A 277,866-nucleotide genomic window follows, 5' to 3' on the forward strand; every position below is an offset into this window, starting at 1 on the left:
TCCTTCAGCTGAAGTCATGATCTCTGGGTCCTGGGATCGAGCCCGATGTTGGGCTCTCTGGTCAGCGGGGAATCTGCTTCTCCCTCTCACTCTCCCTCTGTGCTCTCTCGCTCTCTCCCTCTCAAATAAACAAATCAAATCCTAACAAAAAAAGAAGTGACATCCCATCATTATTGCTCTTTGCTCTTGGTTTGAAGCAGTTACTAGCTCTATCACACACTCAAGGGGGTCTACAAGGAGGGGATTATACAAGGGCATAAATGCCTGAAGGTGGAGAGCACTGGGGTCCATCTCAAAGGCTGCCATAATACCCTGGGTCCTATTACTAACTCCCAGTGAGGAACTGGGGCTTAGCAAGGTTAAGCCACTTGCCCAACCTCCCATAGCCAATAGGTCATAGAGTTAAGTCTGGAACCCATATGGCACCAGGTTCAAAGTTCACCCTCTTAATTACTATGCCACCATCTCCCAAAGTGTAGGTGCATCACTGTTGGAACGTAAAATCATTTGAGGTGATACAGACAGTCTTGGGTTGGCGCTCACATGCCTTTAACCCTCATTAATCTCGCATTTAACCAAGAAAGAGCTGGTGTTGAGCTCCGAGTCTTGGGAAGACAAGGGTATCTGGCTAGACTTTAATACCGTTGCTTTCTGTTAATGGTGTTTATTTCCAGTTGTGGCAAGTAGGAGTGGCTTTAAACTAATGACAGTGACATAAAATTTCCTTTAAAAAATACACCCTAAACATATGAAATATGTTAATTAAAGTAAAAACTGAAATAGCAAAAATGGCACTCAGGTATGGCAAATGTAGTGACGGGGATCTATGGATTGCTCAAGCTTGGCAAATACTGCCTCAATTATAATGCATCACTTCAGAAAAGAACCTCAGGGATAATAATCCCATTCTTTTGGTTCAACCTTTCTCCCTTCATTTTATAGATGTGTGAAGTGACATCAAAAGAGGGTGACTTCCCTAAGGGTATGCAGTTCCCACATCACAACCCAAGTCCCCTAGCCTTCAGGCCAGTGTTTTCTTTTCTCCTTCTTTTACTTCTTTTGGTTATCAGCTTGAAACACTTCCTTTTTACTCTCCCTGCCCCAACCCTGCTGTTTCCAATTCACTTTCCTCTAATCAGAGTTTCTCAAGAGTGGCGTTGTTGACATGGGGGGCAGGAGAGTTCTTTGTTGTGGGGTTTCCTGTGCATGGTAGGATGGTTAGAGGGATCCCTGGCCTCCACCCACTAAATGCTTGTAACACCCTCAACCCTAATGTGACAACCAAAAATGTCCCCAGATGTTGCCCAGTGTCCTGGGTGGGGGGGGGGTGCAAAGTCACCCTAATTAACCATCACTGCTCTAAAGTAGTGTTTTTTATTTCTACAAGCTCTCAGATGCTGGTGCTACTAGTCTGAGGACCACACATGGGATAACATTGCTGTAAACCACATAGCCTAATAAGGTAGCTGTTTTTTTCATTACGTGTTTGGAGACTGTGTATGACAATTATAATGCAAAGTAAGACTCCATTCAGCACACTCTTACTATGTGGAAGGGGGAGATTCCAGCATTAATTTTCAGAAGCAAATTGTTCTTGAGGGGGTTAGGGAACACACATGATCTAGTTTTACTCCCTACCCTTGGCACTTTAGAAATCAACTGGATAAATGAAAGGAAAGGCTTAACAAAAACAATCATTTCATTATTTGTGTTATTTTTTAAAGAAAAAATCAATGAGCCTCACCTATGTATTTAGCAAGCACGGTTTGAGAAAAGTTTGTAGAGTGTGTACCCGGGAAGTGAATAAGCGCTACGTGTGTGCTTGCAGTCCACACCAAGGCGGGGGTGGGCTCAGACTCTTCTAGGTGGACGAATTACCATTTTTAATTGCTTAAGAGAACTTCCTGCGAGAGCTGCACATTAGTGAGGATTTGGAGGCAGTTCTGTGTATATGCAGGGAGGGTTGTAATGCTGTCCTAAGTATCTTCAATTATACATGAAGGAGTGGGCTTTCTATCACAATCCAGCAAAAAAGCTCTTCTTGGGCTCCTGGGGAATTTTTGTGCATTAAGGATTGAAACTTTTCCTGGATCCTTTTGTCCAATGAAGGTACAACACGCTCTTGGTAAGGGGGGAAAAATCTCTGTATTGTTCTTCTGAGTAAGAGTGAAAGTGGGTTTTTAAAATTCTGAACCACAGTTGGTAGAGCCCATATTTGACTCTTTTTCTTTCTTTTTTCTCTTTCTAACCCCACCAACTGTCTCTTCCCCCAACCCCCTTCTGCCTCGTTCTCTTCTTTCTGTTCCTTTGATCTTTTTGCAAAGTGGGTATAATGAGGCACACGTGTTACTCTTTTGTTTTATGATTTGTACTCTGAGATGCTTGGCTTTGCTTTTTTGTTTTCCTTACAAAAACCAGAACAAAAGCAGCACAGTTCCAGGAAATGGGATGTGAAGTTGTTTATCAGCTATACGAATTTTCGAACATATGGCATTGGCTGACACTGGATGACTCCCATTTCTTTAGGCTATCAAAATTTGGGAAGAGCAGAGTTCAGGCAAGGAAGAGAGAAAGTTCCAAATATTAGGACTGATCAAATCCACGTGTGATGCACTCAGTTTCTGAAAGTTTCCCGGCAGAGTCTACATTATGTCAGAAAGGTCAGGCTGGAGGAGCCAGTCCTCCTCCTGGCTGCTTACCAGAATCACCTGGGGGAACTTTCCAAAAGAGGCCGATGTATTTTTAGCCTTGGGTTCAAATCCTGACATCTCTATTTTTTTAAAAAATCCTCCCTAAAGACTTAGATGGAGCCAACTTGGCTCTGGTCCCGAATGGCACTTGGAACCAGTAAATTAGCAGAGCTAAAAGGTCCCTTCAAAGGGCTTGAGGACTCCCTGAAATCCTCCATGATTTTAGGAACTGATTTAGGTCAAGGGTCACATGCACCATGTGGGGGATAAAGGTAGCCAGTATTGCGTAGCCCCAAATGGCATTGCACATGCCTAGACAAGTCAAATCCTTGTTCCCCCACCGCTTGCTTGGACAAGTCATCCAGTCTCTTTGAGCCTCTGTTTTCTTGCCTGTAAAATGGTGCCAACCCTTATGGGGATATTGTGGGGATTAAGGAGATAATGTATGTGACGTGCTTAGCAGGACCCCTGACACATAAGTGCTCAGTAATGTTAACTGTTAGGGGCTCAACAAAGTTGCTCTTATTAAGAAGACTTGAGGTGGCATGAGCTAAGCTAAACCATTGAGATGCTTCCCTTTGGAAGCAGAAGCTTGAGAGAAGTTGTGATTCGAATCTAAACTCAGGAAAGGGATAATGGAAATGTTATTTACTCATAAGAGTGGATGGCCTTTTCTCCTTCCCAAATGCTCAGGATAATTCAGCTTAAAACCAGGTGATAGAACATATTGTTCTGGACACTTACTGAACTTTTGATACTGAGAGCCACACTAGACTTTTTTTCTGTTACTCTCTTCTTGTTCTTACCTCAAGGCTTTTGCATATGCTGTTCCCTGCAGCTGGAATACTATACTTCTGATCTTCACGTGGTTTTTAATGATCTTTTTTCCGTTCTTATCATTGTTATTATAACTTACTTAGCCTCTCTCTCCTCTACTAATATGTAAGCTTCGTGGAAGCAGAAACCTTTCATTGTTGTATCCCAGGCCTTAGAGGAGTGCCTAGCACATAGTAGACACTCAGTAAATATTGAGCCAATGAAAGAATATCAAATGAATGAGTATTGATCAGGGGAATGAATGAATAAATAAAGTGACAAATGGAGGTTAAATCCATAATTGTTTATAAAGAAACAAAGGTAATTGTAGACAAGCAATCTTAAGACTTAAAGGGACCACCAAGATGATTAACTTCAAAGTATTCATTTTTACAGGTGATGATATCTTTGGAGACGAGGACCAGGTTTAGTGTCCTGGTATCCAGGCTTTTTACCACCGTTTACTCAGTTACCAAAGTTTGGGCACGTGTTCCATTGAATGTAAGGATGCTCATGAGGAAAAGGAAACTACCTATTTGAAATTAGGACTCTGGCTGTATTGGTTGTGTTGTCCTGGAAAATTGGAAATGAGTTGCTAGAGGTCTTGGAGCAGCCAGATTATCCTATCACATATCCTGACGATGAAAGTCTTTCTCAAGGTGGTGGTTGTGTGTGCCTAAATGCTTCCCCCCCCCCCACCCCAGCATTTGGGGATGGTAAAGGTTAACCCAAAAAATGACTGAATTTGACTCAGGGAGTCTCCTTGGGCCTCAATGTTTAGTGCTGGGAACTTGAAGATATTAAAGCAGTAACTGTAACAAGTAGATTGTATTAGTACTTAGCTTGGCTCCCTCATATCACAGTGGGGATGGCTGCACTCTGCTTGGTTTCACTGGCTGAATGGGAGGAGTCCAGGACAATCACAAATGCCCCAATGTTCTCAGCTGAAGCATCTGGGATTGAAACCTTCTCCCGCAAAAGAGATGTTGTAATGGAGGCTTCTCTATTCATTCATTCATTAATTTACTCAGCATGAAGTCATCAAATGGCTACTGTTATGGGATGAATTGTGTCCCCGCCCCACTCCAATTCATATGTTGAAGTCCTAACTCCCAGTATGTCGGAGTGTGACTGTATTTGGAGACACAGTCTTTGCAGAGGTGAGTAAGTTAAAGCGAGGTCAGTAGGGAGGGCCCTAATCCAAAAGACTGGTGTCCTCAGAGGAAGAGGAAATTTGGACACCAACACACACAGAGGGAAGACCATGTGAGAGCACAGGGAGAACATGGCCATCTACAAGCCAAGGAGAGAGGCCGCAGAAGAAAGCAACTTTGTCAACACCGTGATCTTGGATTTCTAGTTTCGGGAATGATGAGAAAATAAATTTCTGTGTTTAAGTCACTCAGCCTGTGGTACCTTCTTATGGCAGCCTGAGCAAACAAATACACTTACCTTATGCCAGGCATTGAGGATACAGAATTAAATAAGACCTAACTCAGACTGATGGGGAGCTCATAGGTTTGTGTTCCTTTGAGTTCAATGGGAGCCACTTAAGCAGTAATAGCCAGGTCGCCCTTGCCTCCACCTGCTTACCCAGAACCTCTAGCTTCCTGCGAAGGACCTTTAATTCCCACGTGGCAGAACCTGGTGGGTTCACAAGCGCTCACAGACAGGTCCGTCCGTCAGCTGCAGTCACTGTGTTGAGTCTCTTGTGTTTGTACCCATTAACTCTGGGACCTCAGAAGATACCTCGTTGCTTCTGGACTCTACTCTGAAACCCTGATTTCCATGCGAACGCAGATTTCTTAATCCTGCCAACAGTTGAAGTGCCACGGTAGTAACCTTTGATCAGTGAAAAAGTGGGGAGGATGTATTTTGTCCCCTCATGGTGAATCCAAGTTTTGTAAGTATCCTTTGTGAAAGCAGGACCTTTAGTGTAATGGGATGAGTTAGGGGTCAAGATTCTTTTTCCACATGGATGTCTAATTAATACAGCATCATTAATAATTTGTCATCAGTCAAGTGTCCAAATACATGTGGGACAATCCATTGGTTGGATATAATAATACTGTATTATTAGTTTTAGAGGTAGAGTTTAGTGATTCATCAGTTGCATGCAACACCCCTGCTCATTACATCATTTGCCCTCCATAATGCCTGTCACCCAGTTACCCCTACAGCTACCCTCAATAGAAGTACCTATGCTGTCTTAATTTCTGTACATACACAGTAGTTTTCTGCCATACAATCTCCTCTGTGTATCTTTTTCTTTTCCAAGTATTTATTTAAATTGCAATTAGTTAGCATACAGTATAATATTAGTTTCAGGTGTACAGTTTAGTGATTCAACACTTACATACAACAGCAGGTCCTCACCACAAGTGGCCTCCTTAATCCCCATCACCTATTTCACCCATTCCCCTACACACCTCCCCTCTGGTAACCAGCAGTGTGTTCTCTGTAGTTAAGAGTCTGTTTCTTGGTTTATCTCTTTTTTCCTTTGTTCACTTGTTTTGTTTCTTAAATTCCACATATGAGTGAAATCATATGGTATTTGTCTTTCTCTGGCATATTTCACTTAGCATAATACTCTCTAGCTTTATCCGTGTCATGGCAAGTGGCAAGATTTCATTCTTTTTTATGGCTGAGTAATATTCCATTGTGTATGTGTGTACATATCTATCTATATACCACATCTTCTTTATCCACTCATCAGTTGATGGACATTTGGGCTCTTTCCATAATTTGGCTATTATTGATAATGGTGCTCTGAACATTGGGGTGCATGTATCCCTTGGAATTAGTATGTCTCCTTGGGGTAAACACCACCTCTGTGTATCTTCTAGCGGATGAATCCCTTCAGCTTTTGCTAATATGTGTATATTTAACTTTCATAATTTTCAATTTATGGCAAAATAATTTCAGACTTACATAGATAAGTTGGAAGAGCAGCAGAAGCAACATCTGTATCTCCCTTAGTCAGATTCCGAGTCTTCTACCAGCTCACTGCATTGATTCATCATCTTCTTTCCCTTTCTTCCTATATGTGACTGCTTGTGTATGCAAACTCATTAGCATTAGTTTTTCTGAACCCTTTGAACATAAGCTACATACATGTTTCCTTATCACCTTTAAATTATTCTCTGTGTATTGCCTCCAAACAAAAGCACTCTTCTAAATAGCCACCATATAACCCTTCACGTAAGGAAATAAGTTTTAATACCACCCTGCCATCTAATCTATACACCTTGTTCAGATACTGCTACGTGTCCCAACAGGTGGTCATCCATGGTCCCATCCAGGAACATGCATCGCATTTTGTTATCATGTCTCCTTCGATCTGAAATAGTTCCTCAGCTTGTCCCCAACTTTCATGTCCTTGACCATTTTTATGATTTTCATTATAAAAAATTGAGAGGGAGGGGAGGCCAGAATATGATCTGTCTTGGTGAATATTCCATAGGCAGTAGAAAAAAAACCCTGTACTTTACTATTGTTGGGTGGGGTGTTCTGTATATGGCCGTTAGATCCTGTTGGTTGATTGTGTGGTTCAGGTCTTTTATATCCTTGCCGATTTTCTTTCTAGTAGTTCTCTCTGTTGCTAAGAGGGGTGTGTTGAAATCCCAATTATGACTGTAGGTTCTTCTGTTTCACCTCTCATGTATCTTCAAGCTCTGCTGTTTGGTGCACACATAGTTGGGATTATGTCTTCCTGAAAAACTGATCCTTTTGCTGTTATGTAATGTCCTTCCTTGTCTCTAGTAATTGTCTTTGTTCCGAAGCCTACTTTTTATGATATTAATATAGCTAGTCTGCCTTTTGAAAGATTAGCGTTGGCATGGCTTATCTTTTTCATTCTTTTAATTTGATCTACTAATAGCATTGAGTTTGAAGTGAATTTCTTACAAGCAGCATATAGTTGAATCTTACTGTTATCCATTTTGCCAATCTGCCAGTCTCTGCCTTTTAACTGGAGTATTTAGACCACTTACATTTAAGGCAGTTATTGATATGTTAGAACTGAAGTCTGCCATTTTATCATTTGTTTCCTGTTTCCTTCCCCTGTTTCTCTTTTCTTCCTTCCTGTAGGTTCTTTGAATACCATTTAAGATTCCATCTTGATTTATTTCTAGTGTTTTTAAAGCTGTACATTTATTTACTTATTTAAGTAAACTCTCCCCTGAGTGTGGGGCTTGAACTCATGACCCTGAGATCAAGAGTTGCACAGTCCCCCAACTGAACCGGCCAGGCACCCTTTCTAGTGTTTTTAGGTGTATCTCTTTGCATGTTTTTTGTAGTGATTGTGCTGAATATTGCTATCTATCTACACACATATATTATGAATTATGTGTATGTTTGTTATAAATTTTATGACATAAAGGATGTGTGACATTCAGTTTACAAATAATTAAAAATGCAATATTCTTTATTATAAATTTCAAATATCAAATTAATTCTCACAGAATTCTTTTGTTGATTTCCACCAAACTCTTGTATTCTTAGCCAACCTATGATTGCACTGATGAATGAGTGTGATTTGGACAAGAATGTTAGTTGATTTTTTTTTTTTAGATTAATGAGCAAGACAAAGGGGAAATGATGAAGACATGGGAATTTCACTTATTTGTCAATGACATAAGCGGCTTTTTTTGCTGAATTGGATAACCATCTCAAATACTGGAAGGATATTTCTTCTTTGTTGTTATTCATAATGTGATGACTACTTGTAAATTTAATCCACATTACTAATATTTTTCCAGCTTTACTGACACATAATTGACATACAACATGGTGTAAATTTAAGATGTACAATGTGATGATTTGAAACACGAATATATTGTAAAATGATTACCACAATAAGGTGAGTTAACATATCCTCCATGTCACGTAGTTACATTTGGTTGTTGCTGTTGTTATGGTGAGAACATTTAAGATCTCTCTTAGCAACTTTCAAGTATACAATGCAGTATTGTTAACAATAGTCACCACCTTTAGGTCTGCAGGACGTATTCCTCTTATACCTGAAGTTTGTATCTTTTGACCAACATCCCCTCGTTTCCACCATCCCCTAGCACCTGCTAACTGCAAATCTACTCTCTGAGTTTGGCTTTTTAAGACTTCACATAATAGCACAATCATACAGTATTTGACTTTCTCTGTCTGACTTCTTTCACTTAGCATAATGCCCTCAAGATTCATTTCATGTCGTTCAAAAATCCAAATGCCAGGATTTACTTTTTTTTTTAATGTCCGGTTGCAACTGTGTCTAATTGGTTAGAACCTCCATAGACCTGGTTACAACAGTAGTTGCTGGAGTTTGAGGTGAGCCTGAGCGGATTTTAAAGTGGTGTCCACTTAGTATCCAATTCAGAGAGAAGCTGTTATTGATGAGTAACAAACTCATGTTCCATGGCTTTGTGTGCCACTCTCTCCCAGGGTTTCGGGAAAGCAGGGCTGAGATAGAGACAGATTTTGGATGCTAGGATGCTATCATTTGAACACCTGGATCCTGCTATGTCTAAAACTCTATCTTCGGATTTGTTCCGTCACGTGAGCCAATAAAATTTGTGCTTTGGTGGGCTTGAGCCGTGTTTATTTCCACCTCCCTAAAAGTCTCCCCAGGTGTGCTCTTCATTTATTCAAGAAGGTTTTTTAAAAGTTACTTTTAAAAAGTGTGGTACAAACCACACAATATAAAACTTACCATCTGAACTGTTTTTAAGTGCAGTTTAGTGGTGCTAAATATATTCACATTGTTGTGCAGGCAATCCCCATAACTTCTTCATCTTGCAAAACTGAAACTCCATACCCATTCAACAAAAACTCCCCATTTCCCCTTCCCCCCACCCCAGCCCCTGGCAACAGCCATCCTACTTTGTATTTGTGTGAGTTTGACTACCCTAGATGCTTTATATAGGTGAAACCATATGACATTTTTCTTTTTGTGACTGGCTTATTTCACTTAAACATAGTGTCTTCAAGGTTCGTCCACGTTGTAGCATGCATCAGAAGATGCTTCCTGTTGAAGGCTGAATAATACTCCATTGTGTGTACAGACCACATTTTGTCTACCTGTTCATCCAACGATGGACACGTGGGTTGCTCCTCCCGTTTGGCTGCTGTGACTGGTGCTGCTATGAATGTGGGTGTACAAATATCTCTTTGAGACCGTGCTGTCAGTTCTCTTAGATACATACCCAGAAGTGGAATTGCTGGACCAGATGGCAATTCTACTTTTAACTTTTCAAGGAATTGCCATACTGTTTTCTGCAGTGGCTGTGTCATTTTACCACCAACCATGCACAAGGGTTCCAATTTCTTCCCGTGCTCACCAATACTTACTATTTTTTCTTTTCTTTTTTTTTTTTTTTTTAAGAGTGTGTATTTATTTGACAGAGAGAGAGAGACAGCCAGCAAGAGAGCAAACATGGGCAGGGGGAGTGGGAGAGGAAGAAGCAGGCTCCCAGCGGAGCAGGGAGCCCGATGCGGGGCTCGATCCCAGGACCCCGGGGTCATGCCCTGAGCCGAAGGCAGACTCCTAACAACTGAGCCACCCAGGCGCCCCCATTTTCTGTTTCTTTTGGTAGTAGCCCTCCTACTGGCTGTGAAGTGGTATCTCGTGGTCAGTACGTTTTCATCATGTGCCTTGCTGTGCTGGTGCAGCACGGCAAACGTGGTTGGAGCTTGTGGGCATTAAATGTACACAAATAACTAATTCCGGGGCACCTGGCTCAGTTGGTTAAGCAACTGCCTTCGGCTCAAGTCATGACCCTGGAGTCCCAGAATTGAGTCCCGCATCGGGCTCCCTGCTCAGTGGGGAGTCTGCTTCTCCCTCTGACACTATCCCTCTCATGCACACTTTCTCTCTCTCCCACTCTCTCTCTCTCTCTCAAATAAATAAATAAAATCTTAAAAAACAAATAACTAATTCCAGTCATGCAGATTGTTCTAAAGGAGAAATTACAGGGTGGGGGCTGGGGGACGGCTTGGCTAATTTGGAGGAGGGGCATCTCTTAAAGACATAGTAGTTTACTCCATGCATCCTCTTTGGATGGAGACCTTTCCACACTGCTCCCTTAGTCGGCTTCTGGAGAGGGAGCCTTCTGGCTGCTGAATTTTCTTGAGGCCCACAGGCCCTTTCTCAGCACACAGAGCTTTTGGGACTGGGGCCTGCCAAACATCTTCAAAGGTCCCCAAAGAGCTCTTACTCTGGCAAACAGTTTCCCATCAATAAACAGGGTAGTGGTTCCTGCCCAGATGCCTGTTAAATTTGTCTCCTCCCACAGAGAGTCACTCTTAGCCAAATCTTCTCGTTGGGCAGGATGCTCTGGTTTTCAGGGCCCTGGTTTTCTGTGATACCGTTTGCTATTTGGTGAGCCGAAGTTGGGTGGTCACTGGGCGCGGGAAGAGGTGTGGTCGATGGAGCCGGGAGAGGTGGCAGAATGGCTGCCGGGTGGTGCATTTTCTGTGACTTCCTCCAAGACTCAGATTTTCTTTTCTAAAGTGGCAGAGTTGGGCTTGATGGCTCCCATCTTGCTTGGCCTTTGGTGAGTTTGAAAGGAGGGGGTTAGGGCAACAGTTCCTTTAAAAAGAGATGGATGTGATAGAGGATGTTCTCAGGAGGACAGTGATGCTTAGTTCTTAGAAGAGTAGCTGTAATGCCACTCTCTGTCATAGAAAGGATGACCTGGATGTCACTTGTCCTAGAGCTCATCATCATGCTCATGGGCACTCCAGATGGAGCCCCTCCTCTCCTGCCCCCTCCGGGTTGTGGGTCCCACCTGTTGTCCCTGGTCAGTAGTGCCTTTGACCATCACTCCCCCAGACCAGGGTTGAACCCCCAGCTCCCACTTGATTACAGAGTTGAGAGAAGCCTTTCTTCCCCCCGCCACCCCTGACACTGAAGTACCTTTAGAGAGAGATACTTCTCTGCCCTCAGTAGAGACCTTTTCAGAATAAACCTTTCCTTCCCCTTTGCTTAGCTCAGAGGCCTCCAAGAGTGATTCTCTTGGAACAAAGTAGAAGTCTTTCTTCCTCTTCTTACTATGATGAATTCAACCTCTATCTTTAAAACACTGTGGCTTTAAAATAGGTGTTTGTGTTTTGCTTTAAGCTTACAAGGTAGCGCACAATAGCAGGGTCATTTCACAACAAAAACGAATGAATGAATGATTGAAGGTACTCTCTATGTAAACATATATGTATATGGTAAAATCTAATCTATATAAGTTTATACAGCATATATATGTGGTATATAGTACTCTACAAATAGGTGTACTTTTCTCTAGATAGCACACATACAGTAAAATCCATTTACTATATGTAATAAATCATATACTATTTTACCATAAATGATAAATTATTTTAAAATTTGGGCCCTTTATGTTAATGACCCGTAACTATGACTCACCTCGTAGGGCTTCTGGCCCAGGGTGCTTAATCTCTGGTTCAGAACTTCTGGACCTGAGAGAAGGTGCTAATGCCCAAAGTTGTAAGACAAATCTCTTAGTGGGCTACTTGGCTTCACTCTTACTTTTCTATGCCTATAGCCTGGGGTCCTCCTCCAACTTTAGCTAGCTCTGGTGTTTAATAATGATCTCCATAGTCCCCAGGACTGGGGGCAAAGGAGGTGAAGGGGTGAGGATAGGACACGTGTGTATAGACCGGTGACCTCTTCTTCCTGGAAACATTTTTCCAAGGGTATGTGCTACCGGTGGCAGGTTATTCCAGGCTTCTGAGTCCGTGAGGATGCGATGGTGTTAATAGCTTCACCTGAGCTGAGTGGGCACAGATGGACAGAGTGGATACCCAGGAAGCTGGAGGAAGTCAAGAGAGGCATTGGATGGGTCCACAGGCTGAGCAAAGCACTTTGATATTGTACTACTGGTGTCTGCTGTTAGCGTCTGGCTGCAAGGTCCTTCTGGGGTCAACAGCCAAGATCAAAGATCCGGTGGCATTGGCAGAGGTGGTGGTGATGGTATTGGTGGTGGCAAGAAAGATGCTTGTTTTTGTCTCTCTTCTTTGGATTTTTTCTTACGTTGAAAGTCGTAAGTTCATTGTAAACAATTAACAAAAAAAAAGAGGTAAGAAAAACCAAGTTGGATCACATCACAGCACTTTTACCGAAAAATACCTATGGAGTATCTCCTGTGGTGGAGTTCTAGGGTCCGGGAATAGAGACAGAATGAAGCCGATTCCCTCCTTCCCGGAATTTATAAACGGATGAACAAATGAATAAGATATTTCCCGAAAGTGATAACGGCAGTGAAGAAAATAAAATAGAGCACAGATGTAACTTGGTGGGAGGTTAGTTTGGCAAGAGACAATCATTATTCACATTTTCGTGTGTTTATGTGCCTTTCAAGGTCTTTTTTCCCCTCAGTATCTGTCCTTCTCTTTCCCTTCTGATCTAATTATGTATCATCTATCTAAAAATGGGATCATGATGTACATTCTGTGTTGTAACCTGATTTTTTTCACTTAATATATTGTGAACATCTTTCTGTTCCATTATTCAGCTGCATCTTCAGTTTTATGAATGCAGAGCAATTTATCATGAAGGCTATGCCATACTTTTTTTAATTTAATTTTTTTTTTTGAGAGAGAGAGCGAGAGAGAGTGAGCGCGAGCCTGAGCAGGCAGAAGGAGAGGGAGAGAGAGAATCTCAAGCAGGCTCCATGCCCAGCATGGAGTCCAACATGGGGCTTGATCTCACGGCCCTGAGATTATGACCCGCGCCAAAATCAAGAGTTGGACGCTGAACTGACGGAGCCACCCTGGTGCCCTCTACCACACCAATATAACCGGTTCCTTATGATTGTGTATAGGTTGCTTCCAGTGTGCTGAAAGGATGATCCCTCTGGAGTTTGCCTTTATCATTAATGCCACCTTCCTGACCCAAGCTTGCTTCGCCCCTCACTGGGACCATTGAAATCGCCTCCTAACTAGTCCTGTGTCTCCATCTTACACTCTTCTACCTAGATTTTATATTTCCGATCATGTCACTCTTCTGCTTCCAGACTATCATTGGCTCCCTATTGACTACACAATAAAACCTAAACACCTTGGTTTTATAACTCCTGGGCTGTGCACCAGTAAAACCTGATGGCTTGAATAAGTACATGAAAAGATGCTCAACATCCTTCGTCATTAGGGAAATGAAAATCAGAACCACACTGAGGTACTACTTCACACTTACTAGGATGGAGACACGTGTGTGTGTGTATATATATATATATATATATACACACAGGATATATATATGTATATATGTAGGATATATCTCCGATAGATAGATAGATAGATAGATAGATAGATAGATAGATAGATAGATAGATATAGATCTCCTATATAAGCTCCAAAGCTTAATTTATGTATTGGAGATATATCTATATCTATCTATATGTAATGGAACATATCAAGTATTGAAATTGGAGCCCTTGTACCTTGCTGGTGGAAATATAGTGCAGTGTGTGAAGAACAGTTTAGTGGTTCTTCAAAGAATGCTATGACCTAGCAATTCTGCTTCTAGCTGCACCCTCAAAAGAGTTGAAAACAGAGGCTTGAACAGATGTTTGTATGTCAGTGTCCATGGTAGCGTTATTCACGATAGCCAAAGTGGAAACAACCCAAGTGTCCGTCAACAGATGAACCCAATGCAGTATATTCTTACGATGGAATATTATGCATCTATACGAAGGAACGGAGCTCTGGACGATGCTGCAGCACACGATGAACCATGAAGACGTTATGTGAAATGTATAAACGAGATGCAAAAAGATAAATATCGTATAAGTCCACATATATGAAATGTATAGAGGAGGCCAATTCATAGAGACAGAAAGTAGATCACCATGCTTGAGAAAATGCAGAGTTATTGCCTAATGGGTGCAGAGTTCCTGTTGGGAGTGATGAAAAAGTTTCCGTAGTAATGGTTGCACAACAGTCTGAACATAATTAATGCCAATGACTTAAACACCTGAACATGGTTAGGGTGGCAGATTTTATGCTGTGTGTATTTTTAACACACACACACACGCACACACACAACTCCGTGGCTTGTCCATCCCTGCCTTCATGCCTTGGCTCCCAATGTTTGCTCTGCTTCATGCACACTTTTCTCACATCTCTGCTTGTTGAAATCCCACTCATTTTCCCATCTCAAATGGCACCTCCTTCCTTGATGACTCTCCTAACTTGGTGTCCCTCCATCTTTCATAAATCAATGTGATCTTTAATTCGTTTGCGCTTTCGGAGCACCTTATATGTTCCTTTTGGAAGGTTTCCTTGCCTTAAGCTCCCACTAGGTTGTAAGTTCTTACCTTATTCATCTTTGCATTATTCATTCAACAAATATTTATTGAGCTCATACTGTGTGCCAGCTTGGAACATAATGCCAGCATTCTGTAAAAGTTCAATTTATGTTAAACTGAATTGAAATGTTATAGGTGGTCTGAACCCCAAGTCCCCGGAGAAATTTCAAAGTGATGTAACTTTAAGGAGGAGTCACTTTCCTCCTTACTTAAAAGCCTTGTTGGCTTCCATTCTTGGAAGTAGTGGACTATGATAGGCTTTTTTTTTCCCCTTTTCTTCTGGGAACTTATATCCCCCTTCTTTTGGGAAGTTGTTTTCCTTTTCCCTTACCCTGAGTCTAACCCATGTGATGTGAGTGATCTGCCCTGTTCTTACAAGAGTCTGCTGTCTTGGTCACTGCTGACTGGTCCAAGGTGAACAAGCGAGGCTAATCAGAGCTTTTCCCTGGGATTTTTGAAACTGGGACAATGGAGGGGGGTCCCCAGGAGAACAGAAACCATACTGTCGTCTGCATAGGAAGCTGGCATGCAGTGGGATGGGATGTGGCTGATGCATAGAAAAGGAGAAACTGAGAGGAAGAGCCCCTCATACCAGTTGCATCAGTGATCCAGATGTATCTCTGTCCATCCCATAACTTCAACCCTTCCTCGTATTCCTGGAGGCAGCCAATGCCCATCTAGTCTAAATCCGTTTGCGCTGGAATTCTGTCACTTGAAACCAAATCACTGCACCTTTCTGAGCCCTTTCTTTTCGTTCTACAGTGATGCTTGTTGAACATTTTTTCATGTGTCTATTAGCCATTTTTATGTCTTCTTCAACATGACTAGCCATCAGGGAAATAGAAATCAAAACCACAATGAGCTACCACCTTACACCAGTTAGAATGGCAAAAATTAATAAGGAACAACACATGTTGGCGAGGATGTGGAGAAAGGGGATCCCTCTTACACTGCTGGTGGCATGCAAGCTGGTACAGCCACTCTGGAAAACAGTATGGAGGTTCCTCAAGACGTTAAAAGTAGAGCTATCCTATGACCCAGCATTTGCAGTTTAACCCAAAGATACAGATGTAGTGAAAAGAAGGGGCACATGCACCCCAGTGTTCATAGCAGCAACATCCACAATAGCCAAACTGTGGAAGGAGCCGAGATGCCCTTCAACAGACGAATAAAGAAGACGTGGTTCATATATACAATGGACTATTACTCAGCCCTCAGAAATACCCACCATTTGCATTGACGTGGATGGAACTGGAGGGGATTATGCTGAGTGAAATAAGTCAAGCAGAGAAAGAGAATTGATCACGTGGCTTCAGTCATACATGGAACATAAGGAATAACACAGAGGACCATAGGGGAAGGGAGGGAAAACTAAATGGGAAGAAATCAGAGAGGGAAACAAACCATGAGAGACTCTGGACTCTGGGAAACAAACTGAGGGTTACAGAAGGGAGGGGCGTGGAGGGATGGGGTGACTGGGTGATGAGTATTAAGGAGGGCACGTGTGGTGTTGGGCACTGGGTCTTATACACAACTCATGAATTGTTGAACACTACGTCAAAAACGGATGATGTACTATATGCTGGCTACCTGAACATGATAAAAAAAAGTAAAGTGATGCTTGCAACCCCTCCTTCACAGAATTGTTATGAATAATGAAAAACATCATGTGTATAAAGTGTGTAGGGTTGTGCCAAGCATATAATAAGTGCCCAATAAAAGTGAGCAGTGATCACTATTTGAATCAGCACCCGTGGTGCCCGGAGATAGTGTGGGAGCTCAACATTCTTGGAGGAGAAAGGAGATGGCTTTGATTCTTCTTTTGACTCTCTGTCCCAGAGAGAAGGGTCCGTGCCTCTCTGCCCAGCTGTGGTTCCTTCTCAGGGGATGAGCCGAGTTCTGAAGGCCCGTTACCACTTTCAGTCGGTTCTCATTGAGATGTCTCCCATGGTGGGGGCCTGAGGCACAGATGGGCTTGGTCCATACTCCAAATGGAGCCTCACCTCGCTCCATTCCCATTTGGCTCCAGTTGGGAGCCACTCAGAGCACAGCTCCAGAGCTTAATTGCATTCTGCTTGTATGTTGCCAAACACTAAAACCTTGTTGTTGGATTTAAGTGTTTTGGGAAATGGGCTGTGTTATGTCACCGACTGAGGCTTGGAAAAGTCAGAGCTGCTGAACAAGCTGCTAGATCGGACGTTGGTCTCCAGTTGGCCCACCTGTGCTCACCAGGGAGGACACGTTGAAACGTTCCTCATGAGCTCTGCGAATTAATCAGGAAGATGTCCTGCTCTTGCAATGGCCCACACGGTAGGCCCTTAATTATTATTTTAAATAGATGATGAATTATTCAAGACATTCAAGGTATAGTAAGAGCAGACCTTTAAGTCAGACGCTGAGCGAAGCCCTGCACATCTGCAGCCTCAGTGGGTCACAAACTGTGCTGCCCGTCAGAAATGACCTCGGCAGTTTTTAAATGTCCTGATGCTCAGGCCACACCCTGCACCAATGAAATCAGAATCTCAGGGCACTGGGAATTAAAAAAAAAAAAAAAAACCCAGGTGGTTTGAATATGCAGTAAAGTAAGAGAATCAGTGAATGAACTCATTCCATCCACTCACCTGAGTCCTAGGAAGCAGGTGCTGTAACTACCTCTGTTGTACAATTGGGGAAACTGAGGCACAAGAGACGTGTGAAGTGATTTGTCTAAGGTCACACAGCTGGTACATGTCAGAGCCAGGTTTGGAACCAGGCTGTCTGGTCTGCATCCCTGCTCTTAATCCTACACGATAACCACACACAATACCATAGCCTACAACACAGGCTTATGCCTCTGCCCTCTTCTTGTCTGTCCAGTCCCACTGCCTGGGGATGCCTCATCCTCTTGTGGTCTCTTCTGGGCATTTTCAAAGTCTCCTCATTGGTCTTCTGACCTTTGGGCTCAGGCATCTAATTCAGAATCGTCCAGTAGAATTATAATGCATGCCACAATGTGATTCTAAATGTTCTCTGGGTCACATTAAAAAAAAAGTAAAAAGAAGCAGGTGAAATTAATCTTAATACAGTATTTTTTTTAACCCAGTATTCCCCAGCTAGTATCCTTGTGACTTGTAATCGGTATCAAAACATATGAATGCGGTAGTCTGCGTTCCTTTTGTTTGTGCTAAGTGTTGCGAGTTCCGTGTGTATGTCACAGTCACAGCACATCTTACTTTGACCAGGTGTATGTCATGTGTTTGAAAGTCATATGTGAGAATGGCTACCCTACTGGACAGCGAGGCTCTAACCTGTTCTCCACCCTGCAGGTAGAATGAACTTCCTGAAATGTCCATGTCACCAGATTTCTCAAGGTTTTAAAACACGTCTCTGGCTCCCCATTCCTCTCAAGAGAAGGTCCACAAAAGCCCTTTCCGATTAGGTTCTGACTAATCTTTCAGGACTGTTTGCCCATCATCTCTTCACGTGTGAAGACTCCAGCCTTAACAAACACCCTTCTTTCCCTGCCAGATACATCGTTGTTTTCCAGGTCTCCGTGCCTTTGCAAGGCTGGTTTTCTTGACGTGGAGTTCAACTCCTCTTCCCACTTCTTCATTAGGAAAACCGTTCTTTTCCAATTGGGTTAAATAAAGAGAGAGATACAACCAATGCCTGCTCCTTTTAAAACCTCCCAGGATTCATTAGGAAGGGTTAGTCCAACCCTCTTTTGGGTTCATAGGGTGAATGAACATAGCTTTTTTTTTTTTTTTAAATCATATTTGTTGGTCACTCTTTACGTATTTGCTTCCCTCACGCGACCAAGTGCTTCACCAGGGAAGGGATCATAGCTTATCCATCCGTCTGCTCCCGATGCCTGTCTTACTAAATGCTTGTCAAGTAGAGAACACGTTTTATCTTACCCAATCCCCTTTGTTCATTTTTATTACTTGCCTGGTTTGTAGACGTGTAGGTTTGGGGCCCTCAAGATCTAGCTCTCTTGTCTTACAGATGGGGAAACAGTCCCCAGAAGAGAAAAGCACTCAATCTATTACCATCTGGCCCACGTCTTGGCTAGTCCTACCCAGCTATCCTACTCTTCTTTGGTGAGTTTTCTGGAAATGTAAAACAATATTAGCTTGAAGAAGAGGAGGAAGGTGAATCTGCTTTGTGTTTTCAGTGGTTCATGAGATAATAAAGTATAAATAAGATGTTTGTAAATGGGACCACATCCCAGATGCCCTAGAGTGGCTGGCTGCACGTGTAATGGAATGCTCTTACGAGTTCTGGTACAAAGAGGAAAGAGCAGCACATTGATCATTTTTGTACATTTTATCTCCTCCCTCTCCAATGGGGACTGCTCACGAGGGAGATCCTGCTGCTGTTTTAGCGAAGTGGATGATGGTGTCTCTGTGCTACCCCAAGCAAAAAGTCGCTTGGGGGTAGATTATCTGCTGCTTTGATTCTCTGAAGCATCACACCTCTTCGTTGTTATCATGGTCGAGAGAGATAATTACGAATGTGCTCCGAAGAGCCATTTTGCGGGGTAACTAGAAGACATTGCAGAGTGTTGTTTCACGCTCTTTAATTCAGCTTCTTGACCATCTGACTTCCTAGTAGTCTCAGCCATGGGAAATGGGACCATTCAACTGGGACTTAGGGAGAAAGAAAAACAACTCTGTAAAGTTAAGCTTCCTAATTGACCAGGTTGGGTCCACTGTTTCTCTTGGCAACCTCAGTTTCACTGGGAAAGAAGCCAGAGAGCCAAGGAGACAGAGGAGAGGTTCATCAGGAAAGCAGTTGTCTGGGGCCCAGTTAGTGCAAGTTCAGGTAACACATCTCCCAGTACCTGAGAACATCGCTGGGGTATAGAGAGGGCAGTGCCTGTTTCACAGGCATACTCGGTGTTCTAGAAATAATGTGGCAGGCATTAAAGAAGAGGCATTGAAAAAACTGAACTCATAGATACAGAGAACAAATGAGTGGTTGTCGGGGGTAAGGGTGAGGGAATTGTGCAAAGTCGATCAAATGGTACAAACTTCCGGTTGTAAGATAAAGAAATCCTGGGGATATAATGTCCAACATGGTGACTACAGTTAACGATACTGTAGTGTGCATTTGCAAGTTGCTAAGAGAGTAGATCTTGAAAATTCTTATCCTAAGAAAAAAATTATAAATATGTATGGTGATGTATAGTATGTATATAAATAAATATAAACATATATATAATCATTACATTGTACACCTAACACTAGTACAATGTTTCATGTCAATTATATCTCAATTTGAAAAAAGTTATTAAAACTGGGGAAAAAAAGAAGAGGCATTGTAGTTTATCGGAAATAAGGCCATGGATGAGAAGCCGGCAAAGCCATGATTAACCTCTTCCAATTGTGGAACTCTCTCATTTTCTCTTGGATTTCCCGGCTTGACTGTTTGATCCCAGACACGTGGTGCCGTTCTCGGTACAGACCGAGCGAAGGTTCCAGGGCTAATCCACATCTAAATTACTCGCAGTGCTTAAAATACACTTTGGCCAAGATACCCGTAAATATAAGTTCCGGTATTGTCTTCTGCTTCCTTGATGGACTATCTTGTGCACCATCACTCTCCCTACCTATCCCACTTGGGAGACCACTGAGCGAGGAAATCCACTTCCCCAGCACCTCTTTTCACAGTGGTAGATGCACGCGGGTTGGCTCCGATAACAGTCCCCACCTTACATTTGTTTCATGCTCTTTTAAGTCCAAATTGGCACTTTCACACCTGCTGCAAAGCTGAGTGATAAAACATCTGTGTTCCTCGTCTTTCCCTTTTCTTTTGATTGATGTTGTGGGTTTAACTGGAGACTTTCTCTTAGCCTTACCTGCACGATACTTGTGATGTTAGTCTTTTCCCCTCCTATCCCCCCGGCCCTTGAGAGGAGGGGCCCTTCCTCAGGGGTGTCTAGGATTTGGCTAGGCTTGCCCAGAGATCCCCTTTCTCTCTTCTGCATTCATTGGACTTTTTGTTCCAAGTGAAGGAAACCAAACTGAATCTGGCTTATGCAGAAAAGAGAATTGGTTGGCCCCCACAGCTAAACATTTCAAAGGTCTGGCCAGAACCAGATGTTCAAATGTGGTAACCAAGATTTAACTCTCTCTTACTCTCAGCTTGATTTTCCTCTCTTTATTGGCAGTGTCTCTGAACTGGGTGGCTCCAAGAAGCTCCAGGCTAATTTTTATCCTTATAGCCAACACTTTCCAGAAGAAAACCCTTTGTTCTCACTGATTCCAGTGGGAGCTCAGGGTTTGACTTTTATTGGATTACCTTGGGTGTCCATTCCTGAGTCCTTTGCTGTGATCGGGTACGTATAATACTTGGATTCGTCAGGTCTTGGCCACATGAGTACAGCTGGCACCAGGGTTGAAGTTCCGCACAACCCACAGTGCATAAGAATCAAGGAGAAGGGCTGCTTTCTAAAGAGAGCATGGGCAGGCACAACCTTTACACGTCTCCCACATTTTTAAATGATTTTTCTTGACAGAGGCTCAACCTCATTGTTGGAACAATATGGTCCTTTGCCTGGATTATAGCCAATGCAATTGTGATGCTGACTACCCAGAGTTGGGTCAGGTCTCACAGGCTAAGGGCACGGTCCCCAACAAGAACGCCTTTAAGATACCATCCACAAGTTCAGGGATCCCCAGAAATCATCTGCATTTCTGACCAACGGGCTACGATTTGGGGGTTCTCCTAGCCCCTCAGATGCAACAATTTACTAGAACAACTCCTAGAACTCAGAAAAGAGTGATAATTATGTTCATGGTTTTATTATAAAGGGTATAAATCAAGACCTTCTAAATTAAGAGTTTCATAGGATGAGATCTGGGAGGGTCCCAATTGTGACACTTCCACGTCCTCAAGAAACATCATCCTTTTGGCACATCAGTGGATGATTACCAACAAGGGAAGCTCCCTGGAGCTCCAGGCACTCAGAGTTTTTATTAGGGTTTACTGTGTAGGCATGGCTGATTGAATCATTTGTTCTGTGGCTGAACTGATCTCCAGCCCCTGAGCCTCAGGCGGACAGACTGATACATGATTCAAAGCCCCAGTCCTCTAATCACATGGTAGGTCTCTCTGGTATGGCCAGCACCCAGTCTAAAGCTATCTAGGGGCCCACTGTGGGACGCTTCATTTGCATAAACTCAGGTGCGGTCCAAGGGGCTCACCATGAGTAACAAAGATACTTGATCTAGGAACTTGCAAGGGTTTAGAGGCTCCCTCCAGGGAACTGGAGATAAAGACCAGATAATTTCTTTATTATGTGATGCTGTTCTATGCTGGATCCCAGCTTCTTCCCAGGCTTGGAGATTAGCCACTGTCCACTATTCTCTTCTGCTGCCACCACTTCTAGACTCAACGTCACCTTCCAGCTGGGACTTAACAGTATTTTCCTCCCACAGCCTTGTGAGGGGTCATCTCTGGGGTCTCCCCCTAAACCCTACTTCTCCCTATTCCCAATCCTACTCTCTCTTCCTCCCAAAGCCCGTGACCTTGGAAAAGTCCACCCCTCTGTGTCTCGTTTTCTTCATTGGTAAAATAGGAATTGTGGATTGGTTTCAACTCAGCTGAGATCATACTTACCCCAGGAAGCTTTCTCTAGAAGACACTTTTGCTTTTTTTCTGTGGCTAGCATCTCCTCTTTTTTGAGAATCTTGCACTTTATGAGATGAATCTTCCTCTTCTTATAAGAGATAAAAAGTCCAAACTTGCTTTCTCAGCCTTTCTGGCAGCTTGGATGTGATCATGTGAGCCAGGCTTTGGCAATCAGAACCTAAGTTCTTGGAGGCAGCAATGTAAAGCTCAGGGTGAAATTAGCCAGAATCAGATTTTATTGCTTATGTCTAAAGAACAATGACTGATACACCTTTCTTGACCTTGATGCACCTTCCTTGACTTACCTGACAGGGGAGGCAGCTTCTGTGTGTTCCATCTGCATATTTTCTCTGTTACCACCACCATTGTTGTCATTGCTAATGTGTATTGAGTTCTTACTGTGAGCCAGAGGCTTTACACATGCTGTCTTACTGATTCCTTAGTGGTATAGCCATTTTACAGATGACGTACATAGAAGTGAAGATACCTCCCGAGGTCATGCAGCTAGTGACAGCACAATTCAGATCTGAACTTTCTCAGTCTGACACCGGGATCTTCTCTTTTAACCATCATGCTATAGGACCATCATTTAACCCTTCTGCATTTAAGCCTCTGCATCTAATCCTGGAGGATAGGGCCTAAGGTGTCTCTATTTTTATACCACTGGCATCTCTCACATGGCCTGGCACAGGTAGGTGTTCAGTGAATGCTTGAGCTCAAGTAGATGACAAGATCTCACCTGGTTCACACATTTCATGAACATCAAAGAGCTGCCCACCCACTTCCCACACACCCAATTGCTGCTTCCCCTCCCTTAGTTCTTTTTTTCCAGTTGCAATCTCCAGGACTTGTTTTTCAATTAATTTGAATCATTCTCTAGCTTCACATACCTGTTCCCATGAACACCTTCTTCAAATCAATGTAAAGTTGAAAATCTGCCCCGATTTTCCAGTTTTTCTTGTTCACCTCTGTTCCTAGATTTTTGGAACTTTGGGAATAAAGGTGCCTCAAGAGCACCTTATACAGTATCATGTCCTCCAACCTCCAATTTTTTGGTGAGAAGAATTTCACATTTTTGGTAAGAGCTTAAATCTTTAGAAAAGGTTCTGGCATAGGTAATTTCTCTATTTGGAAGACATGTCGCCTTTATGTGGCGCTCCAGATAACAAATCTGGACTCTCTCTGGTATGATGACATCTTGCATAGAGGAGTCAAAGACTTTCTCTGAAGTTTGTGAAGGAGGGCATTGTCCTTCAGATAGCCACTAAAAGAGCAGATGTTGGTTAGGTGAGAAGAAGGATAATGCTAATATGCCTAGTTCTTGTAACTGAGTGCTTTTAGCTGTGACAGAAAACCCAGACTCAACTACCTAGAACAATGAGAGTCTGTATCACCTCACATTGCAAAAAGTCCAAACCAACGTAATTCTCTTGGCTCTGCCTCCTATTGATAGCAGGATGCCTGAACAATTCTGGACCTATGTGCTAACCTCCCAGGGAGGAAAGACTGTTTTCCCCTGTGTCTTTCTTTTAGGAGAAAGAAACCTTTTTCAGATGCCTCCGTTTGCATCTCATCGGTAAAACTCATGGGTCACATGATCATCTGTAAATCAATCCTGGCATGGGGAATGGGTATTTGCTGACTTGGGGTGAGTGATGGGAGAGCCTAAATCTCTACTGTTTAATAGTAATCTTGTCCCACACTCTGAAAGTACGTTTTTGTCACTTTTAAAAGTCTGAGGTAATTGGAATGCCTCAGCTCTGCTCTTATCAACCTGATGGGTCATGGTGGTAGAAGCATTTGTGCTGGTTTTGCCTCAGTACACTAAGCTTTGTGTTTATTTCTATATATCCGTTAGTCCCCAGCTTTGTCAGAATGGATAGTCTTGTATATCTGCCACCTTGCGGACATCTGTATTTCCCAGAAGACAGCAGGTAGCTATCTGAGGAACCCTGATGATGGCTCCTCTCACAGTCATCCAGTCAGCCAGCCATCTCTCCATTTATCTACTCATCCATCTATCTGTCCATCCATCTATCCATCTCTCCACCCAACCATCCATCTATCCATCCATCATTCCTTCATTCATTCCCCCAACCATCCACCTACCTATCTACTCATCCATCCATCCAACCATCCATCTATCCATCCATCATTCCTTCATTCATCCCCCCAACCATCCACCTACCTATCTACTCATCCATCCAGCCATCCATCTATCCATCCATCATTCCTTCATTCATTCCCCCAACCATCCACCTACCTATCTACTCATCCATCCATCCAACCATCCATCTATCCATCCATCATTCCTTCATTCATCCCCCCAACCATCCACCTACCTATCTACTCATCCATCCATCCAACCATCCATCTATCCATCCATCATTCCTTCATTCATCCCCCCAACCATCCACCTACCTATCTACTCATCCATCCATCCAACCATCCATCTATCTATCCATCCATCTATCCAGTTGATGCCAGAAGTCCTCTGATAGGTGCTGGGAATATATTGATGAATAAAGCAGATCCAATCCTTGCCCTCACAGACCTAAATCTAACTGGACAGACAGGCAGTAAACAAGTAGACAAACATTTTGGGAGCTATTTTGAGACTAGAACTGAAATGGCTTTGTCTCCCCAATGTGAACTAATGTGGTTCCTGTGCTCAGTCTCCCAGGCTAGTGAGGTGGGGAAAGCTTGAGGGTCAGAGAGACAGATCGAAGTTTCAAGTTACTGGGTGTGTCATGTCTTTGAAACGTGAGTAAGATCTGCTTTGTACATCTCAGAGGATTGCTTTGAAGATCATATATGGATATGACTGTCCTTTGACAGATATAAATGGTTTTTAAAATTTATTACCACTAGAGCTGTGGCTCTGAACCCCATCAAAAGATGGCCAATTTGAACCCCAACACAAAAGCCTGCATGTAAGTAGAGAGGCAGTGTAATATAGTTAAAAGAATATTGCAAAATCTCAAGACAACCAGAATTTGAACTCTGGATCCACTGATTGAAGGTGGGTGGCTTGGGCAAGCCACTCCACCTTGTTGAGCCTCAGCTTTTTTCCTCTGTAAAATTGAGAATAAACACAATAATGCCAACTTCAGAGGGTGATTACAAGGATTCAACCAGGAATGCATATGAATGAATGACATAGTGCCTGGCCTACGTCACTCGGAAAATTATCACTTCTATTAAATTTTTACTCTTCATCTGTATATGGCTTCCCCTGTCTATCTCTAGGACCCCAAACAGGGGAGAACACTGTTTCAGCCAGAGAGAGTGAGGTTCAGGGGCTGAAATGAGTGGTTTGGGTAAAGAGGGAAGTGTTGCAGGAGTGATTTTAAAGTTAGCTTGGGCTTTTTTTTTTTTTTTTTTTCCAATATCAGCCTTTACAGTTGGTCATAGCTTTCGGTCCAGGTACTTCCTGATCTGGGATCCATGAAAAGAAATGTCAGGATCGGGGATGATGACAGTGCAGCTGTTGGTTTCCATGGTATGAAACTCCAGCCACTTGCCTCCTTCATATAAAGTAGGAAGATAGGTAGTGAAATCAACACAACGTGACGTTTGTATACCAGGCTCACTATTTCTGTTAAAAAGAACAAAGGATATCCACCCAAATTATGTAGTTTTGGGCAAGTTCCTCAGCTTTTCTGCACCCCAGTTTCCTCTGCTATTAATATCAGAGTCATACTGACCTCATAGACCTGCTGTCAGGATAAACCAAGATTAACATGCAAGGCGCTTAAAACAATACCTCGCATACAGTAAGTATACAATAAATGCTCCATTTTAATTTGCTTGCTTGTATTTGGCTTGTATATGGACAGACTAACTGTGAAGATACACAGGCTACTAGACACAGTGAGATTGAACCTCTCTAGATGGGAGTCAAGTCTGAAGTTTGGACGTTATTTAGCAAATGTCCTTTTACAGTGTTACAATTTTTAGCATGTGCATGCATTCCCTTTCCCCATTTCCTAAGGGCAATGTAATATTCCTTAACTATTATGAACAGTGCAAAAAAAAAAAAAAGACTTTGTCTACATATTTACCGTGTTATTTCGCCAGCCCTCTGTGTCTCAGGTTTTGGGGAAGAAAATTCCCTTTCTTCCTTCAGTTGACGCTCTAGCAAGGGTCAGTAAATTATAGCCTGTGGCCCAAATCTGGGTGTAGTCTGTTTTATAGGGCCCCTAGTATAAGAATGGCTTTTACATTTATAAAGGGCTACATATATGAAAAGATATTTACTCTCTGCTTCTTTACAGAGAAAGTTTCTGTAGTGTACATGTGGTTTTAAAAACTCTCATGATAGCCACTCAGTTGGCTTGGTCAGAGGAACAGGACAGTGGATCCTGGTCATCTGGCACAGGCTTGGCACACAGTAGGTGCTTAATTATGATTCTGAGAAAGATGCTCACAACACAGCTATTTCTCCCTGTGGCTCTTTGAGCCTGGGAGCCAGGAGGTGATGTATTCCTTCCTCCAAGCCCCAGTCTATCTTAGCAGTAAAATATCTTCCCTTGTTTGAGTAAGTACTCCTTGTCTAAGCAGAGTAGGTCTTGTTGCTGTTGTTAATGCTTGACTTCTTCCTTTATGGCAGAAGGTTCTACTTTGCTGATGGGCATGATGGGAGCGCAATGCTAGTATAGACCACTAGATGGAGCTACAGTTCTGAGAACTAGGCTCAGAAAGTGGCCTGCGGGAGGGCCCAGTGTCTTGTGATTTTAGCATCTCCCTTGCCCAAGATGGACCGTTCTGGACTTGGCTGTGCCACTTACTGGCTGTGTGACTGTTGGCAAATAACCTTAAGTCTTGGTATCGTTACTGTCCTTACTTGTAAAATGTGGATTAGAACAATGTCCACCTAAGAGGGATGTTGTGAGCATCAATGAGCTATTACGGGAGTATTATCTTATTTGCAAGCTGTGCAAATGTAAGTAAATACAATGCCAGGGAGCCCTGCCTTTAGAGCTGTTCCTTGGGTATGATTCCAAAAGCAATGACCTCCTCGTCTCATTCAGTGACGACTGGGGTCAGAGAGGGCAGCAGTGGAGGGAGGGGGGGAGGGAGTTCAGAGTCAGCTGGATATGAGTGCAGGACACTTTTGGGAGGCTGGATTTCATCATCTGTAAAGCAGGTGAGTCTGGCCTTGCAGAATGGTGCAGACGAAATGAGATAATCCGCGTCAAGCACTTTCCAGAGTGTCTAGAACAAAGGAGGCCCTCAGTCAGGGGTGCGTTGTGAGCGGGTGGCTTGATGCTTTTGTCTTTCTGTTCTCAAGGCTGCTCTCCTCTCCTCTCCTCCCACTTCCTACTTTAACCATCATGGCCCATTCGATGTGGATGTCCTGTTTCCACCTCGGTCCTCCCTCCTGAGTTTCAGATTTTCTCACTTGACTGTCCCACTCGATATGCTCAAAACAGAATGTTCAGAATTTTCTTTTCTTCCTTTCCTCCTGGTACATTAAAGGCACCATCCTCCACCCAGAGAGCCAAGCTGGAAAACTGGATATGGTTCCTGACACTCTGCCTTCTGCCCACTTGTAACCCACCACACCAAGTTCTGTTGGTTCTTTTCGAGAGACTTTCTGTCCGCATTGCTATTGATCTCCCCACAATCACTTCGACAGCCTTTTCTTAGCTCCCTGCCTCCCGCCTTGCACTTACACAGCAGCCTTTTCTTTTTTTTCCTGAAGACAAGTCTGATTATGCTCCTGCTCAGGATCCTTCCATGGCTCCCTATTGCCAGTAAGTTGGTCTTAACCTCATAACATGGCCTAGAAAGCATCTCCAAATTTGTCCCTACCGCCCTCCTCCATTTCCCCGTCCTGCTAACAACCTGATCTTACAGTCTAGCCAGACCTTGTTATTTTAGTTCTTCAAATGACATCAAGTTTCTTTTTGCCTCTAGGCCATTGCACACACTTTTCTCTGTACCTGGAACATTCTTCCTTCCCTCCTTGTCTGGCTTACCTTTCTCTCCCTGGCTCCTACTCATCTTACAGCTATCATCACCCTCTCTAGCAAGACTTTTCTGACCACCTCAGGTATGAGTTGAGACCCACCCCCTCCTGCCACCCCCAGCCCTATGTCCCCTGGGATGTTCTTGTACTTGCTTTAATTTGGCACCGTTGTGCTGATTCTCTAGTGTAATTAAATGTTACCTAAGATTTGAGAGATGTATGAGATACATATCAGTTTTGCAGAGTCCCATCCCCTGTGTAGTGGGAAGCCAAATGTGCATTCAGGATTTCTATAGGGGCACTTGGGGGGCTCAGTTGGTTAAGCATCTGCCTTTGAGTCAGTCATGATCCCAGGGCCTTGGGATCGAGCCCCATGTCGTCAGGCTCTCTGTTCAGCAGGAGTCTGCTTCTCCCTCTCCCTCTGCCTGCCACTCCTCTGCTTGTGCACGCTCTCTCTGTGTCAAATAAACAAATAAAATCTTAAAGATTTCTATAAATCTAGAGAACTTACGGAAGAGTAGTCTGTCTTGGAGTTCCTGCTCCTATTAGACTCTTAATTGTGTTCTGTTCTGAGTCCCTCAAGCCCTTTCTTTGCCCCCAGGCAGACCCAGATGTAGAACATAGCTTTTTCTCCTGTTTCCTCAAAACATCACTCACAGAGGGCCCTTGAGTATATGACAGAAATTACTGAAGATCCAAGGTGATATAGTGGAAGCGGGTTGGTTTGGCTTGTAGTTTTTAGAAATCCGCTAGCCAGCCCCACCTCGGGAATTTCCCCTGGTTGGTTTTCCCCCAAGTTTCCTTCTCACTCTGTTACTCAGCCCCCTTTCCTCCTTCCTTTTTTTTTTTTTTTCCTCCCTTGGCCCTCCTCCTTTCTTCTCACCTCCCCCTCACCCCAATTCTTGTTTAATACAGAGAGGTGTGAGGTCTTTTAACTTTGCAGACTTCTTACAAGCAGTATCTCACCTTTGCACCTCAGTGGCTTGTCCGGGTATCATGCTAAACAAAGGACATCAGTGTGAAGAGATGTGTAATGCTGTGCAATCCCTCCGCCCGCCCCACTGCCTTTTGTTGACTTGTCCGTCTCCATGTAACCTCCAAGAGAGCAGGGACCTTGTCTGCTTTGGTCATGGCTGTATCTTCAGAACCTAGAACTTGGTTGATGCATCTTGAGCTGTCAGTAAACATTCACTGAATGAATGAGTAAATGACTAGGTGAATGGAAAAGTGAGCCATTACTTAGACTAAAAAGGCGTGCCAGTTCAGCTCTCCTCCCTCCCTTCTGGATTATCATGAGGAGATGTGGAGGGCCAGCCTACATGAGTGCTCCGATCACCTGGGAATAGGAGCAAATCAAGCCCAGTTGTTTAATCGCTAATTCAGCTGGGCCATTAGTAAGAGTTAAAATGACTCCCTGTTCTGTAACTTAGGGTGTATGTAGGTAAGCATAAGCCTAAAATGAGAAAAGAGGTAAAATGGCAATGAGTCCATACAATGATAGGAAGTTAAGCTTCCTTGTGCAACCGAGACCACCGGAAAATATATGAGGACTGTTAAGGCTGAGATTTTCTTGTACACCATTTGCCTTGTTGGGGAATGCCCCATCCGTCCATGCATTCATCTACCCACCCACCCAGCTATCCATCCATGGCCTATATATAATGTTTAGAAATATGCTGTTGCTCCAGTGGTGTGAAATGGGGACGGTATCATAATTCCCTACTTAATTAACCAAGTTATTGAGAGATTAAATGATATTATTGGGCAATATAACTTCACCCAGCACAGGGCCTATTGCATAACAAAAGCTCAATAAATAGTAACTGTGGTTATTATTGGGATCTGAATACCATACCCAAATTCCACAGTTCCAGTTCTTTCCCAGCCAGACATCAAACACTCAGCTTCATTTTATTAACCAGAATTTGAGGAAGAGGAGTGAGGTGAAGGCACCTGGAGAGGGAGGGAATAGAGTCAGGCTGGACCAATGAGGAACAGAGACTGGGAGGTTGAGGTTGGGGTGTAAGGCTGAGGAGAGTTTCTGTCTGGGAATATTGCCAAAAGTCAAAATGTTGCCAGAAGTCAGACCCTCATATATCCTAGTGGGTATCCATGAGAGTAGACAGGAAGCAGGAACTCGGGTAGGAAGCAGGAATACGGTGTAGTCTAGCCCTCCTCCACTGGGACAGCTGGTTCACCCAGGTCCAGGCTATGCCCAGAGACTTTGGGATCAGATGGGGAGATTGATCCGGGTCTGCAGCCAGGTGATGTAATCCTCTTCAGGCATATGGACGATGTGTTCACGCACAAACTGCAAGGCAAACACAGTAGCAACTTCAGATTTGGTCTGAAAGCTAGGTTCCCTCTGCTGCCCCACCTCCAAGATCCTGGAAGATGTGTGATTGAGGCTGGTGGCTGCAGGATGCCTCTAACCATTCAGGCATTCATAATGCCTGGAGCATCACCATGGGGGTTGTCCTCTCAAGAAAAGAACCCCTTTCCAGCTTCCTGGTTCAGCAGACTAATTTTAAGCTCCTTTTTGTTACTGTTGGCCCAGAGAAATTTGGGGAGAGCAGAAAAACCAGCTGTCTGCATTTTTCTTTCTGTCCTAATCCTTAATATCTTTTTAAAAAGTCATTTGTCCTTAAGCATTTTTTTTTTCATTTGTAGACCTCTTTGAGAAGTGATGGCAACTATGAGCTCACTTCCAGAAAAGGCTTTTAAGACACAAAATGTGGTTTCATACAAGTTCTAGATTAAGAGACCCCCCCCCACACACACACCCAGGTTATCAGACATTCTGGGATGTTCTCACTGGAGGAGCATGCTAAGTTTTACTAGCCAGGGTGGTGAACTCACCTCAGAGCCGCCATATCCCTTCCTCTTACCCACTTGGAGATTGCCTCTTCTACACCCGCATAATTGGCAGGTGGAAGTGGACCCCATAACTGGCAAGTGGGGAGTGGAGAGTTGCCCTTGAGTGAGTTTAGGACTAGCCTACCAGTCTTTCCTGAAGGACCGTCACAGAGTGTGGGGAGTGCAGTCTGGACCTATGAATTTGTCCACAGGGTCATCCGCCTTGCCCCACTCCTGACCTCGCACCCACATATATACACTCAGGTCAGCCTGTGGGAGCTGAAACCACCCAGAGGACTGAGAATTCCACCATTTGAGTCCCATCTTTATCTTGAGACATTGAAAGTCCTATTAAAATGTATATATACCATCTGGGGCACCTGGATGGCTTGATCGGTTAAGCATCCGGCTCCTGATACCATTTGATGCCCTAGGAATGGCTCCTGATACTTTTTGATGCCCTAGGAATGTCTAGAGTGAGGGGTGATGATAAACTACCATTAAAAACCATTCAGTGGCTTCCCTACAGCCTCAAGATAAAGACCCAAATCCTTAACCTGACTTTCAAAGTTCTGCGCAGACTGACCTCTCCAATCCCCTTGCAACCTTGCCCCTCCTTGCTTGCTACCTTCTCAACCCATTGACTGCGAATGAGTCCCTCTCATAAGTCAAGTTCTGTTTCAGCTTAAAAGTCACTTTCCCCAGTCGCCCTCGTTAAGATAGGTCCCTTCTACATTTACCTTAAATCAGGGCTCCTTAAACTTTATTGTGCATACAAATCACCTGGGACCTCATTTAAATGTAGATTCTGAGTTGGTAGGTATGGTTTGAAGCCTGAGATCCTGCATTTTTAACAAGCACCCAGGTGAGGTCTGCGCTTGCTGGTCCACAGGCCACATTTAGAGTTCTCCTTATTGTGATTGCTAGTTATTTTATTCCCTTGTCCATTTATTTATGTCTCTCAAAGCCTCCAAGTTTCCCCAGGGGGCACCGTTTACCCAGAATATAATGTCCCCTGGAGTCGAACCACCAAGGTCACGTAGTAATCCGTTGCCTGTTAGATGATGAGCTCTGTGAAGGCAGAGACCTTATGTCTTTTTAATTGGGTCTGCAGCACTTAACCAGTGCCTGGACATTGAGAGACGACTGAGTACAGACACCGGAGGCATAGCGAGGAGCGGACAGAACACAGTAGTTACCTCGATAGCCACAGCGATGTCCGGACAGCACAGCTCCCAGGTCCTCAGGTCCTGTAGCACCTTCAGGAGGACGTGGGGCCGGATCCTGAGGTCCAGGTTTTCCCCAAACTTCTGCAGTTTCTCCAGGATCTTTTGGGCGGGGCGGAAGTTCTTCAGGTCCTCGGGGAGTTTGGACAGCAGTTGAAAGTACCTTCAATTCCCAATCCCAAGAAGAGAGGGCCAGTTAGGAAGCTGCTGGGGGGTGGGTCTGGGTATCTCAGGTTCTCCCTCCCTACTCTCTTTCTACCACTGATGTGATGTCTCCCAGGGCAGCCTCATCCTTATCTGGGAGAACTACCTCCATTCCTGAATGTAAAGGGCCCACAGATCAGGCAAGCCTTTTGTTTTTTTCCAGGGGTACTAAAAGCTGGAGCATGATTTACATCTCATTAAAAAAACAAAGTAAGGGCATGCTTTAAAGCATTTATGGCTTTTCTAATCAAGCAGACAGTGGGAAAAGCCACAAGAAAGAAGGGGCACTGAGATTCTGAAGCTTCTCTTTTGAGAGTTCATCAGGCCAGGGAGGACTTGGACACATCTATGGAATTCCTGCCGGGATGCAAGGGGCTTTCACGCCCAAGATGGAGGAAGAGGATGAGGGAGGGTAAAGTGTATGTGTGTATTTTCTATGTCCCTGATAGTGAGTAAGCTTGGGCCACAGCTTTGTGGGTTTTAGAAACCTTTCTGAATGCTGCCACAGTGTGGGAGGGTAGTTTGGTAATCCATTCTTGAGATGGTAGGAATAAGGTAGATTCCAACCTGGAAGTGGTTCAGGTATGACCAGGGTTTAAGGCAGGAGATGGCACCTCTTGAAAGAAGAAAAAAGGATTCCCCCCCCCCCCGATAGAGATGAATCAATTGTAGAGAAATTCAAAGAAGAAATTGATCATCTAACTTTGGGCTACGTGCACTGCTTTGTATTTTATATTTTGTGGCATATATTTATTTGTGTCTCCTTGTGAACTCCCATTCCACATTATTAAAATCGTGGAAGGGATTCTGGGTACATTTTTAGACACTCTCTTCTAACTCTTAGATCTTGGTTTACTCAGCCTGCCATGATGGGGTTCGTGGCAGACTCCAGTTCTGTATTGCAGGGGAGCACAAACGCTGGGGTCAGACAGGGGTTTAAATCTTGAGGCTTCCTTGTTTACAAAGTGGGGATTCATACGTAACTTTCAGGATTTTTGTGGGGAATAAAATAGATAATTTAGGAAAATTTCTTAGGGTCGTGTCTGTCACCCAGAAATCACTCCATCCCTGTTGCTTTTTGTGGTAATTCTGTTATCACCCCCATGCATCTCGGATGCACACAGTGCATCCTAGGATATGCCTAGGAACACACAGTGTTCCTAGGATATGCCTGCCTGGTTTTATATCCTTAAGGGGTCAAATTATATGGGGAATATAGGGATTGCCCCATAGACCTCACAATTTATAGAAATTTTTATGTGGTTTGCCTCATCTGCCTCTTGAAAGGGGCTGGCAAATTAGTCCTTATTTGCAAGTCTGAATCAAACAGAAGATAAATAGGGAGCACACAGTTGTTGGATTATCTGTGGTTCAGGAATTGAGGGGTTCTTGCCTGACTGCCTGTTGGGGGTGGGGAGCCCTGTTGATGGCCAAGAACAGTCTTGAAGGATAATGGATCAAATGCGATTTTGTAATAACAGCCCCTCCCCCCACTCCCACGTCAAGGACCATGTTATCTGGCTCCCGGGACCTTTACCAGTGGTTGGCAATTTCGTCTGCATCGCCTTTTACCATGGTCGCTTCATGCCTCATTTTTGCTATATCCTTTTTAAAATTCGAGGTAATGACAAAAGATTGGAGCATTCGGTGGGCTCTCTCTTCTTGGCGCCTGTATCACAGGTTGTATGAAAAAGAGGAAGAAGATCAGACCCTCTTCTCCTTTATCCACCCTAGCTGCCCTTTGAGATCAGACTTAAACACCGTTTTCTTCATGAAATCCTCAGCCCTCTCAGATACTCTTCAATTTGCAACATGGCTCAGGCCACAGGAAGACATGACTCTCTCCAAGGTCCTGAAATGCTCCTTTCTTGCTGAATCCAGTCCCTTTCTATCAGCCTTCATTCTCTCCCTACTACTTTTGATTGTACTGACACAGCTTTCTAACTGTAAAATGGAGGGTAGTAATGGTTCTGGCTCTTAGAGGCGAGGATTAAATGACACGATGTGTGTAAAGTGCCGAGCTTAGTGCCAGACGCACGGTAGGCGTTTGACTCAAGTTGGTTCCTCTCTTTCCCGCTCTCCTTATCATTATGGGCATATGTCCCAGGTCTCTAAGGAGCTTTTACGTTATAAACATAACCGTGTCACTCACCTGTGTACAACTTTCAGTGGCTTTCCATTTTACTTGGAATGAAGTCCCCTGAGTAACTTGCCTTCCAAGGCTCTGGATTATTCCGCCTCTACAACATTTTCCAGCTTGGCATTTTATACTTTGGCTCATGAACAAAGTTCCAAGGTAAAGTTCAACCTCCACAGCTGGGCTAGCAAGACCTTTTATGATCTGGTCTCTGTCTCTCTCCCTGATTACCACGAAAGCAACCTGAGCCCCAGCTACAACTCACTGGCAGTTGCTGGTGCCCTGTGCCCCTTCTGGCTGCCGAGACTTTGCTGTTACTTTCCCCTGGAACTCCCAACCCTCCTTCCCTCTTCCTATGTGACTCTCTGGGTTTGAATTCCACCTTTAGTACCTTCGACAAGAGACATCTCTGAGCCCACTTTTCTCATCTATAAGATGGGTCTAATAACAGCACCTACTTCATAGGATTTTTGTGAGGGCTAAATGATAAATACAAAACTCTTTTACACCCCTGGCTGGTACATAGTAAGTGCCCTGGAAATCTCATCAATTTTTATTAAACTGAAAATGTTTCCTCCAGGAAGACCTTTTGGATTGCTGTCTCAGACTATGCAAGACATTCTTTTCATGTGTTCCCTTAGCCCCAGGCCCACTCCCATGTTGGCCCTCATCAGCCTGTGTGGTAACTTCCTGTTTGTCTGTCTCCTTCATCAGCCTGGGGGCTCCCAGAAGGTGGGGGCAAGTCGTCTCCGAACAAGCAGTCAGAGCAGCCAACTCCTTCATGCTCAAAGGGTGAGAGACCAAAGGGTCACAATATAACCTTCATTGAATGGAATGGATAAATTTTATTGGGGCGAATGGTCACTGCAGTCAAGGGGTGGGCTGGGAAGGGAGACAGTTATTGGGTTGTCAGAGTAGGAAAGAAAATCTTCCAGTCGCCCGCCAGTACTCTTAAAATCAAGTTCCAAGTCTCAAGTGTGGCATTCATGGCTGTGCATTATGCAGCTCTCACCCCCTCCTTCTCCCTTCTCTTCAAATTTTCCATGTCCCTTCATGTGTTGGGGCTTTGTATGTACTTTTCCTGCCGCCTGGAATGTCCTTCTACTTTCTTACCACATCACCAGCTCCTCCTCATCTGTCAGGGCTCAGCCTAAAGTTACCTCCTTAGAGAAGTCCTCCTGGATTACCCAGCCTAAATTAGGTCCTCATGGTTTCTTTCTCTCATAGCACCCTGTTCTCTTTCTGTATGGCAATGATTATAATTTGTGCCTATATATTTATCAATTCAGTTATCTATTTCTGCCCTTGGAGAGACTATAAGCTCTCCAAGGGCAGGAAATACATCCTTATTCCCTGCTAAGCCCCAGCACCTGATATTAGTGGGCACATACTTGGTACCAGATGAATGTCCTTTGGATGAATGAATGTTTGTGTGCCCTTACTTCCTGAAGATTTCCAACTTGTCTTGAAGAACGAAGCCGGCCTCCTGGGCCACGCTGTAAAACTTGGCCCTCATGGAGCTGCACACATCAGTCTTGGAATGGATGATGTCACGGTTCGTGCGGCTGTAGACACAGATACGAAAGGCTTAGGGGACGCCCAGGATCAGCCCCATGAGGCTGAACTGCCTGAGTCCCAAGGTGCTCCGCCACGGAGATTCTCTGTACCACCCTGGGTTCTCTACGCTCACCTGGATCCTCCCTCCATATTTCCCTGGATATAGGAAGGACAGATCTTCCCAACGACATCAGGCTGGTGGTTCAGGCTTTATTAAATATGTCCACAGAGAGACATCCGGTCACTTGAGCCCAGCAAATGTTAAGGACAGGGAGATTAAAATGGAATTTGGAGCTGGGAGACTCAGGTTCGAACTCCAGCATCACCATTTCTTAGCTGGGTGGCCTCAACTGGCCAGGTCTCAGTTTGCTCCTCCATAGAATGGGATAATGCTCCTGCCTGATAGGATTGGTTTTGGGGAATAAGCAGGTAATATGGAATGCTTCAGCCAGCGCCTGGCACAGAGGAGAAATTTGTTGCCATTGTCTGCGTTGGCATCTTGATTGTGAGCCCCTTGCCCTAGGCATTCCTTGTCTTTAAGAAGTGCGTATGACTTCAAGGGGTGTGGTCTGCACTGGGTTATTTCCACACCCCTGGGGAGACAGATGATGTGGTTGCCACAGTGCCTTTGCCCAGCTTCTTCTGTTGCCCATCTGGCCTACCTTTTAGACTTCTTCTGGATGACTTGGGAGTGGCTTTCTCCATTTGTACTGATGAATCTGTCACTGAAACACAAAGGGATGGTTTCAGGTTGCCTGGAGCCTGCTTTTCGCAAAAAGGGTGTCTTCAGGGCTCCCATGACACCTGCTGGCCTCCAGGATTCAGGGAAGGGAGGTGGCTCTAATCAAGGGACTAGTCATGGAACTGAGTGTAAAATTTTCCCACCTCTTGGCCCTTGCTTCTACCCATATCCCCTTCCCAGAGGGCCCTTCTAGTTTCTTCTCCACCTGCTCAAATCTAACCCTGCTTCATGGTCTACAGCAAGTGCTGCAGCCTCTGACTCTTCTAGTCTAACTTTGACCTTCTGTCTCTTTGTATTGTCAGAATGACGTATTTTCTGGATCCCAGTTTCATTTGTACAAAATCAATCTTTCCCTCTGGAGGACATGTTTACTTGAGCCCCTTCCATTCCCCTCTCTATACCAATTAGCATGTAACCCCGGGGCTGAGTGCAGATTTGGTGAAGGGATGGTCAAGTCCTTCTAGTCATGATGTTGATGCTCCCAAGCCCAGACTGCTGCTTCATTCAAGGATTCTCTTCTCTAAACTGGACCCTGAGTTGACCACTCACTTTGTTTTACTTTGGAGGCAGACAGAGCTGACTCCAGAGCCCAACCCGGGCACCACCACCTCCCAGTCTCCGGGCAAGCACCTCATCTCCGGATTGTCAGTGTCCTCATCTGTGATCAGTCAGCTCTTCCTGACATTGAACCCTTTCTAGGTGTGAGCTGTTGAATTCCTTGAGTGGCCACTCCCTCCTGTAGCTTTGCCTGGTCGGAGCTCCTAGAAGGGCTGAAGCTCCTGTGTTCATGCCCAGCCCTCCCGTACACCTTCTCTTGGGTCCTTCAGTGTCTTGCACCTTCTCTCTTGCCCTGTCTCCCTTTTTACCAAATACTTGGAAAACTTACTTGACTGTCATTTCTGTCTGGTTCTAGAGGACAAGCCTGTTTTTCTTATCCCTGTGATGGGCAGCTGACCTTTCCCTTCTGGCCCTATAGCACCTGGAACTTCCTTAGGTAGATTGGCCCCTTTCCCAACCCCTCTCCATAGGAAAGGTCCTGACATTTGCTGCTTTTCCCAGAGGCTCAGAGGACTAGATCTAGAGGTCTTAGCTCTAGTATATGATGGATGGAGCCCTTATTCCATCTTGCTGGAATGCAGGGTCCCAGGAATTGTACCCAGAGGTCCTTGTGTTTGGATTCCAACCAGCTGCCCCAACCCGTGCAGATGAATTCTTTGGGAGAGTGTGTTGGCTTTGTTCTCCCTCCCGTAGATGGCTCTCTTCTGTTCTAGCACTGACAGTGTGACTCAGGGAGGAAGGAGGAGGTGAGGGAAGTAGTGGTATTGGCTGTGACCATTTGCCTATCTCTGTCTCCCTGTTCCTTGGCTCTCCTTGAGTTTCAGCCATACTGATTTCTGCTCAGTGCCTCTAAGCTTCCTCCTGTCTCAGGCCCTTTGCACAGGCTGTTCCTTTTGCTTGGAACACGATTCCCACCTATTCCCACCTATCCCCACCTATTCCTGCCATAGGCTCGTTAAATCTTCTTTTCTTCAGGTCTCAGCTTAAATGTCAGACTCAGTCTTAGGCCCGTAGTGCTCACCATTCACCCAGTAAGGAGTACTTTTCCTTCAGAACACTTTCCATAGTCATGATTATATGGCTAACTCTGTGGGATTATTTAAAAAACGCATGGCTCTCCCATTAGACCAGAGATTCTTAACCATGGGCAGGATTCAAGGCGTCCATGAATGCAGATGCAAAAAAGGTTACATCTTTATTTCAACTAGCCTTTAGCAGAAATGGAAATCGCATGTATATTTGCACAACACATTGCAGTTGTGGCTGATACTTTGAAAGATCATTTACATTCAACACTAATCTAAAATTACAGTAGTTATTAGATCTGCTGCTAGTCTTGTTATTTAACTCATTGCGAAAGAAGCCCATAGATGACTATATCCCAAATTTGGTTGTAATATCATAATCTATAGTATTATAGATTTTGTTGCAAACCTTTGAGATTTACAGTATGCATTTTTCTGAAAGGGTCCATAGCACAAAAAAAAGTTATGACCCCACCCAGTCCAGATAGTGAGGTTTGCGAGGGCAGACTACTTATGTCCTATTTGCTGTTCCCTCTAAACCTAGCATTGTTCCTGGCACAGGGAGGGGGACTGATGAGTCTACTCAAGATGAGTTAAGTGACATGGGGGTGGGCCTCCTCTCCCTCATTAAAATCCACCCAAGTAAAGAGGGAAAGGGTAGTCCTGGAGGGGATTCCACACCCTCCCTGGTTCATGTCTCTCCATGACTGGAAGATTTTAACTTTATACAGTTTGAATGGGAGGAGAGACACCTGGATACTCACCCCTCCCAGCCCCAGAAATTAAGGGGCTTATTTCTAGTGAAGAAGGAAAAAGGCCCCCCTCCCTGCCCCACTTCCCACAGGCTGGTGAGTGGCATCTCTGCAGTAGCCCCTGTAACTGTGGGGTGCCCTCCTACCTTGACTTGCGGGTGGTCTGCGTGTCTTTACAGGCAGAATCTCTCTTGGTTTGTCTGATCATTGGCAAGATACTGCAAAGCAAGATCAGTCTCTTAATAAGGCACAGAACATATGGTGCCCCTGAGGCAGGAAGTATCTGTGGGAGGATGGAGAATCCTCTTTCTAGAGCAGGGATCCTTAGACTTTACCAGGCATAGGAATCACCTGGAGAGATTGCTACTAATACAGATTCCTGGGCCATACTCCCAGGGATTTGGATACATCAGGCCTGGAGTGAGGCCCCAGAAGTTGCATTTAAAACCACACACACACACACACACACACACACACACACACACACACACACACACTTCTGATACAGGTGTGCAGAGAGCCCATTTTGAGACCTTAGAATGTCTCAGCACCCTGTTCAATGGTGTCCACTTGAAGTGCTTGTTAAAAAATAACAGTTTCCTTTGGAGATTCTGATTCGGTGGGTCTGGGATGAAGACTACAAATTTGTTGTTTTTTTTTTTTTAAAGATTTTATTCATTTATTTGACAGAGATAGACACAGCCAGCGAGAGAGGGAACACAAGCAGGGGGAGTGGGAGAGGAAGAAGCAGGCTCATAGCAGAGGAGCCTGATGTGGGGCTCGATCCCATAACGCCGGGATCACGCCCTGAGCTGAAGGCAGACGCTTAACCGCTATGCCACCCAGGCGCCCCAAGACTACAAATTTGTATTTGTAACAAGCCTCCCAGCTAATTCTGATCCTCAGAGACATTTAGAAAATACAGACAGGAGATTTTAAGAAAAGGTCATCTTCCTGGGTGGTGTTACGGTCTGAATGTTTGCATCTCCCCCCCAATTCATATGTTGAAATCCTAATCCCCAAAGTGAGGGTATTAGGAGGTGGAGGCCTTTGGGAGTTGATCAGCTCATGAGGTCAGAACCCTCATGATTGGGATTAGTGCCTTTACAAAAGAAAGTGCAGGGAGCTTCCTTCCCCCATGCAAAGGTCACAGCGAGAAGACAACCATCGCTAGACACCGAATCTGCTGGAACCTTGATTTTGGACTTCCCGGCCTCCAGAACGGTGAGAAATAAGTATCGGCTGTTTGTAAGCCCCCCGCCCCCCGCCCCAGTCCGTGGTATTTTTGTTCCAGCAGCCCGAAGAGACTAAGACGACCAGGGGGCAGTCTGGCCTTGAGGTCCAGTGGACTGTTAGGGGTTCTGAAAAACCCTAGATTTCTCTGTCAGCCCCAAGGGGAGCAGATTTGGGACCTCAATTGAAAAAGGAATCCAGATTCTAAAGTGGAGGAGGGCAGAAGAAAATGGGCAGGTTTTCCTCGCTGTCTCTCTGCAGCTCTACGGAGAAGCCTCCAGTATCTCCTGGCTCAGGGAGAGATTAGGGAGATGTTTCTCCCGGAGGAATTGAGGAGGATGGGAAATTTCAACAAGTTCTTGCTCCGTCACCATGGTTATTGTATCACTGAAGTGAACACAGAGGCCAGGCGAGGAGTTTTGTGTTTTCATGTGGTTTTGTCTTTTGAGGACCTTCTGGAAGTCACTCCTCGCCCTTCTCCATCCATGTGGTGGGGCATTGGCAACGGGTAGTTGTGAATACACATGCATACACATGCTTCAGCAACACGCTGTGAAGATTCCGTGCGATGGTACCTGTGAAATAAAAGTACCACTGCCGCCGTGTATCGAGCGCTTGTGATATGTTAGGCACATGCAAATAGGTTAAATGCATTATTTCACCTAAATTCTTAACATGACTCATTGAAATAGACATCGTTTCCACAACGATGATAATGCTTTACAAAGATAACATCATGTCACTCTCACTACAACCCTTTGGGATACGTTGCTAATGAGCCTCATTTTACAGAACTGGAATCAGGCTCAGAAAGGTGAGGCAACTTGCTCAACATCACCCAGCAATTCAGTGGCGGGGAGGGAGATCCATCCAGCCTAGCTGACTTGGTTCCAAGGCCAGTGCTTCGAGGCCACCCAATCACATTTCGTAGATGAGAAAACGGAGGTTTAGAGAAAGGCTCAGTCAACCTGTTCTAGTTGGTGTTCATGCCGTGGGTTCTTACAAAAGAGGGAGACTCAAGGAGCTGATGCTTCGTCATTAACGTAGGTCTCCGATGCTGGTAAATCAGGAACAGCAGCCAGGGCCTGGAGGGCCAGCACGGTCTCGGGATGCCTCCACGTGCCACCCTCCGAGCCCCTGATGCAAGTTGAGGCAGCAGCAGCAGCAGCAGAAATCTGTCATTAGCAAGCCGCAGCGGGTGTGATGCATGTGCAAGGGCTCGGTGAACTGTAATTACGGTAATAACAATAACCAATAAGTCAGCGCCGGCATCCCAGTAGGCTGAAAGCGATGAAGAACCTCTTCCAGTGCATCATTTATTTTCAGGAAGTAATTTGCTTGCTCAGAGGGATCTGTACTTGGGAAGGAAACTCCAGCTCTAGCCTGCGTGGTCCCTGAGGCTTTTCGAGGTCAGAAGTCCTGTGGATAAGGCTTCCCGCCAGAAGGAGGGCACTTCAGGTTCCAGTCCGATGCCATGAGCCGATCACCGTGGTCGCCAGCTTGACACTTGTGAGGATCTTTGTTGTTCTTAGGAAGGAAACCAGAAATCTTGAGGTGGCCTCCAAGGTCCCCGGACAGACTTATGCCCCTCTCCATCCCATTCTGGCCGCCTTTTGGTTCCTTGAAGGTGCCATGGTCCCTTCTGAGCACGTTTGCACGTGCGCTGCTTGAAATGTTCACCTGCCCCCAGTGTTGGCTGGGGAGCTCTCTTTCTCGCCTCATCCACAATCTCTTACAGTCTCTTCCTTGGAGGAAACTTCTCTGACCCCCTCCCCATCGCAGACTAGATGACATTCCCCTATTATTCAGCCTTTTAGGTCTGAGCTTTGCTTTTATCATGCTTCCTGCAATCATTGGTACCTAGTCCATACATATTCATAACTATTCAGTAAAAGAGTGGACAAATAACTTTACGGTTCCTGGGAAACAGTGCAGCATAGTGGTTAAGAGGATGCTTTTTGGAATTAGAAGGATCTGCATTCAAGTTGTACCTTTACTCTTCATTAGCTGGGTGACCCTGAACAAGTTACCTAGCCCCTCTGAGCCTCATTTTCTCATTTGTAAAAAGATAATAGTGTCTTCCTCGGAGGATTGCTGTAAGAACCCAGGGAGTTGATACACACGGACAAAGTCCATGGCTCAGTGCTCATCACAGAGAAAATGCTCAAAAATTTGAAACTGCTATGTTGCAGCTAAGTGAAATAAGTCAAGCAGAGAAAGACAATTATCATATGGTTTCACTCATTTATGGAACTTAAGAAGTAGGAAGATGGGTAGGAGAAGAAAGGGATAAAGAAAGGGGGGTAATCAGAAGGGGGAATGAAGCATGAGAGACTGTGGACTCTGGGAAACAAACTGAGGGCTTCAGAGGGGAGGGGGATGGGGGAATGGGATAGGCTGGTGATGGGTAGTAAGGAGGGCACGTATTGCATGGTGCACTGGGTGTTATACGCAACTAATGAATCATGGAACTTTACATCAAAAACCAGGGATGTACTGTATGGTGACTAAATATTATTATTTAAAAAAATTGGAACTGCTATGGCTAATGTTATCACTATTATTCTGACATCCTTTATTTACCACAGGGGTCAAGAGAACGTACCTGGGTGCTTTTCTTTGCATCCCATTTTCCATCATGACTGTCCTTCGGGCATCTTCCCGAACCATCTCCAGCAGCTTCTGCAGATCTGATGGGAACATGAGAGGTCATTGTCCAGAGGGCAGGCAGGGCTGATATCCTCTCTGCTTCTGCGTGGGGTGAGCTGGAGAGGGATAGAGAGATAGGCAGCCCATAGAGTTTGGCAGGTTGTACACCAGACATCACCTCCCTGCTTAAAACCAGTGATTTGTCACTTTCCCTTTAGGTAACACTTACATTCCTCCACATCGCCTCTGATCTGGCTGCTTGTTTTCTCTCTTGTCTCATCTCACTTCCCTCCCTGACCTTAAACTCTAGTGTAGCCAGAGAGAACAGTTTCCAGTTCTGAGAAGAAATCATCTTGTTTGGGAAACCCTTCCTGATCCTGTGGACCTGAAATTCCAACCCGGTGATCAACAGGCTGAATCTCGCTCACACATGTTTTGTTTGATTTGACTTGGAGGCTAACTTTTTAGAACTGGAAGGTTTCCTGTAAAAATCCGGACCTTCTGCTTTCCTGGAACAGACTCTGAGATGGGGCTCATTCTTGCTGCACTCGGACGGTGGCATTCGGGCAGGCACACGCCCTCCAGCCCCGCCCCACCCCCAGTGCTCTCGACACTCCTCATTGCTCTAGCGACTTCTCCTTGCGTACTTAATGTTGTTGCTTTCTACATAGTGTAGAAAATACATCTTTGTGCCCGACCGTTGATGAGACAGGAGAGAAAACAAGCAGCCAGATCAGAGGCCATGTGGAGGAATGTAAGTGTTACCCAAAGGGAAAGTGACAAATCACTGGTTTTAAGTGGGTTGAAGTGTGTCTTCCCAAAAGATGCGTGGTTGTCCTAATCCCCCAGTATTTCAGAATGTGAATTATGCACATTCTTGGTTGGAAATGGAGACATTGCGGATGAGGTCATACTGCTGTGGAGTGGGGCCTTAATCCAGTATGACTGGTGTCCTTATAGCAAGAGGGGACACTCAGGGAGAGGATGACCTGTGATGACAGAGGCAGATAGACTGGCGATGCGTCTAGAGCCCAGGGCCGAGGATTGCCAGTTACTACCAGAAGCAAGGAGAGGCAAGGAAGGAATCCCCCCTCCAGGCTCCAGAGGAAGCACAGCCCTGCGACACCTTGATTTTGGATTCCAGCCTCTAGAACTGTGTGAAACAATAAATTCCTGTTGTTTTCAGCCTCCCGGTTCCTGGAACTTCATTACGGCAGCCCCAGGAAGCTAATACACTGACTCGGAAGTTGGAAAATGAAATATACTTAGAGTAAACTATATGCTTCAAGGAGAGTGGGACAGTGGAAGTCCTGCATGTTTCATGTGGATACAGATTTGCAAGTACCTGGCACTGTGCTTGCCATAGAGCAGTCGCAGTCAGTATTTGCTGACTACGTAAGTGAGTGGATAAGGAGAAAACAAAAAGAGGGAAGGATTTGGGAGAACTTGAGCTGGATTTGGGGGTATCAGCCATTTTCCACTTCACCTTCCTCATTCCCATGTATTGTATCTTCCTAGTAATTTGTGGGCATGATTGCAGTTGACCTGAAACCGATCTTAATCATTGTCTCCTCACGCCCACCTCCCTTACTGCGGCACATCCCAGAATCGTTGGGGAGTGTCTAGAAGCCTATTAGTAAGGGAGCTATGGCTCCCTTCCACTTTCTTCCCATCTCCTGGGAACCAAGGAGCAACATCTGACTGCTCCCTCACTCCTTCACCCACCCATATTCAAGCCAGCCTAGGGGTGGGTGGATACCAGCAAATGACCTTGGTGACCTTGCGCATTGGGCAGCTCTCCTAGAGAATCATGAGGAAGGCTTCACACTCACTTAATGCACCAACGATTTTTCTTCCTGTTTGCCAATAATACCTCTGGGTAAGTACAGTGCCTAGCAGTATCAAGCTCCATCCATCATATAGCTGAGGTTGGATACCCATGAGCTAGAATAAAGCCTGGGGACTCAGGAGTTCTACATCTACTCCTCAAGGCTACCTGGGAGTAGACACTTATTTGCATGGGGTGCAGTTGTTACAAAATAGGGTTTCCCTGAAGAATGGGAGGCCCACACTCAGAGGAACCTGCTTGGTCCTCAGTCCCCAGAGCTGTGGGGATGACATTATCCATTGTTTACAGACAAAGGCATCCTGTGTTTTCAAATGCCAAATCATACACCAAAGAAACAAATTCTGACTTCCTTCCTCCATCTCCCATCCACAGCCTGTCCGTAAATCTCACTCTTGAGTGACTAAACTTGTTTCTTTCTCTTTGGGGGAAAACAGAGGAGGTCTTTTTGTGGTACGGGGTTGGGTTGTGGGGGAACATTAGCCGCCATAGGATGGATCCATCTTTCTGAGTTGCTATTTAAATGAGTTTCTCCTCTAACAGAGCCAAGACTGGGAGCTTCAAGACTGGCAGGAGAAATGGCCTGGCTTTGGTTTCTTGTGAAACCCCTTGCCATTGATTTAGGGAGGGGATCAGTCCACAGAGAGGCCATAACCTGCTGTCCCCAGTGGTTTGCCTCCACAAAGACTTCATTATGCAGCCAGCCCGGAAATTAGACCTTGGTCAAATGGTGTGTCTCTCAGAATAGGATTCATGAATTCAGAATAAATTTGAGGAGCTTTTAGAAGGCAGTGAAAGTCTGGGAAATTAGTCTACTTTTGTCAAGGCTATGACAAATGGGATAAATGTTAAGGTATAAATAGAGGGGAAGGATGAGGAGGTGAATGTAGAAAGACTTTCTCTCTGGGACGTAGGTCTCTGGCGGAAATGCATCTCCCAGTCATTGTCGTGCACCCAGTGTGTGCTGGGCTGAGGGTGAATAAGACGCCATTGTTCCACATGGGCAGTGAGCTCACGTTCCTCTCCTCTATCTTCCTTAGTAATAGAAATATGTGCATGCATTTGTGCGTGTGTGTGCGTGCATCTGTGTGCATGGGTGTGTATGTTCTTTTGTGTGTGTGTGAGGGTAAGCGTTTACTAGACCAGTTGTCCAGCACCTTTGCAGCTACGTGTGCCCCCGGGATAAAATTCTGGGCAATGAGAGTTTAGTAGAAATGTTTTATGGAGCTTCTGAGCAGACTGCTTCCAGGAAGCACTTTTCTGGGTCACCTGCTTCCTTCTGCTTCCAGCCTAGCATGTGGCTGGGACGACTGGCATTCCAGCCATTTTGATCATAAAATGATGCCAAGCATGGTGGCGAAGAAAGACAGAAGGACGCAGGGTTCCTGATGACCTTTGGGAGCCATACCAGCTGTGGACTGGTCTTCTTTAATCTGTAAGAAAAATAAACTTTTATCTGTTTTAAGCCACTATTTTTCAGATCTTTGTATCCAGCCAAAAGAAGTTCCTACCTGATACAGTGAGATACGGTTGTAAATTTAAATTTAAGTGCCCAATAAAAGCAAATACAAAGTACTAAGAGAACTGAGAGGAGGGAACCTAGGAGCGTCAGGGAAGACTTCGCAGTAGAGGGAACATTTGAGCTGAGTCTTCAAGTTTTGAGTAGGAGTCCACCAGACTAAAGGGTCAGAGATGAAAGGGCATTGCAGACAGAGGATAACATGAAAGGTTGTGCATTGTTTAAGAAGAGGAGAGCGTTTTGGTGAGGTTGGAGTGCCTGGTGTAAGGTGTGAAGCGGTAAGAGCTGAGATGATTATAACAGCCTGGGACAAGATCAGATGCAATGTCTTAGAGTCAGTGGGGAATCTTGAAAGATGTTAAGCTGGAGAACACTATATCAGATTTTTAAAAAGGATTTTATGTATTTATCTATTTATGTATTTATTTATTTAGAGAGTGAGGGGAGGGGCAGAGGGAGAGGGAGAGACAGAATCCCAAGCAGACGCCCCACTGAGCATGGAGCCCAACAAGGGGTTCCATCTCACGACCCTGAGATCATGACCTGAGCTGAAATCAAGAGTTGGACGTTTTACCAGGTGAGCCACCCAGGTGCCCCCTCTTTCTTTTTTTAAAGAGATGTGGGGAAGGGGCAGAAGGAGAGGGAGAGAGAGAATCTTAAGCAGGCTCCATGCCCAGTGCAGAGCCCAATGCAGGGCTCGATCTCATGACCCTGAGATCATGACCTGAGCCAAAATTAAGAGTTGAACGCTTAACTGACTGAGCCACGTCGGTGCCCCTATATCAGATTTTTTAATTCAGAAAGTTCCTTCTGGCTCAACATGGAGAAGAATCCATGGGCAAGTGAGGGCAAGACAGAAAGCAGGGAGACTAGGAGGCTGGTGCTGTCATGTGGGTGAGAGGTAATGAGAATGTGGACCAGGGGAAGGGGAGTGTTCCAGACTCAGGTACCTGTGGGGGTCAGGCACCAGATGAGTGACAGGAGCTAGTATAACAAAAATCAAGTTTCTCTCTTGGTCGTTCATTTCCGCTTTTTCTAGAGACTTGGGTAAAGCATAGACATTAAATGTGACATAAGGGCCAGATTGCCTGGGTTCAAATTCTGGCCTCACCACTTACTAGATGTGTGATTTTGGGCAAATAATGAAATCTCTCTGTGCCCCAATTTTCTTATCTACAAAATAGGCACGAAATTGTTTTGAGGCTAGAATAGTGCCTGATACGTAAAAGTTTTCTTAAGCATTAACTATTGTACTATCATCATCATGATCATTATCATCTTATTCTGAGAAAACAGTAGGGCAAATGAGACAATAAATGGCCATTTACTTGGTCAAATGGGAGCAATAATTGGGGGTAATAGGGAGTGGTGGGGACTGGGGAAAACTAGCCAGCACATGCCCTCCCAAAGAGGAGCAGCTCCAGTTGAATGCTGTGCAGGCTTGTGGGTCCACTCTTGTCACAGTGTTGTTGTTGTTGTTGTTATTGTTGTTATCAACATTTTTATGTAAAATCTCTCAAATCTTAAAATACCATTCCCACTTCTTTTTTTTATTAAACAAAGCCTTGTGTATGAAACAAAACGTAAGTGTCAGGAACTAGCCTACGTGCCCCAGTTTTCTAAGATGAAGTAATGAAAATGAAGAGAGAAGGTTCAAAGATTTTAGGAGATAGGACTGATGGGAGCAGACAACTGGTTAGATGTGGGACGGAGGCAGCCATTGGGGACAGGTCTGCGGTGTCTTGGGTGCCTGAAGAGATGGCACTGTTCACCCCTCTGCTCATCGCAGCCTCCTTCCCCCTCTGCTCCCTCCTTCCTTCTGCATTCCCGCTGCCACTGGGAGGGCAGTATGCTGCTTCTGGACCAAGCCCGTTCTTGAAGCTGGGGACACTTCCTACTTGCAGAGCCCTTAGGGTTTAAAGACACACAGCATGTATGTGACACTAATAACCACACAGACACCTTTGAAAAGAAAACCAGAGCCTGTTACTCCTGTACCGAAAGCCTTCCAGAGACTTCTTGTTGCCCTCAGAATCACTCTGAAGTCCTTACCTTGCCCTACAAAGGCACTGCCCGCTCCGACTCCTGTCTCTCTCCCCGGCTTCATATCCTCAGATCTCAGCCTGAATGTCAGCGCTGAGAGAGGCTTTTCTGACCACTCTGGCTAAACTAGCCCCATTCCCACCGCCAGTCTCTCTCTGGCCCATGTCTTGTTTTATGATCTTATGATCACATATTAACCTGCATCTGCCTTGCTATTTGCAGCTTTCCTGTTTATGGTCTGCTTCTTCCTCCTAAAATGTAAGCTTGGGGAGGGCAGGAACTGCAAGTCTCAGTTCCAGGCACTCAGTAGCTCATCAGTAGATATGTGTTGAATGAAAGAAGGTTCAAGACATCTGTAAGAATCACGTGTCTACGGATGGTTGAGCTTAGTTCCTCTCTATCTTAGATAAGCTGTTCAGCAAGCAGCTTTCAGGGCTTAGAGCCTTTCATGATTGCCTGTTGACAAGAGTGGGATTTTTTTTCTCATTGGTAGCTATGGCTCGGAGTCCTGAGCACTGACGGGATTTTTGCCCTTTTGCCCATTTTTGGTTTTGATGAGTCAGGCCTCAGTCAGGCTTTCTGGTCTACCTTCACCTCTTGTTCAACCTCCTCGAATCTATACCACACCCAGTCCTTTTCAGCTCAGCCCAGACCAGCCTTGGTTGTGAACGGGCATTCTAGGTGGTGTGGAAGAGCCCTGGCGAAGACGGCAGGCCTCAGTTTGGGTGCCACTGAGGGGACACAGGAGATGTGGCAGGAGAGGGTTCCAGGCACCAGAGGCAATAATTGTACACTGGCCAGCCTCTTTTATGATCCTTTCTTTTTATCCCTTCTACCTGCTCTTTCTGCATAAATCCCTTCTTTTCCTATCTCCTTTCACCGTACCTGCTCAAGCTAAAAATTCTGAGAAAAAAATTTTTTTACATGACTTACTGAATCTAGCTAAGATTCTTTTTTTTTTTTTTTAAGATTTTATTTATTTGAGAGAGAGCACGAGAGAGAGCGAGGAATAGGGGGTAAGGGCAGAGAGAGAGGGAGAAGCAGGCTCCCCACTGAGCAGGGATCCCGATGAGGGGCTTGATCCCAGGACCCTGGGATCATGACCTGAGCCGAAGGCAGTCACTTAGCTGACTGAGCCACCCAGGCGGCCCCTTAGTTACAATTCCATCCGGTGGAAGTCCATAGGCTTCTCCTGAAAGAGCATGCAAAACTGTGTATAAATTTTCTTCTGGGGAGAGGAACCCTAGCTTTTAATGGATTTTCTAAAGAACCTGTGTCCCACAGATTGTGAACCACTGAAAAAGCTTGTTCCAGTTGGGGGGCGGGGGTTGGGGGTGGGGAAGGTGGTGTCACAGAATGATACAATTTCCATCTGTAAAATACCAGGAAAAGACAAATCCCTAGAGACAAGAAGTAGATTTACGATTGTCTGGGGCCGGGGTTGGCAAAGGAGAGGGACTGCCGATGGATATGAGGTTTTCGTCTGACTTGATTGAGATGTTCTAAAACTAAATTGTGGTGAGAGTGACACAACTCTGTAAATGGACTAACAGTCATTGAATTGTACCCTTAAAAAGAGAGAATTTTATGGTATGCAAATTATACCTCCATAAAGTTGTTTTAAAAAGTCAATACTGGATTTCAAAACCTTAGTATGAAAGAGATATGAAATATCTCATTAATAATTTTGTACTGATTACATGTTGAAATGACAATATTTTATATAAGTTGGGCTGAATAAAATAAATTATTAAAATTTTAAAAAGAGCAATTGAAGACCACGGGCTGTCTCTCACAGAGAAGTTGCTCAGAGTAATCCAAGTTATAGAATATATTTCCGATCTTCACTGGAGGAAAGCGAAGGGGACGGAGGAAAGTGAACGGGACTAGGGGACCCCTGTGTTTCCTTTAACTGAGTGGGGGGGTGGAGGTGGAGCAGAAGGGGTTCTTGAGGTCTGGTTTTGAAGCAAAGAGTCAAGGCGGACTGGTCAGCTCTCAGGTGGGACTTACTGATGTGGAGAGGTTCTTCGTCAGGCTTGGTTGGCGGTGATTCATTGTCCTCAGTTTTCTTGCTGCCTGTCCCCTGGGTGATCACACCCGTGGGCTCATCCGAGCCAGGGTTCGTGGAGACCATGCTGCTCTGCAGGGACGATGCCCCACTGGTCCGGGACGGACCGAGTGTGAAGCCTCGCCGGCTTGGTTTATGGCTGACGCGGACTACAGGAATTTTGGATTTCTTGGTCTGAAGGAAAGAGAGAAGAAAGAGAGATTGCAGAAAGAAGGGAGGGAGGACAGAATGGTGGAAGGAAGGAGAGAAGGAGGAAGGAGGGCGAATAGAAGGGAAAGAGGGAGGAGAGAAGGAAGGAAAGTAAGAAAGGAAAAAGTGAAAACCTGGCTCTGAATGTGAATTCCTTTTGGCTCTTTCCAAACACCATAACACATGTCCTGGGTCTGGGGTGACCTTCTGTCACAAATCAAGACAATTTAAAATGTGTATTGTCTGAAGCAAACATGATGGGACTAATTCCATTCAGTGAGCCCCGTGGTTGCTCAGGTAGTCACCACAGGAGGCCAAACACATATTCCAATGACGTTACCAGGGACCAGAGGAGTTTTAGACTTTGCTTTTGTAATAATCATCAGAGTTGATTTTTAAACTGTGAGAGTCTCATTTCTTTAGCTACCTCTTGGTTTGACCCCAAATTGGATGAATCAACTTCTTGTTCACCAAGTTGACACCAGGCCCTCAAAGAATGAAGATTTGTGTTTACTGGGGTCTTCTGAAGAGTACAAGATGGGGAACATTCTAGATCTGACGTTTAGGGAAGCGGATGTGTCTGATAGGGTAGCATTCTTTGGCGACACGGAGAGGAGCCATGGTTGTGGTGGATGGAAGGGTCTAGATGACAAGTCCGAGCAGCTAGTAAGGGGTAGGTAGAGAAAGTCCTATAAGGAGAATGCGGACTTTTGGGAGGAAAGGAGTCCGAGAGGATAGGGGTATGTGTGTGTGTGCGGGTGTGTGTATGTGTGTGTGTTCACACCACCCTTTTGCATGATTGATATCACTTCAGAATGTACTGTACCAGGTCATGTCTTCATTTAACTCATGATCCAAGTCTTCTAGAGGGTTTCTAATTTGCCCAAGGTCACACAGCTAGTGAGTGGCAGAGCCAGGATTCCAGTCCAGGTCAGGCTAACACCAACACTAATTATTATGCCTCGCTTAAAAATACTTTCAGCAATGCCCTTTTCAGGGGCATTGAAAATGCCCTTGATCCCGTGCTGATGATTCTTTCTGACTTAAAATGCCAGGTTTACGGCGGGGCGGAGCAGGTCCTCAGGTGCTCCAGAGTAAGAGCTCAGCAGCACCCTGGGTTGTAGTTTACACTCAATTAACAGAAACAATTCTATTTGAGAACATTTAAAAGGAAAGCTCTTGCAGGGCAGGCTGAGGTCACCTTTCAGTCAAACTCAGAGTGTTTTGATACCCTCGGAAAGCAGGTAGGGAGATGAGGCAGTGTGGGAGGCCACACCAACATCTCGTAAATATCTAACAGGCTGGAGAGAATTGTCTCCAGCAGGATTCATATCACGGAGTCATGATATGAAGTAGGGGTTCATTTGTTTGTTTTTTTAGTATTTCTATTTTTTATTCTATCTGAGAGAAAGTGGGAGAGCAAGCACAAGCAGGGGGAGTGGCAGAGGGAGAAAGACAAGCAGACTCCCCAGTGAGCTCAATGTGGGGCTCAATCCCAGGACCCTGAGATCATGACCTGAACCGAAGCCAGATGCTTAAACAATGAGCCACCCAGGCACCCCCAGAAGTAGTTTTTTGATTGGCTACCTTGTGGGGCCGTGACTGCAGGGAGAACCTCAGTGCCCTGGAAGACAGAAGAGGTTTCCTGGTTGCACAGGGGGAAGGACAGGGTGGGTTTACCCAGATCGCCAAGGGGGAACATGGGCAACAGAATGACTGTAATAAAGAAAAAGCAAATGCCCAAAGTTGGCACGTTCTCTCCTTTGATAAGTCAGGAGCTTGATCCAGCGTCCCCTCTGTCCTGCCATCGCAGCTGGGGTAATACATGCATGTCGAAGTGGCCTCGTCTGGTCTCCTCTGGCACTATATGAATTCCTGACTCTGGAAACCAGATTCTAGATCCACATCAAAGTTTTTGAAGGCTGGACACATTGTGTCCCTGGGGGGCAGCCTGGAGTCTTGCAATGAGCACTGGACTCGGAGCCAGGGGACCTCACAGGGGCCTTGAGCAAGTCACCGTCTTGCCACAGTTTCCTGATCTATAAAACAAAGAGGATGGACTGGAATGGTCTCAGAAGAACTTTCTACATCCAGAACTCCGTGTGGATCTTCCTTGAGCTAGGATTTCATTTCGTGCTCCTAAAGTTGCCATTAATTAAAATTCAATTAACAACCTCAGCCAGGAAATCCAAAGTGAAGGGCTGACACTTCTGATTAATTGAGAGTGGCAGAGAAAGAAAATGGAGGTGGGGGGGATGATGTGACAGGCCGTTTCAGCATCTCGCTTGCCCTTTATTGAACTGACTTGGTCTGAATTGACTTAAATCCCCAAATGCTGCTTCTCTATTTTTTATATTTCACTCAGGAGCAGTGTTAACTAGCTGCTGTGTTCCATCTCAGTAGGGACTGCTTTTGGGCAACAAAGGAAAAGATTTCCCTGAGTGATTCCTTACACTTTCTTAGAAGCAGTGGATTCCAACTGGTGGCCCATGGGGAGACATAATTGCCCAGAATTTTACAAATTGGGGAGATTTTTATATAACAATCTAGGTTATTGGTCTCTCTTGAAAAAGATAAACCCTGGACTCCCATTCTCGAATGGCAGAATGGCTGGAGCCGGGCAGAAGTTCTTCCCTTTGGCTGTATAGGCCATTTGCCACAGACCTCACCACTCCCTATTGCATTAGACCCAACCTGATTTTTGTCATTTACTCAGTTTGCCTGGCTCTCACGAATGCCTTCTTGGGCCTGACAAGCTGTAAACGTACAGAAGAATATCAGTTTCTGTGGGGAGTTGCTTGGAGCCTCTCTTTCAAAGTCCTCATTTTGTAGGTGCAGAAACTGAAGTCAGGAGAGAGAAAAGGACTTGTCTGAAGCTGCACAGTCAACAGGGTCACAGTGGCTATGCTAGGTCTCCTGACTTTTTTTTTTTTTTTTAGGATTTTATTTATTTATTTGACAGAGAGAGAGACAGCCAGTGAGAGAGGGAACACAGGCAAGGGGAGTGGCAGAGGAAGAAGCAGGCTCCCAGTGGAGGAGCCTGATGTGGGGCTCGATCCCAGGACTCTGGGATCATGCCCTGAGCCGAAGGCAGGAGCTTAATGACTGAGCCACCCAGGCGCCCCAGGTCTCCTGACTCCTAATCTAGTGCTCCCCCATCGTCAGAGTGGACCACCCTTCAGCCCCGAGTTTGACCTGTAAGCTTCTTTGGGGAATTCAATTTTGTGAGAGTTCCAGTGTGGTGCTTCACTGGCCCCTCCCTCGATTTTTGTTAGGAATATTCCTGAAGGACATTTTTTTTAAGGTTTCTGGCTCCTGCTGCTTTTTCTGTGCATCTCTGGAGACAGAGGCACACAGTATCTCCATAGCAACTTTCTGTGACAAAAACAAAGGCTTTTCTCCTTCTCAGATCTAGGCACAGCCTGATGAAAGGCAAGAAACTAGTGAAACTCGTCATGAGGGACAATTAAAATTGCGACACCGTGGAGAACAGGCATTTGATGAGCTCAGTGTTTAATAAACAGTGTTTCACATACGGGCCCAGGATTCACTCTTGGCTGTGCCATGCCCCAGCTGTGTGACCTCATACAAATCACTTAACCTCTCTGAGCCCCAACTTCCTCCTCTCCCAACTGGCAATGAGAATAGTGCCTCCTGGGGTTAGGAAGAAGTCAGAGCTGGCTAATAAGCCCCCAAAACAGTTCTTTAGCATAGAACCTGGCCCATTACAAGTATGTTGAAAAATGGCCTCTAAAAAGCATAAGCAATAACGCTCAGCATTTTAACATTTTCAAAGAGAGTTTGCATGTTGTTTCCTGGGGTTCTTTTGTAATATTGTGAGGTAGGCAAGACAAGCATTATACTTACGTTGTGGGTCAAGGCACAGGGGTAGCCACCTGTCCTTTCAACCACCTTGGCCTGTCTACACGTTACCTCTTGTCATTATTATTTTATGGTGCTTGTTTGTTGGGTAGATGAATTTGGGAAGTTCGGGGTCGGGAATAGTTTCGAGCGAAAAGAATAGACCTCTTGATGTTTTCTTAGTGGGGAGTGCGCGTTCCAGTCTGTAGAAAACCCCTAGCCATTGAATCGCCCGCTTCTTATTTTCTGTCTGAGTTAAAAAGAGAGACTGAGCTTGAGAGAGAAATGACTGTTATTGATTAAAAACGTGGAGTGAGGTGAGGCCATTTCCGTCTGGTGACATCTTACTGAGCAGCTCCTCAGCCACCCCCCCCCTTCCCCACGAAGCGGTGTCCAGCCAGATGTCATTTCTCCCATAATCCCCAGATAACCGTTTTAATTAAAATTTACAAAAACCATCCAACAGCACGTGGTTCTGACTTCTCCTCACTCACTAGAGAACCAACTAGAAAAAAAAAATTCGCATCGGAGAAAAGACGGGCAGAAATGCCTCCGACCCAAGTTGGGGCCGGTAGCCCGACTGTAGCGTCGTGTGCTGATAGTTACCTTCGGCGCGTTGACGAACTGCTCCCACCTCTGTTGCACAAGCTTGTCCTTATTGATTTTTTTTACTGTGCTCTTGCTTCCACCTGGGTCCCTGAGTGAGAAACAGCTTCATGAGTTTTCCGTGCCCAGAGCCTCGGTTTACTACAAGTTCTTTTAGGAAATGCAATAAATAGATGATGGATGGAGGCTGTTCTCTGTAATTTTTTCCCCCCACCCCCTGTGTGGGTGAAGAAGTGAGAGGGGCCGTTCTCCGTAGCTGGGTCTTGTCAGTGAGAATTGAGGTTCGGAGAGACCGCTGCGTACAAGGTGGGGGTGAGGGAAATGGAATGTATTCGTACGCGTTCTGCATCTATTTGCCTTTTGGACGTGGGTCCTGTCTTAGACTCTGGGGCAGGTCTACGCCGGGGAATTACTCCTGGGAGTAAACTGAGAAGCATGCTCATTTCAGACTCTCTGCCAGCTCTGCTGTCTAACGATCCCGCCAGGACGGACACTGCCGAGTAACAGAGAGGATTCCTGGGTGGGACTGGGGAGGGCTTGGGGGGCAGGCTGCACGGTGGAAATCACGGGTTTGGCATGTACTGAGTAGAAATCTATACGATGCTGCATGCAAGAGGCTTTTGTGCATTCTCGCTGAATCCTCCCAATAAAACCTCGTGATATTGTCGTCCCATTTTACAGGTGAGAAAACACACTGGGCAGGGGTCAGGGACGGGGGGATTCAAGTCACTCACCCAGATACAGATTTATAGCGAAACTAATGACCCTCCCTTGAATGGGGTCCTTGGGGGCCCTGTACCTAATTTTCTGTTGTAATTTCATGTTCTTTTTCTTAAAGCACCTCCAGTTAATTAAACTTCAGGTATCCTAAAATCCTGGATCCTCGCCTCATGGGGTTGGGAACTTTCTCGGTAGAAGACTGAACCTCCAGCAGGTTTTGTTGGTGACATCCCTGTAAACCTTCATCTGAAGCCCGTGGAACCAGATGTGTTGCCCTGTTGGCATTTTGGGAAGGACATTTGCGTGTACTGTATGTTAACACAATCAGTCCCTCCACTGGGGTCGGGGGCAGTATCCTGTAACTGAACACGTTGATATATATGAATATTCACACTAGGTGGGATCAAGACTGTAAACAGCTGCAGGTCAAATTTTGCCACCAAATCAGTTTGGTTCATGTCAAGTTTTTTTTTTTTTAAAGATTTTATTTATTTATTTGACAGAGAGAGAGAGAGCCAGCAAGAGAGGGAACACAAGCAGGGGGAGTGGGAGAGGAAGAAGCAGGCTCCCAGCAGAGGAGCCCGATGTGGGGCTCGATCCCAGGACCCTGGGATCACACCCTGAGCCGAAGGCAGACGCTTAACGACTGAGCCACCCAGGCGCCCCTAGGTTCATGTCAAGTTTTGCTGCTAAATGAGTTACGGAAAAATTGAGTTTTCAGCGCCTTTTGGATTTTGGACTTAGGGCTCCAGGGCAGTGGATCTCTGTCGATAAGTGAGTGGGAAGGCTCAGTGTGTCCTCTTCCAACTCCCTCTACCTACTTACTGATAGGTGGACTGATTGAACCATCCATCCAGCCATTCCTTTCTTTATCTCCTTTTTCTCCGCAGAAAGGATTTGGGATGGCTGGGATCCTTAAAATCATTTGGCTGGCTGTCACTTAGCACAGAGCACCGACTTGAGGGAATGAGACGGCCAGACCAGACTCATGAGGGGAGCCATTGAGAGGGGTCTGGACTTATCAGGCGCTGCTGAGTGCTGGTGAGGGGATGGGAGGTGCTCAGATGTAGGGGGTAAACGGTGATCAAGCTCCGACTTGCCTGAGACCGGCTGCTCACGGCACAGGGCTCTAGGTAGCAGAATCAGAGGCTTTTGCCAGCCCAGATGTGGAGGGGGGTGTGCGCTCTGGGTTTGCTGAGCATCTGCCAGCCCACAGCCAGGACATGAGCAACGCACACAGGCGCCAAGGTGGAAATCGGGCTGGGGCGGGCAGGGTGAGAATGTGCCTCCAAGCTTTTTGTAAGACTTTATGTTTGATTACACAATAAAAAGCCCTCTGAATAATTAACAGTGAAGCTCATTGAACGTTGGTTCTCCCCCGAGTAATCAAATTAGGGAATATTTAAAATCCAGCCAGAGGAAGGAATAGTATAAAGCCCTATAAACAATATTTAAACTAGCGGGCGCTTTTGAAGTCTTGATTTAAGGCTCACCAACGGGAAGCTTTAGCAGTTCTGCTTTGGAGCATTTCTTTCAAGACCACAGGGCTTTTGGCTTCTTCCCTTTGCTAACGCAGCTCCTGCTGTGCCTCCAGCCTCCTCCTTGAAGTTCAAAAGCAACCCCCTTCCCCTTTTAAAATTAAATCGGTCCTGGCCAAGCTTTTAAAATCTTAAATATTCAAGCCTGATCAGGAAGATGGAGGTTTTCTGTTAACACTGACTTCCTAGATGACCCAAAATCCATTGCGACTTGAGGCAGCAGGTAAATGAGCTAAAAATACAGCGAGGCTCCCTGAGATCTTAGAAGTGCCCTGCATGCTTGCTCATGCAAAGGCCCTGATAAAGGGCCTGGTTAGACAGGATCGGTCTCACTGATGTTTCAGTCTAAGGAGCAAATACACCAAAAAGGAAGCTCAGGTAGGGGCAAGAAAAGAAAGAAAGCACCCGAGTTTCTTTGTCCACAAAGGGCTGAGTGCACACCTTGTCCGAGATGGACAGGGCAAGGGGACACTCCTCTCCAGGGCTTGGTGGGATAGTCGTTAGTTCTGCTTACCAAGTAGTCCCGGGTCTTTTGGGTCTTTCGGGCTCCTTGGCGTCAGGGGTAGCCCTGTGACTTGCTTTGTTTAAAAAATGCATGAATGAAAGTGATATGTGGCATTGAGGGTGGTGATTTGAAGGGCCAGCCCTCAAGGCAGTTTCCCTTCTCTGTGCTGTTGATGGTGGAAGCTTGTGTTGAGACAGAGGTCCTATCAGCCTGTGTCCTCGAGTGACTGTAATGAGCATAGCCCCGTGTTGATGACAGGTAGGGTAAGCAGGAGATGAACTTGGGTTGTGTTAAGCCGCTGAGATTTTTGGGTTGTTCATTACGACAGCTTAACTTAGTTTACCTAATAAATGTCCCTGACCCGCCATTTGTGTGACCTGAAGCGAGTCTCTCTGAGCAAGAGAACTGGGAGAGTAGTGTATATTGGTGGTGAACAGTGGGTTTAAGAATCAGGTGGCCTGGACGTTTGAGTCCTGTGCTGCCCTCCTGCTTCCTAGGTGCGTGTTTGTGTAAGCTACTTAGCCTCTCGGAGCCTCAGTGCTCTCATCTGTAAAATGGGGAGAATACTATTAGCTACGTCAGAGGCTTGGTGTGAGGATGGGATGGGGCTTGTTAAGGGTTTGGCTGGGTGCCTCGTATAGAGAGCTGAACACAGTTAAACTGTTAACAATGTGCTTTTGTCGACAGAGAGCTTAGGGTGGCTTTGAGGAGGGGCTGATGGTGGGGAACAAGGCAGTAGGACAGATCCGTCAGGGAAGAGTGGCTACGATTTTCAGACCACAATTTCCCCCCTGCCAAAGCTTTCGGCGGGGGTGGGTGGGATCCTAGTTGCTAGAAATCAAAGGACGAAAGCATTGAGCACCATCACATCTCATTTAACTGTCCCCACCAAGCACATTTTGTTCCTGGCAAGTCACTTGAAATATCTCTCCACAGTAGCAATCAGAGGCGTTTTCTCAAATACTTCCCTCTCTCTCTTTGCGAACCCTCATTTGGGGTAAAACACCTGCTTCTCAGAGTGGAAAGTCTGTTGGCTGGTTTAGAATGCATTCATGTGTCCATGACCGAGTTTGGAGGACAGAGGCAGCCGCTGGTGGTGCACCAGGGAGGGGACAGAGACCGGAGCTCCCAGGCTCTCCCAGGCGGGTTGCCTCCCTCGTGACCGGTGCTCTGATCATGCTGCCACGGTCCCCTGCTCCTGCAGAGGTGTCCTCTTGAGTAAAGCAGTGGAGGCAGGATGCAATTAAATCAGTGCAGAGAGGAGAGCAGGCAGAATCAGAGATTTCACTCAAATGTCACCTCCTGAGTGAGTCTTTCCCGGATGACCCAATTTAAAAGTCACTCCCCCACCTGCCACTGTCACATCACCCCATCAATTTCTTCATGACGCTTGATGCTACCTCAAAGCATCTTGATTACTGCATGTTTATTATCTGCTGCTCTCCCCACGTCCCCTAGAACAGAAGCTCCAGAGAATAGGGATGTTGTCTGTTCCCTTCACTGCTGTATCCCCAGTAGTGCCTGAAAAAAGCAGGTTTGAGGGAAACGAGCATTTTCAGGGTGGGGGTGGGGGTGCATGTGACAGAGGGAAAAAAACATATAATAATTGCTATTTTGCGTGTTGTTTGGAATGATGCTGCATTTTTCCCCCACAAGACTGACAATCTGGCAAATTAAAGTTCTTATAGGAATCGGTTAAATGTGGTGGTAAGCGCCACAGTCATTGAAAGGGGTTTCGATGTGGAGACTTGGTTCCCATATATTGAGTTAAATACCAAAGCCATAAGTACAGAGTGGCTTCTTCTTTCTTCTTCTTCTTCTCCTTCTTCTTCTTCTTCTTCTTCTTCTTCTTCTTCTTCTTTTTTTCTTTTTAAAGAAAATCATATATGCACATATCATATTATCTTGGTAAGTTGCGGTCCCTTTTGTATCCTGGGGTCCCCTGGCAAATAGTACTTTGTGAAGAGTTACTCTTCTCGTTTTTGGACATCACATTGTACCCTAAAATTAATTGAAGACTTTTGGGCTTTCGCTGGGGACAGAGGAAACCATCATTTCGTGGTTAAGCACAATATGCTTTGCAGCCGGGCTACCTGAATTCCAATTCTGACTTAGCTTTTATGACTTACGCAATTTTGAGCGAGTTATTTAAGTTTTCTGTGCCTCGGGTTCCTGTTCCGTTAGAATGAGGCTCCACTGAAGTAATATACTCAGAGCTGTGCTTGACATGGGAGACACCCATAGGCCAGCTATTCTCATCACCACACCGATTTAGGTGCCCGTGTCCTATTTGAAACGTCAGTGTGGTTGCCGTTTAGCCATCTGTGTTTTTCTAAAGCAACAGCAGGTTCTTTGTGCCCGGGCGGCCCGGCCCTTGAGTGTCTGGACTCCCTTCATAAAAGTCAGGATTATACCCACCTGGACTCCCTGATTAAGAGTGGGTGTGGTGATGTCTGTCTGGAACAGCCCTAGGCGATAGGACATAGATGATTGTGCTGCACAGGGAACAACTCCTCCCACCTTCGCCCCCTGGTGTATGCTGTGCCTTGCCTGGAAGGTAAATCAAGAGCTCTCTACTCCCCTCCCAGCCAGGGGTCTGCCTGGTTCTCTCCCATGGGAACTAGGGAAGATGGCAGCGGCATGGGCTGGGGGTGAGTGGAATTGGGGAGGAGAGGTGCCTGCTTACACCTCATCTTGTCTGCTTCTCTTGTCATTCATTTCTAGTCATTCCTTGGAAAGTTAATCTCTTAAAAAAAATACCAATATAAGTTCATAACCCCTTATCCAATTCCAAAATCCAGAGGGTGTTGAAAACCAGAAAAATTTTAATAACTGATTTGGCAGCAAAACATGACCTGAACTGATGGGAGGCTGCCAATGACCTTGATTTATTTTTATTAGGCACTTAGTGTAAATAGTCATTCTTTTTTTTTTTTTTTTTCCTGCAGAAATACTGTGTTGGATGGTAGTCTGCTGCCCCAGTCCCCTTTAGGGGTATGATGTTTTCTATGGCGTATGCCCCATATTTCCTTTCTAAAATGCCAAAAAAGAAAAAAAGAAAAAAAACAATTCTGAGACTCAGGTGCTCCCAAAGGTTTGGATAAAGACTTGGGTACCTTTAAATATAAAACAAGTCTCACTTTGCTGAAACAGAGGCTTGCATCTCTCAGAGAAGGGTAATTAGCACCCTTGTTATTGAAAGCTCAGTTTCCGCTCTTGTGGACCCGATCTTGTCCATTGAAATAAACTCTCCCTGCTAGCCATGGGATTAATGAGGAGGCTGGGAAATGATAATGTGTTTGAATTGCCACATGATGAATTGGGGAAGGCCTTTCTCCCCGCCCCCCTCAAATCAGGCACAGACTCTGATGAAACTCATGATGACATCCTAAAATCTGGCATCTCTCCATTCACCCAACCACCCACCAGTTCTAGCTAAATATGGGATATTTCCTGCAGTTAACAAAGATCATCTTCTGCTTGGAGCACGCTAGCTGCCAGTTAGTAAAATTTTGCTGCCTGTAGAAAGCCCGTGTTGAGCTATTGAACCACCCCCACTTTCTTGCTATAAAATCCATAAGGGGGCGGGGTTGGGTCTGCAGCCATCATCATGCCTAATAGAAGAGAACCCTCTGGGATCTACAGGCCCCCGATGATGGATGTTTCCTTTTGGAAAATGCGTGGTGGGTGTCGGGGCTCAGGGTTTGTGTTTCAGATGCTTGGCTAGCAGGAGATGCTGGCTGCTTGGTGGTGGAAACTCAGAAAAGCACAGTCAGGAGAACTGGAAGTTTGGTTATTTCTCTGTTGGGGTGTCATCCGTGGATTGTTTATCTTTGCTGCCTGATTTTGGTTGACCTGGCTTAGCTTTTTTCCTGTCTGTCTGCATGTTTGTTCATTCTCCTGGTGAACATGGATCTCATCTGTTGGTAAAACTCTGCTCAGACGTTTGTTTGTTTCCTCGCCTTAAGTCTCAATGGCATTGATAATCGTAGAGCCAACTGGTCTTTGCAGTGGGGATTTTAATCTTGGATAGTTATCGTTCGGTGAGCCCCCACAGTGCTCTCAGTCCCTGGGCTGAATGCTCGATGTTCTTTATCTTCTTGATGCTCACAATAACTTCTGAGGCAGGGGCCCATTTGATGGATGGAGAAACAGAGGCCCAGAGATGTTAAGTGACCAAGGTCACCTAGTTAGCAAGTGGTGGAGCCTGGACTCATCCAGGTCCATCTGATGCTAAAACCCGTTCTCTTACTCACTCTCAGTTCCTCTGGGCTTTAAAAAATGCATTTGAAGATTTAGAGACATTTGAATTACGATGTCAGGATGGAACATCATAAACAGGCATTAAAGACAAGACATCCTTCTCCTTCCTCGCTAACTAAAAAGATGTTTTTTGGCACTTTCTAGGAAACCTAAGCCCCTGCCCAGCCCCCACCTTCAGATTTATATATTAAAAAAAAAAAAATCAATCCCCAGAAATGGTGTGCTGGAGTTGGCTTACGCTGGCTCACAAGAACTAACCTTGTGCATCTGTCCCCAGCGCCAGGTTCAGTGGCATCGTGTTGGCAAGCCTCAAATCAGCCATGGCTGGATCATGTCCCCCGGGGAAACTGGCATTCTTATATACATCATGGCTTTTCCTTCTTGGAGAACTGTTCTGTTTATTAAATATTTACTAGCATACCACCAAACTAAAATCATCATCAGGAGCAAATGGTTCACTAGAAAAAACAAGCCCCAACAAAGACTCTGACTTCCCGTGGGAATCTTTCCGGGTGCATATTTCTGTCAGGCCGTGGTTCTGGTTCATGTTCTGCTCCGATAGAGCTGGATGTCCGTGGATGCCTGATGAAGTTCTGTGCTGGCAAAAAAAGGTAGAATACCCACTATTCCCAGGGTGACCACTGTGTCTTTAATTTATTTATTTATTTATTCTTTTTTTTTTTTTTTTTTTAACACAGATAACAATCTTTGGTCACATTCTGGGCACATTTCTAAAACCAAGCGTGAGAAATAAAGATTCTTCTTTTTATCTTCTCGATCCAAATCCTACATTATATTCTTGCCTCAGCTTGGGAGAATGGATGCCCAGATTTTGGAGGGCAAAAGTGTTGCTGCTGGTAGCTCGAGGAAGATGAAATGTTATTAGAAGTCCACTGGCTGAGGGACTTTTTTCTTAGAATCTAAGCAATCAACTGTGAAAAAAATTAGATGTTGCCTTGACCCAGAAATTCCATTTCTCAGAATCTAGCCAACAGAAATATTTTCCACTGGGTACAAAATGTATGTACAAGGATGTTCCATGCAGTACTACTTGAAAAGGCAAACATTTGAGAACAACCTTAGTGTCCCCCAGTAGAGAAATGGTTATCTGAATTATGGTCCAGCCCTACCATAGACCATGGATAACCATTTCTTTAGGAGGGTTGGTATTCTGTTAAATGATGGTGGAAACTGTCAAATGAATGTAGAAACTTTGTACGTACCATCATGGAAAGATGTCCATAAGGTATTTTATTTTATTTTTAAAGATTTATTTATTTATTTGAGAGAGAGAGAGAGCAAGAGTGAGTGAATGGGAGGAAGGGTAGCAGGAGAGAGACAATCTTAAGCAGACTCCCCATTGAGTGTGGAGCCCTATGTGGGGCTCAATCTTACAACCCTGAGATCATGACCTGAGCCAAAATCAAGAGTTGGACCCTTAACTGACTGAGACACCCAGGTGCCCCTATAAGATATTTTAAAGGGAGAAAAGTAAGGGGCGCCTGGGTGGCGCAGTCATTAAGCGTCTGCCTTCGGCTCAGGGCGTGATCCTGGCGATCTGGGATCGAGTCCCGCATCAGGCTCCTCCTCTGGGAGCCTGCTTCTTCCTCTCCCACTCCCCCGGCTGTGTTCCCTCTCTCGCTGGCTGTCTCTCTGTCACATAAATAAATAAAATCTAAAAAAAATAAATAAATAAAATAAATAAATAAAGGGAGAAAAGTAGAAAAATGTACAGAACAATATTCAGAGTATGATCCCAATTCTGTTAAAAAAAAAGGGGGGGGTATATCTATACATATTTGTAAGGGGAAGGCATTAGATCTGGAAGGAGGAGGGTCATACCTCAGACCTTTAAAAGGGGCTTCCTGTAGGAAGAACAAATAATGTGTGGGAAATGTCTGAAGGCTGTGGTTTTCAAACAAATTCTGTGAACCAGAGTTATTTTGGAAATAGCTGGGGTGCCTTGGTGGGGATGGGAGAGCGTTGGAGGGGCCCTAGGTCCCCCAGGCCTTCCAACTTCCTGCTTTGTGTAGAAGCTACATTTTAACAAATTTGTTTTACATTATTGGGGTTTCCATTAAAAAAAAAAAAAAGGATTTCTGCTGCTTAAAAAAAATAAAGGTTATAAACCAGAGCACCAAGGGAAACTACAGTTCTCACTTCATCCCAAACCCAAACATGGAATTAGTTGGAGTTACTAGACTATCAATAGATGAGTGATTTATACTTCTGATTGCATTAGATGTTAGTTTATCTGGGCTGTGGTGCAAGGGATGAATTAGAGCAGGGGTAGGGTGGGGGTTGGGAGGTGTGTGGTAAACACCCTCAGGAGGAAGGAATTAATTAAGCTTTGGGAAGAGAAGGAAGACTGAATTCACCTGGCAGGTGGGAAGGGCTGTGAGAAAGAGGCCATATCAGTTTATTGGGTGGGAGTGGGGAGGTTCCCTCTTACGGGGGAAGGGGAACTATTTTACTTCACTCAGCGTGGGATTTTCACATAGCAAATCCAGTTCCTCAGGTCAGGGTCCCTTCCCTTTAGCACGTTCTTGGAGACAGCATGACCCTCCATGAAGAACCAAGACCTTACATGCCTGCCCGTTCCTCGTTCCGCCCTTGTATGGGCAATGCAGCTCCTGCAACAGTAGCCTCAGGGCTTTTGCATGAACCCTCTCCTCGGGTGAGGACACACCTAACACTTTCTTGGCCTAGACATGTGCTAGAGCTTCGGCTGCTCCAGGGACCTGAGCACTGAGTATTCCCCTGGGTCCAAGTGGAGAACTAGCCACCGATATATGTTCATACAAACCAACCAACCTTGGGAGAAAGAAGAAAAGCAAGAACAAAGTGAAAGGGAAGAGGACAAGCAAGTGGGAGGAGGAAAAGGAATTTGAGCAAATAAGGAATAGCGTTGGGGAGATGCGGTCCAAGGAGGGAGCTGGGGAGAAACCTCACTGGGCACCCAGCAGCGTGCTGGTCTACCTGGCCATTCCCTGTGGTGTCAACACTCCCATCGTGGCTAGTTGATTCCAAGCATCCAATGTGATGTCAGTGAATGTGGAGCTGGGGAGAGTTGCTGGGAGGAGCTGCACGCCGTTGGCTCTCATGAGCCTCTATGAACTGTGTGCCCTGGCTCTGAGCTCACCCCTGTCTGGATCCCACAGAGCACATCGGGGAACTCCTAAAGCAACCCACCCACCAAAAATAGCAGAAGGAGGGGAAGAATAGATAAGGGGCCCTCCCCTACAGCACAGTTGGTTGCTAGTTACAGTGGGTTGAAGGGCGGAGACCTACTTTGGATTCCAGCAGGTGATCACGGGATTCATGGTGTGGTAGGTGTGGTCAATAGTCAGGGCCTCCAGAAGCCAGTGGAGGGCACAGAGCTGGCGGAAGAGGGGCTCCCTGCAAAGACAGAGGTGGGAGGGGGGAACACAGTGAGATCCTGTTGGAACTACGTCCTTTACAATAATGGCCACATAGAGAGCTGTGCTGGCTTGCACTTTGAGAGCTGTTGCCATGCTCCAGGCATGGTATTTCCCATTCCTCATCTCATCGAGCCTTTGCAGTGCGCCCATGAGGTACTCATGGGCCGATGTTACAGATGAGGAATCTGAGGCTCAGGGGAGTGAAGGAACTTGTGCCAGGTTGCTGACCTAGCAGGTGGCAGAGCCATGATTTGACATGAGATGACCCTATGCCAGTCATGTGGATGGGTTTGCATGTTGGAAGGGAGAAACAATGGAGGGGCCCCCCAGCTAGAGGTCTTGACAAAGGCAAAATGAGTGGGTTGAAGGACATTCATATCTTACAGGTATCCACATGTTCATCTGATAAAATTACAATAAATACACTAAGAGTGTCAAAGAAGGCTGGGCACACAGGAAACTGGATTTACTGTAATCTTCCTCCTCCCCCCAGACTAACAGTTGGACCCATTGTTTTAAATTTATAGGTCCTTTGCCTGAAAATGTAGCTGGATGTTGAAGAAAACCGCATTGAACATATTATTTGAAAATGTAACTAAAACACTGTATAAAAGCATATCTATCCTGTATTTTCTGATTTTGGGTGGCATCTTGTATTACAGCGAGCCAGGCATTGAGTAGGGCACCTTACACACTTTATTCTCCCAGCAGCCTGCGGAGGTATGAATCATTGTCCACATTTTAAAGAAGAGGAAACTAAGGCTTGGAGAGAGACAGTCACTTTGCAGTAGGTCACACAGCTTGTTGGTGACAGAGGTGGGATCCGAATATCTCATTCAATGCTCCCAACAACCCTATAGGGAGGGTGCTGTTATTCTGCCCTCTTTGCAGGCGAGGAACTTAGGGGAAGTTGCTCCAGGACACCCCCCGCCCCCCAAGGACTGGTACGGATCTAAGCACTGTCTGTTTAACTCCAGAGACTCTAATTTCTTGGGCCCCAGCTCTGTCCAAGGTGCTGACGAAGCTGATGCAGTGGTCACCCGGGGCTTGGGGTCAAGAGAGGGTTAACCTGCTGCCTGCATTTTTCCTGGAAACAAGGTGGAGTCCTGACCGGCCACCCCCTCCCTGCATGATCTCTCCTCTTACACTAATGGGTGAGATGCCTCCATTATGAACCTGTGTAATTGCTCTTCTCTGAAGTTGATCTTGATCAATAATCCCCAGGGTTCGTGGGCTTGATGTGCAGAGGGACAGGAAGGGATCCACCCTCTCTGCTTCCAGGAAGGCCCCACTCCAGAAGGTGGGGCCCAAGTATGGAGCTGACCCAGGGTTTTCCCGGTGAATCCCCTGAGAGGCGTCCCTTTCTCTCAGCTTGAAGGGGAGCTTCCTCCACTATCCCACCTCTCACTCCCTGCAGGGTGGCTGTGCCCATTGGGTCTTAGGAAAACCAGGGTCATCGGCTCTCTCTTTCTTCTGCTCTGGAGCCCTTCCTTCCTCCTTTCCTTCTATACATTATTTACTAACACCTACTATTCCCTCATTTCTAATTTAAAGGTACTGCAAGCCTATAGCCCTTCCGGTTCTGGTCTGTCTTCCTCCTTAGCAGCACCTTGGTCCTTACAGGTGCATTTCAGCAGCTCTGAGCACTGGACCATGTCCAGCATTTCGCCAAGAGCAACAGCTAGCTGTGCCATGTGCCTGGCACCCCACATTGCCCTCACCATAACCCACAACATGGCAAAAGGCCCAGGGAGATGTCTCCTCTTCTGTTTCACCATAGAGTGCCCCTGCCGGCCTGGGCTTTGGGTCGTGTAGGGTGGAGACTGGGAGGAAGGGATAAGCAAAGGGGGTTAACTGGTCCATTGTGGGGTCTGCTTAGTCATGGTGGGGGTGGGGATGTGGGGCATGTGAGCATCAGATTCATTTCTGCAGGTGACAAGCACAGGCATAAACCTGACTCTATTCCTCCCTTGCTTAAAATCTTCAAACTCTCTACACCATCTCTTTTGGGCTAAATTGTGTCTCCCTCAAAATTCATATGTTGAAGTCCTAACCCCTCAGGACCTCAGATGAACCCATATTTGGAGATAAGGGCTTTGAAGTGCTGATTATATTAAAATGAGGTCCTAGCTCTGGTCTGACTGGTATTCCTAGGAGAAGAGGAAATTTGGACACACAGAGAGACACCAGTGATGCACAAGCTGGAAGGAAAGACCATGTGAGGATATATATTCCTCTTCCTCCTCCTTCTCTGCCTCTCAGCTCAGATGTCATCTCTACCAGGAAGCCTTCCTTGATTTCTCCAGGTCTGGGTTAGGCTCTCTTCCAGTGTCCTAAAGCATCTCATCTTTATAGTATTTTCCTTTGCCCCTGCATTCCGAGTCCCTGCTGTGTTGTAACTACCTGTTTACTTGTCTGTCTAGCCCACGAGCCTGCAAGCTACAGAGTCTTGTCCGCTGCAGGTTACTGCCGGGCACAGAGTAGGCTCAGTATATTACTGGCTCCTGAATGGAAGGTGGTGGTAGTGAACTGGTTCAAATCTCACATTTTCTGGAGCTCATAACTTGGGCAAAATTCTCATTTGCAGAACCACTGGGATAATGAGGAGTAGTAACAACAACAACAGCATAATAATAGTAAACAGTTCCCATTGGAACACTTACGTTGTGCCAGTAGACTCTGTGTTAAGTGCTCTACATCTGCTTACTAAGGTCATCCCTATGAAGAAGGTACTATTAGTATCCCTATTTTGCAGATAAGAAAACTGAGGCTGGGTAACTTATCCAGATTCAAAAAAGCAAGCAAATGGCAGAGCTTGAATCTTAGCCCAGGCAGTCTGGCTTCTGAATCTGTGCTTTATCTATGATGTTGATTTTGTCTCATGTTACCAGGGAGAGCCCTCCCTTGTCATGAGAACAGGGTTTTGTCCAATGGGTCTGGGCTTTATTCTCTATTTATAAGAAGGGCCTCACAAAAACCTGCACAAGGTATTTCTATAGAGCAGCTTTATTCATAATCGCCAAAACTTGGAAATAACCAAGATGTCCTTTAGTAGGTGGAGGGATACATAATCTGTGGCACATATACCCAGACAATAGAATATTCAGTGCGAACAAGAAATGAGCTCTCAAGCCATGAAAGGACATGGAGGAACCCGAAATGCGTATTGCTAAGTGAAAGAAGCCAGTCTGAAAAGGTGATGTAGTGCGTGATTCCACCTGGACGATATTCTTGAAAAGACAAAACTAAGGAGACGGTAAAAAGATCAGTGGTTGCTGAGGGCGGTGCGGGGAGGGAGGGATGAACACAGAGGGTTTTTAGGGCGTGAGGATACTCTATGTGGCACTATGATGGTGGGTACATGTCATTATACGTCTGTCCAAACCAACAGAATGCACAACTCCGAGTGAGTCCCAGTGTAAACTGTGGACTTCGGCTGATGATGCCGTCACTGTAGGTTCATCGGTTGTAACCACCGCACCCCTCTGGTGGGGGATGTTGAGTAATGGGGGAGACTGAGCATGGATGGGGCAGGGATTATAATGGGAATCTCTCTTTCTTCTACATGCTTTTGCTCTGAACCTAAGACTGCTCTTAAAAAAAAAAAAAGAAAAGTCTTAATGAGAAAGGAAAGTGCCTCAAACCTTACAATAGTTCATCTAATGTGCTGTAAAATAAACTGGAAAAAAAAAGAAAAGGAAGGAAGGAAGAAAAGAAGGAAGAAGGAAAGAAAAGGAAGAAGAGAAAAGAGAAAGAAAGAAAAGAAAGAAATAAAGCTCGGAAACATGCTCGATCGAAATCAGTACTTTCTCATAATGATTGTATGTCAGGTTTTGGATTTTACCGAATTAAAAGAGAGGGCATTTATTTTCCTAAGTGCGGGGCATGATAGATGACACCGAACAGGAGTGCACAAAGCCTGCTTCTAAAACCCTTGCGTTCAGAACTCCAGGTGAGCACACCTGAATAGCCCACTCTTTTGAAACTGCCATACCAGCCAGAATATGAGTGGGCGAAAACATCCCTGAGAAGAAAACGTTCTGTGCTTTTACCAAGAGAAATCAGAAAATGCCTACAAAGCCATTTCAAGCACCCCATGCCAACTGCCAGGGACAGCCCTGGACAGGTTGCGGGCACTGCTCCTGCTGTTGTGTTGCTCATGGAAGGCCTTGAGGGGCAGGCCGTCATCTCAGAGAGGAAAGGAGAAGCTGTTTCTCATTTCTAGAGACCATTCCCCCCACCTTTTTATAGATAAAGATCAAGTCTCCTTTGACATGATTGAATTGATCCCCATGCAGTCAATTCAGAATCTTTAGCCAGTTTGGGGATCAGTTACCTTGGAGTGAAGGGACTGACCAGGCTCTGATCCACATCAGCTGATGTGACAGCTGAGAATTTGAGAACTGATCAGGCATGTCCTGCCCTGATGCCTTTTGGTAGACTGCTTACAAAAATGTCCCTCCCTGCATCCGTACACTTTGCAATGTGACTTTGCATCTTCCCCATCAAGAGGTGGAATCTTTCCCCATTCCTTGTATCTGGGCTGGCTTGATGCTTTGGCCAGTAGAATGTGGTGGAAGCGTCGTTGTGTCCATTCTGAGCCTAAGCCTCAAGAGGCTTTGGTGCTCAGCCTCCTGTTCTTGGAACCCTTCCTGACTGTCCGGGCTAGCCTGCTGCATGATGAGAAACATGTGGCCCAGTCACTCTTGTCACCCTAGCAACCAGTCAACCCACAGACCTGGGAGTGATGCCACCCTAGATGGCCGGCCTCGTGCATACCCATCATCTGGGCACACATACAGGTACAAACCCAGCCAGGGTTAGCCAAGTCAACCCAGACCCGCAGAACCTCACAGCTGACCTGTAGACTTGTGAGCAAAAAAAAAAAATGGTTATTGTTTTAAGCAACTCCATTTTGAGGTATTCAGAAGTACAGCAATAAATGTCTGATACACTCACCAGATGCAGCCAGAGACTTTTAACAGCGAAGGAGAAGAAAGGGCAGTGTTAGCAAACTAGAGCCAGTGGGGGCTACAGTCTTTGCAAATAAAACTTTATTGGAATACAGCCACATCCATTCATTGCAGCTTTCATGGCAAAGTAAAGTAGCTGCAAGAGAGACCATCTGGTCTGCAAAGTCTGAAATATTTATTGTCTGTGCCTTTAGGAAGAAGTCTGCTGACACCTGGTCTAGGCTATAATAGAAACCAACAGCAACCACTGTGGTCGTCGTCATCATCATCATCATCCTGGCCTATCTAACAAATCTGGTGTAAAGATCTGATTTAGGAGTGAGGGGGTCAGAATTCCTATTGTAAGAATTTTGGCAGGTGCTGCCCCTCTCTGGACTTCAGTTTCCTTATCCTGCTGGCATTGAAGGAAGATGAGTTAGAAACCCTCCAATTACTTCCAAGGTTGATTTAAGCCTCAACTTGTTCAGACCAAATGAATCAAGGGTGGGGCCCAGGAATATGCATTTTCCAGGCATCATCCCCCCATTGTGTCCTTGGAGGATTCACATGCAAGTGAAAGCTTAAAGAACCACTGATCTACCCCATTTGGTTTCAGAAGCTTTGTCCACAGGAGAGACAGGCAGGAGGGCAAGTGTTTCCAACAGACATGATGAGAAATTGCAAAGCCTAGTTTTGCAAGGAGATGTTTTAAGAACATCAAGTTTAGGTTGCCAGTTGGAACGTCCCTGAACAAATGAATCGGATTTCTTGATGGAGAGATCAAGCGATCTCTTATCAAGAATCCAATCATAATGTCCAAGGGAAGTACGAGGAGAGTGGGGAGTGGGCTCATCAAAAGCTGGAATATTAGGGAGGGATGATGATGCGTTGTTTTAGTCTTCAAGTACATGAGACTTGGCTCTCTAAATATATCATGAGCTCCTCAAAGGCTTTGGGATATACTTTCTGTGTAGTGCGTGGTGACAAGCATTTGGGCTGTGAAGTCCAACAGATTTGGCTTAAATCCCCAGCACAGCAACACGCCGAGCCCCGTGACCTTGGGCAGAGGAGCACACCTCTCTGATTGCTGCTTTCTCATCTGCAGAGGGGGGTAATAATACACCTATATAATGGGGCTGCTGAGAGAACTGAATGAGCTATGACTACGGAGAAGTCAGTAATGCCATTATTACTGTGCACACCGTAGGGACCTAATAAGTGTTTGACAGATCAGCAGACAGAGAAGTCTACAATCCATTGCACCATTTTCATTGCCCTAAAGCAGTTGGTCTTAACATGGGGTGGGGGGAAGAGGGTGGGCATGATTTTGCCCCCAGGGGCCATTTGTCAACACCTGGAGACATTTTTGGTTGTCACAACTCAGGGGTGGGGAGCTACTGGCATCTAGCGGGTAGAGGCCAGGGATGCTTCCAAACACCTTACAATACACAGGACAGTCCTTCACAACAAGAAATTTATTCATCCCCGAAAGTCGATAGTGTCAAGGTTGAGAAACCCTGCCCTCAAGTCAAAAGCTTTTGTCTTTGTGCCTGAAATCTTCCAGTCGAAAAGTGCTAACTAGCACAGAAGAAAATATTAGGTTTGGAATTCTTTGAATAGACACAAGAAGAACAAGATGTCAAGGTTTTAGAAAGCCAGAGTGTTCTTTGGAGGGTTGATTAGCCCCTGTTACACCATGCAATGATGAGTTCGTGCCTAGGGTCAGGAGGCAACAGGTGCTTCTCTGGGAAATAGCTCTTTGAGTTCTGGGGAAGACGTCCCCTGAGCCCGGGCTGAGACATTGTTGCACACGCTCAGGGAGGGCTGCAGACGGATTTTATCAGGCTTTGCAAACTATTTGACATTAGAGTGTCTGTCTGGCTTGGTAAGGAACGGAATGACTCAGTCCCAGCTGATTTGCCACTTAGCTCTAAAGCACCGTGTCTGCTTTCTGTTATTTTTATACGCCTAACAGCGTTGCTAGCTCCAGGCTCTGTGTCCCTTTCAGGAGGACAAAGGAACAGCTCAACAGTTCCCAATGCATTGTCTTCATTTGATAAGCTGGGAAGGCAGGCGAGCCAGAGGAGGGACTACTTACACGTGAGCCTCAGGTAGCGAGGGCGAGATGATGGAGTTGTGCATGGGGGCGATCTGGTGAATTAATCCAGAGCCCATCTTCTTAACCTTCTCCTCATCGTATGTACTGGAGGAGAAGAGAGAGGCAGAGTGAGCAAGGAGCAGCAGTTTTTTTTTTTAATTTTATATATTTATTTGAGAGAGAGAAAGAGAGAGCGCATGCACGCGAGCCAGGGGAGGAGCAGAAGGAGAGGGAGAAGCAGACTCCCTGCTGAGCAGGGGGCCGGATGCTGCAGGGCTCCATCCCAGGACCCTGGGATCATGACGAGCCGAAGGCAGATGCTTACTGACTGAGCCACACAGGTGCCCAAGATGCAGCAGTTTTAAACACCTTCGTCTCTTGCCAGGGTTTATTTGGCAGATATGATTGCGCACCTACTGTGTGCCAGACAATAGTTCTGGCTCAAGGGATGAGGCTTCTAGATGCAGCCAATGACCAGATCATATTAAAACCCTTGCTCTCATGGAATGCTTATTCTGGTGGAGGAACAAAGACAATTAACAAGAGAAATAGGGAAATGCTGTGGTATATTAACAAAGATTAGGGGTGGGGTATGTTTTCTGAAAGGGCCAAATATTTATGACTTTGTCGGACATGAAAGGGCCAAATATTTATGACTTTGTCGGACAAGCAGTCAGTGTCCCAACTACTTAGTAGAATGAAAGCAGCCATGGTCACACGGAAACAATCTGTAAATGTCAGTGTTCCAATAAAACTTTATTTATAAAACCAGCCTAGGGACTGGATGTGGCCCATGGGCTGGAGTTTGCTAACCCTGCTGTACTGAATAGCGAGACATGCTCCGGGGAATAAAAACAGTTCAGAAGGGCTGGGAGGGCTGAAAGTTGCAATTTTATATAGGGTGATGAGGGGCAGTGTCTCTGAGAAGGTGACATTTGATAAAAAATAACCGCAGAGCATAAGGGAGTGAGGCATTCAGATGTCTTGGGGCAGTGCATTCTGGATAGAGGGGACAGCAGGTGCAAATGTCCTGAGGTGGGGCTGTGTTTCAGAGACAGCAGGGAGGTGAGGGGGAGGAGGCGAGGGAGAGAACAGGCTTTGCAGACTACCGCAGAGACTTGGGCCTTTTCTCTATATGAGAGTAAAGTATTTTGAGCGGAGAGAGGACACATCTGACTTGCATTCAGAAAAGACCCTTCTGGCTGCTGTTTTGTAAATGGTCTGTGGTGGGGGTGGAGGGCAAGGACAGAGGCAAGGAGACCTAGTAGGGATATTGCAATAATTCCAGCCTGAGAGAGGAAGGCGGCTTCAGCCTGGCCATGGGGTCCTGGCCATGGGAACAGTCAAAAGTAGAAATGAAGGTATGAGACACAGCCAAGGAACTGCTTGGAGTCTGTGCCTCCTGTTTCCGGTCTTTTCCTTGAAAAGCCTTCATCTAGCTCTGCAGACTGCTGACTAATTGGTTGGCCAAATCAGCCACGAAATGTGGGGATCTTAAACTTTAGAAGTGGGCACAGCATGCCCCCAAAGATCAGCCACAACCAGTCATACCTCCACAGCCACCAGGGAGGCTGCTGTGGGAAACCAGAGCCCCGTGCTCTGCCCCATAGAGAATATGGAAGCTTCCTCCCAAGCCAGAGACCATCTGGGAAAGGGGTGGAATGGGCTTGTTTAGAGAAGGGAGACAGCCCAGACAGGCAGTTCATCTTTGAAACCCCTGGATGTTGACTCAAGAAAGACTGTTTCAAAATGAAAGAGTCAGTTACATTTAATACCATATTAAAAAAATTTTTTTTTCTCCACCATCATGGAGCAGGTCATTTCAGTTATAGGAAATAGTTTCTTCTTTTTTTTCTTTCTAGCATGCCTGAGTCGTAGGGTGTATATATATATATTTTTGCCCATGACCAAATCTAGCCCGTAGACACTTTTTAAGAGGCCTACTGTGTGTGTAATTGGATCGATCATATTTTAAAGTTGGGAGATTTCACATAAACATGGAGAAGTTCGGGCTCTGAACACTTGAAAACAGTTGCCACTCTGGGCCCATGTTCTGGCTGGCTAGAGTCAGGCAGGGCCCATGACCAAGGTCGCTGCCCACTTTACATGTGGTAGGGGCTTCTCGGCGGGGTGCCCGAGACTCGAGCACCCCTGGCTTCTCACTCCTCAGCCTTATTACGTCCTGCTACGTGCGAATTCCCGCAGGGCTTTTTAGTTTCTGAGCCTCAGTCTAAGTACTTTCATTGATTGAATCATTGACAGTTTCCCTGGTTCATTCATTTCTACCTGGATTTATTGAACATCTCTGTGCCGGAGGCCGTGGACACAGCAACGAATGAGACAGACCCAGCCTGTCCTCTCTGAAGCTTAGAGTCTAGGGGCAGAAATGGGCATAACCAAACACGCAGTTGTGATGAGGCTGAGTGGAAGAGTGTATGGTTGATAGCACAAAATGGGGAGTTTGGCTGAAATGGAGCCAGGGAATACTTCTTGGAGGAAGTTGTGGCAGTTTAGAACCACATGCCCCAAGTTCTTTGACTGTCTTCCAAGGGAGAGATGGTCATATGTACCCTTCCCCTGGAATCTTGGTTTTGTGAGTGGCTGAGCTATTAGTACGTGTCGATCAAAAGAAATTGGTGTGATGCCCGTTTCTGGGCCGAGGCTCCAGGAACTGGCAGCTTCTCCTTCTCATGTCTCGATGCTCCCTGTTAGCACCCAGCCATGGCCATGCTGTGAGGAAGCTGGCAGCTCGTGAAGAAGCTCAGAGGGAGAAGAGCCACAGCTGCTAGGTCTCAGCCCTGGCTGAGCTCACATGCTGACAGCCAGCTCCAAGTGGCCCCCCATGTGGATGCGCCATGTTGGAAATGGACCCTTCCAGCTGCCCCGGCTAGTAGTGCTAGAGACAGTCCTTCCCCGTTTGCCCAGCTCAAGTTGCAGATTTGTGAGCGACATAAATGTGTGTTGTCTTGAGTTCTGAAGTTTTGAAGTGGTGGTTCACAGCAGCAGTAACTGGAACAAACATTGAGCTAAAATCTGAGGATTGAATGGGAATTAAGTAGGTGAATGGGATGGAGAAAAGCCCTCCAGCGGGGGGGTATATCATGAGTGCAAAAGTAGGGAAATGTGTGTGGCTGGGGCGGAGGGAGAAAGAGAGGACTAGCCCATCCAGAGTCTTGTGGCCCCTGCTCGGACTTGGGTCTTTTTCCGGTGAGGAATGGCAGCCATTGAGGGTTTTAAGCTGAAAGCATTTTATGTCTTGAGAAGATCACTCTGGTTTTGTGTGGGGAATGAGGCCGAGGGGGGACACACATTAGGAATTTACCTTCCTCCTGAGAATTTGAGGACAGTCCTGGGGTCACAGAGTTAACTGAAACATAGGACCAGAATCTAGGTCCCCGGATTTCCATTTCCACAAGCTCATTATTCAACCCTAGAGCTGAGGGAGCCACAAGCAAATACATGGGCTTGCCCAGTTGTACTGGGCCAACCGTGTCCCCCGGTGGTTTAGATTACATAGAAATTAACCCAACTGTTCCAGTCCTTGATCTCTAGTTTTCTGTCCTCCCTTCAACCACCATAACAAGACAAATTCTACCCCTTGTTTTTTTTCACCTTTTCAGCTAAATCTGCAACTGAAAAACGAGGTCATTGAGCACAGTGGGAAAGACTGCTAGCAGGCAGAAATCTTTTGGGACATGCTTGATTTTCTTTTTTCCTTTGCCTACTTTGTCAGACTTAGAACTTTTGTCTGAAAGATCTTATCCTATGGTCTTGGGTCCAGCTGGGGTGTGGACGTGGGAGGGTGGAATAATCCCTCTTGCTTTTATAATGCGCAAGATCAAATACCTTGTTAAAAAAGTACTTTAAATGAACACTTGTCTTTTTGATACTTCTGTGATTGGAAGTATATTTATAGCATGCGGCTCTTAGATGAGAGATGCTTTCGAGCCTGCCTGGAAATGAAGATTTTTAGCCATAAATCTGAGGATTTTAGGTAATTGAGGCCCAGAGAGATCAAATTCACCTTATTGCATAATGATAGCTAATAGTTATTGAGGGCTTCTCGCCTAGTATGTCAGACTCTGAGCTAAGCATTGTTTCATTGGATCCTCATAACAAACCTGGGGGTTCGGTACCATTCGCGTGGGTGAAGGAGGCTCAGAGAGGTACAGTGACTGGCCCAAAGTGAAACAGTTGTATGGGGGAAGTAAGGACTCGAACCCAAGTCCTGTGCTCTTGACCACCACTCTGTACTGGTATGGAGAATCTCCCATTGCTATTTTATAAACCCTGCCTCCCCACCTGCATTTGGTGGCTATGCAGCAGTCATGGCCTCCACTTTTATTTTATTTTATTTTGTTTTATTTTATTTTATTTTATTTATTTTTTTTAATGATTTTTTATTATATTTTGTTAGTCACCATACAGTACATCCCCAGTTTCCGATGTAAGGCTCGATGATTCATTAGTTGTGTATAACACCCAGTGCACCATGCAATACGTGCCCTCCTTACTACCCATCACCAGCCTATCCCATTCCCCCACCCCCCTCCCCTCTGAGGCCCTCAGTTTGTTTCTCATAGTCCATAATCTCTCATGTTTCATTCCCCCTTCTGATTACCCCCCCTTCTTTATCCCTTTCTTCCCCTACCGATCGTCCTAGTTCTTATGTTCCATAGATGAGAGAAATCATATGATAGTTGTCTTTCTCTGCTTGACTTATTTCACTTAGCATTATCTCCTCCAGTGCCGTCCATGTTGTAGCAAATGTTGAGAACTCGTTCTTTCTGATAGCTGAGTAATATTCCATTGTATATATGGACCACAACTTCTTAATCCAATCATCTGTTGAAGGGCATCTTGGCTCCTTCCACGATTTAGCTATTGTGGACATTGCTGCTATGAACATTGGGGTGCATATGGCCCTTCTCTTCACTACGTCTGTATCTTTGGGGTAAACACCCAGTAGTGCAATGGCTGGATCATAGGGTAGCTCAATTTTTAACTTTTTAAGGGACCTCCACACTGTTTTCCAGAGTGGCTGTACCAACTTGCATTCCCACCAACAATGTAGGAGGGATCCCCTTTCTCCACATCCTCTCCAGCAATTGTTGTTTCTTGCCTTGTCTATTTTTGCCATTCTAACTGGCGTAAGGTGGTATCTCAGTGTGGTTTTGATTTGAATTTCCTTGATGGCTAATGATTTTGAACATTTTTTCATGTATCTGTTAGCCATTTGTATGTCTTCATTGGAAAAGTGTCTGTTCATATCTTCTGCCCATTTTTTGATCTGTTTATTTGTTTCTCCTGTATTGAGTTTGAGAAGTTCTTTGTAGATCTTGGATACCAGTCCTTTATCTGTAGTGTCATTTGCAAATATATTCTCCCATTCCGTGGGCTGCCTCTTAGTTTTTCTGACTGTTTCCTTGGCTGTGCAGAAACTTTTAATCTTGATGAAGTCCCATAAGTTCATTTTATCTTTTGTTTCTCTTGCCTTTGGGGATGTGTCATGAAAAAGGTTGCTTTGGCCGATGTCGTAGAGGTTGCTGCCTATGTTCTCCTCTAGAATTTTGGTGGATTCCTGTCTCACATCGAGGTCTTTCATCCATTTGGAGTTTATTTTTGTGTATGGTGTGAGATAGTGGTCAAGTTTCATTCTTTTGCATGTAGCTGTCCAATTTTCCCAGCACCATTTATTGAAGAGACTGTCTTTTTCCACTTTTATTTTAATAGCCAGACTTGTGCAGCTCCTAGAATCCACCAGGTAAGACACAAGGAGACCAGCGTCTACAAGAAGGACGATCTCATGCATGTTTAAGCTTATTAAACTTTAAATAAACCATGTCTTGCACTCTGAAACATGGATGGGAGAAGAGAGAATCGTGTTCTATGACCATGGATTAAAACCCCATCCAAACAAGGGAGATGTGGCAACAGAACTAGTGAAAAAGTTGTAGGAGAATCTTTAACAGAGGCCTCTCCCCCTTCCCCAGCGCCTGTTCGTTTGCCCATTAATCTGAGCACAGCTCCTGCAAGGAAGAGCCCCGAGTTCATTCCTTTTCTTTGTGTCGGGGAAAGCCAGCCAGCTGGCTGGTGTCACTAGGAGTACCAGGCTCTAAGCCCCAGCAGGCTCAGGCAAGGCAGACTTTGCACTAAGCTCTTGGAAGCCTCATGGAAAGAGTAAGAACCATCTCACTCAACACGTGGCCTTCTCTCTATCATGTGCCTCTGTCCCATGAGCAGACTTCACTGGTGGCCCATTGAGGGGCTGGATGCACGTGACTCAGGTCATGACTTGCCTGTTTTCTTTTCAGTCTGAAAATAATGGTTCCAAAAGATGACACCATCAATGCCCTCCTCTTTCACCTCTGTCCTTCCTAACCAGAAATGCTGGCCACAGGAATTTCTGCTGGGCTGATACTGATGGGTCTAACTACATCTCTTTCTATTCAGCATTAAAGATCCTACTCAAAAGTCACACTTCTGGGGATTCTATCCAGACTCTCTTTTTGCCCCCTACCCTTGATGGGCTTTAGTGAAATAATAGAAACAGTATCTACTGTTCTCTGCCCCTGGCTTCTGGCACAGAGCTCCTCAAACCCTTGTAGTCTCCGAAGTGGTAATAGTACTAGGAACGTCTTTTGTTCTAATATTTGGTCTTAGACTCTGGTTCTTGACACAGAACTCCTAAATCCTTTAGCATTTCCTGCGTGGTAGGAAGGTCTTTTGCTCTAAGGAGGCAGCGGTTGTGTGGGCTCCTGGATAGCTTCAGGATAGGTGCTGGTCACCACACCGTCTTTAGAAGCCTGGAACTTTCAGCCCCAGTTGTCATCCTGCAGGAAAGGGGAGAGGGGCCGGCGATTGAGTTAATGATAGATCATGTCTATATGGTGAAGCTGCCATAAAAATCCCCAAAGTATGGGATTCGGAGAGCTTCTGGGTTGGTAAATGTATCCACGTAACAGGAGGGTGGCACTCCCCAACTCCACGGGGACAGAAGCTTCTGACCTTGCCCTGTTTACTTCTTCACCTGGCCGTTCATCTGTGTCCTTTATTATATAATTAACTGATAAATGTAAGTTAGTGTTTCCCTGGGTCCTGTGAACCACTCTAGAAAATGATTAAACCCAAGGAATGGGTCAGGGGAACCCTAATTTATAGCCAGTTGGTCAGAAGTACAGGTGACAAAGTGAAATAAGTCAAGCAGAGAAAGACAACTATCATATGATTTCTCTCATCTATGGAACATAAGAACTAGGATGATCAGTAGGGGAAGAAAGGGATAAAGAAGGGGGGTAATCAGAAGGGGGAATAAAACATGAGAGACTATGGACTATGAGAAACAAACTGAGGGCCTCAGAGGGGAGGGGGGTGGGGGAATGGGATAGACCGGTGATGGGTAGTAAGGAGGGCACATATTGCATGGTGCACTGGGTGTTATACACAAGTAATGAGTCATCGAGCCTTACATCGGACACCGGGGATGTACTGTATGGTGACTAACATAATATAATAAAAAATCATTTAAAAAAAGTACAGGTGACAATCTGGGGCTTGTGGTTGGCATCTGATGGGGGGGGGGCAGTCTCGTGGGACTGAGCCCTTAACCTGTGGGGTCTGATGCTACCTCCAGGTAGGTAGAGTCAGAACTGAGTTGGATGATGGGATGCCCTGCTGGTGTCTCAGAGAATTGCTTGGTGTGGAGAAAACCTCACACATCTGGTGTCAGAAGTGTTGTGAGTGTGGTCATGGCATCAGAGTAAAGGCGAAACACCGGGCAGGAGTGTTTTTCCTTTATAGGTACACTTAATGGGCCCTTCAGTGGACACCCTTGGGTTGCTTTATTGTGCTTGTACTGTATGTGGTGGGGACTGTCCCTTAATCCATTTCACATCTCAGTTACCCCAGAGGGCATGCACATAGTAGGTCTTCAATATATAATGGTTGGTTGTGCAGTGAGAAGGGGCCTGGAGCAACATAGCCTCCTCACCCCCAAAGTTACTTTGCAACTGGCTAAGGCGAGGGTCCAAGACTGTCTTACAGTAAGGGGCCATTGATATCTCACTGAAGATCTTGTGGGGAAACAGAGAAAGGGATTTATGTCTCATACTATGAGGCAGAACCTCATGAAAATCCCCTTAGATGTCTCTGTTCTCCCCCAGTGGTGGCTGCTCTCTTTCTCTCTTCTCTCCCCCAAAGGGTCCCTTCTGCTCACACTCTTGGCCAGTCTTCTGGATGTCTCCATTCTGCCTCTTACGTAAAGCACGTCTGCTCTTTGTCTTTATCTACCCATTCCCTTGAATACCTTGGCTATCCAAAACAGGCTTCTCCTTGGGATGCCCACTCATTGAAAGGGATGGTCAATCATACTATCTTCTCTTATCGTAGAATGAACAAATGAGTTAATAAATGAGTGCACAAATGATAGCCCCGCTCATTTAGATCGACCCTTACGGTAAAAATAATCACAAACATTGCACAAAATAGAAAAAATAAAAACAAAAAAAAAACAAAGAGCTGACACAGAGTGGGAATCTCTAGACCAAAATGAAACCACGCTTCTGAGCCTCCAGACTACAGAGGTAAACTAGCATGGCTGCTGCCCTGGTCTTAAGGACATTTGCCAATTTAGAAAAAGTTAACTTTCCTTCTAAAATAGCATACAGGCCAAGGGAAACAGAAACCATAGCCCAGGGTCTGCACAAATGAAGTGTCAAAGAGAAGACCCTTCTTGTAATAAGCTGGGATTCCCAAGGGCCGCACTTTCTGGGAGGAGTAACTAGAAAGGTACCAGCCCTTCATGGTCTTGCACTTGGGGTTTGCATCCATCACCTGGAACCTTGAGCTTTAAGGAGATCCCCGACCATTAGTGTCCAGCCCGCTGACCCTCACTCCAGGACCTCACAGACCAGAACACCCCCCTTTTTTTCATTAAGGTGAAATTCATGTAACATAAAATTAACTGTTTTAAAGGGTGCAATTCAGTGGCATTTGAACTGATGGTTGTGCAGCCATCAACTCAGTGTGGTTCCAGAATATTTTCATAACCCCCAAGGGAGGCCCCCTACCCACTAAGCAGTTGCTCCCCACTCCCCCACTCCCTCGACCCCTGGCAACCACCAATCTGCTTTCTGTTTGGGATAAGCCTCAAAAGCATTCTGGTAAGTGAAAGAAGCCAGATGCAGAAAGGTCACACATCGTAGGATTTCACTGATAGGACCCTTGTTTTTAGGAAGCACATATTGAGGGGCCCCTGGGTGACATAGCTGGTTAAGCGTCCGACTCTTGGTTTCAGCTCAGCTCATGATCTCAGGGTCCTGGAATCGAGCCCCACATCAGGCTCTGCACTCAGCTTGGGGTCTGCTTGAGATTCTCTCTCCCCCTCTCTCTCCGCCCCTCCTGCTCATTCTCTCTCTCTCTCTAAAATAAATAAATAAGTCTTAAAAAGAAGCACATATCGATACTTCTCTAAGTTAACACTGTTAAGAAGAGAATTTGGGGGGCACCTGGGTGGCATAGCGGTTAAGCGTCTGTCTTCGGCTCAGGGCGTGATCCCAGCATTATGGGATTGAGCCCCACATCAGGCTCCTCTGCTATGAGCCTGCTTCTTCCTCTCCCACTCCCCCTGCTTGTGTTCCCTCTCTCGCTGGCTGTCTCTATCTCTGTCAAATAAATAAATAAAATCTTTAAAAAAAAAGAGAGAATTTGGGACATATTGAGAAGGAAAGGGGGTATCTGCTGTGGGTTCCTTTCCTCTTTAGCTGGCAACCTGGCAGTTTGGGTCCTTGAAGCCCTAGCAGAGTGGCTCTCAACCTTGGCTCCACATTGGAATCGTTGTGGGAACTTTAAAACATACTCTATCCAGGCAATACCCCCAGGAAGTCTGATGTAGTTGGCCCGGGAAGCACCATGGGCATTGGTATTTCATGTTATCTAGTTGTATCTGTGGGATGAGGTGAGCTTTGGGTCCTCCTCCGCCATCTTCCCTTGGGCATTGGTATTTTGAAAACTGCCCAGGTGATTCTGATGTGGAGCCAGGGTTGAGACCACTGCTATAATAGGACAGTGGCTATAGGGGCAGCCTGTTTCTACCATCCTTTCCTCTCCCCTGCCTCAGCACCTCCTTTCCATCCCAGATCTGTGCCTCATTCAAGTCTAAGTATCCTAGGAGTCTGTTCATGCAGAATGGTGCCGCCTAGGGATTTTGGTGTCACTCAGATTGGGACTCAGGGATGCTTTCTAACTTATGACCTTAGTCACAAGGGAATTACGTGAGCATTTCTAAACTTCATTCCTAATCTCTAAAAAGGGGGTAGGTAATAACAGTACCTATCTAAGGAATATTTTGAAATTTCGATGAAAAGATGTGCATAAAGCACAGAGTAGACACTCATTGTAATTATTGTTGTGGTTGTTACTGTCATCATCCCTATTGCTGTTGTTATGTGAACAGAATTTTGTAATGGACCAGTCTGTCGATGGTCCTCTCCCAACCAGAGGAAAGACCTTTATGGAAAGAGGGGGGCTACTTTATTCAGCAAACCAACAAACATTCCTTGTGTACCTGCTTTGGGTGGACATTGAGCTAGGATGTGAGGGTGCAGCTGAAGGTCTAGAAGAGAGATACTGCTGTGGGGTTGAAGTAAACCAGCAAACATGTTACCAGAACCCTGAGTCTGAATGGGTCTTGGAGGGGGTTGGTCTGAAGTCCAGGAAGTATCAGGAGAGGGCAACATTTACGCTGAGCTTTAATAAGTAGAACTTTAGTTGGAAGAGGATGTGGGGCAGGGTATTGAAGGCCCAAGGAACAGCATGAGGAAAGGCCTAGAGGTAGGGGCAAACCTGGTGAAGAGAGGGCAAGAGGCACATTTGTTGACCAGCAAGAGTCCTTGGATAGCTCTTGGCATCAGACATGAGGACAGACATCTGTAGTACAGGGTACTGCGCTGAGGGCCAGGGGGTGAGGCTGACAAGGTAGGATGGAGCGGACTAAAAGAAATGGCCAGACGCCAGCCTGAGAGGGGGCTTCCAGTCAGAGACAGCCGCCATCTCCCAGCCCAGCCAGGCGGCGCTCACTCTGCACGGCCCTTCCCCACACGGTCGGCACTGCTGCTGCCACATCTACTTACGTTTTGCCATCATGGATTTCTGATGTCTTTTCGGCTGGCTGGAATTTATGTCTTTCTTCCTCTTTGAGTTTCTGAAGTTGCTCTTGCTTCTCTTTCAAGGCTCTCTCCTCTCGCAGCATGTCCAAGTATCCGCGGCCTGCCTTCACCGAGCGAAGCAACATGCTGGAGGTGGCAGGTGGGGGAGAGGGAGGGAGAGAGCAGCAAAGTTGAGCTGACCCTTAAGACAATGCCCTGTTGTCCTGGGACTGATCACCTCTGAAGGGCACCCTCATACCTGCAGGGCAGGAACCTTCTTGCCTTTGGAACTCAAGAGTCGGATGCAACGGACTTTGAACATTTAACCCCTCTGGTCTCGGTCCCTTCCTCACTCTGTTATTCAACAACTATTGAGCACCTACTTTGTGCCAGGCACTCTGTTAGGTGCTATGAAACGAGCATCATAATCCACACCCCACAGGATGAGACACCGTTATGCATGGGAAGGGGCTCGTCCGTGATCATCAGGAGCAGATGGGTGCTGTGTGGCCTGGGCTCCTGGCCAAGGCTGCTGTCTCTCAGATTCACCTGCATGCTCACATTTGCGTCACACGCTTCACAATGGCTGCAGAAGCGGAGTCAGTAAGGTGTGTCAAGTACCAGAATTGAGACTTTGTGATTCTTTTCTTGCTGACCCAACCACTGTTTCCTAGCCAGACATCTTGATACTGGCTTGATGCCAAGACGTTCTGTGCCCGATGGTCTACACACCTCCCCCACCTTGCCATTGGTCACCTTGGGGTTGGAGTTTGGCAGCATTCTGGTGGAGAAGGAGTGAACACATCTCTCTGTTGGTCCACCCGTCTGACCCTCTGGGAAGGTGTCAGGCACGCTGTTGAACCCCACCATGTTTCCCCAGGCATGAGTGTTGGTTCTGGGATTCACTTTTATTCTCAAAATTTCCTCTTGAGCAACCAGTGTGTGCTGGGGACTGTGCTGACTGACCGTTGGGGACACAGTGATGAACAGGATGCTGTTCTAAGAGTAAATCAGTGATGACACAGGATGGGAGTGGGAAGGACTCTGAGATTCTAGGAAGACGGGACCTAATTCAGACTAGGGGGTGGTTGGAGACATCTTCCTGGATGAAGTGAGACCTCCTTTCCTTTGTTCTGAGTAACCACTTTCTGTCTCCTTGTCTTTCTCTTGTGCTCACCTTTGGATGGGAATATTCTCGGCAAGCTCTCTTGGTTAGATTCTTTTTTTTTTTTTTAAGATTTTATTTATTTATTCGACAGGATAGAGACAGCCAGCGAGAGAGGGAACACAAGCAGGGGGAGTGGGAGAGGAAGAAGCAGGCTCATAGCGGAGGAGCCTGATGTGGGGCTCGATCCCAGAACGCCAGGATCACACCCTGAGCTGAAGGCAGACGCTTAACCGCTGTGCCACCCAGGCGCCCCTCTTGGTTAGATTCTGATAGGATTAATTAATCCTTGTTCATTTTCTAGGAAGAGTTAAGGTGTTACTGAAGGCATTTGCATTTCAGTAGTGGATTCTTGTAATGTCCACTGGAACAGTGCTGGGAGGCAGGAGGTGGAGTTTTTCCAGTATTTTTCAAATTGCATCACACAGTGATGAAAAGTTTTTCATTCATTTATTTCTCTGGCGGACATTGTCTGAGAACCTGCTAGTCCAAGCACCCATGAGGATACTGAAGTTACACAAAACAATAAGATAAGGCATCTGCCCCCAGAGAGTTCACAGTATCATAGAGGAAGCACACCCACAAACATACACTCTGAGTGCAATGTAGAAAAAGCTACAGGGACCTAGAGAAATCTAAGAAGGCTTCCTGGGGGAGGTGACATTTGGGATAAGTAGGAATTTACCAGTAGGAAAACATGGGAAATGGCATACAAGTGGATGGAATAGCAGTTATAAATGCAAAGAGGTGTATTATGTACTAAATGTTCATGTCCCCTCAAAATTTATGTGTTGAAACCCTTCCCCCAGTGTGATAGTTTCAGAAGGTTTGGGGGAGGTAATCAGGATTAGATGAGGTCATAAGGGTAGAGCCCTCATGAAAGGGATTAGTAGCCTTATAAGAGTCATGGGAAAGCTTCCTTCCTCTCTCTGCTGTCCACCATGTGAGGATACAACAAGATGCCAGCAGTCTACAGCCTGGAAGAGGGTTCTCACCAGAACCTGCCCATGTTGGCATCTTGATCCAGACTTCCAGTCTCCAGAACTGTGGGAAATAAATTTCTGTTGTTTGCAAGCTACATGGTCTATGGTACTTCATTATAGCAGCTGGAACTGACTAGGACAGGTGAGTCTGAAGATGGCCTGTTAGGAAACTACGAGTATCTTTAAAGAGCACAGAAGAAATGTGGGAGAGTGGCCAGGGCTAAAGCTGGCAACTAGCAGGGAACAGGTGGTGCAGGGCTTTGGGGTCTGGATTGAAATAAGCCCCAATCTGGGAGTTGCTAGAAATAGAACTTCTAGAAATGCTTCAGGAATCTGCAAATGTTTGAGTTTTCATGAACAATTTTTCAAGCTAATAACAATACAAAACCACAAAACATCCTGTTGTACACCAGATCGATTTATTTTGTACAAGCTTTTTCTGCCATTTCTACTGTGTTGACTATTTCTGCAATGCACATTTTTTTCACATCTTAACACGTTTGAGATGAGGGTGTGTCTTACAGCCACCGGCAGCCAGATGGCAGTTGTATTGTGTTTGTCATCATCTACACACTCAAACTTGGTTGTGACTCCGGACAGCCTGACCACCCAATACCCCCCCTTGATGTTTTAGACTACAAAACCACTGGATCATGAACTGGGGTCTGAAATGTCCCTTTTTTCTTTTTTTGACATATTCTTATAAAATCAAGACAGTGGCAGTATCAAAATTTGCAGACTGGGGGTCAGCAGCTAGGAAGAAAATCTTGGCGACAAGGACGCTTGGCAAAGCATCCTTTTAAGAAATGTTGCATCCAGCGTTTTTGACTCTAATGGAAACACGTGATTCAGAAGAGCTGGACTTTAAATATGAAGTTTGAAGAGTCTCTTAAGCAATGTATTTCTCTTATATTTTTCCCTTTTATGCAGATGGAGAGTGGTATTTAAAAATTGTCTAGAAGAGTGAAGAAGAGCTTTTAAAAATCATGACCATATTTTTATGAACTAGAAATTCTGAAAGGATAACAAAGCATTGTTTTAATTTAATTGGCAGTGTTTTATCTTGTTTTGTTTTAAGTGATGTGTCTTAGCTTCATGGCAGCTTAGACGAGATATGGTATTTGAGTTTCTTATAAATATGTCACCACCAGGCCATCAGTGATCTTTTTCTAAACTTAGACCCTGCTTCTCAGCTCATGTCAACTTTTCTGAATGTCTACACTACCTGTCACATGTCCAACCCAGCCAGCCAGTTGCAGGCAAGGATCAGGCATTATTCCAGTTCATATACTTGTCACAGCAAAATAATCTCTCAGTTTCCTTTTGGACAAAATTGTGCAAAAATAAATGAATTTGAAACCTAGAGTAACACAGTGAAACCATATTACATACAACTTTGGCCCTTAATTGTCAGTTCTAGGTGCTTTTGCCTGGCTTTTACTTTTAGGTTTAGGAATGTGAGCAGTTGATATGATGTGGAATCCGTGTTTGAAACAACAGTGTGCTTCTGTTTTGCTTTCAAGCTTCTGAATCCACTGATCAAAAGAGTGTCCTGAGGTTGCAAGATAACCTGATAAAAAAGAAAACTGTTACCATTGGCAACCCCTTAATTTCACAAATGAGGGTTTTCTTGCTGTACCACAAGCAAAGCAGTTGTGGAGCCAACCTGGGGGCTGGGGCTGATGTGACAGCAACCTTTGTTGTGTTATTTTACTGAGGCCCCTTGCTCAAAATTTGGTTCAGAGGTTGAAACTGACACCACATATGCATTAAAAATGTCTCACATAATGAGGCTTTCTGGGCAGAGCAGGGAAGGCTCCCAATCCGGTCTGAAGTCAGCCTGCAGGAGCAGGGAGGGGTGACTGGCTTAGGGTTTTATCGTGGTCAGGGAGTGGGGTTGGAGTGAGCAGTCCCTTGCCTGTGGCTTGAGCTTCCCTCCAGCACCAAAAGCAGCAGCAGCTGGACTTTCTTATTAGCTTGCCCAGGCGTGGGCAGAAGGGGAAGAGACAGTGAGGGGAGCTTGAAAGCTGTTGACAGTCACACATCAGAAATGGAGTTGGATTCTTTATTGAGTTAATTCACACCCAACTTGAGATTTGTCTGTTTGCTTGAATAGCTGCATCATTATTAACCATCCAGCAAAAATTTATTGAATGCCTACTGTGTGCTGGGCACTATTCTAGGTACAAACAAAATAGCCACAAAACTCCTGTAAACTGTAGACAATATGTGAAGTGCTGTGGTGGAACATAAAGTTGGGACATGAGGAGAGTGACTGCCAAGGGTGGGGTGTGTGTGTGCAATTTTAAATAGAAGATCAACAGAACGGATAAGGAAGATGTGGTATATATTTACAATGGAATATTACTCGGCCATGAAAAAGAGAAATTTTGCCTTTTGCAGCAATGTGGATGGAACTAGAGGGTATTATCCTAAGCGAAATAAGTCAATCAGAGAAAGAGATTGTCTTATGATTTCACTCATATGTGGAATTCAAGAAACAAAACAGAGGAGCATAGAGGAAGGGAGGGAAAAATAGATTTTTTTTTAAAGATTTTTATTTATTCATTTGACAGAGATAGAGACAGCCAGCGAGAGAGGGAACACAATCAGGGGGAGTGGGAGAGGAAGAAGCAGGCTTCTAGTGGAGGAGCCTGATGTGGGGCTCGATCCCAGAAGACCGGGATCACGCCCTGAGCCAAACGCAGACGCTTAACGACTGAGCCACCCAGGCGCCCTGGGAGGGAAAAATAAAACACGATGAAGTCAGAGAGGGAGACAAACTGTAAGAGACTCTTAACTATAGGAAACAAACTGAGGGTTGCTGGAGGGGAGGGGGGTGGGAGGGATGGGGTAATAGGTGATGGGCATTAAGGAGGGCACGTGATATAATGAGCACGGGGTGTTATATACAACTGATGAATCACTGACCTCTACCTCTGAAACTAATAATACACTATATATTAATTAACTGAATGTAAATTAAATTTAAAAAATAGATGATCAGCAAAAGGTCTTGCTGAGAGGGTATCATGCAGGTTTCTGGGGGAAGAGTGTTTCAGGTAAAGGGAACAGCATGTGCAAAGGCCTTGGGCAAGTACAATTTTAGATAAAGAAATTCTAGTTTTCATGGAATAAAATGGAATATTGCACAATACATTTGTGCTAGTAATATATTGTATTTGCTTTAGATATTGGTGTTCTATTTAAGACTTGTGGTAGAAAGGTCCTGCTCTAAAAAAGGAAGGAAGGAAAGAAGGGAGAAAGGAAGAAAGGAAAGAACGGGAAAAGGAAGGCGGGAAGGAAGGCAGGCAGGGAGAGAGAGGAAGTGCTATGTCCCAGATTGGAAAATGTAGGGAAATACCAGGGGACACTGCTGCTCTGGGCACCTGCTGCTTCCCCACAGCCTTACTCCAGGGTGCTCCTCCAGGAGGCAGTAGATTTTTACCGCTTTAATTAAGAAGCTTATTGCTAGTAACTCAATCTAACATCGTCTTGTGCAGGACCCCAGTAACAGAGCTGTAGAGGCCTCTCTCTGCTGGACATCAGTAAGACTCAAGTGCTTCCAGTGTGTTCTTGAGATGTAATAAATCATGCAGATAGGAAGCCTTTGTAGTGAACCAGGCAATGATGTGATTCTACATCTGTGGTAGAACTTAGCCCTGCCCTGTGCTGTTTCTGTGCCCCACCCTCCCACCCCCCTCACCCCTGGGTGTGTGGATTAACTTATTTATCCTCACAACAGCTCCATGTTGTATGTAGATGCGTTATCACTGGTCTGAACCCAGGTGGTGGATTCAGCTGTGGAGTCCAGCTGCCTGGTGTGCTGGTTTATAGAATGTCAGGATGTTTCTCACCTGCCTATGCTGGAAATCCCTTCCATTGACTTTAGACGTTCTATGGGCCACTGTGTCTTCGGCTAACTTGGGTGGCTTGGCATTGACTAGCAGGTGTCAGAGCTCTCCTTTAGCTGTGAATCCTCCCTTGCTGTCGCCTGGATTCTCTTAGGGAGTGAAAGGTTGTCAGTGAAAGGTGTCTGTCCCAGGACAGACCACGGTCTTCAGGGACAGAGATTGGGGGCAGGTGTGGAGAAGTCTCATCACGTGTGATGATTGTGCATGACAATGGGAGGGCTCCCACGGATGTGGAACAGACCTGGCCAGTTTGGTGAGCTTTGGGCTCAGATTTCAGTGTCTGATGTCAAAGCCTCTGTCTTCCCCTGAAGAACCCGTAGACCAACTAGATCCTGAACAGTGTGTATTATGGATTGAACTGTGTCCTGCCACAATTCATAGGTTGAAGCCTTAACTCCCAGTATCTCAGAATGTGACCTTATTTAGAAACAAGGTCATTGCTCATGCAATTAGTTAAGATGAGGTCGTGCTGGAGTAGGGTGGGCCCCTCATCCAGTATGACTGGTGTCCTTATCAAAAGGGGAAATTTGGACCCAGGCATGCACACAGAGAGAATGCCATATGAAGGTGGAGGCAGAGATGGGGGTGATGCTTCCACAGGCCAATGGGGAGCACCAGAGATGGCTTGCAGATCGTGAGAAACTAGGTGGAGGCATGGAACAGAGTCTCCCTCATAGGCCTGCAAAGGAACCAACCCCCCCAACACACTGATCTTGGACTTCCAGCCTCTAGAAGTGTGAGACAGTACATTTCTGTGGCTGAGCCACAATGTTGGTGGTGCTTTGTTCTGGCAGCCCAGCAAACTCTTACAGCGTAATCAGGTATCTAGCCCTACGCTCATGCGACCGCTTAACTGTTTTTACTATGTTTGGCTGTGAGGGTTAACCACATCCTTATTAAGTTAATTTATAAAAAGTGACAGGCTGATGGTCCATGGCACAGCACATAACACCTGGACACCTGTGAGGTGTTGGACTCTGTATTAGGCACTGACTCTGTGTTAAGTTCTGTCCGAGCCACTGGTGTTACAAAGGTGAACAAATCCTCAAAGAATTCACAGCCTTTACCTCTGCAATCTTAGTTATCTACCTTTTTATTGTAATTAAGAGATTGGTGAGAGATTTATTTGACTTATTTATGTTCTTATTCCAAAAAGTATTAGAGGCAGAAAATTTTTTAAAAAGTGATAAAGGCAGGGAAAACAAGAAGGCCCAAATCAGGTAAGACAGGTGTCAAAACCCACGCCCCTTGATCGAGTGTGCCAGTTTGGCCCTGAGCATCCTAGTGGCTAATGCAAAGAGGGAAATACAATCCCTCACGTGATTCCTAATGACCATACAATTTTTGAAGAACTGTTCAGCAGATGCCCACTTATTCCTGGTGTTGAAACTGGGAAGAGATTTCTCTCAAGGATTTGTATAGGGAGGCCACGTCTGTAACAAAACCCCAAATGCAAATAGTGACGAATGCCTCTGTAACTCAGAAAGGGGTAGGGGAACCCAGCTTGGGGAATCTAGCCAGCAAGTGTTCTGTTGAAATTACCACCGCTTTTCAACCAAGGCAGCCAGACTCCCCCCTGCTAGATCTTCTGGAAAGAGCTGGGTGAGAGATGAGCAGGGTTGGGGGGAGGGTCTGGGCCCTCATGTCAGACACACCAGTCTGTTCTGGGACCTTCGGGCTACAAGATGTTCCTTCAGTAGAGATGAGAAGTGCTCCCACAGTACCGTGGAAGCCCATTTAAAAATACTTAATATTTTAGCAAATTCCCATCTAATTCCCTTGCATGTTCCCTACATTTTCTCCATCATTATTGCTGATTACCAGGCTATTTGTGTGAAGGGAGCTATTTGCAGGGAAGAGCAGTTTTTGCCTTTAAATCCACTCACCCGGGGCCCCCTGTTCACCGCTTTCCACGCCGTAAAACTCCCCTGGCTAACATCGCAAGAGAAACGATGGGGAGTAAAATAATTAACTGCATCAGGCAAGCAGAGGAAGAAGCTGATTATAAAATGGAAAGTTTCCTCTACTCAGTTCCACTTATTCTTAACCAGTGCATGGGGGTGGGTTTTTATTTTTAAGGGACATATGTTCTCTGTAAGGGAGTCTGTGTGTGATCCCATGAATGGGGATTGCTCACTTTGGCAACAGGAGTATTCTCAGCAGGGCTTAGCTGAGACAGACCAAAGGCACAGAAGTAAGGAAGCCCGGGTTTTTCTCCCCAGCATCTTCAGACTTGAGGAACAGAAAATACATGGTAAAGCTTGCAGAGGATAGCCTCTGCATGGGACTTTTACTTTGCCTCTCTCTTAGGCAGGTTTTAAACCTTTCTGAACTACAGGGGCACCTGGGTGGCTCAGTCAGTTCAGTGACTGCCTTCGGCTCAGCTCATGATCCTGGGGTTCCGAGATAGAGCCCCGTGTCATGTTCCCTGCTCAGTGGGGAACCTGCTTCTCCCTCTCCTTCTGCCCCTCCTCCCACTCATGCTCTCTCTCTCTCTCTCAAATAAATAAATAAAATCTTTAAAAAACACAAAAAGCCTCTCTGAACTACAGCCTTATCATCTTTGAATGGGAAAAATCTTCGTTCTTGCCTCAAAGGGCCTTTGGAAGGATTAAATGAGATGGTGGGCATGAAGAGCTTAGTGTGGTGTCTAGTACATAGGACTCAGTGATTGGGAGCCAGAATTGTTATTGCCAACTCGCTGAACAGTCCCAAGGGTTTGGTGTGATTTACAGGTGAGAAAATGGGGAAAGGAGTAAGTAAATGGTGAGGGTCCATAACAGCTGGAAAGTGGCAAAGCAGGGACTGGAAGCCAGGATGGCTGGTTCCAGAATTTTCCTTCCTCCACCTGCATGCTGCAAGGTCAAGCACATTCAGCAGGAGGCTTTGAAGCTTTGACTTTGTGTATCTCCAGGCTGTATGTTGTGTTCAGAGTTCATCTCTAGCTCTGTAGAATAGAAGCGGGTGGCTTACCTCTTCCCCCTTTAAACCATGTTTTACCCAATCCAAGATACCACCTATGGCAATTAAAGTCATTATTCACATTCCCCCATTCCCTGCATTCCAGGGTGGAATGTACTTCTCAGCACCCTGACTTATGGCTATCACATGACTTCCTTGGCCTATGGATGTTAGCAGATATGACTTGAGCAGAAGCTTGAAATAAGCTTGCTCAGTTGGGTCATGCCCACAAAACCCATGATTTTCCTGAACCCAGAAGAGCAAGAAAGGCATGAGGAACAGAACTGAACCCACCTAATCTCAGCCAAAATCGGCCAAACCTCAGTTAACCTGCAGATACACGAGCAAAGGAAGAAATACTTATTGAAAGTCGCTGAGTTTGGGGCAGCTTGTTACATAGCATTATGGTGAAAATAGCTGACCAATACATTATCTATTGTAAGATGCATTTTTATTTTTGAACCACAAAGAAGGAAAAGCCCATGCTGGTTAAATTACAGCATAATTGTACATTATATCCCCAGTTCAGAGATGTTAAAATGTGGGGGGGAAATGTCCCTCTTAGATATGATAAAAATATGGTATTAAGAAAGAAATTGCCTCAGACCTGAGAAAAGATGGTCCAGAACAGAACTTAGATCATAAAGTTATTAACAGCCCATTGCGAGAAGTAGCTCACATACTTAATAAAATATTTGTGCAAATTTCTGATATCCTCTGATGAGATTAAGAGCTCTTTTGGGGTGTTAGATTTACCCACACAGCTGGCCCGTCAGACTTGTAACAAGGCTCTTAACCTTGAACTAACCACTCCTCCCTTGAGCAAGGCGATCTAGCTCTTTGCTGCTCAAAGCTTGGTGATCTTTGTTCTAGCATCATCAGCATCACCTGGGAGCTTGTTAGAAACGCAGAATCAGGTCGCACTCAGACCTCCTGAATGAGAATCTGCATTTTAAGAGGACCCCCAGGTGATTCATAAACACATTGAAGTCCGAGATGCATTAGTCTAGCTGCCCCCTTTCCCCTATTAAAACAAAACAAAAACCAAAAAACCCCCCAAAAAACCAACAAAACAAAACAAATCTCCAGAAAGAAATCTTTGAACTGGCTCTATTAGAAGGCTGCTTTCCTTGCTACAGGATTTGAAATAAAACTTTTTTTTTTTAAGATTTTATTTATTTATTTAACAGAGATAGAGACAGCCAGTGAGAGAGGGAACACAGCAGGGGGAGTGGGAGAGGGAGAAGCAGGCTCATAGCGGAGGAGCCTGATGTGGGGCTCGATCCCATAATGCCGGGATCACGCCCTGAGCCGAAGGCAGACGCTTAACCGCTGTGCCACCCAGGCGCCCCTGAAATAAAACTTTTAACACACTTCAGCAGTCTCTTCGTCACAGAAAGTTCTTTAAGCACATCGGGAGTAGACGTTGTCACCCTTTGAGGGCATTCTGCTTGCAGTCAGTCTTCTGTTACCTGAATCCGCCTCCATCCTGAGGGCCCTAAAGGAAACTAGGACTGAATGGCATCAAAAGCAGCCCCGGCTCCCTTCACAGGGGCCTTTCGAGAAGCTGCGGAGTTCTGCAGAGCTGGGGGAGTAGCAAAGGGAACTCGCGTTTACCCTTTCTATTATGGGGGCATGGGATTAACCACCGCAAATCACTTTGTTAAAAACCAACAGCCCAGACGTACTTTAAAAAAAAAAAAAGAGCCAACCTAACTTTTAATGGTATTACGGCTCTGCATCCAGCTGGTTTTCACTCACATTTTCTGTCTCTGCCTGCAAGAAATATGAGGCTATAAAGCTAGGAGTGCTTCACCGGGGGAAGGCAGAATGACATTAAAATGAACAAACACTCCTGCCATTCCGATTTCGGGGATGTCCTGCTCTCGAAGACAGGAATTGCCTACACGGGAAATTTTCACTTAACAAATTTTACTGTTTTCAAATAATAGCAAATAAATCAGTTTCTTTTCAGTTTGTGGAGGCTGGAGACTTGGAGAGCCCTCTTCATCTGGCTGGCTCACGCCTTGCTTTGTCAGCCCACCCAGACATATTGATTTCGGAGGGAGAGAGAGCCAACCTGATGGAAAGAAGGGATCTGACATGCCATCCTAAATTCTTGAATTTTCAGGCAGCCCATACAGGCAAATTAATAACGCAGCCCCAGTTCAAACACACCCAGCAAATATTTTGCATTTAAATTCCCGCATTAGAATGCCCTGTTTATACAATAACTTAATAAATCTAGCCTGGCTGCCAAATTGACAAGAAGGTGAGAATCATTCATTAAAATGCAAATGCAATTGAGATGAAATTTGGAATACATTTATTACAGCAATTGAACTTCAGTCAACTGTAGTCACAACACAGATTTTGAACTGCCTTTCAGACAAAAGGACGTGTTGTAGTATTCCCCCCCCCCACCACCCAAGTTAATATCTTTGTCAGCATGCAAATTAAAGCCATTTCCTGAGCGCTAATGATTTGCAATGGAGGATTTCACTCTTCTTTATAGGACACGATTGCCAGAGATAAAGGTCAACTGCATACACAAAAGATTGCGCTGGTAGCATATTGTGTATACAGCAAAGTGATGGCAAACATGTTCTGAGTGCTTATTGCAACCACATTCTTATTAAATCACATCCGAACATCTCTTTACCATCCCCGGGCCATTTGCTAATTGTAATGCCCAACAGTGGGAGATTCGCCCAGTCAGGATTCAGATCAAAAGTTTCAGATGGATGTCGGTCCTTCCTGAATGACTCAGCCTCCAAAGAGGTCCCGTTTGTTTGTGGGTTCCTTTTAATCATAAAGCAGATGGAAGGAAAACACGGCTGGGACTCGATCCTCCGTGGAGATGTCACTATTTACCTGCTTCAGTTTTATTCTCTCCGGCTCCTTTGCAAAAGTCGGGTGGCATTTCTGAGGTGTGGGCACCGTCCGCGTGCACCTAGCAGATACCATTTGAGTTGGAAGAAGTCGCGACATAGAGTGTTTCTTTGGCCACAAGTAAGTGTGCTGTTCAGGAGTCGCTCTAGGGTGGCAAAAAGCAGCATGTGTCACCTGTCAAACAGGGAGATTACTTCTGTCCCCTTGACCTGCTTCATGTCCACTAACTAATCAGGAAGTGATGCCAGCTCTGCTTCTTAAATATCACCTGCCTGCCTTCCTGCCTGTTGCAGCCATCTGAGCCGGAAACCACCATTCGTTGTCTGTTATTCCAAGTAGCTTCCTGGGTCTTTTTCCTTTTCCCAGCCTGTGTCCACCTGGCACTTTCTAAAATGCAAACCTCGTCATTCCCATCAGAGCGCTCCAAACCCTTCCACAGCTTTCCACTGTCCTCAGGACAAAGTCCAGAATCTTCCATGACAATAAGACCCTCTAAGATACAGGCTTTATCTTGAAGGGAAATAGAATGTGCCATCCCCAAATATGCCTCTGTGGCATATTGATTATTTTGAATTAAAGCGACTTAAGATACAGCCGGTGCAAGGAGGACACTCTGACCCTCCTTTGTCCCCCTGAGAGCAGGAAATAAATCTCTCTTGTGAAAGGTACCCTACCCTCCCTGTGCCAGGAGGAAGAGAGGTGTCCTTAACTGATGTGGGAAGCAAAGGCAGAAGAAAAATTATTAAATCTCCTTACTACCTATGAGCCCACTGACAAATCCTTCAAACAGCAGAGCAACATTAGTCTAGGAACTCAACTGCCTGAACGCTGATACTTTGCGAAGGGCAAAAGGCAGTCTTAGCCCAACTCCCAGGTTCCTGTAAGTCTACTTTAACATATAAAAATTCCTTTATCTCTATACCCCCCAAGATACTTGCTGGCAATCAGCCCTCTAGCATACAATCCACCGATACACATCTGAAGGGTCTCATGACTCAGGTTTTATTAGACGGTAATAAATGACCTTTTCCCAACAATAGCCAGCCCCCTCAAGGTCCTGGAAACCTTGCTTCCAAATTCCTTAGAGACTTACGCTATACCAAACCCCTTGCCAACTTGGACGTATATAATAGGCCACTCCTCATGACCCCAGGGCAGCTCTTTCTGACCATGGGTCCTATCCCTGTGCTTTAATAAAATGACCTTTTTGCAGCAAAGAGGTCTCAAGAATTATTTCTTGGCCGTCAGCTTCGAACCCTAACATCTTTCCTCCATCACTTATCACTGGAGAGGGAATTCAGGGCTCAGAAGTCTGTATGAACAACCCTTGTTACTTCTCCACTAAGTTGCGACACCAAACCCAAACCCCTTGCTCTTGGCAGTTCTTCATAAATGTTTCTTTGTCCAGAAGGTATAAAAGGTGCCTGCTTTGGGTACTTCTGAGTCTCGTATTTCTATGGATACCTGTATATACAAATAAGTAAATTGTTTTGTTTTTGGGGGGTTTTTTACTCCTATTAATCTGTCTCCTGTCAATTTAATTATTAGACCAGCCAAAGTACCAAGAAGGGAAGAAGGGAAAAGTTTTCCTGCCTAGCAATCTAAAACCACTTATCTGGCCGTTTCTTTGTGACTCTCTACCCCTTAAAATTGCACATGATTTTGCTTCTTCCTGCAGTACCTTCTGCTGCTGTTTCACTTGGCTGATTGCTCTTTGTCCTTCAAGGCTTGGGAAAAATTGTCAACTGTGGACCATTCAATCTCACACTCCTCCCCTCCCCCAGTTCCAGGCTAGTTCAAGTACCTCCTCCGGGCACTTCCCCCCCACTCTTCATGCTTATGTGCTCCCCATTATTGCACTCATCACCCTATATGGTGATGGCCTGTTTTTTGGTCTGCTTTTCCTACTAGACCACAGGCTCTTTGAAGACAGTGCCTGGCAGAGAGAGTGTAGGAGATCTACACTTGCTGATTTTCCTTCACTGCCTTTCCTTCCTTCTGGCGGCCGAAAGTGCCGGTTACCTGCCAAATATCCATTTCGCCAGCTTCCTTGCTAACAAACCACATTATCTTGGGCATCCAAATGCTTAGATAAAAAAATCAACAAAACAAAACAACAACACACAAAACCGTATTTTCCAGTTGCCCTTGCAGATGGGACAGGCCCTTGAGTACAAGTACAAGTCACTGGGAGGGGCTTCTGGGAAAATGCCTTGAAGGGAGTTAATGCAGCTGGGGGTCTATGCCCTTTGACCTTTCCCCCTTCTTCCTTCCTGCTGCCTGAGACTTAGCTGTAATGGTGGCAGCCCCAGCAGCTATTGTGTGAGCGTGAGGAAAATCTGCAGTTGGAAGCCAGTACTCAGGATAGTGGATTGAAAGACACCATATTCATACTTCCTCCAGAAGGTGAACCTCTTTTATGTGAGGGAGGTAAGCCTTTACCTTGTTTGAGTCCTGGTCGTTTCCAGCTCTGTTCACTATGCAGCAGAATGTAGTCCTGGCTGTGTCTCTTTATCTCTGTCTTTGTCTTTTTACTCTGACTAAACTGTCATGATTCTCATTTTTATTTATTTTTAAAAGAATTATTTTATTTATTTGAGAGAGAGAGAGTGTGTGTGTGTGTGCACAAGTAGGGAGGGGAAGCAGACTCCCCTGAGCAGGGAGCCTGAGGTGGGGCTCGATCCCAGGACCCTGAGATCATGACCTGAGCCAAAGGCAGATGCTTAACCGACTGAGCCACCCTGGTGCCCCATGATTCTCACCTTTAAAATGCCATCATCCTTGGCTAAATTGATGGCCATGGACTAAGGGAAGAGGTTGGGGAAGGTTCGTTTCGGTAGTGGGAGACAGGCAAGGAAAGTGAGAAGTATGAAACTCTGCCAAGAGAAGTAGGTCTCGGAGTCTCCCTTGACGGTGTCAGGGCAGCAGGGAAACAGATGCAGGAGGGTGTGAGCCTGTAAGAGTGAGGGCTGGGAGGCAGGGCAATGGCTGTAGCTGAAGAGAAGATGCTGCTATGGTGGTTTCCGGCTCAGATGGCAGAAGATGCTACTATTGGGGGAAGAATGTGCACGGTAAGGGCCTGAGTGAGGTGCTGAGCTGGGGACTCCAATATGCATTATCTCCCTGAATCCTCACAACATCCCCAGGAAGTCGGTAGTTATCCCCATTTGGCTGATGAGCAAACTAAGGCTCAGAGAGGTCAAGGAGTCTAACTATAGGTTAGTAAGTGCTGGAGCTGGAATTTAAACACAGGTGGTTTGATGCAAAGTGTTGCATGAGGAAAATGTGCTGGTTTTGGAAATGGCCTGTTCTAGTGTTAACTATTTATTGTTTATTTATCTCTTGGTGTCTGTGACTTTGGGTGCGTCATTATCTCCTCTTCCAGATGCACTTTTCCTCACCTGTAGAACTGGGATAAATGAATACCCAGCCTAGGACCTTGTCGAAACTGTACATGAGAGGCAGTTAGCGTGGTGCCTGGAACCTTGGAGATATTCAGTAAATGGTAGCAATCATGGTTTTCATCACCATAATCACCATCAAAGACATAAATGGTTGCTGTTACAACCCTCTTGCTGTGCACACAGCAGTGGGGGGAGGGGGTGGTTTGGCTCTAAGCCCCGCAAGGCTTCTGGGAAGTGGCACTTGGTTCAAGTGGCGAGCTTAGGAGGTTCTGTGCTTCGAGGGTGGTGGCAAGAACAGTGTAATTAGACCGCAATTATTTTGGGATTTGGTAAATTGCATTATGCAGTAATTCATAAAAAGGTTCATGAATTGGCTGCCCATAGTGGTGGTGGGAAAAACACTTGGTTATCATGGAAGTAATGAAATTTATTAAGCTCAAGGGCCAGGAAATTAACCTGTGCTCTGCTGAATAAGAAATGACATGCGGAAACCTTCTAATTATTTTAAGTGGTTTTCTTTTCTGGGTTCTTTATTTAATCTCTATCTCAGATCTTTAGTAATAGAAAAAAACAAAGGAAGAGGAAGGGGAAGAGGAGAAAAACGAGTAGAGGAGGAAAAAGATGGAAAGAAGAATCTAAGGAGCCCATAGCACAGCCGGTGTGGGTGGCTCAGAGGGAAACTGCTGATAAAATGAATTCAAATCAGACCTATGGATTTAGGCGTAAACGGGATGTACATTAACGTCAGCTAAAAAGCTAGGTTCTGGGGCTCCTGGGTGGCTCAGTCGGTTGAGCAACCAACTCTTGGTTTTGGCTCAGGTCATGATCTCATGGGTCATGAGATTGAACCCTGCATTACGCTCTGTGCTCAGTGGGGAGTCTGCTTGAGAATCTCCCTCTCCCTCTCCCTCTCCTTCTGCCCCTCCCCTGCTTGTTCTCTCTCTCAAATCAGTCAGTCAATAAAATCTTTTTTAAAAAGCTAGGTCCGAATTCTCACTCTACCAGCAACTGGCTGTGCGATTTAGGCAGAACAATTAGCCACTCTGTTCCATCAGCTAGGGAGAACCGTCACCACCACCATGACCGCCTCTGCCATAAAACATCATCAGCACAGCTAGAACATGAATAATTACTATGTGCCAGGAATGAAAAAAAGGCTTTACAGAGATCCTAGGCTCTTTGACTTCTTTAACCCATCCCGCGAGGCAGGTATTAGTAGCCGCAGTAGACGCATTTCATGGTAAGGAATCTGAAGGACAGAGCAGTTCAGGGACTTTGTGTAAGGTTACCCAGACGGCGCAGAGTAGATGCCTGCGCCCGTCCTCCTCACCTGTTCTCTGAGATAATATTGTCTTACCTGACGTGTGATGAAAGCTGAGAAATGAAGAAATAGACGTGAAGGCATTTTAAGGACAGATCGTGCCAACACTGACTGCAGTTGGAAATTGGAGATTCAGAACGGCTTTGTGAAGAGGAAGGATTGGTCCTTCCCACCTAATCACAGTACTGCTAATTGCCAGGGCCACAACTGGAAGAGCAAGCCCTCTTATCAGTGTAGGGGCGCGCGCACGCACACACACACACACACACACACGCACGCACACAGACGGGGAGATGAGAGCGAAATTGAGCTGCAAAGAAGCTGCACTTCTATGCACAATGGCTTCAGAGTTTGGCCTAAACTCACCTCTAGAAATATAATAAAAAATCATAAAAAAAAAAAAAAAAAAAAAAAAAAAAAAACTCACCTCTAGAAATTAAATTGCTTGAAGGCATTCACCATACCACACTTACCACGTCTCCTCCACCCCTTCCCATTCTTTGGCATGTGATAAGAATATAATATTATTTTTGATCACCAATACAAAACATGGCTAGTTGATTCAGTGAGTTTAAAAAAAAAAACAAAAAAGAGGAAGGGCTCTGTGGATTATTTGATTCCTGTTGGAGGGCAGTTTTCTTCTCTGTCTCTAGAATTAGAGACCGACATTTTCAGGCAACATTTCTCATGACTCCCCAGTTGACTGTCCGTGAGTATTTACCTAATCTTAATCTCTTCACTGCTTGCCGGTCCCATTTTTATGTATCCTGCCTACTTTTGAATACCGTTCTTTCAATTCCTTCCTTCCTGACATGGACGGTATACAAGGTGAGATGTGAGGCTGAAGAAGGGTGCCAAAGCCAAACGATTTGGCCTTGGCCTTCAAAGATTTTGCATTCTAGTTGGTGTCTGGGGGCCATAGCTCCCCCCGCCCCAACTCCCGGTGTCTATAGCTTGGCCGTGAGCATGGTTCTTCTGCCCTGAGTCAGAAGCTAGACTGAGCGTTTTGGAGGTGAGAAGACCGCTGGGGAAGCTCCCAACCCTCATTTTGCAAATGAGGAAACAGGCCCATAGAGGAGAGGTTATCACATGCAAGTCAGAGGCAGAGCCAAGACGATAACCCGGTCTCTGGATTCCCAGTCTCTAAACCCTCTGCCACCCCAGGCACCACTCAAAGAGCTGAAAAGCATGACCTGGTTAGTTGGGGGCTTGATGTTTGAAAATCTCGGCGTCACCAAAATGTTTTTGCTTCTTAGCTCTGCTCCTCTGCATGGCGCACAGAGCCTCTTCGTCCGCGTGAGGATGCGCATCTTGTGAAAAGTGCTCCGTTCTGCTGTTCTAAGTCCTCCGATGACTCCCTTCCGTCCTCACTGCTTTGCCTCAGGGCTCTACCCCTCTGTGGGGCTGAGTACCAGAGTCTTCCCTCCCGGTCGCCATGCTCTAAAATCAGGCTGCAATCACGTCTCCTCTGGGTATCTGCCCTTCCCTCCTCACTGGCCTCCTCGCCTTGGACCTCTTTTCCCTCTCTGTGCTTCCTAATATGGCATGTGGTCTCCAGACTTCCCAGGGTAGCCCCCGGGGCTCTGCATGAGCTGGATTTGTCCCATCTCCTTGGCCTCTTCCTTGTCGGTTGGCGCTGCAGCAATACCAAGCTGCAAGACCACGCTCTTCCTCATCTCCGTGCCTTTTCTCATATGCTCCCCTGCCTGGAATGCGCTTTCCTTCTTCTTCACCTGGCTAACTCTTACTTTATCCTTCAGAACTTGCTCAGGTGACCCCATCCCACCCCAGAAGTCTCCTCTGCTTTTCCCAGGCTGTATCAGGCCCCCCTGACCCGCTGACTGACATGCTCACCCACGTACTTCCTCCTCCTGCCCCGCCAACCAGACTGAGCTCCCTGAGGGCAGGGCCAATTCTTAAATCTTTTCTCTCTCCCTAGAACCAACACAAAGGAAATCCTCAGAAAATATTGATTGCACGAATAACTAAATCACTTGAAAGTCTTGCATTTCAGAACCTAATTAAATGCATGCCGGCTTTCTGGCACATACCGCCACCCTAGTTTGATGGCGTCTGTTCACATTCTCCTTGGATGGAGCAGGCATTTGGAACCGTCTGGGCAGATGCTGAATCATCCAAACGGGAAAGAGATAAATGGATACCTTTGAAATATATATATTTTTTCCAGCTGGGAGCTAGAATATAGCTGTGTTCTAAGAAGTGATCAAATGAAACAGGCTCCCCATGTGTCTCTCAGGAAAGTTATTTCTAAAGAAATGTGGCCTCTGTAATGTGGCCTCTGACCTCCCTGTGTCAAATGACTACAAGTGCTGTTTAAACCCCCAAAAGGAAGGCACCTCCAGCATCTAATATCAGCTCACACAGTATGCACGTGTTGCCCTTTGATTGAATTTCCTGGACTTGGCAAGTTTTCTGTGACCGCGCTGCTCACACCCCCGTAGACACAAACCCTTGTCTACACGCCGTCCTGCCCCCAGAAGTCACCTCAGACCTTGTGCACATCCTGACAGGCAAACGTGGTGATGGTGACCTGAACTGGCCGTTTCATCAGAGGATGTGGACCGAGGCTGCCAACCCCACTGGCTTCTGTGTGGTTAAAAGGTGCCTTGGCCGAGGGCTACTCTTTAATGAATGTGAGTCAGCATTTATGGAGAGGACTGCCTCTCTTCTGGAAGAAGAAGAAGAAAAACCTGCCAAGTGTCAACAAACAGTTCTACATGCATCCCAATTAGGGTGATTTCTGGAAGGGAGCAGAAGCCCACCATAGCTCCGTTTCTAGGCAACTGCTATTAGGAGTTCGGAACCTCGCTGGGGAGGGAATATGGGCAAGTGTGCATGTCTAATGTGCCTCTTCCTGCTCCACTCACCTCCCCACCTTCCTTCTGGTCTGTTTGCCCCCTCATCTTCAGAAGCAAATTATGGCTTGGAGGGGGAGGGCAGAAGCAGCTAAATAGCCTTGAGGGCTGAAACCTTGGGGGAGGGTTGGAAAATCACCCAAATGCTAGCCATTACTTACAGAGCACTTTCTGTGAGTCGGGCTGGGTCCTCGTGCCTAACCCGTGTTAGCTCATTGCATCCCTCCAACAGCCCTAGGAGGGAGGCACTGTAATTTCAAAGCTGGGGAAACTAAGGCTCACAGAAAATGGAGCCACTGGCCTAAAGTCACCCAACAAGAAGGTGACGGTGTCAGGATTTGTACTCTGGTCTGTCTACACTGCTGTGCTCTCCAGCCGCCCCATCAGCACACAGGCACTGAGAAGACAGAAGCTTGGCACAGCCTCTAGAGGGAGTTCGGTTGGCTTTCAGTTCTGAGATAAACTGGTTGGCTTTTTTTTTTTTCCCCAAGGAATGCAAACCCCACCCTACAATACACATTATTACCTATTGTGCTTAATGACTAAATGGAACAGGAGGATGGTTCTTCATGGACCTGCCAGCGTGGACATAAAAAGTGCATTAGCGGGGAGAGAGGCTTTTTCTAGAACACACGAGCAATCTCCAAAGCACTCCTGGCTTATAATTCGAGACAGACCCCAGACAATGGAATAAGGCACAAGACCACCCGCCTGCGGTCTTTGGACCCATGTCCTCCTGCCTGATGGATGGTGGGGATGACTTGCTGGAGAGGCTGTTTCGCTAAGCGTCAGGACAAGGACAGGAATCTGAGGCGTGGTGCAGTGCGGGTGTGTGTGTGTGTGTGTGTGTGTGTACACGTGTGTGTGTGTGTGTGTGTGTTGGGGTGGTAGTCAAAGGCTTCCCTTCTGGATTTACAACTTGGGTCTTGCCTGTCACCATAAGGAGCAGCTTCTGATGGCTTCCTGGTTATAGGATGGTTGTCTGCTGCTGCTTGTCCCTGTCTCAGTATATTCAGAGGAACCCCAGAAGATGCAAAACCTCTGCCCAGGACCACGGGCCAGCTCTCTCCCATCCACTCGGGGTCCGCTGAGCTGCACTGGCCTGAAAGCTGTTCCCGTCACTGTTTGGTCCCCAGGGTTAAGCTGTCATCTCTCATCTTGCCCTCACATTTGAGGTGACCCGACATCAAGTCCTAGCCCGGTGCCTGACATAGAGCAGGAACTTGGTAAAGGACGTCTGTAGTCACCCAGCCTTCCAGGTCCTGTCCTGACTGTGACCATGTACATAATGTTTTCTCTGCCTGGGATACCTCCTCCTACTCCCTCTGTATGTTTTACGTGGTCTTTTCCTATTCATTTTTCTAGGCCAAACACTTGCAGTAAGTACAAACTCAGAGACCTCCGTGGGTATTGCAGGTAAAGGTACATGAGCTCCAACACACGCCTTTTAAGGTTGTATGTAGTCTGCGAACCACCAGAGACACTCTTAGCAATATCTGGTGTGTGATTCTCTCTCTCTCTTTCAATCTGTACACACACTTCCTCCCCCAAGCCCTGAGAGCTCTTTAAGCTCTTATTTTTATCTTTATATGACTACCAATAAAGGGCTGCTCAACTGTACAACCCCAGGGGCATTATTAACATTGCATTCTACAAATGGCATTTTGGGGACACCATTCCCCCTGGAGCACATGTTGTGAATGGTGCCCCTGGAGTTGTGCAAGAGGCGAGACCTGCTCTGAACGTATACTGCCTCCCTGCGAGTCCTTGTGCTTCCCTGAAGTAGACCTTCAGGAAAAGTACACAGGATCTAAGGGTGGCTTTGCAGCTCCTGTGCACTTTGTTTGGGCTGTCTCAGGGCAAGGATGGGGATTCAGATTCCTGCTTTAAGTGGTTGTTTGGATCTTGCTTTATTGAACAGATTCCTGAAAAAGCTCTTCTGATTTAAAGAATTATCTCGCGGGGCGCCTGGGTGGCACAGCGGTTAAGCGTCTGCCTTCGGCTCAGGGCGTGATCCCGGCGTTAGGGGATCGAGCCCCACATCAGGCTCCTCTGCTATGAGCCTGCTTCTTCCTCTCCCACTCCCCCCGCTTGTGTTCCCTCTCTCGCTGGCTGTCTCTATCTCTGTCGAATAAATAAATTAAAAAAAAAATCTTTAAAAAAAAAAAAGAATTATCTCACAAGGGGTGTCTGGGTGGCTCAGTTGGTTAAGCATCCAACTCTGATTTTGGCTCAGGTCATGATCTCAGGGTCATGAGATTGAGCCCTCGTGTTGGGCTCCATGCTGAGCATGCAGCCTGCTTAAGATTCTCTCTCTCCCTCTGCCCCTCCCCTGCTCATGCTTTCTCTCTCTTTCTCTCTCTCAAAAAAGAGGGGGGAATTATCTTGCAAAATAATGATCTAATTGATTTCTTTAACTTTGCATCCACATGCTGCCAGGAAACTCTTGTTTGGAGCTAATCTGACCCAGAAAGATTCCTAAGGCTAAACGTGTAGTCAGATGTGCTGAAGGGCAGGCCATTCAGTGGCACCCATAGGACTGACAGAGCAGCACCAAAGACATTCAGAAATTCCTGACCCTCAAACTTTGCCTGCCTCAGACACAAACTAAGAGAACTTGCTGAAACATCATCAGACACTTCTCAGGCTGTTCGATTTGGCTGTCCTGCATTTTTTCAGCTCAGGACAGAAAAGTGCTGCTGTGAGCATTCTTGCTGACTTTGTTCTTGTTTTAGTGGGAAATTTTGAGAGGATAAAGTCCTGGTGAGTGTCTAAGGAGTCCCCCTAATCTGGTGGTGTATGGCAAGGTGTGGCTGTGTTGGGGTTTGTTTTTGGGAAAACATTTTACTTCGCCTCATTGCCCATCTATTAAAATGATTTATATAACATATCTGGGCTCCTCCATGGGGAAAAAAAAATTGTGTTCTCCCTGTAAATTTTTTTTTTCAAGAAAAAGGCCAGAAAATGGCTTTGGTCAGGCACTTGGGCAGCTTCCCTCAAATTGAACAGGGATAGGGCATCCTGGAGTCCCTAAAGGTAACCTCCCATGTGTAGGTAAACTGACTGTGAGAAGGCGTCTAATGAAATCCTATGGGTTTTGAGAGCTATGATGATGGGATCAGAGAGATGTCAGCAAAGAACGGCCAGTATGGGCTGTGAGATCTCGGAGGATCCATTCTCTACAGCGACACCTTGTGGTAGCGAAAAGCAATGGCTGCAGAGGACGCAGTAAGCGCTCGCTTTCTCCTCTGGGTGTGCAAGGTAACTGATAAACCTCTGTTTATTAGACAATCCAAAGGGGGTAAGTGAAGCTCCTAGAGGGAGACACTTGACTTCCTGAGACTCTTCGTGTGATGGCTAACTGGAAGAAGTGTGACTTGAATTTGTAGCCTCTTTCGTATTACGAAATAGGTGGTCCTATGGGATACTTGCTTATTTGGTTCTTGACGATGGGGTTTGTGGGTATGGAAGAAGGACATAGGTTGGTTCTGTTGTTAACCATCCTTTTCTCTTTCCACTGATTCAAGCTGCTTATTCCACTAACAAAGTAGTAGCAATAAGAAAAACATGAATAATGACAAGAGCCGACTCTATTCTAAGTACTTCCTATGTGCTAACTAATGTTAGCTTAAAAACAATGTCTGAAAGGGATCCAGCTATAGCGCCCTTAGCTTCTTAGAGTTGCGTGCTCTCCAGCATCTGGTTTTCCAATCAGACAGGAATGAGACCTCTCTGGGTCCCCTCACCGGTGACAAGAAAACCTCCCCTAAACAGTGGTCAAGCAGTTGGGGTGAGGTATACACACCAGCCATCAGGAGTGTTGGCTTTTCTGGTTGTATTGTGTATTTAACGCTTGGGCAATCCGAGTGCCAGACACATGCATCTTAACTCGTTTTCTTTTCATCACTGCCTTGGGAAGGAGATTTCATTATTATCCTCATGTTACAGATGAGGGCAGTGAGACTCAGTGATTATCACTTGCCCACATTTAAACACCTCGTTGGGGGCCGAGCCAGCAGTCGCGCTGGTTCCAAAAGCCGTGGAGTGCTGTACTATCTGTCAGTACGTTAGATTTGGTGAAGGGCAGGTGCCTGGGAAACTGATTTTAGAGAGGTTTCTTGTTCTTATCCACTTCTGGAATAGAGTCATGAGGAAATTAATACCTGTTGAAGTATATTTACAAGCATTAATTTTGGAATAGCAGGGTTTAAGCCGCCTGCTATTTTTATTATTGTTATTGCCTTGTGCTCCTGTGGGTTGTGGGTTGGACAAATGACAGAGTGTCACTTTTCTCACGGTGGGCTGCCAGGTAATTTTTTGGTCGAGCATCCCAAGTGTTGCTCCTGGGCACTGTTCAGGTGTTCAGAGATGAGCTTGGCGAAACTGTGAGGTTTCTGGCTTTTTAATGCAAGTGTGTTTTCTTTTACTTATAAGTGAAATCACGACTGCAAAATGCCAGTTAACACTATAGAAAAGACCCCGGGACAGAGACGTGGTCAAAGGCTGTAGTCTGTTCAGGAAAAATGGAAGTTTTCACTTGCATTGCAAAAGGTGAGTGGAATACGGCCACTGGCAGTAGGCTCATGTGGGCGCAAAGAGTCTGGCTCATCTGATGAGAACAGTCACTTCTGGAGGGGCTGGGATTACAGGAAGTGCTAAGTAGGACAAGTGTTTGACGTGAAGAATCCTGGGGATGGGAAATGATCTCACTGATGCAGGCTGGCTCTGCCTATGGCTCAGCTGGACGTTGCCAGTAAATTTAGGGGGGCTTTATTTCATGAATACTTTATGTTTTCATTTTGCTTTCCATAAACTGCGTTTATTGGCTGCTGGAGACGATGCTAAAGGGAAAACGGGCAGAGTCATGTCTCAAGTATTTTCAGCTTCTCACTCTGTATTTCTTGCTTTTCTCTCGTGTCTTAAGAGAAGCTCATTTTGTTTCAAACATTCCCGAATTAGCTACTTTTTAGCAACTGAAACACAGTGTAAGTGTAGAAGACTTCTGTGAAGGGTCCAGAACCTTAAAGCTGGCATGCTTTAGGAGTTTACCCTGAGGGACTAAAGTAATAATGATCTTACTCTGAAGATGTCCATCTAAGCATTGTTTAGATAATGGGAACAAACTGAAAACATCCGAGAAGTCCAGCAGTAGGATATGGGTTAGATAAATTACCCTGTGTTCTTACAATGGAATATTATACAACCAGTAACACAGCTGTTAAGCTTGAGTGGATATTTGAGATTGAAGAATGATCCCTATTTTTTTGTTGTGGTAATGTTATTGTGGTTGTGGTTTAAAAAAGAGTCTCTCTCTAGATAGTTATTTAAATATTTACAGATACAATAATAAATGCTTCAGAATAATGAGGGAGAACAATGTGTGAATGAAAAAAAAATTGGCTATGAGCTAATAATCATTGATCTTAGTAATGGGTCCATGGAGGTTAATTATATTATTCTGTCTGCCTGTATGGCTGGTTGAACATTTTTTATATTGAAAAGCTTAAAAAGTGAAGTTGTACATGTTATGGGTTGACTTGGGAGATGTTCATAATCTATTGCTAAACAAAAAATCAGGTTACCAAATGGTATATGCAGAATGGTTCTTTTCCCTTATAAAAATTACATGTCCGTATAGGAAAATATTGGAAGTTGATATGCCAAAATATGAATGATCATTCTTCAGTGATGTAAGTGTGTGCACGTGATTCTGTTACTTATTTATGTCTACTGGTTTGTATTTTCTAGTTTTTCAGGATTGACTTATTTGTGTATTTTTTAAAGCTCTTTAAAATATAGGGCTTGGGATACAGGAAGTATCTTCGAAAGCTGACCATATGCAAACTCTGTGAGCCCACAATTCCACTTTTAGGTATATTCTCACCAGAAATACACATGTTTAGTGAAACACATGTGTAAGAATGTTCAGGGCAGCTCTGTTCATAATACCCACGAAGTGGAAACCACCCAAATGTCCATCAGTACTGAAATGGATACGTTATGCTATCTTCACAGCAGGGAAACTAGATAGAAATTGAGAGAGAGAGAGAGAGAGCAGACTCCACCCAGCTTTATGAGACAGTGTGGATAAACCTCAGAAACATGTTGAGTGGAAGCAACCAGATATTGTGAGAGAGCCAAGTGTACAACTTCATAAAGTTCAAAACAGGATCAGCTGATCTCAGTCTTAGAAGTCAAGATAGCGATTGGGTGGGGGTAGGGTAGTGACAGGAGGGGACATGAGGCTTTCTGGGGGGGCCTTGGTAATGTTCCTTTTCTTGATGTGGGTGTGGGTGACCTGGGCGTGTTCGCTTTGTGAAAGTCTGCTGAGCTGTATGCTTAATGATTTGTGTGCTTTCCTGTATTATGTTATATTTCAATAAAAATTTCCAAAAAAGTTACAGGGCTTAATGCATGCAGCGTGTGCTCTAAGTGGTGGATTAGTGCTTTATTGTGTAGCCTGTGGTTACATCCATTAGAGTAATGGCTTGTTCAACAATCCCCAAAGGAAGAGATTTAAAATTAATATGGAAATCCAGTACTAACCGCTGATTTGCAGTCTCTACTTATGAACTACCCATCTTGACTCCCCCCCACCCCCAATCATCTTTGCTCTAGCAGCTCCCTAAAACCTGACCCTCCAAGCTTCAGAACCTTGGGATTGGGTGTGACATTCCTCATCTCGTGCTGAGCTCTGCCTGGAGCCCCTTGACTGGGGACCAGGAGGAATCCAATGAGATCATGATCGTATTGTAAAATAGTTACAGTCACTCAGGGTACGCGGATGATGTAACATACACCGCTACCATTTATCAAGCACTTACTGTGGGTCAGGCACTGTTGTAAGTGCTTCACATGGATTAACTCATTTACTCCTCACAAGAGCCCTGTGAGAGGGGCAAGGTATTTATGCAGTCCCCACTCTGGGGCTCAGAGAAATCGGGCAGTTTTCATCACGACGTGGCTTGTGAGTGGTGACTCTGTATTCCCTGGTCTCATCTCTGTTCTCAGAGCATTAGAAGAGCTAAGGGAAGGGACCAGAGTGCAGAGGGAGATTGGATAGCATCCTCTCCTTTTGTCCTCATCCAAGAAATCTCAGGAAGGAGGCATTGATTCCATCCTACAAATGAGAAACTGAGGTTCGGGGAGGTAAAATGACCAGAGTAGGGTCACTCAGCTGATAAGGAAGACAGGGCTGGCACTGTTTGTCTCCACTGTTGATGCTTTTTTGTCTGTATTATGATGATCTCACAAAACCAGCTGAAAAACCAAGACTACCTTTTATTGGTTTATTCCGACATTCCTCACCCATATCTGTTCTCACAGATGCCAGCAACAGTGTGAAGCAGATCTTGTTATCCCTGTATCCCATACCACAGGTAAAGAAATCGAGGTCTAGAGAAGTGAATTGATCTGTTCATGGCCACTTAGCTAATAACTGGTAGTGCTGGGATTTCAACCCACCACTGACTGCAAAGCCAGTGGACTTTCCGATTGTATTATGAAAGCCCTCCAAGCCTAACTAGAAGACTGAGCACCTTGCCTGTCATCTGGGAAAGAATTTCAGAAAACAAGGTTTTGTGCAAACCCTTACATAACCAAGGGTTCAAGAGTTCAAGATATTTTGATAAATTTGAAAACATGGTCTTTTAGTTCTTTTTTATGTGGGATCCTCTGAGGTAGCCCTAGCTACAAGGAAGGGAATTAAAAAGATATTTACCCTCAGTGGAGACCAGTGCAAGAAAAGCAAAGAAGAAAATTTGCCCTAGAACTAAGGTTAACTAGACGTGTCAAAGACACTGAAGACATCAGTAACAGAGGGAAAAAATGGGCAGGGCCTCTGGGTCACATTCAAGATGATAAAAATGCAATTAACGTGAGCCAGGTTCCTCCAGCCCATAGCAGTGACCTACCCGTTGGGCGTGCGGCTGTGTTTATCAGTTCTGGGCTAAGGATGCAGGGCCAAGTGCTTGCCTTTATGGAACATGTCGGGGACTCATTAATGTCCACCCGCTGGCTGCAGGGTGGGGGATGATGTGACATGGGGATAAGGAGGACTAAGGTCTTCTCTGAGTGATTCATAAGGTGCAATTCAGAAGCCTTAACTTTGCCTACATCCAAGACATTGCCTGGCTTATAAATCCATGATCCTGAATAATTCTTGGGCTTTGAGGCAAGTCTCAAGTCAGGGGAAGGGGCCAGTGGGAAGAATCAGACTTGAATTTCTAAATGAAGAAGTTCTGAGTTTCAGGTTATGGATGTGGAGGTCCTGGGTATTGAATGGTGAGATGCAGAAGTTACTGAGAGCCGTTCGTGAACGTCTGAGGTCAATAATTTTTCCAACTATTTAGATTCACTGATTAAAAATCAGCCTCATTCGTAAAGGGATTTGGTGAGGTCTGTTCCTCCTGTTGGTCTCTTCTGTGCCAACCCTCAAATCAGGTTAACAGCTTATAACAGTTTATAGACACTAAAGTCTCCTTTTGAGTCTTTTAGTTTGGACATGACAGAGTACATCCTGGATAGCAACTGTAGTCAGTAGGGGTGCCTGTCTGGAGTGCTGGGTTGAGAGGATTTTCTAAATCAAATCTGGGCTCAAATGGAGAGTGCTGTGATCCACTGGTGATGTCTGCCTTGGGCACAGGAGAGAGAAGTGGGGGTACGTGAACCACATATCTATCATCCTGGATCTAACTTTTAATTAAATTATTAGTCTCATCTCTTCTTGTTCCAAAAGAAAAAAAAGAAGTTGGGGAAAGCTCACTCTACCTACCAACTCAGACACAAAACATATCTCAAAATGAATGTCCCTTATTAAACATTGTCAACTCATAAAGAATTAATTCATCCCATACAAACACTTGGGGACCATGACAGTGGATGTGATATAGTCTAGGCTATGATCGATCTTACATCCTACTGAGGGAGGCAGAGATAAAAACAAGGCATTGTAGCACCTTGACCCTGACTTTCCCTTGTGCCTCACATCCAATCCCTTAGCCGGTCCCGTGGCTCCAAATAAATCCTGACTCCATCCACTTCTCTCCAGTTCACTGCTATTTGCCTGCCAGGCCATTGTCAGCTCTTACAACCTTTCTACTGGGCTCTACGCAGCAGATGCAATGTTCTCTTAAAAATCAGATCATATCCTTCTCTTGTTCACAGCCCTCCAGTGGGCTCTCATTACATTTATGCTAAGACCCAAATGTTCACCATGACCTATGAAGCCCAAGGCCCATCTCTCTAATGTCATTTACTGCTTCTCTCATGCTCTCTCACTCAGCTCCAGCCACACTGGATGTCTCTCTGCTTCTTCAACACTTCCAGCTTGTTCCAGCCTTGGCACCCATCTCCCTGTTGTCCTCTGGAATCCACCTATTGTCTCCTACCTCTCTTCCTCCTGTATCTTTATGTGAATGGTTCTTTCTCACCACTCAGATGTCAGGCCCAGGGCCCCCTTGACGGAACGGCCTCCTCTGACCACTCTAGCTAAAGTAGCAACTTTCTCCCCATCACCATGCTATACGCATCACCTTGCTTTATATTCTCATAGTATATAGCCAACAGCACCCCCAACCGCCCAATCCTGGTTAAGCACTCGCTAACTTGTTTGTTGTCTTTGCCCCATTTTAATGCACATCATTGCCCCTTATTCACCGAGGACAGGAATTTTGACTGTTGTGTTCACTGCCATGTCTCCAATATATGCAATGATGCCTGGTGTATACCTGGCGGTACCTGATATTCAATATTTGTTGACGAAAATGAATGAGCACAGAAAACTAAGAAGAAACCAAGAAGTGCCTAACCTCATACAAAAAAACAAATAATAGCTTCTTCCTTTGCCAAAATTCCACCTTTGTTATTTCTAACTGCCTTGCTTCAGCTGTCTACCAAATGCCGCTAGAAAGCCACATCTCAGGCCTCAGAAACACTTTTGTAACCTGTACCCTGCTGGGGTCCGCTGGGGCATGGGGAGGAGGGCTAATTCATCACTGTGTGTTTGCAATTGCCTGTACACCTAACTAAGCTTCGCCGTGGGCTGCTCATGGCTTCAGGTCAACCTTTCAGTTGTTTAGTTGCAGAGATGTTTATGTTACTTAAAACCCTCGCAATAAAAAGCACCAGCAGCTTTGAAGGAAGATATGTCATTGGCTGCACGAGTCATCCAGGAACTGGGCGCGTGCAGGCCGATGCCACCGTCTGCAGACTTCCACTAGGCGGAATTCGGCAAGCGAGCGCATAGCGTGCTGCCCAGTGCCACTGAACATCTGGTGGAGCGGGCGAGGAGGAAAGCAGTTAGATTTTTATTCTTTTTAGCATCATGTTAAACTGGCCATGAAACTGGGGATGGTGCACTTGAATTATAAGAGGGCTGAAGTATTAAATAAAATTCTAAGAGGTCGTCAAGGTGTTTGGTTCGTGGTGGGCTTAAGTCTAATAGGAGGGGAAGTGGGTTTGAAACACGGTAAGTGGAAAAGACAACATCTCCTTTGCTAATAATTCGCCTCATTTAGTCCCGGGAGATGGGCACACGGGGTTTGCATCTCTCGAAGAGGTGATTTCCCCTGCAAAGCAGGGTGTTTCCTTCTGAAGGGGACGCACTGTTTCCTTAAATATCAGTGGGATCTGGGAGTGTGGCCAGGTGGAACATTTTATTGTCGTTTCTTGTTTTCTTGCTCGTGGCTTTTCTGCCTGGCCTTTTCCGCATTCTCTTTCATGTCTGGCATGTGGACAGGCTGAGCCTGTCCAATGAGGATGTTCAATTTTAGCGAGCCTCAGAGTGGTGGTAAATGTGTCTGGCCGAGCGACAGTCTCAGCTTGTCAACTCAAGGGTGGCAGGAAGGCCGCTGTCTTTATCACCTTTTGACTAAAGCCCTATATTCTGCTGGGTTAGTTGAAAGTTCAGCCTTAGTCATTTTGGGGGGCATGTCCCCTGGGATGTGCGGGGGGGGGGGTGCGAATGCTTAACAACCGTCTTTGAGGGGGGGGAGGGACAAATAAGCCCTGATTTGTGGTGTTTGTGGATCCCTGTGCCATCAGTATTTCCACTGGGGCTGACCTCGAGCTACCAATGTGATGTCCGTAAACACGGAGCTGGGAAGACATTGGCAGCAGCCCTGTTACGCAGCGCTCCCACCGACCAGGTGCCGTGACCAGAAGTAACGTCAGGGGCACACGTAGTGGTGAAATGTAACAAAATCATTAGGAAGTGATGGGTTTTTGAGTCTTCATGACCTTTGTTTTAATATGATGTATTTAACTGTACGTTTATATAATTTTTAAACACAGCTGTGTTTAATAATGGGCTTGCAAATTTCCTGAATATTTAGCACTCCGTTTGGGTTACAGGCTGGCTCAGCCCTGCTCATTGCCCTTCTTGGGCTGGATTGTGTCTTGGTAGCTGGAACTCACTTAGATCAAGCCATCTGGTGGTACCTTTAATTATCAACTATCTGGATGCCGATTATTGTGGAAAGTCTCATTTTTCAGGCTCGGGAGATTTGGTATGCACTTGCAGCTGGGGCTTTGGGGTAGAATCACCTATGTTAAAGCTGATCATATTCAGCTGGTAAGAGCCAACCTGGTCATGATGGTTGTATGGCCAGTGTCTGTTCTGAGCGATTGGTACCCAGTGACATATGGCTGGTTCCGTATTTTGAACCTCACCTCTGATCCAAATTCTGTGCACATGATTCTTTCTGAAGCCTGGAATATCCTGCAGTCGTGACCATGGATTACAGTCCAGATCCCAAGGTTCCCAAGGCATCAGCCTCAAAAGCCCCCTAGCCTGGGTTCAAACACCGTAGAGGCCACTGTGTCCACAGCTAATAGAGCAGTCCTTATGGATCTCAGACCTCCATCCTGAGACCCAAGTTCACGTGCCATCCCTGAGCTCAGCTCCACGTGACAGTCTGAGACTGAGGTCCATCAGCTCTTGAGCCAGGGTTATTCTCTGCAGGGTTATCTCAACCTTAACTATTAAATTACTCATCGTGGAATGGGCCGTCATCATAGAATACCACACAGACTGAGTGACGTGAACAACAGACATTTATTTGTTCCGTTTTGGAGCCTAGAAGCTCAAGATCAAGGTGTCGGTAGGACTAGTTTCTCCTGAGGGCTCCTTCCCTGGGTTGTAGACAGTACCTTCCTGATGCCCCTTCCTCTTCTGATAAGGACACCAGTCTTGATGAATCAGGAGCCCCCCCTCTATGACCCACTTAACCTTAATTACCTCTTTAGTGGTCTTACCTCCAAATACAGTCACTGGGGGTTAGGGCTGCGACATATAAATTTGGGGGCACAATTCAGTTCGTAACAACCACCGAGCACTTGAAAAGCGGGTGGTCCAAACTGACATGTGCCCTAAGTGTAAATTCATCACTCCTTGTCTTGCATCATTTTGTCACTTTAAGTATGAAAAATAGGATATAGCATTTCATTAATACTTTTGATAGTGATGGCATGATGAATGAGACCACTTTGGGTATCTTGGGTTAAGTAGAGCACAGTATTAGAATTACTTTCACCTGTTTCTTTTTGCTTTTTTAAAACAGTGTGGCTATTCAAGGGTTTAAAATCACACACATGGCTTGCATTATATTTCTGCTGTGCAGTGGGTGTCGATACCTGCCTTAGTCCCTTCATGCCATGCCTCCTCCCCACCTTCCATGCCCACACCTTCCAGCCTCCTCTTGGGCTCAGCCGTCCGGTCCCATCAGCTGTGCTACTGGATGAGGAAGGGGTGGAGATGCAGGTGGGCAGTGAAGACAGAGGGACTTCCAGATGAGGGAGGTGATGGAAGGGAATGTGTCGCCCTGACTCTGTCTGTGGTCTGGCTCCGAGTGGGAGATTCGTAAGATAAACGGGCCTTCCACAACGCCTGTAAGACCCCTTCTTTGCACATCCTTGGGAGAGTCTCCGTCCCTTACTCTGCCTCGAGTTGCTTTGCCGAGAGTCCCATTTATGATCCCACCTTGGAATGTTCTAGGACCCAGAACAGGGTGAGAGAGAGAAACAGCTCAGCTCACCACCTAGAGATGACGAAGATATGGTCTTGGACCTCTTTTGGCCCACCCTGTCATACAGGAAGGAGTTGGGTGGTGGTGGGGGCGGGGAAGGAAATGGACGGCATTGTGTTTAAGGCCATGCAAGGGGCATTTTATATCCATTATTTCATCCAGCCCTTCTAGCGACCGCATGTTATATTCATTTTACAGGTGCGAACACAGAGACTCGGGAAGGCTAAATAAGTTCTCCGTCGCTACCAGCTGGAGGTAGCCGGGTCAGTATTTGAGACCGAGTCTACCTGACTCTGGGCTACCATCCTGTGCACCGGGAGTAAAAAGGAGAGATTTTTCTGGAGCACGTGGGAACTCTCTTGAGTTGAGTTCAGGTCCAGGAAGGAAAGCAAAGGGAATTCTAGGCAGGGACTGGCATGAGCAAGGGTGGAGACGTAAGTCCAGTGCAGGTACTCCCCTAAAAGTCCAGCCAAGGGCTACCCTCCTGCAAGTCTTCTGCCTAATGTTTAGGGCTGGGGGAACCTTGGGACTCCGCAAGGACTTGTAGGGACCACCCCACAGGCTGCTCATCCCTGTCAGGCTGTCTGCGGGCTATTCCTTGCTGGCCTCACTCACCGGCTTCGTGCAAGGTCTTTTTTGAGGTTCGGTATTTCCTTGTCCATGTATCTGATGCTCCTCATTGGCTTGTTTGGCACCTGATGGGAAGGCAAGAAGTGGAAGATTAAAGTGTTAGTATAACCGTTACAAATGGAACCGGGCTGCAGGAAGAAGCTCCTGCATTCATCTGAGACCTCTGATCAGGTTGGAGCAGTCCCGGGTGGCATAGCCACCTTCTCTGCACCAAAGAGGGGCTGTATATACAGTGGAACTAGCAAGGGCTTTGGAGACAGGCAGACCTGAGCTCTGACCCTGGTTCTGTTTGGTGACTGGCTGTGTGACCGCGGACAAATTACTCAATCTCTCTGGGCCTCAGTTTCCTCAGCAGAGTGGAGGAATAATTCTTACCCTGTTGTGACAAGTAAATTCATTGCCACATTCCTGACTCGTGGAAAGCATTTGATAAATGGAGGCTCTCATTGGCATCATTCTCAAAGTAAAGCAAAGAATTAAATGTTAATAATCATTATTGGTGGCATAGGCAGCTGATTTGGAGAGCTGAGTCTTGTCAATGTAAACATACCCAGGTTCTTTTTTCCCCCCTCACTGTCCCCATAGCAGGATTTTAGGAGTGAATTATCCAGGTGGTTGTTCCTGCTTTTTTCTTCCCTGTCCAGCATTCATTTGCCTCGCCTGGCCATAAGGGAAACCTCACAAGACTTAAATTCATTACTCAGAGGTTGATACCAGGTCAATGTGAAGAGGAGAGTTAAATTAACTGTATTCTAATATAAAAGTCACTTTTCTCAGCCCCAGCTTAGCGAAACAATAATAAGACCATTATCTGGATTACCCTGTCTTGAAATGAATTCCTGCAATACTAATTTTTTTTTAATCAAAGGAAATCTCAAGAAATTATGGGGAAATGGGCGCTTTCAGATGAAGCTGGTGGGGGAACGCATTGCAGTGACTTTTCTGAAGGGCAATTCGTCAGTGCATACGAAATGCCGTCAAAGCGCGGTTGCCTCCAGATTTAACGATCCTTCTGCTGTCAGGCATCCTACGGGAGTATCCCTGCATGGGCACAGAGATCCGTCAACAGAATTGTTCACTGGGATGCTGCTTGTGAGAGCAAACTCTTAGAAACCACCTATGCATCTTTGCAATGGAAGACAGGTTAAATAATTACGGTGCATCTAAACAATGGAATAGTATGCAGCAATTAAGTGTGGTGACAATATAATGATGGAAGTATATTTACTGACATACGGGTATGTCTGAGTTCTTTGAGTGGGAAAACATGTTACAATACGTATCGCGATTCTGCTTTTGTTTCTTTGGAAAATGATCTGTGCGCATGTGCACATCTCTAAAGGTACGGAAGGCCATACCCCCCAAGAGCAGGGAGTCTCTCTGGGGGTTGGATTATGGCGGATTTTATTTTACTTTTCCTTAGCTTATGTGAAATTCCTGTTGCTCTGCAATAAATATTACTGGGTTATGTGTTAAACAAAGAGAAAAGATTACCAAAAACCAATAAGTGGCCAAATGAAGTTTGGCAAAGGCCGATTGATAGTGCTATGTGGAGGGTGTTTTCTCGAAGGTGGAGTGAGGACGGGTAGGTGTGCTCATGGACAGAAGTCACGATATGGACACGTTGGGGGGCGGGGCATGGTGTTTCCCCAGCAGCTCTCATCACCCACCTTCTCTGAAAATGAAATTGTGCGGTGATGCCCGCTGCTCTGGGCCTTTCACGTGGAACGTGGAAGGGGAAGAGTGTGGCTACATCAAAGGCGAATGGCGTTTGTGGCAGTGCTGTGGGGATGGAGAGTGGCGTCTGGAGTCCGGGGGAAGGGACTGTCACGGGCCTGCCTGATTCCCAGCCGTTTTTGTCCTCTGTCACCCAGTACACGTTCTGTACCGGGTGGCTCAGATGAAGAATGGAGACTCTCAGGGCACCTGGGTGGTTCCGTTGGTTAAGTGTCTGACTCTTGATTTTGGCACAGATCATGATCTCGGTGGTGAGATCGAGCCTCATGTCAGGCTCTGTGTTCAGCACAGAATCTGCTTGAGATTCTCTCTCTCTCCCTCTCTCTTAGTCCCTCTGCCCATTTGCTTGTGCGTGCTCTCTCTCTCAATAAATAAATAAAATTTTAAAGAAAAAAAAATGGAGAGTATCTGGCAATCCCCCAGAATACTTGTCACTGCAGGTCCTTCTCATCCACTAAGTATACAGGGTACCAAAAAGCATCCGGGATAGCCTCGAATAAACAACTAGATAGGAAACAGTGGAATCATATATCAGCTTTATCTCTGTAGTTATCGTTAGCAATGAATTACAGGTAATATATCTTAATATACCCATGTGTTTCAACCCCTTGGCTGAAAATTAATGGCAAACCTGTCAGTTTTCATCTTGAAGGATGGGTGAAGTGGGAGAGGAGACAGACCTCCAAGGAGGCATGTAAGGATCTCCAGGAGTACTTTTTTTTTTTTTTAAAGATTTAATTTTATTTATTTGACAGAGAGAGACAGTGAGAGAGGGAACACAAGCAAGGGGAGTGTGAGACGGAGAAGCAGGCTTCCCACCAAGCAGGGAGCCCGATGCGGGGCTCGATCCCAGGACCCTGGGATCATGACCTGAGCCAAAGGCAGACGCTTAACAGCTGAGCCACCCAGGCACCCCTCCAGGAGTACTTTCTGAAACTTCTACATAATGGACATTTGCTTTCCTCACACCCTAGGATCGCTTCACCCTCCCTCTTGATACTAGTTCCCTCATTAGACCATTTGGCCCTCCCCCCATGGGGGCTCTTGCACCCTGGGAGATAGTCATGGAACCAGCAGCAGGGCTGTCTTGAGTGGCTGAAGCCAAACAGCACAGCCCATCCCTCATCACAGTGACTGGTTTAGGAATGGTCATGTGATGTAGTTTGGGCTAATGAGGTGCAAGCAGACATTTGTCAGGGGCTTCTAGAAGGCATGATTCCTAGATCTTTTGAGGAACCACAGGCAGAGAAGTCCTCTTTCCTCATTGACTGTAATTGGAGAAGCAGATATCCCTGGGCATTGCTGGCAGCCATTTTGTGCCCATGAGGGGTGCTAGCCTCCAGTTGAAGAAGATGTGGGGGAAAGCAGAGAAGAGAGTCAAAGAGAAAACTTGTTCCATGGTGCTTTGTTGAACTGATCAGTCATCACTAGACTTTTCATGAGCATCTCCTTTGTTATTTCAACCAGCTTGCATTGGATTTTCTGTTACCTGCAACCATAAGATTTCTGTCTGAATTATGTCCTCCCTTGAATGTGCCAAGGCAGTGAATAGATCAAGAATTATTTTAACTTGTCCTCTTTTCCTGCCTTTCCCTTCCTCTCTTGGGTGATCAACATCAGATGACATCCATCCTGCTGCATTTTGCCGTGAAAGCAATGAGACTGGCCATGTTGAGATCAAACATTGGAAGTCAAGGTTACCTCTTCCTAATCCCTCTCTTTTTCTGAGCACCTCATTAACTCTTGTGGGACCAAAGGAACTTTCTTAAAAGATATAGTGAATTAAAAATATTTACGGACAAAGGAACACCAAACACACTCAAATTTCCCTGCCAGGTAATTTGAAAATATACAATTGAAACCCTGCTTCAAGTCACAGTTGTGTATACATCTCTCTTAAATGTCTCAAGTTTCACCCCCCTCAGGAAGCAAATATGATACTGTTCAAATTTCATACACTCCCTCTCTCCCCCCCTTCCCAAATCTTGCCTACTGATAGTTGCCTATAAAAGGGAATTAGTATAGATTGGGGGTGGTGCTGACCTATTTATAGCAGCAAAGCCAAGTTGTCTTCTGGAATTGACACAAAACTTCAGCAGGACAAGATTGCCCCAATCCCTGCAATTATGTCAGCATTTCAGTGGATTCTCATGAAACCATTTTCACCATTGTTTAAGCATAATTATAATAAGCCAGTGGTAATCATTGGCATTGAATGAGGGAGTCCTGGCTGTCAGGACATTTACCAACATCATTTGATATTAGCACAATTAAAAGTGTACAGGACATCCAAGAATCACTATCTTTACAGCTTTCCAGAGGGCAATTTAGCCATGTGTATATGTAGCCTTAAAAGCACATATGCTCATAACCCTAGCAATTGTTTTATCCAAGGAGATTTTGCAGAAAGGATTAAAAGATTTATCCACAAGGATGCCTATCACAGCAATATGAATAATAGTGAAAAACGTCTAAATGTCCAGCACCGAGCATTGAGGGGATAAATCATGGTCTATCCAGATGATGCCAAATGATGCGTTGGAATCAGGGCTACTATTTAATGTTGTTATTGATGTATATTTGTTGCTATGGAAAGGAATATAATTTCAAGTGACAATGAATGCTACAAAAATACAAAGAACTTAGATCATAGAGAGTTTTAAGATTCATATTCATAGCAATCTATAGATATTTCTAAAAATGTGGATGCATGAACACAAATTACGTTTTAAAGTATTGATATACAGCACGGTATATATGCAATGACATAATAAGCTGGACGTAAATATAACAAATTGTTAATAGGGATATTATCTCAGGGTGTTTGAATTATAGGTAAGCAGTAATGTTTAATCTGGGTCATCTTTTTCCCTTCCTTGAAAATAATTTACCTGTATTAATTACCTAATAAAATAATAGTGTTTTCATGTTTGTAAAGCGATTATGACTGGTTCTATTGGTATAAGCTAAGTGTAAGTTTTCAGTGCTGTTTTATTTATTTATTTTTAAAGATTTTTATTTATTTGAGAAAGAGTGAGAGAGAGAGCACAAGTCAGGGGAGAGCCAGAGGGAGAGGAAGCAGCAGGCAGGGTGGAGCCTGGGATCCCAGGAGCCTGGGATCATGACCTGAGCGGAAGGCAGACACCTAACAGACTGAGCCACCCAGGCGCCCCTTGGTGCTGTTTTAAATTGAGTCATCTAAGAGTCTGGGGTGATGTAAGTTAATAGTTTATTTTAGCACACTGTATCAGGCAGGGTCTACGCAGGAAACAGAACTCATGGCAGGTAGTTCAATACAGGGAATTTAATATAGGGAAGCTGTTACAAAGGTGTGGTAAGAACTGAAAAGCTAAATAAGGGATGGCATGATACGCTACAGATTGGCAAAAGAAAGAAGCTTCTACCACCTCCAGGGATGGAGGGGCGAAGGGGAGAGGTAGTTTTCAAAAACCCTGGAATTGGGCCACCTGGCAGAAGGTGGGCTTATGGAGGAGCTGTGGTTTCAGTTGGAGCTGTCGCCAGAAACCAAGTAAAGGGAAGGGGAGAAATACTCTGGCTTCTTCCTTCCTCTGACCTTCCCATTTCCTCTTCACGCTTCCTATTGACTGAACCTACCAGGAAGCCTGCTGGTAAGGGCACCTGGGAAATGTAGTTTGCAAGGATCAGCCCCGTAGGGGAGCAGGACATGGAAATGGAAATGGGGGCCAAAAATCAAACATGTGGTTATCGTTTATGCTCTGGGTGCCAACTAGTGATTTTGGGACTATAAATCTGGTTCTGTTAATAAGGACCCCTTTGCTGATGGTAACGTTGGTTATTCCTAATCCTTGGATCCTAAGTTAGAGGTTCTTAGAATTTTCCATGCCTTGGATGCATATCCAGAATTGGGATCATTCTCTCTCTCTCCCTCCCCCTCTCTCTCTCTCTCAAAATCATTATCAAAACCCAGGTTTCTAAAGTATCCGGAACCCACCTACTTCTCCCAGTTTCTTTCCCTGGGGAGCTTGGCTGACCCTTGAGCAACATGGGTTTGAACTCTGTGTGTCCACTTTTACTTGGATTTTTAAATTTTTTTACAGCACAGTACTGTAAATGTATGTTCTCTTCATATGATTTTTTTAACAACATTTTCTTTTCTCTAGTTTAATTCATTGTAAGAATACAATATACAATACATATAAATAGAAAATATGTGCTAATCAACTGTTTACCTTGTCAGTAAGGCTTCTAGTCAATAGTAAGCTATTAGTAGTTAAGTTTTGGGGGCCAGTCAAAAGTTATATGCAGATTTTTGACTGTGTGTGTGTGTGTGTGTGTGTGTGTGTGTGTGTGTTGGGGGGGGTGTTCGGTGCTCCTAATTCCCAAGTTGTTTGAGGATCAACTATATTGTATATTCCAGATCCTCATAGACCCCTTCCTCTTGCACCGAAATTTAGATGCCCCACGTCCCGCACTGTGAACAAGCTGATGCTGTTTCCTCCCTGCCGACACTGATTAATGTGTCTCCCTACCCGGGTAATCTACTCTTAGATTACCCACATTTGCAATACAGTTCGACGCTTAAGATTGCATTCTGGTTATGAAACTAACTAATGAACATTGCAGAAAAATCAAGAAAAGATAAAAGAAAAAGGAGAAAATAAAAGCCATCACCATCACTTTGGATGTCCTTTGCCTTGCTTTCTGTGACGACTTCCAGCCAGGATTCATAAAAACCATCCTGGGACAGTGAACTTCGGTTTTCTGTCCTTGCTTCCCTTGGCAGTGCCATTGGCCTTAAGAGCCTTCAGTCACTCCATTGACTTGCAGAGCACAGCGGATGCCTCCATTCTTGGTTCCTTGGAAAACAAAGCCAAATCTCTGCCCTGTCCACATTTTCCTTCTCTGATTGATCTGTAAATGGCGTCTTTGACAGCAGGTCTATGAGAAACACCACGTGACATCCTGTCCTGTGTCAGGTTCAAAGCTGATAAATGTGGAGGGGAGGAGTACAGCTCAAGTAGAGCCTTGGGTGGGGACGGTTTGGGGGCAGGTGTACTCCCATTTAACATTCCTGTGCTGGGACTGTTTTAAAATAGTAACATCGGGAAGCGATTTAGTTTAACCTGACAGCTGAGAAGTGGGGGTTGCAGGGATGAAAGGAAAGAGCTTTGTTGTCCAAAAGCCCCCAGGTTTGAGTGCCGGCTCATCACTTAGGAGCTGAGTAACTCAGACAAGTTGCATACCCTCTCCGCGTCTGTTTTCCCATCTGTGAAATGGAGTTAATGCTGTCTACCAGTAACATTACTATTCATCGGTGTGCGGGACACTCTTCTAAGTGTGTTCTTATTTGAAAAACATGATTCCAGTTAGACCTTGCCATATCATTATTTCCATTTTATAGAGAAGCAAGCTGAGGCTTTGAAAGGTGAACACGACATGCTATCGAGGGGCAAAGTCTGGATCTGAACTCAAGTTCGAGTGACATCAGAGCATGTATTCTTAACCATGACTTCATTCTGATTCCCATTTTGCATAGTCAGGGCTAAATGAGGGCTAGCAGTTGCGAGCTATTAATTTACACATACTACCTCTAAAGCCTGCCCACTGAATTTTGTTGGCTTTTGTCGTGAACAGTTTTATATGGAGAAAAATCAGAACGATTTGTTGGAGGTCATGGCTGGAAAGCCAATCTTTTAAATATCTGTTGTTCTCTGTCTTTTTATGAAAGAGTGCTCCAAACCCATCTTTGTTATTTCTTAAAATATGATCTACTTCCTAGAATCAGATTAAGATGGAAATGAATTCCTGCTAAATGTACTTGGGCTGATACAGACATCAGGGGAACAGCTGGGCTGCTCCGTCAAGTGGTGAGGGGGAAGGGAGACCATTTGAAAAGCTGAGAGCACTGAGGAGCAAGCAAGATGATTAGCAAATTTCAGACTCATTATGGAGAAGCTGTAAAGAACAAGATGGGCAGAGAGTGGCTAGGATCCGTGGCAAGGGCATACGCATGAGCCCAGAGATCGTTGTTTGCACACTGATATTTAAGCGTTGGGTGGGTTTATGATGGTGATCAGTACTTTCCTTTGGGGAGAATGAGGGTTGGGTTATTTTGTTTTTGTTTTTTGTTTTTGTCATCATAAATGTAGGTACCTATGTATAGTGACTGGTGACCTCATCCCTGTGTAGACACTTTTAGCTGAAATATGAAGAGTGCTATTGAATTCCTTAAAGAATTTCTTCGCAGAAGTCAGGGTGCATCCTTTAGAGTTTTGATTCTGTTACTCTTGTTTTTCTCATCTTCCTGTGGACCCAGGAGAAATGAGGTTGGGGGCCTGGAGAATAGTGGGGTAGTGGAAAAGGGGACAGTCATCCAGGGGAGAGGAGTGAGTCCTCTGCTGGGAACCTAAGGACAGAATAAGCAGTAGGAATCTCTGGGGCGGGGGGCGGCGGGAGGGGAGGGATGACAATGGTCCTTGGGAAGAAAGCTTCTGATCTCCAGCTCCTGACACAGTGTCTGGCCCCGAGTTCAATCCATCATTGCTGAATGACGAGATGAATGCATCACGGTCTCAAGGTTCAACCCTATAGGTTAATTGTTAATTACAGAGGGAACAGGTACCTGCATAATGACAAGCTCTGGCAGATACCACCTGAACCAGCCAGCGCGAGCACACTCAGCATCACCAGTGAGGGGACAAACCGATGTCGCATGCCCCTGGAGCAATGCACCGGGGAGGACACAGCGTCATCTACATGGTATTTCTGCCCCAAATGCCTGGTCTGAGTGTGGTCAGGAAGGAACGAGGAGGAAAATAAAAAGTGAGTGTCATTCTACAAAACAAATGACCTGGAATCTTGGAAAAGGTCAACGCCTGTATCAGTCAGGACCCCTGGGAAGCAGGTACTGAGACGGGAGTAGCAGAAGCTTATTGGGATAAGCTTGTGAGAGAAAAAAAAAGGGAGAGAGCAGGGCTGGGTGGAGACCACCTCAGACCGTGTTGGGGATCTGACAGAACCTCAGCCAATGCAACAGGGAGTTCTAGAGCGAAGACTCGCACTATGGGCGTGCAAGCATAGGGCTGAGTGATGAGCGCTTATTGACCGGGGGCGCAGGGTTGATCCTGCCCTCTGAGGGAGATCTGAAAGTACCCAATAACTAGAGGCTCTCAGCAACCTACACTCCTTAGGGCTGAATGGCAAGTTCTTGGAGAGAGGTCCAAGAGACACACCTCTGTGGCTTCCACAGTGTCAAATCTTATAAACCACCATGTGCATCCGTCACCAGCAGCATCCACCCTGCGGTAGAGGGCCCCAGCTATGTCGACAGCTTGCCTTGGGACTGGATGGGGAGTCTGGGGCTGGGGGCCTTTTTTCACATGGTTTTATTTAATCCTCACGCCAACCTTTATGTGGTACCCTTATTCCTATTTTGCTGAAAAGGAAGACCCTAGAGGTTAAGCTGCTTATTCAAGGGCCCATGGGTTGTCAGTGGGGGAGCTCAGTAGCTTGTACTCCTTCTTGACACCCTTCCCCCACCCTTCTCTAGTCCAGGGTCCATCAAACAATGGCCAGCTGTTGGCTTTTGTAAATTGGGAGTTTTTACCGGAATTTCCTGGAACACATTCAAACCCCTTTATTTATGACTGCAAACCGAGGGGACTGTTCCCCATGTGTACATGAGAGACAGAGATGTCAGTCTGGTGGCCTGCAGGATTCATTTGATCCGTGCAGTGTTTACAATTATTTGAAGTTCCTTTCCTACCTTTGGAAATGATGATCTTTCACATGCACACTCAGATTTCTAGCTGTGCAATGACATAAAAGGTTGCAGAAAATGTGGAGTGTTCAGGCTTCTTTTGCTTTGAGAGTGGGGTGCGGGGGTGACTAAGCCTCATAAATGGACAGATGACTGTGGAATTGTTACACATCACCGCCGTGCTCAGCATTCTATGCCATCGATCCCATTTGCTTCTTCCCACAGTTATTAATAAACCCATTTTACAGGGAAAGCACAGAGGAAGTCGTGCAAGGTCACACAGCTGGTCGGCTATCAGAGCCAAGACTAGAACCCCAGTGCGATGGCTAATTTGAGGTGTCAGCTTGACTGGGCCACCGAGTGCTCAGATATTTTGTTAGGCACTATTCTGGGTGTCTCTCTGCGGATGTTTTTGGATGAGTTTAACATTTAAATCAATAGACTGAGTAGAGAAGGTTGCCCTTCCTAGTGAGAGTGGGCCTCATCCAATCAGCTGAAGCCAGAAGAGAACAAAAGCTCATCTCCCCAGGCCCATAAGAGTTAACTCCTCTTGCTGGTCTGTCCTTGGAGCTGGGACATCGGTTTTTTCCTGCCTCTGGACTCGAACTGAAACATCAGCTCTTCCTGAGTCTTGAGCTGGAAGGCTTTCAGACTAGAACGTACACCACCCGCTCTCCTGGGTCTCCAGCTTGTGAACAACAGGTCTTGGGTCTTGTCAGCCTCCACGATTACATGAACCAATTCCTTGTAATGAATCTCTTTATCTATATGCATCCTATTGTCTCTGTTTCTCCGGAGAACTCTAATAGATCCCGTCTTGTACTTAAAACTTGGGTCCTCAATCCTTCTGCCTCCCTGAAAATTCCAAGCCTTTTCCAATCCTTTGTGTTGGAGGGAAAGACAACATTATTCCATTATTTGTTCCTGGAATCCTCCTTGTTTTTAAGGAGGGTGATTGGTTTGTTGGGAAGGGAGATGAGTGTGAAGATGGGTACCGGAGAAGCATAGAGAGAGGGTGAAGGGTTCCAGTTGGTAAAAGTAGAGTGAGATATCATGTGAGGGAGGGGAGAGAGCCTTGGGGTGGGGCAGAGGGCAACTCACATCCGGTGAAAATGCACTAGTGTAATGGACTATTTTTCTGATTTTTCCTCCATGGGGCTCCAAGTAACTCCCCTCTCCATTTCTTCCGTGAACCCTCCAATGAAATCCACATTACACACTGGAATTTCTAAAGTAGGAGTTACACTTTGAAGGGCTGGACAAGGTATGAGCCAGGCCGCAAGGTGTGCAGGGGAGAGCAGAGGTGGAGGAGTTGACAGATACAGAGGGAGAATGGGATGTGGATTCAGAGTCCCAGCTCCTTGCCCCTCTAGCTGTGTGACCGAAGGTCTGTCACTCCCCTCTGTACATCAGGGCTCCCACCTGATACCTGCCCAGTCTTCAGCCAAGGAGCTGTGAGAAGCAGCTTGGTGTATGGGCTTTGTGAACCAAACATGTCAGAGAAGGTTACTATCATTATCACTAGATCATAAGTATGTGGAATTTTTACAAAATTGAAGCATAAATTAAAGACAAAAAGTATAATTTGAGTGAGATTACGAAAATATTCCCCAATACACTCAGGAAGATCAGATTAAGGCTCTCAGCCACCTGGAGACACCCAGCAATGGTAGCGATGCAGTGATTTAACAGTAGGTGGCGCTAGATGCCATAGCTTTCAATCAAGTCCCTGTTTCCTTCAATCTCTTTCTCTGCCACCCTCCCCTCACACTTGATTGAAATGGAAATTGGCTGCCAGCATCAATGAGCCCCCAGCAGCCCTGGGATTGAGCTGGCATGCCAGCAGCCAATGTGCTATATCCACCCAGTAAAAAAAAAAAAAAAAAAATCGAATACATTAATCTCATAAGCTCTTTTGAAAGACTAGATATGAAGGGGCCAGCAGTCCAGCTGTTGGGCAGCAGTGGCCAATGGGAATCCGTGTGATGGGCTGTCATTCAAAGTCCTGGAGGAGCTTCTGGATACGGGCCTTATGGTGTAACAACCGTCTTGCCAGCAGCACTTCTGTTCGATAATCATGCCTAAATTTATGCCTAAATAATTATGCCTAGATTTTCAGGACCTCCCGTATGTCTGGAAAAGTGTTAGGCTAGAGACGGCAAATGGGCTCCTCCTTGAGTGCCAGCTTCAGTCTACATTAGTTGCAGTGGCTGTCTGGAGCTGCCTGCAGTCTGATCTCAGCAGAAGAATTCTGTGATTGATTAGCAATGTCTGCCATGGTTCCAAGGGAGGAAAAGTAGCATTGAGACAGACAACTGCCGTTCTGTGCCGGGCACTTTACGTGTGTGTGTGTGTGTGTGTGTGTGTGTGTGTGTGTGTGTGTGTGTTAAGCCCCCATGCATGTTCAGTTTCTTTTCTCTCTCCCCGGAACAAGATGAAGTCAACATCTTTGCAGAATCCCAGTGAATCCCTTGAAGGTCCAAAGAAACCCAGCCTTCCATTGGTTAAACTCATTTAACCTCATTTTTCACATGAGAAGCAGAAACCAATGGTGAAAGGGACAAGAGCCAAGATGCAGAATTGCTGCTGGGGGCCTGAATTCCCCTGGGGATGAGCCTTCCCATGCTTCCAGGGCTGCCTTGATATGACTCCCACAGTCCTGTCCACAGGATGCCATCCAATGCCAAGGACAGTGAGTGAGGGGCAAGAGTAGCTCAAATATTTCTTTAAATACCTACTATGTGTTAGAAACTGGTCAGGGATATGATGCTGAACAAGACAGCCTCCCTGCCCTCAAGGCGCTCACGGTCTAGTGGGGGAGACAGGTATCAAGCAGGCAGTTTAGCTATAATGTGGTGACGTGCAGGCACTGACCCCAGCTTGAGGATGGTGACGGGAGGTTACTGGCCGAGGTTCTGACTGAGCTGAACACAAAAAGTGGAGAGTAAACGGTTTCAGACAGAGAGAACCACGAGGAGTTGTGATGTAGGGTATGATGGGGAGAGGGAGTGATGAAGGTTCTTCTGATGTCCCCAAGCAGGAGAAAATATGCCCAAAGCTGGTAATGCTGCTGAGAAGCCATGAGAAGCCACTTCAGCAAATAAGCTGAGAGATGAGGGCCCTAGCTAAGGACTGAAGATGAAGCCTCCAGTTTTATTTCATTTTTTATCTTAGTCTTTCTTTTGAATAGGCAGCATTTTCAAATGGTTTAAACACAAATAAAAGGGTATGTAGTTAAAAAAATATTACTTCCATCTTGTCCTCAAGCTATTCATTTCCCTCTCCAGAGAGGACTGGTGTTACCAAGTTCTTGGGTATCCTTCCAGAGAGATTTTAGACTTTAATAACACACACACACACACACACACCGCTGTACCACCTGGATGTGACAGTCATGCCAAGGGAAGGCAGAATACTCCCTCCGTGGCCCGAGAGGCCCCCTTGGTCCTGCATCAGCCCCATGGGCATCGTGGTGACTGGTCTGGCACCTCTCATGCCGAGCAGATGTTTGCTCCAGCTGCCCTCAGAGTGATACTTCCAACCAGTGTGTTCTGGACCAATGCATCCAATGCTGCGAAGGCTCCCTACTGATGAAGGAGCTTTGTAAACACAAAACAGAACTGCAGCCATGATGCCTCTCACTGTCTCTCCATCCCCAGGGGAAGGATATAATCCCCAGTACGTAAAATCTAGTTTTCTGGCTTTGGTCTCAGGATCACTGTGGGGAAGGCAAGTGGGCCACGGCTTGAGCACCAAACTCTACTTATATTCACAAAGTAAAAGGAAAACCAGCAGTACTTATTTAAAATATTTGTTATATTCAGCTTACCTCTTTATCACATTTCCTATTTTTAACGTAAAGTTAAAAACCACTGATTTAAGCCGCTACTATGCTTACGTTGTAAACTGTGTGTTTTCCCTCCCTCCTCTAAATTCTAGCCTTGCAGTGCCCGCAGGGAGTGTGACCTTGTCACATTGGCTCTTTGGTCTCTGGCACGATGCCAAACCAGAATGGTTTCTTGGCCATTAGTTGCTGGGTGGGCGGATAAACCCGTGAAAATAAAGTTGTAATATTCTTTGATTTCCAACTTTTAGACCCAACTCCTAGACAAAGCCTGGAAAACTGAACCACTGGCCCAGAACAGAGCGCGGCCTGTCAGTCTTGACGATATAAACGTAGTAGTAAAAGACCCAAGGAAAGATGATGAGCTGATCTTCACTCTACCAAGTGAGGAGTCAAAGATACTCTCTACCGCGAATGGGGACAGAAACGCAAGTGTCACATAGTTTTTTAAAAAGACCTTATTTTTATCTTATTTTCTTTTAAAATTGAGCAGAAGGTACAGAGATTTCCCATATATACCCTGCCCCCACACATGCCCCCCACCCCCCATATTGTCAGCCTCCCCCACCAGAGAAGTGAGCTTGTTACAGTTGATGAACCTGCACTGACCCGTCATCATCACCTCAAGTTCATGGTTTACATTAGGGGTCACTCTTGGTGATGCACATTCTGTGGGTTTGGATGAATGTCTAATGACATGTATCTGTCATGATAGTATCATACGAAGAGTTTCACTGCCCTAATAACACATTTTTTAAAGTTGCAGAATTAACCAGTGACAGAACTAAAGGTCATACTATTTTGGGGAGGATGGGGCATGGAGGTGGGGAGTGTGTAAGGATGCCAAGCAGCCAGATCCCCGTTTTTCGTAGGAGAAAGTCATTAAAATCTTAAACATACAAGATGAGAAATAGAAGTGCAACTTGAATAATTCGGAAATGTCGATCATTGGAAGAAACAATAGGCAAGTGTTAGACGTGGCAGCCTGGGGAATGCCTTCAGTAGTGAAAAGTGGGTTCAGAAGAGGGACTCTTACTCTTTGGTATTTTTTTTTTAACCAGTGGATGTTTTACATTATTTAAAAAATAAATTAAAAATAGTTTGAGAACCCTAGTTGGAAAGAATGAAAATACAGAGCGCTACTTCATTCCCATGAAAACCAACAAGCACAACAAGCCCCTAATATCCATTCTCATTTCGAAGTCAAGACAAAATTAATTTAGAAAAGAAAATACAGCCGGGGAGCAGAGTTAGCAATCTCAGGAAATTCAGGGAAATGTAATTGAGTAAGAATTATCTCCTTAATTACTTCTGACCAAATCAATAACAACGCTAGATGAGAAACCACGGTTGTCACCAATGAGTATCAAGTTACTGAGAAACGAATTGGGGTTCAGACTTGTTTGAAATAGCAAAACACCTGCTTCTCACAGTCAGCAAACATGGTTCCTGGGTGGAGGGTGGGCGGAGGCAGGAGAGGATGGTGGCTGGCAGCCCGGGGTGGATTACCTGCTTCTTGTATTCAAAGGGTGAAAGCCTATACAGAGAGCCCTTCTCTAAGGAATTGGAAGCATGGATGCCCTTGATGGTGTCAGATGTTCATCTCCATGCTTTGTGGACACTCACCAGGGGAGAAGCTAGTTAGCCATGTAAGTTAGAGGGAGGTGAACCAAACACCAAGTAGAGAGTGGGAGAGCGTTTTTGTTTGCAGAGCACAAGGTTCTGTGTGAGACCTACACAGATTTCTTTGAAACCATCTTGAATGTGCTTTTCTAGGGAGGTGGTGAGGATCCTTGTTCCAAAGGGGCCCTCCTGGGCACACCTTCTAGATCTTTCTGGGACATGGTATTTGGCCTGGGTTAAAATTCTTTCTAGAGCTGGAATCCAAGTGTGCAACATTTGCCTAACCTCATGCAGACCTACCTATTTCCCTCAATATTGGGGTCTCTTGACAACTGTCTAGGGCCTTCTCACTTCCCTCTCACACTCTGTGTCTTACTTTTGGCTCCCCTGCTCCCTGGGACTTGTCAGTGAGTCATCCCCACTGTCCAGGACACATTGGATATTCTTTTGTTCAAAAAAGACTTACCGGGGCGCCTGGGTGGCACAGCGGTTAAGCGTCTGCCTTCGGCTCAGGGCGTGATCCCGGAGTTCTGGGATCAAGCCCCGCATCAGGCTCCTCCGCTATGAGCCTGCTTCTTCCTCTCCCACTCCCCCTGCTTGTGTTCCCTCTCTCACTGGCTGTCTCTATCTCTGTCGAATAAATAAATAAAATCTTTAAAAAAAAAAATTTAAAAAAAATCAAAAAAGACTTACCAAGTCCCTCTTAGGATTCCAGCTCGGTGCTAGGAAATACACATCCTTCCCAAAGCTCCTGCTCAGAGTCTTGTAGGGGGTACGCAGACAATTAAGCAAAGTACAGTACCATAGAATATAGGCAGGGGTAGGAGTGGGCCTCGAGGGCTGTGGGCACATGTGACCTAGCCAGGGCAGGGAGCAGTCAGAGATGAAGGAAGTGACTGCTAAGGCCAAGTGGAGACTTGAAGGACTAGGGGGAATCTAAAATAAGAGCAAGGAGGATGCGTTCCAGGCAGAGGAACAGAGTGTGCAAAGACCTGGAGGTGATAGGAGAACCTTCCTATTTAAGCATGGCAGCTGGGAGCCTACTTAGGCCCTTGGGACTGAAGGTGGGACACTGATTTGCAGCTTGAGCTGATTAAAGTTATACTCTTGGAGCCTTAGCCAGGGAAATCTGTGGACAGCTAGAGCTGCAGTAACGTCCTCCTAGGCACAGACCCAGCAATCACCTGCCCAGGGGAGCTGCCTCTCCCGACCTCAATCCATGTGGCTCCAAGGTTGGGCACATGATGAAGCCCTGGCCAGTGAAAATATGCCTGCAGCTCCCTGCCCACCAGGAGGGTTTGCTTCTTTTATGAATCTGAGACCCAGCGGACTAATGGCTTTCAATCCCAGGATACTTGCTGCAGCTGTTAGGAAAGAGATCTCTTTACATAGGGGTTCCCTAGCTCGGAGAATGTCAGCCTGGAGCTCTTGGTTGGTCATCAGAGGGGGCGCCTGGGTGGCTCAGTTGGTTAATCATCTGCCTTCAGCTCAGGTCATGATCCCAGAGATCTGGGATCAAACCCTGAATCAGGCTTCCTGCTCAGCGGGGAGTTGGCTTCTCCCTCCTTCCTCTGCCCCTACCCCCGCTCCTGCTCTCTCTCTCTCACTCACTCTCCCTCTCAAATAAATAAGTAAAGTCTTGAAAAAAAAAAAAATGAAGTCGTCAGAGATCGAGTTGAGAAATTACCCAGCACAGCCCCCTCTACCACATGACAGATACACTAGAAATGGCCACCATTTATTGAATGCTTACTAAGCGTTAGGCGCTGTTGTAGGCACTTTACACGTATTAACTCATTTCACTCTTGCAACACATTTTGTGGATAGGACTGTTCTTAACTCTATTTCACGATTTAGAAAATGGACTCACAGAGATGTGGAGTAGATTTCCTGACTTACATGACAAGTAAGGGGCAGAGGTGAAGTAGTTGAAATTCAACCCGTGGCCTGGTTCCAGAGCAGGTACTCCCCCTGCTCCACAAACAGATGAGCAATCAGAGAGGCTGAGAATTTTCCTAAGGCCACACAGTAAAGCAGCAGAGACTCAGGACAAGAATACACAAGGCCTTGCTTCCCAACGGGCCACCCAGCAGGTACGATGAATCGAAGGGCAGCTATGAGATTTGGAGTCAGAGTCTTTGGCAAATGGCAACAGGTCTTTGCGCTTCGGTTTTCTCGTGCACAGAGCCTACTTCATAGGGTTGTGATGGAGATTTAATGTGCTAATGTGTGTCAAGTTCTCAGGACGGAGCTGGGTTTATGGGGTCTCTCAATAAATGCTCGTTGTTAATGTAATTGTTGTAATTAATAAGCTGTGCCGTTAATGAAGGTGTAAAACGCAGGTGTCTGCCACATGACCACGGGCAAGTCGCTGAATTACAGTGGCCGTTGCTCCCATTGGTAAAATAGGGTTATTATCTGCCCTTTGCTCATGACACCAGAGCATTATGAGGATTAATTAGGAGTTTTATAATGTGCTGTGCACTTCGATGCTCTATAAACAGAGAAATGTGATGGTTGAATATTTATATAATCCCCATTACTGAGGATCTTGAATTGCTTTACTGATGTTTAAAAAAAAAATTCCAATTTCCCGAAGGTGTATAAATCGGTTTGAGTTGAATAAAAGATTGGGCTTTTATTATGTGCCAACAACTTAGAAACTCAACAAGACTGGGCATCTGGGTACCAGTGGGCTGGCTGCAGTGCTAAAGTCTTGGGAAGGGAGGAGATAGACTGTGGGGCTGTCTCTTCCTCTTGATTTGAGCTCCTTCAGGGCTAAGACGGAATCTTGTCCTCCAGTGGATCACAAGCACAGGGCGTGACATGCAGCAAGCATGGGATGAACACTTGATGAAGGGAAGGATGGACAGATGGACAGACGTAATCCTTAACCTCTTGATGATAAAAGAGTAGGTGGGTCTGACCCCAAAACTATGGCCCCAAGTAGATAGGGAACCACATCGGGTGTTAGAAAGCCACTCAGGCAGTGTGACAAGTTGGAAAGGTATTTGGCACCTCCCAGAACTGGGTTACCAGCTGTGTGACCTTGGCCTTGGATCAACTCTCTCTCTCTTCATCCGAGAATCATAGTAATGTCTGTTAGGATGCCTTGAGCTGAAGGCAACAGGAAATTCCACCCACCCTTGCTTAAACAATAGGGAAGTGCATTACTTCATGTAAGAGGGAGTCCAGAGTAGGGTTTGGGGTTGGCTTAGAGGTTCTGTCATGCCACTGAGCTGCCCACAGGGGCAGCTGTCCATAGAATCAGCTTCATCCTTAGACATCTTTGCCTCATGTTTGTAAAATGGCTGCTGGTAGCAACCGGGGTCAAGGCTTCTTTCCCAAAAGCCCTGGCGAATCTTTCATGTCTCATTGGTCCAAATGGGCTTGAGTTGGTCTATCACTTGAACTAATCATTGGCTAGGTGAATAAGATTGCTATGACTAGACCCACGCTGCTACAACAGTGGTCCATGGGCCAATATCATCAGCATCACTTGGGAGCTTATTACACCTGCAAATTCACGGGCCACATATAAGACCAGGTGAATCAGGACCTCTGGGGGTGGGGTCCAGGAATCTTCTCCATCAGGCTCTTCTGAGGGTTCTTTTGCCTGCTAGAGTCTGAGAACCCCAGGGTTAGACGATTCAGCTGGGATGGATGTTGGTGAGTCAGCTACAAAATGTGGATGATAGTGACAACCTTAGAAGGTTGTTAGGAAGATAGAAATAACATATATGTAAAGGACTGGCACACAGTAGGTGCCTAATAACTTCCGGTTTCCTTCTTTCATTCTCTTGTGATGCCTAATATTTACTCTTCCCCATTAACTGTTCCTTCTCCCTACCCCAAGGTGCCAGATGTCCTCATGCTGCTCTGACCTATGGAAACCAATCTGTAGACTAATTTATACTAAGGTGGGAATGACATGAGGTATCACTGAGCCTAGTAGCATTTTCACCCTGAAAATGGAGTGCAGGGAGTAGGCAATGCTTAACCCAATGGTATGCTTGGAAAATGGTATAATTTCAGGTATGCACCTGGTTTAGGCTGTTGGAGTATGTTTTAGGGTGAGACCATGCTGGTCCACCTTCAGATAACACTGCATGGGTAACCTGATACTCTGGCCACACCAGGGGAACCAGCTGGCTTATCAGGATGCCCGTTGGTAGCTGTCACGGGTGAAAGCGGATGAGCGCAAGAAGCTATGGGATGAGGGAGGGGTGAGGTCAGTCAGGATGATGTGTCAACTTCCCCCTGTCCTTCCCCCTCTGTCTTCAGAGTCCTGTTGGGGCATTTAGGGAGGAACAGGGCCCTTCTTGATCTTTGCATCTGCAAGTTCCCGATTCCTTTTAAATAATAATAATAATTAAAAGGAAAAACCCTACAAGTATTTAAAACACACACACCCCCAAGCAGACACCAGATATCTGGGCATGACAGGCTCTGTTGGCAGTTTTCTGCTTCAACAGCTGGCTCTGCATGTCAGGCTCAAAGGAAAAAAAAAAAAGTTGGTCATTCCTTCGAAAGAACCTTATTCTGAATAAGCTGAGCTGAAAAGGTCCCTTAATCCCCAGAGAGGAAAAGGCTTCTTTTGAACAGACTGGAGGGCAAGGGAAATGTTGGCAGGGAGAAGGGGATTAATTAAGTCGGAGCCCCGGCCCCTCACTTGACAGGAGGGTGCCCTTCTGGGTCCTATATGCATCTCCGTCGGAGTTCCCCCACAGACTGGGGTGGGGAGGGGTGACCCCAGTTTGTCATCCAGGCTTCCAGAACAGGTTCTTTATCCCAAGCTAGGGACATGATCAGATTTTCACACCCCACTTCCCTAATCCTGTATATTTTTCTCAATGGTGGGTTCTTTAAAAAAAAAAAAAAAAGTTTCTTTTTAGTTTAGAAACTGCCTTAGGCGTCACGTGGCCCTGGCTCCCAGTTCAGCTTTACCCCTGTGTGACCCTGGGCAAGTTATAACCTCACTGAGCACACTTTTTCTTACCTGTCAAGTGAGGACATTCTTAATATGGCTTTTCTTTTCAGACACGATGTGAGAATCACAGCTGATGAATTCAAGGCACCTCACATAGCACCTGGCATTTAGTGTGTGATTAATAAATGTTGGCTATTAAGACAATTATGAGCTCGGCCAATAAGCCCCTCAGCTCCTGAAGGCCCTATCTAAGCTAAACCTTACTAGACAAAGCCAGTATGCATTAAAAACAATCTTAAGAATATAAAGGGATGCTTGAGACAGACTATCTGCTTGTAAAATACCGGTTCCACCACTTAACAGACAAAAAACAGAGAAAAAGTGGATGCTCTGATTCCTAAGATCCTTTCCAACAGGGCTCATTGGGCCATTACCTCCCCCTTCACTATGGAGAAAGTCCAGCATGAAAGTCCTCAGGGTGGCGATGGGCCCCTCTTCCACTTACCCCATTTCCTCTCTGGAATTGGCTTCCTGCATGCTCTGGGGGTTCTCACTGACATTCTTGCCTCTTCATGATCTGTAATGGGTTTCAATAGTGTCCTCCCCCACTCTCACGTCCACCTGGAACTTCAGAATGGGACTTTATTTGGAAATAGGGTTTTTGCAGATGTCATTAGTGAAGATAAGGTCGTACCCGATGAGGATGGGCCTTAAATCTGACGACTGATGCCCTTATAAGAAAAGGAGAACACAGAGGAGAAGCCGTGAAGAAGGAGGCAGAGATCGGAGAGACGCAGGTACAAGCCCATGGAGACTAAGGGTCACACCAGAAACCCCAGGAGCCAGGAGAGAGCTCAGTCTCTCCAGCAGGAACCAACCCCGCCGGTACCTTGATTTTGGCTTCCTAACCTCCTGAACTGTGCGAGAATATGTTTCTGTTGTTTTAGGCCACCCTAAAAGTTAGTGGTAGTTAAGGCAGCCCTAAGACACTAACATGCCATCTTTCTATAACAAACGTTACTATCCCTCTTTTACTTGAAACCCTTCAATGGCTCCCCGTTGATCTCAAAGCAACGTCCCAGTTCTTTGGGGGTTTTCTGCAGAGCCTTTCATGCCTGCATATGCTGGCTATACCTCTCCCCCCAGCACCCTGTCCTCTGCTTAATCTCTCTGGATGACTTTGAAACATGTACGCTCTTGGGAACACATTATGTCTCCTGCAGGGGATGCTCTTTCTTTCCTCTCCCGCTCTGGAAACTTCTTCTCATCCTCTGAGACTCCATTTAAATATCACCACCGCTGTGAAGCCTTTACAAGGACCCCCTTCGTCCATTCTCCCTCTCCTGGCCTAGTTAGGCCTGCTTCTCTGTTCCCGTTGCATATTGACAAGCCTCTGTCTTTGGAACACTGAGCTCATGCACCGGAGCTCTTTGCGTGCTGCACCTGCTCCGCTCCGGAGATCACATGGTCTTGTTTTTGTAAAGGATCAGTAAGTGTTTGTGGGTTGACCAAATGGCTCTGTGGAATGTGTCACACAAGAGGGAGGGGACGGATATCATTTCATAGGCGGTGCAAGAACTGGAAGGTAGCAGAATAGACGCCAGGTTGAAAAGGACACGGAGGATCAAGATCATCGATCTTCCTAATCAATGTCGGGGAGACCAGTTGCCCGTGTTCTGTCACACACCATGCCTTGGTCACCCGTGAGAGTTACTGTTTTGTGTATAGCCAGGAGCCTGCCCACTCTGGGGCCACTAGAAGGTGCAACTGTGCTTTCGGGGGGATGCCTAGAAGCAAGCAGAAGCCTCTTCAGGCTGAGCAGGCACTGAGTAGGGTCCCGGAATGGGCTACCACAGGGTGGGACGGCGCTCAGCACATGGGCCTTATCCCCTGTTTGCTCGTGGCCGGCAGAAAGAACTAGAGCGGATGCACTTAGGAAGCTGAAGGAGAGGGCTGGAGAGCACCAGAGGCCAAGAACAGAGACTTTAATGTCAGACGCAGATTTCAAATCCTCAAGTCTCCTACTTCCTGGTGGGGTCTCCTCGAACAGGTGCTTTTTCCTCTCTGAGCCTCAGTGTTCTTATGCCTAAAATGGGGACGTTGCCCATCACAATGCCTGCCTTGCAGGGTGCTTGTGACCAGGAGAAGTGGTGTATGCAGAGCGTCTGGCGTGTAGCCAGCTGTTGGTAAATGGTAGCTGTCTTTTTCTTTTTGTCTAGCTAGAAGATTATTAATTCGACAAATGTTTTCTGGGGACCCATTAAAGGCTTGTCATTGTTCCCAGATCTTGGGACTCAAACACGTTTAAGCTCAAGATGCTCGGGGCTGTTAAACACTCTTTGCCAGACCAAAGAAGGTGTGTGCGAGCGTTCTCTTCCAGAAGGGGCTTGTTAATGCCTGATGGCTCCGTTGTAGCCCTGCTGGACCAGAAAAGGTCGTTTGACCTTTTGTCGTCCTTTCCACACTGCTGAGGGGAGTTCCATTAAATGAGTCCTTATTTCCTTGCTGGATTTCTTCACTGAAAATGTCACACAGACGCAGGAAGCTGCGGACTGATATTTCCCTCCTCTTGAAACCTGCCCCAGTGTGGACACAGGGACGACTTCTAACGCTCTTCTCTCAAACACTGGGAGAAGATTCTTCTTGCAGAATTTTTCCCAGTGACTTGTACTCTGAGGGCGAGTTGATGAATCGCGTTTGTCTGTGTTTGTCCAAGGTACATTTCAGAAGTCGTTTCTTGCCGGCTACATTTTAAAAATACAAACATTCTCCCTGTTTAATGCAGGTACAAATCTCCAGGATGTGCATTTTTGAGCCTATGGTGTAGGTGGAGATTCAAACAAAATAAATACTACTTAGGAGTCGTGAACACAGAACAGAAACCATTCGGGAGCAGGAGAACAACCACAGAAACTGTAAAATGAGGACTAGGCTGTGGAACTCTGTGGTGCTATTGCGGAATGCATTTCCCCGCACCGCCCTGTCAAAGGAAAACTCGGGCCATATTTCCTGCACTATGAGCCTCGTCTCTGAAATGGCCCAAATCTCATTTTAACGAATACACATGATTGAGTTTGTCTAACTAGAGGTTTAACGACCTGTAAAATGTATCACGAGCACCTGGCAACTCTCAGAACTCTTAGATAGCACCTGCACCTCACAACATGAGGCCCAGGATTGTGGGATGTTCAACTTGGGCTTATTTAGGCGGCAAAGTCCAGTGTTTGGCAGAAAGAAGCATTTTGCACAAACATGAGGTCCATGTATTGCTATAACTGAGCGCCATCAAATAGCATGACTACAGCCGATGGCGTGCTCGTGTTGACTGATTCATTCATTCATCCAATAATTATTTATTGAGCACCACTGTGTGCGAGGCTAGGGAGCTTGCTATTTGGAAGAACAATGATAACGCCAGTAAAACTACTGCGTGCTTGCTATTTGCCCTGTGTTGGACTAAGAACTGGGCATGGCTTCTTTTTACTAATTTCACCACAATCTGACAAGGTCAATATTACTATTATCACCACCATGTTGCAGAGGAGAAAGACTAATCAGCCTCGATTCCAGATTCCCAAGGAAGAATCTGATTGGCCCAGTGTGGGTCAGGTGTCCACCTCTGTTCACAGATGAGGTGAAGAGGGGGCAGTTGTGGTGCATTGTTCAAAGCTGGCTACCGTCCGGGGGAAGGCAGTTCTCAGAGGAGCGTGATCTCCAGGAGCAGCCACCTTCTTCCACTGCTGGTCTGCAGAGAGTGGATGTGGGGAGAGATGAAGGGACGATGTCCTAGGTTCTGGGGCCCATCTTGGGAGGCTTCACTGTGGCTTCTGCTATTGAATTACACAGGACATCCCTTGTCCTTAGGATAAATTCTCCCTTTTCGATCAAACTTCTCTGAAGGGGTTTGTGTTACTTATGACCAAGAGGGCACTGGGTGAGCCGATCTTGAAATAACAGATCTCTGAGTATTTCCAAGGGCCTGCCCTGAATTCTGACGTCTGCACCTTTGCGGTAAGGTGCCCTGCAGTGCAGCAAACCGGTGAGTGTGCACGTAGGTGTCTTGAGCACTTAGTGGTGCCAAACATCCCACAGGCACACTGCAGGACCCTGCTGCAGAAGTTTCTAGCAACCTGACGCCAAGCAATTCTCCAGGGTTCAGAAGGAAGAAAAGACACCAGACTTTGTATTGTCCTAGCGCGGAAAGGTCTCTTCAACCTACACATCAAAATTGTCTTAGCTTTCTTCAGGGGGCATCAATAATAATAACGTAGCAACAATAACACACTCTCATTCATTGACAGTCGTTATGTGCTGGACCCTGCACACACACTTTACACACACGATTCTATGTGACCTTCACTACAGCCCTTTCAGGTAGGGATTATTACTGCTGTCATTGTGCAGAGACAGAAACTGAGGCTCAGAATGGTTAAGTAACCTGCCTGAGGTCACACAGCTGTGAGTGCAGATCAGTGTGAGACTACAGTCCAAGCTCTAGCATTTATTTCTGTGCCTGACACATTGAACCATCGTCTGGCACCCCAATAATTGAATGGCTAGTGTCCAGGTTCTCAGAATATCTTCTATAAATCCTGAAGGCACCCCAATGTAGATGGCATTTAAGAGAAGATAGAATATAAAAAGGTACAGCCACTGTGGAAAAGACTATGGCCGTTCCTTAAAAAAAATAATAATGATAATTAGAACTAGAATTAGCATATGGTCCTGCAATTCCATCTCTGGATATCTATACTTAAAAGAAACTTTTATACCCATGAAGCTTAGAGTCTGGCGGGCGAGGAAGATGTTCAACAAACATCTAGTTACTAGTTATTACTTAGTAAGTAGCACAATGGAAGAGTCTGGTAAGCACAGCAAGCACAGTGTTACAGGGGGGCCCGGACTGCTTAGTGACCCTTGCAGGGAGGATGTGGGAGGGCTTCTTTGGGGAAAGTGATGTCCAAACTAAGACTCAAATAACGACACAAGTGCATTTATTAAGGGAGCATTCTAGCAATAGCAGCAGCTGGCACAAATGTCTGGAGGTGGGAAGAGGCTGGGCGCGTTTAAGACTACAGCCTTGGCCCCTGAATTTTGAGAGTGGCGCTATTGTAGCACTGCCAGTAATGGGGAGATGTTGGGAGGCCCTCTCCCCTCTCAGAGAGATGCTTGGTGACCTGTTTATTTCCCAGACCCACGTATGTGTAGTTACAGACAAAACAGATGTTTCCTGGTGGAGAAAGTCTACTCTTTCATGTGGCCACTCACTAGACAGGAGTCAGGGTCCAGGGAGAGAAATGCGTCTTCATGCCCCATCTGCATTTTCCGTCAGTTTGCAAGCCCCCAAACACAAACGTAACATGAGCCAACCTCCCCAAACAAATGGCAGGCTCACTGTACGTGTGTGCATGCACGCGGGGTGTGTGTGAGTGTGCGTGTGTGTGCATAATAGTTGTGGAAGTGAAGGCGGCAGGGACTCTAACCCTCAAGATGTCTTGGCCCTGGACCTCAGACCCATCATTGTCTGCAGCCCTCTGCCTTTTTCCATTCCGTCCATTCTTCTCCAACTCTGCCCAGCACATCGCAGCTTTATGAGCACAAGAAATGTATTTGGCAGGTGATCCCAGAAAACACCAGTAAGGGAGTGGAACGAGGAAAGTGTGCTAATGAGCAAGCGGGTTACCCACTGTGGGTGACCTGACTCATCCCGCTGGGACCCCAGGGGAGGTACAGAGCGAGGGTCAGCAAACTTGTGTGGGAAGGGGCCACACAGTAAATATTTTAGGCTTTGCAGGGCACGGAGTCCCTGTTGTATAGGTAACTCTATCCTTGTAGCTTGAAAGCAGCCACAGACGGTATGTATGATATATTAACAAGTCAGCATGGCTCTTTGCCAATAAAGCCTTATAGCGGCAGGTGGTGGCTGGATTTAGCTGGTGAGCTGTGGTTTGTCTGCTCTTGGTACAGAATGTGCCTCAGAGTTGTCCCATCTAAAGGCAGTGCAATCCAGGTCCTTATCCACCAACATTTGTCTGCCACTGGTGGAGGGCTGCTCCTGAGGGCGTTGCCCGTGTGGACTGCCCCTTCTGGACAGCCTCAGACCACAAGCAGAGAACCGAGGGTGTGCATAAGGTTGGGAAGAGCCAAGGAGACACCGGGAGAGCATGAACGCATCTGCTCCACTCCCTAGCAGCCCTGTGAGGTCTGTAGTACCCTGAGGACAACAAGGCTCAGAGAGATGGAATGATGGGGCTGAGGTCACCCAGCCAGGGAGTGGCCAGGACGAAAAAACAGAGCCGGTCCCTATGGCTGTTTGTGTATTTGTGAGACTCTGAAAGACATTTTATGTGGTGTTTCCGAAATGTGCTGTAACATCTGGCAAGGCACTTCTGTTCTGAAGCATATAGTTTGGAAAGCACAACAACATAACCTTTTCCATCAAATGCAGTTTCTTCCTTTGTTTCCTGAACTGTGATAGAAACCCTTGAGAATCCAGGGAAGGACAAAGATGGATGATTTAAGTGTTCTTTACTCTTAACAACCTTTTAAAATTTCTCGATTATGTGTGTCCAGGATGTATATATCGAACTCAAACAAATCAATAGAAACCACAGCAAATTATCCAGTAGAAAGTCAGGCGAATGATCCAAACAGGTAATTCTCAGAAGAGAAAATAAAAATGAGCAATAAATACATAGATGCTCATCTGTCTCAAAAATCAAGTCAATGCAAGAAAACGAGATGTCCTCTTTGCCCTTCTTGTTGGCAAAAATTTAGACATCTTATTAAGAATAGGCGAATATGTGAAGAAACTGGTACTCGGGTGCTGTTGGGAGCCTGTAAGTGGATACATGTTTTCTGGATGGTGTATGGGGGAATAAAACCCATCTTCTCCCCCATCTTCCTTCTAGAGCCAGAGGAGGAATGAAGATGGTCCATGCCAGTCGGGGTGGTTGCATGGCCCTTGCCAGGGACTGGTGTGCATGTTAGCCGGCGGCTCAGACCAGGCTGATAGGCCTGCGGAACGTTGAAGATATTTCTGCAGTGTCACCTAGAACATCTCTAGCTATCATGTGACCCCTGGCGGGAGGCTTTCCCACCTTCTGAGGGTGGCGGAACACAAGGTTGGAAAGGAAGCCCCTATGTCCGTAATGATGGCACTGAGCCTTCAAATTAGCCATCTTTGGAACTGACCTACATTAGGCTTCTTATAAATAAAGCCCTTGTTGCTGAGTCATGCAGCCCAAAGTGTCCCAGTTGATAATAATAGTCTCTCCCGTATAGAAATACGGGCTCATACGTCCAAGGAGGCAACATACAAGTAATTGATTGTAGCACCACTTACAATAAGCAGACGTTAGGAATCGCCTGAACATGCCTCCATAGGGACCTGGTGAAATAAGCTATGGTTTATTCAGTTGTTTAGTCAACCATTAGAGACAAAAAAGTAAATTTATATGCACTCACTGATTCTACCATGCAAAGATCCCCGAGAGTATTCTTAACTTTTTAAAAGTTGCGAAATAATACATATCATCGAGCCCCACTTCTGAAAAATGAAATTATCCTCAAAGTAAAATATGTATAAAGATTCACATGCATATGTTTATACCTATAGAGAAAGGGTGTGGGAGGAGCCTCATCAGACACAAAAGTATTTACCTCCAGAGACGGGAAATGGACGGGAAGTGATACTCAAAAGAGACTGGTTTTGTGTGTATAGCAGTTGCCTTTGTGGCAGCACAAAAAGGATTTCATTTATGACTTTCGCCATTAAAAATAATGTATAGAAAACATCCCGTGTGCTCATTATGGAAAAACGGAGCAAATTCTAGAACGTACAGATGCAAGTTTTGTTCAAACAATGCAAGCCAGAGATCTTTTTTTTTTTTTTAACCACTATTTCTGGCTGGGAACAAAGGGAAACTTCTCTTTAGACCCTCAAATGTTTTTCTTGTGTGTAGTACAATTACTTGGGCAGAGTTCAGTGTTTTTAATCAAAAGCTACTTGTCGAGTAGGCAATGTCACTTTTCCTAGCCTGCATAAACAAAGCTTTGTGGGAACTGGGCTTGGAAAACAGAAGAGCTGTATCATTGGGATTGAAGCGCACGCGTGTGCGTGTGCGTGTGTGTACGAGACACAGGAAAAGAGAAGAAGGGAGAGAGGGAAAGAGAGGAGGTGGATAAGGTGTTCTGTATATAATTCTGGAAAATTCTCCATTGAAAGGTCTGTCCTGTTTTCCCCAGTTCCCAGCTCTTTTCTTTTAACTACTTAGCACCATCTGAATTTGACCTTCCAGAGGGAAAGGGCTTCCTGCAAGGCTCAGATGGTAATGAGAGTTGTAGGCATGGACTGTGTGATAATCACCTTCCAGTTGTCCCCTACATTTGCCTGGTTCCGATTTCTGGGCTGGGTCCCATTAGTCCCAAGGTTCTTGTCATGCTGCCGTTAAATCATTGTTTTCTCTGACAATGCCGTTTCTGGAGGGAGAATACCGCACAGTCCCTAGGACACAGGAATGCCGCCACCTGGTCATTATGCCCAAGAGCCCTTGCATGGCTGCTCCGAAGACTCACGCCTTTGTTGTGACGGCATAGCGTCTCCCGAGACTGAATAGCTCTGTTGTGTCTGGTGTCGCCCCCACGCTTTGTCAGAGTAGAATTAACCTGGTGAGGAAGCCCCCACCAGCGCTAATTTAGGAGAAGAGGTCTGGCAAATGGATGTACAGAAAAGAAGAATGTCAGAGGAAATATTGTTCTGGAAATCGCAAAAGATGCTTCTCTCGGTGTAATACTTATTTTTTTTTTTTACCCCCCAGTGAGAGAGAAAAGCAACATTTTTCAGACGGGGTCCTGTTGTCATCTAAAATACATGTTTGAGAACAGGGAGATTTGGGGTCCGCTGAACACAGAGAGATGAGGAGGGAGTGACAGTCCTGGTGACCAATTTCCAGCAACCGAACTGCAGCTGAATAAAGAGGATGCCCCCCTCCCACCCTGTGATCTTCCAGTGGTGCCTCCTCTCGGCTGAATCCAGTCGGAAGCCTGAGAGCAAGGGAGCTCACTGAGGCGGACCGTGGAGGTCATCCTCCCCAGGCCTGGTGCAGGGAGGAGAAGGGTGACAAGCACCGTGGCTGCCCTGATGGAGCTTATATTCTCCTTGGTGGAGGCGGACAATAGATAAGCCGAGGGCTTTCCCGAGGCCAAGCAGCACCTTTGTGCAAATGAGGGAAACCACCTCTCCGCAGAGGTCTGCAGCCCTGTGCCAGAGCAGGCGGTGAGTGAGGGCAGACGGCTGGGTATCAGCCCCCATTGGCCCGTTTGGGTCTAGGCCTTGTGTCGGTCCCCTCCCACAAAAGATGATATCCTTGACTGTGAAGTCGTTGAAGGTGTCCTACATAAAAAGATCGGAGGACAGTGGTAGAGAATACAAGGCAAGGGATGACAGGGGGGTTTCCGTCCATGTTTGATTTCTCATTGTTCCAGGCCACTCTGCCTTCCTGTTGGCTCTGCCGCCACCACGGGCCACCACCATGACCCCGGGATGAGCAAATGACCCACACGAGCACTTTTTCCAGAGCTTTAGGTTTGGTCCCACTGGTGACATGATACAAACATGGCTGATGAGGGGCTCCGAGGTGGCCCAAAGCAGTTGCCCACCCATAAGCAGCACCCCCACCCCCACCCAGCAGCCCCTGCAAACCCCACAGGCAGGCAGAAGCCAGGGCAGTCCCGGCTGAAGTTTAGTCACTGGTGGGAGCGCCCGGAGCTGGCAGGGGATGGCCCGGCTGTCTTCTCCTGGCTCCAGCTCCCTGAACTGTAATGAGCAATTTGTCTTTCGGCCTTGATCTGCTGTCAGCAGGGCTGACACCAATTCCGGGTATTAATTTCTTCTCGAGCTGTCTTACACTGCAGCCAACAGAGGGGCGAAAAATGAACTGGGACTCTCTGGGTGCGGAAGCCCATCGCCCGGCTGCTTTTATTAGTGGGAAAGCCGTGGTGAGGGATGCGGCCCGAGCTGTGCTCCTTTCTTTTATTAAGAAGCAGAATTGGAAAATAGAAGCAGCGGCGGCAGCAGCAGCAGACACTGGACCCCTAATGAAACATCTTTCATTTTGTAGGCACGTTTGACATCTTCCTCCCTTTCTTCTCCATTGTCTGGGGACTATCTCTGCTTGGTCTCTTTACAGGGACCAGGCAGAGAAACCCATGGACACTTCAGAACTCGTCTGCCTACAGAACGCTCACCCCTCTCGTGACATGCACTCTTGATGGTTATCTTTTTTTTTTTTTTTTAAAGAATGTGTTTTATTCAGGGATCTGTGGTTGGCAGATACGGAAATGCATTCATCTAACTCTGGGGGGGGGGTGGAGTCTGATGGCGGGAAAACTCATCTCCTTGCTCTGTCTCTTGGGCTCTTCAAAAAGGCACGAGTGCTCAAGACTGCTGATTTCTGCCCGTCTGCTTCTTTTCTTTCCCAGCTGTGGCAAAACAGGGGTCCCTGCCCTGGAGTTTATTAGACGTCATCTCTGTCCTCTGTGGCTCTCCAGAGAAGTTGTGAAGTCCACGTTCTCATAGAGGAGAATCTGATTGGTACAGCTGGTATCAGGTGGTTTGCTCAGGTCCAGTCATCTGTGGCTCGGGGGTGGGACTATGTCGTAGGGAGACCTTCCGGTCTCAGAGACAGGGATGTCGGTGGAGCCAGAATGACTTCTCTAGAACGTCCAGCAAGTCGATCTGGATTTCAATGCCCACTCATATCACTGCTTCCAGATCTGTGGCCTTCGATGAGTCATGTCTCTAAGTGGCTTTGTCCGGCATGTGGTGGTGTGAAGATTTACCTCAGGGTGTTTTTGGGTGGGCTGAAGGGGTCAAGGCGTGTCTACGTGCAGGTCACCATACCTGGCACAAGGTAGATGCCCAGTAAATGTTTCTTAGTGGCATGCACTCCATCCTCTTTGCCCTCCTCCAGCCTCAGCTGCTGTGGTAGGGGCATTTCCTGTACACTGTGGCAAGGCCCACCTCCCGCACCTGCATCTCCTCCTCTCTGCCTTAGGTCTTTCTCCAAAGCCCGCAAATTTGGGGGCAGGAGGGTTAATACCTCAGGGGCAATCCCCGCCCAACGGAGGATGGAAACAAGTAAACACCCAAGCCTCCCATTCTGAGGTGGTTTCCCAGAGGGCTTGCATGCCAGTAATAGAGCCTCAATGATGCACCCTTTATTGGCTTGTCCTCCTTTGCTCTCTCTCTTCCCACTCCCCCATTCCTGCTTCTCAGAATCACCTCCCAAATAAACTCCTGCGCTCAAATCCTTGTCTCAGGCTCTGCTATGGTGGGAACCAAAATTAAATAGTAAGTTGGTTGGTTCGTTGACCTTGGAGAAGGGTCTAGAGGGGCCCCCACCCGGAGTCACTCTTGCAAGTTGAGCCTCAAGAACATGGCAAATAGGCAGGCATGGAGTAGTTCCCCCAGGTGTAAAATTATTGGAGGACTGAATGGCAGACAGGGATGGAGAGACAATTCCCAAAGGTCTGGGCATTTTCAGCTGCCTCATGGCATAGGGGAGAAATTCAGCTTCCTATTGATATTGGAGGGTGTCAGGGTGGGTGGATGATGGGGTAGTCACAGCTCGGTGGCCCTGTATTTCTGGAGAGGCATAAATATGATCACATTGTTGTTGTTTGGAGTGCTTCCATGGCTCTCCCTCAAAGTCAAAATCAAGGCCGAAATTCTTTGTAACAGACTTCAAAGACATCATGGCTGGCCTGAGTGTACATTCCCATCTTCATCTCCCACTGCTCCCCTCGTACCCTCTGCTCCTTCCTTCACTCACTCACTCACTCCCACCTTATTGAAGGCCTGCTATGGGCCAGCCCCATAGCGTGGGCCATCCTAGGCCTCTTTGAGCTCCTCCTGCTTTCTCATGGCTCAGGGACCTCACAGACACTCTTTCCCCTGCCAGGAACACTTTTCCTCTGCCCCTGCACCAGTCAGATGTCACCACAGCACTCTGTACACTCTGTCCCCCTCCTCTGCCACACCCGTCACAGTGGTAATGCTTTTTGGGATGTCCACAGAGGGCAGAAGGGATGCCCACCTCGCTTCCCTTGCACCCAAAGCATGCCTGGCACCCAGGGCGGCCCCAGGCAGTGTCTGCTGAATGGGGAAGTGTTGAAAAAAGGCTGGAAGAGACATCCTACCTCATGGCGAAACATGACAGACTGCGATTGAGCCCATTCACAAATTTAAAAAAAAAAATCTTAATTACTGTTGGCAAGAGGCAAAGAATTATGATTAAAGCACCTGAACACTGGCTCTCTGTTTGCTGAGGGGGAAGAGAGGTAGGCATCTGCCCAGGTGAGGGTCAAGTAGAGTCTCTCTTCTCTCCCTCCCTCCCCCACCTTACACCAGTGATAAATCTGGGACGATCACACGAAGGTGCCAGACGCCTGCAGAGAGCCAGCCTGCTTTGTGTTCTATAATTGCACGTTCTCCTGACTTTAGAAAACGAGACCTTTCCTTCAAGGGTCTCTGGTCATTGCGTGGGCATCTCCCCTTGTCACCTGCGTCAGCTTTTCTCGGCAGGTCTGAGGGTCTGAGGCCAGAAATCCTTGTCACGAGCTAAGAGCACTGACTCGGGAGGCTCACACGTCTGCCTAGGAGTCCAGGCTCGCCTGCTCAGTGGCTGGGTGACCTTGGGTGAGTGACTTCACGGCTCCGAGCTGCAGCTTCCTCATCTGTAGGATGGAGTAGTGACAGCAGAGGATGGCGGAGCTGTGGTGAGGTGCAGGGCAGAGAATGAGAGGTGGCATGTGGGGCTCTCAGCGTGGTGCCCGGTACACCGGAAGCCCCCGTAAGGAGCAGGGATCAGCCGCCAATGAATCTCAACATCAGGACATCAGTGGGGGTGCTAGTTCACCAAAGGGCACAGAGAGGGAGCCAGTGAAAGTAATTCTAGAGCGATTATGCTTCGAAATAAATTACCCTGCCGCACTCGCACGATGCCTCCCGTGGAGGCAGAGCCGCTTCGATGGGAGAAATGTTGACACAAGGACAGCACTAGACCTTCAGGGACATTACAGCTCAGTTCACCACAAAGCCCCAAAAGTCCTGACAATGAATGGGGATTTTGAGCCAAAGACAAACCAAGAATGGAAATTAGAAAGCTTGGGGACTAAGGTATTTGGTTCTTTAGGAGACTAGTATAGAAAACATACTTAGTTTGAAAATGGTGGTGGTCTGGTGGAGAGGAAGACAAAGTCAGCCTTTTTTTTTTTAATCCTTTTTTTTTTTTTTTTTTTTTTACAGTAGGCTCCATGACTAGTGTGGGGCTTGAACTCAGGACCCTGAGATTAAGGGTCGCATGTTCTACTGACTGAGCCAGCCAGGTGCCCCAAGCCTTTTTGATTTGAACGGCACATTTCACTGATTATGGTAACAGAAGGGATGCTTTGAGAAGTGGTGACTTCCCTGTGGCTGAATGTATTCAAGTGAAGCCTGCCTGCCTTAGGGTACATCTGTGTTCCCCACACTTGCAAAGCATCTTCGGGAAATTCGCCATTTCTTGGTACCACCTGTATTATCAGTCTCTTCATATTTGTCTTTCAATTGGCTCATGCGAAAACACGGCAAAAAGAAAACTTGGTGCCACCACGGTATTAGAAAGCCATTATTACATGTCGCAAATGGCAGGGAACTATAAATGCAAATGCGATAAAACAAAGCAGTGTTTGCAGTCACAGCAAGGCTGGGTTTCCTGCACCAGGCTCTGGGCTGGGTCCGGACCTTTCTTTGTTCACAGGGAGAGTTACAAGTGTTAGAGAGGCGTTAAAGGCTGAACTAGCACCAAACTGAGACTTTCTCCTTTGCATAACAAAAACGGACAGGAGAGAATTGAAAAATGATTACTTCCTCCATGACGCGATTTCATGTTACAGTCGGTATAACACCAAAAAGTCATCTCGCTGTCCGCTAGTGGTGCCTGTCTCCTTGTTAGGGAAACCTCTAGGAGAATTCCAGCACGAAACCTGAGACGTAGGTAAGAGATCTAAAATCCCTTCCAAGTCGGAGATTTTATGACCCCAGGATATACTGTCTTGATATGAATTTCCCATCCAGTAAATTCTGGTAAATGTTCAACAACCTGCTCTCCAGGGGAATAAACAACAACAACAACAACAACATCCCTGGTGTGCAGTGTTTTGTGCAGTGTTTGTCCATTCCAGTGCTGTCAATACTCCCACCATGGCTGGTTTCGAGCGACCAACGTGATGTCACTGAATGCAGAGCTGGGGAGACACGAGGACAGTGGGCTCTAGGAAGACAGTGTGAGCTGGAGCCAGCCCGAGCCTGTGGTTGTCCTCTTAAGGATATTTAAAAAAAGTGCACAAAAGAAATTTAGACCCAGTACGTGGAAATATCCAAAACACCTCTGAGACCCTTGGCCATCTCCCAGAGCATGAGCATGCGAGGGAATGAACTAGAAGATTCTTGCAGTCCCAGCTCCACAGTCAGAGTCCCCCTGGGCCCATTTCAGGGACACCAAGGTACCTTGTTGCCTGCACCCCCAGACAGACAATTCAGCAACCACCAGAGCTGGGCTTGTCTTTGTCCACTTTCTGCACATCTGTATTTAATTCACATCTGCATTTCACCTGCCACAGATGCTCAACTGCAGCTTTGCCATGTATCCCCGCAAGGTGTTCAGACTCCTGCCTGCTTAACTGTGAAGCCACGACACAAGGGTTATTACCTCCTCCAGTAGCTTCTCTGGGTCACTTCATACCCGTTGCCACCTTTCAGGGGCTAGCATCTCCCACACGTCAATTCCCATCTGCCTCTAGAATTTAGATGCAGCTGAATTATTGTGCATTATTATGGCAATTATATCTTCACCTGATCTGTTTGCACATTTCACTGTAAATACTTTCAGGGAAGAACTGAGTCTAAATAACATTGCATCGAGGGCCCACTCTGGGCCCGGCATTCTATGATTAGAGTCTATTTCACAGAATGGCGGCAAGGATTAAACAAGACGCTAACTCACCTCCGTCGCGCTATGTCATGCTATGCCATGCTTTCTCTTTATTCCTGTGCCCTAACAAAGCCTGGAACGGTGCCGTGGGTCCCCCGGGCCACCCATCAACACTCACGGATGGCGGTGGGGCTGCCAAGAGCTCCAGATGCAAGCCCTGGCCATTCTTCAGTCTAGTCTAGCCCAGGGTACTCAAGCCACAAAGCATTGGAGTGTCCTCCACCTGGAAAATGATGTTCTATATATCATCACTTAAGCTTAATTGCGAGTGGCTTGGAGAACACCCCGCGTGGGATGATTTTACACAGGGCTATTATGTTGGCATATGTGTTTCATGATCTGTGGCCATCCGTAGCAATAGCTATTTTTAGCTTCCTAACAAAGATTTGGCACGAGCTCTTCTCATGGTGGGTTTTTGTTTTGTTTTGTTTTGTTTGCCTTTCCCTGCCCCCCTCCATTGTCAGAATTGGCCACTGTCTGGTATGACCTCACCAGGCTGAGCTGGGAGTTTCCACTATGAGTGAAGAACAGCGGGACAAAGCTGGTCATCCGACGACCGTGCCCCCTGATCCCAGAACGGCCAGAATGTTACCGACTTCATAGGTTCGAGGCTCGCCATCACGTGCAGGGGGAGGATTCCATCAGTGGGTCTGGCTCTCTGAGCACATCCCACAGTCCTGCTGCCTGGGTCTTGACAAGCCTGGGTCAGGCCTGGCCTGGGCATAGGCCTTTTCCCGTGTTGTTATCTAGGCTTGCGTCTTGAGGATGTGTGTCAAAAGAAAGCAATTTCAGCAATGCACTTGGCACTTGTTGGGAGGAGGATGAAATTTCAGTTGTGTCCTGGGAGGCAGGTGCATTGGTTGTCAAGAGTATGGATGGACCGGGGTTCAAATCCCATCTCCGACACTGGTCTCTGACAGTTCAACCTTTCTGAGCGTCAGTTCAGATGGGCTCAGTAACACTACCCCTCACAAGGTTGTCATAAAGATTAATTGAGGTACTTAGCACTGTGCCTGCTATGTGGTCAGCGCTTCTTTATACTTCATGGCAAAGCGTTTAAGAGCCTGTGTTTACAGAGTTAATTGCATGTGGTGTAGGAGAAAATCTTTGGAGGTAAAATGGAAAGACTTCGGAACCGAATTGTCCTAGGCTTGATTTCAAGTGTGCCCTTTTACTAGTTGTACATAAAAGTGGCAGGACTGTGGAAGGAAGCACTGAATAGTTAACAGCACCTACTTCTGGGGTAAGAACCGATCCCGCATGCTAGTCAAAGCTTTCAGCCTTATTCGTAATATCGTCATTGTTTACAAGGTTAATGTATTTATGGTATTATTTGTGCGTGTGAACACTGAGAATAAAAAACCCAGAACTCGTTATTCGAGTTTCCCAGATTTTTGTGGGCCACATAAAGGAGGCTTGATGACAGTTGGGATTTACTTCCTATTCTACTTCTCTGTCTCTTGTGACTTGAGTGGGAATCTGGAGGGTATGGCTCCCATCCACGTAATCCGGTGGCAGCCTGCTAACACTCTTCCACCCAAAGTCCTTGCAGCCACACATCAGCCCCCTCCCCATATCCTGAAATGGGGATGTGACCTCCGCTCCCAGTTACTGGCACCCCATTATCCACAGTGGGGCTCCAATGTTGGGAATACACAGGACAAATGGCTTAAAGGGTCGAGAATGCGCAGAACAGAGCCAGCACCCTGAGATGCTCCTACCTTGCACTTAAGTCAACCCCTGCGTCATTTAAAAGCCAAGAATTGGAGCTGCGGACCCTCACTACCTGGACGGCCATAGCCAGTAACAGAGCACCACGAGAGTCCTAGGGCCTGGCCATTTCTGCCCCATGTGGGGCTCCTCCAATAGGCAGTCTTTGTTCTGGAACTCTCCAGGGGGCTGGCCAAGACTCACTCAGAGCTGCACTGCAGGGTGACCCTCTTCCTCCTCAATACCCCTTCTCCTACCTTCTCTTCTTTCCCGGGTGTCGGATCTCATCCCAGTCGGAATGCCTTCCCTGCTCAATCCTGTCCCCTCTCCTCTTGCACTGTCATGCATTCCCTCCAACATTATCTCTTGCTCTTCTAACTCTGTCTTGGTACCTGTTTTCCAAGGGACCCGAACTGACATGAGTACCTATGTTCCTCCGGCCACAGTGAGCCAACTTCTTCCTTCTGGTTCATTGGACACCTGCACGTATTTGCGGAAAGGCCGCACGGGAGGAAGCAAGGTGGTGGAGGAAGAGCCCTGTGGTGTGAGGCAGTTTGCAGAACCCCAGTCATTGCTCAGAGAGGGATTCCTCCACCGCTGCTCTGGTGGAGAGGGCTAAGCTTCACGAGGAGCCGCAGCAAGTGGGTTCCTCCGAAGGCGGCCACGCTTTCTTAGTTATTAATGAAGTATAGGGAGGAAAACGTGTCCAACACACGAAACTGCGCGGGAGAGTAGGTGTGCGGGCCTCCTTCCAACACAGTCCCATTTCCTGGTATAATGTGACCTTTCCGTCTGATTACCAGTCTGCTCTTTTCGCCAAAGGAAAGCCAGGAGAAGAGGTATTTTTAGGAGACAATAGTCAAGTTAATTAGGCGGCGCTACATTTGTCAGGCTTTACATTAAGAGCTCCGGAGGGAGGGGGTGGCCGTCGCAGGCAGGAGCCATGGACTTGATTCATTTTGGACACGGGGCTCCGGGGCCTTCAGGGCAGCTTCCCACATTCCATTTTGCATGCACCAGAAATACATGAAATTTTAATGACATCAGAGCCACTTCCCTCTCCTCAGCCCCATGCTGTCCATTTTGCTGAAAACTGTCGTTGTTTTGTGCAGGGAGCCATTCGGGATGAGGAAGGACATCGTTCCGCCACTCGCTGACCCCCACGCCCCATCACGGACCCATCCAATCGGGCACGCCTTCGGTGAGCTACCCGTAGTGAGCTAATGCGGCATCTCATGCACGGGTTTTGTCTGCACCAGCACATTCTGTGATGGGGCCCAGGAAAGACAGCCAAGGGAGTCTTTCCAGGGAAATTACTGGAAGTCAGGTGGGGACAAAACACTGCTGTGCTGGCTTGTGAAGGTGACTTGGTGCGAGCTGTGTGTGTCTCCTCCCGAATCGGCCACAGTGGGGGTATTTACACCACAGAAATCGGCAAACACTGCAAACTAGGGTTTTTCTGTTTGTTTCTTGTTTTTCTAGAGAACATCCCTGGAGCAAAAATTTCTGTCTGTAGAGACCCATTCCTGAGAGGCATTTTCCCTAAGCCCCATCATTTATAGCGTCTCTCATCAAACTCCTTCTTTCCCAACTATAATCGTCTATGTGTTTACTATTTCAATAATGTTTCCTTTCCTGTTTCTGCCGCTCGCTACCTCTGACATTGGGCTAGATAGTTAACGTCTCCGTGCCTCAGTAGTTTTTCTTTTAATGAGGCTCCACGCTGGGCATGGAGCCTGATGCAGGGGTTAAACTCATGACCCTGAGATCAAGACCTGATCTGAGATCAAGAGTCAGACGCTTAACCGACTGAGCCACCCAGAAGCCCCATACATGTTTAACATTTGAACACATCTAGTCTTTACAATAACCCAGTGACATAGATTCTATCCACATGAGCAAGGGGAAGACCCCAAGATTTCAAGTAAGTGGATGAAAGGATCACAGGCAGAGGTGGGATTGGAACACAGGGCTTTTGGAATCCCAGGGCCTGTGTGCCTAAACCACTACACTGAACTCCCTCTGTGACATATACCTTCTCCTTGGGGCAAGCCCACTTCCCGCCACGTGGCCTTGGGCAAGGCCTGGTGTTCTGCCAGGGGCAGAAAAAAAAAGATGAAGTTCTCATTTCTCTCAAAGAAATCTTTCTCACCTCAAAGAGAGAGTGAGAAAGGAGTTGGTTTAAGTTCATTTGGAATTCGGAGTTCATTATCCACGTACTTAAAGCCTGTCGAGATGACAAATGAAATGTGAAAAATGTAGTCAATCACCCACATGTTTGGTCTCTGCGATGTCAGAACTGGTATACTTCAGAAACATCTGGATGGCTGGAACGGGGGACAAGCCAAGCTTCTCTTAATGAGAACTTGGGGAAATGAAAGGGGACCCTCCTCCATTTTACAGACGGGGGAAGCCCCCCTGCCCCCGAGGGGAAATACCTTGCCTAAAGTAACACGGAGTTTAGGTGGCAGCGTGGGGGATATAAACTCTAACCGGTGTGGTTTCAGACCCATCACACTGTTCAGTGTTGGATGGAATTTTTTGGCTCTGTGCCAGGCGCACAGTCCCACACAAATAGGCATCTAGTAAGTGGTGTGGGAATAAAGTTCTCATGCAAGTGCCTTATCCCTGACAAGCAGGGCTGGTCTGATGAAAATCCCCATCTGCGGGGGAGGGAGGCAGGCTCAGAGAGGCTGAGTACCTTGCTTAGGGTCACAGAGCGGCTGCTGGGGTGGACTGGGGGGGATTGGTACCTCTGCTTAAGCACCAGGGTAAGGACCGTGATGGTGTATCGAGTGTGTATTCTGTGCTAGGCACTTCACGACTGGAAGGGAATGGGAACACTCCTAGTTAGCTTGGGGGACTTAATACTTCTCTAGGGCTGGGACCTGACCTGCATTTCGGGACTTAGGAAGGACTGACACCCCCTGTTCTATAGCTTAAACCTGACATTTCCCCCTCTGCCTGGTCCCACGTTTTCCATCATGCAGACTTCCCCCTATAATCATCATGATCTGTTGTGGTATCCGTGCACCACTTTTATTATTCACATTTGTCTTTACATTAACACTGAACAACAACAACAAAAACCCTGCAGTATCTACTTCAGTTTTCTCCTAAGCAATAACATCTGTGACACTGTGCCTTTCAAGTGCGTGTTAGAGTTTTCCTGATGCACCATCAAATTAACACATAATTATTAAGATTAAACGTGGTTGCAACGTCTAAAATCATCTCGCTTACTGCTGGTGGCTTGTATAGCAACCTCTGGGCAGCATGGCCTGGGTGTTGTGGGAAATCTGCGTCATGCGTGCTGACAAGGTGGCCTCCCCGAGCACTGAGATGTTTCTTAGCGTCGAGGTTCTTTGGTGGGTGCTGAAGACGGAAGAGAAGGTTAGGAGCAAGGCACTGCCTGACTTCAGTGATGTGTGGGGCATTCTTCATGGTCAGTCAGACCTCTAAGATTTTGCCAGATGATGGTCTTGATCTTGATTTTTGTTGCCCTGGGACCCCAGAGTCCATAGCTATGGGAAGATGGCTCTCAGCCACCATGCTTCTTATGCATCAACTCCAAAGCTCACAGTCCCTTGTAAGATTCACATTATACCCCCACTTTCCAGATGAGGACTCAGAGGCAAAATGGTAAAGCTGGCAAGCAGGGGAGCCCAGCTTCAAGCCCGGCTCAGCCTAACTTCAAAACCCAGACTCTCTGTCTCTCTTTCTCTCTCTCTCTTTTTCTTTTAAAGATTTATTTATTTATTTGAGGCAGGGAGGGGCAGAAGGAGAGGGAGAGAGTCTTTTAAGCAGACTCTGTGCCGATCGCAGAGCCCAACACAGGGCTCAATCTCATGACCCTGAGAGACCCCGAGATCACGACCTGAGCCAAAACCAAGAGTCGGATGCTCAGCTGACTGTGCCACCCACGTGCCCCAAAATCCAGACTCTTTAATATGCTTAGCCGTCCTGCTGGCCCTTGTCCTGATGTCCTCTCCCATCTGAGATCAGCAGATTCGGGAGGGTCTCTGGCTGGCATCATCACCACAGGGAAATTAGCAGAAGTGCCTGTCAGTCGTGGAGGTAGGCTGCTGCTGTTGGTACCCCCAGTAGCGAGAGAGAGGGATGGGGTTCCCAGCCAGGTTCTGCAGGAGGGAGAGGGAGTTTTCCAGGGCAGCATTTTTCTTGAGGTCTGGAGGAGAGTCTACTCCTGAAGAAATGAACAACCTCTGGGGTAAGAAAGCACAGCTGCTGGGAGAACCGAGTGGATGCTGGGCTTTGTTTTAGAAAATCTGAACAGCAGCTTAGGGCAGCTTCTGAGATTCTGACAGTGGGAAAACCGAGGCTCAGACAAGTAGTGTCTTGACCAAGATTTTACAGCGTGTAAGTGATAGATCTGGGATTCTAACCTGCAGTTCTTTTTTTTTTTTTTTTTAAGATTTTGTTTATTTATTTGAGAGAGAGAGAGAGAAAGAGCACGAGGAGGGGGAGGGGCAGAGGAAAAAGGAGAAGCAGGATCCCCTCTGAGCTGGGAGCCTGAAGCAGGGCTCCATCCCAGGACCCCAGGATCATGACCTGAGCTGAAGGCAGACGCTTAACCGACTGAGCCACCCAGGTGCCCCTAACCCACTTCTGACTATAAAGGCAGTTGTATTTCCTGACACACAGGCCACTGGGTCATTCATTCCTTTCACAACTATTTATTAAGCCACTGCTCTGTCGAGGCCTTGGGAATGTCTGAGATTGGGGCACTGGAGACAAGTGCCTAGAATTTTCTGGATTTAAGCCCCCACTTCTAGCCCCCACTGGACACAGATGTTACTTGGGGCTCTTGCATTTTTTGTTGATTATCTCAATTATCTATTTGCTGGTGTAGATACAGCCTCACGATCTCGCTCTCTTATAGATGGAATCAATTCCCCAGTGATGGTTGCTTAATGAAGAAATATGAGGATGTTTCAAGATACGGAATCAGGTAGAGAGAGCGAAAGCCCTCAACAGCTGAGGCATCTAGGGCCTAGGGCTCAAGCTGATTAGAAACCTGCTCACATATTTTCAACCACACAGGTGGAGCACAAGGGTTTTTGACGAATGCCCCCACCACTTCCAGGCCTGTCTTCTTACCCACCCAGCATATGCATTTCAGCCTTTAAGTCCCAGGCCAGTGGGGGGATGGCAGAGACGAAGCTGAGATGGGCAGGAAGAAGCAGAATGCTCCACCCATGTGACCCCTTCAAATAGATTTCAGGCCCTCAAGTGCAGGTTTAAAGAGCCGTGTTGAAAGGAAGCTTTTCTCACCCGCCCAACTGTGATGTGTGTTTGGGATTGTTGCCTTGTAAATGAGGTACAAGGTGTCACCTCTGTGAGCTACTTCTTTTCTTAACCCAACATGATGTCCTGGATCCGTTCCCAAGCCTAAGTGAGCACCGCAATTCATTATTATGACAACTTAAGCCACAGTCCCAGACACGGACAGCAGAACGGGTGCGCCAACTGCCTGACACTGGCAGCTTTGTCAAGAGCTTAACAACAACGCGTGATTGTGTTTGATATGCTTTCCTTAATTCATTATGGATACCGTGGGTTGGAGGAACAGAACTTCAAAAATGGATGCTGGTGTTTGGAATCGTCTGAGTGCAGGAATGGGGCTGGGACTGAACCAGACATCAGGCAGGTTGAATGACCACTGTTTCTGACCAAGTCTCAAGGCTGGGTCTGGCCAGGACTTCCGTAGTGTTTGAGAGAGAGATGTGTCCTCATTTGCAAGCTTAGTCGCTCATTTTTATTTCCTGCCTAGCCCTGGGGGGGGGGGGCATTTAAATGTGAAATCCTTGCTTTTAGGAAGTGGATTAAGAAACAAAAGTGTGGGTAACAGAGGCCCTTACTGATTCCTTTGGCAGGCCTCTGGACCCCCATTTAATCGCATTCATTCATTTGACAGTCATTAGCTGGCAGCTACTCTATGCCAGGCCCTGTGCCGGGTGCCAGGGCAGCAGCCGACACCGGTAATTAACACTCGGTGAGGATTTCTTAACTCGCCAGACGCTGCTTCGACGCATGACCCATTTATCCTCGTAACAAACCCTTGGGGCAAGTATTACTATTGTCCTCATGTTAGGGATGGGGATGCTAAGGCTCAGAGAGGTGAAGTAACTTGCCTATAGTTGCACAGCCACTGAGGCCATATTCTTACACGTCACTGATTCTCAGGCAAGAATGATTCCTGGGGACCTAACATTAGCTTTCAATAATTTGTCTGGCTTTAAACTCCTGCTGCGCTCTGAATCCCCACCTGCTTTGCAGATTTGAGAAACGCGATGTGATGCAAGTGTTTTTTTTTTAACCCAATGCAACTGGAAAGTGTCTCCCTCCCCCTGAGGAATGCAATTTGTCAGGCCTCCCCTTGCAATCTTCACCCCTTTCTGGACTTCAAGAAAGACTGGTCAGAGATGAGCCTCGGAGCTTTGTGCATTGTAAATCTTTTTAAAACTACACGGCGAGCCTCTTCCTCTCCAAATATAGTGACTTCACCAGCCTGGCTTCATCGTCTGTTCCCCCAGCAGAGGCGAGGAAGGCCCCATATAAGGTCACGCCTGTGTTGTTTGAATCTCCTTGCACAAACCTGCCCGCCTGGTTTTTATCCCCCCTGCGTCTCTAGTTCCGCAGCCCCGGGTTCTATTAGCCGAGACGTCACCATGTGCTCCAGTGTGAGATTTGCCTTTGCATGGGTTCCTCTGTCGCCCAAGAGAACGGGTTTTGTCTTTCCTCCCCTCTTTTCTTCCTCCTCCAGCGGTATTAATTAGGAAAGGCAAGAAAGAAGAAGAAAGAGGAAAAAGAACTGCAGAGGAGCGGAGGATACCAGTGGAGGAGGAGAAATAATTAGCACCTATTAAATTTGGGGTATTAAAAATAAAATGGCGAGTAAGCAGAGGTTAGCCTGAACCGAGGAGCAGCGGTGCAACCCTGGTCACGTTAATTAAGCTTGGGGAGTCTCCATGGAAACCCAAGTTGGGCACATTTATGAACCTGCGGCAATTATATGGAAATCTCTGCACTGGAAAACGGTGCTCCAAAAGGGCAGGAGATGTGCTCCAGATGCCCTGATGTATTCCTGCAAGTCACAGCTTCGGTGGCTGCTAATGACCGAATTTCCGGTGGTTTCTCCCGTGGTTGCAAACTCTAAGCTCAGAAGTCTGTAATTCTTGACTGGTGGGCAAGGAGTGGTGCTCTGTGCACCCCCCCGCCCCGGCCACCCCAGCCTATCTCCTGCACTCCCCTTGGACCCCCTCGTCATCCAGCAGCCAAAGGGTTAAGGGCTGGTCCAGAGTCCTTGCTAAGCTGATTGCTAAACATTTTCATATCATTTACCATCATCCTCTGCTATTACTAGACAGGAAAAGGGAGGCTTAGGCAACCAGCGGGAGGCTGCACAGCTACAGCATGGTGGATCTGGCATTTGAACCCAAGCAGTCTTGACCCAGGGCTTCCTCTTCCTGTTCCTCTCCCTCCTCCCCTCTTCCTCCTTTTCCCCCATTTCTTCCTCTTCAGCAGCTTTACTGGCACATAATTCACGCACATCCAGTTCACCAGTTACAGTGTACGTTTCCGTGGTTTTAGTATATGTACAGGTCTGTGCAACCGTCACGACACTCAATTTTAGAACATTTTCATCCACTCAAAAAGAAACTCTTTAGCTATCACTGCATTATCCTCCCAGTCTCCCTAGCCCCTGGAAACACGGACGTATTTTCTGTCTCTATAGATTTTCCTTTCCTGGAATTTCATATGAATGGATCATGTGCTGAGTCCTTTTGCGTCCGGTTTCTCTCACTCGGCATCATGCTTCCAAGGCTCATCCATATTGTTGCATCTATCAGTACTTTGTTCCTTGTTTGTGGCCAAGTAATATTCCACCATATAAGTATGCCACGTCTTGTTTATCCACCTGTCAGCTGATGGACATTTGGGCAGAGCTCACGTGTTGACCTGTATGTCATAAAAGCTCAGTGAAGGTCACCATGAAGGGCAACCCTGGGACTCAGGTCCGGGTGTGCCTCCTGAGCTCCCGCACTCAAACACTAACATGGAGCGCTCATTGCATGTTACTGAGGGAAGATGGGAAGATCCTATATGTCAAATGCAGAGACGGGAGGTACTCAGGGAATGCAAGGTGCAGGATCACCACGTGGGGAAGGAATGCCATGACTGGCCATAGAGGAACGAGGGGAGGGCTTCACTGCTCTTTCTGGAGAGGTATAAGGCCGTGTGAATGATGAGGGATGGCATTAATTCAGAGAGTGGGAATGTGGGCCCAGGTGACCTCGGAGAAGCCTTTTAACCTTTCTGTGCCTCAGTTTCCTCTTCTGTAAAATGGGGGGTTGATAATAGTACCTACCCTTTTGGGGCGTATGGAAGCTAAATGACTTAATCTTTGTGAAAGTAGTTAGAACAGTGCCTGGCATATAGGGAGTACAATAGAAGTGTTTGCTATTAATTCTGTTCTTACCTAGGAGACGCCTTCCAGGTTGGCTCACCTTGATCCTACTGGGACACAGGGGTGGGTCCCTGAAGGCTGTATTTCTTGTGAGAAACCAAGGCCAGCTGGCCTTGCTCTGGATCTCAGTTTTCCTATCCATCAAATCAGGAGAATGGGCACATGCATTCTGGGAATGTTAAGATTCTCTCTGACTGCTTGGATTTCCTCATGGAGCATCATCTCCATCCCCAGAGCACAATTTCTCTGTCTACATGGGAGTGGGGTTTCTCAGGCCTTCTAGCAGGGACTGTCTGTCATCCTGTGCCCCTCCTGTGCCCCACCTGTGCCCCCTCTCCCCTACGGATCCAGGAAAAAGCAAAGGTTTAAAATCAAGGGCTGTGGTGAAAGGCAGAAGGGGCTGCTGGCTCCATACCCTCGACCACGTCATGGAGCATCTTTATACCTCAGTTTTCTTTTCTCTGAAATGGGGGTACTGAGATCCTCTCCCTTCTATGATTGTTTGGGGATGAAATGAATGAGTGCATGCAAAGCAGCTCCGTGCAGTCTGCGTGTAGCAGGTAAGCTGTCAGTGCGTCTTAGCTATTACTATTACTGGGAGGCCGGGGCGCCAGGTGGGAGGCACAGGCCTTTTACGCATTGCAATCTCAGCCCCAGTGCCTTTTCCTTATTAAGCAGACTGCAATTTGTGAGTTTACTGGAGAGAGACCGTCTCTGATCTCCAGCGGCTGTTAGGCACCCGCCTGTGTGTTTCCCATCAAAGTCAGCCTCCGCCGGTATTCTAATCACATCCCCCAGTTAATACCACACATTTCTATGTGAAAAGGGGGACAAATTACATGGCAGACGCCACCAAATATGAAAGCTCCCAGCGACGCTTTCATTGTTCAGGCAGCGTGCTCTGCTCACCGCTTCTGAGACTATAAATTAATTGGCAGTACTATTTATCTCACTTTGGTTAACTGATAGATCTCTCTGCCCTTTAGTTTGTAAACACCTCTTGGTATTTCTCTGATCCCGCTTTCTTCTAGCTCTTGCCTCTGACCACAAAATGCACACACACACACCCTACCACCACTGCACCACGAAAGTCTATACTTACATAATGTGATGCCGTGGGGCAGAATGAATAGGATTTGATAAATGTGGCAGTGATGCCTATTTTTATTTTTAAGCAATTAAGTAAATACAAATGAGGAAATATGCTAAGGCTTTTTTTTCTTAGATATTTATTCACTTAATAAGTGTGTTCTGTTTTTTTGGTTTTTTTTTTTCCGAGTTCACTGATCTTTCTCCAATCTATTCCTGTCTTTCCATCTCCCTTATACTCAGTCTAACCATGGTTGGCCTCAGGTCAGAAGGGAAGCATGGGGGTTGGAGCCAGACAGAGCTGGGTTCGAATCCTGGTTTACCACCAATGGTGTCACCTGGGACAAGTTACCTCATTTCCCTGGATCTCAGCCTTCTTGTTGGCAAAATGGAGCTTAAATACTTCCCACAGTTGTTTTGAGGATTAGATGAAATAATATTTTTAAAAAATGTCTACCACAGTGTCTCTGTCACTGTGTAGATGTTCATTGATGCACTAATTCCGTCTGCCTTCCATGTCCATTGAGTTTTCTTTTATGCCCTAGACTCTGCTTCAAACTTCACTGTGTTCCCTCCCTGCCATCCTTGATTCTCATCTCAAATGCTTCTCCAGGGAGCTTCTGAAGTCCTAGACTAAACTAGGTGTTCTTGCTGTTTGTTCCATGGCAGCCTGGGTTTGCCTTTCTGCAACACTCATCACACCTGTGATTACTTGTCCAACACGGATCTGACCTCTAGGCTGAAGCTTATACGAGGGCCAGGACTATGCTCTGGTCACTAGGATGTGCATCAGTTATGAGATGCACTAGCAAATTACTCACAGCATTTTGGATTTTAAAAAGGAAGAAAACTGAAACCAACTCAAATGTCCATCAACAAGAGAGTGGATGAACTCTGATACATTCACACAATGGAATACAATTCAACAATAACAAGGAGCAAACTATTGGTATATCCAACAATGGGGATGAGTCTTGGACATGTTGAATGAAAAAAAGCCAGAGATAGAAGAGTATGTGTTGTAGGATTCAGCTTATAGGAAATTTGAGAGCAGGCCAGAGTCATCTACGGTAATAGAAAGTAGATCAGTGGCTGCCTGGGGCTGGGGTGGGAGGAAGTGATTGACTCTAGAAGGGCAGGAGGGAACTTTTTCAAATGATGGAACTGCTCTGTATTTTAATTGGGACAGTGAGTGGTTATGTGGGTACACACATTTGTCAAATCTCATTGAACCATAGACTTAAAATGTTTGCATTTTATTGTATGTAAATTATACCCTGAAAAGTTGATTAAAAAATAAATGAAACAAAAAGCACAAACGATTAAAGAAGGGGAGAAAAAGAAGGAAGGAAAGGATGGGCAAACAAACGAAAAACCAGGTGAAGGAAGAAAGGCAGCAAGCTTGAATTCTCCCCAGTAAGAGGTTGACTTCAGTTTCTGAGTCGATGCAGCAGTTAGCGGAAACCCACTGTTCTCATTGTAACAAAAAGATAAAAAGATAAATGACAAAAATAATATTTTCAAAGACACTGAAAAGCCACGGAAATAAGAGTAGATGGACTAAAATTCCAGAGAGAGAAGGGTCCTTTCCAGAAATTATAAAAGCCATCAGACAATGGAATAACATCTCGAGAGCGCTACAAAGCAAAACAAAAATACTGCCCACCTCTAGTTTTGTAGCCAAAAAAATATCCCTCAAAAAGGACAGCAAAATAAAGACATTACAGACACACAAAAGCTGAGGGAATTTGTCACCAGCAATCCTGAACCACAAGAAATACTAATGCAAGTCTCCTAGCTGAGGAAGTTGTTCCCAAATGGAAATAAAGATCAGAAAGAGTCTCTTCACATGGATAGAAAATTGTCTGTTTAAAGCAATATTAATAACTATGTCTTGTGGCTTTATTTAAAAATAGAAAAAAAGCAATAACTGTAATAAAAAAGCATTGATAAATCTGACTTCATTAACAACTACTGCTCATCAGCGGGCACTGTGAAAGGAGTAGGAGCCTGGATGAATATACACATACATGTGGCAGAGGACTCCTGTCTAGGGTATGTAAAGAAGTCCTGCAAATCAATAATAAAAAGACAAATAACCCAATTGGAAAAGGAGACTGAAGACTCAGATAACTTCACAACAGAGAAATCCACATGGCCAATCAGCATAGGAAACGAAGCTCAACATCATTACTCATCAGGGAAATGCAAATTAATGTCACACTCAGCTCTCCCTACCCATCCAACCAGAATGGCTAAAATTAAAAAGGCTGTTTTGATGAGGGTAGAGAACAACTGGAACTCTCATACATGGCTGACACTTTGCAGTCTTGGTGATTTCTGATAAAACTAAGCATACCCCTCTTCTATGACCCAGCAATTCCTAAAAGAATTGTGAATATACATGTTCACACAGAAGACATAAAGAGACTGTCCAAGCAGCTTTATTCATAACTGTCCCAAGCTGGAACCACCCAGTTATGTCCATCAGGGGGACAAGGTATAAATAAGATATAGTATATGCAAACAACGCAACACTCCCCACCAATAAAAAAAGAATGAACTAATGGGGCACCTTGGTGGCACAGCGGTTAAGCGTCTGCCTTCGGCTCAGGGCGTGATCCTGGCGTTATGGGATCGAGCCCCACATCAGGCTCCTCCGCTATGAGCCTGCTTCTTCCTCTCCCACTCCCCCTGCTTTCTGCAACACTCATCACACCTGTGATTACTTGTCCAACACGGATCTGACCTCTAGGCTGAAGCTTACACGAGGGCCAGGACTATGCTCTGGTCCCTCTCTCGCTGGCTGTCTCTATCTCTGTCAAATAAATAAATAACATCTTAAAAAAAAAAAAAAAAGAATGAACTACTGATAGATTATACAGATGTAATGGTAGCAAAAGAAGTCAAATATAAGAGAGAACATGCTCTATGATTTCATTATATGAAGTCCAAGAATGAGCAAAAGAAACCTCTGTTGAAAGATGCTAGAAGAGCCGTTACTTCTGAGTGAGGGCAGTATGGATAAGAAAGAGACTTGAGAGAATCTTCTGGGATGATGGACATGTTTCCTATCTTGATTGAGGTGGTGGTTACACAGGTATATAGATATGTAAAATTTAATTGAGGCGCAACTTAATATTTAAATAGTTTACTGCATGTAATTTATACCTCAATAAATAAAATAAAATAGAATAAAATAAAATACACCCCCTTTCTCCCCTTCTCATACTTCCTACAATCTCCAGGTCTTTTTTCTTTTTTAAGTAAGCTCTAGACCTAATGTGGGGCTTAGACTCGCGACCCTGAGATCAAGAGTTACGTGCTCTACCAACTTAGGCAGCCAGGCACCAACCTCCCAGTCTTTCTTAAATAAAGATAAACACATATATATGTATACAGATGGGTAGATAGATTACAGACATAACTATATAGAAATTTGAATAAATATGGGATTATAATTCTGGCCACTGTTCACATGTGTTTTCCCAGAGCAATCTCCAACTATATATGTTGTCCCACTGTAATTAATTATATCACCTCCTTTCACCCTGATAAGTGTCCAGTTTGGACAAGAAATCACATGGTCACCTTATTATAATGTACTTATAGCAATCACCTTCCCCCCCAACTATATACATAATGGCCATCTTTCCATGTCTGTGTGTATGGACCTACTTTATTTTAATGGCTGTGTACTCTTCCATAGTATGCATGTACGTGACATAATATTTGACTCTCCTATTGATGGAGATTTTAGGTTGTTTCCAGTTTTAAAAATAACGTTGATGCTGTTGGATTAGATATTTTCTTTTTTGCCTTTTCAGCATTTGGGTTGCCTTCTTTGCATCAAAGCATCTGGATTTTCTTCTCAAGAATTTACCCTTCCCCCACCCTCAAGTGTGGGTGTGGGTGTGGGTGATCCCAGTTCTGTGGACTCCAGGGGTGGGCAATATCCAAGTGGATAACTCGGGGATGGGACTCTCCGTGATTCATTTGGGAAAGAGATGCTTCTTTTTTCCTAATGCTGTTAAACCAGAAGAATTTGAGCCTGGAGCTGCTGATGCCCATTTTGACACACAATGGAGAGCTTTTGCATTAGAATAAAATCAGCAGGGATGGAAATGGGGAGAGTGAATATAGGGAGGCAGCTTCCTGATGACTTTGTCTAAGCTGGATCCTGCTATAATGGAAGCCAAATCCCCTAGAGTTTTCTATAATGTGAGTCTCTAACACCTCCTCACCTTTTTATTTGCTTGTGCAAGTTTGAGGAGGATTTTGTCATCGGCAACTGAATGATTTCTGGCAAAATACAACTACGATAAGCATCCTTCCGTGTGTGTCTCTGTGTGTGTGTGTATACACTCAAGAACATATACATGTGTGTATGGATATTCAACAATATATGTATATTTTGAATATATGCTCATATATATTCTTGAGAACAGTACTTATAGGAACATTATTTTTTATCTAAATTCAATTAGCCAACATATAGGAGATTCTTAGTTTCAGATGTAGAGTTCAGTAATTCAACAGTTGCATATAACATCCAGTGCTCATCACATCACGTGCCCTCCTTAATGCCCGTCACCCAGTTACCCCATCCCCACATCCAGCTCCTCTCCAGCAACCCTCAGTTTCTTTCCCATAGTTAAGAGTCTCTCATGGTTTGTCTCCCTCCCTGATTTCTTCCCATTCCGTTTTTCCCTCCCACCCACTCTGATCCTTGGCACTGTTTCTTATATTCCTCATATCAGTGAAACCATAAGATAATTGTCTTTCTTTGATGGACTTATTTCACTCAGCATAATACTATAGGAACATTATTGTGTGATCAATACCCAAAGTGAAATGACTGCCTAAAGAATCTTAATGTATTCGAAACCATGCTCCAAACACGTGCAGATTCCCACCCCCACCTGCACTGTTCAAAAGTGCCAGTTTCCCCACACCTGGCAGTGGATCTTAGACGTATGTGACAATGAAAAAGTGAGCAAGAGACTTGGACAGGCACTTCACAGAAGACCGTATCCAAATGGCCGATAAACCTACGAAGATGTGAACCTCATTTGGCACTAGGGGAATGCAAATTAAAACTATAAGGTGTAACCACTAAACACCCACTCAAATAACTAAAGTTTAAGAAGACTGACTTCCAGTTATAAACTAACAGTCTCGGGGATGAAAAGTACAGCATGGGGAATACAGTCGACAACAATGTAATGATGTTGTATGGAGACAGGTGGTGACTACACTCACTGTGGTGAGGCCTGAGTGATGAACAGAATTGTCGAATCACTGTGTTGTACACCTGAAACTAATATAGCTATGATTCAATTGAAAAAACGGGAGTGTCTGGGTGGCTCAGTCGGTGAAGTGTCTCTTAATCTCAGCTCAGGTCTTGATCTCAGGGTTGTGAGTTCAAGCCCCGCGTTGGGCTTGGAGCCTACTTGGGGAAAAAAAAAAAAGACGATACCCAAATTGTTGAGGATGTGGCTCATCTAGAACTCTAATACACTGCTGGTGTGAGGGTAAATGGCTGCGGCTACTGTGGATGACTGCGCGGTGTTATCTACCAACGCTGAACGGATGAGCATACCCTGTGGCCAGCGATTCCCCCCATGTGCACATACCTAACAGAAGTATGCACATTTTTCATTATAAGCCATGTACAAAGGTCAGCATTCTTTGTAGTAGTTCCATCCCCTTTTACCTCCCCCCAAAACAACACAACCCAAAAGCCCTTCGACAGGTAAATGGATAAATTGTGGTAATTCAGAGAGTAGATACTATGCGATAATGAGAACAGATATCTGATGATTACACATGAAAATATTAGTGAATCTCATAACCGTAATGTACAAGTGAAGCCAGATCTGAAAGAGTATATAGTGGATGATTCCATTTCAATGGAGTTTAAAAAAACAGGCAAACCAGGGGCGCCTGGGTGGCTCAGTTGGTTAAGTGTCTGCCTTCAGCTCAGGTCATGATCCCAGGTTCCTGGGATGGAGACTCGCTCAGGCTCCCTGCTCAGTGGGGAGTCTGCTTGACCCTTTCCTTCTGCCCCTCCCCCACTTGTGCTCTCTCTCGCTCTCTCTCTCTCGAATAAATAAATAAAATCTTAAAAAAAAAAACAGGCAAACCATATTGATGGTGATCAAAATCAGGATGGTGATTACCACTGGGGAGAAGGGGCTTGTGTCTGGGGGAGAGCTCAAAGGCGTTTCTAGGGCTTTGGTAATACTCTACACCTTGACTTTGGTGAAGAAGTTGCACAGATTTTTTTCACTGTGTAAAATTTCATCAAGCCATACACTTATATTTGCATACTTTTCTCTATGTATGTTTTACTTCAATAAAGAAGTGTGTTCTTTTTAGAAGCATTTGGGTGAGAATAAAATGATTTGGAAAAAATCTAATAGTGGGTAGAGACTTCAGACACACAGGTGAATGCTAGAAACTCCAGAATCAGTCCTGACACAAGATATTGCAATGATGAGAGGCCAATTCTTCAGGCCTTTGTTACAAACCCAAAGTGAAGCATCTGATTTATCTCTCATTTGCATTGCTGGGAATTTTATCTCTGGACAGACATAGGAATAAAGTGAAAAATGGACCAGGAAGCAACAAAGGAGAGAAACGTTGGGAAAGCTGACCACAGCGTATGTATCTGGGGCTTGGTGTTGTATTGTGAAGAGAGAGAATTCGGTCACATTCTGCATGAGACTTGAGAGAGACGTTCTAAAAAACCTGATGAAAAGGTTGATATGAACTCATGGCCTAAGGCTCTAGAAAGCAACATGGCATTAGATGGGTAGGGATTCTAGAAAATGAAATTTTGGATGAAATGAATTAAATGGAGAAGAGTGAATGTGAGTGAAATGAAAGGACTAAGTAAGCAAAGTTCCAATAACAGAGCAAGAGGGCCAGGATTTAAGGAAACCTAGTCTTCTGTAAAGGACCAGTGAACTGAGATAGTCAAAGAAATGTCACCGAAGATGGCAGGAAGAGCAGGTTCCCAGAAGTGAACAGGCTTCTAGAATATTGCCAGAAAACCTAAAGGCAAGAATGAGTGGAAACTTAAAAAAAAAAAATGTACCAAAAGCAATACACTTTCAATAGGATTTGTATTGTTCAGAGCAAGTAGATGTACAAGGAGATAATAGGTCCACTCTTTCAGGGAAGAGCTTGAAATAATTTAGTCAACAAATATTTATTGTTTTCCCCGAGGCTGGCACATAATAGATGTGCCACAAATAGTTGCTGAATGAATCGGTGAATTCAAAGAACACTAATGGAGGTCCCAGCTTCAGTGACCCTCTCTGTTGGTGGTGACACAAGACCCATGAGCAGGTGTGTGAGAGGAGCTATGACTGTGGAACCCCGCAGAGTTGGGGTGGGGGGAGGAGACAAGGGAGAGAGCCAGAGAAAGCTCCTCGAAGAGAAGCAGCTCCTACTCTGTCTTGTTGTAATAAGCCCTGAATATCTGTCTGGACCCCGTCAGCATTTTTATCCACGACTAGGAAGAAAACAGAGACCAGACCCCATCTAAGTACTTCACCCACCTCTGGTCAGCCCTCTCTGAGACCAGGATGCTCTAAGTATCAGGTTACCTAAGTTATAAGGATCCTAAACTAGGAACCGCCTTTATCTGCATTTTGCCAATGAGGAAACTGAGGCTTGGAGCAAGAGGCAATTTGCCCGGGATCCACAGCTGAGAAGTAGCAGAGCAGAGCTCATTCTACATCAGGCAGACTCCAGAGCCAGCAGTATTATCGTCGCTGCTCCTGCTTTGGAGAGACCGCTGGAGAGACGCCCTTCAGGGTTCCTCTAGGGCTCCGTGGTTCTGGGTGGTGGCTCCCGATCTTTAGCATTTCTCAGAACTGGGGAATTTGTTGGTCTGCGTTGTTCTGCTTCCTGATCCTATAGAAGGAGTTCTCCAGTTTGGGTTCTGTTGGCCTGCCATCTACCTCTGCGTGAAAACAGAGACGGCTCTGAGTGCTTGGTGACCCTGACTGAGCAGCAACAGAACGCCCGTGAATTCGCGCTTTCCACACGACTCTACCATTTCGGCCTTGAACCCGCTGGGCCTTTGTGGCGTCTGTTGGTTTTTAAAAATTCATTTGGGGCCAGTAATAGGCTGTGTTGCCATCCAGGCTTGGTAAAATGGAGGAGTTAGCTGCAATGGCATCGCGTGGTCTGTATTAACGAGTTGTAACTGGATATCAAGTTCATTATCAAAACAAACCCCCGGTTTGCCTGAAGCCCTGTGCTGTGTGTCTAGCTGGAAAGACAGCTCCTTTTTCTTTGTGAAAGCAGAAAAGCCAAGCTTCAGAAAATGTTGATTTGTGCTGTAAGAGCCCTCCACACCCTTAACCGATGGACACAGCATGAATTGTGGTCCCGTCATTTACAGCTGGGGACACCCTCTAAGTCTTCTGCTTTTGGTGTAAAACATTACCTGGGCCACCTCTGTTATCAGTCTTATCCAACGATCTATTTACCTAAAGTACACAATTACAGAAGAGGCTCCATGACAATCCAGGGCGGAGGAAAGAGCATTAATGAAACCGTGCGTCTGTGGGATTGGATGGCTTAGCAGTTGGTCTGAAATGCCACCTGCCCCTGGTGTCCACGTGGCGAGGCTGTCTGGGGCTTCCTTGTTTTCTCTTTTTAAACTCGTGAAATTGTTAAAAGAATTAACAAAGCTGAAAAGAAGCACGGGAAGAGCTAACAAATATTGTTTAAGCATTATGATACAAAGGCAAGGGACGGAGGGAGGGAGGGAGATGGGGAGAGAGAGAAACAGACAGAGAAAGAGACACATAGCTTCTGAACCTGCGGTGGAATACAAACTGCTTTCTGGGGAGTGGCCATTTTTGATTTTCCCCAAATTGGGGCTGGCTGCTTCAGGGAGGTGTCTGACCTCTGACCAACATCCCCGCCCCTTCATTAAGGGCCCTACCCTGCATTAAATTCGGGCCCTTTAGGTGTCAGAAATGGCTATCATCCTTCACAGGCAGACGAGGAACGATAGAGTCTGGCTTCCTTTCAAGTCAATTTGCAGTAGGACCATGTTCTAATATCAAAAAGGAAGAAAAAGGACACTTTGTTTTGTGAGTAACCATGAGACGGCTGCATTTGATGTGACTTCTGTGGACAGTGTGACATTCTTCCCCAGGATGCTTCTGTAACTTCTGATGAGCTCAGAAAGCCTTTGGTGACAAGAGGGTGGCGGCTGTAGCAGCCTGGTCTGGAACTGAATTTGGAGACTTGAGGGTGAAGCCGGGTCCCCATCCCAGCGAATATTAACGGCTCTGGGCATGGAGCGGAGGGGACAAAATGGGGCTTTGGAGCCAGGCCGGCCTAGGTTTGAGTCTCAGCTTCTCTCTTGCCCAAGTCACCTTTTGGGGGTCTGAGCCTCATTAAGAAAAATGGAGGTGGTAGCACCTCCTTCACGGGGTTGTGGTAAGGCCTCAAGATAACATTTGTGAATCACCTGGCACATCGTGAACCCTCAGTGGGTGGCAGGATAGCAAGATGGACTAACAGGTAGGATGGTATGGACTGACGACCTAAGATGCCATGGGCATCATCCTCCAAATGAAGAGAGAGAAAGGCCACTGAGGTAGCTGTAGGAGAAAGGGCCCCTCAATCCTTACCCACTTTGAGAACGTGAAAACAGAGAGTGGAAAGGGAGAGAGGGATTTCTGGAGGGCTTTCTTCCGACAACACCTGCTGGAATGCTTTGAATCCTGGTCCCAAGGAGAGGAGGCTGCTTCATCCTTCACTTCAAACAGAATGACAGAGAGGCTTTGGTGGGACTATTCGAGAGTTTAAAGTATGATCCCGGGAGCTGGGGGACTGCTGAGCTGGTCCCCGACCCTCTCCTGGCAAATCCAGAGGATAGAGGCAGGCTAGGGGGTGCTCCTGTGGCTGGTGCTGGGTTAGGAAGTGGTGCTTGTCTTTGATGGTGTGTCAAGCATGCCTAAAACCTGGGCACCAGATGGGACACCCCAGGCAGGAATAGCAACCTGGGGTTTTGCCCACAGTAGCTCCCACTAGAAGCCCAGGAGACTCCAAGGGCGGGAGTCTGGGTGGAGTGGACTACTGGTAAACCAGAATCTGAGGGACATGTGTCTGATAGACAATGTGTAGAGAGCTGGAATCATTTGGAAGGCTGCAGTAAAGAAATTCCATAGGGCCAACAGAAGTGCCTATAGGAGAAAAGAGCCAGCTTTAGACATCTGCAAGGCCCTACAGGAATACAGACCTTTTATGGTGGTACCAGTGAGAACTTTCCTGTGCTCCCTATTTTCCCTTCCAGCCAACACAGAAAGGTAAGGGGAACAGGGGCATCTCTGTGGGTAAAGAAAAGGGCATGCCCAGGGGCGCCTGGGTAGCGCAGTGGTTAAGCATCTGCCTTCGGCTCAGGGCGTGATCCCAGCGTTCTGGGTTCGAGCCCCACATCAGGCTCCTCCACTAGGAGCCTGCTTCTTCCTCTCCCACTCCCCCTGCTCGTGTTCCCTCTCTCGCTGGCTCTCTCTCTCTGTCAAATAAATAAATAAAATCTTTAAAAAAAAAAAGAAAAGAAAAGGGCATGCCCCACACTGCCCTCCCCTGTGGCAGATGGCCTGCAGGGAGCCATCCTAAGCTGTCCTTAACAGGTAGGAGAGGAAACACACTCCTCTCCTTGAAGGTTGAAGTGTTGCTTAATACATTAATACCTAGAATCAATGCTTTTAATTTCTGAATTGTGACTGTGTCTTGTGACTTGGAGAGACTGGGAGGCTGGCTATGACCCAAGGGCAAGCAGAAAAGGTACTGGATAGGTTGTCTTTATGCCAGAGCTGGAGAAAAGCTTCCCCTGCTGTAAATTGTTAAAGGGAACAGGGGAGGCAAAAAAAAAAAAAAAAAAAAAAAATCGTGTTTTGATTAGATCCTAGGCTTCATTCAATGGACAGGTTGCTTTTGTAATGCTGGTGTTACAAAAGATGGAATGGAGGCTTTGTGAGGTTTTGGGCAGTGGGCTGGAAAGAAATGAGAGTCCTGTGCAATGCTTGTCAGCTGATGACTTCAGGGACTTCTGGGATGACTGGAGTATCCTTGAGACACCCCCCTGAACTTTGACCTTGGCTGATGAGGACAAGCTAGAAGTGAATAGCCTATGAGATGCAGTCAGTATTTCTTTGGCTTCCCCAAAGCTTCTTCAAGTAGGTGGTTTTCTTCTTCACGCTCTTTGTTTGAGAATGGGTACATATTTGCCCTCGACCCACGCACCCCCGTAAATGGTCAGGCTTAACTTTGCAAAGTAACATATAATGGTTAAGAACGGGGACTTTGCAGTCTGACCCAACTTGGGTTCGAATGGCAGATGGGCCACTAACCAGCTGTGGGACTCTGGTCAAGTTATTTCACTTCTCTCAGCCGCAGTTTGCTCACCTGCAAAATGGGGTAAATAGTGCCCACCTCTTAGCACTGTCGAGTGGATAGAATTGGATAATTCACATAAGAACTTGGCATGGCACGTGGCACATAGAAAGTAATCAATACCACCAGTTATTTCTAGTACCATCATCACAACTCTATAATATGTCATTTAATTTTAAAACGTCATGTCATTTTCAACCCCATGGAGGATACAAAAGCGTACTTCATTTTGCTATCCCCAGGACAACCTTGAAAGAATGATGATTCATGAGGAGATAGATTTCTTTCTCAATATGATACCATTTTTCTTTGACAAAAAAAAAAAACAACCAAAAAACTGGCATTACACCAAAAAATTGGCATTACACACAACAGACCACGGGGGTGGTTAGGATGTACATAAAGCACCAAAAGGTAGAATGATATTCATCATAAATCAATCTTGGTTATTATTCTGGACTCAGTCTTTATGGACATTATCTTGAATCTTCACAAGATGTAGTCACATTTGAGAAAATGCAGCATCAGAGAGGTAAAGCAGATAGCCTAAGGTCACAGAGCGGGCAAACGGCAGCAGAACCAGGACTCAAAGCCTGGATGATTCATGGCTCCGGTCCTAAGGCAATCAGGCTAAGACATGAGTTTGTCTGGTCGACCAAGGAAACTCAAGAATTGCCCTTTACTGAGATAATTTAAATTGCAAACCCTGGAGCTACAGAAAAGGGGGACAAGGCGGGTGATTTGTTGGTTTGAGGCAGGGAGGAAAAAGGTGAGGGGAGCTAGTTAAGGCTACAGAAGCATCTGGGCTGCCTACAATAGTTCCCATGGACCCTGCAGAGAATGCACCCCATGTCCGCCATTTTTCCATTCCATTTCCATCCCTACGAAGTTGACAGATTCATAGCTCAAATTCCTTGTTACCTGTCAACAAGCTTGGCTTTCTGAGTTTTGAAAGGCCTCTTTTAAAAGGTCTAAAAATATCAAAGAAGCAATTTGATTAGCAGAGGATGGGATCAGCTAATAAGCAATAACAACATAGGCGAGTCATGCGCTAATTGCCTTTTGGGCATTTTCTTCAAGGGCTCTCGGAAATGCAACATTTTCGTCCTGTTACTCTTTTGGCTGCCTTTTCCTGAATGCATAAAAATGATCAGCACGAGAGTCATCGTCTTTGGAAATGTCAGTATTTAAATGTTTTAATGCTTGATATTTGGGAGCCCATGGCTTTATCCCTAAGCGGGAATATGAAAAGATAGCATTTAATGAGCACTTACTATACAGGAAAGGGGCTTACTTATAGCCGGGGGCTTTTCTGAGCGTCACCCCATTGATGCTCCCAACAACCCTACAAAACAGGGACTGTTGTAATTTCCATATGCGAGACAAGGAAACTGAGGCACCAGAGTGTAGCTTGTCCAAGGTCACACACATAGCAAGTACTAGGATGGTATCCATGTTTACGGAGCACCCAGCACATGCTAGGAATTACCTGTGAATAAAACATTTATGGCCTTGGTCCAGATGGATTTATAGTCACCTGAGGGATGTACCTGGTACCTGGGATTATCCTTGATCCTGAGAACAGACGCTAAAGAATAGTGAGCTTCTACCCATTGCCAGGCATTGCACTAGTCTCTGCGGATAGAATTGTGAGCAAGGCACGGTCGTTCCCCTCAAAAATCTCCAAGTCTAGTGGTAGGGTTGAAAAAATAAACAGGCAATTATGATGCAGAGTATTTTTTTTTGGTAGAAAATAGAAAATTCAGTGGGTCAGAGCTTGGATTCAGACTGAATCCATTTAACTAGATATTTGCCCAAATTATTCAACCCAATTAAGCTGCTTACGATTATCAACATCTCAGCCACATACACCCCAGAACCTCATTCCTCATTAGCTGGGCCTGTCTTTCGTCCTGTTTTATCTAGCAGGTCTTGGCAGCATATTGACCCAGGATCAAAATATGCCTTTCTTAGAAATGTGGCTTTAATTAGAAGTGGCTTATAAATCTTCATGGAAATGAGCATTATTTAGAAAGATGAGTTTAAGCCACATCCAGGGTTGCCCCCACTCCATCCTCAGCTGTGTTTCTTTTCCAGAAAAGCTCACTAGCATATTTTAGCAAGAGCTCAAGAAAATGCAAATGTCCTTGTCTGTGGTCACAGGCACAGTCACATTCTTGCTTGCATTGCCTACAGCTAAAATTGGCACTTTCCTTTTTCCTGCCAGATACTTCTGAATATACGCTTTAAAAATCGAACCGACAGATGCCCCTTTTGGAGAGATATTTGTCTACTTTGCCCATTGTTATTGCAGTCAACAGGCTTATCTTAAGGGCACAGGGTCTGTCCAATACATCAGTCCTGGGTTCAAATCCTACCTCCATGACCTACTTATCTGGGTATCTCGGGGGAAGTTACAGAACCTCTCCACACCTCGGTTTCCTTGTCTCTGTAAACGACTGCGCCTGCCCATGGCGTGAGGGGTTATTTTAATAGTGTATGCAGAGCGCCTGATACACGACAGATGCTCAGGAAGTGATGGCCGTTCTTTGCTCTCTAGAGTCGCATGGCAAGGACAGAACCCCAAAACTCTGAGGTTCGATTTCTTGGTTCTGCAGATGAACATGAAGAAACTAGAGAGGTTAAGTGATTTGACCAGGTAGTGGGAGAGCTGGGATTGGAAGCCAGCTATGCCCATCCCACCAACTGTCCAGAGCTCTGGAAACATCTTGCTATGGAAACCCAGAGGAACAAGGGCAGGGGCTGTTTCAGAAGGAGGAAGAAGACAGAGAGCATGACATATTCAAAAACCACTTTGGCTTCCGAGTAGGGGCCGAGTAATGAGAGATGAGGCAGGCGAAGTTGGCAAGGACCCGATCCTGCAGAGCCTTTTAAACCTCATTAAAGATATTAATCTTCATTTTGAGGGCAATGGAGGGCCATTTAATTGTTCTATTCAGGGGAATGACAATATCCTACTTGCATTGGAAGAGAATGGGTTGGAAGAAGGTCAAATTGAAGGTAATGTGGGCAGTTAGGGGGCCGGCGGAATAGTCCAGGCTACAGACAGTGGTACTGTGGACCTGATAGCAACCTTGGGGAAGGAGGCAGTGTCCTACTGAACTCCTGCCCTGAGGCAGCTGGTTAGACCTAAGGGTTGACGGGGAGGGAGGGGTCAAAAAGAAAGTTTAGGTTCCTGCCCAAACAGTTGAGTACAGAACAGCGTCATTTATTGAAATGGTAAATATCTCACCATCAGATGAGCATTCAATTGGGGCAAGGTGTTGAGGACTGTAGTAGTCCCCCACTGTCAAGGTTCTCTACCGGGGATGATCTTGTCCCCTAGGGGTCATCCGGCAAGATCCGAACACAAGTTTGATTGTCACAACTTGGGGACGGGGCTGCTACTGATGTCTAATGGACAGAGAGTAGGCACGCTGCTCAGCATTCTCCAAAGCACAGGACAGCTCATCGCCCAAAATGTCAATAGTGCCAAGATCGAGAAATCCTACCCTGCCGAAATTCAAAGCCTTGAAAGAAGTAACACATTGGCCCTTTCTGCTTATTAAAGGCTTTAATGAGAATCCATGGAGCAGAATCCTCTGTAACTTGACAACCCCCTGGGATAGAAACTTGGGTAACTGTATGAAGAGGGAGAGTATGGAACGGTTTATCTACTGGAGCTCTGTGGGACAGCATTTTGTCAGACGGGGTTCCAGGAAAGAACGTGCTGTCTGGGGGTGCGTGGTAGTCCTCTGCCCCACTCCCTCCCCTGTTAGAAAATAAGTTCTAGCTTTGGTTCAGTGTCTCGAACCACGTCAAGCTACATCTAGCCAACATTGAGGATTCAGACTGGAAGTCTTCACTGTGCATGTCTTCCCGTGGAAAGTGCCAAGAACTTCTTTCTACCTCCAAGCTCCTTTATGGGTTTTTTGCTTTTCTTTCTGGTACTTCTTATTTGCTGTCGTGAGTCATGGATATTTATGAATTTTTTCTCCAATGGAATTGTGGGTTCCTTGAGAGAAGGACCCTGCCCCCCAAATCTGTCATGGTAGGTGTTAAATATACACCTGCCCATGTCCCAGGCCACTATGGGGCATTATTCCCTGTCTTTTCTACCACTGAGCTACAGCCCACCATGGACCCTTTGAAGCCCTGACAATGCTGAACCCATCCCAGAAACCATCCCAGCAGTATAATCTTCTCCCTCTGTGAAACCCAGAAACCCCGAGGCATTTCCAGGCTTTGCAAGCGGGTTGCCAGACGTGGCTAATTTTCGAGTTATTAAATAAAACTACCGATTGCATAAATTCCAATTTAGGCAGAAAGGCATTCTATCAAAATTGAGCCCCGCAAGAAATTTTCTCAACAGAGTTTGAACACAGGAATTAAGAAGGGGAAAATGCCCCCATCTCATGATAGAAGGTATCCCACTACCAACCATTATGATTTTGAAGTTAGCTGTCAGAAAGATCTCTGAGAAAAATATGTTGGTTTATTCACTCCAAGAAAGGTTTAATTGGCTTCTGTCAGATCGTCTGTAAGTGCTTACTTGCCACCGAACCCCGCACAGATTCTGCAGCTTCTGAATTTCACAGCTCCCAGCTGAGGATTTGGTGGCTGTGGCATTGCCGAAAGGGGGTCAAGGACAGGGCTCCTTCCACAGTCATGCAAAGGCTTGTCTAACCTGAGTTTCTTCAAGCTCCCCTCCCCCAAATGGTGGAACCAGATGGGGGGTCATAGGAATAAAGATGGCACACATTCCACTCTCTCAGCTCTCTCTCTTCCTGTTATCCCTGTCTATATTTTTTCAGAGTTTCCAGAAGGGTGCCCCGTGTGATTATCTTTTTTTACTTCTGTATCCCCAACACCTAGCATCATGGTTGGCACACACAAATATTCGTTGAAGGACTGAATGCTTCCATCGAGGGCCTCTGCCCTTCCCCGGGCCCCAGAGCCCCACAGTCACCAGCTTGCTTCGGACACCCAGTATCTGAGTTTTTGGGAAATCATTTGTGATTCACAGTCACTGCTGATAACTCCATCCGATACCTATCTCCCATACTTTCGTCTCTCCTTTGCCCTTGCTTCCCACACTCATGCTAGATACACACTTTCCTAGGCGTTCTTGCAGTTAGAAAAGGCAGGCAACACTATTCTGGCAAATGAAATGTAAGAAGAAATAGGAAAGTTCTTGGAAAGCCTTCATTTGTCTCATAAAAGGGACAAACAAAGCTCACACTCTCCACTTTCTCCTCTTTTTGCTGGGATATGAATGTGATGCCTGGCGCTGGGGCAGCCATTCTATGACCATGAGAGAAAAAGACTTACCCATTCCTACACTGGCAAGCTTCTGAACCAATACCAGCAGGCATTCACCTCCAGATTTCTTGTATGAGGAAAATGAATTCATATTTGTTTATGTCGCTGCTTTTCAGTTTTTCTCTTACTTATAGCCAAAAATGATCCTAATTGATACATAGAGTTTTCCTTTTTTCTCATTTCATTATGGTTCTTCATGGGATTCAAACATGAATGATGGAAATGGACTGAGAGTTAAATCCAAGAAGCTCAAATTAGGATAGGGGCAACCCCTTTTCTACAACTAGGGTTTTCAACTGGGTCAAGCATTTCCGCTACCAGAAGGAACTTTCTCCTGCAAGGTACACCATCCTACATGCACATCTACTCTTAGGCCAGTTCTAAAAAATATCCTTCGACCCACTTCTTCCCTTCCACCCTTAAGCCGGGACTTGGCCTCACTAATGATGGGCCCCACTGTGTGACTTTGCAGTTAACACTCCGCCTCCTCCAGACTTCATATCTGGGCTGACACATGTTCATACTGGTGACAGTGACACTCCCGTCTAGTCCGAGAACAAGGAGCACTGGTAATAATTACCGCCATCACTTATGGGAGTGGGGGGGGGGGCAGCGGCCGGGGGGGGGGGGTGGTTAACTGTGTTCTGATATTGTGCTCAGTATTTCACATGCGTGATTTCATTGAATCCTTCCAAAACTTTGATGTAGTAGACCTGATTATAATTCAACCCATTTCACAGAATGTCCTACTAGAGACTGTCAAAGAGGGGATTTGAACCCACCTTTGTATGACCTCAAAGACGGAGCTCCTCCCTAGTCACTAAGCTTATATCACATCCATTAGACTCTTTGATGTGTTTCCTCTACTGCCCCCACCACTTCCCCATGCAGAGCAGCTGCCTCTTTGCAACAGAGACAAAGAGCTTGCTTCACTTTGTCCAGCATAAAGAAAGTGCCTATCGCTCTTCCCGTGTCAAGAGGTAATGAACACGCACCTTCCCCGCAATTTATCATGGAGGGGAGCTCACTGTCACATGGACCTGCAATTAGACACAGCACGATTCACCAAGGCAGGCATTACCAGTCCAGAGCATCCGGGCAGAAAGAAAAACAACAAAACAAAAGCAACTTGAATTCCGCAATTGTCTCAGGCAGTTAACAATGGAGCCAGAAGAATCCCTTGGAGAGAGAAAAGGACTGGTTGCTATTTCCCTGGCCTAAGTCATGAGTCGTATAAAAATGAAGGTGCAGCTGGCAGCATTCTTCACAATTGAATCTCAAGTGGTCCGGAGAGCTTTTATCCCCCCCACCCCCACCCCGGGTATAATCAGTGATTCAGGGCAGGGGGCGTGGTTTCTGTGATTAGAGGCCAGAGAAATCACCCAGTGCTGAGCCCACTTCCAACAAAGATGCGGTGACTCACCACTTACTTCGTGAGGCTACCATTTCTCCTATCTGGACAAGAAGGAAAATCATCACATGTTTGTGGCTAGGAACGTCTTATGCTGAGAGTCCAGGTTTCTCTTGTTGGGGGATCTCTTTCTAAAATACCTCTGTTCTCCTTTTCTGATTCCAGGCAGCCCAACTGGGTGTACACTGGGGCTGGACTCCTGAGGCCTTCTCTGGGCATTTCTGTTCTCATCACAGGGGTGGGGGTGGGGGTGGGGACAGGGGTGGAAGCTGGAGGGTGGGGGAGGGGGCAGAGATGCTCAGGCCAAGGTCTTCTCTATACCTGAGATTCTGCTTAATTTGCCCCCTTCTCCCCTCTTTGGCAGAGAATAGACCTTGGAGCTCTTCAGCCTCAGTCTACCCAGGTGCTAAAGGGGGTTAATAAGAACACCTCTATCACAGAGTCGAGAGAGGATTAAACAAAGCCATACTGGCTAACAGTTCATAGTATTACTCTGTGCCAGGCTCTGTTCTAAGAGCTTTACCCATATCAGCTCATCTAATCCCCACAACACCCTACGACAGGGGAGCATTTTTAGCTGTTTCATCTATTCTAAGATGCACGTTTTCTTTCCACATTTAGCATCTCTGAAACTGGGGCATATCTTATAATCGAAAGTAGGTTATAGTTTAATCAGAGTTTTCTTAGTGGCACAAAAAAAAATAATGACGCATCTTTAAATGGAAGATGTCTTAAATTAGATTAAATGTGATATGCCCGTTTCACAGATGTGGAAACTGAGGCTCAGGTAACTCATTTGCTCAAGGCCACAAAACCTGATAAGTGGCAAAGTTGGGGTTTGAACTCATGTCGTTTGCTGAAGAATCTTCTCTTTAAATCACTAAGCTAGGATATGAACAGAGTGCCGAGTATGAATTCTGGGTGTCTCCGGTTCTGCCCAAATTAGGGATGCTTCTTTTCTCTCTGGGTGTTTCATGACAGCGTGGTAGAAACTTCAGGCACCAAGAGACAGAGCTTGTCTAAAGGATTCCACAGCTTTATAGTTTTTGCCAAATGCCATTTCTGTATTTCCATTCCAGAACATGGAGGGGTGTGTGTGTGTGTGTGCTAAGTGCCTCTCCTTTTTTAGCCCCTTTCAAGGAAGAAAATGTATCCCCAGTAATCTGCACATGCCCTGCTCCCCTCCCTTCCCCTTGGCTAATCCCATTAGTCTTCTCTTTTGCTTCCTTGGGAAACAAAGGGTAAAGGAACTCCCTCAAAGATTAGGGAGCCCAACATGGGGGGGGGGGAGCTACAAGGTTTCCTCAACAAAAGACATTCCAGCGGAGGATTTGCATATATTATTCATGTTTTTAAAAAACTCCGTGAAGATGGTACAAGGCAGGGTGCCACTGCAACATTAGTTATCATGTAGCACCTTTCATCCTGTGAAAGGAAAATGCCTAGCTTCAGAGGGCTTCAGGGCCCTTTTGGGGGTTCCCCACGTGTCATTACACTAGGGCATGGTGGACCCATAGTCGGTGGTATTACCATGCAGCCCAGCGTGGCCTCACCCTTCTCCTCTGAGAATCCAGCTCCTTCCTAAATCACTCCTCAGTGGATGCTTACCTGGCTGCCTGGCATTTGTCATCCTCTATGTGGCAGCCCCCCTGCCCCCCAATAAACCCGAAAGTGATTTGAAGCTAGTGCCTGGCCAGTGACCTTCTTTTTCTATCCCCCTGTGGTGCAAGCTAACCTCTCTCTCAGTACTTGTATAGCATGGGGAGGCAGGGAGCACTTGAACCCTGGAGACCGACAGATCCGAGTTCAGATCTGTTCCCTGCTGGCCAGTGTCCTTGGATAAGGGATCTGTTCTCCCTGGGCCTCCATGTTGCCGTCTATCTTGTGAGGAGGTAACAGCTCCCCTTGAAGTGTGGTAGAGGGTTCTGAAAGATGGAGCTGGTGGTAAATACTCAAGAGGCACTGACTGTTACCATTGTTATTAACATCGCTGCAATTATTACTGGTTTGATTTGGTCTGACACCAGAAGTTGATTTTCTTGTGGTTTGTTACTTTCTAGTTAGCCTTGTTTAGGTTAACCAGGGCTTTACAGTAGCTCTAAAAAGTTGCAGTTTCTAAAGGCGTGATAATTCAGATGTGAGCCAGTGACACCCTAGAGTCTTCATTATTTCCTAGAAAGTGGGGCAGGGGCAAGGGGATTTCAATGAAGCTTTTGTGCCTGAAGTCTTAGTTTATCCAACAGTTCCCTAGAAACCTCCTTCTCTTTTCTTGACCTTCCTGAGTTCCACCAGCCCTCTTCCCAGGAAAGATATGGCCATTTCAACCTCTGTACCTTCCTCTAGTTTCTTCATCTTTCTATCCCAAGATGGAAAACTACTGCATTTACTTAGGTACATGGGTTCTTCCCTCTGCAAATCTGACACACACATACACACATGCAGACAAGTTAGCTGTCCTCTGAATTCTCACGATACCCAACGATGCTTTTCACTCTGCGTTATAATTATCTATTTCTTATCCTTCACTTCACCTCCCAAACATACACACTATAGATCATGAAATTTTAAAAATCAAGTCCCATTTGTTACAAGAGCAAGTGTTTAGCCCGTTAACAGGGGTTCAATAAATGTTTGCTAAATGGATGAAATAACAATGTAACTAAATTCTAGGGAGTGTTCGCTATGTGTCAAGAGAAGGCACAATGAGATTCCCCCTTTGACAGATGGTAACACAGAAGCAGAGATGTTCTGCAAATTGCCCAAGGTCACAGGGCTACTAAGGGGGCAGATCCAGGGTTCAAACGAGGCTGTTTGGGTCCACTGCCCATGCTCTCACACTCCCCTCTGCTTCCAAAAAGCCCACCTCACTCCTCATTCTCTCCCCCCACTGCTAAGGAAGTTCAGTCCCAGAGGGGACTGCTCCAGATGGAACTCACTTCTGTGTAGCATTTTGAGATGAAAGGACATACAGGAAGACTGTATCTTGCAGAGTGAGCTCACTAAGACAGCTGAACAGTGAGGGATGGGTACAGATGTGTTAATTCTTAGAAGGGAGAAGCTCAGGAACACTTTGGACTACCAGGGAACCATGGATGAGTTTTAAGCTCTCCTTTGTGCACTGACTTCTCCCCCAGGCCCTCCTTTCTTGGGCAGGACTCTGAGCCCTAAGATACGCCACAGTGGGCTGGGGTTGCCTGTGACCCTCTCTACCACGTTCCCCTACCTTGGCCAATCAGTGGTGACATATGGGTGTGCAGATACAATAACAAAGACACACTTAACAAAGACAGAACTGGCCTACCCAGTTATGATCATTTAACAGAAACACTTGACTATGGTCATTAAGTACATACTAATGATTTTTCTCTGTTTTTTTAAAAAATATTATTTATTAGAGAGAGAGAGACAGGGATAGTGACAGAGCTAGGGAGAAAGAGAGAGAGAGCACACAAGTGGGGAGGAGAGGGAGAAGCAGGCTCCCTGCCAACCCACTGAGCAGGGAGCCCAATGCAGGGCTCGATCCCAGGACCCTGGGATCATGACCCGAGCCGAAGGCAGAGGCTTAACCGACTGAGCCACCCAGGCTCCCCAAAGCAACAACAGAATTTTATGTCACATATACACACTATCAAGTGTTAGCATCCTGCTAACCAATTTCCATAGCTTCCTTAGTCCCAACACTTCCTGGATCTTCCTGGTCTCACTTTGCAGACACGAGGAAAGAAAGGCTCGGGGATGCTAAGCAACTTGTCTTATATCAATAGTTGGCAAGTAGCAGAGTCAGGCTTCACAGCCAAAGGTTTGACTCTGCAGTCTTTCCATATGAGACAGGATGTGCCCATACCTCGAGCCTAGTGGATCTCCGAAAATAATTTCTGCAGTGGCAAACCTACAATTCATCTTAATTTTTTTCCTGATGTTCTGCAGTGTCACTGCTGATTTATTCTATCATTTCGGAATTACTGGCTAATAGGATGGCCCAGCTCAGTGTTCTGCCTGGCGTTTTCATTCTTTACAAGAAACCAACCACTGATAGCAACAGGGATGTGTCTCGACAATTTAATTACACCATGACTCCTCTCTTCCCTTGTCCCTTGTTGGCCTGAAGGCTAATTTCTATATAATTTGGTCTTGAAAACATGACTGGTTTCGGCAGAGAGAGGAAACCTACCTGTGTTAGACGTTCTGAGACCTGAAAGTGCCTGGGGGCCCCCGAGTTGGGGGCACGCTGCATCTTCTTGGTGGCTGGTATCTTGGTTATCTTGGAAATTCCTCAGGCATAGCCAGGGCCCCTCAAAGAGGGTTTTTTCCAGAATCTTCTACTTCAGCAGCCACTAGTGTGAGAGGCTCCAGCAATTTCTTCCTGATTCCTAAAGCCAATTACATGGGCTCCAGAGATGCTTCTGACCCAGGAGTAAGGGAAGCAAGTCATCTGGGTTTCCCACAAACAGGATAAAGAAGTCCAGAGCGGGTGGAATCAGGTGAGCCTGGAATTCTTCAGTGTTTAGAAAGTTACAAACTTTCACGAGCTTTCCCCTCTTTGGAAGGTGTTATCTTTCTCTCCTATAAATGAAAATAAAATATGAACAACAAAAAAACTCCACTGACAAAATCTGAAGGGGGCCCTCAGAGGGGCCCCCAGACCCCTACTGTAAGGGACCCAGGTTTCCACTGCCAGGTAGAGAAAGCGGGTTAACTGCCAGGCAGGGGCCAAGTGCTAGTTGCCTGGCAACGAGACGCTATGGAGGGCTTCCTCATTGGCTGCGATTGGTGGGGGCGGGGTCTCAAATTCTGTGGAGCAGCTGGGAAGGTGGCTGGGAGCTAGGGACTATGTTGCCACATTCTGCAAACTCCGGTAGATTCTCCCCTTAGACCTGAGGACCTTGACCTTTTCTCTCTGCCTAACTACAAGCAACTCCTTTCTTCCAAACTGCTCTGTCCTGCCACTAACCCACTAGTGATTTCTTGTGCCTTAGGTTTGGTAGCTAAATGTGTGACTTTAGCTCCACAATTACTTTAACTTGAGGTGCATATTTCTCTCCTCTTTCCACCTGCCAAACTCCTATGCATACTTCAAAGCCCCCCCCCACATACATATCTACATCTAATGAGTATTTAGAATGTGCTAGACATTGCTCTGAGTATTTTACATATATTGACTCACTCCCCACAGCACATCCTTAAGTATTTTATTAGCTTGTTTAGCAGACTAGGAGATGGAGGCACAGAGAAATTGAATGACATGCTTCAGGTCACACAGAAAGCTCCTGAGTTGGGATTCAAAACCAGACCTGTTTGGGGCACCTGGGTAGTCGGTTGAGTGCTGGATCAGGTCGTGATCTCGGGATGGTGGGATTGAGCCCCACGTGGAGCCCCTCACACTCTGCACTCAGTGCTCAGTGGGGAGTTTGCTTGAGATTCTCTCTCCGTCTGCCTCTGCCCCTCCCCCCTGCACTCCCTCACTGGCTCCAAAATAAATAAATAAATCTTAAAAAAAAAAAAAAAAGCCAGACCTGTTTCAGTCTAAAACCCAAGTTCTTTTTTTTTTTTTTAAAGATTTTATTTATTTATTTGACAGAGATAGCCAGCGAGAGAGGGAACACAAGCAGGGGGAGTGGGAGAGGAAGAAGCAGGCTCATAGCAGAGGAGCCTGATGTGGGGCTCGATCCATAATGCCGGGATCACGCCCTGAGCCGAAGGCAGGCGCCCAACCGCTGTGCCACCCAGGCGCCCCTAAAACCCAAGTTCTTAACCATTTAGCTGCATGACCCAGGATAAGATGCCTAACTTTGCTGAGCCTTGGCTTCCATATATTTAAAATGGGGAAAATAACTTTTCCACAGGTTGTCAAGGATTAAAACAGATAATGTATGTAAAGGCTGAGCACGCAAGGAATCCTAGTGGCAACTATTATTATTTTCTGACATCCCACGCCCAGAAAGAAGTACTCATTTTTACTGGCAGTGTTCATTTCACAGCTGATATTAATACTAATATTTATTGATCACTCTTTCCGTGCCAGGTGCTCTAAGCCCTTTCCATACATTAATTTATTTAATCCTTCCAGTAACCCTATGGGATAGGTTCTCAAATTGTGGAAGATTTATTGCACATGTTCTGATTTGCATACTTTATCCTTGGCATTATTTCACATGGAATCAATCTGATTCATGTTTTATCTCTAAATGTTGAGCTGCTGAGGATTATGATATCATCATGGCCACACGATGACCTCAGTTTCTCTTTAGAAGGCATCCGCTGCAAGATGACCCTCCATTGAATACAAAATGCCCCACCACACAGCTCCAGACGCTGATGCTTGGAAGTCATAATTTTTTCACCATTGTCTGAAGGCTGAGTCTGACCGTCCTTTTCACAGAAGTTTTGGTCCTCCTGCTTCCTTTGTGGGCAGCATTAAGCAATCAGAAGGTGCTTCCAGAAAGATGCAGATAAACTGAACCACGTTCAGTAGATGGGGCTGGGGATGAGTTCAGTTGAGAAAGTGAGACAGGACGAAAAATGTTCAGCTCTGAACAGAAAGATAAAGGGCTGTCTTGATACAGCTCTGAGGGGCAGGCTTGGAGAAGAAGGACTCGGCTAGCTCTGTATGCGTCCAAAGAAGAGGAAGAAGGAAATACACAGCAGAGTACTATTTAAAAGGCATAAGCCTGGGTGGCTCAGTCGGTTAAGCTGTGAGATCTGTGATCTCTAGGTCATGGGATTGAGCCCCACGTTGGGCTCTGTGCTCGACTGCTCGAGATTCTCTCTCTCCCTCTGTCCCTCCTCCTGCTTGCTCGCTTGCTCTCTCTCTCTCTCTAAAATAAATAGATAACATTTTTATAAATAAATAAAAGGCATAAGCTCTGGGACCAGACTGACTTGGCCGCAAAGCAGCCTCAGTGATAATCTTATAGAACTATGAGGAAAACCAAACGGATAATCCATGTGAAGCACCAGGCCTAGCAAAAAGGGAGAGCTCAGTAAATGTCAGCTCTTATTTCTTTTGTTATTAATACCCACCTGTCAAAGCCATGTAACATTTGCAAGTAGAAAAGGCTCTGGAATTGAAAAGACATGTGTTCAAATTGTGGCTCTGCCATTTATTGGTAATGAGATCCTGGTCGAGGGATTTTCTCTCTCCAGTCTCAATTTCAACACATAGATAAATAGTAATGGTCATGCCCACTTTATACAGGTGGGAGCACTAGGTGAAATCATAAATGTATAGAGCCTAGTACCCAGTAAAGGCTCGAGGCATGCTATTTCCTTTTCTGTTTAAGAAGGGGTATGTTCCAGGGGCGCCTGGGTCGCACAGTGGTTAGGCGTCTGCCTTTGGCTCAGGGCGTGGTCCCGGCGTTGTGGGATCGAGCCCCACATCAGGCTCCTCCGCTATGAGCCTGCTTCTTCCTCTCCCACTCCCCCTGCTTGTGTTCCCTCTCTCGCTGGCTGTCTCTATCTCTGTCAAATAAATAAATAAAATCTTTCAAAAAAAAAAAAAAAAAAAGAAGGGGTATGTTCCATAGGGAGAGAATGAGCTCCCCAGCATTAGAGGTATTCAATCAAATAAGGTCACATTCTATGGTACTGGGGGTTAAGACTTCAACATATGAGTGTGAGGTTGGGGGGGGACAAATCAACCCATACCACTGAGCTCCTTCACCTTGATAGCTCACGCAGTGTTGGATAGATGTCACTTTGTTTCCCTCGAATATTTAAAATATCCCGATCCTCTCTTGTGAATGTTCGGTGGCCCCCTGGGGGCCTCGGTGCCTCCTTTGGGAACCACAGGGCCATAAGCCTGTGTTCTCTTTGAACTAAGCAGCCTGGACACTTAAGAAGTTAACACCCACAGGAGTAGACAGAAAGTAATGACGAGCAGGAGTTTGTGGTTAACACCTCACCTGCTGGCCCCTGGGGTAGGACATCTCTGGAGTGTGTTCTATACTCCCCCAGAGGTCTCCTTCAGGACTGACTTGCCGGTAGCAGTTGCCTGTTCAGAGATGACCCAGCACTGGCTTCTTCCTTTTCCCTGTTTCGTTTCCCCACTCCCTTGAGGTACTGCTTGGATGGCCCCCCAAGGAAACCCCTTCTATCCAAACTCTTGTTCTGGGTCCAATGTTGACTGGAATAACCAGGGAGGTCGGGCCCTCCCCGTCATCTAGTTACGTGGACGTTGCTACCTTCTTTGACTACCTGGCCCCCAATCACTTTCCTGCTGTTGTTCTCTTCGGTATCCCAGTGAGTTTCTTTATATATTCTCCACATCCCTGACGTACGGAGAGGCCAGCATGTTTTCAGATGTGCAAATGTATCTCCCAACAGTGAAATATTTGACAACTAAGATATGAAGTGATTGTTTAATTCTTAATTCCTGGCTGATTTATGCAAAATACGAACTGAAAGACGCAGAGCGACAGGCACTCTCTCCTCCCAATTTGCCAAAAAGAAAGGCATCTGAAGGGATTAAAAATAGACGTATCAAGTAGAAGAAAAACTGGAATGTGTTGGACGCCAGCTGGGGTAGTTGAAGTGAAATCTCAGAATCTGCTAAACACTCGAATTTCGGCGAGGAGTACATATGTTTGGCATTAAAAACCTATTGGAAAAGTCATCGTTTTCTGAATATCTTTAATATACTTTTCTGTGTTGCAGCTAGCACCCAGAGAATTCCTTCTGGGTGTTTCTACTGAAATGCCAGCACTGGATTTACAAGTTATGGGGCCCAAGGCAAAAGGAAAACTTGGGGCTCCCCTGACACCTGGTAGCTGGCAATCTATTGATGAATTGCTGCCAGGATGAGAGACCACTGGCTAACGTGTATTTGCACCACCGCCGAGGACTCCCGTACTCCGTCAGATTAAAGAAGAGTTCCTGCTTGCTACGTAGACCCTTGAGAGGTCTGTGATCCCAGAGGCCTTTCCTGCCTTGTCCTCCAAACTGCACCCCGGGAAGGATGGATCTTTGTAAATGAGGAGAAGAAAATGCCGTGTTTATGTTCCTCTCCCTCTTTCTTTCTTTGCTTTGGTATAGCAGGCGCAGTTGTGTGGGAAGTAGTGTGGCCTCCAGGAATCTTCTTAGTGAATTCCCCCGCACTGGATTCTAGGATGTGGCCCAGGCTTCCTCCATGAATAATGCTCTCCATCTCATAGCATCCTGGGCTGCAGGACAGGTTGAAATTATGGAATGATTAGTCCCATTTTACAAAGGTGGAAATCGAAGCTCGTGGGATTTAGCTCACTGTTAGAGATTGCCTGAGACCAACCCAGGTTTGATGACTGACTCAGCGATTGACTTCAGCACTCTGTCACAAGGTCTGGATGCTCTTTCATTTAAAGAGGGATGTGTGTGTGTGCAGTTCAGCAGAACGACCTGGGGTCATATCTGCAAGCCCTGCCAAGGCAACTGGGCTTCCCAAGCCACCTGGAAGACTACTCTCTAGCCTTTGGGGAGAAGCTTTGTTTTATTTAACATCTACAGAAGACTTCTCCCACCCCTATTCTGGGTAGGAAAACCCTCCCCTGCCAGGTATTCCCATGGATTCTCAAGTCACCTACAATTTCCTGTTCAGTATGTGCTTCCTACCTGTATGGATAGAATTGTGTCCCCCTCAAAAGATGCGTTCAGGTCCTAAACCTCAGTGCCTGTAAATGTGACCTTAATTGGAATAAGTCTTTGCAAGTCTAATCAAGGTAGGGTGACGCCCTACTGGATTAGGGTGGGCCCTCATCCCATGGCTGGCGTTCTTAGAAGTGGAAGGAAATTTGAACATAGAGACAGAAGACACACAAGGTGAACACCACGTGACAATGAGGGTAGAGATGTGGGGATGCCTCTGCATGCCAAGGAACAGCATGGATTACCAGCAACAACCAGAAGCTAGGAGAGAGGCAAGGAAGTAGCGCCTTTGGAGGAAGCACGTCCTTGTCAGTGCTTTGATTCTGGACTTCAAGTTCCAGAACTTCTTCGAGAGAATCAGTTTCTGTTGTTTTAATCTGCTCATTTTGTGATAATTTGTTCCAGCAGCCCCACAAAACAAGTATATCACGCATCTTCTTCGGTTTCACTTCCCTCTTCACCCCAATTTATTTATGCCCTTAAAAATGTGACTTTCCCAGGCCTGGGGCTAGCAGGATTGCACTGAGGTTTTAGGATAATAGAGGGAGACTCAGCACAGCTCTGCAGAGTTAGTGACTTAAAATTAAATATTAGGCATCACTGAATTTTCAATTAAATAAAAATAAAGTTCCCAGATGATTCTAACACACGCGTAGGGGGTAGGAACCCCTGCCACACATCCTGTTTGTAAGCTGCTGTTTTACATAAGTTATAAACATTCATTTAAGCCAAACAGAACTGAGTTTAAATCCTGATTTTCAATCCTGTATGTTAGCTGGGTGACCCTGGGCAAGTTTCTTAACTTATACAAGCTTCAATTTCCTTATGATGAAGAATAAAAACCAAATCACTGAACTTACATGACCATTAGCAGGTTAAATGACATAATTATCTATCTCTTTGCCTATATTTTTCTGTCATCTACATATATTAGATATAAAACATATGTTAATACATATGCTAGGTAAGAAACATAACACATAATAGGTACAAAATAAATTCTGGCTAACATAATTAGCTCTTTGTTCTCTTGGAAAACTCCCTTCCTCCCTCCCTCCCTCCCTTCCCTCCTTCCCTCGCTCAGTCCGTCCTTCCTTCCTTCCTTCCTTCCTTCCTTCCTTCCCTCCCTCCCTCCCCCCCTTCCACTTCCCTCTCTCCCTTCCTCCTTCCCTCCTTTCTTCCTTCTAGTTAGAATCCACTGATGGATAGAGGACTAGTATTCAAGCTCTATTAAGAACTTACCAAACTCAACACCCAAAAAACAAATAATCCAGTCAAGAAATGGGCAGAAGACATGAACAGACATTTCTCCAAAGAAGACATACAAATGGCCAACAGACACATGAAAAAATGCTCCATGTCACTTGGCATCAGGGAAGTGCAAATCAAAACCATAATGAGATACCACATCATACCAGTCAGAATGGCTAAAATTAACAAGACAGGAAACAATAATAATTGTTGGTGAGGATGTGGAGAAAGGGGAACCCTCTTATACTGTTGGTGGGAATGCAAGCCGGTACACCCACTCTGGAAAACAGTATGGAGGTTCCTCAAGAAGTTAAAAATAGAACTACCCTACAACCCAGCAATCGCACTACTAGGTATTTACCCCCAAAATACAAATGTAGTGATCCAAAGGGGCACCTGTACCCCAATGTTCATAGCAGCAATATGCACAATAGCCAAACTGTGGAAGGAGCCGGGATGTCCTTCAACATATAAATGGAAAAAGATGCTGTGGTATATATATATACAATGGAATATTACTCAGCCATCAGAAAGGATGAATACTTACCATTTACATCGACATGGATGGAACTGAAGGGTATTATGCTGAGTGAAATAAGTCCATCAGAGAAAGACAATTATCATATGGTTTCACTCATACGTGGAATATAAGAAACAGCACAAAGGATCAGAGGGGAAGGGAGGGAAAACAGGAATGGGAAGAAATCAGAGAGGGAGACAAACTATGAGAGACTTTACTACAGGAAACAAACTGAGGGTTGCTGGAGGGGAGGTGCGTGGGGAATGGGCATTAAGGAGGGCACGTGACGTGATGAGCACTGGGTGTTATACGCAACTGATATGTTATTGAACACTACATCTGAAACTAATGATGTGCTATAGGTTTGCTAATTGAATTTAAATTTAGGAAAAAGAATCCACTGATGGGCTAACTATAAGAATGACAGTAAACAGGAAAAGGACCTTCTTTTGCAAAGACTAAAAAATCAGCTTGAAATCAACTCAGTCTGTGACTCGATTAAGGGTGGTCTCCCCTCTCCTAACTGCTAGCAATCAAAACTATCCCTTTCTGAAGGGTGACATTATTCAAAGCCTCAAAATATTTATGTAATTATTTTCATAGAAGAGAGCTATCCTGTTAGAGGAGCTATGGCCTTCTGAAGAGGGAAAGGGTCAACGGCAGCAACTTGGCAGGGAGGGGGCAGAGGGATGAACACCCAAAGCTCACTCTCCTCTTGCCTGCTTATCTGTTGCAGGTACCTCCCATCTATAATTGGACCCCCAACGGCAGGGCCCAACTGGATGCCACAGGGCAAAGGAGCCCATTGATGAATCCATACAGGTCAGCCTCTAGAAGCACAACATGGTGGTGGGGAGTGGAGAATGGGTAGGGTAGAAGCTGTACAAAGAGAAAACACCCAGCATCTTCAAGATAGGGGAAGTTTAAACAACAACAGAGAGGAAAGCAAAGTATATCATAGGCTGACTTTTACGTGAGAGAAAGAGGAGACAGATGGAGAGAGAGAGAGGGCAGGGCCCAGCAGGACAGGATGGCAGAGTCAAGGTGATATGACGCAGGATTATTGACCATGTGGCCATTTACACGAGTAGGGGCGTAGGGGACACAGGACAAAGTGCAGTGACCAAGGGCTAGAATCCATGAAGCCAAGGCCATCTCTATGGGATAAGGGGAGGGTTTAAGGAGAGAGATCTTGTAGAGAAGGGGGTTTTGGGAGGAGTGGTGATCTGTAGTTGAGAGACAGCCAGTCTGAAGCAAGCTCAGGGGAAGGATGGGGCAAACACACCTCACTCCTTTCCTCTGATCTCCTGCCAGTGGCTCCCATTGGTTCAACCCACCCAGAAGCCAGAGGGCACAGGAGCCAGCTGGGGCCATACAGGTGGAAGGTGGATCTGGGGCTGGGGGGCGGGGCAAGCCCATGTAGAGCATAAGGCCTAACTTCCTTTACTCGGGATGGCCTTTTGTCGTATTTCAATTTTTCCCTAACCCACATGCCCGCAACACTTCAAAAACACACAAAAGTAACGGTGGGTTCCTTTCCCCATTTTGTCCCTAGAAGTGAAAAGTATTATCCTCTGAAAAGAAGAGGCAAGGGCCAGTGGCTTCTCAGTCCAGGCGCAATGCTAGGGCACAACAGCTTCTTCCCCGGAGCCCAGAGCCGGAGCATTCTAGGTGAGGCTGCTCGACTGATTGTTACCAAGACAAGGTGGAAATGTCCATACTTGTGTTTCTCTGACCCCAAATGCATCTCTTCGCCAGGCTACATTTCCCCTTGTTCTTCTGAAAAGTGACAGGTAAGAATTTTGGCTACCACTATTGTTCCCTTTCCCCTCTCCCTCCTTCCTCTCCTCCCTCCCTCCCATTTTTCCCCCTGTAATTTCCTTTTATAACTTATAATTTTGAACTCACAATTCAACTAACCATTTGGGAAGCAATTTTCCCGCTCTTACCTTCTTTCAGGCGTCATTGTTTAGACAGTCTGGATGGGGTGGCCCAATTTTTCAATTTCCTGACAATATCTTCCTTGAAGAGACTGTCTCTGCCTCCCCTCTTTGGTTTTGTCCTCTGCTGCTGTCTGCATCCTGGTCAAGGACAGCCTCACAAGTACACAACTGTTTCTTGTCTGGCAGCCCCCTGACTTCTGGCACTTTGGTAGAAACTGTCTTTTTCTCGTAGCTTCAGTGACACTTCGTTCTCAATAAAATATGCTCTTTCAAACAGGTGTTGAGGAATCTGACATTTGGAACATATAATAGCTGCATTCGAATATACACCTTCATCAGACAGTAGCTAAAAGAAGAAAGGGAACTCACTGATGTGGAACATCCATTCAAAGGATTTGCATACCTTCCCACCCCGACCCCCTCCCCACCCCACCCTATCCCTTTAGTATGTTCTGATTTTCCCAGTTTTGTCCGCAAACTTCTTTCTCCCACTGAAGAATCCTGAAATTAAGACAGACCCTTCCCCTCTTACTTTTACAATAACACCTGTCTGTGCTGGAAACATTTAAAACAGGGAGTTAACCAAAACGAACAAACAAACAAAAACACTGTTAATATTTGGGTATATTTCTCTTCCAGATAGTCTTCTTGGAACGTTTTTAGGAGACTTCCCTTTCAAAATAAAAATAGGCTTTAAGAATTTTTAAAATTTACTGTAGGAGTAAATTAAATGTAAATCTACTATAGACGTAACGTGTCTTTTTAAAAAGAAGATTTAAAAAGTATATACACAGGGAAATGAAAAACACCATAATCTGCTCTCCCCCATGTAGGGATAACAATTTAGTCTTTTGGTATACATAATTCTGTATATTTTTCAGGTATATCCACATCTCCATCTATATCTTGTCTCTTCTGTTGCTTCCTTTGACAAAAATTAGATCACACCACATATACTAATTTTTTTTAACTTACTGACATCTTTCACTATCAGCAGGTACTGATTTTCACCATTAGCTTTCATACTTTTGTACCACAGTGAGAAATACGTTTGAAACTATGATCTAGTTCAGTGTGTGTCCAGCACTCTCAATTTCTAATTGAAATAAAAGTTTCATGAACCACTACTCACCTCTATTATGTATGATGTACTCTGGTTATTTTCCTGTTTTATTCTTTTTCATTTTTAAAAAATGCTGGTTATGACCCAGTAAATTGATTTCAAGACCCAGTAATGGGTTATGACTTACATTTTGAAAAACATTCTCTTAGGCCACAGTTTTAATGGCTTTATTGTAGTTTGAGCTGCAGAGTTTTTAAGTTGCATGGAATCGAGAGGAAGTCTTGTCCAGCCTCTTCATTGAATAGGCAGGGGAGTGAAAATTTTATTTTTTCAGTAGCTGGTACAAGAATTCCCCTCGGGGAGGGAATTTACTTTGTTTAGGGAAATACTTTTATAAAGGCTCCTAGGTGGGGGAAGGGTGTTGCAGTGGAAGTAGCTATGCAAAGAATAAACAGGAATTTGGAATGGAGATCATTGAGCCATGTGGCAGAGGTGGGCAGACGCTTAGTTAGCAAAACAAAGAACTTCTAAGAACAAGACTATCTGATATTGAATTTATATTATTTGTATTGCTATGCTGTAAATTCATCTACCCTCCCAGGATTTCAATAAGGTTTAATATCTGGTGTCTTTGGGTGCAAGTGATAGAGATGAAAAATCAGATTGGATTAAGAAAAAATAAGCCAGGAGTGTTTCTTTGCTTATTAATTGAATACATCTGGCATGGCTGGGTCCAGGGCTTTAAATAATGTTATTAACACTTGGTGTTTTTTTGTTTTGTTTTGTTTTAGAGATTTTATTTATTTATTTGACAGAGAGCACAAGCAGGGAGAGCAGCAGGCAGAGGGAGAGGGAGAAGCAGGCCCCCTGCAGAGCAGGGAGCCCCCACTTGACTCAGGACCCTGGGATTATGACCTGAGCTGAAGGCAGCCGCTTGACGGACTGAGCCACCCAGGTGCTCCAACAGTTGGTGTTTTTTTATATCTCTTTTCGTTTTTGGTTCTGTGAAAAATAAGAAAAGGAAACCTCCTTTAGAATGGAGTTGGGAGGCCAGCAGGGGGAGCTCTCATGCCCTACCACGCCTTGTCAATCGCAGACCCAAAGGGTGGGGGAGAGAGGGACCTTGCAGGGGGATACCACTTACAGTCCCAGGAGGAGGGAGAAAGGCTTTCCTCCTCCCCCGGCAACAGCCCAGCCAATGAGAGGCTGTCACAACTCAGCCAATGAGAAGCCACTGTCCTTCAAACACCCAGTTTACTCCAGTAGACTTTTTGTTTATAACAGCCTTCCCAACTCCCACTGCCCTCTATAAAAGAGGGTTCTTCTTTGTGGTGAGGACTTGCGTATGGTTTTGCTGTAACTTGCTTGTCCTGTATTGTAATCCTCTGCTATTTCTCAAAAAATGCTTTTTTTTTGCTGCTAAATTAACTGGCAGTTTTATTTTTATTTTATTTTTTCATTCTCAGGTATTGATTCCTAGTATTTTTTTTCTGCAAAAAGACCGAGGGCTAATTCTCATTTGATTGACCAGGATCATATGACCATCTTTGACTGATGATATGGCCATCTTAATCATTGTGACCATGGCGGTGGGATGCTGTAATTGGCCAGGACTGGATCACTTGCTCACGCTCGGAACCAGAAATGGCGTCACAACCATATTTACTTGATCTGAGGTGGGTGAAGGGTGGTTTCTGGAAAATTGGTTTCACATTGAGAGAATCAGAGGTGGGCATCAGATTCGCTATACATGCTTCATGTGAGCAGTCAGCTTGGTGGAGGGTGAGGAAGGAGCTGACTTCCTCATCTGCCTGCCCCAGTGTCAAAGCGACCCCATGACTGGCACATCCAGATGATCCTTAATAGAACTAAGAACAAAACAAAAGCATCCCCGGGAGTTCACCGAAGTCTTGGTAAGATTAGATTTTCTGCAATTTGTATGAAGATAGCTGTATCAATCTTGTCTAGATCACAAAGGAAAGAGGATCCTTGAGGATATCAGGTGGCATAAACTGGGAAACTGCAGCCCAGAGAGAGGCTCAGAGGCCTGCCCAAAGTCACACAGCTAATTTTTATTAGAGCCCAGATTGAGCACAGTCTCCTGCTGAGGCTCAGCAGTATGTCTGCTCAGGCAGCATTTCCTCTGTTCCACTGCCCCCATTAAACCCAGAAATGTCCCAGGGCTCTTTCCCCGACAATGCGTGCCCTTGTGAGCCCCGCCCCCCCCCATGCCTTGGGGCTGCCTGGGAGCTCTGCATGGCACCTGGAGGAGGAGCTTCTGTAGGAACCGGGCTCCCGCCTCTCTAGGAGACTGGCAGCTCAGGTGTCTGGAAGAGAGGCTCAGGATGCAGGGCCCAAGAAGCAAAGCAAACCCAAGTGGCAGGGTCAGTGGGACAAGCAGGAGTAACCGGGAGGGGACAAGACAGACAGCTGCGGAAAGGGGACTGCTGTTTATTGCACACTTCCTGTTTACTAGAAATCTTAATATTTTATTGACTCTTCACAAAAATTTTAGTTTCAGGGAACAGAAAGTGAGGGGAATTGGCCTTGAGAATGGCAGTCAGCAGGGGCCATGCTGTGAAGGGTCTGGAATGTGACTGAATGAGTAAGTGAATGCACGAATGGAGTTTACACTTTTGTATTAGTCAGCTCAGGCTGCTGTAACAAAGTCGCGGGAACTAGGTGGCTCAAACACCAGAAATGTCTTCCCACACAATTCTGGAGGCTAGAGGGGCAAGAGCAAGGCATCAGCAGGGTTGGTTCCTTCTCAGGGCTGGGAGAATCTGGTCCATGCCTCTCTCCTAGCATCTGGTGGCTGGTGGGCAATCTCTGATACATAACCCTGACCTCCGCCTTCATCTTCTCATGTCTTTCTCCCCGTGTGCATGTCTGTCCGGGTCCAAATTTCCCCCTTTTATAAAGATCCAACCATACTGGATTAGGGGCCACCCTACCCGAGTCTAACCTCATCTAAACTGAACTGATTGCACCTGCTCTGACCGTATTTCCAGATGAGGTCACATTCTGAGATACTGGGAGATGAAGACGTCATCTTCTGAATTTTGGACACACAATTTCACCTGTGACGATAGATAAGTAGAATCTCGAGAAAAGCCAGGTTAAGCAAGATTAAACAGATGTCTTTACTTTGGGGCCTCTGTGGAGGTTTTACAATCTCACTGCAAAATCTCTCACATGCACCCCCCTATTGAGAAGTGAGGGTCTTTTTCCCCTCCCCTGGAATCTGAGACCTACAGAGTATGGTGGAAATGACACTGTGTGACATCCGAGGCTAGATCATAAAAGGACATACCACCTCAACCTTGTTTGCTGGCATATTAGGCTGCCCTGTCCTGAAGGGCACATGTAGCCTCTGTGGCCAGCAGTCCCAGCTGAGCCCACCCCTCTGGGTATCCCGCCAAGGTGCCAGACAGATGAGTGCAGAGCTACCTGAGAATTGCGTCTTCTGCCTATAGCTGTTATAATTCTAGCTGTTAGAGGAGGCATCAGAGTTGAAATCCCAGCCACAGTGAAATAAAGATGCATGGTCTATGCTGTATATATATACATACATACACATATACATACATACACACTTTATATACTTTATATAGACATAAAGTATTAGTATTATAAGGTGTAAGTTATATATGAGACATATATACAAGGTATTAGTATTATATTATATCTTATATATAAGGTAGTAGTCTGGGTGCTTTAGGTAAACAGAACCAATAAGGTATATACACGATGTTCAAAATCTGCAAGGTGGGCTGACAGACTGGGGACTGGAGACCTATGGAAAGGTTGATGCTGCAGCTCGAGTCCCAAGGCAGTCTGCAGGCAAAATTCCCTTACTCATGGGAGGCTGGTCTTTTTAGCTCATAAGACCTTCAACTGATTGGGTGAGGCCCACCCATATCATGGAGGATTAATTTGCTTTACTCACAGTCTACTGATTTAAGTGTTAATCTCATCTAAGAAACACCTTCGTGGCAACATGTAGACTAGTGTTTGACCAAACACCTGGGAACTGTGGCCTAGCCAAGTTGGCACATAAAATTAACCATCATTGTCCGTTCATTATGCAACAACAGATAACTGGAAGAGCCTGTGCCAGCCTCCTGCTGTGTGCTGTGACTTTCCAAGTGGGTAACAACATGCCACACTGTCCAGTTTTATTTGGTCAAACTTCCCAACCTCCTACCCTCCCCCCCCGTTTTGGGTTATGTGTGTGTGTATTTTTAACAGAGACCTTGGGGTATGGTGTTCTGCAGAACACCCCTTAACAAACTTGAGTTAAGAGCAGTATCCGGTCCAATTCTTGACTGTGTGAGTTTCTAGCTGTGTGACCTTGAGTAGTTATTTAACCTTTCTGAGCCTCAATATCTTCATCCATAAAGTGAGATAATCATACTGGCCTCACTGCTGTTGTGAGGAATAAATTAAATGAGCCATGAAAAGGGCTCAGACCAGCAGCTGGCCATACAGTTTTTCATTCATTCATTCATTCATTCATTCATTCATTCATTCACCAGCAGGACCCAGATTTTACCAGTCTGTGGTGCTCTTCTTCCTTTTAAGTCCTTCACTGTGATGCTCCAGCTCTCACCCCATTCCATTTCTAGAAGCTTCTCTCCCAGTTTTTCTTTCTTCCTTTCTATTTCCCCCCCTATTTTCTTTTTCTTTTCCTTTGTAAAATCAGATTTCTTCCCCCATCCCTGGGGGACACGTGCATGTTTCACAAATTCATCTTGTTTGCCACTTCAACCAGCTGCTGCTCTCTGGACCACTGCTTCACATTTCCCATGAGGCACTGCTTTCTCTGCTTCAGCTCCCTTCCTTCTGCCTCCAGCTGCTGCTGCTCTGCCCTGCACACCTCCCCTGCAGCACAGGATGGACCCTGCTGCCCAGGGTGGCAGCAAGAATAGGCTGCAACTTTTATGCTGACTTGACTGGACTGTTTCAGGATCGAATGTTCCACGTACCTACCGGAGGTAACATGCTCAGAGCCCACGGATCCGTGGACATTTACAGAGCTCCCCCTACCCTGTGAGCATCTGCAGTGCTCATGGCATTGCCTTCCCGGGGGTTCATGCTGCCTGCTGCCCAGCCTAAGACCCGCCTCTCTGCTTCCTCATTGCCTGACCTTGTTCCAGAATGTCTGTCAGTGGGAATTTCCACTCCTTGAAGGGGGCCCCACCATCAGGTAGATGATGGGCCCTATTGCTTTCTGCTGGACACTTTTAATATTGTTATTGTATCTTTTTTTCCTAGACTGAGGTTAAGAGAAATGAGAGGTCAGGATGACATTCCCACTCTCTAGCGCACGTGCACCTGCAGCACTCTGCTCCTACTATATTCTTGAAAGGAATTTCCCCATGGTCCACTTTTCTCCTCCCATCAGATGGTTAGGGATGAATTTGTCCAAGGCAGTAGCCATAGTGTCATGTGGCTACTGAGCACCTGAAATGTGGCAAGTCCAAATTAAGACATGCTGTAAGTATGAAATGTATACAAATTTTAAAGGCAGTACTAAAAAATGGGATGCCAAAATATCTCAACAGTTTTTATATTGCTTATATGCCAAAAGACAATATTTTTTCTATATTAAGTGAAAGAAAATCTTACTAAAATTAATTTCACCAATTTCCCCTTTTTAAAAATGGCTTCTAGAAAAATCTAAAAATGCATTATGTGACTAATGTTATATTTGTACCAGACAACCTTGTTGCAGAAGGTACTCAGAGCAGAATCTGGGACATACTCAACTGTTTCCAGATGAATAAGCCTCTGAATAATAAAACTAGGTAAGGAAGGGAATTTGCTAAGAGCCACATTGCTCCAGAGATCTGGGGTCACTTTCCTAACCTCACGCTGCCCTCAAGGGCTTTGTCCTCACCCTCTCAAGCATCTCAGTACCTGGAATGCTCTCCCCTCCTCTCTGCCTTCTGCCTTCATATGGCTCATCTCTTCTCTTTTCTTCTAGAGTTAGCCCCTCCCACTTTCATCTCTGAGAGGTATTTCCCGACACCCCAATTCCTGCTAAAGATGTCATCTTGCTGGGGCACCTGGGTGGCTGTCAGTTGAGAGCGTCTGACTCTTGGTTTCCTGGCTCAGGTTGTGATCTCGGAGTTGTGGATTGGGCCCCACATTGGGCTCCCACTGAGCAGAGTCTGCTTGAGATTCTCTCTCCCTCTGCCCTCCCCTCTGTGCTCGTGTGCATGCATGCTCTCTCTAAATAAATAAAATCTTAAAAAAAAAGATGTCATTCTGCTAAGACTGTCATCCCCAAAGTGCCCACCCAACCCTGCTATTCTCTTCACGACATTTCCTACTGAAATTCTCTTGCTTATTTAATTGTTTATCATATGTGTTCCAGCTGAAGTATAAGTTCCATGAGTACAGGGATCTTCTCTATCTTGCATCTTCTCATGCTTCAGAGTCTGGCACAAAGTAGACTTCCAAAAAATTTTTTTCTGGTGAATGAATGAATGAATGAATGAACGAACGAATGAAGAACATGAATTCTTACTGTTCGGGTTTGAAGCTTTGTGTGAATTTACAATTTAATCTCCTCCCTCTTACTCTGGGACTTTAGCAAAGTGTACAGACATGTCTTGGGTGAGTGGATTCTTTTTCTGGGGGGCAAGTATGGAAAAGGGCTGAGTTTCCCATCAGAATCAATGCAGAGAAAACCCATCTGGAATTAGGTATCCCAAATGAAGAGTGACCATGGTGCCATAAGCCCCAGGAATGTGCAAGAATCTGGGTGGAGCTTAGGAGTCTCTTAGGGATTCAAGTGAGACATGAGCCAACCATCTGGCTTGACGTCTTCCTCCAAGGATTCTGTATGAGTTTCTATGGCTGTTGTAAAAAAAAAAAACAAACAAAAACAAAAACGAAAAAACCTCACCACAACTAAGTGGCTTAAAAAACAGAAACTTAATGTCTCCCAGTTCTGGAAGCTAGAAATTCAAGATTAAGGTGTCAGCAGGGTTGGGTTCTTCTGAGGGCGATGGGGGAGAATCTGTTCCATGCTCCTTTCCTTGGCCTATGGATGGTTATCTTCACATTCACATGACATTCTCCCTGTATGTGTGTCTGTGTCCAAATTTCTCCATCGTATAAGGATACCTGTCATTGGATTAGGGCCCACCCTCATGACTGCATTTTAACGTGATTACCTCTGTAAAGACTGTGTCTCCAAATAAGGGCACATTCTGAGGTACTGGGAGTTACAATGACGTCAACATATAAACTGGGGAGGAGGGAGAGAACACAATTCAACCTGTAATAGATGCTGAAGGACCACTTCCAAGCCGCCCCTGGAAGACTGTGGGTGTTTGGCAGCCCCTACCCCACGGAACATTCTGACGGTCATCCATTGTTTTCACCTGCCCAGCATCCATCTCCCCTCTTATGGGTATAGCACCCAGATTTTTCTTCGGGGTTTCACCCACTTGACATCCTCCGTCTGTCTGCTTCAAACTATGGGCCTCGTCCTCCAGAGACAGCATTGGGCATGTGACCCAGATCTAGCCAATCAGTGTATTTCTTCCTTCGGTCACAGTGATTGGCTCAAGTGTGGGCACGTGACCCAAACGGATCCAATGGCGCTCAATTCTAGGAATTGATAGGCTGGAAACTTGAAGAGTTCTGGGGACCTTCTTTCCCATGAGAAGGAAGCCAATGGAGGAAAACAGGTGAGAGGTGTCGAAAGAGACTGAGACCAGTGACTTCTTGAAGCCCCTGAATTGAGCTGTGCCCGAACGCAGCTTTATGGTCGACTTTTCAGTTACCGGAGCCAATACATTGTCTTTTTGGCTTCATGCCATTTCGGTGTGAGGTTGAATGATTCGCAACCAAAAGCCAATGTAACGTTGCCTCCTCCCTGCTCTTGTTTGTGTACCCTGGTCATCCCAGGTAGCCTGCAATAGGAAAAGTTCACCAGGAAAAGAATTTCTTTCAGGCTTCCTGCATTGTCTCAAAAGAGCCCGGTTTAAAGCCCCGATGGAGATACTTAGGATTGGCCAATGAGAGCAACGAGCCAGGGTGGTGAATGTGTGCCAACAAATAACTCAAGCAGGTGAAACTCTTGGGGTTTTATAATTATGTGAAAAAACCCGAGATTTCTGTAAGGCGGGGGGTCAGCAAATTAAAATTCTCCCAGGAGCTAAGGGCTTCTGAATGCTTGTTTCTGATAATCTTGTTTATATCCTGGGGTAAATAAATCTGTCTTTTGTTCTCTGTTATTCAACTCTCAGCACTGTTTGTAATTAAAGGGGTGGAGGGTGGAGACATGAGTGAGTTCTTTAATTGGCTCTGTTCTGGGTGACACGAAGTAAAAAAAAGGCCCTTGTGGGCAGGAGTTGGGGGTGGCCTGCTCTGCCCTGGGAAATGGTGATAAAACTCTGGGCAGCTGGTGATCAAGTGGCAAAGGGGTGGAAATCCATCGTCATTAGTGTGATCGATGAGTACAGGCTGAGCCTCTGCCGGTTTGTGCCAGGATTCTCCGGAGACACAGAAAGAACCAGAGTGAAGGTCTGGTTTCAGAAGTCACCCCCATGCCAAGAGATAGAATATTACTCCAGGTGGACTCATTACTCACCCTTTACTTTCCTTTAACCATGTCCCTGGGGGGTGGACAGGATGACAAGATAAAGCAAACAATCCTACTAGATGGACAGATAAGCCCCACTTATGACATGATAGAAAGGGGTTAATGAGCACAAATAGAACAGATACGACAGCCAACGTGTGTTGTGCACCTTCTGTGTGTCAGACATGATGTTGAGAGCGATACATACGTGATTTTTTTTCTTTTGATGGTTTCTTTTAATGCTTCCGAGAATTCCCTGCTATTGGCACAACCTTCTGCATTTTTTGGATGAAGACATTGAGACACAGAGAGAAGTTAAATAACTTGCTAGGGGTCCCCCAGAGGGTGAAGCTGGCATTCATCTCCAAGTCAGCCTGACTACAAAGCTCTGCTTACATTGACTACATTACCTCATGCCTTCAGGGAGCTCTGCCCTGCCCTTCTATGGCTTTATTTTAAAACTCTTTGACCGAGTCTCATTCTCTCTGAGTCTCAGAGTCTTATCTGTAAGATGGGGATAAGAACAGTTTTAAGTAGCAGGGTGCTTGGATGCGAACAACAGACACAGACATTGGTTAAGCAAAAATGAAATGTTCTGGAAGTATATGGGGGAGTTCACAGAACATTGATTTCTTCTGGTTTTGAGGAGGAAGCAGGTCAAGCTTCCACCAAGAATCCCCCAGTGGAGGATTTTTCTCCAACAGAAAGGGTGTTCAGAGGCTGAGTAGCCAAAATAACCCCATCCTGCCCTGACTTTCTTATACGGCTGCACGGTGGTGGATGTCTCTAGCATCAGGCATGACACACAGTAAATGCCCAGTGAATGGTTATTATTCTTATTCTTATTAATAATAATACCCAGGAAGAGGCAGCTCAGTCTGTCTCCATGTCTGCTGTATCAATTCTGGGTCTCCTTTCCTGTGGGATGATTTAGATGTCCTTTATGAACAGAGACACAAACGAAGCTAACATATCCTCGAGACAGAAGGATGCTGGCATGTCTTCAGATTGGTCACTAAAGCGTGTCCTAAATTGGGAAGAAATCAAAACAGATTGCATCTAATTTCTCACTGTTCCAAGCAAGAAATTACCTTTTTAAGGGAAGCACCATGACTTCCAAGCTGTTTGCAAACAGTTTTTGTGAAGTGTCTTGTCTTGGGCTTGGCTTGGTTTTCTTGGTTAGATTATCCCCATGGGGATAGCTGGGTTTGCAGAGAGAAGAGACACAAAGAATCCACTTATCTCACTTCTTCCCCATGCTATTAGAAGCCTGGTGAGCCCCCCCCCCCCCCATAGGTGGTTGAGCGAGTTATTGCACATAAAGTGTGGGCTTTGGAGCCAGAGACCTAAGTTCGAATCCTTGCTTTCCTCTTTCCTGCTATATAGCCTTGGGCAAGTCACTTTACCTCTGTGGACCTCCATTTTCTCATCTTTAAAATGAGGTAATCATGATTCACTTCCTAGAGCTTGCAGTGGCCTGTAGTTAACTGTTGTTTTTGTTCAAAGTTGTTGCTATGATATCTTTGCATAAATTAGAAAAAAGCATCCATTCTTCTAGCAGATGTACCTGGGGCCAGGGTGCATGGCTGGCTGAACAAGCACAGGCATGATTTTATTTCCTACTTAGCCTCTCAGCTGGCACCCTTTTCCAGTATGCAACCTGCACAACTGTTAATAGTGGCTCTATTTTTATCTGTTTATTAAGCTTTTTAATTTTTTTTAAAGATTTTATTTATTTATTTGACAGAGATAGAGACAGCCAGCGAGAGAGGGAACACAAGCAGGGGGAGTGGGAGAGGAAGAAGCAGGCTCACAGCGGAGGAGCCTGATGTGGGACTCGATCCCAGAACGCCGGGACCACGCCCTGAGCCGAAGGCAGACGCTTAACCGCTGTGCCACCCAGGCGCCCCAAGCTTTTTAATTTTTTTAAAAGATTTTTTTATTTGGGTTGTCTGGGTGGCTCAGTTGGTTAAGCATCTGCCTTTGGCTCAGGTCATGATCTTGGGGTCCTGGGATTGAGCCCCACATAAGACTCCCTGGTCAGTGCGGAGCCTCCTTCTCCATCTCTCTCCCGCTCTTGCACTCTCTTGCTATCACTCTCTCTCTCTTTCTCAAATAAATAAAATCTTTAAAAAATATTTTCATTAAGCTCTTTACACCTTTCTCCTATGAACGGACACAGACCCCTGGCCAAAGGGATGAGAACATAACCCATTTCTGGCCAAATCATCTGACCACAAACAGTGATTGGTCCAAGAGATAGGCATGTGACCCAGGCAGTCCAATCAGAGTTTTTTCCCGGTACCAATATACACCTGTTGGGAGAAAGTAGCATTTTATATCCATTGGGGACATGCCAGCCATGTTCCTTCTCAGATGGTATAGTCCTCTCTATAGTAGGAGGAAACGTGATCAACAGGCAAAGACAGAAGTAAAAAATGAGACATGATCGAGGAAGTTTCTGGAGCCTGTTCCTGAGGCTGTTTCCTGAAACTCTTCCTGTGATTCTAAGCATGAACTTGGTTCTCCTTTTAGTTCCATGAGCCCAAACAATTCCACTTTTGCATAAGCTAGTGTGAGTTGGTTGTCTGACACTTGCAACCAAGATTGTCCTGATAATTGAGGAGCTGTTATAAAAGGTATTATGTATGGAAAAAACCCTAGCTCCCAGTGGCACTCCATAAATAATAGTTGTTCTTATTGTCACATGAAACCACGTGGAATTCCCACCAGTGTGATTCTTTGGAGTGAACAGGAAAAAAAAATGCTTTATTAAATTTGGGATGTCAGATATTGTCACCAGTCCTTGATCCCCTGCCCATGACAGACATCAGTAACTCATTAGTGGAAAACATGAAATGATAAGGCTATGGTGTTTTTTGGTTGTTGTTGATTTTGTTTTGTTTTTGTTTTTTGTTTTTTGCTTTGCCTGAGAATGGTCTCTGAGTCCTACTAACAGGTGCTACAGGCAGCCTCCACTAATCATTTGGAAATGAAATAGGAGATGAAACCAAACATTTTGATTTTAGGCAATTTGTGACAAAATCCATTGCAATTCATTTTTTAAGCCACTAACTCGTGGAAACATGCCAATGGAGGTGAGAAAATGTTGCTTTAAGTTAATGCCAGAAAACAAGGGACTCGGAATAACACCACAGAAGCCTAAATGGCTAATGAAGTTTGGCAGAAGGGTTTTGTGAGCATGTGTAGGGCATCTGGGTCAACAGGCAAGCAATTCCCAAAGACAGAAGAAAAGATTAGCTTGGCTCCCCCAGCGTGTCCGAGGTAAATCTCACTTCCTTCTGGTCTTTTGGGGCAGGGGGAGGGGTTCTTGGTAAATTTTCCAGCCAGAGGAAGGCGTCGTGGTGAAATAGAAAAAGAACCGAATAAATTTGAGTGAAACCAAACACTCCAGATTTTTTGCCCAGCTTAGAGAAGTCCAAGATCTGTCACTGACTGCTGAGTCTAGGGGAGTCAAGGGGGTCAAATTTGATACTAGAGGATGTAGATAGATATTTTATTTCATACACACCTTAATTTCTAATGTGCTTCCCGTGTAGTGAGATGCAGAGTTTTGATTGGGTGCTTTGTAAGGGTTTATTTTTCACCATATTGGTTCCTGGAGAAACACCTGTTTATGTGGAATAAACCCACAGACAAAATAACCCCCAAATAAGCCCTTAATAACTGCTTTCAATTATTGATCACTTACTGTATGCTGCGGTGTGTTTTTTTCACCTAAGTTATCTTTAATCCTTACGACAAACTTGACGAAGCAGCGTTTTTACCCTTATTTTACAGGTGGAGAAACTGAGATTCAGGGTGTTAACTTCGTAGATGAGCCAGCATGTATATAAAGGTAAGTCTTTCTCACACCGACGTTCTTGCTATTTCCGTCATCGTGTGCTACATGGCTTATATTTTTTCTTTAAAAAAAATTACAAAAGTAACACAGAAAGTAGGGATGTACATAAAATTAAAAAAAAAAAGCCTCCCCCCCCCCCCATTAACTAGGCCTTCCCATCCCTATTTCCCAGAGGGAACCTATAGTACCAGTTGGGTGTATGTCTTTCAAGATCTTAGATAATGCCACAAATAATACATGTTATTATAGGAAAGTCAGAAAATGCAGATAAGCAAAAAGCAAGATAAGGTGCCATAACTCAGAGATAACCAGAGAGGGCATGCTGATGTATTTCCTTCCTGTGCTGTGTGTGTGTGTACGCCGCTTTCAGAAGAAACATTCATTACCTGCCTGTCATGTGACCAGCCCTGTGGGAAAAACAGATGAGACCCCTCCCTGGCGTCTAGGTCCCACAGTCTAGTGGTAACAGAAGAGTTGCCGCCTTTTCTCTGCCATTCTAGGGACTTCTGTCTTTGTTTTCTTGTGGGGCAGGGAGGATGGGCCAGGTGACCCTTAAGAGGGGTGGAGTGTGGACACTGCGCCCATTTCCTGAGGATGAGGCCCTGTGTGAAGTCCTCACAGTTCCTCTCCGATACGGTTCCCGTTCTACAGATGAGGGGACTGAGGCTGCAGGAGGTGAAGTTGCTTGCCCAAGGTTACACCGTGGCCCAGCTGTGGTGTGGTTGCCCCTGCCTCTCAGCCCTTGTGTGCCACACCTTTCCTAGGAGTGGTCAGCCCTTGTCCACAGAGAATTGGGGTGAGTAGGTGAGGGCAGGGCTGTGGGATGGATGGTGTTACGGGGAAGGTCAGAACACAACCTCTAGAACTGGGTAGATCTGAATCTGAATCTCAACTCCGCCACTTGCAATCTATGTGTCCTTGGGCAAGTGATTGCACGTCTCTGGGCCTCAGCACGTTTGTTAAATGGGGATCATTATCCTACCTGCCTCACAGGGTCATTGTGACGGTAAAATGGGCTGGTGTCAGGGAAGTGAGCCTATAAAATGCTCAGCACAAAGCAAATTGTTCAATAAGTGTTACGGATTGTTGTTACTCTGAGTGTTTCCGGGAAGCCTTTGATTCAAGGGCAGTTAGGTCTCTATGATAGGATGACGAGACGCCCCCTCCTCCCTGCCAGGGGCTGGCGCTCTACTTTTGTTTCTGATTGCCTTCGGGCACAGGCTGCTGACACCACCGTTCCAGGTACTTGGGAAAAAACCCAAACCGGGTTCTGGCTTTGTGCTTCTCTTCCCCCAAAACCCTTCATCTGAAATCCTCTCTGTTCTCTGCTTTCCTGATACTAAGCTGTCCAGTGGCTGACATGGGACCTGACACTCAGTAAATAATTGTTGAAGATTGAATAAAAGATGGAAACATGAAAGACCTGGCAGATAGAAACAGTCAGTTGGGGAATGTTTGAGAAATTCACTTCTCTGGGCTTGATGACCATCTCTGTATAATGAGGACAATAAGACCCACCTCACTGGGTTATCGGGAGGGGGTGCGCATCTGCCATATATAAGGTGTAGGCACAGCAATTGTAGCTGCAATTGTTACTTTCTCTGACCTCTCCTTTGTCCTTCCTTGGGGACTTTCCACTCCGGAAACTTTTCTCCGTGGGGACACTTGGTTGAGTTGCACAAGGGATAGGCAGTCTTTTCTGTTCCGATCCCTCCCTGATGCTTGGGGGAGAATATTCCGGCACTTCTCCTGGCAGCCAGTAGCTCCACCTTCAAGGTCCTGTCCTATTTCTTTTTAGTTTTGTCCCTAACCACTCCTGCCCACCCTGTGGCCTGGCCCTTCCACTCCCCTAAAGCACTCTGCCTCCTTTCCATGTTCTTTCTATACGTTAGATTTCTGTAATAGTTCAACAATGTGAAAATTAATAAAAGAAAACCTTTTTAAAGTGAAGGCGGGAGGCCAATGGGGGTTGGCTCATGCCCTACCAGTTAGAGTCAATTTCAGACCCAACAGGAAGAGAGACACCTTGTAATTCATACTACTTTACTACCCTAGTGGGAGGAAGAAAAGTTACCCCTCCTCCCGCAACAGCCCAGCCAATGAGAGAGTGTCACAACTCGGCCAATGAGAAGCCTCTACACTTCAAGCTCCCAGTTTCCTCCAATGGCCTTTTTGTTTACAACAGCCCTCCCAATTTTCCCCGGTCCTCTATAAATAGAGACTTCCTCTCCTTTGTTGTGCGTACTTGTCTCTGGCTTTGGTGTAGCTTGCTTGTCCTGAATTGATTCTCTGGTATTCCTGAATAAACCCATTTTTGCGGGTAAAATAATTGACAGTTTTATTTTTAAGTTTAGCAACAGCCAAAACTAAACAGGCCCTGGCAGTCAAACCAGATGGGATATTTGTTCAGAATTCACAAAAAATGTCCTAGTTGATCAGTTTTCATGAACAGAGCAAATTGGATCCAATTCAACCTGGACATAATGTTGGCCAACAGCCATAATGGACTAGAACCACAAATTTCTTCCACTGACGCAGCAGGGGTCTTTGGAAGCAACAGCGTGACTAACCCGAGTTCTCTGGTCACTCATCCATCCTCAAAGTAACCCTATGAGAGAGAATGGTATCACTGGTTCCATTTCACAGATGGAACAGTGGAGGCCCAGATAAATTACTAAGTAGAAAACTGACTTGGAGAACATTGGCTTGAAACAAAAGATACATCTATTCTCTTTGACATGTGGGAAGTGTGTGAAAATGTTGGGTTTGCCCCATTGGGAGCTGGGATGCTAAATTTGATTTTAGCTCTAAAGCTGAAGTGCCACGCAAGATTACTTTCCCTCAGGACCAACTGGAGGCAGAATTAGAGCATGAGGAGACTGCAGAAGGGATCTTCTTATCTGATAATGAAAAAGTATTTTCAGCTCTGACAATGTCTACGGATTTTTACCAAAAATGGGAAGCGTCTTGAGTAGATGAATGATCCAGCCATTTTTGCACTAAATTCTGTAAGAGAACCAGAATTGCCTGAACACAACTGTGAGGAAATGAGAGGATGTCCATAGAAAATAATGATAATGATGACAGCTACTGGGGAGGTAGGTATTTTTTTCTTCACGTTTCAGATGAGGAAGCTGACTCTGAGAGGTAAAGCGACCTACCTGAGGTCACACAGCTGGTCAGTGGCAGAGCTAGGATTCAAACCGTAATTTGTGCGAATTTAAAGCCCACTCTCCTCCTATATCCAGCCCTGGTCTAGGTCCCTGGGATTCATGGGAAAGCAGATTCCAAAGTGAAGTAAACAATGCTGAGTCCCTCAAAATGGGGTTGGGAAGATGTGGAGGAAACAGGTCCTATGAACTCTCCTGCTTCAATTCTTGGAATACCAGGAACTCCTGACTTTTGTCAATTGCATCCTATCAATTGCACCAATCTCCACCGCCGTCTAGAACACATCTTTCTGCTTAGGACTGAAATAGAGATAATGCGGCATCTCTTAACTAAATGGCCAATTGTTAGGTAGTCAGTTTAACCCTGTCAGTACCAATCATAATTTTTTCAAAACAATTTGTGGAACCTTGCAGCTTTTGCCTTTATAAGCCTCCACTCCCCGCTCGCAAGGTCTGTCAACTCTGCCTGGGATCCGAGCTTAGGGTGAGCTGTTTGCTGTGCTCTGATGCTGCTGTAGGCAGCAGACGCTCCTGGCTCCTACCCCCACTGTCCTCCTCAATCCATCCTGAGGTTTAGCTTCCGGAAGAATAATGAGCAAGTCTCCTATAGTTGCTGTCCAGTGGGAACAAGCAAGATGCCCTCCCAGGAGCCAGCATCATGAGCACTGCAAGCGTAGCCACGGCAGTGGTGGGGTGCGGGGGCCCCTCACGCTCTGCTTGGTAACACAGACCCTGTTCTCTGTCATTCATTTCCTCCCATGGGGCCAGGAGCTGGTACAGCCCAGGGCTGATCAGCAAGTTCTAACATGCTGGGAGTGAGCTCTGATGGTCTGAAAATTCTGGTTTAACCTTCACCTGAACAACCAGCTCATAATGACAAGAGCGGCTGTTTATTGATACATTTTAGATGCTTCCATATACAGCATCTGTTGGACGCTTTCTCTAAATAAGCTGTATATTGAAAGAGCAGGACTTATGGGGGCACAATCATCAAGCCACTTCTGTTTCTCCCCCAGTTGTGCAATCACAGGACTGAGCCTCTGTCTCTGAGTGAATGTCGGACAGACCCTGTAGCTTATCTGCTTATTTGCGGGTTATAAAAACGTCTTTGGCACTTCAGTGATTCCTATGTCCAGTCTGCTGCAAGGGTCAAACCCCTGGGTTTCAGGGGCGCCTGGGTGGCTCAGTTGTTAAGTGTCTGCCTTTGGCTCAGGGCCTGATCCCAGGGTCCTGGGATCGAGCCCCACATCAGGCTCCTCTGCTGGGAGCCTGCTTCTTCCTCTCCCACTCCCCCTGCTTGTGTTCCCTCTCTCACTTGCTGTGTCTCTCTGTGTCAAATAAATAAATAAAATCTTTAAAAAAAAAAAAACTTTAAAAAAAAACAAAAAAAACCCCTGGGTTTCATTTGCTTAGGCTTGCTGCAGGCAGAAGCTGCAGTGGGAAAGGGACCAGTCAGCTTCTTGAGTTGCTCTTAAGCGAGTGGTAGTTCTGCCCTCCAACCCCGACTTCAGCCAGTCTGCCCTGTCTCTCTGTGGGTGAGGGTGCAGTGGGGAGATAAGAGGAGGAGAAGGTCGCTGGTGACTGGACTACTACTACTGTGATCTGGGCTCTGCAAGCTACTGCTCTCCCCTGGGCTGCTTGCGTGAACTTTGAACCTCTGTCTCCATTGGCTTGGAAACACAACAAAACCTTTGTGGGAATTAGAAAAAAGATCTGCTCTGTCTTCAGATGCAGCCTTATGAATGCTCAGTTTGGCTCATGCATGCTGTCTTTTGCAAGTTAGGAAAAGCCTTCTCCTTCTCTAGGTCTTTGCAAGCCCACATTGTTGTGCATACCCCGAGAGCGGAGCATAGCTGGATTTTTGCAACACACACCCTCTTGAGACAGCCCCTTGTTCAGTGCACCGAGTGCACATCCGTCTGTGGGGAGCCTGGGTGCACATCTCTCACCTGTGGTTGTCTGGCAGTAGAAATGCTCTAACTGTCCGGTAAGGATGTTTCCTCTGGCATTGGTTGTTCGCGGTCCATCGCCATGGTCTGGGGGCTCATCATCCCTCCAGAGGGCCTTTATTGGCAAAGCATCTTTCAGATATCTCTGGGTCAGCTCTCTCTCTCCCCTTTTCCTTTCCCAAGGAAAACACTTTGGTGAGAGAGCAGCTGCTTGTCAGACTGCAGCCTTCTTCAGCCTGCCTTGCATCTCAGATTTCTCAGGCACAAGGCAGACTCCAGCCCATAGGGACTCCAATCTTCAGAGGACACAGATCGCGCTGTTATGTGTTCCCCTCTAAGCTCCTTCCATTAGGCTTCAGGTGAGGGGAGCACAGCTCTTCTTGTCCCTGTGGGATTGGGGAGAGAACAATGTCACTCTATCCACTCTCTCAAAGAAATCATCCTTCCCATTCCCTACTCTCCTCGAATTTAGTGAAAAGCTGAGGGTCACAAAATAGTTTGCCAGTCCTATTGGGGGTCTTGTACCTGTTTTTGGAACATGGGAACACTTGGCACTTATTGCGTGGTTTCCCAGAGTCGTCCATGGGATGAGTTCTGGTGCCCACAATGGTCGCTGGCTTGATCACAGATCCTTTCTTGGCTTCTTTCTCTCCCTGCCCTCATTCTCTCGCTTCCCCTCCATCATCTCCCCAATAAACTGTTTGCACTCAAACCCTTATAATCCTTATCTCAAGGTCCCTTTCTGGTAGAACCCAAACCAAGACAAAGTCCCTGTTACACATGACACCTCCAGTATCACTTAACACAACCCTGAGCTTCTCCAAGCCTTGCATGATAGATGTCTTCCTTTCTCTGTTGAGGAGGCAGAAGATCCTAGGGGTGACGTGGTTTAACTGTCAAACATGGTAGGACTGGTATAGAATCTCAAATCCATATTTCTCCAAAAATCTGCTCTTTCTCCCATACCGCTCTGCTCCCCAGCAGCTGTCAGCCATTTCCTCTAGCTGGGAAAACATGGTTCTTTAAGTGGCCACCCCTAGCCTCAAAGCACATTCAATCTAGCATGCTTTTAATGTTCACAACCTTGGTTCTGAACCATATGCCCAAGTGCCACTCTTCACTCCCGACTTCATCCTGCTCTTAATCCTCTCAACTTCTAGTCTTAACTTGCAGCGCTGGATGCTGTCTTCCTGGCCGTTGTCTGTGATGCACCATCCAGCCCCATTGCTTAGACTCATCTTGGGCAATACTCTTCCCAGTTGGACTGAGTCCCGAGACTCCCAGCCGTGGCACTGTCCATTATGGATGCTGTGCTGGACGGTTCATATCATGGCTGTCCCTGCACGTCTTCTTTCCTCTATGCCCTACCAGTCTGTAGCCTTAGCTGAGCAAAATGAATCGTCATCCATTGCTCAAAATTAGAAAGCACATCCAGAACGTCGGGCATGCACACTAGCTGAGCAAACCTGAGTGCTTTTCAAGAGAAGTTGGGTACCACTGCTGGGAATCGCCTAAGTGGGAAGATTTTAATTGTTCCCAGGCTCGTCACATCCACCTAATTTCCTCTAACGAGCACACACAAAGCAACGAGGAGAGGTGCGGGATTGGATGGCAATTCAGTGCCTCATAATGCCGGATGAATTGCGGTGCCCGCTCCACAGTATTGCATTTGCCGATGTCTGGGAGACAGTCTCCATGGATGCTAATTCAATTATGCTGAAACATAGAAGGAAATTGTCAGCTAAATTGCTGCCACACTGCCAAGCTGCACCTAGCCCCTGTCCCCAGTGCTGTTTTCCTGCTGATTCAGCAGCAGACGGCTCTTTAAGTCTGAGAATGACCGGAGGCTGTGTCCTACTTGCAATGGCTAGTTGGTTCTTCAGGCAAACATCCCATCCTAGTCCTCCAAATAGAGGGGAAAAAAATTGTGTTTGTTGTTGTTGTTGGTCTTTCCCTTGCTTCTTTTCTCTCATGAAACACCTCTTGTTATTTATTCATCCATTCATTTAACAACAATGAAAATATGTGACTTTAAAAGAAAATATATTACCCAACCAGTCAGTCTTGACTAAGCACCGACTATGTGATAAGCCCTATCCCCAAACACCGAGAGCACAGCAGGTAACAAAATGGGCAAAAATCCATGTCTTCGGCAGTTTATTATTCTCTCTCACCTTCTAAGGAGGTAGGATTATTTCCACTCTCAAGGTCTTCTTTGCTTTCAGGAACCAGAGGAGCAATGGGTGAATGGGTCAAAAGAGACAGAGGGGCCAAGTTAAGTATAGGAGAAAAGGCTGCATCGAAAGAGAAGACTAGAGAGCACGAGCTGCTGGCTCGGTTAGGTTTGGAGAGTTTAGGAAGTTGACAAAATCGAAGAGAGGAATTTGGTGGAGTGAACTGTGGAAACAGCAATGGGGAGAAGAAAGTAAATTTCAAGTTTTGCCTTGTTTTGGGGAGACAATGCATCTGGACTCTGTGGTATTTTTCAAGAGACTTCAGGAAATGTAGTTTTCAAATTGTGGGGTTTTTTCTTTTAAATAAAAAGACGGGTGCCTGGCTGGCCCAGTCAGGGGAGAGTGAGACTTTCGATCTCAGGGTTGTGAGTTTGAGCCCCATGTTGGGTGTGGAGATTACTTAAGTAAATAATACCTAAAAAAAATAAAATGAAACAATCAATCAACGAATACTTATTGAGCTCCTCGTTCTGACGAGCACGTGATGGATACACCAGAGGGGGTGGCACTTCATTTGGAAAGACAGATAAGGCTTCATCGAGCAAATGCGATTTATGCTGAACCCTGAAGGAACTGGAGTTTGTCAGGCAAAGAGAGGGGGTGGGGTATATGGATGATTTCAGACCCAAGTAACCGCTTCCGAGAAAGCTTCTTGGGATGGGAGAATACCACGCCCTTGACCACAGCTGCCCCATCAAAAGAAACAATGCTGGGAACTCCTCCACCAGATTCTTCCCAACACCCAGCTTCCAGAAAGCAAAGAAAAGGGAATGTTCTCAGGTAAATTTCTGCAGTGGGGGCATGAATCTGTCTTGTTGCCCCCTCTGTGACTCCCTTCATGAGCTGCCCCCACGGTCAAGGAGATAAAGCTGATGGGGCTGGGGCAGGGGAGTTAAATTGCTCCTCAGACCGGCTATCTGGCTGTCAGAATGGGGGTTTCTTTGCATGGGGTTCTGTGTTACGGTGACTTCAGGGCTGAGGCAGGCCAGCCAGGTTTTATATGGACTACATTTATTAGGCACCAACGGTATACCCAGTTCTGTACTGAGTACTAGGAAGCAAAAGTGAGAAGCAGGTATGGTCTGGTTCCTGCCAACGTCAGGTAGAAAAGCTTTCACGAAGAAGAGATATGGTCAAATTACAAGGCATTCACAGTATCTTCCTGTCTTAGGAGCTGTGGCAGTATGAGAGTCTGCTCCCAGAGTCCCCTGGGGAGGCTGGACAGACTCGAGTTGGGACACCAGCTGTCTCAAGTAAGAGCAGTGTGACTTGAGAAGCAAGGTCATTCTCCTGCATCTACATTTTCTCACGTGTGAACGTGAGGGTTAGATCACCCAGGTTGAAGGACTTCAGTGGACATTTGAGATAACCTGTGTGTCACCACCCTGATGAATAAGCGGCATTCAGTAGGGTACCAAAAAGGAGGCAGCCTTCTTTTCCACCCTGTCCCTGGACAAGGCCAAGGTGAGCTAGGCTTTCCCAGCCACTGGGTAAAATCTTGAGCAACCTCCATCACTTCACTGGTTCTTCCTGCATAATAAAACGCCTTGCAGTCATTTCCACTCACAGAATAGTTCCATCTCGGTAATTAAAATGCCCACTCTTAAGTCGTGGTTAAGAAATCTTAACCATGAAATCTTAACCATGAAAAGTTGAAGCTTTTCCCCACACAAACCAACTGTAAAAAAGACACTTCTGACATTAGAAAAAATTGGAGAAATTTGAACACTGAATTTGTGGATGAGATGAGATTAGGGGATTGTAGATGAGATTAGGGGATTCTTGTTAATGGTGTAATGGTCAATGTGGTATGTGGAGTTTGGTGTTCAGTTCCTAAGGGTGAAATAAGGTGATGTCTGAGATTTGCTTTTTTTTTTTTTTAAGATTTTATTTATTTATTTGTCAGAGAGAGAGAGAGAGGGAGAGAGAGCACAAGCAGGGGGAGCAGCAGGCAGAGGGAGAAGCAGGCTCCCCGCTGAGCAAGGAGCCTCATGTGGGGCTCGATCCCAGGACCCTGGGATCATGACCCGAGCCGAGGGCAGATGCTTAACTGACTGAGCCACCCAGGTGCCCCAGAGATTTGCTTTTCAACAACTGGGGGCACTGGGGCAATGGGTTGGGGTGTAAGGGAAACAAGAATGACCACTTTTATTTTATTATCTTTTATTTCCCTTACTTTTGTAAATGATTGAAAGCTTCCACAAAAAAATGTTTTAAAAATGTTAAAGCATCTCCACAAAGCAACCACATATGGTTGGCAGGTTGTATAGCACATGAGACTAGTGGCTGTTGTTCATATCATAATGTACATCTGTGTATTTATTATGACAGACTTTTGGCCAATAGCAGTGGTGTGTAGCTCTAATAAAATCAGTATATGTGGTAGCCGACTTCTACAATGACCCCCGATGATCTCCGCCTAGGTATTTACACCCTGTGTGATCTCCTACTTTGGGGCTGGACCTAGCAACCTGCTTCTAACTAATAGAATACAATCAAAGTCATGGGATGTCACTTCTGAGATTAGATGATAAAAGACCGACTTCTGGGGTGCCTTGGTGGCTCAGTAGATTAAGCCCCTGTCTTCGGCTCAGGTCATGATCTCAGTATCCTGGGGTTGAGCCCCACATGCTCCCTGCTCAGCCAGGAGTCTTCTTCTCCCTCTTCCTCTCTCTTTGCCCCTAATCCTACTTGTGCATGCTCTCTCTCTCTCTCTCTCAAATAAATAAATAAAATCTTAAAAAAAAAAAAAAAAGACGACTGACTTCCAGCTGGCACTCTCCTCTTTGCTTTTTTTCCTGCTTATTGTGATGAAGCAAGCTTCCATGTTGAATTATTCTATGGAGAGGCCCACACAGCAAGGAATGAAGAGTGCCTTTGGCCAACAGCTCTCCAACAACCGTGCAAGTGAGCTTGGAAGTAGATCCTTCCCTAGTCAAGCCTTCAGATGAGATCATAGCCCAGCTGATACCTTGACAGCAACCTGGTGAGAGATCCGGAGCCAGAGGACCCAGCTAAGCTGTGCCTAGACTCCTGATCCATAGAGACCATGAAGTCATAAATGTTGTTTTAAACCACCATGTTTTGGGGAAATTTGTTATACAGTCATAGGTAGCTATTACAGTATATTAGGACAAATTTCAGGCAGATGGAAGTAAATCTACTAGTAGGGGATGGCTTTTTCCAATTCAAAGGCATAGTATTAGTGTGGGTTAATAGTAGTTCTGCTTTGCTCCTTTCTCAGCTCAGGCACTGGAGGAGGAGATTGGATTCCCTATGTCCCTACCTCCTCCTTGCTTGCTGGCCAAGGGCCTGAGGGAGCAGAGGGGCAATTGGTGAGGACAGGAAAAGGCTTCTGTGGCTAGTACTGTCTGTCACAGTTTGGTGTTGGTACAATCTACTTGGCAGGTATTTAAAGTTCCTCTGGGTTTGTTCAAAACTGAATCTATTCTTCCAGGTGCATTGTGAATTTGGGGGCCTCCTCTAGTGCCTTCTGCATGGCACAGTCCCCTGACATGGTGACGATTTTTAGTTTCCTCCCCTCCTTGCCAGCTCCCATCCCAGGCAGGAGACACCAGTGCCTCTCTCTGCTTCTTTTGGGGAGGATACTTTTAAGATGACTTGATCGCAGGAGATACCTTTATCCACTTGACTCATGGGAAACGTATGCATCCTTGGCACCTGCTTCCACTGCTACTCCCTCTCTTCTTGCCTCTCTCCTTCTCAAGTGGGACTGAGACTCACTTCACACTGGACTACTCCCTCCAAAAATTCTCTTCCCAGTTTTCAACTCAACCTTTTTATGCCCTGGACCAAGGGTTACAAAACTATTTTCACCTGGAATCTTTGCAAGGCCAGTGTCTTGCTCTGAAATGTCAGGTGTTTGAACATCTCATTTTACTCTTGGCTTCAGCTGAAGCCAAAACCCAAAGCATCCCATTTTAATATCCTTTTATACACAGAAAACAGGCCCAGAGATTCTGTTCAATGATGGTGGTTGTTATTTTGTATTTTGTTGTGGGAGATTGGCTGTACCAATGGACCCAATCAGTGTTCTTCCTGTATGTACACTCTGCCCTGTGACTTTGTAGTCCTTCCTGTCAAGGGATGGACTCTATTTCCCAAACCTTGAATTTCATTTAAGCTTGTTTTCCCTTTGCCCGACAGAACACAGCAGAAATGACATTGTACCTTTCTATGCCTGGGATCAAGAGATCCTGCGTAATGTTGGCTTTTCTCTTGGAACCCTCCTGCTGCCCTGTCAGCAAACCTGTGGGTAGGATAAGAGATCATGTGGAGAAATACTGAGCTAGCCCAGTTGTCCCCGACAGGTGAGACAGCCCAACCAAGATCAGCAAAGCCACCTAACCGACTGCAGGGACATGCGTGAACTCCACTGTACTCAGCTCAGATAATTGGAAATGCCCAGCTGACCCACTGACATGTGATTAAAAATTGTTATGCTATGCCACTGAGGTTTTATGGTTGTTTGTTATGTGGCATTATGGTGGCAGTAGAGAGCTGATACAATTGTACAGGGAGAGCTAATGAGGAACTTGTATTTGAGAAGGGCCCTCTCTAGTACCAGGTGACAAAGCTGACTGCCAGCTGGGCCTCATCATCTGTATACCTCTCTCCCAGAGGAAGAGTGTTTTCCTTCCTTAGACATACTCAGCTTCGGCCCAGATAGATTCCTCCTGGGCTTGTCAAAACTTTCCAGAACACAGTACTGCAAACAGGGCTTCCTTTGGCAGCTTGTTAGGATAATTGAAATGTGGGTGGAAGCTCGTTAAGGTCCCTTTCGTCAACATTCTTCCTTCCAGGCCCGGGGAAGCTGCGAGTTCTGTCACATCCCATTAGCACCGTGTCTGGGTGGTTTCTACACCTTTCCAGGCAAATCAAACACACGGGGTCCACATTCAAGGGAAAATGCATGTATTCCCACAGAGAGGAGTATGTTTATGGAAATTTAAAGATGGATACATCTGGCTGGGCTCGATGATGAGAAAGAGAGTGAGAATACCTAAAAAAAATGTCTGGGAGGGATAAGGAATGCACTTTGCTATTGTACATATTGAAAAGCTAGCATCTGAAGTCTTCTCTGGACATCCGTCAGTCCCCTTCTAGTCTCATCTCCTGCTGGCCCCCTACAGAACTCTATCTTATGGAAAGGGTTTTAGAACCAAAAATACGTTTGTTCACATCCTGACTGGGCTCCGACACTAATAGTAATAGTGGTGTTAACTTTTACTGAGCACGTTTTCTTTGCCAGACTCTGTGCTAAGAGTTTTATACAAATAATCTCATTTAATCTTGGACAGGAAGCTCCCTGAGGTCAGAGATGATGCCCATTTTGTTCCCTCCAGTATATATCAAGCATGTAACACAATTCTTGACATTAGATGTCCAATACACGTTTAGCAAACAAATGAATGAAGGACAGTCTTGTGGGCTAGCAGTAATTACTCCCATCTGACCCAAGCTCCCGTAGCCAGTAAGTGGTGGGAGGGGCCTAAGGCAGGAAGGCTATATTTTCAAGGGTTGCTCTCGTGACAATGACACGAAGCAGAGACGATAAACACATCAGAAGTTACCTGGTACACAATAGGAGCACAAAGGCTAGGTTTCTGATGTTGTTGTTTGTTTTGTTTTTGTGTCTTTGTTTTCTGTGAAAGCGGATACAAAGAGAGAAGTGGTAGAGACCCAGAGGGGGCCTCGCGGCCCACAGAACCAACACAGCCTGGGTTCAAATCTTGACCGCCACCGTGTAATGGCCGCATCATTTGGTTGAAGCCATGTAAAATTCAGGTGGTCCTATGTTCTGCATGGTGTTCCTGAAGCCGTGGCGAGGACTTCCAGGAATGTGGGGGCAGAAACTCAACACACTCATCATTAAATGCTTTCTACCAACAAACACCATATGCTTGCGCAAATCAATCAACAATTAGTCTTTTAAAAAATGTAACAACATGAAACCTGCCTTATACAATTGTTTTCAAGATGCAATTAAGATAATGCTCAACGATGCCTAGCACTTGGTAAGTGCTTAATAATAATAACTAATAATAAGTAATGCTTACTGAGCGCATACCATATCCCACGGCTTTAAACGCATCATCTCATTTAATGTTCTTATCAAATCGATGAGGTAGATACTGTTAATTGTCCCATTTTACAGTTGAGCAAACGGAGGGACAAAGAAGTCAAATAACTTGTCCAAGGTTGAACATCTAGTGGGATGGCTAGTTTGTCTTTGGACTGGACATATTCTCTGGAGGAGGGGTGGAAGGGCAGATCCCAGAGCCCTCAGAGCTGGCACCAAACACCAGTCTTTCGTAAGCCTGAGCTTGGGGGGGCTTCTGGCTTGAGGAGTCTCTGCCGTTCCCTGCATTTGTAAGAAACTACTGTTGTGGTCCATTGGTTATGAGGTCTGAACCCCCTTGAAAGGGGTACGATGATGAACTTCAGTGCGGAAGAAATGTTACTTCATCAGCATTATCTTTAAAGGGGCATTGTGTTTTAGCAACCGCACGAAGAAAATCCTCCAAGGAGGATTATTTAAAATAACTGTGCTCTGATCAGTTAAATTTGTGATTGGCTAGGTTAATCACACTAGTCAACCCTGTTCCGTTGGCTGTAACTGGCTAGAAGTCCTTATTTGAGAAAGATTTTGGCAAAGATCAATGTGTTTGATTAGTAATGTCTGTCTGGGCAAGGGCATGAGGATATAGGTATGTATGCCATATGTTACTGACTCTGCATCTTTTATATATCTTGAAGGGGTGCCCTAGGAGGGGAATCATGCTTCCCTTTGTCAAAGTTTGGGGGGTTGTACGTCCTGGGGGCAATTACATATTTACACAAAGAAGTGCCACTGTATCATCTGAACATTTACCTTGTGAGTCTTATTCAGAGTTGTCATTGAACCTCCACCACATGACCAAGTCTTTCTCTAGATCTTTTCTTTTTATTCTCATATTGGGTAGAAATTATTTCCAGTACCTAGAAAAGGAAACAAAGTTTCGGACAGGTGAATGAGCTTGCTCAAAGCAGCACAGCACCAAGGGCAGGTTTTTGTTTTTGTTTAAGATTTTATTTATTTATTTATTTATTTATTTATTTATTTATTTATTTGTCAGAGAGAGAGCATAAGCAGGGGGAGCAGCAGGCAGAGGGAGAAGCAGGCTCCCTGCTGAGCAGAAGCCCAATGGGGGACTCGATCCCAGGACCCTGGGGATCATGACCTGAGCCGAAGAACGCTTAACTGACCGAGCCACCCAGGCGTCCCACCAGGAGCAGTTTTGACACCCAAGCAGGCAACTGATAAGTTGTAAGTTGATTGATCAGCTAGTTAAGTGGCAAAGCCATTTAGGCTGTAGGTTTTAGGCTTTGAGACTAATGCTTCTGCTTTGGCACAAAAGATACCTCTGATGGGGGCCTAGGGCTGTGCTCAGATGCCATGGTAAACACAGAAATAAGCAGCAAACTCAATGCTCAAGGCACCTGCACCATCTTATAATCTCTCTCTCCTCCCTTCCAACCCTCAGAGACAATTCCAAATCTTCTGGAAAGAGAAAGAAAGGGTCACTGCATTTTATTTGGCTACAAAGCACTAAACGGTAAATTGCCTTTCCATTTTAAATTGCTGGCACCATCAGATTGACTATGAATACGGGTGCATCTTCTGGGGGTAATAGCCATTTTTATGCTGCTAATCTAGAAGAAGGAAATACGGCTCAGAGAGCAGGCTGATGATAAGTTGGGTTGCAGTCCCGAAGCTGATGTGGTCTGGAGAAAACCACGAGTCTCTCTGGGCCTGTTTTCTCCGTCAGAAATTATATTCCATCTGTGTCTTGGTAACCACAGCAGGGGAGAGTTAAGAAAACCTAATAAGGAGTCTCCCGGCAAACTTAGTTTCTGTGCTAAAACACAATAATGAGAACTCTGCACGAGAAAGTCCCTTTGTGTTAGCAATACGCCCATCAAATTGTTCAATCCCCAAAGCTCTTTCAAAGACCTGCTTCTCACGTGATCGTCCCAGTGAATCTGCAGGTTGGTGAGATGGTGGGCGGGGGCGGGGGCTCAGGGAAGGGAAAAGATTTGCCCAGGGTCACGCAAGCCAAAAGGGGGACAGAGCCAAGTCTCCAGCGCACAGCAAGCTGGGGCTCGGTGACATTATTGAGAAGGAAAGCGTGGCTTAGCTGCCCCTCCCAACAAAGTGAATATTTGTTGAATGAAAGCAAGTGCTTGAGTAAGGTGGTGGGTGAATCAGCCCTCAGAAGCCTTTCTGGGGGCAATTTTGCTGAGCATTTGTGATGCCTTAGAAATATAAGAGTTTGGTAGGGCCTGTTTCTCACTAAGTCCAGTCTTGCTGTACAGTGAAGAAGAGGAGGAGTCTGGTATGAGATCTTAGTATCCTCATGCCGAGCCCAGCTTCTGTCCCCTGGGACAGGGGTACGTTGGCAGCTCTCCAGCCCTGTCTTTGACTTTGGAAATGGAGCTGTGGCAGTCATGCCAACTTTGCATAACTGTGCAAATGACCTTACGTTGTGTCCCCTTGGAGGAATCACTTTACCTCTTGAAGCCTCCGTTTCTTTACCTGTAAAGTGGAGTCATAATGCTCGTCTTTATAGGGGTTTTCACGAGTTCAGAAATATTTGCAAAATACCTGGCACAGAGTAGTCAACATGATTTACATTTTTTTACACTCATTCTAAAACTATAGGGGTGATAACATGCTGGGAATATATACCTTTATGAAACTAGCGACATAGGCTAGGCCGATATGCATATATTTTGGAGCCTCAAGGAGAAGCACTTCAAATCTTTGCCAAATTAAAGTCAGTTCCACCTTAAAATTTCCCTCTGCGAACGCTTGCAAAGATGGTATTTAATTGATCATAACATCCTCAGACTCTCAGGCTGGCTCTTTCCTCCTCTTGCTCATCACTGCTGATTACTCGAGATATTTTATGTAAACAGAAAATGGTTCCTGCATAATTAGACCCATCCACCCTCCTACTTCTCCCGTTTGCTCTGCTTCTAGCTTCCTGGAGCTGCCCAGCCATCTCTGAGGCTAATCAGTTGAAGGTCTGTAGGGGCTGCCGAGCTCCGAGGATCCCGAGAGACCCTCACTGGAGGGGCTGTCACCTGGGGCCACAGAAGCTGCTAATAAAGAGGCAAAACTCTGCACCCTCTGTTTCTCCCTCTTGGTTCCATCCAGAGCAGCCACTGTGCCATTGCTTCCTGGGCTCATATGCCACCTGTTGCACCCATCGGGAGAGACTCTCTTTTCAAACATAGCTGTCCTGTGTCCCTCTCCCCTGACTTTCTGTGAGGTAACCGCAAAGGAGAAAGGGTTCATCCAAAAATGAGTGAATCTCTGTTTGTGGATTCCATGTAGGTGATGCGTTCTTCTCATAGTAGCTTCCTTGGGCACGCACAATATTAGAATTCCTTGTTTCCATCTTGGTCTCCCTGCCCCCACCACTCTGCTAGACTGCTCCATAGACCTCATAATGTCATTGAGGACAGGGAGTGGGCTATACTGTCTCCTTGATCTCCAGGGCTTGGTCCAATTCTGGGGATTACTAGGTGCTCTGTTTGGGGATTTGCAGAAGTTCAGTTGTGAAGGTGTGGTCCACAGAGGTAAGCGAGATGGGATTGTTGAAAGGTTTGAGCTTCATCTTAAAGCCCCTGGGGAGTTTTTGGGGTTTTGTTTTGTTTTTTTGTTTTTAGAGAGGGAGGCGAAGGGGAAGGGGCAGAGAGAGGGAATCTTAAGCAGGCTTCATGCCCAGCCCAGTGCAGAGCCGGACACGGGCTTGGACACTTAACCGACTGGGCCACCAAGGCACCCCTTAAAGCCCCTGAGGAGTTTTAAGGGGGAGGGGCAGATACCCAAACTTGTGTTTTAGGAAGATCGTGCTGGCTGCTGGGTGGAGAGTGGACAAATGGAGACATGAGGACAAGGAGGTTGTTACAATGATCCCAGAGACTGTGCCTGGATGGGGCGGTGGTTCAGGTGCAAGCGCCTTCTCCAAGCCTGGCAGCCTTCTGTGCTTCTTCGAGGCAGATGTTGTTGGTATCCACCTATGTCCCCTAGGCCTACCCCTTAGACTGTGCAGTTTCTGTGTGCTCTGACGACTTCCTGGGTCTCTCAGCCTCAGGGTGTCCTCTGGCTACAGCAGTGTGCTGGGTATCCCTCAGGGGAGGCAGGAAAAGCCAGAGGTGAGACATCTCAGGAGTGTCCCTCAACCAGTGAGGAACAGGAAGAGATGGACGAATACCCCAGCTTCCATGCCCCTCGGTGGGACAGTTGGCAGCATGTTCTGCCTTGCCTCCTAGAAGTCCCCAGTGGGACTGAGCCTCAGCAGCCCACTGTAGGAACCAGCTCATGAATGCACCCTGTATTGGCTGTCTTCCCTTCCCTGTCTCCTGTCCCCACCCCCTTTCTCATTGCACCTCCTGGGATCACTCCCAAATCAACTCCTTCTATCCATATTCTTGTCTCAGGGTCTCTTACTAGAGGAACCCGAAATTAGACAATGATGTTTTATAATGAATGGGTAAATATCCATATGCATGCATGCATTCGGTCATTCAGTCAGTCACACTTTACCGTGGTACCTATATTGTAACATCTATGATTCCTCTAAGAAGAGTACAAAGCTCTCTGGGACCCTAAGACCTTCTTGAACTTTCTCAGGTACAGCATTTCATCATTAACACCATTGCCATGAACAGACCCCAAATGCCAGGATGAGGCTTGGAAATACCCCTGGTTTTAAATTTGAAAGTCAAGATGCACAGGGTTTGGAGAAATAACCCACTCCAGGAGGCCCCATGGAGAAGCCGGGGGAGAGCAGGAACGAGGAGCTGCTGAAGGTGCCACCGAGTATGCTTCCTTCTCTTGGGAGGATGCAGATGAATGGTCTAAAGGAAGTGAACTTTATGGGGAGTTGATATTACTTCCCTTTCTTTCTCTGAAAATATCCTAACCTTTAAAAAAAAATGACTTCAGTTGCCCCAATGTTAGTGGCAAAGGGATGCTCTGTAGTTCAAGTTTATTGGGAAAATTTGTAGGGCTGGGATAAGAACATGTCAGCCAGCCAGGGTAACCTGTGGTTCGAGGAGGAAAGATTTTGCTCCCAGGGGACATTTGGCAATGTCTGGAGACATTTTGGGGGTCACAACCAGATGGAGGTGCTGCTGGCATCTAGCGCGCAGAGGCCAGGGACATCGCTAACCATCCTGCAATGCATAGGACAGGCTCCATAACAAAGGATTATCCAGTCCAAATGTCAATAGTGAGAGACCCCACTTTAGAGGAACCTCTGCATCTCAGCTTCTAGTTTCCATACAGGCTTGGGGAGGGAAGGACTGAAATCATGGGGCATTTCTGGGGCCAGCAAGGGGCAGTAGAGGATGGTGAAAAATCCTGTGTCTGCTCACCTCCGGGAGTGATGGGGATGGTGAGGGTGGGGTGGACACAGAGTTGGCAGCCTTGTTAAGGGCCTTGTTTCAAGTTGGCCTCAACTGTGGGAAGCTTTCACAGCGACCAAAGCTTATTATAAAGGGAAATGTGATATCATGACAATAAAAAAACAGAGCCACTTGTCATGATTACAAGGTAATCACAATATGAATCCAACGAAAGTCATCAAATATTGAATATTGGGGAGCCGAGCAGGTTGGGAATCAGAGAGCCTTGGGAGAGTCCTGTTGCCATTCTGGGCTTCTGTTTGCTCAGCTGTGAAATGGGATTTGGCCAGAATAGTGTTTCCTGAAGAGTGGTAAGGAGAAAACATTTTATGCAGAGGAGGGAATTTGCGGATACACATAGGCAGTGTTAAATAACAATGAAATGCTTGAAATTAATCCCCCTTTTTCAATTTCCTTTCAATCCGTCTAAACACAACAAGGAAAAAAAATCTCAGCTTCGGTGCTCATGTGTCTTTAGCATCTTTTAAACACTTGCTAATTTCTCCTTTCATGAAAGACAGAGGAGGAGGACGTTGGTCAAGTTACAATACTCAGAATTTATTAACATTCTATAATTTCATTATATTTATTTTATGCTTACCTTCTATTCATGTAAAGTGGTGCTGGTTTTCCCTTTATAGAGGATTATAGAAGTTTCTTCTTCAAATACATTTATTTAAGTTCTGTGAGTGAATCGATTTAAAAATATTAAAATAAAAATGAATAGATGGTATGCAAAAATGGGAAAGATTATAAAATTAGCAGAGTTTGTCGTACAAGGAAGTCAGGCCATCCTTCTAAGGATAACCTTAAGATTGCTCTATTTTTTAATTTCTACGTTAATAATTTGCAAATAAAATGCAAACACCTGTGCTTTAAATAGTATCTTAAAATTGCATAGGACTCTTGAAGTGAGCCAGATGCTATCAGTGAAAGCTTCTACCTATATTAGCCACCCATCCCTCACCTGACTTATTTATTCTTTTTGTGGGGAGTGTTTTTTTCTAGAGCTAACACTGTATTTGGCATACAGTAGATGTTTAATAGGTGCCTGTTAGGAAAATTGCATGCAACTCAGGAATTGAAAAGGAACCTTTCGGTTACCAAGGACAGAAAATCCACCTCGATCTGGTTTAACAAAAAAAAGGGGAAGTGTTCAGAAGTAAAGTGGGCTGTGGCATGTTTGGGTCCAGAGGTTCAGGGTGTGATCTGGCCTGTGACTTCATTTCTCTCTAATTTTCTCAGATCTGCCATCCTTTTGTGTTCTGTCCTCAGCAAGGCTTGCCTCATTACAGTAAAATTAGCTGCTACAGAACCAGATCTCATACCCACACACCACAAATCCAGAGGAAGAGAGCATCTTTCCCCCAGTATTCCAAGGAAATATTTCGAGGTTCATTCCAATTGGCCAGTTGAAACATTTCAGGTCACATATCAACCCTGGAATCCATCTCTGAGGCCAGAGGGATGGAATTCACTGATTGGCTTTTTTTAGGTCCTATGTCCCATGCCTATAGCCAGGAACAGTGTCATCCTCCCCGGAGAAACGTGAGTCCCCAAACGGAAGTTAAGAGCTGTTGGAAAGAAGTGGGAGGAAGAGACAGATGCTGGGACAGCCTGGCCACATGATGGATGCCCACTCCATCCCTGAATGGCAGAGCACACTGATAGAGAGTACACTGTTCATGAACTGTTTGTTATTTTTCACGACAAGATAAACACAGAAATCAAGGGTAAGCATTTAGAAACTTATAGAGCAATTAACATTTTTTACAACATCCAAGTGTGATAAGTAGACTCATCTTATTGAACAGAGTATAGACCACAAGTCTCAGCTTATGAAGGATTAGGAAAACTAACTAATTTTTCATGATAACCTTAGAAGCATTGGTTTAGAAACTGTGCCTTGTGGGTTGACCACTCTGTTAGCAGGTTGGAAAGTCTGAGCTGAAACTCCTAAGACTCATGTAATACTAATGGGTGTAGGACACTGGGAAATTTGGGTTTGAATGAGCCTGATGCCGAGATGTTGTGAGCATCCTGACTCATTTGGAGCTGTTTCCAGACACCAGTAGGTAGGTGTTGTGGGTCACAAGATGCCAAAGACTTATAGGAAGAAAGCATCAAGGAATTGAGAAGATCGGAAATGAAGTCTGGATTTTCAGGCTAGCTCCTTTTGTCTCTTCTGACAATGCCCGGACTACTTATGGGTTGCTACAGTGACAGGAGAGGTAAAGGGGATTCTGCAAGGTGGCATTGCAGATTAAGCTTCACAGAACTTGGTTTAACTTTCTTTGTGGGAGTTTAGATTTAAACATCTTGTTGCCTGCTGCCATGATACCGTAGGCTTTCCTGAGGACAATAAAGCTTCCGAAAGTTCTGCTAGCAGGGTTTCCTTTGTCCTCATTCCTCAAAGAGCAAGACCTGGTAAGGACAGGTCTTGGTTCTGCTAAAACGAATTCTTATTTCCTTGGTGCTAACGTTCCAAAGAATGTTCCTTGGGTTGAGCCCAAAGCCACTGATGCGGTTGGCCCAGCATTATAGAGGGGGACAAAGAGCTACTTCTGAAACCTGGGGTAACTGGAGAATGACAATCCCCAGAATCTTGAGTTCCAACCAGAGAGATTCTTCCCATGTGCAAAGGCAGCGTGTCAAAAAGGGCTTCCTAATTCGAGATGAAGTGATCTGATGTCCGATATCTCCTTGAAAATCCTCTGGAGGGTGGAACATAGATGAAACAAACTTGGCCAAATATGATGGGTACATGAGATTTGTGGTAGTCTTTTTTATGTGTCTTTGAAATTTCCATAATAAAAAGTTAGAAAAAAGGCTTTAAAATTCCAACTTTTCACTAATATAAACAAGACAGGAATTAATATTAGTCACTCAGCAAGTAATTGTTGAGAATCAACTATGCACCAGTCCCTTTGGTGCTGATTGGGTGACACCCCCACGCTTCCAACACACACACTGAGAAGATGGGACCAATTCCTACCTGGTCAACTTTTATAAAGTCCACTGGTTGAAAAATCCTGTGAACAAGAAAAAATTCCAGTTGGCTTTCTAGTTTTTTTAAACTGATAAACATGTTACATGACACTACATGTCAGGACATATAATGATTGGCCAACATTTAAGAAAAATTTCTAACATGAATCATACAAAGTCAGCACACAGAAATCAGAAACTGGATGAAAACAGAGATGACAGAGGAACAGAAAACTAAAGTAAAACAAAAAGAAAAGAAATACATAATATCCTTTTTGAGTTCAGAGAAGCTATTATATCCACAAGACAAGAAAGGGATACTATCGAAAGGCACAGTAAGAATTAAGAATGTGTTATTAAAATAATTTAAAAGAACATGGATATTTTATGATAAATCACTGAGGGTACATCTTTGTTTTATTACTTTTCAATATGTATATTATATTTTACAACTTAAAAAGACTAAAAATAGAATGAAATAAATGATATTGCTTTCAAAAATCAATACAGAGGGTGTGGGGAAAAGTTGAGAAAAATCTACCATAAGGTGGGCCAAAAGACAGAGAGCTGGAAATTAGGCAGGAAACAGTAAGGACATTAGAGATTTGGTGTAAGAGGTTCAAAATGTGAATAGAAGGAGTTCTAGAAAGAGAATGGTTAAAAAACGGAGGAAGTAAGATCATTAAGTAAACAGTACAAGAAAATGCCCAAGAACCACAGGATGTGAGATTTCAGATTAAGAGGGTCTTTTGAGTGATCTATGTCAAGAAAGGGAAAATATATCCACTCTAAAGCATACCACAGTGCTGTTTTAAAACAGAAGGAATAAAAGGAATGTCATAAAAGCATCCAGAGGGGGGAAAAATTAAAGTACAGGTTACGTGCAAGAACCTGAATGGCATCAGTCAGCTAAGAGTAATATTGGAAGATGGAAATAAAGGCAGCAGTGCCTTAAAATATTATAGAATATAAATATTATGTATATGAATATTATATATAGAGAGAGATGTGGGGGGTGTTGTCAAGACATAAGAGAATTAAATTCTCATTGCTCATAATAGAAATATAATAGATAGTGCTTATAATTGATAACCCAATAAATAGCAGTATCGGTATGTTACTTTAACTATGGAGATAAGTACCAGAAAAGACAGCCCAGAGTGTTGAAGGTTATTGCCTTGGTGAATCAGGATGCAGGGGTGATGGTGTAGAAGGAAGTAGAAGGGACTTCTGAAACTATGTCCTTGATTTTATAATAAAACTGGACTTTATGTACATGCATTATTTTCATTAAAAATCAGTTTAAGTTTTAAATATCTCACCTAGCTGCTGTGGGGACTGTGGGTTGCGTGGAGGGAAATAGAGTCAGGGCAACCAACCATCGTCCAACCATCACTTTGAGTCTTTCGCTTTGCCAGTAAAAACATACCATCTCTTACCTTTAGTTGTTATTGTTGTTGTTGCTGTTGTTGTAGTACTTTGTGGCTTTGTCACTCAACCAGGAGGTGGAAATTATTCATCTGCTTTATGAACAGTCTTGGTCCTTTGCTGCCTTGGTCAAATCTGGGATCCTGCCATTACTGAGTTTTCTTCTTTGTTGCTCTTCCCTCGCATTCAGCAAAGATCCCTGCAATGTGAACAGAAGGAATTGAAATTCCAGTCGTGTCTCTCCTCAGTTCGGTCTGATTTTCAGAAATTGCAGTAAATCAGTGGCACTGAAAATTGGCCTATTTTTTTTTTTCTGGGGGTGTTGGTTTGGCTTGATGAGAAAGCAAAAACAAATGGAGTTTATAAATGTAACTAATCAGGAAGTTAAAGAGAGGTTAAACCTAATGGATTAATCAAGTTTTTCTGGGAAGTGGGAAGGAAAGGTGGGAGGGCGGGAGGAAGAGAGTGATGGGGCAGGGTTTTGTCCAGACTGATTAAATAAGCCCTTCACTGGAATCAGCTCTTTGAGTGTCTTGGGTTTCTCTCTCTCTGTCTGTCTCTCTCTCTCTGTCTATCCTTTCTTATTGGAGAACGGAGAGGCACCCAATGGTAGCGGTCTGGTGTGCTGAGTGCAGAGAACAGGGTACCACCTGCTAGGAGACTCAGCTCTGATTTCCGATTCTGCTGCTTACCAGTTGTGTGACCTTAGAGATATCCCGTCGCTCTTTGAGCTGGTATTACGCTTACTGTAAAATGGGGTGAGTAGTCTCATTTTCCAACATTGTCTGGCTTGTAAAGGTCAACAGAGGTAATTCAGTAGAATGTGAGAGCTGGAGATGGAGGAGGGGGGCCAGCCAACACTCACAAGGGCCTTGGGCAGACACAAGCATGTCCCGGGTCTTGAGAGCAAAGGGGCAAGCGGTATGAGAGGGAACCAGCGGTTGGGGCTGGAAAATGACAAATCGGTGTAGATGACATGAAGGATTTCACCTTTGAGAGCTGGGAGAAGACCATGAACTACTACAAGGATGGCAAGGAAGTTTGAGACCATCAGGTTTGTTTTGAGATGATTCATTCCATGTGTCCTTTCTATCCTAGTGGCTCTCAAATCTTTAGCTCTGGGTCAAGCCTTTTCTCTCAGTTTCATGCTTGTGTATCCAGCTATCATACAACTCTCATGGTTATTCCCCAGGCACTGAAACTCAGAATGTCCCAAACCAAACTCTATTCTCCTCACCAAATCTGACTCTCCTCCATACCCCTCCACCTCCCGATATCTCTTTCTGTCAGTGGAACCTGTGGCAGAAACTGCTCGTTGCCTCCCAATACCCATTCTCCCATATTCCTTAATAACAGAATCTTGAGCACTATGCCTAGCAGCTCACTACTTACTACATTTCTCCACCTCCCCACAGGTAGGTGTGGTCACATGACTGTTCTAGTTGGTGAGGTACAAGTAGAAACTTTGCTTCCAGGAAAGCTCTTTAAGGGGGCTCCATTTTGCACTTCCACTTGTTCCTCTTCATATACTCTGAAACACAGGTGTGATGGCTGGAATTCCTGCAGTCATTTTGGACCCTGAGGATAGAACTAATGTGATAGGGTGATGGAACAGGTAGAAAGAACCAAGTTCTCTAAATATTGAAGAGCTGCCAAAAAGCCTTGGACTGTCTATCCCCAGTTGTCTTTCACCTGAGAAAGAAAGATTCTTCTTTCTTAGTTAAGCCACTATAATTTTGGGTTTCCTGTGATTTGCAGCTGAACTTGATCCTAAGTGATAGCCAGAACCCTGGGATTTCTTCCCTACATTTAATCTTATACCAAGTCCTGACTTTTGGCTCTCTCTCCAATCTATCCCCTTTCCTTATTCTTGTCTGAGCCACATCGTCTCTTACCAGGATGACTGCAACAGCTTCTTCACTGATTCCCTGTTTTAACCTCTCCTCACCAACACCCATGCCCAGAGAATCTCCGTTTGTTTTTAAGTAATCTTTCTAAAACCCAAATATGACTGTTACTTCTTGGGAATCATGGAATTATGGAGGCTTAATATAGAGAGCTTAAAGGGCCCTTAGAGGTCATTTAATCTAGATTTCTTACTTGTTGGTTTGGCTTGATGAAAAAGGAAGAGCAAATAAAGTTTTCCATGGGCTTTCTGAAATAAAATATATACTATTCCATATATAAAAAGTAGAAGTGCATTCCTCTGGAGAAGAGCCAGAATTTTCAGCAGCTCCTCACAGGTGTTCACCAAAAGTTAAAAAGGCTTACATATCTAGTAAGCCTAACTGCCTTATTTTGTAGATGGGGAAACTGAGGCCTACAGAGGTTAAGTGACATGTCCGAGGTCACATAGAGATTCAGTGGCAGAGCTGGAACATAGCCTCTTGCTCGCTTCTTCAGACAAGGCTGCCAATTGGCAGTCAAGGCAGATGGGGAGTCTTCATATTTCTCTCCTCGAGGATTGGGTATCTGTTTTCACACAGACTGCTCAGATTGGACTATGAATAGAAGAAGTCTTAAAGAGTTATTAATTACATACATTTCTGTTTCCAGGACAATAATACTGTTAGCCCCATTAAGCACCATTATCAATGTGTGATCTAATAATTTCAACATAATGAAACTGTATTTCAGAGGAATGGGAGGAAATATTCCACAACTGCTGTAAATTGGATTATTCTGGGCGAGGAAGTCCTTGAGGCAGTGACAATAATTGTTCTGATTTTCATCACATTTAATTGGTACAGTGCTTTACAGTTTACAGATCATCTTCACATACCTTATTATCTTATTCTGTTCTTCCAGAAATTTGGGGAGGGAGTAAGGCAAAGAAAGCAGTGCTCTAGTCGGGAATATTGTGGTTGCAAGCAACAGAAAATTCAACCTGTACTAGCTTAGGGAAGAAAGAAGTTGGGGAGGGGGCTGGGAAGACTGCTGGCTCACGTAACTGAATTGCCCTGGGGTATTCTGATTCAAGAATGGTCTGATCTAGAGCTTCATGCTGTCATTAAGGCTCTAGCTTTGTTTCTGGATGATTCTCTCTGCTGCCTCGTTGGCTTCTTAGGTTGATTCATTGCGGCTTCCAATTCTTTTTTTTTTTTTTTTTTAAAGATTTTATTTATTTATGTGACAGAGAGACAGCCAGCGAGAGAGGGAACACAGCAGGCGAGTGAGAGAGGAAGAAGCAGGCTCCCAGCGGAGGAGCCCGATGTGGGACTCGATCCCGGAACACCGGGATCACGCCCTGAGCTGAAGGCAGACGCTTTAACGACTGTGCTACCCAGGCGCCCCGCGGCTTCCAATTCTTATATCCTCACATGGCAATGCCCAAAAGGGACACAGATGAAGTCTACTGATGAGTCTCACGTAGGGCAGAGCACTTGGCTATCTCCAAAACCTCAGAAAACCTGCCCTCCTGTCTTATTGGTCAGAAGCCTATCCTTCAACCAATCACAGTAGATGACAGATAATATGCATTCATTGGCTTAAGCCAATCAGAGTCTACCACAGGGCGAGGGTGGGATCAATCCCATTGATAACCACGGAGCTGAAGGTGATGGCGGTGGAGTCACACACACACACACACACACACACACACACACACACACACACACAAATGTGAATGTTGGGTGGAAAAGGGGGACGTGATCTGGAGAAACAACCCAAAGTATCCGTTACACAATAGCTCAGAGAAGTTAAGAGACATATCCAAAGTCACAGAGGCTCCGACTTTGGGAATAAGCTATAAAGTCAGGGTTTCTCTCTCAAATCTAACGCTGTAAACCCCAGGCTTCTCTAAAAACCTTGAGAATTATCCAACAACCCTTCATACTTATCAGCCAGCTCTGTTCTTAAAAAAACCCCAGAAAACTCCTGCCCATCATTCTGAGCCAGGAACTTCCTGTCCATGCCCATTCAATACAGACAGCCCAAACTCCAAATAATAAAGGAAGCTGTAGTGTACTTGGCATCGTCATAAGTGCGTAGGAATTCCAGTGTTGTCAAAAGGAAATAGCTGTATGGAAGCAAGTTTCAAGTACTTTGTTCAAGGCCCTGCACACGCCCTTCTAAGTCAAGCTGACTCAGGTTTAAGGTGCGCAAGTGAATTCTTAGGTCACAAATCAAATCGCTGTGACTATCTCTTCCTGATTCTGGCCATACCGCTTTTTCCATAATTCCAGTTGATTTCCATAAAAATCGTTTATGCTTACAGTGCCTGAAACTGGCTAACAATACATCTAGCTGCCTATGAGGTAGGTAATATTAGCATTTCTGTTTTATAAACAAGGGCACTTTGACCCAAAGAGCTAAAGTAGCCCCCTCAAAGTCACTGCATTAAGCAAGACCCAGTTTTTCCCTCCTGTGTGTTTCCTTTACTATTCACACAGAACTCACACTTGACCTCAGACGCTTTTGGTCACCAAGCGTTTGGAGGATTTTCCCCACACCAAGCAATTCTCCACAACACCGGCTGGGCAACCTGTGATTTAACTCACTTCTTTTTTTTTTTTTTTTTTTTTTAAAGATTTTATTTATTTATTCGACAGAGAGAGACAGCCAGAGAGAGAGGGAACACAAGCAGGGGGAGTGGGAGAGGAAGAAGCAGGCTCATAGCGGAGGAGCCTGATGTGGGGCTCGATCCCGTAACGCCGGGATCACGCCCTGAGCCAAAGGCAGACGCCCAACTGCTGTGCCACCCAGGCACCCCAATGTGATTTAACTCACTTCTGATACGATCTACCTGGAGATAGTGTCAGATCCCACAAGTTAAGGGCTCAGTCCCCAAGACTGTCCCCCACCCCTCTTCAGAGGCCAACCACAAATAATAGGTCCCCAGGTTATCCACAACTTCTGTCAGACGTGGCTACAAATCGAAGGTTCCCATGATCTCCTCCTCAGGTTCTACTGATTTGCTAGAATGGCTCACAGAACTTGGGGAAACACTTATGTTTACAGCTTGTTAGAGGATATGATAAAGGATACAGATGAACAGATACACAGGGCGAGGTCTGGGAGGATCCTAAACACAGAAGCTTTGTTCCTGCGGAGTTGAGGTACATGACCCCAGTCAGTATGCAGTGTGTTTGCCAACCTGGAAGCTCCCCCAACCCCATGCTGTTGGGATTTTTATGGAGGCTTTCTCACATAGGTGTGATTCACCATTGACTCCATTTCCAGATCCTCTCCCTTTGCTAGACAATGGGGTGTTGGGGCTGAAAATTCTAAGCCTCTAATCATGGCTTGGTCTTTCTGGGGACCAGGCCCATTCCAGAAGCCCATCCAGACTCACCTTATCAGAGCAAAAGATGTTCTTTTTGCTCTTAGCACTTAAAAAATTACAAGGGTTTTAGGACCCTTATGTCAGGAACCAGGGGCAAAGGCCAACATACATATTTTCTATGATCTCATAGCCACTCAACTACTGAATGTTGAAGGTGGGATTTAAGTTCACATGCATGGCTCTCACATACCTGCTTCTCACCAGGCACCCAGTGCAGGGATGTATCTTGGTCTCATTTGGAAGCACACAGAGACGGTCGATTGCACAATTCTGTCCTGCCTGGATTTGACATCAGAACTCCCTTTCCTGTTGCCCATCCCTCATATCCAGGAATAAAAACTGATTGAAAGGCTTGTGCAACAATGCAGCCTTAACAGGCCACCTGCTCAGGACACAGAAAGTACAGACAGGAAACATCTGCCCTGGAAATACTGGAGCGTCTGTTGATTGAAACGTTCAAACGGAAAAGCTGTCCTTGAGTCCAGGGAAATTCTGAGCTGAGATTGTATTATCAGCCATATCCTGCAAAGCTGGAAGTGGGAGAACCAGGGTGGTGAGACGCATCTCCCAGGCCAACTGGGACCCTCTTGGTCATAATAACAGTCAATCACTGACAAATATTGTTCCATGAAGGAGTTTGGAGGAGCCCTGGGGTGTTTTCCCAAATGCGTAGTTGAATTCCCATTGAACGGGGAGCAGCGATGGTTTGGCTCACCCCACTTTGAGCCAAGGATGGTGGTCTGTGGTTAAACCGTGCTGAAAAGTCAAACCTGCAAGGCATTTTTACCTGTGTGTGTGTGTGTGTGTGTGTGTGTGGTTGTATGTGTGCACTGAATCATATCATGGAAAGACTACTCATTTCATGTAAGAATTTCTCACAAAAGGGGCGCCTGGGTGGCACAGCGGTTAAGCGTCTGCCTTCGGCTCAGGGCGTGATCCCGGCGTTCTGGGATCGAGCCCCACATCGGGCTCCTCCGCTGAGAGCCTGCTTCTTCCTCTCCCACTCCCCCTGCTTGTGTTCCCTCTCTCGCTGGCTGTCTCTATCTCTGTCAAATAAATAAATAAAATCTTTAAAAAAAAAAAAAAAAGAATTTCTCACAAGATTCTCCAAAACCTTGACTTTCCCCTGGGGTTCTTCGAATAGAATTTGGGTTACAAAATCAATTTGGGTTGAGTCATCTACAGACTGTCAATAGTATGCATACTGGGTGGACTTCCCCCTTCTGTCCTTCCTTCCTCTCCCTGTCTCACTTCCTCCCTTCCTTTTATTTAACAAACTTGAGTTGAGCACCAGTTATGGGCGAGATACTATGCTGGGTGTTAGGTAGTCAGAGATGAAGAAGACAGTCCAGGGGTGGGGATGGGTGGGCATTATAACCATGGTTTTCAAGCAAGACTGATCCCCTAATGCCCACACTGGGAAAAGTCCAGAGGCCTCTTTGGCCATCACAACTGGGGAGAGGGTGCTACTGACCTCTAACGGGTGGAGGCCAGGGATGCTGCTCCCCACACATGAAGAATTTTCTGGCCTCAAATGTCAGTGGTGCTGAGGTTGAGAAATTGGATCTGCATCCAGAAGAAAGAATTGGACTCCATTGCATTCAGTCCTGGCTCTGACTATTGCTGGCAGAAGGCCTCAAACGAGTCCCTTGACTTCTTTGAGTCTGTTTCCCATCTGTCAAAGGGGATGAAAATGGAATGACCGAAGGGAGTTTGGGTATGAATCATGCCCTTTGTTACCTAGTGCCCAAGAAACAATAGCCACTTGGCTTCTCTAAGCCCAGGCCTTCATGGACTAAAAGCTACCAGTGGGCCCTGGTGAAAGTGAACTCTCCAGATATCATTTATTCCAAGAGGATGCCCAAGGGACTGCCATGCTGTTTTCCCTTCCTGGCCTCATTGCAACCTGTAGCTATACACGGATTTATACACCTCGTGGTTTAATGCCCCTGCCTTCCAGTAGACCATAAACTCCAGGAGAGCAGGGACTGTGTCTTCTGCTCTTCATTCCTGTATCCCCAGCACCCAGCAGGGTCTGGCCATAGGGTACGTGTTCCATAATGGAGCCAGACTGCCTCAGCTGAAATTCTGGCTTCTTCATTCTTAGCTGTGTGACCTTGGGTGAGTTACTGAACCTTTCTGTGCCTTAGTTTCCTCCTCTATAAAGTGGGACTAGTATCTCCCACCAAGGGTTGTGGAGAGGGTTAAATAAGCAACTGTTAACCAGTCGAGGGGCTGACACCTGGTTAGTGCTTCTGAGGGTTCATGATTACCATCATTACTTTGTGATTTTCTTAAATGTAATTAATAATGCTGCTCTGTTACGGGATGCCGGCACAGCACACAGGCGTGGGCCTGCCTCTGCCTTTGGGGAGCATTTGTTTCTGTGAATCATTTGGAGAAAGATCCGAGTTTGCAGAGAGGCCGGCAGCTCACCTAAGCAGAAAAGTAGAAGCCAAAGTGATTTCTTGCTGGAGGCTCACAGGGGCCCCCTGGGTCACCAAACAGCCTTTCTCTCTTGCCTGGAAGAAATGAAAATTGATTTGAAGCTTGTCCCATCTGAAAAGGTCTGTCGGTAGCCGGCACCGGTGCATGTTGTCAAGGATGCTTTGGGTTTCTGGCCCAGGGAGGAAGTGATTCACGACGATTTGCTTTCCCAGGGAGTGAGGCAGACCCAGTGGAGACACAGAATGAGGTCCCAGGGGCCTGCTGGGCTGGCCTGCTTCCCTGAGTAGCAGCAAGAGAGGAAAATTGAAGGGCTGGTAGGAACTGATAAACGAGGAGAGGAGACCCATCGAAAACAAGTTCAGGGGATCAGGGGGCTGGGAATATTGTGCAGAGAGGACAGGATCAGAGAGGGCACAGGACAGTGGGACAACAACAATGACAGTGATAATAATACTTTCCACCAGCTGAGTGCCTACTGTTCGCCCACATTCATGCCCCTTAGCCCAGCTGATGTGCCTGATGACCCTATGAGGCCACCTAGCCTGCGTGTGTCAGGCCTCATCACCCTGTGGATGATAAAAAAAAAGTGTCACACTTTCTGTGTTCATTCATTCCTTTATTCATTCAACAAATGTGTATTGGGCATCCAACATCTGGCAGGCACTGTTCTAAGTACTGGGGACTCAGCTGAAGAGCAGACAGACCAGAAGACCATGCCCGCTGCCCTCACAGAGCTGGCATTCTTGAAGGCTGTGGGTCCACCGATGCTAACAAATAAGTTAGACGAGGAGTGCTGGGAGAAAGAGGAAGCCTGGGATGAGGGTGGCCAGGGTGGGGGTAGGGTAAGCTTGCAATGTTAAGAAGTGTGGCCAGGAAAAGCCTCTCTTGAAAAGGTGACATTTGAGCAAAGACCCGAAAAAGGCCTTATTTGTGTTTCTGTGGCAATTCCAATGTGAGTGGTTGGCGGCTTCCCCACACCACCAAGCGATTCTCAGACACCAGGAGGTATCCAAGAATTCAACTTAATTCTGACACTATCTACCAGGGGTAGCATCAGATCCCACAGGTTAGAGGTTCAGTCCTATGAGACTGCCCCACTGCCCACGTCGTTGGACTCCAGGTGCAAGCCCAGGTTGTTACCTGTACTTCTGGTGGGCTGGCTATAGACTGGACGTTCTCAAGACTTGCTCCTTAGGTTTGATTAAGGTACTAGAGCGGCTCACAGAACTCAGAGACATTTTACTTACGAGATCACTGGTTTGTTATGAAAAGATATAACTTGGGAATAGCCAACAGGAAGAGATGCATAAAGCAAGGTATGGGGAGAGGGTGTGGAGTTTCCATGCTGTTTCCAGGCATGCCACTCTCCCCAAATCTCTATGTGCTCCCCAACGCAGGAGTTCTCTGAACCCCTCTCCTTTTGGATTTTTTGGAGGCCTCACTAAATAGGCACAATTGATTGTCATGTTGGTTATTGGCAATTGATTCGAACTCCAGCCCCTCTCCCCTTCCGGGAGGTCATGGGTGGGACTGGATTTTCTAACTCTCTAATCACATGGTTGGTTCTCCTGGCAACAAGGCCCCATTCTTAGATGGGGGGGAGGTGTCCAAAAGCCACCTCATTAACATAATAAAGGTACCTGTATCACTCTCATTACTTAGGAAATTCCAAGAGTTTTAGATCTCTGTGCCAGAAATGATGAATACCAAATATGTATTTCTTATTATAAATTACAATGTCACAGGCAAAAAGTGAGCCATGTGCAAATTTTGGAGAGGAGTATAACAAGAAGAGAAGAACAGCAGGTGGAAAGGCCCCGTGGTATGTTTGGAGACTAGAAAGAAGCCATTGTTCAGGAGTGTAGTGAATGAGGGGGAGAGTCGTGGTAGATGGGAGCAGAAAAGGCACAGGTGTTAGATCATGTGGGCCTCATGGCCATTGTAAGGACTCTCATTTTTATTGTGAATGAAATGATGATCCATTGCAGAATCGGAGCTGAGAAGTCATTCTATCTGACTTAGAACAGTTCTTCTGGCTGCTGTGTTGACAACAGTTTGTGGGAGGCAAAAGAGGAGGCAGGTAGTCAGGAGGCTCCTGCAAGGATCTGGATGACAGACAATGGTGGCTCAGACCAGGGGGCAACCGTGGGGCTGATGAGAAGTGGTGGGATTCCATATCCGTCCTGGGTTGGTATAAGTCTCAGCCCGCTCACACAGAATAGAAGGCCCCTGGCCCATGTTTTCCAGCTCTCACCTGTGCCCAGAAGCCCGAAAGGCAGGTGCACCCAGCACATGCCATGGGACCATCCTAGTTCCACATGTCCTCAGTCACTAAAGCCACTCGGAGTGGTGACACGGCCCCACTGTGCTCATTACAAGAACACCAATGTCCATGCCAGGGAGGCATCTCAAAACTTGTGATCTTGGGGATGCCAGGATGGTACCATGTGCCCCGCAGTGGTGAAGCAAAAGGCCTCGGCTAATCTGCTTGTGCCCATGGGGCACAAAGACTTCTGTCAATGTTTCCGTCAGCTTTTGGCTGGCCCTCACTCCCTCTCTTGATATAAGAGACAATTCCAGGCCTCAGGTTCCATTTGCTCCCTCTTCCTTCCCAGTTAACCTCATCCTGCTTCCCTGGGGGCCATCAAAACAGATTCTAGAGGATGGCAGAGTGAGGGGTGGTGGGGGGAGAAAGGAAGAGGGGAAAGATGTATGTGTCATAGCTGGGAGCTGAAGAAAACATTGTATGCCAGCTCAGCGTTGAGCTCAACTATCATCCCAGTTCACAGGTGAACAGACAGAAGCTCAGAAAGGTTAAGTGATATGCCCCAGGCCATGTCTTGTGCATTCAAGCCCACTAGGATTCCCTTTTCTTCTGCAGCATAAAGCCCCCAGCCCCACAGTGCCCATTTCCCCCTCCCCCAAATCCAAAATGGCAAAATATGATTTGCAAATTGAACAGAATATTCAAAATTGAGCATTTGCATTTCACGCCTGGGACACACTGTCGCTGTATATGTAGGAGCCGTTCGTTAAAGTAAGCAAGCCTTGACTCACCTAGAAAAGGATCATCTTTTTCCAAAAGAAAGAATTGAGATTCATGCAGTTCATGGGGGTAGGGTAGGGGCAGGCATGTGTTGATGATAAAACAAAGACTCTGTTTCTAGAAGCTGGGGGAGGGATGTTTGATCGCCAACCTCCCATCCACTCACCAGACCGGAGCTGCCTGGAAATTTGGGGATTCTGGTCCATCATCTCAATAGACCATAAACTCCCTGAGGTTGTAAATGATGCCTTCAGAAACTCCTTTTCCCTTCAGGACCTTGAAAATAGTTAGATGCTTTGTACAGAGAGAGGCAAATTCCTGTTAATACTAACAGCCAAAATGTTTGCTGAGCACTTGCCGTATCCCGGGAACTGCGCTAAGTGCTTTAGTAATCATTACCTCAGTAAATCCTCAAAAACAAAATGAAATACAAAGCCCAGATGGTAAGTGCTATTATTATTTTCTATTATTATTATTACCATTTAATAGAAGATGAAATTGGGGCCCAGAAAAGTTGAGTAAATAAAGCCCAAAGTCACAGAGGTCCTAAAGAGGGGATCTGAACCCAGGTTTCCGGGCCCTCCCTTCTGTTATTCTGACAAAATGCTGACCCTGGAGTCAACTAGGTTCGGGTCAGAGCTCCAGCCCTTCTTTTAGTCTCTGTGACCTTCAGCAAGTCACTTCCCCTTTCTGAGCCGTATTTCCCTCATCTGTGGAATAAGAGTAATAAGACATCTCATTGACTTGGGTGAGAGACGGAAAAAGAAAATATGGAAGGTGGCTGGCAATGTGTCTGTCAAAGGTGGCCACTCCAAAATACTAGATCCTTTGCAACACTTAACAAAAATTGATTGAGAGAAGGAAGATTCCCCCTTCCCAGCGTGCAGAGGGTTAACTTAGAACCTTAGGCTGTTAGCATTTCTCTAATCTTGGCACTAATTATGTACAGAAATCATTTTGTTTCTGCCACGTAAAATGAAAACGATTGTACAGAAATGGAATTTATCATGCTATGTGTTATGAGAGGTTTTGTTTTTTTTTTTTTTAAAATACTACCTCCATTTCCCCCACTTTTCTTCATTTCCCCCTCTCCTTGCCAGATAATCAAATACAAAAGTTATATTAACCTCCCAACCACTTCAATTAAAATGCTCATCCAAAATTTGAAAACAATTAAAAAACCCATTATCTCAGATTTAACGTTCTCTGATTCCATGTCTATTTTCTGCCACAGCATAAACGGCAGGTAACATTATCACAGTAGGTGCCTTCTAGAAAGCAATGTCTCGTTCTCTGCCAGTCGGTCCCGCGGCTGCTCTCCCGGCACAGGCCTTATTAAAAACCCACATGCCCCAGTGTACTTTGTCATGTCCAAATGCATCAAAATAACTGATTGTTTTAGTGAGCCCTCCATCTGTCTTATTTTCTTCTGTCTTTCTCTACCCGGTAGTGCGTTTCAGAGAGAAGAAAGGAGAGGTTCCACTCTTGGGAGAACATAGACTCAAAGATGGGAGGGTCTCTGACTTGGATCTGCTCCCCAGGGGTTCTGCATTCTCTGATGCAATTAGAAATGGTTTTCCCAGAGAAGACCTTGCCTGGAAGCGTGTTAGGGACTGTGTGGTGGCCTCAAAGAATACAAGAGCCATCATTGACCGAGCTTGAAGGAAACAAGACTCTTCAGTCACTCCTTGTGGTTTAAGTTTGGGTCAGCAAACATGGATTGAGTGCCCGCTGTATACGAAGACACCATGCCAGACAGTGGAGACATGGTCTCCAACATCTGTTAGAATCAATCAAAATACTCCTTGGATCAGACACATTCATACAGTACTGGCGGGAATATAAATTTTTGCAACCTTCCTGGAGTGCAACGTAACAATATCTATCAAAAGGTTTAAGAGATGTGCGTGCCCGTTCACCCAGCAATTAGCCTTCTAATCATTTATTATAAAAGGATAATCACTTACGTGGTTGAAGATTTAGCTACAGCTGTGTTCTTTGCAACATTATTTGTAAAAGTGAAGGGGGGAAAAAAAACCTTGAAAAACCTAATCGTCAATGACAAGGAATTACATAAATTAATGACAGCATATCCTTCAAATAACATCATTTAAAAGCATATTTGAGAAGAATATGTATTGAATGGCAAAAAGTCTATGATATGTTGTTAAGTGAAAGAAACCAAATATGATAGCAGATAGTATGATCTCAGTTTTATGGGGGAAAAATATATATATATATAGCACCACTCTGAGGAGATGAGAATGAGGGTTATTTTTACATTCTTTTCTGAGCTTTTTCTGTTCCCATGTGGGTTTTTTTTTTTCCTGTTCAGAAAAGAAAAAGTTATTTCCAAAAGGGGTATGTGTGAATTGCAGCCAGAAAAGCATTGGGAACATTTGGGAATTAAAGCCACTTTAGGAACTAGTTGGGTTCTCTTCAAGCACGGGTTCTTTTCTCTGGGCTCTTCCCTACTCACCGTGCCTTCTGCTTACTCCCTGTTCTGCTTCCTCAAAGCCCCTTCCTGCGCCTGGTCCATCAAAGCCTCTCTGGACAGAGATCCATCCTGCTGTTTCAATGCCAATGTCTGACTTTTTCAGTCTCTGGATATACCTTAGTGCACCCTTCTGGGAGAGTGAGTAGCCTGGCTCATCTCTTTCTCACCAGGCTGTGGCCTGTGTCATCAGCCCGTCTATAGGATGGGGTGGAGTGGGTCTAATCAGGTGTGGTTCAGTCAGCAGTGGGCCAAGATCAGGGTTGCCTGGGGCCATCTCTTAATCAGGGCATGGGGAAGAGGCATTTCCCTTTATGAGGCTCTGTGGCTGGCAGTCACGATGATAGACATCCTCGGCACAACAGTACAATCGAAGAATTTGAATAATTCAGAGCCCACGTAAACACACGGGACCAGATCCTATGTTTCTGTACTCTGCTTTGATCAAATAAATTAAATCATTGTTGATCCTGATGATCTTTGGAATGACATCATAGCTCACCGTTTGGGGGAGAGGAGGTATCATGCAAGAAAAAGAAATAAAAGGCACTCAGATCGGAAAGGAAGAAGGAAGCAATCTTCATTGGTAGACAACAGGATCATCTATGTAGAAAATCCTATGGAATCTGCAAAAAAGCTACTATACCTAATAAGTGAGTTTAGCAATTAATTATTAATAACAACAAAGAATTATCTGGCGCAACATATCAATAGTGTGAAGGTAGAGAAACTCTATTCTAGAAGAATACATAAGAGGAAACTTCTGTGACCTTGGTTTAAGCAAAACATTCTTAGCTATGAAATCAAAAGCACAATGTACTAAAAAAACAAACGAACAAATTAGACTTCATCAAAATTAAAATCTTCTGCTCTTTGATGGGGCTGCTATAAGAAAATACTACAGACTGGGCTGGGTGGCTTTTAAACAGCAGAAATTTATTTCTCACAGTTTTGGAGGCTGGAAGTCCAAGATCAAGTGCCAACAGATTCAATGTCTGGTGAGGACCCACTTCCTGGTTCATAGACTGTGCTTTCTCATTGTGTCCTCCCACTGTGAGTGGGGAGAGGGAGCTCTCCAGGCTCTCTTATATAAGAGCACTAATCCCATTCAGCAGGGCTCTTGTTTTCCAACTTCTTCACCTCCCAGAGGCCTCACCCTCTAATACCATCACCTTGGTGCTTAGGATTTTAACAGATGAATTTTAAGGGGACATGAACAGTTCAGTTCATTGCATGCTCTCCAGAGGCCCTGATGAGAGAATGAAAGGACAAGCCATAGACTGGAGGACAATATTTGCAAATCGTGTATCTGATAAAGGCTTTGTACCCAGAATATATAAAGAACTCTCAAAACTCAATAGTAAGGAAACAAATAATTCAATTTAAAAACTGACAAACTATTTGGAAGAGACAACTCACCATGGAAGCTACGGGGATGGCAAAGAAACACAGCAAAATATGCTCGACTTTGTTCATCATCAGGAAAAAGCAAACTAAAAGAACACGAGATACCATTACACAACTATTAGAATGGCTAAAATTCCAAAGACCGACCCTACCAAGCCTGACGAGGAGTGAAGGAATTTTAACTCTTTTATGCTGCCTTTGGCAATGGAATATTGCACAACTATTTTGGAAATCAGTTGGGCCGTCTTAAAAAAATGAATTATACCTGTCGTACGAGTCAGCTATTGTACTCCTGGCTACCTACCTGAGAGAAACGAAAGCATGCGTCCATATAAAGACTTGCACACAGGGGCGCCTGGGTGGCATAGCGGTTGGGCGTCTGCCTTTGGCCCAGGGCGTGATCCCAGTGTTATGGGATCGAGCCCCACATCAGGCTCCTCCTGCTATGAGCCTGCTTCTTCCTCTCCCACTCCCCCTGCTTGTGTTCCCTCTCTCGCTGGCTGTCTCTATCTCTGTCAAATAAATAAATAAAATCTTTAAAAAAAATAAAAAAAAGACTTGCACACAATGCTTGTAGCAACCTTATTTGTAAGAGCCCTAAACCAGAACCAACCCAAGAGCCCATCAACAGGTGAATGGCTAAACATACTGGGATACCAATATGATGGTGTGCTATTTAACAGTAGAAAGGAACGAAGTGTTGATACACACAACGCAGGTGAATCTCAAAATAATTGTGCTGAGGGGGAGAAGTGAGACCAAGAAAAAAAAAGGTATATACTGTGTGATTCTTTATATAAAATTCAGGAAATGTAAAGCTTATCTTTATTGACAGAAAGCAGATCAGTGATTGCCCAAGGCAAGGGGTGTGTGTGGAGGGGGAGGGATTAGGAGAGGTGGAAAGAAATTGGGGGGATGATGGATAATGCTCTTATCTTGATTGTGGTAATGATTTCACTGGTGTATACATACATTAAAATCTCAAACCGTTTTAGTCTGTGCTGGTTATTGCATATTATACCTCAGTAGAGCCCTTAAATTAAACAAAGAAAAGTGTGAATACACAGATTTGAAAAAATTGAACAGTTAAGGGAGTAATTCTTTTTTTTTTTTTTTAAAGATTTTACTTATTTATTTGACAGAGATAGAGACAGCCAGCGAGAGAGGGAACACAAGCAGGGGGAGTGGGAGAGGAAGAAGCAGGCTCCCAGCAGAGGAGCCCGATGTGGGACTCGATCCCATAACGCTGGGATCACGCCCTGAGCCGAAGGCAGACGCTTAACCACTGTGCCACCCAGGCGCCCCTAAGGGAGTAATTCTGACCCCAATAGTGTCTGGGAAAAAACAAAAAAAAAAGCTCACACGGTATCTTTGTGTAATTTCCCTTTCTCTGGTTGCATGGCCGTTCCCAGAGGGGCCCCTCCTCATGTGGCCAATGGAGCTGCCACGACTCCTGGACTTCATCCTTCTACATTCAGATCCAGAGAAAAGAAATTGGCATGTTTTCCCCAGCGGTCTTCCTGAAACTCCGAAACTCACTTTAATTGGACCATCTTAGGTCGCATGCCCATGAATACACCAACAATGCAGTCAGGGGACTGCAATGCTCAGAATGTCTCAGATCTGAGTCCTGTGGAGTGAGAACAGAAAGGGGATGGATTTCTAAAGCAGTTCAGGACCGTGGTCACAGGAAGGGCACTGCAGACTGTGGTGATCAGACCTCTGGCTGGAGGAAGCATGATGGATCGAGACCTCAGCAGCTGTGCTCTGAAACCTACCGCCTTGTTGGTGTGGAGGTCGTGTTTCCCTGGGCTGCTCCCAGCCAGTGGCTGAGTGCAGAAGGAATACTAAGGCAGGCCCGTTCCCCGGAGACACAGGCCTCCCCTCACAGGTGCCTTCGGTTCAAGGAGTCCCCGGGGACCTCGCTGAACGGCTTTGCATTGCAGTGTGAGATCTTCCCGCACACCCTTCATTCTTTCCTCCTCTCTACCCTTCACTTGGCATCTGACCTGCATCAGGGTGATGGCTCTCCCAGCCTCTCCTGGCCTCTCTGGGTTCCCCCTCCATTTCCCCTAATCTCTTGCATGTTTAATCCCATTTTAGCATCTGCTTTTTTGGAGGCAACTAACAAATCTCTACCTTTATTTTTTAATTATTTTTTAATTTTTAAGATTTTTATTTATTTATTTGACAGAGAGAGAGAGCACAAGCAGGGGGAGCAGCAGGCAGAGAGAGAAGGAGAAGCAGACTGCCCGCCAAGCAGGGAGCCCAATGCGGGGCTCGATCCGAGGACCCTGGGATCATGACCTGAGCCAAAGGCAGATGCTTAACCAACTGAGCCACCCAGGCACCCAACATATCTCTACCTTTAATCAAAATTCTAGGGTTTGCTTGGTAATTTCTTCCCGCATATCTTATTTGACTTGTGGCTTTGGTTACAGAAACTGCTGGGGACACAAAAGCCTTGAAGTTGATGTCACAATATTGACTTATTGGCTGATAACCCTGCCTCCTATTTGCCAAGCACTCAATGATTTTCAAGGCCCTTTATGGTACATAGCTTCATCTGAGCTTTACAAAAATGCAGTGAGGCAGGTGGGATTATTTGATGTTAGAGGAGACTGATACTCTGAGAGGTCAGAATGAATTGTTTAAAGTCCCATAGATTTATGTCACTGCTGTGCCTAAAAAATTTTCAGTCGCTCCTTGTTGCCTTCAAAACAAACACCAAGCTATTAATGTGATGCAAAACTGCCCTGTGCTTTGGCACTAGACATACTGAGCTATGTTCAGTGTCCCAGGAAGGCCACCTGGCTTTGCACATGCTGTTCCGTCTTCCTGAAATTCCTTTCCATACCCTCTTCTGGTATCAACTAACTCCCTTTCTATAAGGAGATATTCTTTAAGACTGGATCATGTGTTCCTTTGGGTTCCCCAGCAACCTGTACTTATCCACTTCATAGCACTCAGCAAAACATATTGTAAAATATACTGTAACATATACTGTAATTGCCACTAAGTAGGACTGATTATCATCAGTTGCCAGAGGAAGAAACAGAATTGGGGAAGTGGAGTGTATTAGTTAGGGTTCTCCAGAAAAACAACCAGAAGGAGATAGGCAGATAGATAACATAAGCAATTGGCTTGCACAATTATGGAGGCTGAGAAGTCCCAGGATCTGCAGTTGGCAAGCTGGGGACCTAGGGGAGCAGATGTGTCGTTCCAGTCTGAGTCCGAAGGCCAGAGAACCAGGAGAGCCAATGATCCATTTCTATCCTGAAAGCCGCTAGGCTTGAGATCCAAGAAAAGCTGCTGTTTCCATCCAAGTTTGAAGGCTGGAAAAAGACTAATATCCCAGCTCAAGCAGTCAGGCAGGGAGAAGTTCCCTCTAACACACAGACTTTTCTTCTATTCGGGTCTTCAGTTGACAGAATGAGGCCTACCCACACTGGGGAGGGCAATCTACTTAACTGAGTCTCCTGATTCAAATGTTCATCTCATCCAGAAACACCCGCACAGACACACCTGGAAAAATGTCTGGTGAAAAGTCTGTGCACCCAGTGGCCCAGTCAGGTAGACACATAAAAGGAAACATCACACGGAGTAATTACGCAAGGTTGCATGACAATCAGTGACAGGGCTGGAGCACAAAGGCTGTCTCCAAGGCTGGTTTCATGCAGACACGTTACTGTCCTTTTGGACAAGACAGCCACGGGCTGGTGACACGTACATGATCCATCTGGAGTTCCTGGATTTCCTAAGGACGCACTAGGTGCCAGGCTGTATGCTTGGCATTTTACTTACATCCCTATGACCTTGGACTGTCATTGTCTCCAGATGCATGGATATTTGTTGAGTGAACACATCCCATTTGCCACTTATTAGGGGATTCAAACCCAGGACCATCTGACTCCACAACCAGTCCTTCTCGAAAAGGAGGGCTTGTTGTCCCAGTTCCTGAGTTCTTACCTCCCAGACACATGTCCTCCTGGGACATGACTTTGTCTCTCCAGCGGGCTGCAGGTGGGGCAGGGCCTGGGAGCAGATTCAGGAACTTAAAATCACAGCTGCCCTGCGGCATGCCACTCAAGGAAGGCATCATCCCCTTGCCGGAGCAGATTTCCCCAGAGCTCCATGGTGCCGCTGAACAGCCAGGTGAGCAGACCCTAGTGCAGGAGCCTGGCTGCATACCTTACAGGTCAGCTGGCATGTGCTCTGGCCCCTTCCACCCCAGGTTCCCAAGATGCGCAGGGGGATACTGGGTCTGCCATGCCAGGTGATAGCTCTGTTGAGGGGATTTGTATTTTTTCTCTTCCCTTCTTTTTTTAAATCTTAACAGCAGCTGCTCCTCCATCCATGGCGGGTTCTGAGTGTCTCAGAGAGGCATCAATATTGACAGAAGGGGCCCCACCACCCAGCAGGGGATGCAGTTTTAGCAGAGGAGCTGAGCAAGCTCATTAGGATGGTGTCTGGGCACCCTTTGGCAGCCCCAATTACCTGGCTTTGAGCAACATGAGTATGGATCAGTGAGAGGAATGGGTCATGTGGATTAGGGTGTTGTTGTTGTTGTTTTTCTTTTTTTAAACACAGAGACAGTATATGGTACGATTTTTTTTTTTTTAAAGATTTTATTTATTTATTTGACAGAGATAGAGACAGCCAGCGAGAGAGGGAACACAAGCAGGGGGAGTGGGAGAGGAAGAAGCAGGCTCCTAGCGGAGGAGCCTGATGTGGGGCTCGATCCCACAACGCCGGGATCACGCCCTGAGCCGAAGGCAGACGCTTAACTGCTGTGCCACCCAGGCGCCCCAGTATATGGTAGGATTTTAAGGTGAGTACTTTTGCAGTCAGAGAGACCTGGCTTCCAATTCCATCTCTGCCCTTTGCTACCCGTGTGACCTTGGGAAAGGGCATTTGCCACTTTGAACCTCAGTTTCCTTATCTGTAAAATGATCCTCATGATAATACATACTGCAAACGCGTGTTGTTCAGATCACATGACTTGATGCATTTAGCACAGGGCCTGGCACACTCAGTGTTCAATAAATGTAGCAGTTCCTAGTGTTTATTCTGAAGTGGTCACATCCAGAGCAGCTGGTTTCTTTCCTACACGTAAGGAAACCTTTTCCAAGAGTCTCCCTGCAGATTTTCCCTATGGTTCATTGGCCAGAATTGGGTTATATGCTTATTCCTGGGCCTGTCACTTGCTACAGGAATAGAGCTTCTATTAATGGCCTCGACCAGTGCTTGTTAGACAAAATTAGGTCACATGACCACTCCTGATTGGCATCCAGTTGAAGGTTACCAAGCATGGCAAGAAGCAGGAAAATGCAGCTTATAATGAGGAGAAAAGTCAGTCAATTGAAACAGACGCAGAACAGACACATTTGTTAGAATTAGCTAACAAGGACCTTAAAACCGGCATTCTAACTGTATTCCATGAATCTCAGATGTTAGGTAGAAATACAGAAGACATAAAAAAAAAAAAAAGGCTCAAACTGACCTTTTAGGGATGAAAACTCCCATGTGTGAGATGAAAAACACACCAAACGCAATTAACCGCAGATTAGATGTTGCAGAAGAAAAGATTGGCGAAGTTGAAGACTCCGCAATAGAAATTATCCAACGTGTAACCCACAGAGGGAAAAGAATTTTTAAAAACTGAACAGAGCATCAGCGAGCTGTTGGACAACTTCAGACAGCCTAACATATGTTTAACTGGAGTCCTTGAGGGAATGAAGAGAAGTATGGGATGAAAGATGTGAAGAAAGAATGGCCGAACATTTGTTATATTAGATGGAAAGCTTCGGCATCAAGTATATCCTGGTTCAAAGCCCGAGGGATGCCAGTCAGCACCCGTGTCAGCCTGGGCACGTCAGTCACCGGCTCTGAGCTTTGTGGTGAGTCCAGCTTCTCTGAGTAACCTCCCTCATAGGGCCACCGTGAGGCCCACAGGAAATGTGGTTCATGGAGCACTTGCCACAGAGCCTGAAATGTGGTGAGCCCCTGGTAGTGCTCTGCTATGGCTTCTATTACAGCCTTTTCCAGCTCTGGCCTTCTGTGGTTTGCACATTCCAGTGTTGACCCTTTGATTGATTGATTGATTTGATTTTTTTTTTTTTATAGAGAGCATGCATGTGTGTGAGGGAACAGGGGTGGGGGGGAAGGAGAGGGAGAGAGAGAATCCCAAGCAGGCTGCACACCCTGCAGGGAGCCCAACATGGGGCTTGATCCCACGACCCCGAGATCGTGACCTGAGCTGAAATCAAGGGTTGGCCACTTAACCGACTGAGCCATGCAGGTGCCCTGACCCTTTGGTTCATTTAATAATAACTGACATTTATTGGGTGCTTATGATAGCCCAGGTTCTGTGCTAATTGCTTTATTTGTATTAACTTATTAAGTACTTACACCAACCTCTGAGAAATGTATATTTTTACTCCCAGCTCCATTTTACGGATGAGAAAATGGAGGCCCACAGGGTTAGGCAGCTTGCCTGAGGCCACAGCTGGTGAAGACAGTCAGCTCTCTTAACTGCTCAGAGGCTCTGATCATATCTTGCCCAAACTCCTTATTTTATAGTTCATGAACCTGAGGCCCAGAGAGGCTGAGGGGTCTTGCCAGAGGTTGCACAGCAAGTCAGTGGGAGAGCCAGGGCTAGAATCCAATGCCTAGCCCAGAGCTGGTTTCATTCCCCTCCAGGACCTCTCTAATAGGCTATGATTCCCAAGGCTTTTTAGTCAGTGTATTTGTCAATATCTGGAACCAATTTCCTAGATTCAGGCTGCAGCCTGGCGCAAAACCTCCTTCCTTTCCTTCACTCTTCATCTTCCAGGGCAGGTGAGCAGCTCATGTAAGTCCTGTCCTTTCCAGCCAGCTTCCAGGAGCCTTGATGGGATAATTCATGCAAACATCTTTCTTTCAGGGCCATTTGCACTCAAAAGCACTGCTGGGAGGGAACAATGCTTAACCTAAAGTAATGAGTTTCCGGTGGCAGGATTGGAGGCGTCTGCGCTGGGCATGTTTTGTGATGGGCGTGGAATCTCACCAGCACCCCTAAATCACACTGATCATTTATTCTCTCTTCCTTTATTCATCCAATTTTTTTGGTTATCTTTCTGGGCACTTCCAAAGGCTGCGGGTTTTGCTTGGTATGGGCAAAACAGGAGTAAGAATGGGGAAGGCAGAGAAAGGAACAGATGACTACAATTGCGATGATCGGTGTTATGACTATAGGGTGGAATGCCTGTCTCACTACCTGGGCCCATCAGGGCAGGCTTACCTGGAGGAAGGGACCTGAATTGAGCTTTGGAGGATTAATACAATGTCACCTCTTCCCACTAGAAGCTCCATGAGAGTCAAGGCTAGCAGGCAGAACAGTGCCCGGCATTGCAGGTGCTCAATAAATATTTGTTGAATGAATGCCTAGAAAAATAAAGATCCAGGAAGGGATTCCAGGTGGAAGGAACAGCATGTGCAAAGGCATGAGAATGCAAAAGGACACAACACATTTGGGAATGGCAGGAAACTCACAGTGGCTTTAGCACAGGGTACATGGCCAGGAATGGATGAGTCAAGGCTGTGGATCAGAATAGGAAGGTCCTTGAACCAGAGGCTGAGTTTGGACCTGAGTCTAGACTTGGCCACAAAGGCAATGGGGAGATATAGTTGGGTTTGAAGCAGGGCAGTAACATGACCAGCTTTGTGCTACAGAAGAAACATCCTGTTTATTGTGTGAACAAGAAAATGGAGAGGAGGGAGAGATGGGAGTGTGGGGCTGGAGGCCCAGAGCAGCATCTGTTCAACGAGTTTGCACAAGGACCACCTAGCGAGAAAGCCAAGCTTGACTGAGGGGGCACAGGATGGGGTGGCTATTGAGGCTTGAGGGAGACCTCGTCCCAGCTACACCTTCCCCGGTGTCCTGCTGGAAGGCATGTGGCCATGCGGAAAGCCCATTACCATCCCACCAGGAGAAGCTTCCCCTTGTTAAAATTCTGGACCACGGTGTCTTGTATTAAAGCTGATATTAAGCCATAAAATGTAATATGTTATGACGCCATAAAATGCAGTGTAATTGCTATAAAACCATAAAATGTAATGTAACAGGCACAGTGTCCATTACACTGCCTCACGGTCTAAAACAGTTAGCTTCCACTCTGCTTTTAGACAAACAAACAATTCCTATTCATGACTACCTCTGGAGAAAGGTACAGGAAAATCAACCCAGATGAGCATGAATTGTAACACTCACGTCAAGGGAGGAGGCAGTGTGGTGTGGAGCAAAATCCCCAGGCTTTTAGTTAGAGCCTAGCCTCCAACTCCGTCCAGTGATGTCTAGCTCAGGATCCCCAAAAGCAGAGCAAAAGTTGGGAATTCATACTAGATTTCTCTTGCAATCACATTTGCCTAGCACCTTCCTCTGCCCTGATCAGCTTCTTCCGCTCTCCTTCTCCTGTAAAGTAATTGGTGGGCCCTCATCCCCCATATCACTCAGGCAGTGGTCTCAGAATCTCCCCTGCAAAAGGGACACAAGCTTCCAGGCATCTTTGAGTAAGGCATGCAGGTGGCTACCATTGGTAGTGGTTGGTGATGGGTGCTCTGGTAACGGGGTGGGGTGGTGGGGGTGTGGGCAGGAGGGTGGCACCAACAGCACAAACAAGCTTACAATTTGTTGCGCTGTCCCTTTGGCTGAAAGACTTTCCCCTCTAAGCCTGCATTTTTTCTGTATAAAGTGAGGCTAATACTATCTTATTGTAAGGGGCTGTGCAAATCGGATGATATCCTAAGGAGTCCTGTCTAGTTGCAGGCCTATACAGAGCACCTTCATATGCAGGTGTCCTCTTATAAATATATCCACATACGCGTAGCGTCACACACATTTACTCAGGATCACATAACGCACATACTGTGGGAGACACCAACCTATAGTATTTATAGAAGGAAATATGCAAATAGAAATGAATACATATTTAAATATGCATATAGAAACAATATCAGGTACATAATAAAGCTGTCCTAACAAAAGGGGTGTCTTTTAAAAAATTTATTTATTTATTTATTTGACAGAGAGAGCACAAGCAGGGGGAGGGGCAGAGGCAGAGGAAGAGGGACAAGCAGGCTCCCTGCTCAGTGGGGAGCTGGACGCGGGGCTCCATCCCAGGACCCTGAGATCATGACCTGAGCCGAAGTCAGACATTTAACCGACTGAGCCACCCAGGGGTGGCTCCCACAAAGGGGGTGTCTTGATAAAATAACTCAAGGCAGAGGAAGAGACAGGGACTCCTCTGGATTGCTGTGCTAACTAAGAGGGATTCAGTGTAGCTACACTAGGGCTCATTTACGTTGTATCTGCTCCATCCTGAATCGAAGCTGCAGAGAAGAAGGCATCTTCGTGGTGAGTCATTGGTATTTGCGATAGATGGTAGGCGCCTGTGCTGGTGTGTGATGAGGGGATGGCAGGCTACTAGCACCGTCTGCTACAGGCATGAGAGAGATAGGTCTCCAAAGAGGGGATGGGGAGCTCCAAGAGTCTGCAGTGACGATCCCATGGCCATTCTGGAGTGGGGAAATGATTTAAATAGAGGTGAATAGCCACCCCATCTCCCCACCCTTAGGGGACTTGGTTCAGGTGCAAACGCTTGACTGAAGCACAAAGAAAAGGACTGTTCAGTGTGTTTGTTTGGATGCAGGATATATGCGTGATTAGCTCATGGGAAGGCGTTCAGTCATGTAGTATATATCCCTCCCCGTCCACTCTTAATAATGCAATATGCTGGTGCCTGTTGTATCATTTAGGATTTCCATTCAGTGGTGAGAAACAGGGACACAAAAATATTGGCTAGTACAAGCTGAAAGATTAGCCCCTTTCACAAAAAAAAAAAGAAGCCCGGAGGGAGAACAGTCCAAACCTGAAGTTCTCCAGGGGCCAGAAAGTAACGTATACATCAAAACAAGGTGGTTACCCAGCTTTACCCAATTGCTGCCAGGAGGCACCACGTGGCCTCAATGTTGCCTGATCTTTTGATCTTTTAAGAGCGGCTTAAATCCTGGATTGAATATGTGTCATCTGACTCCTAAATGTTAACAACAAATTAAAAATTTTGAAAGCACTGAGGACCTAGTAACACCCAGAAGTGTGACATATTTAATCCGGGGCTGCCAGTCTGTGACGGCTGATTTAGTCAGAACGATATAGAAATTCTTGTGTGTGCATACATCACTATGTGAGTACATCAATATTGTGAGTGAGTCCGGGCCTTTCTTACTGAGCTGTTCTCAAGCGGAGGGTGCGCTCTAAGCCCTGGGGATTCAGCAATGAACGATTGCATTCACCTCGAAGTCGAGAGCTGGAGTCTTGTCCCCAAAGAGGTTCCAGGTTCTGCAGCAGGTTGGCAAAGCAGAACCATTATGAGTGGTCGAAGGGCTTTATTATAGAGCTAGACCTTCGGTGGGGCTGCCCGTGTAAGACCATTACCCCTGCATCAGATGCTGAGCCTGAAGTCTGCAGGGCTGCCAGTCAGAACATATGGGTATGAAATGGGAGACAGCAAGAGCAAAGTAGAACCTGTGAAGATGGGCTGGAACCCTCATCTGGCTTTCTCTGGGACCCACCACGTATGGCATGCCCCCAGACTTCAGTGATGCTGTGACCTATAGGAGGACCATGGAGCTGCACCCAAATCTGGCCTGGGATTTGGAGAAGGTAGAAGAGAAGATCTGGCAGGAGATGGAAGGGCCACAGGCCTGTCTGCCGTCCCCAAGCCCCCCACAAGATGGGCCACCTGATCCGTGATCTGGGTGGACATTGCGATAGCACTTGAACTTACATTGACCCTCCTAGCATGAAGGCAGACAGCTTTTGCTTCATGTTGTCAAGGTTCATTAAAAAAAAAAAGTAAAACCAATCAATTACATAGTAATTACTAAAAGCTTACTGTGCAGTCACCGAAAAGACAGTTTACAAACCCGGAGCACTCAAACTAAAATATGGAATGAGGTTCAGAGATACATTGTTACAATGCGGCTTATAAGCGTGCAGGCCGTGAGTGTGCATTCTACAAGGTGACTGGTAACAATATTCGAATGTTCTTAAATGAAAGGGAGTTAGTGGTGACCTCATATCAATTTGGGGGAACTATTTAAGTTTTGCTTCTGATTTTCAGAGGCAAAGCAAGAAGTGACCCAGGTCAATCTAACCCTACTTGTTTTGCAAAATAAACTGAATTAAGCTATACTATTGTGACTAACTGCTTTTGTCTGCTCAGGGAATTCTCAAGTGTGGTCTCTGCATGTGTTTGACTCTAACAATGTCCACCTTTCAAAGCTCACCCAAATTTCTCTTGTGGCCAACTCAAACGCAGAACCCTACAGGGGAGGTGATTTGGGGAAAAGGTTTGCATTTAACTAAGAAGATACCATAAAAAACCACTGCAGACAGGGAAGACAGAGTAACAATCGGAGTGGCAATATTGTTGATGAGAGTTCTGGAAGGGGAAGGGAGGGGGCCTGGGGGTGCTCACCGACAGAGAGCTGAGGAGTGAGGGGGAGGTAGGAGTTAGCCAGGGGAGATGGGTGTGGTGGAAGCAATTAGTGTGTGGAGGAGGAAGGGAGAGGGAGGAAGAGGGAGGGGGAGGGAGGGAGAGGGAGGGGGAGGGAGGGAGGAAGAGGGAAGGAGGAGGAGATGCAGGGTAAGAGAAAAAGGGAGAAAGAGAAGAACAGAAATAGTGAAAGAAAGTGTAGAGAGAGGGAGAGAGATTGGAGAGAATTAAGGAATTTATGAAGTGCATGTATTTAGAACATAGAATGGAAGAAGAATGGTATGAAATGGGCTGGAGAAATAAGGCCAGACCAATAACATAGAAATATACACACAGAGAAATCAACACGTGTCTATGTAAAAATACAGGATATGTGCAACTCAGCCTGTTAACACATAGTATGCATCCACATCTGTCCATACAGAGACACAAAGAGATACATGTAATTCCCCACTGATTCCCCTCCATTCCCCTCACACCCCAGGAGCAGCAGGGGTTAATTCTGGTCAGATCCTGGCAGTGTTTCTGCCATTGACTCTGCCAATGGAGGGGTGGTGTGGACACACAGCAGACCACAGCCCTGCCCCAAGTAGGTAGCCCTGTTAGACATCTTATTTCGTTCTGGGGGTAAAGATGGCCCCTCTGACATGATAGCAAAGTCTGACTGTCAAACTCAGGCTTGGCTTCCAGAGGCCTCAAGATGAGACCTTGTTTCTGATTCATTTTACAACTCACTTTACAGTGTTATTAATGAATACAACACACCATAAAAGCAGGGAGGAAATGAGAGAACAGCATGTCCCTGCTGTGAATTTTGGTGAGACACTTAAAAGAACTGGGGAATGGGAAGGACACAGAGCCATCAGCCAGGGCAGTGTTGTTGGGAGCTGGGGTTTGAAAGCAGAAAGGAACAGAACCCAGCGTCTTCCCTCACGACTTGGCGACTTGGCGGCCTGTGTGCCCATGAGTGCTTGAGTGTGCGTACATGAGAAAGAACCATGTGGATGCCTCTCTACAGGGACCCGTTGTATGCATATTTGTATCTGAGTATCTGGGAGATGGAATCTAAAACCCCAGGAGCGGGGCGCCTGGGTGGCGCAGCGGTTAAGCGTCTGCCTTCGGCTCAGGGCGTGATCCCGGCGTTATGGGATCGAGCCCCACATCAGGCTCCTCCGCTATGAGCCTGCTTCTTCCTCTCCCACTCCCCCTGCTTGTGTTCCCTCTCTCGCTGGCTGTCTCTCTCTCTGTCAAATAAATAAATAAAATCTTTAAAAAAAAATAAAAATAAAAAAAATAAAACCCCAGGAGCAAACTCAAAGGTTTCTAAGAAAATATATTTTCTTCTGCACCGCCAGCTCCCCTCCCTTCTGCTTACAGAGGGAAGGGAAAACACGATTTCAAAATTTCTGCTAATGCTTAGTGTCAAGATGGAGACCTGGGTTAGGTGCATCTTTCTTTTATGAGGATGCACCACCAAGAATTTTGAATAATGCCACGGAAGTTGCTGGAGCTGTCGGTGGTAGAGATCGGGAAAAATATTCATTTGCTTCGCAAAATAGAATAAAATTTTGCTGATGTCCCCTGGCACGGGGAAGTTGGAGAAGAATGCAGATCCCGGAAGTGAGAAGGCATAAACAGAGAAGGTATCAGGCAGGGACCTAGGGGGCAGGACAGTCTGTGAGACTTCAAGGAGCTTTAAGAATGGAGATGTTGAGTGTTAACATTTTAGGTTGTTTCCTGTTTCACGCTGCGCTGTAATTCACTCCTGATACCACTAAACCTTCCATAAAAGTCTGTGTATTAGTTGAGGTAAAGGTTAAGCTGCTGTAACAAAGAACCCCCAAATGCTGTGGATTAAAGAAGACAGAAGTTCATTTCTTACTGGTGAAGCTGTCCTGAGGTGAGTAGTAACTGGAATGTCAGGCTTTGCTCCACACCCTCGCTCAGGCAACCAGCTTCCTTCCCTAGCCTTGTCTTTATCTGCCTGGTTCAGCTGTATCCAAGCACATCCCTAGGCCTTTGTATAAAGAGGAAGGAAGAAAAAGAACATGATGCACAATTTTCTTTTAAGCGAATGGGGCAGTGCTACACACATCACTTTCGCTCATGTTCCATTGGTTAAAACTTAGTCACATGGGCCCACCTTGCCCCCAGGGAAGGTTGGGAAATGTAGTCCTCAGCTCAGCAGCCATATGCTCAGCTATTACTATGGAAGAAAGGGAGAATGGAATTTGTTAGAAAACTGACAATATCTATTGCAGTCTTAGTCCTGGTCTGAGTTACCATAGCTTCTTACCTGGATTATTGTAATAGTCTCCCACCTGCAGTCTGGCTCTCTTTAGTCTAATCTGAAAGCAACAGCCACAAGTCCTGGAAAGGCTGGTTATTCTCTGCTCAAAAATCTCCAGTCCCGTTTGCTCTGAGTAAAAGCCAAAGTCCTTGGAATTGCTTACTAAGCCCTATATGATTCCCAACTCCCACCCACTTCTAACTTCATCTCCTCTATCACTCCCTCCAGCCACACCACCCTCTGTCTTCTTCAGAAACGCCAGCCATGCTCCTACCTCAGGGCCTTTGCACTTGCCGAACTATCTGCCTGAAACACTCTTTCCCAGGATATCCATGTGACTCATCCCCTTACTTCCTTAAGTCTTCATTCAAACACCACCTTCTCATCAGTCAGGCCTTCTCTGACTGACCCTACTCGATTTAAAATGACAACTCTATCCCAATTCTCTTTAACTCCCTTCCTCTGATTTTTCTACCATCGTAGCACATACATCATATATTATATATGTGTGCATGTGTTTGTGGTATGTGTATGATTTGATTGTCCTCACCATCAGAATATAAGCACCAGAGGGCAGGGATTCTGTTGGATTCACATGTTCACGCCTTCAAGTTATATTAGATGGGGGCGAAGAGCCTGGATCTTTATGCTCTGACAATGACCAGTCACTATACCAGCTGTTTTGGAAAGGGAATGAGACATCAGGCAAGGTAGCTCTCCACCGATGCTTGGGAAAGGAGCCCGGGGTGGGGGGGGGGATCTGGTGCAGCATAGCGTCCCCTGTTGAAGTCATTCTGTGGATCAGAGGAGGAAGGAGTCAGTGTGGAAGCAGAGAGACAAGCTAGAAACACCTGGTAGGGAATGACTCTCCAGGTTGGGGTGGTGGGAGTCCCTAGGGAACAAAGGTACAGAGGTGGGACCACACAGGGGATCTTCATGGATTGTGAGGAGCTACCCTTTCTCTCCAGGAACAATGAGAGAGGCTTGCAAATGAAGGCTGGGGCTTTGCTGTTAGTTGGACACTACATGCCCCACCCAGGAAGTGAATCTCCCTGTCCCCACACTTCGGGGCTGGCTCTTTAAGATCCAAAGGACGAAGCAAACCAACATCAGTGTTCTTGGCGAACCAGGTGCCCCCCAGCCAGTCCCAGTTTTCTGACAAGCTGTGTCACAGTACTGATGGAGTGATTACATTTGTTGCTGAACAGACTGAGGTCCTAAATAATGTCTCTGTAAGAGACCTGCTGTCTGAGATGCCAACTGCATCTGCCCTGTATTTCGTTAAGTCTCCCAAGGCAAAATAGAGCCCAGTAAGTGGGGAGAGGTCACGATCCGAGCACTTTGCGTTCTGCAAGAGTTCTTTGGAGCTCAGCAAAAAACTCATTGCATGCGGGCTTCCGAAACCAAACTTCGGGCAGGAACAGTGACTCACTTCCTTCTTAGGGTTCAGTCACCCCATATGCAAACCAGTGGGGAACGGGGGACATTCATTGGTCCCTAATGGCTCTTGAATATTCATAATGTTTTCCTTTTAGGGAAGGGCTTATTATGCGCTGAGCTCTTTGTAAGGGTTATCTCATTTAATCCTTACAAGAATCCTATGAGGGGCGCCTGGGTGGCACAGCAGTTGGGCGTCTGCCTTCGGCTCAGGGCGTGATCCCGGCGTTATGGAATCGAGCCCCACATCGGGCTCTTCTGCTGTGAGCCTGCTTCTTCCTCTCCCACTCCCCCTGCTTGTGTTCCCTCTCTCGCTGGCTGTCTCTATCTCCGTCGAATAAATAAATAAAATCTTAAAAAAAAAACAAAAACAAGAATCCTATGACATCAGCATTACTGTGTGAGGAACCAGAGGCTCAGAGAGGTTAAGTAACTTGTTCAGGTAGCACAGCTACTTCATGTCGGGTCAGGATTTGAAAGCCAGCAATGGAGCTTACTGTCTGAATCCCTCTGTTTTAGGTTTGTTAACAATAATCTTAAGGGTTCAGACTATTTAACCTTACAGTCTAGGGGAAGATGATTTATCCAAAGTCACCTACGATTAGGTCTGCAACTTCCAAACGTCAGTCTGATGCTTGGCTTGGGAGGCTTGCTCTCCTCTCCTCTGGGCTGTCTTGCCCTTGGGCTGGAATTGTGTGTAGCACTCTGTAGAATGTACTTTGAGTGGTATTGTCCCAAGAGGGCCAGAGATTGGAGCGGACGGGTTGGGGAGGTCTGGGCTTGACCTCGACAAGACTTTTCAATAGTTATTGACAGATCTCATGCTGGCAAAAAGCCAGATCTCATCCTGCCTCGAGGTTCCCTGGACTCTGCTTCTTAAATTCTCTGAGCTGAAGCCTAAGGAGACAGCAGGTCTGTTCTTGCTTCCTCCTCGAACAGCTAGTACAGCAGGCAGCAGGCAGGGCATCCCCCAGGACCTGCCACTTGCTGCGGAAAAGAAAACTAACCCAAGAAGCCGCATGGGCACCTGTGAGCCTGTTTGGAGTTCTGAGTTGGCCGGGGTGCAGGGAGAAGATCTCTCATACTTTCTGGTGGAAATAGGTACCTCTCTGGAGGAAAAGTTTGGCCACTTGCATCGAAACTCTTAAAAATGTGCATTCCCTTGTCGAAGATGCTCTTATTAAACATAGAAATGTATTTGCATGGAAACGAGACTGAAAGTTTAACCACGGAGCAGTGAACAGTGGTTGTTTCCAGGTGGTGGGTTTTTAAGGATATATATTTCAAGATTAATAGGCAATTTTTTGAGCAATATTAGATTTACTGAAAAATTGAGTGGGAAGTGCGGTTTCCAGTACCCCTCCCCCACAGTTTCCCCTATACTAACACCTTGCATTGGTCTGGTGCATTTGTTACTATTGAAGAGCCAATATTGGTACATTATTAATAAGTGAAGTTCACAGTTTACTTAGGGTTCCCTCTTGATGTGCATTCTGTGGGTTGGACAAAAGTATAGTGACCTATATCTGCTATTATGGTGTCATACAGGATAGTTTCACTGCCCTAAAAATCCCCTATTCTCCACCTGCTCATCCTTCCCTTCCTCCCTGCCACCCCCCAAGCCCCTGCAACCACTGATCTTTTTACTGTCTCCATAGTTTTGCCTTTCCCAGAATGGCATACAGCTTTAATCATGCAGTATGACGCCTTTTCAGATTGGCTTCTTTACTTTGCAATATACATTTAAGGTTCCTCCATGACTTCTCATGGCTTGATAGTTCATTTCTTTTTAACACCGAGTAATATTCCACTGTCTGGGTGGACCACAGTTTGTCTATCCATTCACCTGTAAAAGGACATCTTGGTTGCTTCCAAGTTTGGGCAGTAGTGTAAACATGCAAGTGAAGGGGGCTTTTTTGTTTTTGTTTTTTTGTAGAGATGAGTTTTCAGCTCATTTGAGTAAATATCAAGGAGTGCAATTGCTGGGTTGTATGGTAAGGGTATGTTTAGTTTCAGAAGAAACCTCCGGGACTGTCTTCCAAAGTGCTTGTACCATTTTGCATTTTTACCAGCAATGAATAAGCATCCCTGTTGCTCCACATCCTCACCAGCATTTGGTGTTGTCCATGTTCTGGGTTTTAGCCATCCTAGTAGGTAGGTAGTGATATCTACTTACTGTTTTAACTTGCATTTCTCCAGGAAGCTATGGTGTTGAGCACCTTTTCATATACTTAGGTCCCGTCTGTATGTCTTCTTTGATGGGGTGTCTATTCAGATCTCTTGTCCATTTTTTTTATTTGGGTTGTTTGCTTTCATATTGTTGAGCTTTAAAAGCTCTTTGTATATTCTGGATACCAGCCCTTTACCAGATACATGCCTTGCAAAGATTTTACCCCATCTGTGGTTTATTTTCTCGTTCTCTTAACAATGTCTTTCACAGAGTAGAAATTTTTAATTTTAATGGATTCCACTTAGCAATTTACTTCTTTCGTAGATCATGCTTTTGATATTGAATCTCCAACGTCATCGCCAACCCAAGTTCATCTAGATTTTCTCCTCTTATCTTTCAGGAGTTTTATAATTCTGCATTTTAGAGTTAGGTCTATGATCCATTTCGAGTGAATTTTTGTGAAAGGTATATTATCTATGTTTAGAATCTTGTGTGTGTCTTTTTCACCATTTGCTGAAAAGACTAGCCTTTCTCCATTGAATTGCTTCTGTCCCTTTGTCAAAGATCAGTTGACTATATTTGTGTGAGTCTATTTCTGGCTCTCTATTCTGTTGCATTGATCTTTTGTCTATTCTTTCACCAATACCACACTGTCTTGATTAGAGTTGCTTTATAGTAAGTCTTTTTTTTTTTTTAAAGATTTTATTTATTTATTTGACAGAGAGAGACAGCCAGTGAGAGAGGGAACACAAGCAGGGGGAGCGGGAGAGGAAGAAGCAGGCTCCCAGCAGAGGAGCCTGATGTGGGGCTCGATCCCAGGACTCTGGGATCACGCCCTGAGCCAAAGGCAGACGCTTAATGACTGCGCCACCCAGGCGCCCCGCTTTATAGTAAGTCTTGATGTCAGGTAATGTCTGTCCTCCAACTTTGACCTTCCCTGTTAATATTGTGTTCACTATTCTGGGTCTCCTGCCTCTCCATATAAACTTTAGAATCAGTTTCTCAATAGCCACAAAATAACTTGCTGGGATTTTGATTGGGTTGCTGGGATTTTGAATGGGAATACTTATCCTTTCTTTTGCTTATTCCATATTTTCTAATATCTCTACAAAAGTATGATGATCCAGAGCATGGCCTTCAGAGCCTTCAAATCTGGGTCTAGATTCTAGTTCTGGTGTTTATTAATCTAACAGACTTTTTTTTGGTGTGTGATGTTGGCTACGCACTAGGCATTGTTTGAAGCAGTTTACAAAGATGAACACATTTAATCCCTGTTACAGCTTCATGAGGTTGGCTTATGGAAGTAGGGTCTCCATTTTGCAAGTCAGGAAACGGAGACATAGAAAGGTTGATTTACCAGGGAAAAGTGTAGTGAGGATGTGTGGCAGACAGCTTTAAGGTGGCCTCCTTTGGTCAATGATGCCACCTCCTGGTGTTCCGATCCTGTGTAATTCCTTCCCCTGGAGTGTGGGAAGGATCCATGACTCGCTACTAACCAATGGAACATAGCAAAGGTGATTATGTTGCATAAGATCGTAATGTCCATTCTGCTAGCGTACTCTCTCCCTTGCTGGCTTTGAAGAGGCAAATTGGCATTTGTAGAGGCTCATATGATGAGGAATAGCAAGAAACTAAGGCCGTCGGTGGGACAAGCCTTAGGGAACTAAATATTGCCAACAATCCCATGGGTTTGAAAGCAGGTCCTTTACAACACTCAGGTCAGACCCCAGCCTTGGTCAACATCTTGATTACAGCCTTATGAGAAACTCCAAAGCGGAGTCTACATAAGCCATTCTCAGACTCCTGAGCCCCTGTGATGTAATAAGTGTGTGTTGTGTTAAGCCTGCAGTTTGTGGTTATTTACTTTGCAGCAATAGAAAACGACTACAGGACAGAAAGCAGGCATCCTCGCTCCAAATCCCATCCATCCCACCCTTTCACCTTGCTGCCTCCCTCCTTCCCCGCTGCGGAGCTTTGGGTAAGTTATTCCATCTGCTAAAGTCTCAGTTACTTTATCTAGACAATAAGAATAATAATGATTCCAAATTCATAAGGTTGCTATTGGGGATGAAGGAGAAAATCAGAGATCTTGGTAAAATGGTGGCCCTTCAATGAGAGTTATCCTGCTGTTGAACCTCACAGTATCTGGAAGGGCACACAGGTAAAAAAAAGAACACAATCGTATGCGAGGAGACTGATCTTGAACAAATGGGGAGTCCAGAGATGGAGGCAAAAATGGCTTTTCCATTCTATTCCTTTGAGTTCCTCTAGAATCCCCCTCAGCTGGGTCTTTTCTCCTTGGCTTTCGTTCATCTTCTCTCCCCTAGCTCGCATTCCCTTGAATCTTTCCATCCCTTCCTCTCCTCCTGTGTCCCAGCTCTATCCCAAATCAGCACAAAAGGTAACAATCTCAAAATTCAAAAATTTTAAATTGCCCTTAAAAATCCCTTAGGAGCTATTGTATTATAGAGCTGCATGCTGTCTCTCGCTAAATCTTCATGTCGAGCTACATTTATCTATCTATCTATCTATCTATCTATCTATCTATCTATCTATCTATCTATCTATTCTACCTACCTACCTATCTATCTACTTTCCTACAATCTATTTATCGAAGTAGGTATATTATATGTATCTGTGTATATTTAAACTCTAGAACCACTCTCAGTGGCAAAGATGTCTTCACCCTGAGAGATAAGTGGGAAATGACACCAACTGGGAATTTGATAAATTTGCATTTCCCATCTCATGCCTATTCTGCGGCATATGCTTACTGAGTGGAATAAGGGAGCATAATTATCAGCACACTTGTGTTGATATTTCTCTCTTTTTATCTTAACTTTTGAGGCTCCCACTAGTTGTATTTCATCATTTCTAGTTCTAGGCACACTATCAGTTCTAAGTACACTTTTTCTAATTTTAACCTCTCTGAAATGGAGATGCATTTCTCAGTCTGCTGTCGGCCGGCCAGCAGGCAGGCATGGTGTGGTTCCATTCTCCGTGTCCAAGGAAACTCGGTCATAGCCGTGCATACTGTCGTCACTTCCGCCCAATTATACACACTGCCGGTCCTTCACGGGTTGATTTGAATTGCTGTTTAAAATGTCTTCAAATAGATTACACTACGCTATGGTTTGGCATTGAACTTTAGAAAGTTTCCGTGTACACGGAAAGGCCCCCAAGCAGAACAGGGGGGTGAAGGGTTCACATTAGTGAAGCAAATGCTTGCCTTTGGGGCAACGACTCCAGGTTTATATTTTTTGCAAACTAACAACCAACTTTTACTGAATGCCTAAAAAGTAAAAGACCACAGTAGGTGAGGCTGTATTGCATTTTGTCACCAAGATTTGTGCAGAAGGATTCCTTGTCACGCATGAAGCCAGGCAACAAGAGGCAGGAGAAATTGCCAAATCCCTCAGAAAAGATGAAGGGAATTTTAAACGAGGCATGGTGTGACCAATTAAGGTGTTGAAAAGGACTATAAAGGCAGCAGGTGGTAACTCAATTACAAAAGTTTTAAAAAAAAATTTCTTAATTTTACGAAAAATAATGGTATATTAAGATCAATGATGGGGGTGCCTGGCTGGCTCAGTTGGAAGAGCATGAGACTCTTGATCTCTGGTCGTTGAGTTTTGAGCCCCACATTGGGTGCAGAGATTACTTAAAAATAAAAATTAAAAATAAAAAAATAAAAAGATCAATGATGGATTTAATGAAAGACAGCTGATTTAAAGTTAGTTAAATTTCCGTGATGCAATTCCAATTTCATGATCAATGAACTCTCGTGGTATAACACTGAAGTGTTATTGTATTTTTAAAAACCTCTGAACTATTCCCTCTGTCTTTCCGAAAATATCTCCCAACAAGAGGTAGGAAAGGGGGGAAAGAAACCCCTTTATTTTGAAATCTATATGCATGTGTTTTATGGACACGCAACAATAACCAGCAAAGCTATGTATCTCCATGAATCCAGAAATGCTGGGGTGCTTACCTCAGCTTTGTTTATAAGAATGGAAAATTAGAAATAATTTACATGTGCGTCAATAGCAGCCAACTTAAATTAGAAGACATCCATATAATGGAATTGTAGAGTAGGCAGACATTAAAAATGAAGTCAATGTTTATTGGCAGGAAAAGGTACTCATGATATATAAAAATAAAGAGGAGGATACAAACCAAGCTTGATACCATTTTTGTAAAATAATCAACATCATCATAGTCTCTAAGGTCTCATAAGGTCTCTATATTCAATGTATGAATGTTCAAGAGAAAGAAACTAATGAAATACAATGGTAGTTGCCTCCTGGAGTGCCTGGGTGGCTCAGTTGGTTAAGCGTCTGACTCGGCTCAGCTCATGATCTCTCAGGGGTCCTGGGACTGAGCCCACATTGGGTTCCCTGCTCAGTGGGGAGCCTGCTTCTCTCTCTCCCTCTCCCCCTCCCCCCAACTTGGGCTCTCTCTCTCTTTTGCTCTCTCAAATAAATAAATAAAATCATTTAAAAAATGTAGTTGCCTCCTTCTATGAAAGGGGGAATGTGAGTGATTTTTATTTTCATCTGAGTTTCTGATTCTCTTTCAAAAAATATTTTCATATAGTTAAAAATAATGAGAGGGGGGGAAAAAGGAATTGATGTAGATCCTAGGAGAGAAATGGAGACAAGCTGCCAGCGTAGGCTTCCTCTGTGATGTCTCTTTAGATGTCCACAGGCTCCTATTCCAATAATGACTTCGTCTGCTGAAAAAAAAAATCCTAATCATACCACTAATAAAAGCATTTCAGTGGCAAATATGTTTACTTTTGTAAACTAAGACGGCAGTGGTGGAAGCCTCCAGTGTGTGTTTTCATTTGGGTGGGACGTCAGGGCGGGCTATGCCATGTTTGTAAATACTCGCTCCTTGGGCGAATATTTCTTTCTTTTGTCTTTCCTCTCCACACCCTGTAGGAGGGAGGAAGCTTTTGTTTTGGCCACCGCAATTCCTTTCTCAGTGGGTCTGTGTAGAAGAATGCAGCAGGGAGGTGGTGATTACTGGAATTGGCTCTGATAGGGACTGGAGGTTTGTGTCCTACAATTCCCCCTGCCCCCCCCAGCATTCATATGTTGGCGCTCTCACTTCCCTCCAGGGTGGCCGTATGCGCAGATGGGGCTTGTAAGGAAGTAATTATACTTAAATTAGGTCATAAGGGTGGGGCCCTGATCTGATAGGATTGGTGTCCTCAAAACCTCACTGTGTGTGTGCGTGCGTGCACGTGCGTGCGTGCGCACGTGCGCATGCGTGCGTGTACATATACCGAGGAAGGGCCTCGTGAGGGCGTAGTGAGGACGCAGTGCAAGCCCAGAAGGCCGGTCTCACCAGACGCGGAATCAGCAGCACCTTGATTTTGGACTTCCTAGTCTCCAAAACCGTGAGCACCGAATTTCCTCTGTTTAACCACCTAGCCTGTGGTTTTCTAGGTAACCCTGCGTCTGTTCTGGCCGCCTCTCGCGGAGACACTGAGTTCTCTCCTGGTCTGAAGGCAGAGACCATCATTCCTGATCAATACCCAACATGTTTGGGCCCTCATTCCCCCTCTTCACCTTGATTTTTAAATATTTGTTTATTTGAGAGCGAGCGAGAGATAGCATGTGCGAGCATGGGCGAGGGAGCAGAGGGGAGGAAGTAGGCTCCCGGCTCAGTGGGGAGCCCCATGTAGGGCTTTATCTCAGGACTCTGAGATCCTAACGTGAGCCAAAACCAGGAGTCAGACTTAACAGACTGTGTCCCCTAGGCACCCCTTTTGTTGATTCTTTTCTTGAGTCTCCCTCATGCCAAGAGCTTTGCGGCAAACCAAACTGAGCGTTCTCACTGCTGCCTTGTTTTGCTGATGGTGGTTTCTCCACCTGGGGTGTCGTCCGCCTTCCTGCCCCCAGCCCACACAAGTCTCTCCCTGCTCTTGCCTCACGACCATCATAAGGTGTGCGAACCTGTGTCAGTCAATGAGTCCTTGAGTTGGTCTGTTCCTTACCAGGAAGTGTGTCTTGTTCCTCATTTTATACCCAGCACCTAGAAAAGTCTGGGAGATAGGAAGCACTCATTAAATATCTGTTGTAGAATAAATGAATGAAGACCAATGAGCAACATAGGAGTGCCTGGCCCATAACAACCCCAGATTCTTGAACCTTTTGGAATAATCTAATTTAGCAGTTCCCGAAACTCTGGTTTCTGGATCCCTTGACACTCTTAAAAATTACAGAGGACCCCAAAGAGTGTGTTAGTGTGATTAGACCTATCATGTTACCATATTAGAAATTAAAGTTAACACATTTTTAAAATATTTATTTAGAAATCCATTTAAAAACAATAAGAGACCCATGCAATGCTCAGAGAGGTTATATCAGTTGCCCAAGATCACACAGCAGGCCAGTAGCAGAAACTGGGATTCAAACCCAGAGTTAGGTGTTTGAGTTTTGGCTTAGTGCATTATGCACATTCCTGGAGCATAACTAAATGCTTGTGAGTTGGGAGAAAAAAAAAATGAAGAGGATAGGCTTCTCTCAAAATGAGGGCTTCCTTCGGAGCCCAGAGAGGGTGGGAGTACCCTAGAGGGCTAAGGACAGAGCTGGAGGGTCAGGACTAGCCAAAGAAGGTTGTAAATGTTGGTGGACTTCCCTCAGAGCTCATAAGAGATGCTCTGAGGCCAATCTACCAAAAATCAAATCCATGATAATGTAGTTCTCTGAAAAATCAAGTTGCTAATGACCAATTGCTCAAATTAGTCGAATTTTCCAAACCTCACTTAAGGAAAATTCTCATCAAATATAGTTAATATACTCCTCCTGAATATAGCCAATGACTACATTCTTCTACATATGGTATTTTAATATGCTCACTGGTAATACTCAATGAATTTATACTTCTTGAATACTCTTACCCCCAAATTTATTCAAGATATTTTAATTATATTCAAGAGTCTAAGATATTCAAGAATATATTCTTCATTAGAAGATAGTCCTAAGAAAGCTAAACAGCTCTCATGATATTTAGCTTTAGACAAATTGAACTGGAAATGCTGCTGGGAATATATTCAAGACCAATTTATTAAGAAGACCATATTCATAGTCATTGAAAATCTTCAAGAAAGCTAGTCTTCAAGGCATATTTGGCAAATATAGCAAACTGGTGAGTTGGGAGTCAGGCTGATAGCACGTGCTGGTCCAAGGTCTCTTGCGCCCATCTGGGACCATGCATCTCTCGACTCCATGGGAGACACGAGAGGGATAAGTCTTATTACAAGGCTATGAGTTGTATCTGGGCCCTCAGAAGATATCAGAAATCATTGTGTCCTCAAACACCACCTTGACCCTTTGGTCACCTCCATGAGAGGGAAAAACACAGAACAGAAAAAAAGAGTGAGGGGCTTATGTTGGCTACAACATACTGCTAAGGACTTTGTGGGCATTATTTCTCTTAACTCAAGGTTATGAAAATTAATCCCTTTTACTAATGAGGATGTTGAGCCTGAGACATGGAAAGTGACTTGCCCAACATCATCTAGTTATTCAAGGGCAGAGTGGGGATATGAACTGAGGTGGAATGGGGGTTTGAACTCAGGTGGAGTGGGGATGTGAACTCGGTCGGAATGGGGGTTTGAACTCAGGTGGAGTGGGGATGTGAACTGAGGCAGAATGGGGATTTGAACTCGGGTGTGGACTCCGGCAGTGGAATTTCAGAACCTGAGGTCTGGGTCATTGGACTGTACATTCTCCCACAGATGAAAGGGAATCCGTGAACAGAAAAACAAATGTCTGGAGGCATGGGGCTTTGCAGTGAAGGAATCTAGGAGCCGTAAGGAGATTTGATGGCATGTCCATTTGGATGTTAGAGGAAGCAGGAGAAGGAATTAGGAGTCACATGGACAGGCCATGGAGAATGCCTGGAGAAATGAAAATGATAGGAATTCTGATGATCTATTTTTCTATTTGTCCCATAGGCATGTGTCCCATAGTCACTTAGAGCTCAGATCCAGCTATATTATGTTCCTGAAACATAAAAAAAAGCTAAGCGCAAAGAACTGTGGTTAGAGCAGTGTTAGCCACTGGCATAGAAGCTTGCACGGCTTCCAGCAGCAACTTTATAGAAGTTTTCCAAAATACTTCATTCTTTCCAGGGGAAAAAAAAAAGCCCTTTTATTTTTATTCTTTATTATCCAAATAAGACACACACTGCATGTATATTGCTGATAAACAAACAAGATACATATAAGCTAAAATAATCAAATAAAAATCACCAATAAATCTTCCCTCCCCTACTGCAAAAAATCATTGTTAATAATGGATGTATTTTTTTCCCCAGGGCTGTTGTTTTTATGCAGTTTTCAAATGGGATCATATTGCACATGTTATTTCGTAACCCGATTCCCTTAATGTATTATGCTCTTATTCATAAAAGCAGCTTCATTTTTATTAATTGCAGATTTCTGCTTGTTGATGATCTATTCCCTGTCCCCAAAGAGGTGAGCGATGGGGAAACACTTCAGGCCTAGCTGGGGTGTTGACTTGCAGGATGAGGGACCCTCAGACGGGATGTAAGAGGGCTTTAATGAGAGGGTCTTTAAGGAGGGGCTGCCTGCAGTCTCTCCCTGGCTAGTCAGGGCTCAGGAGACTGCTGATGGGGAAAATCTGGGGAGCCCTTAGAATTATACTCCGCCAGTGTCATGAGGCTGTGAGCAGGTGTGCTCACCTTCTTAGGCAACTCTGTCACATGGGGCTGTTTTGAGGATTGTATGTAATAAGCCTGTTGGGTGCCCACACAGCACCCTCTGAGCTCGTGGATTGAAACTCAAGACACTTCTGTTGACACGGGAGGGTCTGCAAGCCCCTCCCAAGGACAATGGAATTTAGTAGTGTTTATTCCACCAAGATGATAATGTTTGGCAGGGCACGGCAGAATTTGGCAGGGCAGCGTGACTGGGCTCCTCTGAATGGTGGGAACTTGGCTCCAAGGCCCCACTGTCCTGGGCCTCAGCATCCTTTCTCACCCCACGGGGCGCTGGCTTTCCCACCCTCAGGTCCTCCTCTTCTGCTTCCTGCCCCTTCACAATTCCCAGCTGTGTGTTTTTGCAGAGACCCACCACCGAGAGGAAAGATTTGATGTGGTGGATGCTGCTGCTGGTGATGATGGGAAGTTGGTGAAGCCCTTGGGTAATGACCTGGGGCTGGACCGCCTTTTCCTAGATGTCATTTCACGTTGGAGAATAATTGCAAAGAATAGACCTCCTCCAATAAGTCATTTTCCTATGCAAAAGAGATTCTGCAACAATAACTTCTTTCTAGCCACTTAGTGAGATAACATATACCTAGACAACTCACCCCAACACCCATAGGAAGCACTCCATATGTGCTATTACTATGCTTATGATCCATCGTAAAGGCATAGAAAAGCACGAGGATCCTGCATCTGGGCAACGGTGGGGAGTCTGAGACAAACACCGTTCCTGCAAAGACACCCTCTCCCGCCTCCCACCGCCCCCGCCCTGGAATCAGCCCGAGGCAGGGTGCATGCTGGGGAGTATTTTCGTACCCCCTCGCTGCCTGAAGACAGCCAGGGTGTCACCAGGCAGATAAATGTGCTCATCCTCTCCCACTGAAATTGGCACGTCCGGCGTGGAGCTTTGATGATTTATTTACCAGTGACAGTTCTGCTCTGGGGTGAAGTGCCCTGGTTTGCTGAGTGGTTCATTCATTTGTCTTCGGTGGCAGCGCAGGCCCGTGGGATCCCCATCTCGGCTCCCACCAATGCCTTATTCCTTCCGTATCTTGCTGCTTGCGCTGAGGGGGTGGGCACGAGGGGCGCGTGGTGTGCGTGCCTTCTCACCTGCAGAAGCACTCTGTTGGGTCTGCTTTGGGTGGGGTGGTCCCTGGGGATGATGCTGGAGGTGGAGGGAGGGCCCATGTGGCATTAGGGAAACTACATCTTAAAATCATGGACCTTTTTAAGATGCCACAGGAGTCAGATTGCTCTGGGCTCAAACGCTGTCTCCCTGTCTCTGCTGTTTATTAGTTGTGTGGCCTCAAGCGAATGGCCTGACCTCTCTGATCCTTGAATTCCTCATCTGTTACGAGAGAATAATAACACCCATTTCCCGCTCTCTTGTATGGATAGAATACGTAAAGCATCTGACACATAGTAAAGTGAGCCTGACATATGTAGGAAGCTCTTAATAAAAGGCAGCAATTATTCCTATCTTTATCCTCATTATTATTCCCCTGGGCTCAGAGCTGGTCCCTGGAGAAGAGGGAGTGTTCCCTTCGGGCTTTTGAGATACCAGAGCTGAAAAGCAACTTAGAGGAAAAGCCAGACAGCTGGGTTGAAGCTCTGGCTGCCTACACTTCCTCTGTGTGAGATCTTGAGGCCAGGTACTCTGAGCCTGTGTGTCCCCATCTGTCAGATGGAAAGTGTCTGGCTTCCAGGGCATCCTGAAGAGCAATTTTCTTCTCCCCTCGTTACTTGAAAAATGCTTTATGATGTACAAAGGGTCGTGATAGTCCTCATCTGGTGCGGCTTCTCAGCAGGGACAGTCCCTGATTCATGAACAGGGAAATGGGCTGAGGGAAGTGCGGCAACTTGTCCCAACTCGTATTCATTCACTTTACAAATATTTATGGAGTGCTTACTGCACACTGGCCACTGTTATAGCTGCTTCAGATAGACTGATGGACAAGAACAGGCAAAAAATATTCCTTTCTTCATAGAGCTTACGTTCTAGGGGTACAACACAGATAATAAACAATGGGAATAATAAACACAGAAATTATATAACATGTTAGGAAGTGACAAGTCTTTTTTTTTTTTTTTTAAGATTTTATTTATTTATTCAACAGAGATAGAGACAGCCAGCGAGAGAGGGAACACAAGCAGGGGGAGTGGGAGAGGAAGAAGCAGGCTCCCAGCGGAGGAGCCCGATGTGGGACTCGATCCCGAAACGCGGGGATCACGCCCTGAGCCGAAGGCAGACGCTTAACCGCTGTGCCACCCAGGCACCCCAGGAAGTGACAAGTCTTAAGGAAAAAATAGTTCACGACAAGGGGGCTTAGGAATGATGGATGAAGGGGAAGCCTGCAGTTTTAAAGAGGGTGTTCAGGATGAGCCTCACTGAGAGGGTGACAGCTGAGCAAACGCCTGAAGGAGATGAGAATGTCAGCCACGCAGGTGGGGGAAGAGCGTCCCAGGCAGAAAGTCTGGCACGTGTAAAGGCCCTGAGGTGGCCGTGCTTGAGGCGTTCACGGAACAGAGAGGGGTGGAGTAGGGAAAGTGGGAAGGGATGAGGTTGGGGAGCGCAGAGGTAATGCAGTGTGTGTGCAGAGACAATCCTTTAGGGCTTTGTAGCCATAATAAAGACTATAGCTTTTACTTTGAATGAATTAAGGGGTTACAGGAGGGTTTGAGTAAAGTCGAGCCGTGGTCTGAGTAGTATTTTCCCAGGGTCTCTCCGACTGTTGTGGATGAGTTGACTGGGGGGTATCCGTCAGCAGATGGATGTATAAAAAAAATGTGGTCTGCCCATACAGTGAGACATTATCCAGCCATAAAAAGGAATGAAATTTTGACACCTGCTACGATATGGATGAACCTTGAGGACATGACGCTAAGCGAAAGAAGTCAGATACAAAAGGACAAATACTGTATGATTCCACTTTTATGAGCTGTCTAGAGTAAGCACATTCACAGAGGTGGAAAGTAGGTTAGAGATTCCCAGGGACTGGGGGAGGGAGGAAAGGGGAGGTTTTTGCTTAATGCCTATAGAGTTCCGTTTGCAGCCACGGAAAGTTTTGGAAATAGATTGTAACAGTGGTTGCACAAATAGTGAATGTCATCAATGCCACCAAATTGTGCACTTGCAAAAAAAGGGTTAAATGGCAAATTCTATTATATATGTTATTTACTGTCATGAACATATTTTTTAAAAACTGACTGTGGGGACGAGGGTGGAAGTGGCCTCTGCTGTAACGTCCGTGGGCTCAGAACAAGGTGGGGACAGGAGAAGAGGTGAGAGGCGCTCAGATGCGAGCTGCACTTGGGCATTACAATTTTCTGACAAGCTGCAGCTAGAGCTAGTGGTTCCCAGCGCCATGTTGGAACCTGGGTCTCTGGAACCTTCCCGAGGACCCCAGGATTACAGAGTGAGCCTTTTGTGCTCACTGCAGGTCACACCCTTCCAGCCGCCCAAGGCTTCCTGTTCCTGGTCACCCTGCCAGGACCTGGTGTTAGATTCCTCTGGTCCTTCGGGGCACATGGCGGTAGCTACGCAGAGTGGAGGTTCTGGGCTGAAGCCCTTGTGGACGTCAGCGCCCCCCAACCACCGTCACATCCGGGGCTGGCACCACCAGTCCTGCCCTGGAGGCTCAGCTCTGAGTTGGCAGGTCCCCTCTGTTTGTTGCATCACTCTAAGGTCGTGAGCCCAGATTAGGAACTGGGTGGAGCAAGGTGGAGCCCATGAGCTCATGAGCAACACCGTTGCTGTTTGCACGGGGGACCTTAGTAACGGGCCAGACAGAGATTGGCCCAAATCTTGCTCCTCCTGAATTCAGGCACCATGGACAGGGGATCCTGGGGGACTGAGTGTGGGTTATGGGCTCGGACAGTCCTGGGTTCAAATTCTAGCTCTGCCTCCTACTTCCTGTGTCACTTGGGGCAGATTGCTTGCCTTCTGTGATTCCCCATTTCCTGCAGTTGGGATGATACTACCCACCTCCAGGACTTCTAAGGGTTAAGTGATAAGCAGATGAATGAATGTTGGAAAGTGACCACAGCTAGACAAATGACAGAGGATGTCAGACTATGGACAATGCCCAGTCACCGGCTGACAAGGAGGGGTATGTACTGGTGCCGTGTTCTAAAGTGGCAGAGAAAGGGAGGGAGCAGTTTGCAAGAAGAGATACTGGATTCTTTTTTGCACATGTGGAGCTTGAGAAGCCCAGGAGGCATTTGGAGCTCGGCAGAGCTGATCGGGGCCAGAGAGAGGGATTGGGGGTGTTAGCTTAGACAAGATGGCTGGTGGAGCTATGGGATGTGTGTGATGGTCCCGGGGAGACACACAGCGAGCTTAGGATGAGGTTCCCAGCACTACTGTGTTCATGGGATGGTTCCAGGAGACAGAGGGTCAAAGGAAGAGGTGGGAGGACTTGCCTGGGGTCCCAGAAAGACTGGATGTCTTAAGTGTCACCTTACAGGTGGCAGGGGAAATGCTGCTCGACCCACCGTCTGTCCTTCTCCTCCTCTCTGTCCTTCTCCCTCTCTCGCTATAATAGCAGCTGGTCTTTGTCATTTTCAAGGGGAAGGAATAGACTTTCCCTAATGTAGGGGAAAAGGGTGTGGTATAGCTCATGTAACTGAAAGGAAAGCTAAGCACTGGACCCCAGGAAGGACAGGAGTGGGGCCGCTCCAGGGATCTAGAAAGTAAGAAAATGAACATCTCTTCCGGGTGCTGTCACTGGGATGAATCAATTCAGCTATTTTCCATCCTGGCGTCTCTGCAAAAGTTTCAGATTCCCACGAGGGAGGCCCTTATGGCTGTAGCTTGGGACAGGGCCCTCTGATGGAAAAGAAGCCACACATAATGGTGAGGATACCCCAAAGACATATGCAGGGGCTGAGACGAGAGGAAGGGGACCCAGATGCTGCCTGGCGGAAGCCAAAAGTATGTACCCCTGGGGCCTGCACAGGGCTCTCGGGGGCTTCTGAGATGGGGCTCAAAGGGAGTCCCTAGAGGAGGTGAGACCTGAGCACAGATGAATGTGATTGGGCAACCTGATTCATTCATCACTACCCACTTATGCCTGGTAGGATCCCAAAGGGATGCGACAGAAGGTGGGACAGGGTAGCTTTAATAAGAGGAGGAAGAGCAAAGTAAGACCTTAGCCATTCAGACTAGTAATTAAGGACTGGGGAGGAGGGTGGGGGAAAGTGTCCACACTGCCTGGCTTTTTGTATGCCGGGCTGTAAGTATTTTACAA

At 45.8% G+C, this 277,866-nt stretch overlaps 1 protein-coding gene across 1 annotated transcript; it reads right to left on the reverse strand.

Moving 5' to 3' along the window:
• Positions 1-30,636: 30,636 nt before the first annotated feature.
• CCDC60 (coiled-coil domain containing 60) lies at positions 30,637-189,578 on the reverse strand. Its single transcript, XM_087857159.1, has 16 exons — positions 189,555-189,578; positions 185,825-185,914; positions 117,276-117,355; positions 84,105-84,266; positions 80,686-80,694; positions 72,976-73,080; positions 65,795-65,902; positions 55,478-55,568; positions 50,764-50,995; positions 43,302-43,386; positions 39,610-39,681; positions 37,049-37,111; positions 36,272-36,394; positions 34,230-34,361; positions 32,462-32,651; positions 30,637-30,717 (listed from the first exon to the last, which is right to left on the reverse strand). The coding sequence occupies exons 1-16, from the start codon at positions 189,576-189,578 to the stop codon at positions 30,637-30,639; spliced, it is 1,647 nt and encodes a 548-aa protein (XP_087713285.1).
• Between the last annotated feature and the right edge of the window lie 88,288 nt (positions 189,579-277,866).

The sequence above is a fragment of the Ursus americanus genome, chromosome 30 (assembly GCF_024610735.1).
Source record: "Ursus americanus isolate L20-20 chromosome 30, mUrsAme1.1.p, whole genome shotgun sequence".
Taxonomy (NCBI): domain Eukaryota; kingdom Metazoa; phylum Chordata; class Mammalia; order Carnivora; family Ursidae; genus Ursus; species Ursus americanus.

Bases quoted from the DNA above. Each gene is read 5' to 3' on its own strand.
- CCDC60 (XM_087857159.1), bottom strand. From the start codon at position 189,578: ATGTCCTACCCCAGGGGCCAGCAG. The intron at 55,569-65,794 runs GTAGGTCTCCGC...TTTCTCACTCAG, and splicing joins ATCACCTGCTGGAATCCAAA to GGACCCAGGTGGAAGCAAGA. The intron at 39,682-43,301 runs GTACGTTCTCTT...CTTGCTTTGCAG, and splicing joins ATGCAAAGAAAAGCACCCAG to TATCTTGCCAATGATCAGAC.